This window comes from Trachinotus anak, unplaced genomic scaffold, assembly GCF_046630095.1.
Source record: "Trachinotus anak isolate AG129_WGS33_773 ecotype Australia unplaced genomic scaffold, CSIRO_AGI_Tana_v1 ptg000004l, whole genome shotgun sequence".
Lineage (NCBI taxonomy): Eukaryota > Metazoa > Chordata > Actinopteri > Carangiformes > Carangidae > Trachinotus > Trachinotus anak.
In genome coordinates this window covers 2348910-2637267 of record NW_027273855.1, presented here as the reverse complement: position 1 = coordinate 2637267, position 288358 = coordinate 2348910, and the positions used below count along the sequence as shown (strand labels likewise).

General features: G+C 40.8%; 11 protein-coding genes, 3 long non-coding RNA genes and 3 other non-coding genes across 37 annotated transcripts in view; 11 read left to right on the top strand and 6 right to left on the bottom strand.

The window, feature by feature from the left end:
- The window catches only part of celsr3 (cadherin, EGF LAG seven-pass G-type receptor 3), a 110605-nt gene extending 51692 nt beyond the window's left edge, over positions 1-58913 (top strand). For 2 of the 4 annotated variants that reach the window (XM_071475234.1, XM_071475233.1), the window contains 29 exons: positions 1821-1984; positions 2608-2733; positions 3969-4138; positions 4972-5157; positions 6762-6872; positions 7062-7230; positions 16535-16676; positions 18785-18905; positions 20422-20605; positions 21649-21750; positions 21879-21973; positions 22163-22372; positions 28583-28781; positions 32142-32330; positions 32417-32603; positions 34648-34815; positions 35730-35856; positions 36798-37004; positions 39937-40111; positions 42223-42335; positions 43164-43243; positions 44216-44342; positions 44677-44796; positions 47189-47286; positions 47905-47996; positions 48265-48438; positions 51540-51734; positions 53236-54298; positions 55324-58913. In XM_071475234.1, coding sequence (XP_071331335.1) covers positions 1821-1984; positions 2608-2733; positions 3969-4138; positions 4972-5157; positions 6762-6872; positions 7062-7230; positions 16535-16676; positions 18785-18905; positions 20422-20605; positions 21649-21750; positions 21879-21973; positions 22163-22372; positions 28583-28781; positions 32142-32330; positions 32417-32603; positions 34648-34815; positions 35730-35856; positions 36798-37004; positions 39937-40111; positions 42223-42335; positions 43164-43243; positions 44216-44342; positions 44677-44796; positions 47189-47286; positions 47905-47996; positions 48265-48438; positions 51540-51734; positions 53236-54298; positions 55324-55351 — 5122 coding nt within the window. In that variant the 3' untranslated portion in view covers positions 55352-58913. Of the gene's footprint in view, positions 1-1820; positions 1985-2607; positions 2734-3968; positions 4139-4971; positions 5158-6761; positions 6873-7061; positions 7231-16534; positions 16677-18784; positions 18906-20421; positions 20606-21648; positions 21751-21878; positions 21974-22162; positions 22373-28582; positions 28782-32141; positions 32331-32416; positions 32604-34647; positions 34816-35729; positions 35857-36797; positions 37005-39936; positions 40112-42222; positions 42336-43163; positions 43244-44215; positions 44343-44676; positions 44797-47188; positions 47287-47904; positions 47997-48264; positions 48439-51539; positions 51735-53235; positions 54299-55323 lie in introns of those variants that run through there. The other 2 variants (XM_071475235.1, XR_011690731.1) reach the window with 2 other exon arrangements.
- A 2176-nt stretch (positions 58914-61089) lies between these two features.
- Positions 61090-64808, bottom strand: LOC139620071 (uncharacterized). 2 transcript variants are annotated; one of them, XM_071475231.1, is made up of 4 exons: positions 64542-64808; positions 63564-63619; positions 63264-63471; positions 61090-62553 (listed from the first exon to the last, which is right to left on the bottom strand). In XM_071475231.1, the coding sequence occupies exons 1-4, from the start codon at positions 64744-64746 to the stop codon at positions 62192-62194; spliced, it is 831 nt and encodes a 276-aa protein (XP_071331332.1). In that variant the 5' UTR covers positions 64747-64808; the 3' UTR covers positions 61090-62191. The 2 variants fall into 2 exon arrangements, with proteins under 2 accessions (XP_071331332.1, XP_071331333.1); XM_071475232.1 differs by having other exon boundaries at positions 63264-63432.
- Positions 64809-65183: 375 nt separating this feature from the next.
- On the top strand, positions 65184-72065 carry wdr6 (WD repeat domain 6). 2 transcript variants are annotated; one of them, XM_071475229.1, is made up of 7 exons: positions 65184-65337; positions 65587-65703; positions 65931-66071; positions 66437-69182; positions 69451-69528; positions 69868-69984; positions 70266-72065. In XM_071475229.1, the coding sequence occupies exons 2-7, from the start codon at positions 65634-65636 to the stop codon at positions 71302-71304; spliced, it is 4191 nt and encodes a 1396-aa protein (XP_071331330.1). In that variant the 5' UTR covers positions 65184-65337; positions 65587-65633; the 3' UTR covers positions 71305-72065. The 2 variants fall into 2 exon arrangements, with proteins under 2 accessions (XP_071331330.1, XP_071331331.1); XM_071475230.1 differs by lacking the exon at positions 65184-65337 and having other exon boundaries at positions 65434-65703.
- A 9306-nt stretch (positions 72066-81371) lies between these two features.
- Positions 81372-96870, top strand: LOC139620069 (formin-I). 2 transcript variants are annotated; one of them, XR_011690730.1, is made up of 5 exons: positions 81372-81510; positions 82459-83525; positions 88488-88865; positions 90723-91789; positions 96736-96870. XR_011690730.1 is itself a non-coding variant. In XM_071475228.1 (4 exons), the coding sequence occupies exons 2-4, from the start codon at positions 83474-83476 to the stop codon at positions 90938-90940; spliced, it is 648 nt and encodes a 215-aa protein (XP_071331329.1). In that variant the 5' UTR covers positions 81372-81510; positions 82459-83473; the 3' UTR covers positions 90941-93559. The 2 variants fall into 2 exon arrangements, 1 of the variants encoding a protein (XP_071331329.1); XM_071475228.1 differs by lacking the exon at positions 96736-96870 and having other exon boundaries at positions 90723-93559.
- Positions 96871-97394: 524 nt separating this feature from the next.
- On the top strand, positions 97395-103166 carry LOC139620067 (trichohyalin-like). 2 transcript variants are annotated; one of them, XM_071475226.1, is made up of 2 exons: positions 97395-98027; positions 98982-103166. In XM_071475226.1, the coding sequence occupies exon 2, from the start codon at positions 102050-102052 to the stop codon at positions 103157-103159; it is 1110 nt and encodes a 369-aa protein (XP_071331327.1). In that variant the 5' UTR covers positions 97395-98027; positions 98982-102049; the 3' UTR covers positions 103160-103166. The 2 variants fall into 2 exon arrangements, with proteins under 2 accessions (XP_071331327.1, XP_071331326.1); XM_071475225.1 differs by having other exon boundaries at positions 98976-103166.
- Positions 103167-122158: 18992 nt separating this feature from the next.
- On the top strand, positions 122159-156247 carry LOC139620066 (solute carrier family 26 member 6). 4 transcript variants are annotated; one of them, XM_071475223.1, is made up of 19 exons: positions 122159-122707; positions 125321-125466; positions 125601-125740; positions 126523-126633; positions 126866-127014; positions 127935-128099; positions 129247-129399; positions 137472-137554; positions 138168-138315; positions 139766-139879; positions 140296-140373; positions 140717-140812; positions 140956-141062; positions 142675-142744; positions 145206-145295; positions 145695-145847; positions 147139-147193; positions 147508-147628; positions 148067-156247. In XM_071475223.1, the coding sequence occupies exons 2-19, from the start codon at positions 125321-125323 to the stop codon at positions 148107-148109; spliced, it is 2022 nt and encodes a 673-aa protein (XP_071331324.1). In that variant the 5' UTR covers positions 122159-122707; the 3' UTR covers positions 148110-156247. The 4 variants fall into 4 exon arrangements, 2 of the variants coding, with proteins under 2 accessions (XP_071331324.1, XP_071331325.1); XR_011690726.1 differs by lacking the exon at positions 122159-122707 and having other exon boundaries at positions 125006-125466; positions 148067-148175; positions 148285-156247; XR_011690727.1 differs by lacking the exon at positions 122159-122707 and having other exon boundaries at positions 125006-125466; positions 147504-147628; positions 148067-148175; positions 148285-156247.
- On the bottom strand, positions 129427-137457 carry LOC139620068 (uncharacterized). 2 transcript variants are annotated; one of them, XR_011690729.1, is made up of 5 exons: positions 136069-137457; positions 132314-134337; positions 131677-132104; positions 131404-131447; positions 129427-131311 (listed from the first exon to the last, which is right to left on the bottom strand). It is a non-coding gene; the product is annotated as an uncharacterized lncRNA (long non-coding RNA). The 2 variants fall into 2 exon arrangements; XR_011690728.1 differs by having other exon boundaries at positions 129427-131447.
- On the bottom strand, positions 151077-151149 carry trnar-ccu (transfer RNA arginine (anticodon CCU)). The gene has a single exon. It is a non-coding gene; the product is annotated as a tRNA-Arg (tRNA).
- trnar-ccu (transfer RNA arginine (anticodon CCU)) lies at positions 152684-152756 on the bottom strand. The gene has a single exon. It is a non-coding gene; the product is annotated as a tRNA-Arg (tRNA).
- A 395-nt stretch (positions 156248-156642) lies between the features above and the next one.
- LOC139620074 (solute carrier family 26 member 6) lies at positions 156643-179417 on the top strand. Of its 5 annotated transcripts, none has more exons than XM_071475241.1 (21): positions 156643-156905; positions 158316-158478; positions 158762-158901; positions 160350-160489; positions 160701-160811; positions 161493-161668; positions 162888-163052; positions 163523-163675; positions 163791-163873; positions 163990-164137; positions 164221-164334; positions 165640-165717; positions 166416-166511; positions 166773-166879; positions 167025-167094; positions 168409-168501; positions 171862-171984; positions 172222-172377; positions 172831-172885; positions 174113-174237; positions 177210-179416. In XM_071475241.1, exons 3-21 carry the CDS (start codon positions 158774-158776, stop codon positions 177231-177233), a joined length of 2145 nt encoding a protein of 714 aa, XP_071331342.1. In that variant the 5' UTR covers positions 156643-156905; positions 158316-158478; positions 158762-158773; the 3' UTR covers positions 177234-179416. The 5 variants fall into 5 exon arrangements, 4 of the variants coding, with proteins under 4 accessions (XP_071331342.1, XP_071331341.1, XP_071331343.1 ...); XM_071475240.1 differs by having other exon boundaries at positions 158006-158478; XR_011690732.1 differs by lacking the exon at positions 156643-156905 and having other exon boundaries at positions 156970-158478; positions 177210-177960; positions 178005-179417.
- Positions 165914-167247, bottom strand: LOC139620082 (uncharacterized). Of its 2 annotated transcripts, none has more exons than XR_011690736.1 (3): positions 167120-167247; positions 166760-166958; positions 165914-166484 (listed from the first exon to the last, which is right to left on the bottom strand). It is a non-coding gene; the product is annotated as an uncharacterized lncRNA (long non-coding RNA). The 2 variants fall into 2 exon arrangements; XR_011690735.1 differs by having other exon boundaries at positions 166760-166877; positions 167120-167224.
- Positions 174791-181395, bottom strand: LOC139620083 (uncharacterized). The gene is made up of 3 exons (XR_011690737.1): positions 179767-181395; positions 179578-179676; positions 174791-175533 (listed from the first exon to the last, which is right to left on the bottom strand). It is a non-coding gene; the product is annotated as an uncharacterized lncRNA (long non-coding RNA).
- Positions 181007-224629, top strand: mgll (monoglyceride lipase). Of its 2 annotated transcripts, XM_071475251.1 has the most exons (8): positions 181007-181158; positions 182909-183044; positions 196963-197069; positions 201187-201323; positions 211634-211744; positions 212098-212187; positions 214874-215089; positions 216873-224629. In XM_071475251.1, the coding sequence occupies exons 2-8, from the start codon at positions 182917-182919 to the stop codon at positions 217002-217004; spliced, it is 921 nt and encodes a 306-aa protein (XP_071331352.1). In that variant the 5' UTR covers positions 181007-181158; positions 182909-182916; the 3' UTR covers positions 217005-224629. The 2 variants fall into 2 exon arrangements, with proteins under 2 accessions (XP_071331352.1, XP_071331351.1); XM_071475250.1 differs by lacking the exon at positions 181007-181158 and having other exon boundaries at positions 182563-183044.
- A 3159-nt stretch (positions 224630-227788) lies between these two features.
- prkar2aa (protein kinase, cAMP-dependent, regulatory, type II, alpha A) lies at positions 227789-273275 on the top strand. 2 transcript variants are annotated; one of them, XM_071475222.1, is made up of 11 exons: positions 227789-228479; positions 229374-229653; positions 258447-258482; positions 262891-263027; positions 264302-264408; positions 267411-267552; positions 268045-268146; positions 269503-269577; positions 269698-269763; positions 270202-270340; positions 271852-273275. In XM_071475222.1, exons 2-11 carry the CDS (start codon positions 229407-229409, stop codon positions 271974-271976), a joined length of 1176 nt encoding a protein of 391 aa, XP_071331323.1. In that variant the 5' UTR covers positions 227789-228479; positions 229374-229406; the 3' UTR covers positions 271977-273275. The 2 variants fall into 2 exon arrangements, with proteins under 2 accessions (XP_071331323.1, XP_071331322.1); XM_071475221.1 differs by having other exon boundaries at positions 229370-229653.
- An 890-nt stretch (positions 273276-274165) lies between these two features.
- On the top strand, positions 274166-287998 carry hyal3 (hyaluronidase 3). Of its 3 annotated transcripts, none has more exons than XM_071475215.1 (7): positions 274166-274295; positions 283491-283793; positions 285383-285818; positions 286934-287081; positions 287180-287291; positions 287434-287523; positions 287644-287997. In XM_071475215.1, exons 2-7 carry the CDS (start codon positions 283518-283520, stop codon positions 287908-287910), a joined length of 1329 nt encoding a protein of 442 aa, XP_071331316.1. In that variant the 5' UTR covers positions 274166-274295; positions 283491-283517; the 3' UTR covers positions 287911-287997. The 3 variants fall into 3 exon arrangements, with proteins under 3 accessions (XP_071331316.1, XP_071331315.1, XP_071331314.1); XM_071475214.1 differs by lacking the exon at positions 274166-274295 and adding an exon at positions 278163-278250 and having other exon boundaries at positions 285386-285818; positions 287644-287998; XM_071475213.1 differs by lacking the exon at positions 274166-274295 and adding an exon at positions 278163-278250.
- LOC139621210 (U5 spliceosomal RNA) lies at positions 277348-277462 on the top strand. Its single transcript, XR_011690948.1, has one exon. It is a non-coding gene; the product is annotated as a U5 spliceosomal RNA (small nuclear RNA).
- Positions 279528-281962, top strand: LOC139620060 (N-alpha-acetyltransferase 80). The gene is made up of 2 exons (XM_071475216.1): positions 279528-279920; positions 280878-281962. Exons 1-2 carry the CDS (start codon positions 279664-279666, stop codon positions 281821-281823), a joined length of 1203 nt encoding a protein of 400 aa, XP_071331317.1. The 5' UTR covers positions 279528-279663; the 3' UTR covers positions 281824-281962.
- Positions 287999-288358: the final 360 nt, after the last annotated feature.

Below are 288358 nucleotides of genomic sequence, written 5' to 3'. Positions count from 1 at the left end.
AAATAAATGCGTGTTAACATGGAACAGGGAGACTGGTTTGATCAAATTTTAGTGTGTTTGTTTTTAAATTCTCAGCTCCACAAACTCAGGATTTCATCGTTTTATCCTGGCTGAAACAGGCTTGTAAGCTGATTGCTGTTCTGAACTGAAAAGAATGTGTAAAACACAATTTAATGCAGATTTTAACAGTCTAATCTGTTAAAATCCTGCTAAAATGTCAACTGAGACTGTTGCTGTTGTGAAGGATTTGCAGTGAAAGTCAGATCACGGTGATGAGGTGACTGTAGGGGAAATCTGTGGGGACCTGAGGCTTTAATGAGGCACAACTGTTTGACATCTTCATGCTCCTTTATTATGTCTGCCTGCATCTCTCTGATGGGCTTGTTACTCACTAGTTCATTCTGCCTGGTGTTAATGTTCCTTTCTTTTCATTACTCTCTTCTAGTCTCTCTAAATGTCTCTTACACATTTTATTATATACAACAGTTTTAAATCCACTGCTATGCTTTGAAGTGTCTGCTGTATTTGACCTTGTGAAGCCTTTGTAGTCCACTCTGCTTGTCATGTGTGTCTACCAAACTAACTAATGTCTATATGTACGCCAACAAGTGCATAACACACATATTGTGTATACGCACACATGCACTCAAAAAGCAGCCTGTCATAGTGTTGATGTCTGTCCTCGCTTCTGTAAGCTGTAATCACGTCGGCTGTGTTATGTCAGCGCTAAGTGAGGCTGAGAGAAGAGAAGACAGATCAAAGAGGAAGGCCAAAGACTAACGCTTCAACACTCTCTTTCTTCTGTTCCTTCTCCATGTCTCCATTACCAGCTCGCCCTCCTCTATCTCAGTCTTGACATCCTCTTTTAATGACACGTTCTGTTGATATTTGCTATGACTCTACTTAATCTCTTGTTTGTTTGACTCTGACGCCTTTTGTCTCTCTAGTGTCCTTTAATTCATATTCCACTGGCATTTATTGCCTCGACACATGGCATGTGTCACCAAAGAAAGCGAAAAAGAAAAACCTCAACTTGCACTGGAGGGGGAAAAAAATGATAATGTTCTCACAATGATACCACAACTGTTTCTGTCTTTGTTTTTTCTCGCTCATGCAGTCCCATAGCTGTTATTTTCTGTCTCCTACATCTTTTTCCTTATATTACCCGTTTTTCCTTCTCTATACCCATCTTCCATCTGTCTTGTCATCCGCCTTTATGCTCACTCTCTCTTGATATTTGCTGTAACTCATACTTAATCTCTTGTTTGTTCATCTGCCTCCCTGGCTGCCTCCACATCTCCCCTTTTGTTGTTGCTTTTTTTTCTTCTTTTTATGTGTACGACTGCATTTGTTGACGTCCCCTAACATCTACCTCCTTTCACTGCTGGCTTCTCACTCTGCCTTGTCATCCACCTTTATTTCTTCTCCCCTGATAGTTGCTGTAACTCATATTTAATCTCTGTTTTCATCTGTGTCTCTGTCTGTCTCCTCTTCTTTCTCATCATTCAATTTCTCTTTTCTCCTGCTGTTTCTAATTTTACCCTCAACAACATCATCATCATCATCTCATCTCTCATCAACATCCACTATTATGCGCTGATTCTTGTTCCTTTTGACATTTACCTCTGATGACACATTTAATCTCTGGGTTTGTTTAATCCCTTTGCCTCTCTCATACCCTCTTTTCGTGTTTTTACTTTCCTCTCTTCCTTCATCTCTCTCCTCCCTCCTCCTCTCCATCACTGAGGGATAATCCTCCACTCCTTCCTTATTCCTTTCTCCTTTCCATCGTATTTACTCTTGTTCTCCTTCTCTCTCAGGTCTCTGGACCTGACTGGTCCATTGTTTCTGGGTGGAGTCCCCAACGTACCAGACAACTTCCCGTTTGGCACCAGGGAGTTTATCGGCTGTATGAAGGAGCTGCACATTGACAACAAGCCGCTGGACTTGGCAGGATTTATCGCTAACAATGGAACACTTCCTGGTCAGCACTGCTCTCCAAAAAACATGAATTATTCAATAAACAGATAATGTAATTAATTGAAGCATCTCTGTAGGTATTGTGTCCTGTAAACCATTTATTAACTGTTCCCAAGGGCTATAGTAAACATAAAAATATTGGAGTGAATTATTTAATTTTGCTTCAGGTAAATAGACCTGAAATTTGATTTTCACTGATGACTGGGCACTTTTATGACCATGTTATCAAATTAAAGGATATACCTAAAATATTCATGTGTTTTTAAAATAAGAGTCAGTGTCCTTTCTTTGTTCATTTTTGTTATACACTCATGAACCCATTTGATATAATATATTATTATTATATCAAATGGGTATATATTATATATTATTTCAAATTAAAATACTATAAAAGAAAAGGGAACAACTGACAATTGTCACAAAGTGCTTAAGGCATGGGTGGCAGTTAAAGATGAATTAAGACCATTGTTAACTAAAGACCATACTGATGACACTAAGTGTTTTAGTGTCGTTACTTCCAGCTATTCACTGCATTTTGTTCAATTTTATGCTTTTGTCGCACATATGGTGATACATGATGATAATGATGCTGACGATGATTTACCCTCTCTCTGTTGCTTCTTATAGGCTGCAGTGCCAAGCTGCCCTTCTGTAAGTCCAACCCCTGTCAGAATGGAGGAACCTGCAGGGTGAGCTGGGAGACTTTCTCCTGTGACTGTCCCCTCGGGTACGGAGGGAAGGACTGCAGCCACGGTGAGTTTGTTTTCATCCTCTGGTCCTACAGTTCATGTTTTAACCACTGGCAGCCTTTAACAGTGTCTCATCCATTGTGCTGCTTTGGTATAATTATCAATAAAAAGTGAGACCATGGCTGAGATAATGGGCAGTTTCTGTCTCATGCCGCTGGTGATCAGAGTGGTCATGTTTTTAAAAATGCAGCCTCAGCGACCTTTATTTGTTGGCAGTAATTATACATCTAATTAATTAGTGAATAATTTAAAATGCTCCAGGTAACACCTTAGACTAGAAAAATTACAGAAATAAGATGAAGCTCTTTTAATGAACTCATACATCAGTGGTACAGATTCAGAAATATGCCAGTCATTCAGGTTTTTACCCGTGGTCCAGTCCTCCCTATTTTGTGCATAACCACCAGTCGTAGGCTTTTAGAGTACGTGAGTGAAATTAATGCAAAAGCAGAATGGATGTTCATTGATAGATAGCTGCGCGAGTGAGTGTTGACCTTTTTTAAGGTATTGACTGAAAAAAAAAAGGGAAAATAGATTATTCCCTTCAGTTCAGAATATTTACAGGAAACCACGGCTCAACACATTGAGATGAATAGTGTCGTGAGGAGTTACTACATGTAGCATGTGAGCTAGTTCCTACACACTGGATATCTGTTTCCTGTATATAATTGGACCTAGAGAAACCCTGAGTGATTCCCCACTCATAAGCTGACACTCTGCATCCCAGGTGGATACAAGATGACAGTTTTACTCGTTTATATTTACTGACATGTCTTGATTGCGAGCACAGATGTTCAAACCTTGGGGGAAATCATGAAGCAAAATTTGCTTTCGGTTGTGGTTTTGTGATGTAAAATGTTCACAAGTTATGAGACTTTTTTGTGCTTGTGTGCCTGTCAATATAACACTACAATATTCTTATCAGGGTAGAGAGTCAGTCCTATAAAAACAGTATGTGTTCTACAGCTGCCATGTCCATCCTTATTAATAATTATTAGATTTTTATAATAATTAGTTCATAGTTTTTTACCTGGTTACTTTTTAGTCTTTTTACAAGCTTGACAACATTTTCAGGACAAAAACACAAATATACTATATGTAAAGCAAATTTGATGAACATGTCATCTTTATTCCCAAAATTAACATTTCCCCAAATCACATCAGAGCCTGATAAATCACAGTGATATTTGGGATATTTCGGCCTCTACTTTTTATTCACACTCTCACCTTCCACCTCAGTGATGCCACACCCCCACCGCTTCCTGGGTAACAGCGCTCTCTGGTGGGACCTGAAGAATGACGTGACCATCTCCACGCCCTGGTACCTGGGCCTGGTGTTCAGAACCAGAGCACGAGAGGGGACACTGCTGCAGGCTCAGGCTGGGCAGTACACCAGCCTGCTATTCCAGGTGTGGACACGCACAGACACAGACACACATTTATTGTGATAGATTTGTAAATAAACAAATGAGACCATGGCTGAGATAATTATGGACTTATCACCCCAGGGACCTCTGAAAACAAGGCCACATTTCCCATAAACCTGTTGATTCCTGTTGTTGCCAGGTTGTTGCCAGTGCCTCCCTCCCTCTCCAGCTGATGATTTCTTTTTGGCTCCGCTGAAGATAATGAACAAAGCAATGTTTGTTTTTCCTTGTACTTGCCTTTCACCATTGCCAGCTCTGAAGGCTTTAGCTCCACTTATGCTAGAACATAGATGGAAACACCTTCTTCCTCTTTTTGTAGCGTAAACCAATTATCATTGTGCTTTAATTTAACGCTGCACATTCTAAGCCAAATCTCATCAAGTGGCACATGATAGAAAATGATGCATTGGCTGCTAAATGTGTTAGCAGCGTCACGTTAATTATGGGAATTATGTGTCATGTGGCTCTTTTTAGTGTTTTGATACTGAATTATCAACCTCTATGCAAGACAAAAATCTCAAGTGCTGGTGTTTTCCTTGAAATTATGTATGTTTCAATTTCTAATGCTACATCCAAAGACAGCAGCCAAGCCAAGTGACTGCAGCCAAGACATTGGATTTCACACTCCCACACACACACACACACACACACACACACACACACACACACACACACACACACACACATACACACTGCTATCTACCAAGCAGGTTGATTTATTCCTTCAGTGTTTTCAGTTCCTTCCTCTCTTTTTCTCTGTCTTTCCTGGTGTCTTGCTGTGTGTGTACATGTTTGTGTCCCTCCATCTCTTTCAGGTGATAAATGGTCAGCTGGTGTTCTCAGTGACCCGCGGTGCAACCAGACCAGTGCGTTTGCGGTTGGATCAGGTTCAGGTGGCAGACGGGCGGTGGCACGACCTCCAGTTGGAGCTGCGAGACGTTCGCAGTGGCCGTGAGACGCGCTACGTTGCCACACTGCGGCTCGACTTTGGTCTCTATCAGGTAATAGATGTGAAACAAACCTTGAAGGGAAGGTTTTTAAGACAAACTTAATATTACGCAATAAGGACACAGTTTGTTAAGCAGACTAATACAGTGGAAATTTTAAGTGCAACTAATGTAACTCCTTAAAAAGTATTCAAATACTGGAAATGCAGTATTTCAATGCAAGTCTAATTTGTCCTGCAAACACAGATGTAAATGAATAACAAGGTTTTCATCATTTCTCTTTTACTGAATCAATAAGACTTAATTTCCCTCAACAGTTAATTTCCTGGTGTCCTTTTTTCCAACACTACTCATAATAGATTCACAACCTTAATCAACCGTGTTCATTTGGAAATAGTCCGTTTTTTTCTAGCTCTAATTCTCAGATTTGATTTGATTTGATTTGGCTGTTTGAAATCTGCTTACACTCTGATGGATGACTTATTCAGTCTAATAAGTAGAAAGCTCTAATTAGAATTGTAGAACAATTAATATGAATTTAAGCAAGACATCCTTTTTAATATCCTGCAATCTCAAATATCTCCATATACACATACATATACCTCACTTCCTGCTATGAGCAAGTAAGATGAAGGAGGACACTGCAAAAGATACTGATATTAGCAAATGATTTAATTATTAAATCATATTTTTGTCAGTAGTTATGAACTGCAGTGGTGTCATGATAACAGATTTTTCAAACTCTGTATTATTGTCATTTTTGGCTTTGTTTAAGCAAAACAGCTTAAACAGCTTGTTTTATTTTCATGTTGAGTTAAATTATCTGTCGGCAAGTTCTCTCTTTCATCTCTTTGTTGTAGTTTACTGGCCTATTCTGAAAGTTCATCAAGATTTTTTTTTTAAATATGAAATTATTAAACATCACAGCTGCCAGTTAAAGAGTAATTAGCTCTGAAATTGTTTGGAATGTGTGCAGCTATTTATTATCTCTAGATCTCACCCTTCATTTTAGTGTCTTCCTCTGCTGCTGAAATGGTGATAAATGGGCCTCAGTGATTTTGTTTTCATGGTCATTGTGAGCAAAGTTGCCTGTCTGCATGTTGTTGTTTTCTTTTGTTGAATGAAGTCATTTAGTGTACAGCATTTTTCACACTATCCCCCCTTCCCCTGCCCCCCCCTTCTCTTTCCACTGACAGCTATTATAATAACCTGACTACTCAGTGATGTGCTTGTCAATGAAAATATGGAAGAGTCATGACTTTGAGTTTACAAAAAAGGAATAATCAATACTATTTTCAGAGAAGCATTTTTATCTGTCAGTATAAAAGACTCTCTTGTAGTCTATATCATTTTAATGGTGGAAACTAATAAAAAAAATGAACCTCTCATTGCATGTTTTTGCACAATGACATTGAGGTAGATAATCTCCTCTTTCTTATAATGCATTTTTTTCAGACCTTACACTGGATATAATTATACTGTGTTGATATTTCCATATCAAATAAATGACCAAGTTCTACATGGTCAAATAATGGTATTCAAATGTGCTCTTTGTGTATCTTTGTCCAAGTATTGAGTTTGCATACAGCTATTAATAATAATAATAATCTTTACCCTTCCTGTCTCCATCTGCCCCCCCTCCTTTCTCTCCCCATTAGGGAACAGTGATAGTGGGAAATGAGATTCATGGTTTGAAGGTGAAACATCTGCATGTGGGAGGAGTGCTGGGCTCTGGAGAGGTTCAGAATGGGATAAGAGGATGCATACAGGTGAGGATGGTTGGATTGAATTTTTAATGTTTATTGATGCATGGGTGGAGGGAAGCTTGAAATGTTTTCACATAAGAGATGGAAATGTGCTGAGAAATGAATCTGGGACAGACAGATTTCAGAATGAATGAAGCTGTTAGTTTGTGTTTTTTAAAGCTATCTTTAACAAACCTCTCTGTCTCTCTGCAGGGTGTTCGATTGGGTGTACGGCCCGATGCCCCTCCCCTGCCCCGCCCATCAAAAGCTGTCAAAGTGGAGACTGGCTGCAATGTTGGCAACCCCTGCGTGTCATCTCCTTGCCCCACCCACAGCCGCTGTTCCGACCAATGGGAGCGGCACACCTGTGTCTGTGAACCTGGTAAGTGAACAGAGCAATGACATTGTTGAAGGTGCTGTCACTGAACTGAATATGACATCATGAGCCTCTCCGTTGTCCGGCCAGTTTCAAAGATGGGGACTGACTTCTTATTTAGGAGAAATTGTTTATATATAATATAATTTATGTGTGTGTGTATTCATTCAAATAGTTTCCTCATTTATTTAACTGTACAGAGAAATAATAAATGATACCAGTAACAGAGAAGGAGCGATGTTATTAACAAACTGGAGAATTAATCTCCAATGATTCTGATGATCAGTTAATGTTTTGGATCATTAATCTGATCTCTAAACACCCTGGTTCCATTTTCTAATTTGTGAGGATTTGCTATTTTTGTCTGTTTTTTTATTATTGTTGATTTAAAAATACTTGAACAGTTTGTGGGACAAAACAACTGTGGTGTGTCATTGTGTTTCCGGTTTGCCAATGAACACAAGTAACAGAGCCAGGAACGATTTTCCAATTCAGTCATACAAGTTAATTTGCATGTGTGCTAACCTCTGCGCCAGGAACATGGTCCTACTATTTTGCACTCTCTGGACATTGGATGTGACAGAAAATAGGTGTGACAATAGAAGGTGACAGAAGCCAGCTGACTTTGAGAGAGAGAAAAGGGGAATAATTATGATGTGGCCATTTCTACGTAGGTGTCTGCCAATGTTCTAACTGGGTTAAACAGATATTTGGGAACACATAATGAGTTCTCATCCACCTGAGACTGAGAGAAAGAGACTGACTGCAGGCTAACTTCCAAATCTCCTTAGTCAGGTGAATATAATGAGGCCGAGTTAATGTGGAGGAGAAAACCCTGATTAAAAGAGGAGGCTATGAGTGGAGATGTAGGGGAAAAGAGGGGAGAGGATGGAAAACATATAAGGCATTCAGAAAAGTGGAGAGAGAAGGAGAGGAGAAAGAGAATAATGGAAAGATGAAAAACCAGCAGAGGATGAACAGAGAGACTGGAAATATTAATAGTTAATGAAGAGAAAGAGGCGGCTGACAGAAATAGTGTAAAATAAACACCAAAAGTTTTGAGGCAAGAGGAAAGAAGAGAAGAAAGAGGGCGCGAGAAAGTCCAACCAAACAGCCTGAAAGCACTAGTGACACATTTGGGAATAGATCCACACACCACTGGCATATATGTACACAGAGACACACAAATCATGGAAGTGAGAGAAAATTAACATGACAGACGCACACACAACAGAGAAAGAAGTCTGAAAGTTGAGGAGAAGATGAAGAGTGATATTTGATATTTGTTTGGAGCTTTATTAGAAGCTACTGAGGCAACAGCTGCAGTTCAGTTGTGAGCAGAGATGATTAAAAGAGATTATTTATATCTATGATTAAAGGAGAGGTGAGACAAGAGATTGGATAGCGAATGTTTTAAGCGAGAAAGAACCACATGAAAGACAAAACCGAGAGAGAGCCAATCCACTTTTTCACATTAGTTTGTCAGGATATTGATCCTCTTTTCTCAGCATCAGTCATCTCACTTCTCTACATCTCAGCTGCCTTTTTATGAACTTGATCTGAAAACTACTTTCTTCATTGTCCTGTGAAACTCATTTCCTCCTCATAAAGTGCAGCATAATTAGAGTTGTTCTGATACCCATACTAGTATCGAAAAGTCTGATATTGCCTATAATACTTTATCAGGTATCTATTTTTTTAATGCATTGGCATCGGTACTCAGCGTCTGCAGATACACAAGTTCAGGTATCGGAATTGGTATTGGGAACGAAAAAATGGAATTAGAAATTATCCAAACAAAACGTATTTTTGTAAACATTTGATTTTCATTTCATTCTATTGTTATATCTGCAGAAAACAATGGAGATAACAGTACATTATTATTATTATTATTATTACAAATTGCTACAAAAAATGAAAAACCAAATGGGGCAGTGCAGCATTAAACTACATGGACCTTGCCTTAAGAACAATACAACAGAAACAAGAAAGGGATGAACCCTCTATTTTCTAATTGTTGCATGTTTTCTTTTCTGCTGTTGGCCACTGAAAACATGTATAGCTTAAAGGTGTTTCGTAGTTACATAGTCATACTTCTTTGTAATTTGTTTTTGCCCTTGTTTACTGAGGGCGTCATTGCTTGTGTCTCTTTGTCCCATACAGACATTTGTTGCTGAAATACACTTGTATTTTAAAAAAGGATACACCATTCTCTTTAAGTGTAGGGCAAGATTGACCAGCCACATTGCTGCCACAAAACACAGAAAAGAAAAATAGTTTTTGGTTCTATTTTTCAGCTGCAAACTGCATCAAAGCAATTCTGTAGGTAAGGCAAAGCTGCAAGCAAAGGGTGTTTTTATGCCTACAGACATAGGACAACAGTGGCCAGAGGCATTATGTTTTCAGGTTGTCTGTCTGTCTGTGTGAAACCGTTGTCATGAATATTTCAAGACCACCTTGAATTAATTTCTTCAAATTTTGCAGAAACACTCACTTGGACTCAAAGATGAACTAATTCAATTTGGGATATTGTGACTCCACAACCACATTTTTCATAAGAATTCATACGCTAAGTATGACAAAATTTCACACAAATGTCTAATACGATAAAATTATGACATTTTATTTCCAGAATGTCAAAAGTCAGCTTCACTGCCAATGTTTGGATTGTGCCCTCACTACCTTGACTTGTGTTTGTGTTTTACCTTGTGTGTAGATTCTGTATTCTGTTTTTGTTTGTACATTTTAATAACAGGCACAGTTTGATTTGAGGATGACACCTTTTGCAATGTTGTTGTGCTACCACAATGACAATAAAGTTCTTCTTGATCTTGATCTGTGGCATCATAATGTTCTGCAGAAACACTTCTGGCCGTTAGTGCTTTAACTCAGGAGCAGAAGGGAAGATTGTGACTATATTTCACGTTTTGTTGGATATGGAACTGGTGACACTAATCTTGGGTGCTCACCTTGGAAATGTGGTGATTGTATAGATCATTTGTGCTGCTGGGTTGAAGATGTAGTATGAAGCATAAATGAATATTGACAAACGTGCATGTAAACCCCAATTGGACAGGTTGGTGCGGGGTGGTAATTCTTGATTTTTAATTCAGTTGAGAGTCTGTGATTCACAGTATGTATTTGCTGTATTTGTTGTCTGAATGTCATGTCATGTAAACACATGAAAGGTACGATTACCTCTGCACTCAAACAAAATTTACTGCTTTCTAAATGCATCCTGCTCACGGCTTCGCTACCACAGTGTGTGCTCTCAGATCATACAAGAAAGTAAAAGGGAAGTTGTTGAAGAAAGAAAAGTTGGCAAAGGAGAGCATGAGATTAAAGCGGAGGCGGAAGGAGTGAAAGAGGAATCAGTTAGAGAGTGTGTGTGTTATGTGACGGATATAGTTTGTTAAAGTGGGAGAGCCTCAGGGCTGACAGTATGGGAGAGGAAGCAGAGAGGCACTGCTATCCCTGTAGCATCCTGCACCAGCCCGCAAGCTAATGCTAACACCTTGACTTATTAACATGGAGCACAGATTCAGAGAGAACACACACACACACACACACACACACACACACTTGCAAACACACACACACACACACAGCACATCAGCAAACTTAATGTGCATACTCTTATTTACTGTAAATACACACACTCAAGCTCTCATTATCATTATATTTCATCAGCACAATGAGCATTAAATACAATGAATGCTGCTTGGAGACAAATCAAACTTTAATAAACGCAGAGAGGAAAAAAAAGAGGAGAGAGGTGCACTCTGAATAATTCCCTTTCATGTGTGTGTTTGTGTGTGTTTTGGGCTAGTACTGAAACTAGCCTAATGGGTCTCTCCTGCAACTGACAGCACCTCGCCTCTGATTTGTGCTATACAGCATCCTTGAAAACACACACACACACACACACACACATACACACACTGTGAGACAAGGTTCTGCATGACAAAGCACAGAGACATCTGCTCTCTCATCTCCTCACTGTGTGTGTTTGTGCGCTTCTGAGGAAGTATACAATATGTTGTAAGACAGTGTGTGTTTGTGTGTGTGGTTTTGTGACAGTTGTTATGTGACAGTTGCTATGGGCTAATTCACTGCAGTGAAAATTTGAATTTAATATGATAAATTACAGCCATGTTGATTTATGTCTGCTTGAGTTCCCCGAGCTGTTTAAAAACCAACACGATCACATGCAGAAAACATGTTCAGTGTTTGGGAACCAGAGCTCTCATAACTGCTTTTCCTTCAGTAATGACTCATTTATCAGAGTTTGCTGTTTTAGTCAAGATTTAAAAAGTGATTGAAAACAACAAATACCAAATTGTCTGAAAGTGCATTATATGAGGTTGTTTATGGGCGTGGTGTGCAGCTGCAGTGTATTAAGGCACAGTCTGTCTGGGAGTTTCAATCTGTGTGTCCTGTGTTCCAGCCTACAGAAGATAACAAATCCTTAAAGGGATAGTTTGGGTTATTTGAAGTGGGGTTTTGTGAGATAGTCATACATAGTCAGTGTGTTACATGCAGTAGATCTGATCAGCAAGCTGCCAGTTAGGAGAGGCAGCAGGGAACGTGGTACACTAGCAGAGCGATGTGCTGGTGTGCACGGGGCCAGCAGAAAAAAAAGATGCCCTCTGAAACAATACTATATCCATTTAGATGTGTTTAGAATATTGTCAGCGCTTTATCTTTGCATCAAAACAGCATTTTCCTTTGGTTCTACATTTTTCTCAACTGCTGAACTACCATATTCCTACACATGAGTGTACTTAAGGCGTGCACTGCATTACGCTGCAGTCACAGGACAGTTGAGTGAGTTAGAAAAAGCTAAACTTCACTTTGTTTTGACAGGAAGATAAAATGTCACTTTTCAATTTTTTTTTACAAAATTTCCACCATTTAAGAAATGTATTAGTTATGTACAGAACAACAAAATAATTAGCCCACCCAAACTTTAGTAAACCAAAATATAGTACGGGTCTAAACCAAACCTACCCTCCCAAGAAGAACAACTGCATCAGTTGTTTCAGCAAGTCAACATGTGTTAGAGGGTCTGAACAAATAAGCAAAAAAATCTGTCTATTTGGACGCTGGCTGCATTTTCTTCACCAGCTGGTTGCTAATTCTTCTTCATTTTTCTGCCATTTGGTTCTGGGAAGGTATAACACAGTGGGTTTATTAGAGCAGCTGGAAATGTGGATGATGAAAGTGATAGGACAGAGCCATGCAGTAAATGTGCCCTAAATCCAAAACGATGAGGCAAAAGGCTACGAAGACCTGTAGAGCTGCAGAGTCCTTAGTGGCTCATCTTTGTGAACCACCACTTTCACAAAACACCCCATTTGGACTTTTTGTTCAGTGCAATCATTGTTTTCCCACCAACATATTTTTATTGGATATATTTGATATTCAAATCGTTCCACAGCCGGGAAGAGGACAGTTGGATACACAACAGATGAATGGATGGTTCAGTGAACAGATGACTCATCTGGCTTTTTCCTCATTGTGGTCCTAAGGAGGATTCGAATTGATGTTATGTTACAGTAAGACAAGAAACTGTGAGTCATCCTAGATGTGTGTACAGCTCAAGAGGCATAACTTTTCCCTGGACCCTGACTGTCAAAGACAGAAACACACGTACACACACTCAAGATTTACAGCTCTTTGTTCTCACAGCTTCTCTCCCTCTCTCCCGTATTGTTGTGACAAGGCCAGTGTCTTTATAAGTGTCTGAAAGCAGCCAAGGCCGTCGTCGCCTCTCTCTGTCAGTTGCCATGGTGAAAGTGTAAAGATGTATAGTGCTGATAGAAAATGATTTAGAGTGTGTGTGCGAGACCAAGTGAGAGAGCGAGTGCTGGCACCATCTGCATGTGTGTGTGATCCTACAGTCATACCTGTGTGTTTGTATATGAAAAGAGATTATGAAACAAATAATTGACTGGACAATACTGAATTCTGAACATGGGTTGTGATTAGAGAGAAAGGTAGATGAAATAAAAGTTTGGGCTTGTCTTTTTTGCAAATTACATTATGTATGGGTTTGTAGTTTCACCAAGAATGCGACAGAGCAAGAGTGATAAGAATAGGAGTCGCTGGAAAGCTTGTGTTTGTCTAAAGCTGCAGCCAAGGCCACAGGCTTGAAAGCACAGTGGTTTCAGTATTTTCTATAGATGAACACATGAGAGCAGACCTTACACATGTTTGTCAGGTTCAGAGGGAGGAATTCAGACCTCCGCTGCACACACACACTTCACTGACACTTCAGTATATAGAGACATTCTTCTATTCAGTGCTGTAAATTAAAAAGGTTGCCTGAAAGCAGAGGCTGTGCAGAGGTGATTGTATGTGAGGCAGAGATTTCTGTCAGTGGGAAAGTCAGAGTGATCAGTGTGACACTCTGGACAAAATGTGATATCTTGTTGCGGGGCATGTTTTCCGTTTGTCACTTGATATAATATTACAATGAGTATGTTGTCTCTGAGCAGTTGTGTGGCTTTTAATCAATAAGAAATCAATAAGAATTGTGCATGAATGACAGTGAAAACCCACATCTGTATTCCAAACACATGAGCTTTTCTGACACATGCTGATACGGTGAACATAAACCACACATTTTCACCTCTGAGTTGTCTCATTACATTGTTAAACAGGGGTTCAGACAATAGGACTCAAATGCAGTAGAATCAAAAACATTTACTTCAGAAATTGGGTCAAAAAATACAAGAAGTTACCACAAGAAATACACAAAGAGGAAATGGCTGGAATACTAGAAACAATGTACTGAGGCAAACTGGCTGAAGGAAGGGAGCACAGAGACTAAATACACAAGGAAGGAAAGTCAGCTGGCCACAGGTGAATCACATCGGGGCGGTGAAAGTAATCACACAGGCAGGAGACACATGAGGGCAGAAGGTGAACTTATCTGAAATGAGAAAGGAGGCGATTCCTTTCAAAACAAACACTTATGCTGTGAAACATTTCAACATCTACCTCATGGATCACCATGAAATTTAGTACAGATATTAATGTCCCACACAGGATGAATTATAATCACTCTGGTGATTCCTTAACTTTTCATCTAGTGCCATCATCAGGTGAAAATTTTAATTTGTCTAATACTTTAGTTTAACTAACTACTCATAAAACTAACAATTTTCTCATCAGCCTCAGTTGTACTTTGTATTTAGTGCTAATTAGGAAATGTTAAAATGGTAACATGCTAAACTACGATGGTGAACATAGTAAGTAGTAGTGTTCACGTCCTGTCACCAACATTTTCTTTGCATTTTCTGCGGTGATTTACCACATGCATTCAAACAGAAATACAAAAGTTTCATCTGTTCATCTAGTCATTCCTTTCGATCCATTGTGAATGTAGTTTTTTGGTATTTATTACTATTATTTGCACCTCAACATTAAAGTGGGGACCAATGGAGCAGCTTAGTCCTGTAATATTTTAATCTAGGTATTAATACAGGTCCCTTAAAGAGTAAATACAACAATTATGTTCTTTTGAAATGAAAAGCAGGTTTGGGTGAGAGGCCTTCTTTATTTGTGCTAAATACACCCCAAAGTGTGTGTGAAGCACTTTGCTTTAGTCATTAGATTAAAGAGGGGTATTATGTGCTGGCCTGTATTACCATATTAGAGGCTGGTGTGTTTGTGTGGAGTGTCTGGGGATTGTATTGAAGTGTATGATGGAGTCGTTCACCGTGCTGAACCGTCACACACTGAAGTGCATGGTGGGAATGTGTGTGGTGAACATTGCTGTGTTCTAGTAGTTTGATTAACAATTTTGAAGTGTGCTGTCTTTTATTTTACAAAGACAAATTTCTGTGCTGTTATGCTAAAGATGTGTTAAAAGCTTTTCTCCAATGACATCACGCTTTTCAAATCCGTTCATCTTTGGCTACACATGATTTTTTCCCCTTTTTCTCTCAGGGTTGTGCCTGCAACATAGTGCATCACTGCACTCACAATGCTGTACTAATTTACTCCTGAAAAATCACTATTATGGCTATTAAAGAGAGGAATTATCCAAAGTATGCTTAGACTGCAACTATTGACCATAAGGAGATATTTATGACATGAAAAAAACAAATTTTCCCTCTTTTGTTTTGAGATGAAATGCTTCGTTTTTCATGTTACAATTTAGCCTCTTTATGTGTGGTTCACTTTGCTAAGTGTAATGTTTCCTCAGCTTGTACTTGTTTGTTTTTGTGATAATTGAAATGAATTACAATGCTTTTGTAAAAATGTGTTTTCCTGAACAGTGGTGATATTTTACTTCAGAGGAAGTGTTGCTTTGTGTTTCAGTGGGTGACAGCATTGTAATGCACAATTGTGGCTTGTTTTCCAACGGTTCAGGGTGAGTCGGGAGTGCGTCGCTGGTGATAATTGCTGTTTGATATTTTAGATATGTACTTGTGAACTGACAGGTTATTATGTCTGGTGCATGGATGGGAAATAGAGCGGAGTTCTGCATATTTACATCTCAATAGCTGTTGTTCTCATTTAAGTATTTTACATGCAAGGGAAGGTCTTCACTGCCATTGTGACTCTTAACTTATGTGGACTGCCACAGTCTGTAAAGACAGGTAACAACCATCCCTGCCTACTTTCCCAACATTAATTCACTATATGTGTGTGTGTGTGTGTGTGTGTGTGTGTGTGTGTGTGTGTGTGTGTGTGTGAGAATGTGTGTATGTTTGCTGCGCACACTTGCATGCCATGTGATATCTTCCTCTACTCACACCACTGTACCTAAGTTAATTATTTTGCTTTTGCATTTTGTGACTGATACTGTGCATCATTATCGTCCCGACTCCCTCTCACATCAGCAGCTATGATATGTGAGTGGAGTGTAATGCTTTCACATTGGCTTGGAGCAGGAGAGAGCCATGGCACAGATTTTGTGTCTTCACCTTCACCTTCACCTGCAAGTTCAACCCGCACATCTCCATACACCAGTCCTCCTGTTTTGTTTTGTTTTGTTTTTTTCCCCCACAATTCACTTAATTGCAGTATGAAGATGTCACTCTGCTTTGATTGGAAAATACTGTACATTCCCAACAACTGTACACAAATCAGGTGGCATAATGTTTCTTCAACATGTATTTGATAAAGTAGATTAGTTCTTTATCAACATATTTTTTAGGACACAGGGTTGCATATTTGCTAAATGTGTTTGTATTTGACTTAAGGGATGGCAACAGCTGCACGAATGCAGTCAACCAACCAAAAGCACCTGAAGCATTGTGAAATTAATTCTTTACTCTCCAATTCTCTGTCCCAGGTTACTATGGGAAAGGCTGCACTGACGCCTGCCATCTGAATCCATGTGAAAATGAGGCTCAGTGCCACAGGAAGCCCAGCTCTTCCCATGGATACATCTGTGACTGTGGGGACAACCACTATGGGCAGTACTGCCAACACAGGTACACACACACACACACACACACACACATATGAATGTGACACAATTGACTCATTTGAACTACAGTGTAGCTTGTGAAATGCCAATATGGTGTAAAGCTCTTCGATGCTGCCTATAGCCCTGCTAAGCTTTGTGTGTGTGTGTCTTAGTAGCTTTAGTTCAGCTTTGTTGTCCCACATCTCCAGCGTTGCATGTAATCCACTGTGGGATGAGTGTAGACTTAATGTAACACACACTCTCTTTCTCTCTCTCTCTCTCTCTCTCTCTCTCTCTCTCGCTCACTTACTCACTCACACACACTCACACACACACACACACACACACACGCTCTCACTTAGGGCATCTGTGTGTGTTAAACTGTGTGAAGCGAGCGTAACTATGACCTGACCCCTGCTTCGGTCCTTCCTGCCCATGAAATCCACACAGCTTCACATTTATCTCATGATCTGTTCACTGTGTTCAGTGAGTGTGTGTCTCAGACGTTTGTCTTTGATCTACTTGGTGTGTGTGTTTTTCACAAGGACACACATCATTCACAGCTGATGAAATATATGTCTTTAAGTCTCATGTGTCTCCTCTCTCTCTCTTCTCATCACTAATTTACCCTCCTTCTTAAATTAATGCACAAAATTTACAAGTTTGACTCATTAAAAATCTTCTTTGGTAGGCTGTGCGATGGCGGACACTAACATCATCAACATATCCCCACAAGCTTTTGCTAAACTGCTACCTACTGACTCACAGTAATCACATAGTCTATCAATAGCAAGATGATAATATTGATAATGAATTAATTTGTGGCTACTAAAATGTCAGGATTTGCTGATTTTTTATCATTTTACATTTTTTTTCATTCCTGTTGAGATAAACTAAGCACTTTTAAAGCGTCAGTTTGTGGTTTGTATAATATATGTAGTATAACATTCCCATTAGTAAATAGGTTTGTGTTGCAGTGGCTGCAGCCCTGCTGCATTAAGGTGAATAGCATCTTGAAAATGAGAAAAAAATGGAAAAGTGAGAACCTTTATCAGCTCTGAAGCGAACATAATAAATAATTTTAAATGACTAGTTTGAACTAATTTCTCATTTAGGGCAGACTCCTAAAAGACATATTTACTCAGCCGGTGCAGCTACCTTTTAAGGCCCAGCCTCATTCCACTAGTTATGGTTAGACAAAGCATTTGCTTTCTACGCCCTTTAAGCAGCACAAGATGCCCAGCAGGGAGGTATGCTTTATTTGGAGAGGAGATTCGGGGATCATCATAAAAAGTGTCTGGAGAAATAGTCAATCCTAATATTCTATTAAGATCACTGATGACTGAATTCTCCTTCCTAAACACCCTATGAGGAGCAATAAAGCGATGCACACAAGACTCTGCATCAGCTGTGGGTAGCATTGATCTCCTCAGTGATCCATTAGACACTGAGAGCAGACAGAGAGCACATTAAGTGAAGTGAGATGTGAGTGAAGACAATGAAGGAGCTTAAGTGATGTGTCCAAGGATCCAGGGACATAAAATCTGGGGTGAATTTCTCAGGAGCGGAAATTCAGCAATTTTAGAAAACAGTCTAAACCCCACATCGATTACAAATGAATGAATAGCTACTTTAACAACTGTTAGTCTGAGGAGGAGCGCTTCTTTACGAGATTACTGTCCACTATGTGACTATTGATGATTTAATCCATTAAATATATGATTCCACAGGGAATATAATAAAAAGCTCTAAAGGTGTTTTATTGCATAAATGTAAATCTGAATATTCAGGATAATGGTTGTTGCTTTCTATGACTTGACATTTTACTGAAGTACATTTTCTTTTATCTCACATCCTCCCTCACCCCTCCTCTGTCTGGGTGTTTTCTGTCCACCTTTCAATATCAATAATTCTTCTCAGTTAGATCCCTTTCTTTCCTCCCTCCATCTCTGTTTTCTCACAGGCTGTCTCTCTCATCTGCTTTCATCTCTTTTTTCCCAACTCATTAGTCAGTTAGTCATTAGTTAGAAATCAGAGAGAAAGATAATTCCTTTGAAGAACAGATGAAGGTTTTTGACGAGCTCTGTTGCTTTCTCCATACTGATTCTGCTTGTTTATTTTGTTTGTGTGAAGGATTGATCACCAGTGCCCCAGGGGTTGGTGGGGGTCTCCGACCTGTGGACCGTGCCACTGTGACACCAATAAAGGCTTTGACCCCGACTGTAACAAGACCAGTGGACACTGTCACTGCAAGGTAAACAGAAAACACATAAACATGCACAGTACAGCTTTGAAGCAGCTGTGATGAGAGTGCTGCATCACTTAGAGAAGTATAAAACCATATTGTGGAGGTGGAGGTGGAGAGGTTGGTGTATCAATAAAGAGAGGATGTGATAAAGGCTAAAGCATTAGATTATTACCATGACAGTAGACGCAGCATCAGAGGCTGATCTGTCAGTGTTGTTGTGTCATTTGTTATATTGCAGAGCTGATGTAGCTGTTCAAAGCTCATGTGAATGGTTTAAGACCTGCTGGTATAATGATGATTTTTACACCACTGCATTAAACATCAATACTGTCAGGATTAGAAGGTCTTAGTGGTGTTACTCTATGGATCACTCTGGTTTCACTTTAACTCCAACGCACAATAATCATCTCAGTCTGATGGTCTGACAGGCTAATCCAGACACACAAGCTACAGCAACCATGATACAACAATCATTCCTTAATATTGATAGTCCTGCCTTGTGTGTGTGTGTGTGTGTGTGTGTATGCATACATGTTGTAGCCACCTTTAACCCTGTTTTATCCTGTCTTTAATCTGATCTTTTGACCCTAATCTTTAATCTCTGATACTGACCTCAGATCTGAACCTGACACATACACAACACACAGACACACTCACATATACATGTAGACGTGTAAAAACCAGGCACACACTTAAAATACACAAATGGGGGGATTGGGGACCCTCTCCCATCTGGTATTTTTACATTGGCACCAAGAGTCCAGAGGTTAGACATAGAGCTTTTTGATTGGACAGTCACTGAAAATGTAGGTGGAAAAAGTAAAACTGTCAATGTGCCCTTGTTCAAAATACATGATTTCTTTTCTGTGTGCTTGTTATTCTCACAATATAAAAAAGCTTTCATTTAGCCTACAGTACAGTACATACCACTCACAGCTCTGCAATAAGTATTACAGTTTACATCGTCAGCTGCCGTTTTCCAGAGTAAAATGGCAGCCGTTAGTCATCTCAAATGACCTGCAGTTCAAAAAAAATGTATTCCTGCAACTTGCAGCTTTCATAATGATCATAACAAAATTAACTGTGTGCTGTGATCAGCCCACATTTCACATTAACATTGTTGCTCCTCCAAGTGACAGCAGATTGCTTGTAAATTCAGCTTGTAAAATGGAACATAAAGCTGCTAGAGGCTGTCGGCGTGGACATAGATAATCTTTCATGTCTGGTAATGGCAGACTTCTCTACACCGTCATTCTCTCTTGTAGCACTGGTCCATGTATATTCTCATGCAAGTTAAGCAAACTAAATATTTCACTGTCCTCCTTCATGTGGCTCTTTTACACATTGTGCAGGGATTGTAGCTTTTGTATTTGTGTCTCTGTTACATTCGTGTCCTTTTTTGTGTTATTGTATAAATTCTGCTCAAATGCATGTGACGATGTAATCGCTGACACTATTCTTGGCGTCTGACCAAGTTTGACATTTGTCCCCACTTGTGTGTACTGTCTGCATGTGTAATCAGGAGTTTCACTATCGTCCACGGGGCTCTGACACCTGCCTGCCATGTGACTGCTACCCGGTTGGCTCCTTCTCGCGGTCATGTGACCCAGAAACCGGCCAGTGTCAGTGCAGGCCCGGTGTGATTGGTCGCCAGTGCAACGCATGTGACAACCCCTTCGCAGAGGTCACAAATTCAGGCTGTGAAGGTGAGAGCGACCAACTGATGTTACTCATTTGTTTTTCGTTCTCGAAACATTTATGGTTGTCTACACTTGGTTGAGGGGGAGGACTGTGAACTGGTGTTTGTTGGTTTATTTGAGTTTTTTCTTTGTTTCGGCCGTTTTTTATCAAACTTGTGTTTCAAAAATTATGTATCAAAAATTGTGTATCTCATCTTTGGATTTCAGAATTACTCAGGTTTACCCAATAGGGGTGTTCATCATTCGTTCATGAATTTGTCCTTGTGCTCGTCACCACGTCAGACACAACAGATGGGTTTTTAAAAAGGACATGGAGAAATGAAGCATCTCCCTGCTGCACTGTGTCCTTTCCAAAATTACAGTAACTTGCCCAGCGGGAGGTACTGAGATTGTGTGTTACAACAACATATTTGTTATTGACGGGGGAATAAATCATTTGTTGAAACTTATTTTACTTTGATCAATACCATCTTGCAGCTTCTTTGTGGTTCATTTACAGAAAGAATCAAAGACATTGACAAAAATGACCTGCTTTTCAACGATCATTTGCAAAGCTGAAGCTTTTAGTTTTATAAGAGATATAATTTCCAAGATGGATTTAAAACCAGTATTCACACAAAGTAAATTATCCACAGAGACAGACAGACATAAATGAAAATAATGAAGCACTACAGAGCTTCCACCACATTTATTCATCACTGTGTAATCTACTTATGTACTATTTCAGTTTCATCTTGTATTCTGTCTTTTAAAATGGTCGTGTTTCTCAAACTTGCACCCAATCCTGAAATAACAAAGAAACTCTAATTATGTTCATCTTCTATTTAACATCTTCCAAGTGATTCTGTCATGCTGTCCTTCTCCTCTGTGCAGCTTTGTCACTTTCTGGTTTTTTCTGCCTGTAATTACTTCCTTTAATTTGTTGCTGGTGTTTTCATTTTCTTCTCTATAAGTCAAAAAAAAAAACATTTCTACACTATCAGGGACTTTTTGTTATATTTTTTGATGGAAAATCTTTTTGATAAGGACAGTTTTCTCTCTCTCTGCAGTCATTTATGATGGTTGTCCAAAGACCATCACTCAGGGGATCTGGTGGCCTCGGACCAAGTTCAACCTGCCAGCTGCAGTGCCCTGCCCCAAAGGCTCTGTCGGTCTGTACACGGTCATTCACACTAACGTGACTGCATGAAACACAGACATGGACATTCTCACATACAACCTAAAGCCAGTTTTGAACTTCATGTCCTCATGAAAAGACATGTGTGATTTGCCCTTGCAGGTGCAGCCATCAGACACTGTGATGTAGAGAGAGGGTGGCTGGAGCCAGACCTTTACAACTGCACCTCCCCTCCATTTGTGGAGCTCAATTCTGCTGTGTGTAGAATAATCCCACTAACACAACTTCTTCTCACAACTTGTACCTGACCTGAAAAGTGTTGAATCCTGGTCAAATCTAAGATTTACCCATCAAAGTTAACACTCAAGTGCTTTCAGTTGTTTATGTCTATGACTGTTTTCTGGTCTTACTGACTTTTTCATGTTTTGTTGGTGTCATACATTTAGCTTGATTCCCTTGAGCGTAATGAGACAGAGCTGAACACCATCATGGAGAAGAAGCTCGCCCATCAGCTCCGTGATGTCACTGAGGCAACTGCCCGACTCTACGGTAATGACTTGCAGATCGCCGAACGACTGCTGTCCCGCCTCCTGACCTTTGAGACCCAACAGAGCGGCTTCGGTCTTACCGCTACTCAAGATGCACACTTCAATGAGGTAAAAAGAAGAACACAATTTTCCTTTTTACTTCTTTATAATTTTTACCAACAGAGTAAAACATTTGCATCTATATTTCAGTAGAAGGGTGAGAGCAGTGAGGAGTGGGGGCAGGTGTACAGCTAAAGCCTTCAGAGGCTCTTACAGTGGCATATGATGGAGATGTTTTTGCCATTAGCAACTGCTCTTTATTTGCTGTTATGATTCACCTTGATGCTCTAATCCAAGAAACTCCTTTGGGAAAAGCATGGACAACAGCATTCTCATTGCAATGGGAACGGGAAATATAATTTTTTAATTTTGAGAAACACAGGGCAAAAATAGCATCCAATTTTTTTCTGATTATTTTGTTAAGTTGTTAAGGTTAATTTGTAATTTTATACACACATTATAAGTGCATCAAATCTAATCTTATCTTAATGTGTCAGCTCTGCTTTGAACAGACTCAATTGGCATTGTCAGCCAATAAAGGTCAAATATATCGAACAGGCTGTTCAACATTTTTAGAATAGCAGATTAAGGAGAACTTTTTAATCACAATAAATATGTCAGAGTTTGAGTTTGAATACTTATTCCAAATAATTATGTCCTGTATTAATGATTAATATAAGATTTAACAATAATAATAATAAACTTTGTTTGTATAGCACCTTTCATACAAGAAATACAAGAAAGGAATTAGATGTGTATCACATGAAAATGCATAAAAAGAACATAAAAACATGTTAAAAACTACATAGAATGAAGTATTAATATAAATTTAGATGTTATAATAAAATGATAACATTGAAAAAATAAATTACATAAATACATATTTAAAATAAGTTAAAAGTTGATTACATGGAAAGCATAAAATCAGTAAGGTATCAAATTAAGTTCAAGTAAGTTCTCAATCTAAGTTATTGTAAGTTGAAAACCAGACTTCCTCTCTATGTTACTGCTGGTAGCCTCTACAGACCTACACAGAATCTTCCAGGAGACATAAAGTAGTTGGTGTCATTTAGAACAGCAGATATGATTGATATACTGTACCACTGTGAGGAACTAGATAGTACAAGAAAATGTATTTTCTCTGAAATGGGAGGTAATGTTGCTATGGCGATGGAGGGACCGTAGCTCATGAAACATTGCAGCATGTCATCTGCACATATTAACTGACAGTCTCATTTTACCTGATACATCAGCTTCGGCTGAGGACACAGGAGCTGACATGGGATCATTTTAGTATGTTGGTGTTTTGACATAAAGGCTCTAACAGACATCTCCATATCATTTTGCTGTAAATATGTATCTTATACATCACATTTGGCTGACAGGAAATGAGCTGTCCATATATCACAACGAAGAGGCTGAAGCTCGAAACTGAAAACCCCCAGTTATTTTTAACTACTCTGTCAATTTACTGGCTTGTATATCACTAATTGACAAATTGCTTGCTACTATGGAAACAGTGATATTAAACTGATACCCCTCATGCTGATACCACAAAGAAAATTTTAATATTAAATCTTAGTGAATTTCTTTAGGCCTACTATTGTGGCCTGTTTTTCAAACTACACAGTACACATCATTGTATTATTTATTATCAGCACCAGTAGTAATAGTAGGTTTTCAGCCACCTAATGACAGCTGTAGTAGCCACACCCTGCGCTGCTGAACCAGTCTTTGACAATGTCGCTATTGTACAGCCAAGGACTAGTTGCTATAGAAACTGAGTGGCTGTGATAGTAACCTCTGATAGACCTTTAAGACATGGAAACATATATTAAGATAAAATTGATATTTGAAAGAAAGAGTTTTAGATATTTAATCTCATTAATAATACATACACACATTTCTTATTACGCGACATTGTCTTCTAAGCTGTAGGCACAAGGCAGAGGAGTACATTTTTTACTCTGAGGTGAACAATAAAAAACAAGCACTCACATTTACATGAGTTAATACACACTTGTCGTACAGACTGAATTTACAGACAACACACCATTGCTGCAGTTAGGACACGCACAAAAGAAGAAGGATGCCAGCACACTGGAGTATGATGTGACTGATTAATGTCCGTCTTGTGTAAGTGTGCCTTTTACTGACTGACTGAATTACTAACAGCACCTGTGAGCGTCTGACTCATCAAATAAAAACTAGTTCATAACCAATATTAAATCAACATGAAAATTTTGTCAAAGAACTCAAAGCATTGCCTGATGTGCTTATGTGATCAGTTGCTATAGCAACACAGCAGTAGCATCCTACAATGAGTGATATGAAAACCTTTACCTGCCTGGCATTTTCACTTAACTACTTCATCTGACAGCAAGTCAGAGACATCAGGGTTTAACATTTATTTAGGTGGTTCACAGCAGCAGAAAGCAACTATATGTTTCCATAGTAGTGCCGTAATGATTTTTATTTTTGCAGTCTCCTAAACAAAAACATCAGCTCACCTGACTTGTAACCTCAAACTCAGGCTCTAAATCAATTGTGCTGCCTACATCTCATCATCTCGTGGTAATGCAGCAGCTCTGGAGCAGTAAAATGGAGCTGCAACAGCACATTCTTTTTCTCAACAATAAAAAATACATCGTATATCTGATAATACTTGACACTTCACCTTTAACAGCAGTTGTTAGGGCAGACGAACAGGTAGGCTGTAGAACTGCGTTACTATGGTAACCTAGTGGTGTTAACAGAGCCTTGCGGCTACAGACAAAATGAAGGAAGGCAGGGCGGAAAGATTTTTCCACATCAGGAATGTAGAGAGTTGAAAATCTTTCGTGTTCAAGCTGTTACCACTGTACCTCCAGATCTCACTGTATACACAGAAAAATGTACCTTATGTGTTTCAAAATGAGGGAGAGAACTTAAGATATCATACCTTCTCTAATAGTCACCAAAAACATGGCACAGTGCATTGCACAGTGGTCCTAACAAGTTGGTAATGTAATTGTTTCTCATCGTGGGATCTGTGCAGCATAAATGAAGGATGGGAAGAGAGAGAAATAGAGAAAATTTCAAAAATCTAATAGGACAACATGTTGCTGTTGAGTGACATATAATACATATAATCATATAATCTGTTTGTTGAACTGATCGGGCGAGAGTTATGCTCCAGCATGTCATCCGTGCAGCCTCTCGTTCAGCCTCTGTGTGCCCTACGCCTGCCTCTCTTTGCCTCTTGTAATCCTGTCATCTGTTCCCTGTTCAAAACTCTGATCTTTATTTTCTTTTGTAATGTCTGTTTTTTTTCTTTTCCATACGTGAACACGGGCCATATGAGCTCTTGCAGTGAATTAAGGGTCTGAATTCTTTTGTAAATAAGAGATTTCTGTTTTTGATTTTTACATTTGCAGGAATTTCTAAAAACGTGTTTTCACTTTTGTCATTATGGGTTATTGAGTTGTAGACTGACAGGGAAAAAATGGTAATTTTATCAATTTGAAATTAAATCCTGTCATTTATTAGCTGTAACGCATATCCTATCCTATCCTATATCATATCGCAAGGAAGCTGGAGCCGATGCCAGCTGATGAATGAATGAATGAATAAATGAATGATAAAATTAAATCTAAGACATAATTGTGTTCAGAAAGTTAAGGTGTATAAATACGCCAATAAATATTGGCTTATTTCCAACCTGAGTGAGAAATATGTGTTCCTGATTTTCTTAAACAAGACCACATGGTTAGAGGAAGCGATGAGTGGAACTCAGCATGTTCAGTGTGTATTTTAGTAACACAGCAAGCATACCTTCGTCAGGCTGAGACACTTCATTATATACCCAACATCTGCCCCAGTGTCTCCTGATTAGTAATCAACACATGAGACATCCTTATTGTTCATATTAGATCGCAGAGGTCAGTTACCATAAAGAGACATAAATTGTGAAACACGACTCAAAAGCCTGGTATTCTGAGAGAGAGCAGTTCAAATGTAACAAATGTTCAATACAACCAAGAGGAATCCTGAAGTGTGCTTGTTGTCACGCCACTGTATCATCCACTTGTCCTGTGATCTGTCTCCTGCCTGTCTTCATTCTCGTTTTCCATCATCACCACTGAGCACAAGCTTCTGTCTATGACTTCTTCTCTCTCTCATCCTCTCTCATCCTGTTTCTCATTCCCTCTCCTCCCTCTACAATTCACTACATTCTTCCTATAATGCACTATAAATATATATATATATATATATATATGTGTGTGTGTGTGTGTGTGTGTGTGTGTGTGTGTGTGTGTGCATTATGTTCCTTGTTTGTCTGAGGGATTTCTTGTGTATTTTTTCTCCCCAGAGCATTATGTGAGACTGCAGTGCTTTATTGGGTCTGGTGCAGTCTGACTGCAAGGAATTATATTGAGCACTTTTCTCTCCCTTTTCCTCTCTCTCTCCCTCTCTCTCTCTCTCTCTCTCTCTCTCTCTCTCTCTCTCTCTCGATCCCTGATATTACTCTTTGTTTGTTCATAACATTTTGCTGTAGCTGTGCAATCTAGACTATCTATAGCAGATTTCCATCCAGAGTCACAGATACTCCATTAAAACCATGGAAATGGAGGCACTATGGATACATGGCCACATGACGGTGGTAAAATCTGCTATTAATAGTGTGAGGAGTTGTTTGGAAGTTTGTTTGTTTTTTTTTGATTTGTCCACAAATTGTTTTCCATGTTCTTGGGGTCCCGGTCAGAACAACTAGACTGAAGACCATAGACTGTATATAACGATGGACGTAGCCTCTGTGACATTACCCATAGGTTTCTGAGGAGGTGTTTTGAAGCTCAGAGTGGAGTGGGCTGCTCCAACGTCCCTTTGTCCATCTTGGCACTCCCTGACTCTGCCATCTCCCCGCTAATCAAAAAATGGGCAAAGAGGTGGAGCTGAGACTTCGGTGCATACCAGTTTGTGGCCAGCATAAGCTCACCCACCTGACACTCAATATTGCAGAACTTTAAGTCTTAATAAAATTTAAACAAGTGAAATATATAAAAATTCACCCCCTGTCATGAACCCATGGCAGGAAATTAGCTATAGAGACCAAAACTGTTTTTTGTACCAGGCTGTAAACATGTTTATTTCTGCTGTTGGGCATTTTAACACGGGAGTCTATGGGGATTGACTCACTTTTGGAGCCAGACTCTAATGGCTATTCGGGAACTGCAGTTTTTGGCTTAATTTTTCAGCCTTGGAGGTTGCTGCTTGCCAAAGACTTTACAGTGAAGCCCACTTTAGATTTCTTTTCTCCTCAACCAAAATCAGGCACGATCTTTCTGCCTTTGCTACTCACTCGATTACTGTCCGCGCTCAGAATATTTTACAAGGCTGCAATGCATTATCAGTTGTTCTGTGGCGAGCCCAAGCCCAGGCCCTTTCCTCTCCTCTTCAATACACTGATATTCTTTGCTTTTGTTTGCGTTGTGAAAAGATCTGATTCTGACTCAACAGTCACAACCACTTCACTTGTCCTTTTCCTCCCACCTCTGACTTCGGTCTTGTCTATCCTCTGAATTGTTGTGCTGAATCTGTTGCATGGTTTGTGTGTACCTGCAGCCTATCGGACTGCTGTATAAAGCCATATGGGCTTTAGAGTCAAAACAATTAAAATAAACAAAAGATACGTTGAAGAAATACAAAGTCTGTTTGTAGAAATGATGCAATGTGGAAATCTGATTAGAAATATATTAATTATTATAATAAATGTTATTAATACAGCACATTTCATACACAAACTGCAGCTGGCTGCTAGTACATTACCAGCCCCTCACATGGTCCCCCAGGTGTAAATGAGTCATTGATTGGGTGACCAGCAACTATGCACACCACTCAGTTCTTTATCTCAAAGTCTTGGGATGAGAACCACTGCTCAAATAGAGATTTATAGCAGCCACCACAGTTTTAAATCTGTATTAAAAATTTAGAAGAAAAAATTGTAACTCGTTGTCCCTGTGGAGGGAATTGAGCTTTGTTAGCGTTATGCTGTTATAAAAGAAAAACATTCCATCTTCTTGTCAAATTCTCCAGTCTTTAGAATAAAGCCTCCTATTCTTTATGTCTCTCTCTCTTCCCTGATACGCAGTGCTGTCTTTTCCATTGTCTGAAATACACAATCACATGTGGTCTCTCAACAGACGCAGGTCCTGATAAGCAGAACGCCAATACTCCCTAATGTCGTTTTATTCCCTCCTTCCTTCCTTTAATAATTATTCCTCTTCTACTCCTTACCAGAACATTCTGCGAGGCTGCAGCGTGCTGTTGGATCCCAGCACCTCTGGGCTTTGGCGGGCTCTCGCTCACAGTCAGAACCACATCCCAGGTGGTGGTCCGGCCGAGCTGACAGAGCTGCTGGAGCAGTACGCCCAGACCCTGGCCCAGAACATGAAACTCACCTACCTCAACCCTGTGGCGCTGATTTCTCCCAACATAGGTGAGTTCAGAAAGACTGCACACAGTCACAGACATGATACAAAAACTAATCACTACTAGACCCAATAAAAGAGAATAAGACAGTAATAAAATCATAATCTTTACAGACGTTTTCTCATTGTACTGTAAATCACTGCTGTGAAATCAGCGAGAATGACTCAATGTAAAGCAGCAGATGAACAGTGCTAATGCAAATAATGATGGTTAAGCCAGCGTGCTGGCAGCCACACACAGATGAATTTCACACTCCCACACACACACAGAGCAGCTGATGCTTTCAACACATCACAAAAACCCTGAAGCGCTGTAGCACAGGCCAGCATACATCATTTAATATACAGATGCCAAACACACTATGCACATAGAGTAACGCCCACACACAGATGCATACACACTGATTATGACATGAGTATGACATCATGTGCTTTGTGTCATTTTGGTTCTGGCATCCAGTTTCTGTGCGTGTTTTCTGTCACTCTAGCAATGTTGAAATTACTGTTAAATAATCTGGGCCACATACAACAACAAGAGGCGTTGAAATAGCAACAGCAGCAGCTCTGGCAGGGATAAAGCCAGACAATGAATTTCACACTCAGTTAATGCTCTTAGCTACACACACAGATTGAATTCCTATAAAATACCATACACCCCAAACTCATGAAACTCATCAAAGTTACCAGCTACTGAATCTTGCCTCACCAGCCTCTTCCAGTGTAGTTTGGTAACGTGGCTAATCCTGTCAGACCTGAAGGAAATATAAAATAGCCTTGCCTGTATTGGCCAACATGAGCTGACTTTTTTTATTTATTTTCTGTGTGTCTCTCTCTTACTATACTATATAACTATATTTGCTTCCATTTTGAAATTCATCCAAATTGCTGTTAAATAACCTGAAACTGACAGCCTGATGCAGATTCCCAGACGGAGAGCATGGCATCAGCAGCAACAGTGAAAGCAAAAGGAATGAAAAACACAGCCAATGCTAAATTTCACACTCCTACACACGGTTAATAGTCTCAGCCAAATGGGATAGGATGGATAACATGGGAAGTAATATGGACGGACCTGACAAAAACAAATCTGTTAATCTTCAATATGTGAGATTATTTTATTTATTTTTTGTAGTTGTTGTTGCTTATTAGAACCAAATTTCTTCAGTTTTATTTCATACAAAGCCTTTATCCATCAAAATTTCATTTCATTTTTAAAATCAGAAACACACTCTTTCTCCACACTCATACTTGCACACACACGCACACTGAGGCAGTTTCTCTTTGCCATCTGTATTTCGTACTGTTTCACTTCTGTTTGCTGGGTCAAGTGTTCACTCATTATTGAACACTCCACATTGACTATGTACTACCTGTTCGCCACATTCGTTTGTTTGCCACTTCAATCTCTCTGCTCCTGTGTGTGTGTGTGTGTGTGTGTTTGTTGATTTTGTATTTCACACTCTCAAATCCACGCAGAATAAACTGAGACAACCAGTCTGGCTTTGAGTAAAATGGGCAAAAGTGATATTCAGCTGAATAAATATACACAGATTGGATTATGGTGTAAGTTTCGTTAACGTACTGTCAGAGCTGCAGGCTAAGCCACAATAAATAATTTCCACGTTCAGTTTAAGACATTAATATTACTATGATAAACAAAGACAACGATGAGTTAATTTCAGTCTGTTGTGGCCTCTAGGCAGCAGTTTAGTTTGTGTGCAATGAGGTCAGACATGGCAAGAAATCTGCTTCAGTGCTTAACAACATTAAATGCTTCTGTTCCAGTGGAAGAGGATCTAAACCTTTCACAAGTGAAAAGCTTATGTGAAATTCACTTTCGACTTGCTCATTTCATACTTTCAGGGGAAAAAAAAAAAATATATATATATGTGTGTATATATATATATATATATATATATATGTATATATATATATATATATAGATTAGCAGAAGTAACTGATCAACTGGAGGAGTCTGGACTTTATTCAAGCAACGTTTTACCATCTTCAGCAGGTGTTTAAATGAATCAGTGTCGGGCCCTGCACCAAATCATCTTCATCAGGGTGTTGCCTCAGTGGCAAAATACAAAACTCTTTTAATGAAGTCAGTAAATGTTTCCTCTGTTATACCATTTTAACACCAAAATGATAAACAGGTTTTTTAAACTGCAAGGAGCGATGTCAAGACATGCACTTACAGAGCAAACAGACATAAGCAGTGGAGAGAGTGTAAGCTGCTAGCTGCTGCACACTGGTAAAAGCCTGTTTAAGTGTCAGAGCTTCCAAGTGAGATGCTTTGATCGGTGTTGGTGTGTTTTTAAAACTTTCGGGCTGCAGCTCACTCTTTTATCCCTGAGCTCAGTGTAGCCTCTGTGTTTCTGGTTTAACAGCACCGTGCTGGGCAGTTGACAGGTCTGTTTACAATGTCAGTGTGCTCTGAAAGACGCAGGAAAAGAGGCGAAATTTAACAGGTTCACGCTGGTGTTTTGTTTACATCAATGCCGATCGGAGCTCGAGCCAATAAATATCCACGTCTACTGCAGAGTCACTTGACCCAGGTGTGAATGCCAATAATACCCTTTTCCATTGCTGACAAAAGCCTGATGTTAGCGGGTCTTAGCGGGTTTTTAGACCAGTGGAAAAGGGGCTTTACTTTGAGCTCCTAGTTGAAAGAGCAACAGCACACGCTTTCTAATGGAGCCAAAAAAATAATGCAGACACACATGGGACAGGATGGAGAGTAATGATAGAGAGCCCAGTCCCCCTCCCCTCACTTTTGGGTAAGCTTCTGTTCCAGGGGCTTTCATAGCTCTCTGTAAGGAGGGCTTCATTCATCTTTCCTCCTCACAGTCAGAGACATTACACTGGGGTTGGCTGCCAGTCGTGTTCATGAAATAGTTGCCTGATACTGAACTGACTTGTGAAATTTGAGAACTTAATTTCAACAAAGATAAATAGAGAAGACGAAGAAGGCTTTGACAGGTTTGTTTTTTTTTTTTTTTGAGCCAAGATTACATAAGAATTATTATTTCTTTGTTAAAATGATGAAATGCTCCAGTACAGTAATTGATAGCCACTTATCCTAAAATATGGACCAATGACATTGATTCTGTGAGAGGAAATATGTTTTCTGGCCGAGGCTGTTGGAACCGGGGCTAGATTAAAAAGGGGGCAGGAATGTGGTGAGAAATACTGCTAATGCTGCCTGAGGTGTGAGATATAATCAGATTTATTTCAACCATTGCCTCCAGGTATCTCCAGGTATTTGGTGAATATCATTTTCATGTTTAGTATACTGCAGATTGACAAACACCTGTGACATATTGTAACCACAATTATGTGTTCATTTGTGTTTATCTCTTTTTCAGTCATGAACCTGGACCGCGTGGAGAACCACACGCATGTGCGGAGGCGTTTCCCTCGTTACCACACCACCCTGTTTCGTGGTCAGGCTTTGTGGGACCCCTATACTCATGTGATACTTCCCCCCGCTGCCCTGATGCCACAACGACAGCAACAACACAACTGGAAGGAAAAGGAGCGGACAGAGAAAGATTGTAAGAGATGCACAAACAGATATAAAGGTTTGAGAGTGTAAGAAACTTAAACTAGAGAATATACTCACACGACTTCTCCATTTCAGCCTCACCTCCTCAGAACTCTGCTCCAGCCCCTGTTAGTATCTCAGCCAATCAGACAGGAGAATACACTGCAGCCAGACGCACTGTGTTGTTACCAGAGCCGCCCATCACCATCGTCATCTTGTTGATCTATCGAAGTCTGGGTGCGGCCCTCCCTCCCAAGTACCACACAGACCGACGAGGAGTGAGGTGGGAATCAGTTGCACTCAGAACAATAAAAATCTGATTACAGCAGCTCTCAGATCCTTCTGTGGAAGGAGACAGAGTGGATAAAGAAATCCAGGCTACTACCTTTGTGTCTTTTATTCAATAGCAAACAGTAAACCAAAATTGCTTTTATATACAGTATAGTGGCAAGAAAACGTATGTGAACCTGCACTGACTGGTGATAAAATGTGATGTGATCTTCATCCTAGTCAAAAGTATAGACAAACACAATGTGCTTGAGCTAATAACACAAACAACTTAATCTTTGTGTCTTTATTGAGCACACACTGGACCTACAGACCTGCTTCAGCTCAGACATATTATTAGTCTCTCTTCAGATCATTCCACAGGTCTGAGCTCTGAGTGGGTCACTCCAAATGGTGGATTTTCTTTTTTTTTTTTAAGTCATTCTGCTGTAGATTTACTTTGATGTTTAGGGTCATTGCTCTGCTGCATCATCCAGCTTCTACTGAGCTTCACCCTCCCTCACATTATCCTGGAAAAGACCTTGATAAAGATCAGAATTCATTTTCCCCTCAGTGATTTCTTACTGTCCCAGAGGCAGCAAAGCCCCAAATCATGATGCTCCCTCCACCGTACTTCACCTATGGGATGACGTTTTCATGTTTGTATACAGTGCCCTTTACACCATACATGGTGCTGCATGTTCTCCCCAAACAAGCATAGTTTCATCTCAGTCCATAAAATATTTTCCTACTCATGTTGTGGAGTGTCAAGTTGCTTTTTGGCAAACTTCAGGTATAAAGGATAGGAATTTTGTGCCATTGTTTTTGTATGGCAGACTAATGAAGAGAGATGTGAACCAGCACCAATGATTCCTTTGAGCCTTTAGCTGTTACTCTGAGGTTGTTACCTCACTGATCATTGTTGTGTCTTTGGACTTTGGATTTCAGCTGGCTGCCCACTTCTCAGGAAAGAAGCCACAGAACTAAATCATCTTCATGTATAGAGAGTCTGACTTTGGACTGATGAATACAAACTCTCTGAGATGACTGTGTAACCCTTTCAGCATTGTTCATATAAACAATTTTTGATCTCAGTCTTCTGAGATCTCTTTTTTGTGAAGCATGGTTCACATCAGAAGATTTTCTTTTTATTTTGTGAATAGCAAACTCAAATGCAATTTTTTTATAAGTCAAAGTGTCTATAAACCACACCTCCAGTCTGGTTCCATTGATTTGCCTCCAGGTTTGATAACTTCTGACTCTAGTTAGCTTCTGTTAATGAATGTTTTCAGGATGGACAAGAACCATACAATGATTTGTGTTATCAGTTAAAATAGATTGTGTTTGTTCATAATTGTAACTTAAATGAAGATCAGATCATATTCCAGGACAAATGTATATGCAACCAGTAAATTGCCAGGATTTAATCAAAAATAATAATACATGCCATTAATTGTTTAGTTTCTAAAATGCTAAAAATAGATCCCATCACACTTCCCTGAAGCCAAAGAGCCATCTTCAGACTGCATATTTGTCAGTCCAGCCCTCAAAGATATTCTGTTTACAGTCATATGAAACAGGCAGGAAACACAGAAAATGCTCACATTTGAGAAGCTGGAACTAGAGAATGTTTGGTATTTTTACTTGATAAATGACTTAAATGATTAATTGACGATCAAAATTGAAGTTAATTAACTTTCTGTCAGTTTAATGATATGTTAATGGAGTTAGGGCTTCATTGCTGGGTGTCTATTTATTTTTCTCTCTTTCTCTCACACTATGCCTCTTTTTCTCTCTGCCCTCTTCTCTCATCCCTCTCCCCCTCTTCTCTTCCTCACCTCACCTCCGGGCATAATTACTGAGTAACAAACTGCACAGTTTTCAGTGGGTGTTCAATAAACAGTCATTTGTGTCTCGTCTAGTATACCAATCTTGTTCCACTCTGCTCACCTTGGCTTTGCGTTTTTTTTGTCTTTTTTTTTACCTCACCAGAATCAAACTCTACTTTCTGTCTGATGTAGTAGCTGTACGGTAACTCTGCTGCTCCTTTTCTGCCCCAGGCTTCCCAGACACCCGGTAATGAACTCCCCAGTGGTCACAATCTCTGTCTACAACAACCAGACGTTTGTAGGCGGACACTTGGACCAGCCCATTCTGCTTGAGTTCAAGCTGCTGGAGACGGCCAATCGCAGTAAGCCACTGTGTGTGCAGTGGAATCACAGCAGTCCGTGAGTACATATTAATGCATGTACATCTTCATATACTGCTACACACATACATACTTTATGTGAGGACTGGGTATTGTCATTTACCTTGTGATGATATATGATGCTTGTTGTATCAATACACTGTATTGATACAACTAAAACTCAGTGAGTTTAAACTATCTATACTGATATTCATAAGGTTCTATGTATCATTTCAAGACACTATGGAGGCACTTTTTGTGCCTCTTTATCTAGTAAATCTGTGGAATGAATGTAGATATCTGTGCAGTGTTTTAAAATTCTGTAGCCTGATTATGTCTAAATATTCACAGAGAGCTGAATGCAAAAATACCCACATTACTATTCAACTTTATTGTGTTGGAGAGTCTCTGGGAAGTCGATTTTTTATTATTCATTAATTTGTCATGAAACTATTGTATTGATGAGTTTGGGTTTGTCTTGTTTGCTTTAGATATATTCAGTATGTGAATTAGTAAAAAGTATGAAAGACTTTTTTTCTGCAGACCTGTCATAATAGCAAAAGCATAGGTGTAGCTAATAACAATAATGACGGATCAGTTTCATAAAGCATCCCACTTAGGCAGCATGCACAATAACAAGGCTGTGGAACTGGCTCTCCTACATGGAATACAGTCTTTATTAATGTAATTAATCACATCTGGGTATTTTCTGTTATAACTGTAGAAATGCCAGCTGTGAAAAAGGTTTATTTATGTTTTAATAAAGCTTTTTTACAGCTGACATTTCCACAGTGTCAGTTGCCCATCGCACCCCAGCATAGAGTGATGATGTGTATCCTCATATTGTGCATATGAGGATATGAAGAATTAATTCAGAATCATTTAATTGTAATGAATTGATATTAGTGTGCTCACTAATATTACCCCCCCCTTCTCTCTCTCTTCTCTCTGCAGGTATGAGATAGGAGGTTGCTGGACGGTGAGGGACTGTATTGTGGTGTACAGGAACACGTCTCATGTCCGCTGTCAGTGCCAGAGACTGGGCACCTTTGGTGTGCTGATGGACAGTTCACAGAGAGAGGTCAGTGATCTGTCAGAGAGCAACTCACAGCTTCACTATGTGAACCACATATTTAAAGTCATTTAATTTAATTTTTATGGCATTTATCATAATGAGGCAGAAAGTGTACATTTACTATTAATTACCCTGCTGCGTGGATGCACAAACCTGTTTATGCCAGTGTGTAGGTTTTCCTTCTTTTTTTTTCTCTGGACCATCTTAGCTGGTAATTGCTGGATTTAGTCTGTGTAAAACTTTAAAGAACTAAATCCTGACTGACATTCTGAAGGCTAAAGGTAGCCTTGTTACAGCTGTAGCGGATTGTCACAGTTTAATTCATACCCCTGCCCATGGCACCGCAGCATACTTATCAATGATATGTATCAGATCTTGACATTTGTCAGACGGAAAAAAGGGAAGATGTGGAATCAGAGACCTTGTGCCTTTTAATGAATTTAAAGTTGTAGATGTCTCCAAACGCACATAGTTTACACTGAATTTAGCATTTCACTAAAACATTTGCTCAGTATCATTAGTCAAGCACAATGAGAAGAGGAGTATCCCATTTATTTTTATTTGAGATGCTGTAGATGTGCTTTCTGTGCATGCACAGGCAGTGATGAATGATGAGAAAGGTCTGCTAGTTTGTTCAGTGTGTTGTTTGATCATCCTCACGTAGTTTAAATAGTTTTTAGTATTCCTTCATTTGTTGTCTGGTTTCCTTTATTTTCTCATTTCAACGCGTTAAAATGCTTCATTTTTGTCTCTTTGCCTTTTTTTCACCTCATGATTTTTCATCTTTTGCTCAATCTTTCTACCTCCTTGCCTTGGCTCCCCATTTTCACTTATTGTCACTATATGCTACTTTTTCATCTACTCCTACCAAAATAATATAAATCCAATAGCACTCTCTCTTTCTCATCTCTCCACCCTTTTACCGTCTCGCTCCTCTCTGTGAGCAGCAGTTGGAGGGGGATCTGGAGACGTTGGCGCTGGTCACATACTCCTCTCTGTGCGTCTCCATGCTGGCCCTCCTCCTCACGGTTCTGGTGCTCTCCTGCCTCCGAGGCCTCAAGTCCAACACCAGGAGCATCCATTCAAACACAGCAGCGGCAATGTTTTTGTCAGAGCTTGTGTTTCTGCTCGGGGTCAATCAGACTGAACAACAGGTAGGTGTTTCTACTTTCTACCCTGTTTGTGATGTCTTCAGCTTCTTTGTTAGCTTTTCTACCTTTGTCCTATTGTCTCTACATCTTATCTCAGTACTTCCTTCATTTTCCCTCCTCTTTTTTCCTTTTTCTCATTTCCTTCCTCTCTCCTGACCACCTTCTCTCTTTGTTATGTTACATCACAAATATGCATGTGTATGCATGCATATGCATATTTGTGTGTGTGTGTGTGTGTGTGTGTGTGTGTGTGTGTTTATGATTTTAAAGAGCAGCAAGTCTTGTGGGGTGTTGCAAATGTGTGCTCAGTCAGCATGAAATCTTATTAATTAAGCTGTATCCCCCCACACAGTCGACTGTACAACTCTACACTGCAGCTGGTTACTTCTAGCTGAACAATATGTTCTCTAATTCATGTGCATCATGCTTGGGAGAGCATGTAGCGCTCTCAGCACTCGTGTGTGTTGGTGTGAACACTATTTGTTTTTGTTTTTTTACGTGCTTCTGCATATTTTAGTCTTTCTATCTTCGTGTGTTACTTGTAGTGTTGGTATTCTTGTGTGTATATATCAGTGTGCGGGGGTGTAAAATTCAACGTCTGGCTGTATCACTGCCAAAGCTGCAGCTATTTCTGCATTGTCTTTGGCTGTGTTGTTGGGAAGTTGCACTGAGCCTCTTTTAACCTTGAAATCTGGGACATACAAGTCTGCTTTCCTCAGCTTAAAGATGTTAAATGCTCAGCTGTGTGTTTCTCAACTGACATAAGAGTCCATGAAGGCTGAGATCGGTATTTTACATTTTAGGAGCTCATCCAGAGTACTTTAATACAACAGCTTAGTGATGCTAATGTCAATCATATTTATAGAATGTTTTCTTTGGTACAAATTGAAGTGGAAAAGTTTAATTTGATATATCTAATTCGACTGTCAGTCATGATAAATAAATAAATAAATAAATAACAGTTCCTACCCTAGTTGTCCTTTCACCAGTGCCACCCCTTGAAATGAAAGCCTTGCATAATGTACACGTTGTCTTAGGACTTTTCAGTATGAGATGATGCCAAATTGCTGACATACTGCTAACAGCTAACATTATACTATTTGCTGTAAATCAGTTCTTCTTTGCTGCTCTAAAACAGTGGTTGCCAGTGGTTGCATAGCGCAACTTCCCTGGAAAAACTGCCGTTTTATCTGGATGTGAAACTACTGTGAACAACTCTAACTACAAGTAAACCCAACCTGCGACCTGGAGACAGGATCAGTCACATTTTAGTCCTTTCAACTTAAGCCAAAATAAGAGGTCCTGGTTGAGCTTTTTAAACTGTCACGTACCTTTTCTGGTGTTTATATTTGATGAGAACATAAATGCTACAAATGAACAAATCACACCAGACTACCGTTTGTTCTCAATTGATTTTGTTGTACTTGATATTCAAAGTATGGCTTTGAAAACTGGCTGTCTGTTGCCAACAACCATCTATTTTAACTATCAAACCTGTGTGTTTTCAAGTTGTCTCCTGTGGTTGGTTTAGATTTTGTTCTTACTTCTGACAAACAGCACCACAGTTCTCTTAGATGACAGTTACTCGCACTTTCAGATGTGTCAGTGCTGTAATTCAGTGCCACTTAGGTTTGAATGACATATTTCTCATCTGGCCAAATAAACAAAACAAACCAAAAGCTCTGGAGTTCAAATAACCCCCTCCAGGCATGCTTCAATGCAGCCTGAGGGTAATTTCACAGAAAGCTTAAATGCTGAGGCTCTGCATTATCCATGGAGATGCTCAGCACTGATGCCTACCAAACAGCAGCACTTAACTGAGAAAAACAATTTGAAAAAGTTTCTCCTGCTCTGACAGGTAGTATTGGGATTCGTTCCTGGTGACATGTTGTCATTGACTGACCTCAGAAATCCATGGTATAGGTGATGTCTTAATACTGATTTGACATCCTGTGAGCATACATGCAGCATCACAATTATGGCAATAAAGGCAAAGTTCTCCCTGTGCATCAATACTGTTTCATGGATATTTCAGACCATACAGAGAAATAAATCAATCACGGACTAGCAGACATTTTTTTAATGTATGGTATGGTTCAGAATATGTATTGCAAATACAGAAATGCTGTTTGTAGCAGTTCATTACCTTAAACACTGATAAGATTGAGGTATGAGATTTTACATTAGTGATTCAAACAAGTGTAAATATGTGTAAATATGCTTCAACTGAGCTGATAATTCCACTTTAAACTAAGAAACAAGTTTGCTGTATTTTCACTATGGTAAATATAGATTATGGTACATGAATGACTAGACTATTACACACATCCAGAAACTGCTATGAAAACCACATTACCTGCGAGGGCAGTCTTTACCTGGTGTACTTTCATCTACCGATGGTGCTTACAGTCGTAATTGCAGCTAAGACAGGACTCTTGGGTGTTATTACTGTAATTCAGCACATTAGCAACATTCATTTACATTCATTTCAGTTATTTTGTGCATTTCCTGGAGATGTACTGTAACATGCTGTCATAAACTCTGTTCATTAGTCGTGATGGTAATTAAATCGTCAATGCCTGTCACTTCATTGCTGACACCTGCTGTGCTGTAATAAAGGCTTGTTGGTCGCTTGCCAAGATGTCTGCTCTGCAACTGTCACAAAATCAAAAAATCAATATGAAGGATTATATATTTTTTATCTCTCACTTCTTCACATTTTTTTCCCTTGCCTCTTATTTCACACTTTCCTGCTGCCTCACTTCTCACGCCTTCCTTTTTCACCTTTATTCTTTCATCCCTGCTTTTTCTCTCTTTGTATTTTTCTCCTTGTTGCAACTTCCTCTCTTTCCTTCTGCCATCTCCAAACCTCTGCCACTTCCCTCACTTTATTCTCCTTCCCTCCTTAAATCTCTCTCTTTCTCTCTCCCTCCAGTTTCTCTGTACTGTCGTCGCCATCCTGCTGCATTACTTCTTCATGTCCACGTTTGCCTGGATGTTTGTGGAGGGCCTTCATATCTACCGCATGCAGACAGAGCAGCGCAACATCAACTATGGAGCCATGAGGTTCTACTATGCCATTGGCTGGGGCGTGCCCGCCATTATCACAGGTAACGCACACGCACACACACACACACGCACACACACACACACACACACACACACACACACACACATTCACAGACATGCAGGCAAATAAGATTCCTTTGAAAGTTTGTTGGAGGCATGTCTATGTATCGATGTCTTCAAAGACAGTCAAAACTCACACACACTGTCATATATGTGCACTGACACACACATCACACACACAGTCACAGAAAGTCTGGCTGTGTAGATAAGGTGTCCTATTGACACTTGAATTAACCAGGTTTCAGTGACATTTTAATGTAGAGATAGTAAAGCTCTGGCTCACACACACACACACACATGCACGCGCACAAGCAATTTCCTCTTTGAAACATTCTGTTAGCAAGTAATATCTGTCTTCCTGTACACAAACACAACACACACACACACACACACACACACACACACACCTGTTGTCATAGGTAGTTTTTGGGGACATTGCATAGACTTGCATTCATTTCCTGACTCTAATGCTAACCATAACCAGTACCTGCCTAATCCTAATCCTAACCTCAACCACTGACCCAAAAATCATCCTTTTCCCAGTTGGGGACACCGATGATTTTGGCTCCAGCTGGCTGAGCCGTCGCCAATTAACTGGTCTTAAGTCTGAAATTTGTCCCCAAAGGTCACCTATGACAGAAACACACACACAGACACACACATACACACACTGACCGCTGTCTCTCCTTGCCTCAAGAATGGATCTGTCTCCCACCACACACACACACACACTGTCAGCATGTCTCTTTCCTCAGGCTCAGAGGTGTGTTTATCTGTCCGTCTGTCTTCATTTCTTTATCTCTCGTACTTTTGCAATTCAATTTAAAAATTCTTTATATCCTCGACTCTCACAACCTTGACAGCGTTGTCCAAACAAGGACACACGAGGACGTCACAGTTCACGTCACACATATCCTAGCAACCATGTCAGGCACCATCATGGAGGTCTGGTCTGGACTGGTCATGGAGGAACTGGCTTGGCACAAATAATGGATAAATAAAAACAACATGCCACGATAAAAGAGATACCAGAAAAACACTGTGTTTTACAGGAGCTGAATACCTCCAACAATCTTTTGTCACCTAAAATACTTATTTTAATAATGACTAATGATTAAAAGATCAATGCCTAACATTAATTGGGGTCTTCTCTGTCGTGTCTTTCATGTCATTCACATAATGGCATGTTGTCACTAGAGATGAAACCATATAAAAATTTTATATCATGATTATAGTTTTATAATGGAAATGACAACACGACAGCACTGAAACACTGAAATAATAACTTTACATCTGTTTCACAGATGAGGTGAAACTGGGTTTGCCTGCTGCATGCTCAGTCTGAAAACAAGGAAACAGCAAAGTGTATCACGATCATTATTATTATTATTTCATCTTTCAGAGCACACAGACACAGATGTAGACAGACCTGTCACTTGCCCAACAGTGCTGTTTAAACAGAAACATTGCAGCTACACTGCACTTGGGGATGAAAGAGAGAGCTGCAGCCCAGAAATAACTTTCAAAAACACATCACCGATCGAGGCGTCTCACACGGAGGCTCCAACACTGACAGGAGCACTAACCTGGGATGAGAAGCAGTGGTTCCATTTCATCCAGTCTGCATAGCAGCTACCACCTTTGTATGCTTTGCAACTAAGTGTGATAACAGTGCTCCCTGCAATTGTGTTTGTCTCCTCTCTGAACACAGGCTTCAACCCACTAATTCTGGTGTAAAATGGGTATTAGAAAGCAGATAAATCTCTGAGGAGCTCTGTCACTGCCTTCCAACATGTTTTGACCAACATAAAAACAAACCCATGTTGCTTGCTGCATGTGTCTGGGAGACTGTTGCTGGTTGTTGCCATACAGTACCTGACATGAGTTAAATTAACCACAGTCATAAACCATGGTAATAGACCACAGTTATAGTGGTAATTATAATTCAAACAGTAATACTGTTAGTCTGGGATTTAGCGTGAAACCGGTAACTGTTTCATCTCTGCTGACTAAGATCTCCTCTACTGTCAGTTATAGAGAGACAGCAGAGTAGATCTTCTGTCTGATCTGACCCTCTATCTTCCCGCTGCAGGCTTGGCAGTGGGCTTGGACCCAGAGGGTTATGGAAACCCAGACTTTTGTTGGATCTCCATCTACGACAAACTCATCTGGAGCTTCGCCGGTCCTATTGCCATCGTCATACTGGTAACTGCCTGCCTGACTTTAATGATATGCTGTAGTTGATGCTTTATGCACACAAACTTGAATAAAGTGATGTGTGATAAGTTATGTGATAGAGATTGGGAGGGTAGACTGTTGATTACCTTTTTAGCAAATGAATTCTGTCAATAATCATAAGCTTAACTCTCCTTACTAGGCTTGGTATGAGCCCAATGTAAACTTTTCTTCACATAAAAATGTCTGTAAACTTGTTTTATGTTCCTTCTTCCCCGCCTGTGAATCTCTGGCTGGGCACTCTCCCAAAATTAGCGGAACCTTATCATCAGTCATAAGTGGCAGCTCTCCAAATGTATTTTACAAAGACGACCCACTTGAACTCTGCTAGACTATAATTTTAATTGCTCCCCACATCAAGCTAACACCCTTCACTTTACAGCCCCACTGCAACATCTTAGACATGAAAATGTGCCAGGTTTTATAATAACAAACAATTACAGTGCAGTGTAGCCAATATTGTTCATTAATACACTTCTCTAAACTTTATTCATGCCTGTATTTATTATTATTTTGTGCCTTTGCTTCTTCTTTATCTGTTAATTCATTCAAGATTTTTCTTTCTCTCATTCACTAATTTTTCAATTTTCATAGGAACTAAAGAACCAAAACAGAATAACAATCATAGTTTCTCGAAGAGACTTGAATGACGTAGCCTTTAATAAATTTACTTTTTGCCTTTGTATGACTATTTTATCCACATTAATTTTTTATTTCATCTTTATCCTTGATGTTGCTAACGGCGGTATGGGGTGAGCTGAAGGGCATTAAAAATCTTGCCTCTCTCCCTCTCTCCAGATGAATGGGGGGATTTTCATGATTGTAGCCAAGATGTCCTGCAACCCATCACAGAAGGAGACCAAGAAGCTCCCTGTCATGTGAGTACCTACCCAACATGGTGAACATAACTATTCTCACTTTTCTACAAGTGACTTTGTCAGCTTATTTAAGTCTACAGTCTTTTATTACTGCACTTCTTATGTTTTGGGGGGGAAAAAAAATTCAGGCTTCGGAGGAGGCTGTAAAAAGATTTTTTTAAAGACACGAGAATTTTCTCTTTAAAGAAGCCTGTGCTAATTTGAGTCTGTAGTCTAATATTTGCTAAGAATATGTCTGCACGACAAATAAATTGATTCAGGCATTGTGGTTAATTGTGTAGTGTTGCTGTTAGGGGTGTGGTTGTTTTTGAGGTGAAGAATAGATGTTTCAATAAATGTATAAGTTACGATAAACTACCACAGCAAAATACTCTGCACAGTCTAAGCCCCTTCTACGCTGTATACAATATGTTTTTATATTATTTCTATACATTTTGAGCAAGAAGAGGCTACAACTGCATTTCATTGTACACTTCTATATTACAGCAAAGCTGAACCAAACGAAAATGTAATTACTTTACACCATACATAAAAAATAACTACTAACCTTAACAAAGTACATAAAGTGAGTTTAAAAGTATAGTGTAGTATTGATGAATGCTTTGTGATTGGTAAATCATGAAGGAACGGAGGGGAATACAACTGTTTCTGTCTGTCTCACTCAATCCATGTTGATTTGATAGAGGATGATCATGTTAGGGTTTGTTATTGATCATATCATTTGTCCATAAATGATACAAGGAAATCACTTAAGCTATGTGGTGTCTGTCTTTCTTTGCCTCACTGCCTCAATTCTGTCTCAGCATTCATCTTATGGTTTTATTTTCTGGCTCTTTCTTCCTGCTGGCTCACTTCCTGAGATTCAGGAAGTGTGTTATAGATTCATAAATTCATCCTGGTGAATCCAAATCTAACCTTTTTTTCTCCCTTGCTGCCCTCTCTGTTTCTCTGTCTGTCTGTCTCACTATCCAGTGCTACTATCCGCAATGCCTTCCTGCTGTTGCTGGTCGCCACCTCCACCTGGCTGTGTGGTCTCATGGCTGTGAACAACAGCATCCTAGCTTTCTACTACATATTTGATGTCCTCTGCCTAGTGCAGGTGTGAACAAAGTGTATGCTTTGTAATTGTTTTCAGGGCTTCTTTTTTTGAAGTACTAATCCTAAATAAATACATTTTGGTTTACTCCAGCAATAATTCAAACAATATCCAGTAATAACAACATCCAGTTGATTAATGCTTTTACTTATTTTTTTACATGTTAATGTTACTCACTGTATACCTATAATAGTGTTATTTTTGGTAAGAAACTTGGTCGTGTAAGGATCTCATAGATTAAAACCTTAAAATCCGTTGTTCACTCTCTCCCTCTCTCTCTCTCTTTCTCTCTTTCTCTCTTTATGTCCTTCTACCTCTCTTGACCGCCCTCTCCCAGGGTCTGTCGGTGAGTTTGGTCTTCACTGTGTTCAACTCAGAGGTTCAGGAGGCCTGGAGAGTCGCCTGTTTGGGTAAGAAGAGCCCTGGAGAAGACCCACCAAGACCACCACAGAACACAGTGAGTCCTGCACACACACAGCCAGTTATCATGTTGCAGCTTATCTCTGCTAAACCTGAAAAGGCTCACTTGCACAGTACATTGGCAGCAGACATGTAAAAATACCAACAAGACTAGGTCAAAACCTAGTATGGCTGGACCGCCTATGGTCAAATCCTGATTTTATAACTGCGATGTTGTCTGACCAAATCACCAAACACATAAATGAAAGACAAAGACCGCGCTGTGATTTCAGCTGGATTTGAAATGATCACTCAGAGAGAAAGTTAGGAGAGACAGAGTATCTTTCTTTTTCTTAGTTATTTTTTAAGGCTTTTGCCTTTATTACAGTCATAGTGAGAGAGAGACGGGAACATTGGAGAGAGAGAGAGAGAAAGACGCACAGCAAAGGGTCACAGGCTGGACTCAGGCCCAGGCTGTTGGGGCAAGACTAAGCCCAAATGGCATGTGTTCTACCAGGTGAGCTACTGTGGCGCCCACTCCATTATTTTGCCTCTCACACAGAGCGCAGCCTCCATCTGGATCCACAATAATTTAGCTTTTATTTATTTTCATTTCCCGATCGATTTCATTAGAGGCAGGTCTTTATGTCTAACTGCCTCTGTCTGATATGTTTGGTTTGATTTGGTCATAGCAGTTAATACGAAGCCTCGTTACCGACAACTTCTCTCTCTCTCTCTCTCCTGCTCTCTCTGGTTTCTGTGTCTTATGTTTAGTTATTCCTCTGCCTCCTTTAGTGATAATGATACATGTAATGAAGGTAGTTTATTTGCTGTAATGGAGGCGAGGCTCGGTGTATTTTGTATAAGCGCTCCTCTGCTTCCCTGCAGTTCCCGAGCAGTCGGGTAATCAGAGGGCCTCGGTAGACTGCAGCTTGGCAGTCCACTGAGCAGTGGTGGAAATACACTCACTCAGTTAGTCAGTCAGTCAGTCAGTCAGTCAGTCAGTCATTCAGCACTGGCCCAGCTGTTGCAGTCCAGCCAAAAAATAAAGATTTAAAATGATTTTCATCATTTACATGAGCCATAATATTATAATGAGATGGTCATTACTGGACAAAAAATACTCACAGGGCAAATCTACAGCCCTGATGTGAAGATGAAAATCAACTCACTGCATGATCCTGCAGGCATATACCATGATATGTTATACTGTGCTTTTTTTGGATGCACATTCACTGCATCCATTACTAGACATCACAAAAGCCCTCCTGCCCTCCATTACTCCCTCCCTCTATCCATCCATCCATCTTTCCTGTCCTCCCTCTCTCCTCTCCTTCTGCCTTCAGGGTTTGCTACTGACCCAGTTAAAACAATATACCGACCAGTGGAGCCCTGCCTGCTCCTTAGCCCACTTCTACCAAAGCGCTGTGCAGTGCCTGTGCAGAGTTGTGTCGCTTGCTCTTCTGCCTTGTGTGTGTTAGTTTATAGCTCACTGCACTCTAACCCCTGTTTCCTTTAGCTTCCCTTCTTGTAAAAACACTCATTACATCTCCTCTGTACTAGTGTCAATGTGTGTGAAGATGTGTATGTGCATGTTCGCAGTTCCATTTCCCCTTTTAATCCCCTCTTCTTTCCAGTGTACTTCATATACCTGTGTGTGTGTGTGTGTGTGTGTGTGTGTGTGTGTGTGTGTGTGTGTGTGTGTGTGTGTGTGTGTGTGTGTGTGTGTGTGTGTGCGTGCAAAAGGTTTGTGTTTACATGCATGTAGATGTGTGTGAGTGTGTGTTGGTTTATACATAGTTCTTTCCACCCTTTTAACACCCATTTCCTCCAGAGCTCTTCCTATCATCACTGAGTCAACTGGGGCAAAATGACTGTAGCATACCAGACTATTATTAGACACACGTGCTGTTTTTACCTCTGATGGACTGTATGTAGAAACGACCACCTATTAGCATCCTTTTGCGTATCTGACTCTCGCTGTATGATTTGTTATTTATGACTACAGTGGCTTAATACAGTTTAGAAAGCTGAAGTCATTTCCAGGTTAGCTTATGCTCCACTAGCCTAGCCTCCTTCTGATTATTTTTAGATCAACAAATATAATAGTTCCCATGAGTCTCTGAAAAGCTTTTCCCTATTGTTTTTGGATGCCAACAGAAAAAAATGTTATGTCTTTGCTTAAGTGACAGTATTCATTTATTTTATCCAGTAATTATAGTACTAAATACTCATTATCTTAGGATATGCATAGAAAACCCACTATCATAGAGATAGCCCATTATGAGGGAGGGATTTTGACTCTTGATACCATCCAGTTTGTGGTGTGAATTTAAGGAGAATTGCTGTTTTCCTTACCCCTAAAAGAAGATTTATTTTTAAATCTAAATATGTTCCTACCTCTTCAGAATGTCAATAATCAATGTGTGTGTGTTTATGTGTGTGTTGAGGCTCAGAACCCATATCACAACGCATCTCTGCTGGAGCAGAGTGGGCTTCACCGCATCACCTTGGGAACCTCCACCATCTCCTCTGTCAGCTCCGCCAGGTATATAAACTAGAAAACACACACATATTTTCATACAGACACTCACACACAACGCACACACACATCACAATTTTTACCAGCTGACTAGAAATGAACCTGGATGATGAACACCCACATCCACACACGTTTCTTCTTGTAGTTCAAGAACAGTTGGTTTAATACCAACAGTCTAAAAATGAAAATTAATATTGACAGAATGACAGAAAAGCAATGATAACTCATCATTCAAATAGAAATCTGTCCCGCTTCAGTGATTCTCTGTGGATCTGTGATATGAGATCAAGTTGCTTCGGGGGGGGAAATTCCCTTGCAAATGAAAACCATGTCATGTATTTTGTGGGTCAGTGGGGTAAAGATGAAGAAGATTGAATTGAACAATGTACTGTACTGTATATAGAGCAACACTAATATACTCTAAGAGTGGCTGTTGGTGTCTTTATGGCCCAGTGATTGTCTGTCTTAATGTCTGTGTGTGTCTGTCTGTGTGTGTGTGTGTGTGTGTGTGGACGCTCCCTATCTTTAATCTGTATTGACCTGCATGAGTGCATATACAGTACAGTGTATGTGCGTGCTTGTACATGTAAGTGTGCACTCTCTACTTTCCTCTTTCCCTTTCAGAGAAAATCTTTTGGCTCGTCAGACTCTGGAACAAAACATCGTCCACACCGGAGCGACAGACCTTGATGTAGCCATGTTCCACAGAGACGGAGGTAAACACACACACACACACACACACACACACACACCCTGGAATAAGTAGACGTGGACGCACAAACACAGACCTGTTATAAGCAGAAGTAACACAATCTCCATTTTTATTTTTCTCTTCTTACTCTCTCGCTCTCTCTGTTTGTATATCATTAAAGATTAAACTCACATCCCCACACTGGACAATAACAAGAGCATTAGATGTATGCTTTGTTTCTTTATTCTTTTTCTCCATTCCTCCTCTCACTTCTTCTCCCTCTCCTCCCCCAGGTGAGGACTCTGACTCAGACTCTGACCTTTCCATGGAGGAGGAGCGCAGTCTCTCCATCCCGTCCTCTGAGAGTGAGGACAACGTCCGACTCCGTGGACGCATCCAGCGGCGATTCAAACGCTCTAACCACAGTGAGCGTCTGCTCACCGAGCCCGCCCACAACGGCACCAAAGGTAGACGAGCAGATGATTTAAGGCATTTCCTCATATAGTTAAAAAGCCATTAACAGTTAGGAGTCTGCCATGGTCCCATCGCAGTGTTTGAGGTGAAGTGTAAAGGAGAGTCGCATGTTAGTATAAAGCATTATATGCTTGCTTTTAAAGGAATACTCAGAAAATCTGTCTTTTGAGTATCAAATATCCTTAACTGAACTGAGAGAATAACTTAACTGAAGAATTGTCAGCTCGGATTCGTATCAGTTACAAGGACATAGTTCCAAAGTGGACCCAGACTCATCTGAAGACATCTGTAGAGACTTTTCAACATTTCCTGCAGCATAATTCTTGTCTTTACCATTGATCCATATGTTCAGTATGAGTCTCTGCACAACAAAGTTAAATACAATACTTCTGTGTTGCGTCATTGCTTCTTCATAGCATCCAAGTTTTGTTGGAAGTAGTGTGTTTAACATTTTATTATGCCTCTGCGCGAGTGAAAGCCAGAGCTTTCAGGTTGTCCATCTTTGTCCCATTCCCGTGGACACGATATGTCAGTACTGTCTTGATGGAACTTCTTCAGATTTGGCAAAAACATTCACTTGGACTCAAGAATGAACTGATTAGATTTCAGAGGTTGAGGTCATGGTGACTTCACAAAACACGGTTTTGGCTTTGTGAACGCAGTATCTCAGTAACGCTTTGAACTTCTTCTGATTTGGCACAAGTGTTCACTGGGACTTAAGGATGAGCTGATTAGAGTTTGGTGGTCAAAGGTCAAGGTCAGTGTGACCTGGCAAAACACTTTTTAGCCATTACTCAAGACTTCACATAGCAATTATGACAAAATTTCACACAAATGGTTAATATTTAATATGGCTTTGGATAAACAAGGATGTAATCTGAAACTAGTCTGAGTGGCAGAGGCAAACAAGCGTGAGGCAGTAATTCTAGTTTGGAACGTGATAAAAGTGATGATTGTTTGGAACAGGTATTCGAGTATTCCTTTAATTCAATTTAAGCCCCCGTCCATCCATCATCTGTACCTGCTTATCCTGTGCAGAACTGTGGAGGTCTAGAGTCAAGCCCACCTCACATCAGGACAAACACTGGACAGCTCACCACTGTATCACAGGGATAGCATATTTGGACACACATTAGTTTACACACATTCACACCTTCAGGAAATGAAGAGTCCCCAGGTAACCTGATCTGCATGTCTTCAGTCTGGGGAGGAAACCCACACAAAAATGGGGTCCACACAGAAATGTCCCTGCCAGCCAGTGGTAGTTCCCTGCTTTAGAAAAAAGTCCACTCTTGTATCTCAGATATGTAGAAACATACAACATGTGCAGGCACAATAACACACACATACAGCAAAAGGAAATGTCAGTGCCAGTCATTAATCAATATCCTCTTTCTCCTGATCCGCATGAAAAGATATCATGCATGATATATGAGTTCATGCACCTCAAAATGTGGGATATAAATGTCATGCATATGTGTTCTGTGAAAGCTTTCACCACAAGAAAAGGCCAGACGTGCAAATCTATAAATCCATAAAAGTGATCAATTCTTAATGCTTAATAAGCCACCTGGATCACAGAAGTCTATTCAGAGTGAAATGTGGACTGAAGTTGTCAGTTGAATAGAGGAGGACAGGTTCCAGATGGTGCAGTTAAGTACAATCAATTCATCAATGCTGTCAAACTGAAGGGCTTTTTAAAGAGCAGGCTTTTTACAGAAAGGTCACAGTTTGAAGATGGCTTCCTGTTTGTTGTGACAAAACATTCAACCCCTCATCAGTTCAGGAGAGCAGTGTGAGAGGTCTGAGTTGGGAATGTACTTAACTAAGCAAGTGTTCAAAGGACAACTAAACAAGACAGAGAAAAAACAATCATGTCTGCGGGTAAAACATAGAGGAGGACGTTTGGTTTTATTCCAGACGTCAATAGACTTGTGAACAGCCAGAGCACATGAAATGGTCAGTTTTTCTTGTGCATTGTGACTGAAAAATACACTTGTGCACTTTTCTTAAAATAATATGCACCTTAGTGGTTTCGGACTTTGTTGGTCAGCAATGAACTGACCACTGTTGTAGATCCTTGTGTATTTTAACCATCTAATATTCTTACTTTTGGATTTTTTTGAGTGTGTAGATGAGTTGCCCCTGGGGTGCATAAATAAAGTATCATGAACTGAAACAGTGGGTTTTTGTTTCAGTCCATGGTTACATTATTTACAAGCATGTTGCATTAGGGAAACAAGGCTTTCTGAACTCTAACAATAAGAGTAATAACTGGTTGTCAAAAAAAGCATTTAACATCAGTGGCGTAATGATGTGTATTTTATCGCTGGAATGAATAATCCTTGATAGAGAGTTCCACCTTCTCTCAGATGAAGATTTGCACTGTTAATTGAATATCTGAGGGTGAATCTGAAACAGTGTGGAAAATGTAATCTTCGACTCACAGATTGTTTTTCCTCTATTTTGTATAAGATTAATTTAAAAATAGTTGACTGATTAATTGATAATGGAAGAAATCTTTAGTTAAAGCCCTGGAGCCTTGTGAAAAAAAAGTACTTTTATGAATAAAGATTATTAATCTTATTACTATATGTTATTAATTTTTATGACAAACTAACGTGTTGAATGGCCGCAAAGGAAGACCCCACCATTTATGAACCACTGTGTGCTGTACATGTTAAAACCAAGACTTTTGCCTGTTCGTAGGATATTTGTCTGATACATTCTCTACCGACAGTATCAACTTTTAATTTGCCCTGGCTGTTATTCCATAATGAGCATATGCTATTTGTCTGCTGACACCTGCTATTTGATACAGACATCTGCTTTGTGTTCATTAGGATGCACATGCAGTAACAAAATGTTGATTAAAAAAATGAATATGAGGCATAGGAGCGCTTTTCATAACTGGCTTTAATGACTGTCTCCTTTTTAATTTCTTTACAACTACTTAATGAGCTTCCGTGCTTTATCATAAGTCATTGGTCGATGAGGTCATCACCTGATGTGAGAAGATGAATGTATGTTATGAAAGTTATGTTAAATTCCACTCACCAGGAAATGTTTGGGTTTTTGTGTGTGTGTGTGACAGATCTGGATGGCAATGACCTTTTGTCCTACTGGCCAGCTTTGGAGGAGTGTGACACACACACCCTGCAAAAGTGGGGCTCAGAGCGCCCCCTGGGGGCAGATTACAGCAAGGATGCTGCCAACAACAACCAGCTTGATGCAGCACTGACCAGTGGAGATGAGAACGGCCTCACCCAGCCACACAGGCACCGCAAGGGTGAGAGAAACACAGAAACATGTTTAAAAAAAACCACAAAATCTAAGGGCACAGTGACAGATTATTCTAATTGTTCTTCCCATATTTAACAGAGCATCAGTCATAGGGTTCAGTTTTTTAAACCTCAAATTTGATAATTCATTGCTCATTATTCAAATTTTAGTTTCCTCCCACAGTCTAAAGACATGCACATTAGGTTAATTGGTGACTCTAAATTGCCTGTAGGCGTGAATGTGAGTGTGAATGGTTGTTTGTCTCTATACATCAGCCCTTTGATAGACTGGCGACCTGTCCAGGGTGTACCCCGCCCTCGCCCAATGTCAGCTGGGATTGGCTCCAGCCCCCCCGTGACCCGAATAAGCAGTATATATAATCGATGGATGGATGGACATTCAGATGTCTTGAAATTCTGAAACAATGCAGTTTCGATGATTAACAGACTTGTCCCAATAAGAAATTGTGTTTATCTTTATTGTCTTCTTGTTATAAATATCTGCTCTCTAATATAATTGTTACATATGCATCTAGAGGTCTAAAATCAAGCGTAATTTCTTTGGTTATCAGCGTCCGGCCTGTACACTAGAAATGTATTATCTTGTTATTTTTCTACTGGATAACAAAAGTCTCCAGACATCGTATCTGACTGACGCAGTATGGTCGGCCATCAGGGTGAAATCGGGAATTTTGCCAGGAGGAAGATGAAGGAGATACCAGCTGTGTGAGCTGAATCAGCACCACATCATTTAAAACACAGCTCAATAACTGAGACCTTATACTCTGTTATACATTTTAATTGTAGCGGAGCACCCTCTGTGTGACCTAGCAGTGCCCTCTGCTTCACACATGTGAAAGTCACAATTTTCACAAATTAATTCATTGATTTATTTTTGTTTTACTGCAACAATTCAAGTTCTGGTTTTCTAGTTGATTTTTATTACTAGTATTAGTAACCTCACATTTAGTGTTACTGGGTTGTGCAAAACAGCATGTTTGTGTAAAGTCACATGCAAAGACACATTGAGCAAGAGAGGCAGGAAAAGATGGAGATCACTTGTGTAGCCTGAAAGCATGGTTGACATTTTAGGGAACATATTAAAACACAAAAATAAACAAATGTACAAAAAAACACATGTACATATACAATTACACACACAGAAAAGGGGACTGGAAAGCAAGAAACCACACTATTGACAGTATAGTGTGTGTTTTAGTTGTACAACTTCATTTTCAAGTCTGGTATTTGGATTCATAAAATGTTAACAGTGGATTTAGAAAGTCCAAAACACATCTCTCTCCTGCTCTTACCCACCTCTCTTCATCCTGTGACTTCCCTTTCTTCTCTTTCCCTTCTTCTCTCAACTCCTCCTGCTTTTCCTCCCTCACCTTCAACCTTCTTTTACTCTCCTGTCCTGCTTCCCCTCTGATGGAATCTCATTTTTTCTCCTTTTCTGACACTTATTCCTTCCCCTCTCCTTCTCGTGTACATATTCTCTTCTTCCAGGTATCCTGAAGAATCGTCTGGGCTGCCCTCCAGCACTACAGGGTCTTTCCACCATGGGCCGAGTCCCCAGTGAGCTGAACTGGTACAGAACCTCAACTCTGGGCCACCGAGGTGTTCCTGCCGCCTCCTACGGTCGGATGTACTCTGCCACGGCCGCCGCCGGTGGAGGTACCGGCTCTCTCTCTCAGCCGGCTTCCCGCTACTCCTCCAGGGAGCACCTGGACTCACTCTCCCGGAGGCAGCTGTCCAGGGATCCACTGGGTAGGCAGACAGTTGGGGGATCGAGGGACCGACTGGACTCCCGGGGTTCCAGGGACAACCTTGATCTCTTACCCAGGAGGAGAGAGCTGGGACTGGGGCAGGGAGCAGGGCTGGGGGGCCTGGGGCTTGACCACCAGCGAGTCTCATCATCCAGGGAGAACTTGACAGGATCCAGGGACAGACTGGACAACCACCACACAGGCAGCGTCCACGCCTCCAGGGAGGACTTGAGCGGAGCTGTCGGAGCAGGATTGGAGGGATACCTCAGTGGATCGAGGTCGCAGCTGAACACACTAACTCGGCGGCATGCCGCTTCCCGGGAGCACCTAGCGGGGGCGATGATGAGCAGTAGGTCGAGGGAGCAGCTGGACACCAACGGAGTGGGAGCGCAGGCTCAGCCGTGTCGGGAGTGGCTCCGCACTCTGCCTCCCCGTCAGCCCTCACACCCCGACCAGCCTTCCTCCTCCTCTCCTCCTCCTCCGATCTCCGAGGAGCCCCAGCAGGAGCAGCTCCCTCCTTCAGCTCACGGCAGAGGACGACTGGACTCTGCCCCCCCATGTAGGTACCCAGGTCAGACTGTCCCCCAGGTCGCAGGGTCAAATGTAAACCCTCTGGGCCGACAGCCATCCAGTGAACACCTGGATATTCTGTCCTCCATCCTGGCATCCTTCAATTCCTCCGTCCTCACTCCTCCCTCTGCTGCCTCTAACCCTGGGCCTAACGGCTCCGCCCACGGACCCTCCCCCTCCCCGCCCCAGTCTGCCACCTCTCACAGCATATCTGAAGTCTCCCCAGACTCTGAGTAAGTCTTTCTGTGTGAAAAAATCTGGCTTGACTCATCCTCCTCCTGTCCCCTCCTCATTATCTTAGACTGGAGACACACTGGCTGCGTTGCGTGTGCGTGGCGGCTGCAGAACGTCTTGGTTTTCACTTCAGCACCCGTGTTAACGACACACTGCCTGCATCACGGAATCTAGAAGTTTGTCACCTCGCCTTTTTTTCACACATGACGCGTTTTTCTTGCAGCAAAAATAGACAGAAAAGAGCCGTTGATGTCATTTTGACGTGATACCAGTAATATTACACAAAACTGACACCTTACACTATAGTCTCTATGTCTAGGCTGAATGTCAGACATGAAAAAATATAAATATATTTTTTAACCATTTTGGCAGCTGCATTTAGAGACAGTGGTGTTTCGTTTTCTGTCAAAACAAAATCAGAAATTAATTAAAAATGAAGTGTAATCAGCATTCAAGTATCCTGCAAACTCCGTGTAGACAGAAAGAGCTGCAGCAGCAGCAGCGATGCAGCCAACTTGAACGTACATGCGTGTTTTTCTGCAGCAGATCAGCAACAGCAGCTGTGACGCACACACCAGCCATCCAGTGTGTCTGCCGCGTTAGACTTTGATCCTCTGTAAACACACTTTTTGGGTCATACTTTCCTTCATCTTCCTCTTCCTCTTCCTCTGACTGATGTTCCTCTTCCTCAGCATCGTGTCCACTGCTCAACTCTTTTCCTCTTCTCACTTATTGTTTCTTTTCTATCTTTTCTGTCATTTTATCTCTACTTTCCTCAGCTCCCTCAGTTCTCCTTCCTCCTTTTTGGTGTCTTCATCCTCTTGTCCCTTGTGTATTAGTCTGTTTTGTTCTGTTTTCTAGCTCTGTCTCCCTCCTCTCTCTTTGTCCTTTTGCCTCTAACAGCTCATTTCCATTTCGCTCCTATTTTTTCACTGTCTTCATTGTGTGGAACTGAATTTACAATCAGTAGAAAAGTCTCTGTATAAACTTGATAAATGACTCATTGTCCTTTCCTCCACCTCAGAGCCAACAGAAGCGAAGGACAGTCTTGATGACAGCCTCCATATCCCTTTATGCATTGTGACAGTGCTTGGTGCACCAGGGACAGGTTCAAAGGTCACGGATGACCCTGAACCACTGGGGTATCCTGAGACATTGGAGGACTGGAAACAAACCTATGACAGAGGAGACACAGAGATGGAAAGAAAGATGGAGAGAGTGTCCACTGAGGATGAAGGAGGATGTTTGTGGGCAGGTTGTACTGTATAGATAAAGTTGTTTGAGTCCCACGGCCTACAATGACCTGTGACCTTTCTTTGGACATCGAGTGAACCACCTATACTACCTAAAAACTGTCAAACAAAGACAAACACAAACTCCTCAGATTTCCAACACAAATGTCAGCCTAGTCCAGACAAGATCCGTCTAAAAGAAAAAAAAAGAAAAGACTGTAAATAACATTTTTTATACATTTTGTATCTTTTTCATTGGAGATGAAGAAGAAATCTCTTGTGATGTTTTCTTTTTTTTAAAGATTGTGTCCATGTGAGGTTGTGAGTGAGGTTGGTGTGAATGCAGTCTTGTCTGTTGCTGAGGGAGACATTTCCCCTACAAAGAAAAAAACAGCAAACCCTAAAACTTCTCCCTGAAAACAGTTTTCCTCAAAAACTTTTCCTCAAACCCATCAACCGTGTGTATAGCATCAGGGGCCCGGCAATAGTATCTGATGAGATTATCGAAACTGCGAGATGTGGTTGAAGCGAAGATATCAAAGTAGCGAGAAGTGATTGTAAATAGAGGAAGGGATTATAATAAGAGAAGAGATTTGATGGATTAAGATGATTGTGCAGAAGAAGATGGCCAACGTTAAGCTAAAACACCACATGAAGGTTCAGAGTTGGTGGTTCGACTAGTAGGGGTCAGTCACAAGTGTCAAAGTATCAGCTCTTTAGGGAGATTGTGCTGTTTTGTGATCCACTGTATATGAATGTGACCTTGTCATCTGTCTGTGTATCTTTGTGCCTGGTGCTGTCTGAACCAGACCAAATCAGTCGACTGATATTACCAGAGCATATCTTTAGTCTTCTGGGGACCTGGCGGGTGAAGGTAGATGTCTGGCTGCCTCTCTGTACGAGGCTGTATCATGTAACAACCATTTAAAGCCCCTCAAGGTATTTTGCACTTTGATGCATCGCGACTCAACCTGCCTCAAGAGACGCCACAGGAGCAGCCGAATCTCTCCGGCAGCATCCAGGAGACTCGTTTATAGAAGCTTCTCATGCAGAAGTTCTGTGCAAATTCAAGCCAAAGGGACAGCTGCTTAAAATCAGTACAAAACATTGATGTTCTCCAGTTTTCTGTGATGAAATTGACTTGTGCAGGGTGTGAACGCTATAGATGTAATTCACAGGTTTGTTTTGCTCATGATTTATTTTATTTATTTTTTAATAATTGTGCCATGGAAACATGGAGGAGAGCAGATCAGAGGGAAGACGTTATGAGTCACATCGGATATTTGTTTGGGGACCTGAAAGCAGACCTGCAGTACATATCCAGCATCGCATCTACCTGAATTCATCAGCTCATGTCACATGAATCCCTTGCCAGACTTTTTTTTACTTGCTTGGCTGAACACAGCTGCTGGGAAGCTACTTCATAATATCCTCTAAACATGAGAAATTTCTGAGAAAAGAGGCCCGATCTCTAAATCTGTAGAGTCCTGACTTTGCGTAATTACAGTAAAACATCCAGCATTAGCTGTCATCAATGAAGAGGTCCTCACCAGAGCACGTTAACACAAATTTGCTGTCATTGTTAAGATTGCTGTACAAAAATGAGTTCTCAGATCTGCCTTAGCTTCTGCAGCACTGCACCAGTTTGCAGAGTGGAGGAGATGTCAGCGGTGTCAGAGCTAAAAGCCTCTAAGTGGCTTTAAGATGCAGGTCTTTCCGTCAGCAGCTGCTCCTTTCTCACAGCTGTTAGAGCAAGCAGCGAGCTCATGTCTTAACGTAACAACACACAGGCATTTATAAGCAAAGGAGACGGGCAGGTGGGCCTCACCCAGCCTTGAGAGGGATTAAGGGATTGTGAATAACTTAAATGTTTTTTTTTTGTAATGCAGCGAGATATAAAAACTGAAGGAAAAATGAGTTTTCTGCTGTGCAAAAATGAGGAGAGCATTGTGACAGTCATAAAATACTTGTAATAACACCAGAACAGCAGGAGAGGAAGTGATTATATAACAATGGAACAAAATGGAGCATAAAGAAGAATAAATCATGAGATACAAAATCAGAGTTTAGAAAGAAAACAAATTAGGTCAGAAGCTTTGACTGTGTGCAAAATGCAACATGCGGGGAGGAAGGCGTGGACGTTACTCATCACAGGAAAAAAAGTATACAGAGAAATGGATGGAGATGCAGTCAGTGGACATGAACACACACATCTCACACACCTCGAGTGCATATCCCCTGACCGCTGCTCTGCCATGCCCACGTCCCTGGGATGTAACAAGCGAACCCATTTGTGACAGTAGCACTGGCAAAAAGTCCTGCTGGACAACGCTGCCCACTAATCTTTTAAAGGAGCAGTCTACCTAAAAAAAATCCGACATTGATTCCCTCTTAACTTTTGTTTCCATTTAGTTTTTCTCACAGATCTGTTCTTCTTCAACCGAATATACCTTTAACTTGTACAGACATGAGATTTATTTATCTGTTGATAATTTATTGACATTGTATTGATTATTTATGTTGCCATTTTGTACGAAAGGCTGTTAAAGAAGTATTTGTAAATTTTTTTATTTTTTTTGTTCAAATGTTCCTTTTGTTTAAATGTAATGTCTCTTATGATCTTGAGTCTCTCCCTGCAACAGATTCACAGATGGAGGACGAGAAAAGAGGAGAATGTGAAGATAAAAATGTCTATTTACACCGAGAATTACAAGCTGATGCAGATAAAAGATCCTGAGCAGGACACTGAGCTTTTAAACATTTAAACGTTGGCTTTAACTTTAACCGGCAAAATATAAGGTTATGAAATTGGTTGTCTTTATCCAGCCACAGGTGTACAAGTCTGGAATAATTTGATTTGGTCCGTTGGTCCTGTCCAGACTGAATGTTAACGTATGTAAACATATCTATGCTAAAAGTTGAATACTGGGTGTTATAGTGCAGTTATATCCCAAATCAAACCTTTTTTCTCCCTGTCCACTTTCATACATCCAAGGCTGAAGCTTCACAAGCACAAAAATCATATTGTCAATCAGTAATTGAACTGCTTTTACACAGGACAGAGCTTCAGGTTAATCTGGTTTGGACCAACAGGAGCCGCACAAGTGAGAGGAGACAAAAACACTGAGCTGGGACGAAAACGTGACGTTCTCAGAAAAAAGAAGCAGGGGCGAAGTGACAGAAGGAAAGAAACAGAGTGATGAGGGAGAGAGAGAGAGGAGGAGGAGGAGGGAGGGGAGATTGTCTTTGTTAGCTTGTGTGTTCATTATGGGATGCCTTCTATCCCGCCGTTGGCAAGGGGACGGTGGCATGGAAACAGCTGTTCCCCTGTTACCGCTTAAACAAGAGAAATGTTGGACAATAAAAAAAAAAAGACTTATTCCTACAAGACTCGTGTGCGTTTATATTTATTCTTTATGTGTGTGTGTTTATTCAATCTGAAAACCAGGAGCCCACTACAGTTGTGGGGTTGTGGGGTACTGTTTTGGGGTTTGAGCTTTCGGTTGTGATGGTTAGGGTTAGAGAATGTTATATAGCAATGACAGGTCCCCACAAATATAGGTGTACACAGATATGTGTGTGTGTGTTTGCTGTTTCATATTCATGAGAGCCGCAGACATTTTCAGGTGCAAAAACCTGAGCAGAGAAAACATCCTGACAGAGCGACACATTTTTCTGGAAGGCTCTCCCTCTGACTTGTTTTGACTCAAAGTTCCTGTCACATTCAGAGCGTTCAGAGATGTTCAGCTGCCACTTTGATTCCCAGCAAAAAATGTCAGCTCCCGACAGGAGCAACCCAGCTGAGACAGAATATCAATCAGCCCTGGAATAAACCTGAAAACAGGCTCAAACTGAACCTGGTCGAAGGCCCAGGACACATTCAGATTGGTAAAATTCAAAAGAAATGTGTGCTTTAAAACATTTTGGAAATATTCTTGGCGCTTTGTAGTTAGATGAGAGCATCAGTAGTACTCCCATGTCTCTGGGTTAAATATGGAGCTGGAGCTAAGAGGCATAAAGACTGAAAGCAGGTGGGAACAGCCCGACTGTCCAAGGTTCAAAGATCAGATTTATTTGTCTCTACAATACTGAGCATCTCAGCTACATGGAGGCAAAATACTGTAGTCCACAGATCAGGGAGCAGGACTCACTGTTCACATAAAAACATGAAGAGAGCTGTGAAGAGCAGCTTCAGACTAAAAAAGTGCTGATGCAACATGTGTCTGTCATAAAAGGCAGTGGACACCTACAGTGCTGGTGCATTTTTGTGCACATATGTCCCCCTTTTTTGGTGTTGGAGGGAGGGGGCGGCAGGGGGGGAGGCAGCATTTTGAGGGAGAGAGAAGCTGCTGGATTCTTCTCTGCTGCTCTCACTGTTCTTTGCAGGGACTCAGCAGCTGGACGGCTCCTGCACCAGATGGTGATGCCGGGTGTCAGGAAGCTTTCGAAAGTTCCTCTGAAGAAAGTTTTCGTGATGGATGGATGAGGGGGGGCTGTACTTTTTTTCCAGTAAAGGCGTTGCTGTGTTTTCTTGGTGACAGCTGTGGTGTTGATGGACCAGTTCAGGTCATCAGTGACGTGCAGCCTCAGGGACCTCGCAGTGCTGACTTTTTGATGGTCACAGGGGTGTGCACACTGTGACCTCTCCTGAATTCAACAAAAGTACGTCTACCAACACCTCTAAAGCTCAGACGCGTAGTTACAGCCCATAACTCACCCTGAAACCACAAACCGTGGTTGTCAGTAGGTGTCTTTGAGCTTTGGGGAGAAATAAGTTGGCATCTTCTACTTATGCCCAGTTTTTATGCTAAGCTAGGCTAACCACCTTTTAGCTCTTGTTACTTAGTGCCCAGATGTGAGTGGTATTGATCTGCCTGGGTGAGGTGTCTCCACAGCCTGTGTGCTCGCTGACGCAGCAGATGCGTTTTGTGTTCTGATGGTTCACTGTCGTCTAACACGTCACGCCCACATGTGTTTAACTGGTCTGAGATCAGGTGACTCTGAAGGTCACAGAATGACTTCTAAGATTTTTTGTACTCCTTTACTGTCCTCTGGTATCTTGTATGAAAGAATGTGTCTGAAACACACACACACACACAAACAGCCCCTGTCCAAATAGTTTTTTGTACTTTGGCCTGGGGCTGTTTTTCCTGGTTTGGTCAAAGCCCTTTAGTTCCTGTCAAACATCTTAATTCTAAAGCACACAATAATATTTTAGAGATTTTAATTTTATTTTTTGCTATTTTTTGTGTCAGCAGATTGGGGAACGGCCGTGACAATGGTTTTCTGAGTTGGTTGTGAAACAGCTTGGCAGCCTGCACCGAGCCGAGCTCCATCCATCACCTCTGGGTTGAACTGTAACACTGACAGGGACCAAACTCACTAACGCTGCTGTGACTGATCAGGAGCACACGACTGCAGCCAGGTGCCCAAATAGTGTAAAAAGCCTTCACATACGGCTGTATTATTCGTGTCCCCATACTTGTGGCCATGTAGCGTCTGATTCTCCACCCATTTATTCAGGTGTTTTCTTTGATTTGTCTGTAATTTGCTCAAACTTTGTACCAAAAGCAGATTTATTTACAAAGCAGAAACAGTTGAAGCGTGTACATACTCATGTTAACATGCAGTGCAAAAGAAGCTTCGCCTCCACCCTCTGTTAAAAGACTGTCCATTTACAAACGTCACTTCATCTCTACATCTGTGGTGATTAGATCTCAGTTCAGTCTTAAAATAATGTTCTCCTTAAAAAAAAGGCCGTGACCTTCAGAGAAACTTCTTAAACATCAGTGAACAGTGAAACCACAAAGATAAATGAGATAAAACAAAACACTGAGATTTTGATCTGAACCCTTCACACAGTTAATTCCTACAAGATGTGCAAAGTTATTCATTACAAGTACTTAGTCCTTCATAGCATTCCCATGATCTTTTCTAAAACTAAGACATTTGTTGGTTCGTTTTTCTGGTTGTCAGCAGGATTAGATAAGCAGTGCTGAACTGCTTTGCACCAAACTTGATGGAGCGACGGGGCATGAGCCCGGGAAGAAGCCATTTCATTTGGGTTAAAGAGGCAGATCCAGGATATTTATTTAATCAGTTTCCCTAAGACTGCGACATATTTTTATCTATTTCACAGGGAATAACGTATGGATTTGATGTAAAAAAATAAAATAAAAGATTGGATATATTCATGGTGCTGACATCTTGAGTTTGTACAGTACAGATATTTTAAAATCCGGATCTGGTGGAAGAAAATGTTTGGCCTTGGTGGAAGTAAACGCTGAATGAAGTGTTTAGTGCTTGAATAATCTTGACTCTCTCTAAGGCCATCTGGGAGACGGCTCAATTAGACAGAACAAATGGTCGTCACCCTGGCGAGGCAGTAGTAGTGGCTCTGGTGACCATATGGAATAAAGTAACTGTCATTTATTGTAGTTTTGAAAAGAGCTAGTTCTACTTGGAGTAGTGTGGAGCCTGTGTAGGAGTCATTTTCTCTCTCTGTGTAAAATCAGCTCATTTAAAGCAACTCAGGAACAAGTTCACTTCTGCATTCAAGTACAAAAACAGTGTATAAAAATAGTAACAGTTCCAGGACATATAGACAAAAGAATACACAAGTGAAACGAGCACTAATAAAAAGACAACTATGAAATCAGTTCATCCTGTCGGATCGGGCATTTTCTCCTCTTCGTCGCTGCTGCTGGAGGAAGACGGCGGCAGGTCCTCGCCCATCCTCTTTAACTTTGCTTTATAGTACGCCTTCTTCATCCTGAAGGCCTTCTCCTTCTGCCGGGCCGCTCTCCTCTTCTCCCTCACCAGCTCCTGCTCCCACGCCAGCACCTTCATCCTGTTCTCCCACTCCAGGATCTTCATCTGCTGCTGCTGCTCCAGAGCCTGCGTCCTCTGCTGCTGCTCCAGACTCGACAGGTCTATGGCGTCGTGCTGAACCGAGCGGCGGCCGGCGTCCTCTGCCTCGCTGCCTGACGGGTGGAGACGCTGGCTGATGAGCCTGGAGGAGCCTGCGAGGTCAGAGTTCACAAAGGTCAGTGAGGGGAACTTTGTACTCCTGTGTGCTGGTCCAGAATATATTATTAAAACTGTTTGTTGCATATTTTTGTATCATAATCCAAATTATAGAATTAAATAAGACCCTGAACACACCAGGTCAGAAACTACAAATCCACTGAGGTGACCCTTTAAAGCTCTTGATTTAAGACACACTGACAGGTGAACTAAATACTTATGTTTTTATGAATGGGTGTAAATCACAAAATCAATATGAAATACCGATGTGGTGACAAATTAAATGAAAATCCAACTTAAATCATGTGCTTCAAAGCTCCTTGGCTTTTTCCGTACGACAACAACTCAAAACCAAATTAATCCAAATCAAACATGCAACATCTCCCCAGTACTGAGCCCCTACCTGCCCCCAGGTACCTGTTCTCCGCCTCGATAAAAAATCAATACCTGACACCTTATTTAGGCTCATCAGTGACCTCTCACGAGCTGCCTGGATGTTTTACCTCTCACTGTTCAGGTTTTTCTTTTAATTTGCCACCGATGCTGAATAAAAAATACTGTTGAGTGTGTGCATGAGTTTCTTAATTAACCAAACTATCTTGATCAGGTGAACAGGTCTGGACTGACATCAACATTCTGCAACAGGAAGTTCAGTGTGCATGTGTTTCTAGGCAACAAACACTGGAGCAGCTTTGTCTGAGGGTACCTGCTGCTGTGAAGTAGGCAGAAGGAAATGTCACATCCTGTAGCTCTGCATTGTGGGAGGTGGAGTTTGTAGTGGGGCTGTGGTGCAGCTCTGACCAGTCGTTGCCTGTGATTCTGTCCGAGGCGTCTCGCTGGACGCAGATGGTGACCTGCTCCTTACTGTCCTCCGTCTGAGAGGAAGGGAACAAAGTGGCTTCAGCGATCGTTTCCTGCCGGTGGAACATTTGCCATTTCTAACATTAACGCTGCGTTATGAATCTATGAGCTGCTCCAGGTTTATGATGATGCTTTAAATATTTACCTGACTGATGCTGCCGTTCATCTGACCAGCAGCATTTATCATCATCAGATTGCCTGCTAAAAAGACACAGAGGGAGGGGCTGCAGGTGAATGTATTTAAGGAGAGTGAACAGAGAGCACCTCCCTCTGGTGAACCCAGGTAAAACATCACCTTCACAGATTCACGCACGCATCCAAGGCACCTCACAGCATCATGGCTGCACATGGAGAAGTCCAGTCAAACAATGAAAAAGTCCACAATTTACTGTCAGCACAGTAGTTTCAGGCTGAGCTGTGCACGTACAATTTAGAATAATTAGAAATCGGTCACTTTTCATTTACAGTGCTTTTACACTGATGCTTCTATCCACAAGCACTTTGAAGAACACTTTGGCACCAAATTCAAGGATTATTTCCTCCTTTTCCAGGCTCGTTTGACTGAACGTGCTTTGGTGCAGCAGAAGGATGAAGGGAGAGGACAGACACTCTTTAGTTCCTGGCTGCAGGTCTGCTCCCCTCTTAGGCAGAACTGCTGTAAATCCCTGGAAAAAAAGTTTTAGTAAATAACACATCAAACCAAATGGCATCTTTTTTACTATTAAACTGTTTTACGTGAAACTGCAGGTTTCGACCTCAGCTCTGACTATTGTCTTTTTAAAGGTCTAACAGCACAGCATGTAAAGAGTAAGTTATGATACAGGATTACTATGGATCACAACTCCTGGAACTGTACACATACAACACTACACTACAGGGAGTATTTATTATTGTCATGCAGAAATCTCACATATGCACACACATGGCCAGACACGGAAAAGGTGTGGCTGAGGACCTGGGACAGATGTTTCAAACAGCTGTTGGAGCCAGATCACCACCTCCACAACCCTCAAATACACCAGTCGAGCAAACAACGACAATCAAATCGGTGGTGTCTCCCACTCGGTATTACTGGGGGTGCTTTCTCAGCTGTGCTCTAGTTTCAGTGTCCGGGATGAGCTACCTTGCACTAGCTTGCGGACCGCTGCTTTGTGGCCAGCTCCCCCTGCGTGGCTGGTGAGGGCAGCCTCGCCCATGGTCTGGAGTTTGATAGATTTACAACAGGCCCTGCATCTGGCGAAGTGAATGTCCTGGGTATCCTTGAGCAGCCAGTCCTTGTAAATGTCCTTCGAGAGCCAGGAGTCTTGGAATTTACATTTTCCAGGCATAGTTAGCTGTGAAGTTAGCTGCGCCGCTACCTAACGGACAGCCACTTACCCCCTCCCGGTGCGTTCACGCTCACCCGGAAGATCCAAATACAGTTTGTACCACTGGGCTTTTCTATGGAAATTACTTTCTATATCCTCATATAAAGTTAGGAAATATTGATAAAGCGTCGGTGCATGTACTAAAGCTACTTCAGTGGACGTGCATTATTTATATAAAATACTATAAACGAAGGATAATAGAGAAAATGTAGAAAAACCACAATAGTATCTGCTAATATAGTAAAGAAAACAAATTATATGTGTTTGTCATAAAAAGTGTCAACGAAAGTTAAAGAAAGGAACCAATAAACAGAGGAACCAGGCTATTTATACGTGTTAAAATCAGTGTCTATAACAAGAATGGTAAACAAATTCATTTTTTCCAGAAAACATTAAAGGCACCACAACTCAACGGCAGTGGGTCATGTGTGTCGTTCCCTCCAATAGCAACGCGACTAACCTTTTTTCTAACCAATCAGCGGAGAGAAAGCCACTGGTGCAGCCCCATTGGTTAAAACGGGGCACGGAAGACAGAGTAGAAACACATGGGTGGTAGGTTTCTGGTCGTGGGTCAGAAATAAAGATGTTTTCATGGAGATTTGAAACATATTTCTGTAGAGTTTGAGACATTATGTGAGTGAAGTACGTGGCGGTGTCGATGCTGAGCTCGAAAATTCACTTTTCTTTACGGGCTGTCACCAAATAACTGGAGAAGCTAACTGCTAACTGAAAGGCTAACGGTGTCTGTGCCCATCACAGACTGTATCAACAGTACTCTCAGTCTAACTTTATGTTTTTCAGGCCCCATGAATAATGTGTCCTCGATAAGACGGTGGAGTCATTAGGAGATGGAGACAGCGGCCCTGGTAGCTCCTGTCACGGCTCTGGAGTTTCTTCAGGATGCTTTTCTCCTGACAGGTGAGCAGCAGTGTTTCAAAACAACACACAACTGATTCTCCTACTGATGTGGGCTTCCCTGCTCAAATATTAGACTTTATTAGATGTTATTATTACTGTTTTGGCTGTTTATATATAAATATGGTTCTGCTGCTGTTATATTTGTTTATTTGACTCTGGATCCAAAGGCTTTATAAAGGATTGTATGAGACACATTTAACTTCATTTTTATTACCATTTCTTTGCAGGCGAGGGTCCAGTCTTGACCGTGTACAGTCTTCAGCCTCACCCTAAAGCCACTGCTTCACTGAGTGTCCTCCAACACTACAGAATCCATGGACTAAGACCCAGAAGTCAGGCCGCGGTCCCAGCAGGGAAGAACAGACATGGTTAGCCCAGCAGATGTTGCATCCAGCAAAGTTACTTCTTTTATCTTTAGTATTATTTATTTTTAATTCACAGGCAGATTTGAGTGAAGTAAGAGAGAAAGACAAGTCCTGGGAGAAGGAAATGGTTGTTACAGTTTGGTGATCTGCAGGAATTTTGAAACAAATGAATCAAGGGCGGCTTCTCCTTTCTCTCTGCTTACCTTGATTTTAAATACTTAAGATATGTTTGCAGGTGTTCACATGAATCTCAGGTGATAGGAATATTTTAGCTAGAATACTTTAGCTGTAATGGCTGGTCGAGACACTGATGAATTGTCTTTATTCGCTCTCATTCACAAAGTCCCTTCTCGTCTGTCAATCCCCAGGACCGAGCTCCACCGCAGAGCCCAGCTTTTATGACCTAGCAGTGTTTGGAGGCAAGGCCGTGAGGCTGGTAAGGCTCCATGTGGATGTCCAGGATGGGGACCGTCTGCATTTGGAGATCTTGGGTCCCCTCATGGAGTTACGAGACTGGGCCCTGGATGTCCGCTGGCTCTCTGGAGACAATCGGTCACTTCTCTGTGTGGCTGTAGCCCACAATAGTGCTCTTCTCCTGGATGTCAATACAGGAACTGCCCTGGTTCAGCGCTCCTGTCTGGAGGGGTGTCTGCTCTACTCTGCCCTCCTTCTAGTCCATGAATCTTGGGCCGATGCTGTCTTAGTAGGAGGAACTGTTTTTAACCAGCTGGTTCTCTGGAAGCCTGGAGGAGGAGGAGGGAGTGGCTCTGAATGTAAAGCTCCAGTTGAGAGACGTCTGCTGGGACACAGTGGGGTCATCTTCAGCATCTCATACCTCCAGGAGAAAGGATGGCTGGCTTCAGCCTCTGATGACCGCAGTGTGCGGGTGTGGGGTGTTGGTGCTTTAGGGGGCCCTGGAGGGAAATGTGGGGACTTGAACCCGGCTTGTTTAAGGGTCCTCTATGGACACCAGGCTAGGGTGTTCTCAGTGTGTCTCTCCCCTGGAAAAGTGTTCAGTGCTGGGGAAGATGGGGCTTGTTTAGTCTGGGACTGGGCTGGAGGTGGGAAGGTGGTTCGGACGCTGAAGGGACACCGAGCAGGGGGGGTACGTGCTCTAGCAGTCAGTGAGGGAACAGCAGATGAAGAGAGATGGGTGGCTACAGGGGGAGCAGATGGAGGGGTGAGGTTGTGGAGATTGAAGGAGAGTGAGGACAGGAAGGAGAAGACGGAGGAAGCAGTGACAGAGAAGCTAACTGACCTGAACTTCCCTGCTCACAGCGTCCCTAAAGTGGTTTGTGGAGCAGGAGAGGAGGATGAACATGCAGGATGGAGCGAGAGTAAGTTTGTGGTCTGCACTGACCAAGGAGTAGTCTATCAATACAGCCATGGGCAGTGGGAGATCGTGTGGCAGGGGACTCCTGATTTTCAGTCCTACTGCGTGATGAAAACAGTTTCCATCAAAGTGAAAGACTCAACAGCCAAAGTTCATTTATGTGCCGTGGGAAACCTCAGCGGGTCCATTCAGGTCTTTCCCATTTCTCATCCTCAATCTGGGATCCTTCTCACAGCTGGAACAGGGAAGATCCATAGTCTTATTTGTCAAGAGGGACAAGAGGGCATGTGTTTGCTGGCATCAGGTGCTGAAGGACATGTCTATCGCTGGAGTATAGAGGTAAAATTAAATGAAAATGATTCCTTAACGTTCAGTGTAAATCCTCTTCCTCCTTTCCTCCTCCCCCCTTGCGCCAAACGCTGGCTGCTGGCTGCAGTGTGCCTTCGCTCCAGGTCACAGGAGCTGCTGTGGGTTTGTGGGGACAGGAGGGGGTCCCTGCTTTTGTTTCAGGAAGCTGGAAAACAGGTGCAAAAGAAGGGGGATGATGCACAGGTGGATGACGGTTTGCTGACGGGCATGAAACCTAGTGAAGATGAGAGAAATGGAAGTGATGGAGATGGAGGTAATATCATGGAGCAGAGAGAGAATAAAGAAGTGCATGAGCTAAAGCTGCAGCCGCTGAGCTGCCTGTTCGGGGTGCACGGAAAACAGGGAGTAACTTCAGTGTTTGAATACCAAGGCCTGCTGTACAGCACCGGCAGGGACGGCTGTGTCAGAGTTTTTAGAGTGCAACCAACACCCCCAGAAAGGCTTGAAGAAAACAGAGGAAAAAGTGCTGGAAAGACTGTAGAGAACAAAGAACGGTTTCAGCTGGAGGTGCTGCGAGTGCAGCGCGCCTGCAAAGGTATGGAGTGGCTGGAGAGAGTTTTGGTTCTTGAACCTGAAATTCCAGAGGAAGAGGAGGTCAGAGGGGAACGTGAGAACCACTCTGAGACAAAGCAGAGCTTCACAGGAGAAGAAGTAAAGGCAAGAGAAGCCAGGTTTGTCATTGCTGGCTTCCACGCTGTGCATTTTGTGGTTTGGGACCCGGTGAGGCAGGAGAGGCTGTTAGCGGTGCCTTGTGGTGGGGGGCATCGCTCTTGGATTCTCTGGCCATCCAGCAAAGGGGTTTGGCCTGGATATGGAGCTCTGGTCTTCATCAAGCACAGCGCTGTCCTGGCTTCACAACCCCCTGGAGAGGAACCGAGCTGGGCTGGGAGGGCAGGAAGGGCTGGAGGATGGGGCCTGAGAGAGGGCATCCATGGGAGGGGGATAGGGTGTGTATGCAGGCTGGGGAGGATAGAGGGGACTGGGAACGACATTCAAACAACCGGAAATATGACAGACACAGACAGAAGGGAGGTGGAGAGAGAGGGAGGGCACTGGGAGGTGGTGGTGACAGGAGGAGAGGACACCAGCTTAACCATCCTGGCGGTACAACCCAGCTCCGGCAGCATCAGAGTCCTCTCAGTGATCACTGACCACATCTCAAGCGTGCGGACTTTGACGGCGGTGACGCATCCAGAGGGAGGGAGCGGTAACCAATCACAGTCTCTCTCTGCCTTGCTTGTCTCCGCCGGCGGCCGGGCTCAAATGCAGAGTTACCGGCTGTTGATCGGCTGGGACAAGCAGAGGCTGGCTCCCTCCTGCCAGGTGATCCAGGTGGCCAGCCACCGATTGGACGAACAGTGGGAGAGGAGGCGGAACCGACACAAGACGGTGAAAATGGACCCAGAAACAAGGCAAGTTCAGAAACTGATGTACATAAAGACTCTGTGTCGTCCCATCAGCTGGGTTCAGTTTCTGCTTATATGTCAAGAGAATTACATCAGTAAAGAAATGACTTTTCCTTCATGATTACCTAAACTCCTTTTCCTTCTTTCCCTTCTGTCTTTGCTCTCTTCCTTCCTTCACTCTTGTGTCCATCTTCTTCAGGAAAAATATACATTCTCAAAAATGCCTAGACTGCAAATAACAGAATTTATCCCTGACTCATCCATGTGTTTCCAGGTACATGTCCGTAGTGGTGGTGGATGAGAGGACAGACTGTCTTCTCCTGGCTCTGGCCTGCAGCGACGGAGCTGTCAGGTTGGTCTCCATCACTGCAACTTGAAAAGTTTTCCACACATTTAACATCTGTTCTCAACATCAGGAGAGAAGATCGAAATGTTACAATATAAAAACACAATGTCCTCCTCTCTTCAAAAACTGAAACTACAGCAATGAGGCAAAGTTGAAAGGTGTTGTTAGTTGCAAGCATAGAGTATGTGTCAGTGTAATGAAGTTGGTACAGATCTTAAAACAGGAATGATGGGTTGTCATGTCTCTCCCTTGAGATGCCGTTTCATCATCTCTGATAGTTCACAGCATGCCGTCCACCCTCTCTCCTTCCCTGCGTCTTCTAACCTCCATCACTGTCTTCTCCAGATTGTTCTCAGTCAGAGAAGTCGAACGTCAGATCGATTTGCTGTGGGAGACGTTTTACCACCAGCGCTGTGTGCTCAGCGTCGCCACCTGCAGCCTGGAGGATGGAGAAGGCAACAGGTGAGTCTATGTCTGTTCAGTGGGTGAGTCTTTCCACCTTTCTTACAACTTACTGGTAGTTTTACGTTGAAAAAACAATCTGGACCAAACCACTCATACATGTTACACACTATTTTAAAAGAGAGCAGTGACTGGCAGAGGAAATATAGGAATACAGTGTTAAAAGCTCATTATATTTAGGTTCACTTTCAGTCCCCAGCATGATAATCCCATGAAAATATGAAGACTGCATGTCTGATATATTCATATAAAGTAAAGTTATATTAATTCCTCTCTGTCAGGTATAAACTGCTGTTCAGTGCAGCAACAGATGGGAAAATTGCAGTGTGGGATTTGACTGGCGCTTCCACTTCAACCGATACTTCAAGCAATGCTCCAACTCCACCAATCCCCTGCCTCGACATTCCCGCCCACCAGAGTGGTATCAACTCATTGGCTGTTTGGGCGGAGAAACTGGGACAACAAGAGGGTGGTTGCCTGGTAACTGTTGCTAGTGGAGGGGATGATGGACAGCTGACGGTGTCCACAATTAAGGTGCTCTACCCGAAAGACGGGCAGACTGGGGGCAGCAGAGGGTTTTCTCAGACATCTGAGCTGCTAATTTCTTCACAAACCAAATTCCAACCCCCAAACCGGCTTCAGCTCCAACTCCAAGCCCACTCCCACATCCCGCTGGCCCACGCTGCCCCTCTGACCGCCCTGAAGCTCCTGACCCCGGGCCTCGTGGTCTCTACCTCTTCAGATCAGAGGGTTTGCCTATGGAGGGTCTGCAGTACCGGTGTCGGCCACAGAAGGACGCTGTGCTCCCATGTTGCCGACGCTGCAGGACTCGCAGTGTGGGAGGGGCAGATGATGGACAGGGAGGAAGGAGGTGAAAAGAGGAATACAGGATTTGAGTCCGAGGAGGAGATTGTAATGTTGAGAGGAAAAGGGAGTCGGACAGGATTAGAAACAGAGGGTAAGACCACCGAGGCAGATGGGAGGTTCTGTAAAGGAACAGATGACGAGACAGAGGGTGGAGAACCTGTTGGAGCAGTGAATGAGACAGGTGACCCAGTTTGTAAGACTGGTGATGAGACAGGCAGTGAGACAGCAAATCAAACAGAGACTGAGAGCATGGGTAAGAGTGAGGCCGGATGGGTGCTGGTCTGTGGCCAGGGCTTCCAGCTGCTCCGAGTCAGAAACACAGAGATGGACGAAGAGATGCGGACAGAGAAAGAGAAAGGAAAAGTGAATCACAGAGTTAAAGTGACTTTTCAAGAAGTCAACATGAATGAAATAAGAAAAAAGAACTGCTCCAACCAATCACTCTCTGAATGAACACTTTTTGTGACATTATTTATAAATTATTTGTAAAATCACAAGATGAAAATAAGAAGTGATATTAAATTAATTTTACTTGGGAAACTTTTAAAGTCCACTTTTTATTAAAGGTTTTTATTCTCCAGCTTTCTCAATAGATGAGAGATTCTGCATTCAAAATACAGGTCCTTCATACAGGTTTGATAATGTTCATCATCAAATCTGTATGAAGAGATATTAAACTGTGTCTCTCTCTGACTTGCCTGTTATTAATATCTGCCAGACTGAAAATAAGGATCTAAGATGTGGGCAGCTATTCTGTGTCAAATGAGGCTGCATTTCTGCTGGTAATAACACACAGAAAGCATTTGGTGCTCATCAAGGAAAAATAAAATTCATGGCTATTCCAAGAGAAGAACATTAAAACCATCTCTGATGTGTTTGGGCCATCTGTGGCCTCCTTCAGGGAATAGCACCACACTGCACAAAGATGGCTGAAATGACTGGAGTTATTTTTAATTAAGTATGTTACATCTCTGCCAGCCAGGAATTAAAGCCATTTTACTTGAAGAGGGGCTCCATGGGACTCCATTTTCAATAAGAACAGGGCTGAACCAAAGACCGCTGTTAGCACATCTCTCCATGCACCAAAATCCACAAAGACTTTGTGAGATTCATGGTTTAAATAAATAGTTTAACAGAACCCCCCTCCTCCTGACACCTGCTCCTGATTTCCTCATGAGCAAGAGATTTAGTCATTTTGTTGTAGTGAAGAGGTGAAAATGTGACTCATTTCACAATCACAATATCTGATAAAATAATCGGAAAATATATATATATATTTTTTGTGTATCACCCAGAACAAATAGATGTAGAACTACTGATGGTTATACTGTACACAAGAAAATGCATTATATACAAATCATAACAAAGGGTCCCTGAGTAGATCTGACTAGTCCTGTACAGCAGTGGCTCCCAACCTCGGGGAGAGAGAGGGAGGATTTTATTTTGATTTTTGATGCATCTTTATACTGCTGAAATTATTCAAATAAAACGATCTGCTGGGCTTTAAGGCAGAAAGAACTGACATAATCATTTGTGTTTGGTCGTCTTCTCCTGTTTTTGTGAGGACCTGTTTCAGATGTTCTCCTGGAAGTATGTCTGGTTCTCACTGTTTCAAAGGCAGTCTGAGGATTTAGACCTGGTTCTAGGCTTAGAGCTATTATTAAATTTAGATTAAGGTCAGGCTAAGGGCTGGTGTTAGTATTGGTGGCAAGGAAATACATCAGTGAGGGTCCTCACATGTGTAGAAGTGCAAAAGTATGTGTTAGTGTGTTTATTTCTATTGCAGCAACTATTTGCATTAATGGTGTTACACACTGTAGAAAATGTGATTGTGATTGTACAGCTTTGGGTTTTCAGCCACAGGGTAATGAAACAGTATTTATTTGGGGATTGTTCAAGAGTTATTAAAGAGCGTGGGCATGGAGTGTGTGTTCGGTCGGAGGTGAGGGTTTGTACAAACGTGCCCACTCACACTGTGATTATATTGTGTGCATGTGGTCTGAAATGCTAATTTAGCAGTGTAGAAGCGGAACGTGTTGTGATATGAAATGCTAATACTGCCTAAGTGGTAGGTTGATATGGGACCGTCTGCACAATTATTTGCATATTTGGTGTGTGTGTGTGTGTGTGTGTGTGTGTGTGTGTGTGTGTGTGTGTGTGTGTGTGTGTGTGTGTGTGTGTCTGCCCGGTATGCTAATGTGGCTGTGACAGATGAAGTGTGAGACCGCCAGCAGCATGTTCACCTGTGTCATGCTAAATGCCATACACCGGCTCAGAGTGAAATGTAGTTGTTGGATGAGGTGTATCTTTAGATGTGTGATGGTCTAAATGCTTATGTTACTGACCCCAGCTTAAATGAGATGTGTGTATGCCTGCCTGCACTCTAATAATATTAATGTCTGTGTGTGTGTGTGGAGGTCTACGTGGGGGTCAGAGCCCATGAAGGGGCCAACTGCAGGTATCCATGAATATTTTAATATTTTAGCCTCGTCTCACGTTGCCTTTTGTTGAGCACCCATCTCACCACCTGTCACTCACGAGAGAGAAAGAAGGAGAAAGAGAGAGGAAGAAGGAAAGCTAATGTCATCCTGCAAATGAACAGTGAAGGGGACGAGGGGAGGAGAAAAGATAGACAGATAAAAGGAGGGACCCAAGGAAGGAGGGGATGAAAGCTCCTGCCACTCAAAAACAGAGAGAAAGGCAGAGAAGGATGAAAACAATTAGTGCACTTCTCATCTTTGTTCCAAGGGAGGGAAAGGAAAGGAGAAAGAGGGAGAGAACACAGGAGCCAGAGTATCTGTGTAACCACTATCACTTACAAGGGGAAGACAGGGTGAGAGAAAAGGGAGGAGGGAGAGTGAAAGCACCTGACAAAGTAAAGCTGAGGTTGGCGAGGAGGGAGAAAAGGGGGGAGACAGAAATGCTGATATTAGATGGGTCACAGAATAGAAAGAGGGAGGAGAGAGAGGTGAAGAAGTGACGAAATTAGAGGAGAGACACGGACTGATGAGCGAGGGAGTTGGGACACAGAGTGGAGGATGCTTTCCAAAACCAGGATGTATGTCTGTTACAAATGTAGTTTAAGAGGAGACTGCGTTCTCTAACCAGATTTGATCATCACATTCTGACATGTGGAGAGAGAGGAAGTGACTTATGGAAGCCAGCTTGAGAAATCATCAGCGTCTGTGTGTGTGCTGGTTGGGAAACTTTCCCTGCATCTTCCTGACAACCCCTGTGTGTGTGTGTGTGTGTGTGTGTGTGTGTGTGTCTTTGGGGGATGTTTTCCTTGACCCAGGAGAACAAGGAACAAGACTGAGTGCTCTTCTCAAAGTGCAGGAGTGACATTTTCCACTCATCAAAAAGGTATATACACACTTTCACTCAGCTTTCCATCACTGCCATTCACTGTGTTTATTTCCTGTCTTTCACCACAGCAACTCTGACATGCTCGCTCTGTATAACCTTGGTACTATTACTATTTTCCTCTTTCTTTCTTTATCACCTTATTCGGTTCGGAGCAGTAGCCCGTCTCCATTTACCATTTCAAGCTCTCACTCAGAACAAACTCTTGAATTTGACAATGAAGTAGTTTTATGCTAAGATACTCAAGGGCGTCATGGGCTTACAGATGCTAAAACATTTGCTCTATTGGTGCTTTGTAGCACAAAATCACTTTCACTGTCTGAATCTGGCACAAGAATTTTAACACCTATAGTCTATATAACAGCTTTGAATGTATGAATCTATTGCTGGTTAGTTAGCTGTTTGCTAACAGTTTTACTTTTTTTGTGGTCCCAGCCTTAATCGTTACCTCTGCTTTCTGCTTTATTTCTTTGTGAACAGTATATCTTAAAAGGTTAGCCGAGTTCAACAATATTTGGTGGACATGGTTATGGTTTTAGCAGAATTGTTAGCATTGGTGCCAATTAGCCCTAAATATAACATATTGTCCACCTGAAGCTGATGCAGATGTCATCAGTCATAAACCAGTGTTTGACAAATTAAAAATTTGACCTGATGGTAGCACTGGATGAAAAGGTGAAGGATTACCAAAGTTATTACAATTCAGCCTGAGGGGAACATGAAACCAAATTTCATGGGAAATCCATCCAAAAGTTGTGGAGGCATTTCACTCAGGATCAAATGAACCTATAGGCGTTCTCCTCTGGAGGTCCGTGAACATCTGAAACCAGTCTGAACCAAAGTGGACTAACATTGTCATCCCTAGAACCTCAACATTAACGTGGCTGACAATAAAAGAGGAAGAAAAAAGGCACCAACCAAAACACAAATTGCCATTTAAAAACGACGTATACATTTGTATCGAAATGTGTGTGAACTGTCCCTGCAGTTTACTGTGTACATGATGAAAAAGGCACACTCTAAACCTGTTTCCTATGAGCCTTGAAACCATACCTGTTTTGAAAAAAAACATACTGATTTCTGCTCTCAGGTGTCCGCATCGGTGATGTCACGAGAACGGTTGCCTCTCATTGGTTCATCTGGGAGTAAAACAAAAGGTGATCTACCCATGACTCTCTCACCTTTCCATTTCCACAAGCTTTTTGCTGAAGGATTAGTAACAACATATGTTGAAGATACTTCATTATCAATAAACGGGCATCAATTTACAATAATAATTTCAAAATGAAATGTTTTTTTTGTTTGTTTTTGTTTTTGAAGAGTTCTGAAAGTAGAAGTTTCATTCTTAGGATCAAACTGAAACTTTTGATATTACAAGAAGGAGTCATTCAAATCCAATATTTTCAAATCCAACATATCCAATTCTTTAACAAAGATTAGATTAATTAATTCGATTAATTAAGTGAAAATAGGAAGTACTGATTGTACTTGTTGTACAGCAGGATACACCTCATGATGATCTCGTTTATAATGATGATTTCATGATGATATTCTGATTATTCACTTTTTTCTTAATACTGCATGTGGAAGTAGACAGTATTCAGAAAGCCAATATCACTAACCCACATTAAATTAAAATTAAAAAAAAAATACAATAACTGTATAGTGAATTTTGAGTTGACACCCCCTTTCACAATAATGGTCCTGCCAGAAAAGCCTTATTAAAGCCTTATATATAAGTAAAAAACTTACTGAAGTTATGTGTATTTGATAAAATAGATGTTAAGTCCTGATATTTTCAAATGCTGATGCAGCTGTAAGATATGTCTTTGAAACAGAGACGATCATCCAGTCCCCACTAGCTGCAATATATTGGTCCAGTGGATTCTAGTGTATAATATACAGCATTAATCAAATCTGTCTAAGTTTTAAGTATACAGCAACTTCACACTGAAAGTACTACATGAGGGCTAAAATTGCTCTGGCTTTGAGTATGACACCAATATCCCACAATGCAATGCAATGAAATGGAAATGGAGGAGCAGGTCAAAGCTGATAAAACATAAATACTCTAAATTTACTTTTATGAAGTGGTGCTTGTGTGCAACTTAAATACAGACATGCAGATACAGGCATTAATACCCTGATAAAAAAAAATATACTTTTAAAAATACATTTTTAAATGTTTATTTTTAAGAAGTATAATAAAGTCTATCTTAGCATAAGTGCATGTTGGAGTGAATTTGCTATAAATATACTGTCGAAGTATTACATTACTTAAACTTTTAACTTTTTAAACATGAAATTAATGCACTTTGAAAAGTCAATGTCTATGTAATTAAAAATATATTTAATAGATAAATGACAAATGCACTACATTGCAAACTGAGTTGTGTTATCAATATGCTTTAGAAAAATTTACTCTGAATACACTTTAATTGCATTTCTGACTCTTTTACTAATCATGTGCTTTGGAGACACATCACAAAATGCACTGTTAGTGTGCTTCAGCACAAGAATAAATGTACTTGTCCTTATTTTTCACTTGGACAGGCCTTTCAATCCAGGCTTTTATAAAGATTTCAGTGAAGAGTTGAACTTTCAGATGAAAGATGCATGTTGTGGTTTTCAGCTGAGAATCATTAAAAACACTTCTGTTGTGTTTAGCCTGTCAATCAGTTTAAGTTCAATAACAGGCTTTAAACCTGTTTTGAATGTTGATAGTGGGGCAGCCCGTGTGTTAACATTTGAATGACATATCGTGATTTTGAAAGTGAACACGCGGAAAGAAAGGAGTAGAAGAAGAAATGGAATACTCCATTTCAAGGCCAACATCAAAAGAGTAATTCCATTCCACGCGTGTTGTGACGTCATCAGTTCTCTGATGTATCAAAGGCAGCAGCTCTTCAGGCAAACATCATTTCAAACACACAACACTGTGAGCAAGAACCCTTCAGTTCATAGCGCAGGAAGATCACTGACATCTGTTCAGAGACAAAGTCCTAAAAGATTCGTTTTCCCAAGATCACTTCAGATTTCTACGACCTGAGAAAATGGCAACTTCTAACTACATGTACCAAAACAGGAGGAGCACAAGAAAGGTCACACGAAGAAATCAAGCCCACTGGATGGAGGTCCAAGAGCTTCATCACGAAATTCGGAAGCTAAATGACCTGTTGGGCAAGGAGAGGTCCAACTATTTAATGGAACAAACTTGGAGACTCCAACTCAGCCAAGAGTTGGATGAAACCAAGCAGCAGTTGGCCAAGCAGAAAGCCCTGAAAGAAATGTATATCAACAGGGGAAAAGAGACCAAAAGAGACCTGGAGAGGCTGGAGAAGTACACCGATCCAGAGACCCTCTGCACCACGAAGATTGCCACTCAGATCAGAAACACCATAAAGAGGAAGAAGAAGAAACTCCTCCAAAAAGACTATGAGGAGCTGCAGGTGGCACACATCATCAGCGAGGAGAAGTTAGCTGAGCTCCAGGAGGAGAGAGAGAAAAACAAGGCTCTCCAAGAAGAACTGGAGAGACTGAGGGCTTCATACCAACAGGACACCCAGAGGTATGAAGCTGATGTCCAGGCAGTCAGACAGCAGGCAGACAGCCTTCAGCGTGAGCTTGAGAAGGAACAAAAAGCTCATGCTGACACGATGACAGAGGACCTGCTCCTGGAGCAAGAGCTGAGGGTTGAGCAGGACGCCCTCCGTCAAAAGTTGGAGGAGATCAGCCTCACGCAACAAAACGCCGTCGAGCAGGAAATGATTCTGCGGAGAGAGGTGGAGGAGCTGAAAACTCAGCTCAATGTCCAGCTCTCTCTCAACCTCCAGCTCTCCACAGAGCTGAAGGCTGAGAGAGAGAACAAGCACCCTCTCCAAGAGAACATCACCAGCCCTGAGAGCGAGGAGAACCAGGAGGAGAACCAGGAGGAGAACCAGGAGGAGAACCAGGAGGAGGAGCCTGAGGAGAAACAAGAGAACGTGCCATACATGCAGGAAGAGTCCTACCCTGATCCCGAATCCATGGAGACTGATGGCGTGATCCACCCCGAGAAGAGACGGAAGGCTTCAGTCTGGAAGAAAACCCGTCACTTCCTGGGGCTGAGGAAACCACAGAGGTGGAAGAAGCCCAAGGAGCCCACAATCAACAGCGCCATCTGAGTTTCCCTGACTCTCCCTCCCTCACCCACTGAAAGCAGCAGACCTTTTTCACAGCAGACATAAAAATCCAGCAAGAAAAGCAGAGGTGTTCACCAGATGTTCACCTCTGCTTTTCCTGCTGTGACAGCCAAAATGTCTCCTGTTAAAAAGATCTAATGTAAAGGCATGACAGAAAAAAAAAAAAGAAATTCATGTCATGTCAGATGTGCTTCAGGGGTGAATGGAGGGATTTAAAAAAAATAAACATTCAAACATTTTTTAAATTTAACATTTATGTACTTAGCAGTTTGTAATTGTACAGTCAGGTCTTTAAAGAATCCATTGTCAAATGTAGGATATTGTCTAAAGAGTCAGACATGGAAATACAGGTGTTCTTACTTTATATGTTTTATCCTCCACTTTGCTTCATCAGGTTAAATGAGTATGATTTCTTTTGATAGCTTAGCTTCTTTGTTAATGTGAAACAAACTGTAAACTGAGCACTGAATAGAAATACATCTGAATAAAATGATTGAAAACTGAGAAAAATCAATGTGATGTTTAATCACTAGATAAAATAGATGGATTAGTCATGATTATTGTTGGTAACTTAGAAACAGGCTGGAATAGAAGGATTATTGTAACCCACGGGACTCACATGTGAACGTAGGGTTGTTCAGTGTGATCAGATCACAATTAATGGTTACTGTAAAAACAAGTAACTAGAGGGAAATTATTTGTTAAGTGTGTAAAAGAAAAACAAATTAATGACATGACAAAACTTAAATGAGGGGTTGGAATACAATTAAAACACTTGATTATTGTCCCATCCACAACATTCATATTGAGTTCTAGTCAATGAAACTAAACATTATAAACAATCCAAACAATAATTGTTGAGATATTTCACAAAAAACACACAGTCAGAGAATTAGATAGGTTAGAATTCATCCTCTGAGGATCATGAATGTCTGTGTAATGACCTTAATTTACAATATAGACCAAAACTAGCAGTAATTAAATGACTGAAGTTTGACTAAACCTAAAATGTATATGTGTTGTTGCAGCTTTAGCTGGTTGGAGCTAACCTGCTAAATCTGGTAGCAGTTGCTCAGCTTGTTTGCTGAAGTGACAGTATGAGATGAAAAGTGATATTATGACTAATCTGAAGTGTCATGAATTTATAGTGTCAAACTGACATTATGAAAGCTCGCTGAACTTTCCAATCCGAGCAGACAAATGAGGCTTATTCTGAACAGTAAATATGTTTTTGTTTGTCCAATAATACACACAATATGTGTATTATTGGAACAATCGCTGCATAAACATAATATGTCAATAAGACTCTCGATGCATTTTGTGTAAATTGAAAAAAAACAAAAAAACAAACAATGCTACAAGAAATGCATTATAATTCATTTGAACAAATAAGATCACAGTCATTCAAACAGCGACATGTGCAAAAACATATCATTTACTATACAATGGAGACACAGCATTGATGTAATATCACATTATTTCTACAATAAAATCATCCACTTATAGAATTTCAAGAGGTTTTTTCATCTGCTAATTGACACAGTTGCTTTAAAATGATAAGAAACGTAACCCTTAGTCTAAGATTTACTGATTTCACTAAGCAGCACAAAAAAGTTGTTTTCTAAGTTAAAATTATCTTATGAAACTGATGTGATACTTTCTCGATCACTGTAGCTCACTTCCAGGGAGGTTAGAGATTAATTGAAGTTACTGTTAATTTAAGTTCAAATGGACAGATGTTTGTCGATGGGGTTTTAAGTCAGAGGACTTAACCATTTTTAACAAACTACTGCCTTATTATTTTTTCCTCCTATTTCCCCCAGCCAAGCCACCACACTCTTCCTTGGCTTCCCAGCGTTCCCAACAGGCCAATCCCCAGAAACGCAGCCGGCAGCAGCCATCCTCCTCCTCCTCCTCCTCCTCCTCCTCTCATCCTCATCCAGGGCCCTCTTCTGTCCTCCTCTTGGATACCACCATGGCGCCTTGGGGAGGCTTGGCTCTCTCCGAATCCTCCTTTACCTCAATCCCGCCACCACCTCCTCCACGACCCCCTCCGCCTCCGCCGCCACCGCCACCCCCTCCTGCTCCTCAGCCCACACCATCCACCCCCTATCGTGGGAGAGAGAACAGAAATGAAGACGCTTCGAGTTCAAGTTTTAACTCTGAGGTTGCATCTCCACCTCTGGCAGTGCTCCAGGACAACACAGGTACCACTGGAACAGGGGCCAGTAAACGTGTAACCAAACCTGAACTCTCATGTTTTCCACAAAGTGTTCATGTACTGTATGTTTTACGTTTACGTATTTTGATTATGTATTATTATTATTATTATTATTATTAAAGTAACATTCATACTGCCTCAAAGAAAAAGTTGAATCCAACTGTAGACTGCCCACAGGTAACTGAGAGTTCATTACAACATAATTAATTAAAAATGCTTAATTTAAAATGAATTTAACTTAAGTGAATGAAAACATAGCAACAATTTGGAAACAGGGCCATTTTTCACCCTCCCTTTGATGTACTACTATTAGCTTTAAAGGGAGTGTTTTCAGGGATGCATGAAAATAATCCACACCCATCAAAAGACACAGTTTTCAGTTTTATTCAATATGATATACACACTGTACCAAATAATCCATGACATGCAGTTGAATAAAAGGCTCTGTCACCTTGTCCAACAGGATAACATGAGCTACTCTTCAGCTAGCATTAAAAAAGTTTGCTATTCCTACGTAGCCACCATTAGCATTAACAGCTGTTTTCTTACCAGTCTTGCCAAGAGCTTCAGCCATTGTTGTTTACAGTACAACAGATTTGCAGTGTGTTGTTTACAGTACAACAGATCATACAGTAATACACCATCTGGGCAGCGTTACCTGGTGAGGGCAGGCCGGGCGCTGCAGTGACCGACCATCGGGAAGAAGTGTCAAGGCGGTCCGGTCCTGGGCGGAGCTAGCTGGTTAGCATGCTAACTGCAGTAGAAGAAAAGAAGAGACAAGAATAGAGGTGAAACAAGAGTTAAAGCAGGTGTTGATTTCCACTGCTGGGGACAGCTTTTAGCAAGTTAAGGCATGAAGTTTGATGCTGAACTTTCAGCGTTTCTTCGGGACTGGTAAGTAAACAACGGTTAATGCTAACGTTGGCTATATAGCAATAGCAAAACTTACAAATGGCTCCTTAAGAGTAATTAGACAATCACAATTTATCTGTTAGCTAAAGCTATTTAAGTTTAGATAGGTAACATTAGATAATGTTAAAATATTTAGTCTTCATTTTCAAGACTAAGCTAAGACAAAACTGGAGCAAACTCAGTGTAAGACAAAAACTTCTAACTGTACTTTCACTCATTAACACTTGATGCAATAACATTAGCACTAGCTAATAAGATGTGTTACGCCTAGATAGATCTTTTTTAACAGCAGGCATTCTGATTACAGAAGCTGGAAAACTACTGGTGTAACAAATAACAATAAATAATAATGGCTCCATTTTTGGTTTTTGTCCCAATGAGCCATTCCAGTGAGGCAGCATGCACAGCACCAAGGCCCTGGAACTGTAACAACTAACACTAACTTATATAGATTATTACATAAACCTTTTCTCTTGCTGGTATCACATGTCAGAATCTCTTTAGTTAAAGGTCTATTCTGTGAATGGACCAAAATTAATTTAGTATTAAAGATGATATATAGGTTTAAGATGAGAGTAGGGAGTTGACAATAAAACACAATCTGTGAGAAGTGGACTAATCAGTCAAGTGAAAACACCAGTGCGGGGTGGCCATGGGTGTCGCACTTGTGAGATCTTTGCAAAAAAACACCTAAAGTACTTTTAACTTTCGCCTTCCAACATTTTACTTTTCAGGCCCTGTCCTCTTCCATAGCTTTCTGATAATGTCTGTAGCTTATTTGGCATTTCTGACAATGTGTGATACAGCTTTCTGTTGGTCATTGAAGTTCCTTCTTGGAAACAGAAGCTTGACAAACATGAAAGAAAAAAAAAAACATACCATACTCTGAACCAAAAGCTTGTCTTTCACCTCATCTCTGTGTTTCTGCAGGTGTAGAAGGTAGAGGGTTGCGGGCGAGGCGGAGGGTGTTGCCCCAGCGCCGGGTGCCTCGTCCTCCTCGCCTCCCACCGCTGCGTCCAGTCACCAATCTCAGCTTCTCCCGGAGCTTCACCTTCTCTTTCTTCGAGCTGCCGCTGCATCAGTCCCCTCGCTGCCGGGCTGAACGCATCAGAAACCTCATGCTGCTTTTGAGACAGATACACTACTGAAGAATCACAGCTGCATGGACAGTTAATTCTTATATTTATCTCTTCATAGGATTGGGGAATTGGTTTTTCTCATATATTATGTCATTCTCATTTATCAAATTACAAGTGATGCAGTGAGTGAAGTTTGTCTATTTACTATAAAAAATTAAACAAATTGGAATCTCATTAGATCAGTTTGTACCAAGTTTTGAAATAACTGCATTTTGGGATTGAACTTTTGAACATTTCAAATTCCGATTTCATTTATACATATAACCTGAAGTTGCAAGACAAAATGTGGTTGTTTGGTTGTTTTGATAAAGTTTCTGTAGGGGGCACTCTTTATTTTTAATGCCCTGAGGATCTGGAGCCCCAGATTTTCCTCTGTGATAATCCCACCTTGTATAATACTGGTGTCTTTCTCGGTTGTGAGCTCATGTATTTCATACTGTGTTGAGATTAGAAGTTGTGGAGGCATTTCACTCAGGATCAAATGAACCTATAGGCGTTCTCCTCTGGAGGTCCGTGAACATCTGAAACCAGTCTGAACCAAAGTGGACTAACATTGTCATCCCTAGAACCTCAACATTAACGTGGCTGACAATAAAAGACGAAGAAAAAAGGCACCAACCAAAACACAAATTGCCATTTAAAAACGACGTATACATTTGTATCGAAATGTGTGTGAACTGTCCCTGCAGTTTACTGTGTACATGATGAAAAAGGCACACTCTAAACCTGTTTCCTATGAGCCTTGAAACCATACCTGTTTTGAAAAAAAACATACTGATTTCTGCTCTCAGGTGTCCGCATCGGTGATGTCACGAGAACGGTTGCCTCTCATTGGTTCATCTGGGAGTAAAACAAAAGGTGATCTACCCATGACTCTCTCACCTTTCCATTTCCACAAGCTTTTTGCTGAAGGATTAGTAACAACATATGTTGAAGATACTTCATTATCAATAAACGGGCATCAATTTACAATAATAATTTCAAAATGAAATGTTTTTTTTGTTTGTTTTTGTTTTTGAAGAGTTCTGAAAGTAGAAGTTTCATTCTTAGGATCAAACTGAAACTTTTGATATTACAAGAAGGAGTCATTCAAATCCAATATTTTCAAATCCAACATATCCAATTCTTTAACAAAGATTAGATTAATTAATTAGATTAATTAAGTGAAAATAGGAAGTACTGATTGTACTTGTTGTACAGCAGGATACACCTCATGATGATCTCGTTTATAATGATGATTTCATGATGATATTCTGATTATTCACTTTTTTCTTAATACTGCATGTGGAAGTAGACAGTATTCAGAAAGCCAATATCACTAACCCACATTAAATTAAAAAAAAAAAAAAAATACAATAACTGTATAGTGAATTTTGAGTTGACACCACCTTTCACAATAATGGTCCTGCCAGAAAAGCCTTATTCACTTTTGTTCTCGTGTTATTTGCTGTTGTTGGGTTTCAGTATCTACACATGGCAGCAGTTATGCAGAAGTCTCTCTGTCAAGCAAATAACTTCAACTGAGTTTCATAAAACAGCTCCAGGCCTGTGAATTATTCCTCTGTTGGCTGAAGTTATGTGTATTTGATAAAATAGATGTTAAGTCCTGATGTTTTCAAATGCTGATGCAGCTGTAAGATATGTCTTTGAAACAGAGACGATCATCCAGTCCCCACTAGCTGCAATATATTGGTCCAGTGGATTCTAGTGTATAATATACAGCATTAATCAAATCTGTCTAAGTTTTAAGTATACAGCAACTTCACACTGAAAGTACTACATGAGGGCTAAAATTGCTCTGGCTTTGAGTATGACACCAATATCCCACAATGCAATGAAATGGAAATGGAGGAGCAGGTCAAAGCTGATAAAACATAAATACTCTAAATTTACTTTTATGAAGTGGTGCTTGTGTGAAACTTAAATACAGACATGCAGATACAGGCATTAATACCCTGATAAAAAAAAATATACTTTTAAAAATACATTTTTAAATGTTTATTTTTAAGAAGTATAATAAAGTCTATCTTAGCATAAGTGCATGTTGGAGTGAATTTGCTATAAATATACTGTCGAAGTATTACATTACTTAAACTTTTAACTTTTTAAACATGAAATTAATGCACTTTGAAAAGTCAATGTCTATGTAATTAAAAATATATTTAATAGATAAATGACAAATGCACTACATTGCAAACTGAGTTGTGTTATCAATATGCTTTAGAAAAATTTACTCTGAATACACTTTTATTGCATTTCTGACTCTTTTACTAATCATGTGCTTTGGAGACACATCACAAAATGCACTGTTAGTGTGCTTCAGCACAAGAATAAATGTACTTGTCCTTATTTTTCACTTGGACAGGCCTTTCAATCCAGGCTTTTATAAAGATTTCAGTGAAGAGTTGAACTTTCAGATGAAAGATGCATGTTGTGGTTTTCAGCTGAGAATCATTAAAAACACTTCTGTTGTGTTTAGCCTGTCAATCAGTTTAAGTTCAATAACAGGCTTTAAACCTGTTTTGAATGTTGATAGTGGGGCAGCCCGTGTGTTAACATTTGAATGACATATCGTGATTTTGAAAGTGAACACGCGGAAAGAAAGGAGTAGAAGAAGAAATGGAATACTCCATTTCAAGGCCAACATCAAAAGAGTAATTCCATTCCACGCGTGTTGTGACGTCATCAGTTCTCTGATGTATCAAAGGCAGCAGCTCTTCAGGCAAACATCATTTCAAACACACAACACTGTGAGCAAGAACCCTTCAGTTCATAGCGCAGGAAGATCACTGACATCTGTTCAGAGACAAAGTCCTAAAAGATTCGTTTTCCCAAGATCACTTCAGATTTCTACGACCTGAGAAAATGGCAACTTCTAACTACATGTACCAAAACAGGAGGAGCACAAGAAAGGTCACACGAAGAAATCAAGCCCACTGGATGGAGGTCCAAGAGCTTCATCACGAAATTCGGAAGCTAAATGACCTGTTGGGCAAGGAGAGGTCCAACTATTTAATGGAACAAACTTGGAGACTCCAACTCAGCCAAGAGTTGGATGAAACCAAGCAGCAGTTGGCCAAGCAGAAAGCCCTGAAAGAAATGTATATCAACAGGGGAAAAGAGACCAAAAGAGACCTGGAGAGGCTGGAGAAGTACACCGATCCAGAGACCCTCTGCACCACGAAGATTGCCACTCAGATCAGAAACACCATAAAGAGGAAGAAGAAGAAACTCCTCCAAAAAGACTATGAGGAGCTGCAGGTGGCACACATCATCAGCGAGGAGAAGTTAGCTGAGCTCCAGGAGGAGAGAGAGAAAAACAAGGCTCTCCAAGAAGAACTGGAGAGACTGAGGGCTTCATACCAACAGGACACCCAGAGGTATGAAGCTGATGTCCAGGCAGTCAGACAGCAGGCAGACAGCCTTCAGCGTGAGCTTGAGAAGGAACAAAAAGCTCATGCTGACACGATGACAGAGGACCTGCTCCTGGAGCAAGAGCTGAGGGTTGAGCAGGACGCCCTCCGTCAAAAGTTGGAGGAGATCAGCCTCACGCAACAAAACGCCGTCGAGCAGGAAATGATTCTGCGGAGAGAGGTGGAGGAGCTGAAAACTCAGCTCAACGTCCAGCTCTCTCTCAACCTCCAGCTCTCCACAGAGCTGAAGGCTGAGAGAGAGAACAAGCACCCTCTCCAAGAGAACATCACCAGCCCTGAGAGCGAGGAGAACCAGGAGGAGAACCAGGAGGAGAACCAGGAGGAGAACCAGGAGGAGGAGCCTGAGGAGAAACAAGAGAACGTGCCATACATGCAGGAAGAGTCCTACCCTGATCCCGAATCCATGGAGACTGATGGCGTGATCCACCCCGAGAAGAGACGGAAGGCTTCAGTCTGGAAGAAAACCCGTCACTTCCTGGGGCTGAGGAAACCACAGAGGTGGAAGAAGCCCAAGGAGCCCACAATCAACAGCGCCATCTGAGTTTCCCTGACTCTCCCTCCCTCACCCACTGAAAGCAGCAGACCTTTTTCACAGCAGACATAAAAATCCAGCAAGAAAAGCAGAGGTGTTCACCAGATGTTCACCTCTGCTTTTCCTGCTGTGACAGCCAAAATGTCTCCTGTTAAAAAGATCTAATGTAAAGGCATGACAGAAAAAAAAAAAGAAATTCATGTCATGTCAGATGTGCTTCAGGGGTGAATGGAGGGATTTAAAAAAAATAAACATTCAAACATTTTTTAAATTTAACATTTATGTACGTAGCAGTTTGTAATTGTACAGTCAGGTCTTTAAAGAATCCATTGTCAAATGTAGGATATTGTCTAAAGAGTCAGATATGGAAATACAGGTGTTCTTACTTTATATGTTTTATCCTCCACTTTGCTTCATCAGGTTAAATGAGTATGATTTCTTTTGATAGCTTAGCTTCTTTGTTAATGTGAAACAAACTGTAAACTGAGCACTGAATAGAAATACATCTGAATAAAATGATTGAAAACTGAGAAAAATCAATGTGATGTTTAATCACTAGATAAAATAGATGGATTAGTCATGATTATTGTTGGTAACTTAGAAACAGGCTGGAATAGAAGGATTATTGTAACCCACGGGACTCACATGTGAACGTAGGGTTGTTCAGTGTGATCAGATCACAATTAATGGTTACTGTAAAAACAAGTAACTAGAGGGAAATTATTTGTTAAGTGTGTAAAAGAAAAACAAATTAATGACATGACAAAACTTAAATGAGGGTTTGGAATACAATTAAAACACTTGATTATTGTCCCATCCACAACATTCATATTGAGTTCTAGTCAATGAAACTAAACATTATAAACAATCCAAACAATAATTGTTGAGATATTTCACAAAAAACACACAGTCAGAGAATTAGATAGGTTAGAATTCATCCTCTGAGGATCATGAATGTCTGTGTAATGACCTTAATTTACAATATAGACCAAAACTAGCAGTAATTAAATGACTGAAGTTTGACTAAACCTAAAATGTATATGTGTTGTTGCAGCTTTAGCTGGTTGGAGCTAACCTGCTAAATCTGGTAGCAGTTGCTCAGCTTGTTTGCTGAAGTGACAGTATGAGATGAAAAGTGATATTATGACTAATCTGAAGTGTCATGAATTTATAGTGTCAAACTGACATTATGAAAGCTCGCTGAACTTTCCAATCCGAGCAGACAAATGAGGCTTATTCTGAACAGTAAATATGTTTTTGTTTGTCCAATAATACACACAATATGTGTATTATTGGAACAATCGCTGCATAAACATAATATGTCAATAAGACTCTCGATGCATTTTGTGTAAATTGAAAAAAAACAAAAAAACAAACAATGCTACAAGAAATGCATTATAATTCATTTGAACAAATAAGATCACAGTCATTCAAACAGCGACATGTGCAAAAACATATCATTTACTATACAATGGAATTGAGACACAGCATTGATGTAATATCACATTATTTCTACAATAAAATCATCCACTTATAGAATTTCAAGAGGTTTTTTCATCTGCTAATTGACACAGTTGCTTTAAAATGATAAGAAACGTAACCCTTAGTCTAAGATTTACTGATTTCACTAAGCAGCACAAAAAAGTTGTTTTCTAAGTTAAAATTATCTTATGAAACTGATGTGATACTTTCTCGATCACTGTAGCTCACTTCCAGGGAGGTTAGAGATTAATTGAAGTTACTGTTAATTTAAGTTCAAATGGACAGATGTTTGTCGATGGGGTTTTAAGTCAGAGGACTTAACCATTTTTAACAAACTACTGCCTTATTATTTTTTCCTCCTATTTCCCCCAGCCAAGCCACCACACTCTTCCTTGGCTTCCCAGCGTTCCCACCAGGCCAATCCCCAGAAACGCAGCCGGCAGCAGCCATCCTCCTCCTCCTCCTCCTCCTCCTCCTCTCATCCTCATCCAGGGCCCTCTTCTGTCCTCCTCTTGGATACCACCATGGCGCCTTGGGGAGGCTCGGCTCTCTCCGAATCCTCCTTTACCTCAATCCCGCCACCACCTCCTCCACGACCCCCTCCGCCTCCGCCGCCACCCCCTCCTGCTCCTCAGCCCACACCATCCACCCCCTATCGTGGGAGAGAGAACAGAAATGAAGACGCTTCAAGTTCAAGTTTTAACTCTGAGGTTGCATCTCCACCTCTGGCAGTGCTCCAGGACAACACAGGTACCACTGGAACAGGGGCCAGTAAACGTGTAACCAAACCTGAACTCTCATGTTTTCCACAAAGTGTTCATGTACTGTATGTTTTACGTTTACGTATTTTGATTATGTATTATTATTATTATTATTATTATTAAAGTAACATTCATACTGCCTCAAAGAAAAAGTTGAATCCAACTGTAGACTGCCCACAGGTAACTGAGAGTTCATTACAACATAATTAATTAAAAATGCTTCATTTAAAATGAATTTAACTTAAGTGAATGAAAACATAGCAACAATTTGGAAACAGGGCCATTTTTCACCCTCCCTTTGATGTACTACTATTAGCTTTAAAGGGAGTGTTTTCAGGGATGCATGAAAATAATCCACACCCATCAAAAGACACAGTTTTCAGTTTTATTCAATATGATATACACACTGTACCAAATAATCCATGACATGCAGTTGAATAAAAGGCTCTGTCACCTTGTCCAACAGGATAACATGAGCTACTCTTCAGCTAGCATTAAAAAAGTTTGCTATTCCTACGTAGCCACCATTAGCATTAACAGCTGTTTTCTTACCAGTCTTGCCAAGAGCTTCAGCCATTGTTGTTTACAGTACAACAGATTTGCAGTGTGTTGTTTACAGTACAACAGATCATACAGTAATACACCATCTGGGCAGCGTTACCTGGTGAGGGCAGGCCGGGCGCTGCAGTGACCGACCATCGGGAAGAAGTGTCAAGGCGGTCCGGTCCTGGGCGGAGCTAGCTGGTTAGCATGCTAACTGCAGTAGAAGAAAAGAAGAGACAAGAATAGAGGTGAAACAAGAGTTAAAGCAGGTGTTGATTTCCACTGCTGGGGACAGCTTTTAGCAAGTTAAGGCATGAAGTTTGATGCTGAACTTTCAGCGTTTCTTCGGGACTGGTAAGTAAACAACGGTTAATGCTAACGTTGGCTATATAGCAATAGCAAAACTTACAAATGGCTCCTTAAGAGTAATTAGACAATCACAATTTATCTGTTAGCTAAAGCTATTTAAGTTTAGATAGGTAACATTAGATAATGTTAAAATATTTAGTCTTCATTTTCAAGACTAAGCTAAGACAAAACTGGAGCAAACTCAGTGTAAGACAAAAACTTCTAACTGTACTTTCACTCATTAACACTTGATGCAATAACATTAGCACTAGCTAATAAGATGTGTTACGCCTAGATAGATCTTTTTTAACAGCAGGCATTCTGATTACAGAAGCTGGAAAACTACTGGTGTAACAAATAACAATAAATAATAATGGCTCCATTTTTGGTTTTTGTCCCAATGAGCCATTCCAGTGAGGCAGCATGCACAGCACCAAGGCCCTGGAACTGTAACAACTAACACTAACTTATATAGATTATTACATAAACCTTTTCTCTTGCTGGTATCACATGTCAGAATCTCTTTAGTTAAAGGTCTATTCTGTGAATGGACCAAAATTAATTTAGTATTAAAGATGATATATAGGTTTAAGGTGAGAGTAGGGAGTTGACAATAAAACACAATCTGTGAGAAGTGGACTAATCAGTCAAGTGAAAACACCAGTGCGGGGTGGCCATGGGTGTCGCACTTGTGAGATCTTTGCAAAAAAACACCTAAAGTACTTTTAACTTTCGCCTTCCAACATTTTACTTTTCAGGCCCTGTCCTCTTCCATAGCTTTCTGATAATGTCTGTAGCTTATTTGGCATTTCTGACAATGTGTGATACAGCTTTCTGTTGGTCATTGAAGTTCCTTCTTGGAAACAGAAGCTTGACAAACATGAAAGAAAAAAAAAAAACATACCATACTCTGAACCAAAAGCTTGTCTTTCACCTCATCTCTGTGTTTCTGCAGGTGTAGAAGGTAGAGGGTTGCGGGCGAGGCGGAGGGTGTTGCCCCAGCGCCGGGTGCCTCGTCCTCCTCGCCTCCCACCGCTGCGTCCAGTCACCAATCTCAGCTTCTCCCGGAGCTTCACCTTCTCTTTCTTCGAGCTGCCGCTGCATCAGTCCCCTCGCTGCCGGGCTGAACGCATCAGAAACCTCATGCTGCTTTTGAGACAGATACACTACTGAAGAATCACAGCTGCATGGACAGTTAATTCTTATATTTATCTCTTCATAGGATTGGGGAATTGGTTTTTCTCATATATTATGTCATTCTCATTTATCAAATTACAAGTGATGCAGTGAGTGAAGTTTGTCTATTTACTATAAAAAATTAAACAAATTGGAATCTCATTAGATCAGTTTGTACCAAGTTTTGAAATAACTGCATTTTGGGATTGAACTTTTGAACATTTCAAATTCCGATTTCATTTATACATATAACCTGAAGTTGCAAGACAAAATGTGGTTGTTTGGTTGTTTTGATAAAGTTTCTGTAGGGGGCACTCTTTATTTTTAATGCCCTGAGGATCTGGAGCCCCAGATTTTCCTCTGTGATAATCCCACCTTGTATAATACTGGTGTCTTTCTCGGTTGTGAGCTCATGTATTTCATACTGTGTTGAGATTAGAAGTTGTGGAGGCATTTCACTCAGGATCAAATGAACCTATAGGCGTTCTCCTCTGGAGGTCCGTGAACATCTGAAACCAGTCTGAACCAAAGTGGACTAACATTGTCATCCCTAGAACCTCAACATTAACGTGGCTGACAATAAAAGACGAAGAAAAAAGGCACCAACCAAAACACAAATTGCCATTTAAAAACGACGTATACATTTGTATCGAAATGTGTGTGAACTGTCCCTGCAGTTTACTGTGTACATGATGAAAAAGGCACACTCTAAACCTGTTTCCTATGAGCCTTGAAACCATACCTGTTTTGAAAAAAAACATACTGATTTCTGCTCTCAGGTGTCCGCATCGGTGATGTCACGAGAACGGTTGCCTCTCATTGGTTCATCTGGGAGTAAAACAAAAGGTGATCTACCCATGACTCTCTCACCTTTCCATTTCCACAAGCTTTTTGCTGAAGGATTAGTAACAACATATGTTGAAGATACTTCATTATCAATAAACGGGCATCAATTTACAATAATAATTTCAAAATGAAATGTTTTTTTTGTTTGTTTTTGTTTTTGAAGAGTTCTGAAAGTAGAAGTTTCATTCTTAGGATCAAACTGAAACTTTTGATATTACAAGAAGGAGTCATTCAAATCCAATATTTTCAAATCCAACATATCCAATTCTTTAACAAAGATTAGATTAATTAATTAGATTAATTAAGTGAAAATAGGAAGTACTGATTGTACTTGTTGTACAGCAGGATACACCTCATGATGATCTCGTTTATAATGATGATTTCATGATGATATTCTGATTATTCACTTTTTTCTTAATACTGCATGTGGAAGTAGACAGTATTCAGAAAGCCAATATCACTAACCCACATTAAATTAAAAAAAAATAAAAAATACAATAACTGTATAGTGAATTTTGAGTTGACACCACCTTTCACAATAATGGTCCTGCCAGAAAAGCCTTATTCACTTTTGTTCTCGTGTTATTTGCTGTTGTTGGGTTTCAGTATCTACACATGGCAGCAGTTATGCGGAAGTCTTTCTGTCAAGCAAATAACTTCAACTGAGTTTCATAAAACAGCTCCAGGCCTGTGAATTATTCCTCTGTTGGCTGAAGTTATGTGTATTTGATAAAATAGATGTTAAGTCCTGATATTTTCAAATGCTGATGCAGCTGTAAGATATGTCTTTGAAACAGAGACGATCATCCAGTCCCCACTAGCTGCAATATATTGGTCCAGTGGATTCTAGTGTATAATATACAGCATTAATCAAATCTGTCTAAGTTTTAAGTATACAGCAACTTCACACTGAAAGTACTACATGAGGGCTAAAATTGCTCTGGCTTTGAGTATGACACCAATATCCCACAATGCAATGAAATGGAAATGGAGGAGCAGGTCAAAGCTGATAAAACATAAATACTCTAAATTTACTTTTATGAAGTGGTGCTTGTGTGAAACTTAAATACAGACATGCAGATACAGGCATTAATACCCTGATAAAAAAAAATATACTTTTAAAAATACATTTTTAAATGTTTATTTTTAAGAAGTATAATAAAGTCTATCTTAGCATAAGTGCATGTTGGAGTGAATTTGCTATAAATATACTGTCGAAGTATTACATTACTTAAACTTTTAACTTTTTAAACATGAAATTAATGCACTTTGAAAAGTCAATGTCTATGTAATTAAAAATATATTTAATAGATAAATGACAAATGCACTACATTGCAAACTGAGTTGTGTTATCAATATGCTTTAGAAAAATTTACTCTGAATACACTTTTATTGCATTTCTGACTCTTTTACTAATCATGTGCTTTGGAGACACATCACAAAATGCACTGTTAGTGTGCTTCAGCACAAGAATAAATGTACTTGTCCTTATTTTTCACTTGGACAGGCCTTTCAATCCAGGCTTTTATAAAGATTTCAGTGAAGAGTTGAACTTTCAGATGAAAGATGCATGTTGTGGTTTTCAGCTGAGAATCATTAAAAACACTTCTGTTGTGTTTAGCCTGTCAATCAGTTTAAGTTCAATAACAGGCTTTAAACCTGTTTTGAATGTTGATAGTGGGGCAGCCCGTGTGTTAACATTTGAATGACATATCGTGATTTTGAAAGTGAACACGCGGAAAGAAAGGAGTAGAAGAAGAAATGGAATACTCCAATTCAAGGCCAACATCAAAAGAGTAATTCCATTCCACGCGTGTTGTGACGTCATCAGTTCTCTGATGTATCAAAGGCAGCAGCTCTTCAGGCAAACATCATTTCTAACACACAACACTGTGAGCAAGAACCCTTCAGTTCATAGCGCAGGAAGATCACTGACATCTGTTCAGAGACAAAGTCCTAAAAGATTCGTTTTCCCAAGATCACTTCAGATTTCTACGACCTGAGAAAATGGCAACTTCTAACTACATGTACCAAAACAGGAGGAGCACAAGAAAGGTCACACGAAGAAATCAAGCCCACTGGATGGAGGTCCAAGAGCTTCATCACGAAATTCGGAAGCTAAATGACCTGTTGGGCAAGGAGAGGTCCAACTATTTAATGGAACAAACTTGGAGACTCCAACTCAGCCAAGAGTTGGATGAAACCAAGCAGCAGTTGGCCAAGCAGAAAGCCCTGAAAGAAATGTATATCAACAGGGGAAAAGAGACCAAAAGAGACCTGGAGAGGCTGGAGAAGTACACCGATCCAGAGACCCTCTGCACCACGAAGATTGCCACTCAGATCAGAAACACCATAAAGAGGAAGAAGAAGAAACTCCTCCAAAAAGACTATGAGGAGCTGCAGGTGGCACACATCATCAGCGAGGAGAAGTTAGCTGAGCTCCAGGAGGAGAGAGAGAAAAACAAGGCTCTCCAAGAAGAACTGGAGAGACTGAGGGCTTCATACCAACAGGACACCCAGAGGTATGAAGCTGATGTCCAGGCAGTCAGACAGCAGGCAGACAGCCTTCAGCGTGAGCTTGAGAAGGAACAAAAAGCTCATGCTGACACGATGACAGAGGACCTGCTCCTGGAGCAAGAGCTGAGGGTTGAGCAGGACGCCCTCCGTCAAAAGTTGGAGGAGATCAGCCTCACGCAACAAAACGCCGTCGAGCAGGAAATGATTCTGCGGAGAGAGGTGGAGGAGCTGAAAACTCAGCTCAACGTCCAGCTCTCTCTCAACCTCCAGCTCTCCACAGAGCTGAAGGCTGAGAGAGAGAACAAGCACCCTCTCCAAGAGAACATCACCAGCCCTGAGAGCGAGGAGAACCAGGAGGAGAACCAGGAGGAGAACCAGGAGGAGGAGCCTGAGGAGAAACAAGAGAACGTGCCATACATGCAGGAAGAGTCCTACCCTGATCCCGAATCCATGGAGACTGATGGCGTGATCCACCCCGAGAAGAGACGGAAGGCTTCAGTCTGGAAGAAAACCCGTCACTTCCTGGGGCTGAGGAAACCACAGAGGTGGAAGAAGCCCAAGGAGCCCACAATCAACAGCGCCATCTGAGTTTCCCTGACTCTCCCTCCCTCACCCACTGAAAGCAGCAGACCTTTTTCACAGCAGACATAAAAATCCAGCAAGAAAAGCAGAGGTGTTCACCAGATGTTCACCTCTGCTTTTCCTGCTGTGACAGCCAAAATGTCTCCTGTTAAAAAGATCTAATGTAAAGGCATGACAGAAAAAAAAAAAAGAAATTCATGTCATGTCAGATGTGCTTCAGGGGTGAATGGAGGGATTTAAAAAAAATAAACATTCAAACATTTTTTAAATTTAACATTTATGTACGTAGCAGTTTGTAATTGTACAGTCAGGTCTTTAAAGAATCCATTGTCAAATGTAGGATATTGTCTAAAGAGTCAGACATGGAAATACAGGTGTTCTTACTTTATATGTTTTATCCTCCACTTTGCTTCATCAGGTTAAATGAGTATGATTTCTTTTGATAGCTTAGCTTCTTTGTTAATGTGAAACAAACTGTAAACTGAGCACTGAATAGAAATACATCTGAATAAAATGATTGAAAACTGAGAAAAATCAATGTGATGTTTAATCACTAGATAAAATAGATGGATTAGTCATGATTATTGTTGGTAACTTAGAAACAGGCTGGAATAGAAGGATTATTGTAACCCACGGGACTCACATGTGAACGTAGGGTTGTTCAGTGTGATCAGATCACAATTAATGGTTACTGTAAAAACAAGTAACTAGAGGGAAATTATTTGTTAAGTGTGTAAAAGAAAAACAAATTAATGACATGACAAAACTTAAATGAGGGTTTGGAATACAATTAAAACACTTGATTATTGTCCCATCCACAACATTCATATTGAGTTCTAGTCAATGAAACTAAACATTATAAACAATCCAAACAATAATTGTTGAGATATTTCACAAAAAACACACAGTCAGAGAATTAGATAGGTTAGAATTCATCCTCTGAGGATCATGAATGTCTGTGTAATGACCTTAATTTACAATATAGACCAAAACTAGCAGTAATTAAATGACTGAAGTTTGACTAAACCTAAAATGTATATGTGTTGTTGCAGCTTTAGCTGGTTGGAGCTAACCTGCTAAATCTGGTAGCAGTTGCTCAGCTTGTTTGCTGAAGTGACAGTATGAGATGAAAAGTGATATTATGACTAATCTGAAGTGTCATGAATTTATAGTGTCAAACTGACATTATGAAAGCTCGCTGAACTTTCCAATCCGAGCAGACAAATGAGGCTTATTCTGAACAGTAAATATGTTTTTGTTTGTCCAATAATACACACAATATGTGTATTATTGGAACAATCGCTGCATAAACATAATATGTCAATAAGACTCTCGATGCATTTTGTGTAAATTGAAAAAAAACAAAAAAACAAACAATGCTACAAGAAATGCATTATAATTCATTTGAACAAATAAGATCACAGTCATTCAAACAGCGACATGTGCAAAAACATATCATTTACTATACAATGGAGACACAGCATTGATGTAATATCACATTATTTCTACAATAAAATCATCCACTTATAGAATTTCAAGAGGTTTTTTCATCTGCTAATTGACACAGTTGCTTTAAAATGATAAGAAACGTAACCCTTAGTCTAAGATTTACTGATTTCACTAAGCAGCACAAAAAAGTTATTTTTTAAGTTAATATTATCTTATGAAACTGATGTGATACTTTCTCGATCACTGTAGCTCACTTCCAGGGAGGTTAGAGATTAATTGAAGTTACTGTTAATTTAAGTTCAAATGGACAGATGTTTGTCGATGGGGTTTTAAGTCAGAGGACTTAACCATTTTTAACAAACTACTGCCTTATTAGTTTTTCCTCCTATTTCCCCCAGCCAAGCCACCACACTCTTCCTTGGCTTCCCAGCGTTCCCACCAGGCCAATCCCCAGAAACGCAGCCGGCAGCAGCCATCCTCCTCCTCCTCCTCCTCCTCCTCCTCTCATCCTCATCCAGGGCCCTCTTCTGTCCTCCTCTTGGATACCACCATGGCGCCTTGGGGAGGCTCGGCTCTCTCCGAATCCTCCTTTACCTCAATCCCGCCACCACCTCCTCCACGACCCCCTCCGCCTCCGCCGCCACCGCCACCCCCTCCTGCTCCTCAGCCCACACCATCCACCCCCTATCGTGGGAGAGAGAACAGAAATGAAGACGCTTCAAGTTCAAGTTTTAACTCTGAGGTTGCATCTCCACCTCTGGCAGTGCTCCAGGACAACACAGGTACCACTGGAACAGGGGCCAGTAAACGTGTAACCAAACCTGAACTCTCATGTTTTCCACAAAGTGTTCATGTACTGTATGTTTTACGTTTACGTATTTTGATTATGTATTATTATTATTATTATTATTATTAAAGTAACATTCATACTGCCTCAAAGAAAAAGTTGAATCCAACTGTAGACTGCCCACAGGTAACTGAGAGTTCATTACAACATAATTAATTAAAAATGCTTCATTTAAAATGAATTTAACTTAAGTGAATGAAAACATAGCAACAATTTGGAAACAGGGCCATTTTTCACCCTCCCTTTGATGTACTACTATTAGCTTTAAAGGGAGTGTTTTCAGGGATGCATGAAAATAATCCACACCCATCAAAAGACACAGTTTTCAGTTTTATTCAATATGATATACACACTGTACCAAATAATCCATGACATGCAGTTGAATAAAAGGCTCTGTCACCTTGTCCAACAGGATAACATGAGCTACTCTTCAGCTAGCATTAAAAAAGTTTGCTATTCCTACGTAGCCACCATTAGCATTAACAGCTGTTTTCTTACCAGTCTTGCCAAGAGCTTCAGCCATTGTTGTTTACAGTACAACAGATTTGCAGTGTGTTGTTTACAGTACAACAGATCATACAGTAATACACCATCTGGGCAGCGTTACCTGGTGAGGGCAGGCCGGGCGCTGCAGTGACCGACCATCGGGAAGAAGTGTCAAGGCGGTCCGGTCCTGGGCGGAGCTAGCTGGTTAGCATGCTAACTGCAGTAGAAGAAAAGAAGAGACAAGAATAGAGGTGAAACAAGAGTTAAAGCAGGTGTTGATTTCCACTGCTGGGGACAGCTTTTAGCAAGTTAAGGCATGAAGTTTGATGCTGAACTTTCAGCGTTTCTTCGGGACTGGTAAGTAAACAACGGTTAATGCTAACGTTGGCTATATAGCAATAGCAAAACTTACAAATGGCTCCTTAAGAGTAATTAGACAATCACAATTTATCTGTTAGCTAAAGCTATTTAAGTTTAGATAGGTAACATTAGATAATGTTAAAATATTTAGTCTTCATTTTCAAGACTAAGCTAAGACAAAACTGGAGCAAACTCAGTGTAAGACAAAAACTTCTAACTGTACTTTCACTCATTAACACTTGATGCAATAACATTAGCACTAGCTAATAAGATGTGTTACGCCTAGATAGATCTTTTTTAACAGCAGGCATTCTGATTACAGAAGCTGGAAAACTACTGGTGTAACAAATAACAATAAATAATAATGGCTCCATTTTTGGTTTTTGTCCCAATGAGCCATTCCAGTGAGGCAGCATGCACAGCACCAAGGCCCTGGAACTGTAACAACTAACACTAACTTATATAGATTATTACATAAACCTTTTCTCTTGCTGGTATCACATGTCAGAATCTCTTTAGTTAAAGGTCTATTCTGTGAATGGACCAAAATTAATTTAGTATTAAAGATGATATATAGGTTTAAGATGAGAGTAGGGAGTTGACAATAAAACACAATCTGTGAGAAGTGGACTAATCAGTCAAGTGAAAACACCAGTGCGGGGTGGCCATGGGTGTCGCACTTGTGAGATCTTTGCAAAAAAACACCTAAAGTACTTTTAACTTTCGCCTTCCAACATTTTACTTTTCAGGCCCTGTCCTCTTCCATAGCTTTCTGATAATGTCTGTAGCTTATTTGGCATTTCTGACAATGTGTGATACAACTTTCTGTTGGTCATTGAAGTTCCTTCTTGGAAACAGAAGCTTGACAAACATGAAAGAAAAAAAAAAACATACCATACTCTGAACCAAAAGCTTGTCTTTCACCTCATCTCTGTGTTTCTGCAGGTGTAGAAGGTAGAGGGTTGCGGGCGAGGCGGAGGGTGTTGCCCCAGCGCCGGGTGCCTCGTCCTCCTCGCCTCCCACCGCTGCGTCCAGTCACCAATCTCAGCTTCTCCCGGAGCTTCACCTTCTCTTTCTTCGAGCTGCCGCTGCATCAGTCCCCTCGCTGCCGGGCTGAACGCATCAGAAACCTCATGCTGCTTTTGAGACAGATACACTACTGAAGAATCACAGCTGCATGGACAGTTAATTCTCATATTTATCTCTTCATAGGATTGGGGAATTGGTTTTTCTCATATATTATGTCATTCTCATTTATCAAATTACAAGTGATGCAGTGAGTGAAGTTTGTCTATTTACTATAAAAAATTAAACAAATTGGAATCTCATTAGATCAGTTTGTACCAAGTTTTGAAATAACTGCATTTTGGGATTGAACTTTTGAACATTTCAAATTCCGATTTCATTTATACATATAACCTGAAGTTGCAAGACAAAATGTGGTTGTTTGGTTGTTTTGATAAAGTTTCTGTAGGGGGCACTCTTTATTTTTAATGCCCTGAGGATCTGGAGCCCCAGATTTTCCTCTGTGATAATCCCACCTTGTATAATACTGGTGTCTTTCTCGGTTGTGAGCTCATGTATTTCATACTGTGTTGAGATTAGAAGTTGTGGAGGCATTTCACTCAGGATCAAATGAACCTATAGGCGTTCTCCTCTGGAGGTCCGTGAACATCTGAAACCAGTCTGAACCAAAGTGGACTAACATTGTCATCCCTAGAACCTCAACATTAACGTGGCTGACAATAAAAGACGAAGAAAAAAGGCACCAACCAAAACACAAATTGCCATTTAAAAACGACGTATACATTTGTATCGAAATGTGTGTGAACTGTCCCTGCAGTTTACTGTGTACATGATGAAAAAGGCACACTCTAAACCTGTTTCCTATGAGCCTTGAAACCATACCTGTTTTGAAAAAAAACATACTGATTTCTGCTCTCAGGTGTCCGCATCGGTGATGTCACGAGAACGGTTGCCTCTCATTGGTTCATCTGGGAGTAAAACAAAAGGTGATCTACCCATGACTCTCTCACCTTTCCATTTCCACAAGCTTTTTGCTGAAGGATTAGTAACAACATATGTTGAAGATACTTCATTATCAATAAACGGGCATCAATTTACAATAATAATTTCAAAATGAAATGTTTTTTTTGTTTGTTTTTGTTTTTGAAGAGTTCTGAAAGTAGAAGTTTCATTCTTAGGATCAAACTGAAACTTTTGATATTACAAGAAGGAGTCATTCAAATCCAATATTTTCAAATCCAACATATCCAATTCTTTAACAAAGATTAGATTAATTAATTCGATTAATTAAGTGAAAATAGGAAGTACTGATTGTACTTGTTGTACAGCAGGATACACCTCATGATGATCTCGTTTATAATGATGATTTCATGATGATATTCTGATTATTCACTTTTTTCTTAATACTGCATGTGGAAGTAGACAGTATTCAGAAAGCCAATATCACTAACCCACATTAAATTAAAAAAAAATAAAAAATACAATAACTGTATAGTGAATTTTGAGTTGACACCACCTTTCACAATAATGGTCCTGCCAGAAAAGCCTTATTCACTTTTGTTCTCGTGTTATTTGCTGTTGTTGGGTTTCAGTATCTACACATGGCAGCAGTTATGCAGAAGTCTCTCTGTCAAGCAAATAACTTCAACTGAGTTTCATAAAACAGCTCCAGGCCTGTGAATTATTCCTCTGTTGGCTGAAGTTATGTGTATTTGATAAAATAGATGTTAAGTCCTGATATTTTCAAATGCTGATGCAGCTGTAAGATATGTCTTTGAAACAGAGACGATCATCCAGTCCCCACTAGCTGCAATATATTGGTCCAGTGGATTCTAGTGTATAATATACAGCATTAATCAAATCTGTCTAAGTTTTAAGTATACAGCAACTTCACACTGAAAGTACTACATGAGGGCTAAAATTGCTCTGGCTTTGAGTATGACACCAATATCCCACAATGCAATGAAATGGAAATGGAGGAGCAGGTCAAAGCTGATAAAACATAAATACTCTAAATTTACTTTTATGAAGTGGTGCTTGTGTGAAACTTAAATACAGACATGCAGATACAGGCATTAATACCCTGATAAAAAAAAATATACTTTTAAAAATACATTTTTAAATGTTTATTTTTAAGAAGTATAATAAAGTCTATCTTAGCATAAGTGCATGTTGGAGTGAATTTGCTATAAATATACTGTCGAAGTATTACATTACTTAAACTTTTAACTTTTTAAACATGAAATTAATGCACTTTGAAAAGTCAATGTCTATGTAATTAAAAATATATTTAATAGATAAATGACAAATGCACTACATTGCAAACTGAGTTGTGTTATCAATATGCTTTAGAAAAATTTACTCTGAATACACTTTTATTGCATTTCTGACTCTTTTACTAATCATGTGCTTTGGAGACACATCACAAAATGCACTGTTAGTGTGCTTCAGCACAAGAATAAATGTACTTGTCCTTATTTTTCACTTGGACAGGCCTTTCAATCCAGGCTTTTATAAAGATTTCAGTGAAGAGTTGAACTTTCAGATGAAAGATGCATGTTGTGGTTTTCAGCTGAGAATCATTAAAAACACTTCTGTTGTGTTTAGCCTGTCAATCAGTTTAAGTTCAATAACAGGCTTTAAACCTGTTTTGAATGTTGATAGTGGGGCAGCCCGTGTGTTAACATTTGAATGACATATCGTGATTTTGAAAGTGAACACGCGGAAAGAAAGGAGTAGAAGAAGAAATGGAATACTCCAATTCAAGGCCAACATCAAAAGAGTAATTCCATTCCACGCGTGTTGTGACGTCATCAGTTCTCTGATGTATCAAAGGCAGCAGCTCTTCAGGCAAACATCATTTCAAACACACAACACTGTGAGCAAGAACCCTTCAGTTCATAGCGCAGGAAGATCACTGACATCTGTTCAGAGACAAAGTCCTAAAAGATTCGTTTTCCCAAGATCACTTCAGATTTCTACGACCTGAGAAAATGGCAACTTCTAACTACATGTACCAAAACAGGAGGAGCACAAGAAAGGTCACACGAAGAAATCAAGCCCACTGGATGGAGGTCCAAGAGCTTCATCACGAAATTCGGAAGCTAAATGACCTGTTGGGCAAGGAGAGGTCCAACTATTTAATGGAACAAACTTGGAGACTCCAACTCAGCCAAGAGTTGGATGAAACCAAGCAGCAGTTGGCCAAGCAGAAAGCCCTGAAAGAAATGTATATCAACAGGGGAAAAGAGACCAAAAGAGACCTGGAGAGGCTGGAGAAGTACACCGATCCAGAGACCCTCTGCACCACGAAGATTGCCACTCAGATCAGAAACACCATAAAGAGGAAGAAGAAGAAACTCCTCCAAAAAGACTATGAGGAGCTGCAGGTGGCACACATCATCAGCGAGGAGAAGTTAGCTGAGCTCCAGGAGGAGAGAGAGAAAAACAAGGCTCTCCAAGAAGAACTGGAGAGACTGAGGGCTTCATACCAACAGGACACCCAGAGGTATGAAGCTGATGTCCAGGCAGTCAGACAGCAGGCAGACAGCCTTCAGCGTGAGCTTGAGAAGGAACAAAAAGCTCATGCTGACACGATGACAGAGGACCTGCTCCTGGAGCAAGAGCTGAGGATTGAGCAGGACGCCCTCCGTCAAAAGTTGGAGGAGATCAGCCTCACGCAACAAAACGCCGTCGAGCAGGAAATGATTCTGCGGAGAGAGGTGGAGGAGCTGAAAACTCAGCTCAATGTCCAGCTCTCTCTCAACCTCCAGCTCTCCACAGAGCTGAAGGCTGAGAGAGAGAACAAGCACCCTCTCCAAGAGAACATCACCAGCCCTGAGAGCGAGGAGAACCAGGAGGAGAACCAGGAGGAGAACCAGGAGGAGAACCAGGAGGAGGAGCCTGAGGAGAAACAAGAGAACGTGCCATACATGCAGGAAGAGTCCTACCCTGATCCCGAATCCATGGAGACTGATGGCGTGATCCACCCCGAGAAGAGACGGAAGGCTTCAGTCTGGAAGAAAACCCGTCACTTCCTGGGGCTGAGGAAACCACAGAGGTGGAAGAAGCCCAAGGAGCCCACAATCAACAGCGCCATCTGAGTTTCCCTGACTCTCCCTCCCTCACCCACTGAAAGCAGCAGACCTTTTTCACAGCAGACATAAAAATCCAGCAAGAAAAGCAGAGGTGTTCACCAGATGTTCACCTCTGCTTTTCCTGCTGTGACAGCCAAAATGTCTCCTGTTAAAAAGATCTAATGTAAAGGCATGACAGAAAAAAAAAAAAGAAATTCATGTCATGTCAGATGTGCTTCAGGGGTGAATGGAGGGATTTAAAAAAAATAAACATTCAAACATTTTTTAAATTTAACATTTATGTACGTAGCAGTTTGTAATTGTACAGTCAGGTCTTTAAAGAATCCATTGTCAAATGTAGGATATTGTCTAAAGAGTCAGATATGGAAATACAGGTGTTCTTACTTTATATGTTTTATCCTCCACTTTGCTTCATCAGGTTAAATGAGTATGATTTCTTTTGATAGCTTAGCTTCTTTGTTAATGTGAAACAAACTGTAAACTGAGCACTGAATAGAAATACATCTGAATAAAATGATTGAAAACTGAGAAAAATCAATGTGATGTTTAATCACTAGATAAAATAGATGGATTAGTCATGATTATTGTTGGTAACTTAGAAACAGGCTGGAATAGAAGGATTATTGTAACCCACGGGACTCACATGTGAACGTAGGGTTGTTCAGTGTGATCAGATCACAATTAATGGTTACTGTAAAAACAAGTAACTAGAGGGAAATTATTTGTTAAGTGTGTAAAAGAAAAACAAATTAATGACATGACAAAACTTAAATGAGGGGTTGGAATACAATTAAAACACTTGATTATTGTCCCATCCACAACATTCATATTGAGTTCTAGTCAATGAAACTAAACATTATAAACAATCCAAACAATAATTGTTGAGATATTTCACAAAAAACACACAGTCAGAGAATTAGATAGGTTAGAATTCATCCTCTGAGGATCATGAATGTCTGTGTAATGACCTTAATTTACAATATAGACCAAAACTAGCAGTAATTAAATGACTGAAGTTTGACTAAACCTAAAATGTATATGTGTTGTTGCAGCTTTAGCTGGTTGGAGCTAACCTGCTAAATCTGGTAGCAGTTGCTCAGCTTGTTTGCTGAAGTGACAGTATGAGATGAAAAGTGATATTATGACTAATCTGAAGTGTCATGAATTTATAGTGTCAAACTGACATTATGAAAGCTCGCTGAACTTTCCAATCCGAGCAGACAAATGAGGCTTATTCTGAACAGTAAATATGTTTTTGTTTGTCCAATAATACACACAATATGTGTATTATTGGAACAATCGCTGCATAAACATAATATGTCAATAAGACTCTCGATGCATTTTGTGTAAATTGAAAAAAAACAAAAAAACAAACAATGCTACAAGAAATGCATTATAATTCATTTGAACAAATAAGATCACAGTCATTCAAACAGCGACATGTGCAAAAACATATCATTTACTATACAATGGAATTGAGACACAGCATTGATGTAATATCACATTATTTCTACAATAAAATCATCCACTTATAGAATTTCAAGAGGTTTTTTCATCTGCTAATTGACACAGTTGCTTTAAAATGATAAGAAACGTAACCCTTAGTCTAAGATTTACTGATTTCACTAAGCAGCACAAAAAAGTTGTTTTCTAAGTTAAAATTATCTTATGAAACTGATGTGATACTTTCTCGATCACTGTAGCTCACTTCCAGGGAGGTTAGAGATTAATTGAAGTTACTGTTAATTTAAGTTCAAATGGACAGATGTTTGTCGATGGGGTTTTAAGTCAGAGGACTTCACCATTTTTAACAAACTACTGCCTTATTATTTTTTCCTCCTATTTCCCCCAGCCAAGCCACCACACTCTTCCTTGGCTTCCCAGCGTTCCCACCAGGCCAATCCCCAGAAACGCAGCCGGCAGCAGCCATCCTCCTCCTCCTCCTCCTCCTCCTCCTCTCATCCTCATCCAGGGCCCTCTTCTGTCCTCCTCTTGGATACCACCATGGCGCCTTGGGGAGGCTTGGCTCTCTCCGAATCCTCCTTTACCTCAATCCCGCCACCACCTCCTCCACGACCCCCTCCGCCTCCGCCGCCACCGCCACCCCCTCCTGCTCCTCAGCCCACACCATCCACCCCCTATCGTGGGAGAGAGAACAGAAATGAAGACGCTTCAAGTTCAAGTTTTAACTCTGAGGTTGCATCTCCACCTCTGGCAGTGCTCCAGGACAACACAGGTACCACTGGAACAGGGGCCAGTAAACGTGTAACCAAACCTGAACTCTCATGTTTTCCACAAAGTGTTCATGTACTGTATGTTTTACGTTTACGTATTTTGATTATGTATTATTATTATTATTATTATTATTAAAGTAACATTCATACTGCCTCAAAGAAAAAGTTGAATCCAACTGTAGACTGCCCACAGGTAACTGAGAGTTCATTACAACATAATTAATTAAAAATGCTTCATTTAAAATGAATTTAACTTAAGTGAATGAAAACATAGCAACAATTTGGAAACAGGGCCATTTTTCACCCTCCCTTTGATGTACTACTATTAGCTTTAAAGGGAGTGTTTTCAGGGATGCATGAAAATAATCCACACCCATCAAAAGACACAGTTTTCAGTTTTATTCAATATGATATACACACTGTACCAAATAATCCATGACATGCAGTTGAATAAAAGGCTCTGTCACCTTGTCCAACAGGATAACATGAGCTACTCTTCAGCTAGCATTAAAAAAGTTTGCTATTCCTACGTAGCCACCATTAGCATTAACAGCTGTTTTCTTACCAGTCTTGCCAAGAGCTTCAGCCATTGTTGTTTACAGTACAACAGATTTGCAGTGTGTTGTTTACAGTACAACAGATCATACAGTAATACACCATCTGGGCAGCGTTACCTGGTGAGGGCAGGCCGGGCGCTGCAGTGACCGACCATCGGGAAGAAGTGTCAAGGCGGTCCGGTCCTGGGCGGAGCTAGCTGGTTAGCATGCTAACTGCAGTAGAAGAAAAGAAGAGACAAGAATAGAGGTGAAACAAGAGTTAAAGCAGGTGTTGATTTCCACTGCTGGGGACAGCTTTTAGCAAGTTAAGGCATGAAGTTTGATGCTGAACTTTCAGCGTTTCTTCGGGACTGGTAAGTAAACAACGGTTAATGCTAACGTTGGCTATATAGCAATAGCAAAACTTACAAATGGCTCCTTAAGAGTAATTAGACAATCACAATTTATCTGTTAGCTAAAGCTATTTAAGTTTAGATAGGTAACATTAGATAATGTTAAAATATTTAGTCTTCATTTTCAAGACTAAGCTAAGACAAAACTGGAGCAAACTCAGTGTAAGACAAAAACTTCTAACTGTACTTTCACTCATTAACACTTGATGCAATAACATTAGCACTAGCTAATAAGATGTGTTACGCCTAGATAGATCTTTTTTAACAGCAGGCATTCTGATTACAGAAGCTGGAAAACTACTGGTGTAACAAATAACAATAAATAATAATGGCTCCATTTTTGGTTTTTGTCCCAATGAGCCATTCCAGTGAGGCAGCATGCACAGCACCAAGGCCCTGGAACTGTAACAACTAACACTAACTTATATAGATTATTACATAAACCTTTTCTCTTGCTGGTATCACATGTCAGAATCTCTTTAGTTAAAGGTCTATTCTGTGAATGGACCAAAATTAATTTAGTATTAAAGATGATATATAGGTTTAAGGTGAGAGTAGGGAGTTGACAATAAAACACAATCTGTGAGAAGTGGACTAATCAGTCAAGTGAAAACACCAGTGCGGGGTGGCCATGGGTGTCGCACTTGTGAGATCTTTGCAAAAAAACACCTAAAGTACTTTTAACTTTCGCCTTCCAACATTTTACTTTTCAGGCCCTGTCCTCTTCCATAGCTTTCTGATAATGTCTGTAGCTTATTTGGCATTTCTGACAATGTGTGATACAACTTTCTGTTGGTCATTGAAGTTCCTTCTTGGAAACAGAAGCTTGACAAACATGAAAGAAAAAAAAAAACATACCATACTCTGAACCAAAAGCTTGTCTTTCACCTCATCTCTGTGTTTCTGCAGGTGTAGAAGGTAGAGGGTTGCGGGCGAGGCGGAGGGTGTTGCCCCAGCGCCGGGTGCCTCGTCCTCCTCGCCTCCCACCGCTGCGTCCAGTCACCAATCTCAGCTTCTCCCGGAGCTTCACCTTCTCTTTCTTCGAGCTGCCGCTGCATCAGTCCCCTCGCTGCCGGGCTGAACGCATCAGAAACCTCATGCTGCTTTTGAGACAGATACACTACTGAAGAATCACAGCTGCATGGACAGTTAATTCTTATATTTATCTCTTCATAGGATTGGGGAATTGGTTTTTCTCATATATTATGTCATTCTCATTTATCAAATTACAAGTGATGCAGTGAGTGAAGTTTGTCTATTTACTATAAAAAATTAAACAAATTGGAATCTCATTAGATCAGTTTGTACCAAGTTTTGAAATAACTGCATTTTGGGATTGAACTTTTGAACATTTCAAATTCCGATTTCATTTATACATATAACCTGAAGTTGCAAGACAAAATGTGGTTGTTTGGTTGTTTTGATAAAGTTTCTGTAGGGGGCACTCTTTATTTTTAATGCCCTGAGGATCTGGAGCCCCAGATTTTCCTCTGTGATAATCCCACCTTGTATAATACTGGTGTCTTTCTCGGTTGTGAGCTCATGTATTTCATACTGTGTTGAGATTAGAAGTTGTGGAGGCATTTCACTCAGGATCAAATGAACCTATAGGCGTTCTCCTCTGGAGGTCCGTGAACATCTGAAACCAGTCTGAACCAAAGTGGACTAACATTGTCATCCCTAGAACCTCAACATTAACGTGGCTGACAATAAAAGACGAAGAAAAAAGGCACCAACCAAAACACAAATTGCCATTTAAAAACGACGTATACATTTGTATCGAAATGTGTGTGAACTGTCCCTGCAGTTTACTGTGTACATGATGAAAAAGGCACACTCTAAACCTGTTTCCTATGAGCCTTGAAACCATACCTGTTTTGAAAAAAAACATACTGATTTCTGCTCTCAGGTGTCCGCATCGGTGATGTCACGAGAACGGTTGCCTCTCATTGGTTCATCTGGGAGTAAAACAAAAGGTGATCTACCCATGACTCTCTCACCTTTCCATTTCCACAAGCTTTTTGCTGAAGGATTAGTAACAACATATGTTGAAGATACTTCATTATCAATAAACGGGCATCAATTTACAATAATAATTTCAAAATGAAATGTTTTTTTTGTTTGTTTTTGTTTTTGAAGAGTTCTGAAAGTAGAAGTTTCATTCTTAGGATCAAACTGAAACTTTTGATATTACAAGAAGGAGTCATTCAAATCCAATATTTTCAAATCCAACATATCCAATTCTTTAACAAAGATTAAATTAATTAATTCGATTAATTAAGTGAAAATAGGAAGTACTGATTGTACTTGTACAGCAGGATACACCTCATGATGATCTCGTTTATAATGATGATTTCATGATGATATTCTGATTATTCACTTTTTTCTTAATACTGCATGTGGAAGTAGACAGTATTCAGAAAGCCAATATCACTAACCCACATTAAATTAAAATAAAAAAAAAAATACAATAACTGTATAATGAATTTTGAGTTGACACCACCTTTCACAATAATGGTCCTGCCAGAAAAGCCTTATTCACTTTTGTTCTTGTGTTATTTGCTGTTGTTGGGTTTCAGTATCTACACATGGCAGCAGTTATGCAGAAGTCTCTCTGTCAAGCAAATAACTTCAACTGAGTTTCATAAGACAGCTCCAGGCCTGTGAATTATTCCTCTGTTGGCTGAAGTTATGTGTATTTGATAAAATAGATGTTAAGTCCTGATATTTTCAAATGCTGATGCAGCTGTAAGATATGTCTTTGAAACAGAGACGATCATCCAGTCCCCACTAGCTGCAATATATTGGTCCAGTGGATTCTAGTGTATAATATACAGCATTAATCAAATCTGTCTAAGTTTTAAGTATACAGCAACTTCACACTGAAAGTACTACATGAGGGCTAAAATTGCTCTGGCTTTGAGTATGACACCAATATCCCACAATGCAATGCAGTGAAATGGAAATGGAGGAGCAGGTCAAAGCTGATAAAACATAAATACTCTAAATTTACTTTTATGAAGTGGTGCTTGTGTGCAACTTAAATACAGACATGCAGATACAGGCATTAATACCCTGATAAAAAAAAATATACTTTTAAAAATACATTTTTAAATGTTTATTTTTAAGAAGTATAATAAAGTCTATCTTAGCATAAGTGCATGTTGGAGTGAATTTGCTATAAATATACTGTCGAAGTATTACATTACTTAAACTTTTAACTTTTTAAACATGAAATTAATGCACTTTGAAAAGTCAATGTCTATGTAATTAAAAATATATTTAATAGATAAATGACAAATGCACTACATTGCAAACTGAGTTGTGTTATCAATATGCTTTAGAAAAATTTACTCTGAATACACTTTTATTGCATTTCTGACTCTTTTACTAATCATGTGCTTTGGAGACACATCACAAAATGCACTGTTAGTGTGCTTCAGCACAAGAATAAATGTACTTGTCCTTATTTTTCACTTGGACAGGCCTTTCAATCCAGGCTTTTATAAAGATTTCACTGAAGAGTTGAACTTTCAGATGAAAGATGCATGTTGTGGTTTTCAGCTGAGAATCATTAAAAACACTTCTGTTGTGTTTAGCCTGTCAATCAGTTTAAGTTCAATAACAGGCTTTAAACCTGTTTTGAATGTTGATAGTGGGGCAGCCCGTGTGTTAACATTTGAATGACATATCGTGATTTTGAAAGTGAACACGCGGAAAGAAAGGAGTAGAAGAAGAAATGGAATACTCCAATTCAAGGCCAACATCAAAAGAGTAATTCCATTCCACGCGTGTTGTGACGTCATCAGTTCTCTGATGTATCAAAGGCAGCAGCTCTTCAGGCAAACATCATTTCAAACACACAACACTGTGAGCAAGAACCCTTCAGTTCATAGCGCAGGAAGATCACTGACATCTGTTCAGAGACAAAGTCCTAAAAGATTCGTTTTCCCAAGATCACTTCAGATTTCTACGACCTGAGAAAATGGCAACTTCTAACTACATGTACCAAAACAGGAGGAGCACAAGAAAGGTCACACGAAGAAATCAAGCCCACTGGATGGAGGTCCAAGAGCTTCATCACGAAATTCGGAAGCTAAATGACCTGTTGGGCAAGGAGAGGTCCAACTATTTAATGGAACAAACTTGGAGACTCCAACTCAGCCAAGAGTTGGATGAAACCAAGCAGCAGTTGGCCAAGCAGAAAGCCCTGAAAGAAATGTATATCAACAGGGGAAAAGAGACCAAAAGAGACCTGGAGAGGCTGGAGAAGTACACCGATCCAGAGACCCTCTGCACCACGAAGATTGCCACTCAGATCAGAAACACCATAAAGAGGAAGAAGAAGAAACTCCTCCAAAAAGACTATGAGGAGCTGCAGGTGGCACACATCATCAGCGAGGAGAAGTTAGCTGAGCTCCAGGAGGAGAGAGAGAAAAACAAGGCTCTCCAAGAAGAACTGGAGAGACTGAGGGCTTCATACCAACAGGACACCCAGAGGTATGAAGCTGATGTCCAGGCAGTCAGACAGCAGGCAGACAGCCTTCAGCGTGAGCTTGAGAAGGAACAAAAAGCTCATGCTGACACGATGACAGAGGACCTGCTCCTGGAGCAAGAGCTGAGGATTGAGCAGGACGCCCTCCGTCAAAAGTTGGAGGAGATCAGCCTCACGCAACAAAACGCCGTCGAGCAGGAAATGATTCTGCGGAGAGAGGTGGAGGAGCTGAAAACTCAGCTCAACGTCCAGCTCTCTCTCAACCTCCAGCTCTCCACAGAGCTGAAGGCTGAGAGAGAGAACAAGCACCCTCTCCAAGAGAACATCACCAGCCCTGAGAGCGAGGAGAACCAGGAGGAGAACCAGGAGGAGAACCAGGAGGAGGAGCCTGAGGAGAAACAAGAGAACGTGCCATACATGCAGGAAGAGTCCTACCCTGATCCCGAATCCATGGAGACTGATGGCGTGATCCACCCCGAGAAGAGACGGAAGGCTTCAGTCTGGAAGAAAACCCGTCACTTCCTGGGGCTGAGGAAACCACAGAGGTGGAAGAAGCCCAAGGAGCCCACAATCAACAGCGCCATCTGAGTTTCCCTGACTCTCCCTCCCTCACCCACTGAAAGCAGCAGACCTTTTTCACAGCAGACATAAAAATCCAGCAAGAAAAGCAGAGGTGTTCACCAGATGTTCACCTCTGCTTTTCCTGCTGTGACAGCCAAAATGTCTCCTGTTAAAAAGATCTAATGTAAAGGCATGACAGAAAAAAAAAAAAGAAATTCATGTCATGTCAGATGTGCTTCAGGGGTGAATGGAGGGATTTAAAAAAAATAAACATTCAAACATTTTTTAAATTTAACATTTATGTACGTAGCAGTTTGTAATTGTACAGTCAGGTCTTTAAAGAATCCATTGTCAAATGTAGGATATTGTCTAAAGAGTCAGATATGGAAATACAGGTGTTCTTACTTTATATGTTTTATCCTCCACTTTGCTTCATCAGGTTAAATGAGTATGATTTCTTTTGATAGCTTAGCTTCTTTGTTAATGTGAAACAAACTGTAAACTGAGCACTGAATAGAAATACATCTGAATAAAATGATTGAAAACTGAGAAAAATCAATGTGATGTTTAATCACTAGATAAAATAGATGGATTAGTCATGATTATTGTTGGTAACTTAGAAACAGGCTGGAATAGAAGGATTATTGTAACCCACGGGACTCACATGTGAACGTAGGGTTGTTCAGTGTGATCAGATCACAATTAATGGTTACTGTAAAAACAAGTAACTAGAGGGAAATTATTTGTTAAGTGTGTAAAAGAAAAACAAATTAATGACATGACAAAACTTAAATGAGGGTTTGGAATACAATTAAAACACTTGATTATTGTCCCATCCACAACATTCATATTGAGTTCTAGTCAATGAAACTAAACATTATAAACAATCCAAACAATAATTGTTGAGATATTTCACAAAAAACACACAGTCAGAGAATTAGATAGGTTAGAATTCATCCTCTGAGGATCATGAATGTCTGTGTAATGACCTTAATTTACAATATAGACCAAAACTAGCAGTAATTAAATGACTGAAGTTTGACTAAACCTAAAATGTATATGTGTTGTTGCAGCTTTAGCTGGTTGGAGCTAACCTGCTAAATCTGGTAGCAGTTGCTCAGCTTGTTTGCTGAAGTGACAGTATGAGATGAAAAGTGATATTATGACTAATCTGAAGTGTCATGAATTTATAGTGTCAAACTGACATTATGAAAGCTCGCTGAACTTTCCAATCCGAGCAGACAAATGAGGCTTATTCTGAACAGTAAATATGTTTTTGTTTGTCCAATAATACACACAATATGTGTATTATTGGAACAATCGCTGCATAAACATAATATGTCAATAAGACTCTCGATGCATTTTGTGTAAATTGAAAAAAAACAAAAAAACAAACAATGCTACAAGAAATGCATTATAATTCATTTGAACAAATAAGATCACAGTCATTCAAACAGCGACATGTGCAAAAACATATCATTTACTATACAATGGAGACACAGCATTGATGTAATATCACATTATTTCTACAATAAAATCATCCACTTATAGAATTTCAAGAGGTTTTTTCATCTGCTAATTGACACAGTTGCTTTAAAATGATAAGAAACGTAACCCTTAGTCTAAGATTTACTGATTTCACTAAGCAGCACAAAAAAGTTGTTTTCTAAGTTAAAATTATCTTATGAAACTGATGTGATACTTTCTCGATCACTGTAGCTCACTTCCAGGGAGGTTAGAGATTAATTGAAGTTACTGTTAATTTAAGTTCAAATGGACAGATGTTTGTCGATGGGGTTTTAAGTCAGAGGACTTCACCATTTTTAACAAACTACTGCCTTATTATTTTTTCCTCCTATTTCCCCCAGCCAAGCCACCACACTCTTCCTTGGCTTCCCAGCGTTCCCACCAGGCCAATCCCCAGAAACGCAGCCGGCAGCAGCCATCCTCCTCCTCCTCCTCCTCCTCCTCCTCCTCCTCTCATCCTCATCCAGGGCCCTCTTCTGTCCTCCTCTTGGATACCACCATGGCGCCTTGGGGAGGCTTGGCTCTCTCCGAATCCTCCTTTACCTCAATCCCGCCACCACCTCCTCCACGACCCCCTCCGCCTCCGCCGCCACCGCCACCCCCTCCTGCTCCTCAGCCCACACCATCCACCCCCTATCGTGGGAGAGAGAACAGAAATGAAGACGCTTCAAGTTCAAGTTTTAACTCTGAGGTTGCATCTCCACCTCTGGCAGTGCTCCAGGACAACACAGGTACCACTGGAACAGGGGCCAGTAAACGTGTAACCAAACCTGAACTCTCATGTTTTCCACAAAGTGTTCATGTACTGTATGTTTTACGTTTACGTATTTTGATTATGTATTATTATTATTATTATTATTATTAAAGTAACATTCATACTGCCTCAAAGAAAAAGTTGAATCCAACTGTAGACTGCCCACAGGTAACTGAGAGTTCATTACAACATAATTAATTAAAAATGCTTCATTTAAAATGAATTTAACTTAAGTGAATGAAAACATAGCAACAATTTGGAAACAGGGCCATTTTTCACCCTCCCTTTGATGTACTACTATTAGCTTTAAAGGGAGTGTTTTCAGGGATGCATGAAAATAATCCACACCCATCAAAAGACACAGTTTTCAGTTTTATTCAATATGATATACACACTGTACCAAATAATCCATGACATGCAGTTGAATAAAAGGCTCTGTCACCTTGTCCAACAGGATAACATGAGCTACTCTTCAGCTAGCATTAAAAAAGTTTGCTATTCCTACGTAGCCACCATTAGCATTAACAGCTGTTTTCTTACCAGTCTTGCCAAGAGCTTCAGCCATTGTTGTTTACAGTACAACAGATTTGCAGTGTGTTGTTTACAGTACAACAGATCATACAGTAATACACCATCTGGGCAGCGTTACCTGGTGAGGGCAGGCCGGGCGCTGCAGTGACCGACCATCGGGAAGAAGTGTCAAGGCGGTCCGGTCCTGGGCGGAGCTAGCTGGTTAGCATGCTAACTGCAGTAGAAGAAAAGAAGAGACAAGAATAGAGGTGAAACAAGAGTTAAAGCAGGTGTTGATTTCCACTGCTGGGGACAGCTTTTAGCAAGTTAAGGCATGAAGTTTGATGCTGAACTTTCAGCGTTTCTTCGGGACTGGTAAGTAAACAACGGTTAATGCTAACGTTGGCTATATAGCAATAGCAAAACTTACAAATGGCTCCTTAAGAGTAATTAGACAATCACAATTTATCTGTTAGCTAAAGCTATTTAAGTTTAGATAGGTAACATTAGATAATGTTAAAATATTTAGTCTTCATTTTCAAGACTAAGCTAAGACAAAACTGGAGCAAACTCAGTGTAAGACAAAAACTTCTAACTGTACTTTCACTCATTAACACTTGATGCAATAACATTAGCACTAGCTAATAAGATGTGTTACGCCTAGATAGATCTTTTTTAACAGCAGGCATTCTGATTACAGAAGCTGGAAAACTACTGGTGTAACAAATAACAATAAATAATAATGGCTCCATTTTTGGTTTTTGTCCCAATGAGCCATTCCAGTGAGGCAGCATGCACAGCACCAAGGCCCTGGAACTGTAACAACTAACACTAACTTATATAGATTATTACATAAACCTTTTCTCTTGCTGGTATCACATGTCAGAATCTCTTTAGTTAAAGGTCTATTCTGTGAATGGACCAAAATTAATTTAGTATTAAAGATGATATATAGGTTTAAGGTGAGAGTAGGGAGTTGACAATAAAACACAATCTGTGAGAAGTGGACTAATCAGTCAAGTGAAAACACCAGTGCGGGGTGGCCATGGGTGTCGCACTTGTGAGATCTTTGCAAAAAAACACCTAAAGTACTTTTAACTTTCGCCTTCCAACATTTTACTTTTCAGGCCCTGTCCTCTTCCATAGCTTTCTGATAATGTCTGTAGCTTATTTGGCATTTCTGACAATGTGTGATACAGCTTTCTGTTGGTCATTGAAGTTCCTTCTTGGAAACAGAAGCTTGACAAACATGAAAGAAAAAAAAAAACATACCATACTCTGAACCAAAAGCTTGTCTTTCACCTCATCTCTGTGTTTCTGCAGGTGTAGAAGGTAGAGGGTTGCGGGCGAGGCGGAGGGTGTTGCCCCAGCGCCGGGTGCCTCGTCCTCCTCGCCTCCCACCGCTGCGTCCAGTCACCAATCTCAGCTTCTCCCGGAGCTTCACCTTCTCTTTCTTCGAGCTGCCGCTGCATCAGTCCCCTCGCTGCCGGGCTGAACGCATCAGAAACCTCATGCTGCTTTTGAGACAGATACACTACTGAAGAATCACAGCTGCATGGACAGTTAATTCTTATATTTATCTCTTCATAGGATTGGGGAATTGGTTTTTCTCATATATTATGTCATTCTCATTTATCAAATTACAAGTGATGCAGTGAGTGAAGTTTGTCTATTTACTATAAAAAATTAAACAAATTGGAATCTCATTAGATCAGTTTGTACCAAGTTTTGAAATAACTGCATTTTGGGATTGAACTTTTGAACATTTCAAATTCCGATTTCATTTATACATATAACCTGAAGTTGCAAGACAAAATGTGGTTGTTTGGTTGTTTTGATAAAGTTTCTGTAGGGGGCACTCTTTATTTTTAATGCCCTGAGGATCTGGAGCCCCAGATTTTCCTCTGTGATAATCCCACCTTGTATAATACTGGTGTCTTTCTCGGTTGTGAGCTCATGTATTTCATACTGTGTTGAGATTAGAAGTTGTGGAGGCATTTCACTCAGGATCAAATGAACCTATAGGCGTTCTCCTCTGGAGGTCCGTGAACATCTGAAACCAGTCTGAACCAAAGTGGACTAACATTGTCATCCCTAGAACCTCAACATTAACGTGGCTGACAATAAAAGACGAAGAAAAAAGGCACCAACCAAAACACAAATTGCCATTTAAAAACGACGTATACATTTGTATCGAAATGTGTGTGAACTGTCCCTGCAGTTTACTGTGTACATGATGAAAAAGGCACACTCTAAACCTGTTTCCTATGAGCCTTGAAACCATACCTGTTTTGAAAAAAAACATACTGATTTCTGCTCTCAGGTGTCCGCATCGGTGATGTCACGAGAACGGTTGCCTCTCATTGGTTCATCTGGGAGTAAAACAAAAGGTGATCTACCCATGACTCTCTCACCTTTCCATTTCCACAAGCTTTTTGCTGAAGGATTAGTAACAACATATGTTGAAGATACTTCATTATCAATAAACGGGCATCAATTTACAATAATAATTTCAAAATGAAATGTTTTTTTTGTTTGTTTTTGTTTTTGAAGAGTTCTGAAAGTAGAAGTTTCATTCTTAGGATCAAACTGAAACTTTTGATATTACAAGAAGGAGTCATTCAAATCCAATATTTTCAAATCCAACATATCCAATTCTTTAACAAAGATTAAATTAATTAATTCGATTAATTAAGTGAAAATAGGAAGTACTGATTGTACTTGTACAGCAGGATACACCTCATGATGATCTCGTTTATAATGATGATTTCATGATGATATTCTGATTATTCACTTTTTTCTTAATACTGCATGTGGAAGTAGACAGTATTCAGAAAGCCAATATCACTAACCCACATTAAATTAAAATAAAAAAAAAAATACAATAACTGTATAATGAATTTTGAGTTGACACCACCTTTCACAATAATGGTCCTGCCAGAAAAGCCTTATTCACTTTTGTTCTTGTGTTATTTGCTGTTGTTGGGTTTCAGTATCTACACATGGCAGCAGTTATGCAGAAGTCTCTCTGTCAAGCAAATAACTTCAACTGAGTTTCATAAGACAGCTCCAGGCCTGTGAATTATTCCTCTGTTGGCTGAAAGTTATGTGTATTTGATAAAATAGATGTTAAGTCCTGATATTTTCAAATGCTGATGCAGCTGTAAGATATGTCTTTGAAACAGAGACGATCATCCAGTCCCCACTAGCTGCAATATATTGGTCCAGTGGATTCTAGTGTATAATATACAGCATTAATCAAATCTGTCTAAGTTTTAAGTATACAGCAACTTCACACTGAAAGTACTACATGAGGGCTAAAATTGCTCTGGCTTTGAGTATGACACCAATATCCCACAATGCAATGCAGTGAAATGGAAATGGAGGAGCAGGTCAAAGCTGATAAAACATAAATACTCTAAATTTACTTTTATGAAGTGGTGCTTGTGTGAAACTTAAATACAGACATGCAGATACAGGCATTAATACCCTGATAAAAAAAAATATACTTTTAAAAATACATTTTTAAATGTTTATTTTTAAGAAGTATAATAAAGTCTATCTTAGCATAAGTGCATGTTGGAGTGAATTTGCTATAAATATACTGTCGAAGTATTACATTACTTAAACTTTTAACTTTTTAAACATGAAATTAATGCACTTTGAAAAGTCAATGTCTATGTAATTAAAAATATATTTAATAGATAAATGACAAATGCACTACATTGCAAACTGAGTTGTGTTATCAATATGCTTTAGAAAAATTTACTCTGAATACACTTTTATTGCATTTCTGACTCTTTTACTAATCATGTGCTTTGGAGACACATCACAAAATGCACTGTTAGTGTGCTTCAGCACAAGAATAAATGTACTTGTCCTTATTTTTCACTTGGACAGGCCTTTCAATCCAGGCTTTTATAAAGATTTCACTGAAGAGTTGAACTTTCAGATGAAAGATGCATGTTGTGGTTTTCAGCTGAGAATCATTAAAAACACTTCTGTTGTGTTTAGCCTGTCAATCAGTTTAAGTTCAATAACAGGCTTTAAACCTGTTTTGAATGTTGATAGTGGGGCAGCCCGTGTGTTAACATTTGAATGACATATCGTGATTTTGAAAGTGAACACGCGGAAAGAAAGGAGTAGAAGAAGAAATGGAATACTCCATTTCAAGGCCAACATCAAAAGAGTAATTCCATTCCACGCGTGTTGTGACGTCATCAGTTCTCTGATGTATCAAAGGCAGCAGCTCTTCAGGCAAACATCATTTCAAACACACAACACTGTGAGCAAGAACCCTTCAGTTCATAGCGCAGGAAGATCACTGACATCTGTTCAGAGACAAAGTCCTAAAAGATTCGTTTTCCCAAGATCACTTCAGATTTCTACGACCTGAGAAAATGGCAACTTCTAACTACATGTACCAAAACAGGAGGAGCACAAGAAAGGTCACACGAAGAAATCAAGCCCACTGGATGGAGGTCCAAGAGCTTCATCACGAAATTCGGAAGCTAAATGACCTGTTGGGCAAGGAGAGGTCCAACTATTTAATGGAACAAACTTGGAGACTCCAACTCAGCCAAGAGTTGGATGAAACCAAGCAGCAGTTGGCCAAGCAGAAAGCCCTGAAAGAAATGTATATCAACAGGGGAAAAGAGACCAAAAGAGACCTGGAGAGGCTGGAGAAGTACACCGATCCAGAGACCCTCTGCACCACGAAGATTGCCACTCAGATCAGAAACACCATAAAGAGGAAGAAGAAGAAACTCCTCCAAAAAGACTATGAGGAGCTGCAGGTGGCACACATCATCAGCGAGGAGAAGTTAGCTGAGCTCCAGGAGGAGAGAGAGAAAAACAAGGCTCTCCAAGAAGAACTGGAGAGACTGAGGGCTTCATACCAACAGGACACCCAGAGGTATGAAGCTGATGTCCAGGCAGTCAGACAGCAGGCAGACAGCCTTCAGCGTGAGCTTGAGAAGGAACAAAAAGCTCATGCTGACACGATGACAGAGGACCTGCTCCTGGAGCAAGAGCTGAGGATTGAGCAGGACGCCCTCCGTCAAAAGTTGGAGGAGATCAGCCTCACGCAACAAAACGCCGTCGAGCAGGAAATGATTCTGCGGAGAGAGGTGGAGGAGCTGAAAACTCAGCTCAATGTCCAGCTCTCTCTCAACCTCCAGCTCTCCACAGAGCTGAAGGCTGAGAGAGAGAACAAGCACCCTCTCCAAGAGAACATCACCAGCCCTGAGAGCGAGGAGAACCAGGAGGAGAACCAGGAGGAGAACCAGGAGGAGGAGCCTGAGGAGAAACAAGAGAACGTGCCATACATGCAGGAAGAGTCCTACCCTGATCCCGAATCCATGGAGACTGATGGCGTGATCCACCCCGAGAAGAGACGGAAGGCTTCAGTCTGGAAGAAAACCCGTCACTTCCTGGGGCTGAGGAAACCACAGAGGTGGAAGAAGCCCAAGGAGCCCACAATCAACAGCGCCATCTGAGTTTCCCTGACTCTCCCTCCCTCACCCACTGAAAGCAGCAGACCTTTTTCACAGCAGACATAAAAATCCAGCAAGAAAAGCAGAGGTGTTCACCAGATGTTCACCTCTGCTTTTCCTGCTGTGACAGCCAAAATGTCTCCTGTTAAAAAGATCTAATGTAAAGGCATGACAGAAAAAAAAAAAAGAAATTCATGTCATGTCAGATGTGCTTCAGGGGTGAATGGAGGGATTTAAAAAAAATAAACATTCAAACATTTTTTAAATTTAACATTTATGTACGTAGCAGTTTGTAATTGTACAGTCAGGTCTTTAAAGAATCCATTGTCAAATGTAGGATATTGTCTAAAGAGTCAGACATGGAAATACAGGTGTTCTTACTTTATATGTTTTATCCTCCACTTTGCTTCATCAGGTTAAATGAGTATGATTTCTTTTGATAGCTTAGCTTCTTTGTTAATGTGAAACAAACTGTAAACTGAGCACTGAATAGAAATACATCTGAATAAAATGATTGAAAACTGAGAAAAATCAATGTGATGTTTAATCACTAGATAAAATAGATGGATTAGTCATGATTATTGTTGGTAACTTAGAAACAGGCTGGAATAGAAGGATTATTGTAACCCACGGGACTCACATGTGAACGTAGGGTTGTTCAGTGTGATCAGATCACAATTAATGGTTACTGTAAAAACAAGTAACTAGAGGGAAATTATTTGTTAAGTGTGTAAAAGAAAAACAAATTAATGACATGACAAAACTTAAATGAGGGGTTGGAATATAATTAAAACACTTGATTATTGTCCCATCCACAACATTCATATTGAGTTCTAGTCAATGAAACTAAACATTATAAACAATCCAAACAATAATTGTTGAGATATTTCACAAAAAACACACAGTCAGAGAATTAGATAGGTTAGAATTCATCCTCTGAGGATCATGAATGTCTGTGTAATGACCTTAATTTACAATATAGACCAAAACTAGCAGTAATTAAATGACTGAAGTTTGACTAAACCTAAAATGTATATGTGTTGTTGCAGCTTTAGCTGGTTGGAGCTAACCTGCTAAATCTGGTAGCAGTTGCTCAGCTTGTTTGCTGAAGTGACAGTATGAGATGAAAAGTGATATTATGACTAATCTGAAGTGTCATGAATTTATAGTGTCAAACTGACATTATGAAAGCTCGCTGAACTTTCCAATCCGAGCAGACAAATGAGGCTTATTCTGAACAGTAAATATGTTTTTGTTTGTCCAATAATACACACAATATGTGTATTATTGGAACAATCGCTGCATAAACATAATATGTCAATAAGACTCTCGATGCATTTTGTGTAAATTGAAAAAAAACAAAAAAACAAACAATGCTACAAGAAATGCATTATAATTCATTTGAACAAATAAGATCACAGTCATTCAAACAGCGACATGTGCAAAAACATATCATTTACTATACAATGGAATTGAGACACAGCATTGATGTAATATCACATTATTTCTACAATAAAATCATCCACTTATAGAATTTCAAGAGGTTTTTTCATCTGCTAATTGACACAGTTGCTTTAAAATGATAAGAAACGTAACCCTTAGTCTAAGATTTACTGATTTCACTAAGCAGCACAAAAAAGTTGTTTTCTAAGTTAAAATTATCTTATGAAACTGATGTGATACTTTCTCGATCACTGTAGCTCACTTCCAGGGAGGTTAGAGATTAATTGAAGTTACTGTTAATTTAAGTTCAAATGGACAGATGTTTGTCGATGGGGTTTTAAGTCAGAGGACTTCACCATTTTTAACAAACTACTGCCTTATTATTTTTTCCTCCTATTTCCCCCAGCCAAGCCACCACACTCTTCCTTGGCTTCCCAGCGTTCCCACCAGGCCAATCCCCAGAAACGCAGCCGGCAGCAGCCATCCTCCTCCTCCTCCTCCTCCTCCTCCTCTCATCCTCATCCAGGGCCCTCTTCTGTCCTCCTCTTGGATACCACCATGGCGCCTTGGGGAGGCTCGGCTCTCTCCGAATCCTCCTTTACCTCAATCCCGCCACCACCTCCTCCACGACCCCCTCCGCCGCCACCGCCACCCCCTCCTGCTCCTCAGCCCACACCATCCACCCCCTATCGTGGGAGAGAGAACAGAAATGAAGACGCTTCAAGTTCAAGTTTTAACTCTGAGGTTGCATCTCCACCTCTGGCAGTGCTCCAGGACAACACAGGTACCACTGGAACAGGGGCCAGTAAACGTGTAACCAAACCTGAACTCTCATGTTTTCCACAAAGTGTTCATGTACTGTATGTTTTACGTTTACGTATTTTGATTATGTATTATTATTATTATTATTATTATTAAAGTAACATTCATACTGCCTCAAAGAAAAAGTTGAATCCAACTGTAGACTGCCCACAGGTAACTGAGAGTTCATTACAACATAATTAATTAAAAATGCTTCATTTAAAATGAATTTAACTTAAGTGAATGAAAACATAGCAACAATTTGGAAACAGGGCCATTTTTCACCCTCCCTTTGATGTACTACTATTAGCTTTAAAGGGAGTGTTTTCAGGGATGCATGAAAATAATCCACACCCATCAAAAGACACAGTTTTCAGTTTTATTCAATATGATATACACACTGTACCAAATAATCCATGACATGCAGTTGAATAAAAGGCTCTGTCACCTTGTCCAACAGGATAACATGAGCTACTCTTCAGCTAGCATTAAAAAAGTTTGCTATTCCTACGTAGCCACCATTAGCATTAACAGCTGTTTTCTTACCAGTCTTGCCAAGAGCTTCAGCCATTGTTGTTTACAGTACAACAGATTTGCAGTGTGTTGTTTACAGTACAACAGATCATACAGTAATACACCATCTGGGCAGCGTTACCTGGTGAGGGCAGGCCGGGCGCTGCAGTGACCGACCATCGGGAAGAAGTGTCAAGGCGGTCCGGTCCTGGGCGGAGCTAGCTGGTTAGCATGCTAACTGCAGTAGAAGAAAAGAAGAGACAAGAATAGAGGTGAAACAAGAGTTAAAGCAGGTGTTGATTTCCACTGCTGGGGACAGCTTTTAGCAAGTTAAGGCATGAAGTTTGATGCTGAACTTTCAGCGTTTCTTCGGGACTGGTAAGTAAACAACGGTTAATGCTAACGTTGGCTATATAGCAATAGCAAAACTTACAAATGGCTCCTTAAGAGTAATTAGACAATCACAATTTATCTGTTAGCTAAAGCTATTTAAGTTTAGATAGGTAACATTAGATAATGTTAAAATATTTAGTCTTCATTTTCAAGACTAAGCTAAGACAAAACTGGAGCAAACTCAGTGTAAGACAAAAACTTCTAACTGTACTTTCACTCATTAACACTTGATGCAATAACATTAGCACTAGCTAATAAGATGTGTTACGCCTAGATAGATCTTTTTTAACAGCAGGCATTCTGATTACAGAAGCTGGAAAACTACTGGTGTAACAAATAACAATAAATAATAATGGCTCCATTTTTGGTTTTTGTCCCAATGAGCCATTCCAGTGAGGCAGCATGCACAGCACCAAGGCCCTGGAACTGTAACAACTAACACTAACTTATATAGATTATTACATAAACCTTTTCTCTTGCTGGTATCACATGTCAGAATCTCTTTAGTTAAAGGTCTATTCTGTGAATGGACCAAAATTAATTTAGTATTAAAGATGATATATAGGTTTAAGATGAGAGTAGGGAGTTGACAATAAAACACAATCTGTGAGAAGTGGACTAATCAGTCAAGTGAAAACACCAGTGCGGGGTGGCCATGGGTGTCGCACTTGTGAGATCTTTGCAAAAAAACACCTAAAGTACTTTTAACTTTCGCCTTCCAACATTTTACTTTTCAGGCCCTGTCCTCTTCCATAGCTTTCTGATAATGTCTGTAGCTTATTTGGCATTTCTGACAATGTGTGATACAACTTTCTGTTGGTCATTGAAGTTCCTTCTTGGAAACAGAAGCTTGACAAACATGAAAGAAAAAAAAAAACATACCATACTCTGAACCAAAAGCTTGTCTTTCACCTCATCTCTGTGTTTCTGCAGGTGTAGAAGGTAGAGGGTTGCGGGCGAGGCGGAGGGTGTTGCCCCAGCGCCGGGTGCCTCGTCCTCCTCGCCTCCCACCGCTGCGTCCAGTCACCAATCTCAGCTTCTCCCGGAGCTTCACCTTCTCTTTCTTCGAGCTGCCGCTGCATCAGTCCCCTCGCTGCCGGGCTGAACGCATCAGAAACCTCATGCTGCTTTTGAGACAGATACACTACTGAAGAATCACAGCTGCATGGACAGTTAATTCTTATATTTATCTCTTCATAGGATTGGGGAATTGGTTTTTCTCATATATTATGTCATTCTCATTTATCAAATTACAAGTGATGCAGTGAGTGAAGTTTGTCTATTTACTATAAAAAATTAAACAAATTGGAATCTCATTAGATCAGTTTGTACCAAGTTTTGAAATAACTGCATTTTGGGATTGAACTTTTGAACATTTCAAATTCCGATTTCATTTATACATATAACCTGAAGTTGCAAGACAAAATGTGGTTGTTTGGTTGTTTTGATAAAGTTTCTGTAGGGGGCACTCTTTATTTTTAATGCCCTGAGGATCTGGAGCCCCAGATTTTCCTCTGTGATAATCCCACCTTGTATAATACTGGTGTCTTTCTCGGTTGTGAGCTCATGTATTTCATACTGTGTTGAGATTAGAAGTAGAAGGGCAGTTAAAACAACCTCATTCATTTTGAGTTGCTACAAAGACAGTTTCTGTAACAGCTTTGTTCAGGGACTTCTAGTGTTTTGCTCTCTTGCGTAAAGGTTTTCTCTCTTTTCATTCTGTTCTGCTTCTTATATCCACCTGTGCCTTTCATTCTTCATTTCCCTCATAGCAGGGTTTCAATGAATTTCACATTTTCTCAGTTGGAATGTATCCATCATGCAAAGTGGACATTAAAAATACTGTAGGTTAAAGCAGGGAAAACATTTCTCTGTCTCATTTGCTCTCTTTCTCTCTCTCTCACTTTCTCTGTCTCCCTCTTTCCACACACACACACACACACACACACACACACACACACACTCAGACCATGAGTTTGTGAAAGCTGAGCTGTGATAATAGAGGCATTCAGAGGCACTGAATGGGGGTGACGGTGAAGGGGAGGGGAAACAGGGCTGTAAACTCGCTGTAATGTGCAGAGTTCAAGGCTGTTCTCCACCTTCCCTGACTCACGTGTGAGAGTTTGTGGGGCTGTGTGTGTGTGTGTGTGTGTGTGTGTGTGTGTGTGTGTGTGTGTGTGTGTGTGTGTGTGTGTGTGTGTGTGTGTGTGTGTGTGTGTGTATTGGTTATTCTCATACATGCGCACTGTTACACATGCGGCTTCATACTGATACAGAGGTCACCCCCTTCTCTCCCTCATGGCTTTGGTTTGTTTTGGTTTTCTATAGTTACCACTACTTGTCTTCTTCGTTGTCATGTAACTTCATACACACATTGTACACACATACTGTAGAGAAAGGTGCACAGGACACATTAAACACAAATCCAGTATTGAAACAAGAACAAAGTGAAACTTACCTGTAGTGCCAGTAATCTTTGACATTGATTTCAGATGGACAGCGCTGAGCGAAATGGCCTTCCTCACCACAGGCAGCCTTATCTCGCTGTCACCCTGGATGAAGCACAGCTGGATATCCTTGGGCAGCGGAGAGAAAAACAGTCCATGTCCTTTTTGGAGAGGGTGAAGGCACAGTGTTGGTGAGTTTTTCGCTATGCTGCATATCAGCGTGGGGCCTCAAACAGTTTCTAGTGCTAACAGATACTTCAGGCCCTTTATCTGAGGCTCTATGGCCTTTATTCTTATGTGTGTTTGTGTGTGTTTGCTCCTCCAGGTGTTCTGGTCCCAGGTTGAAGAGCTTCCTGCTGGGCTTTTTTCCTGTCCTGTCATGGCTGCCTCGCTACTCCATCAGAGAAAACACCGTTGGAGACCTGGTGTCCGGAGTCAGTGTTGGGATCATTCAGCTGCCACAGGGTGAGGATGCAGTGACAGCTAATGATCATAACTTCACACACCTTTCTGTGGTTTTGCAGTTGAACCTCTATTTTTATATCTCATTGAGATTTGGAATATGATTTCCAAGAGACCTCATCAACAAACTGCATCAAGAAGATCCATAAAATTAAAAACAGTTTTCATTTATTTTCTTTTTTTAACAAAAACTAAATAAATGTATCAAATATTACAGCTCATTCACAGCTTTCAGACTCAATGCAGTTAGTAAAGAGCAACATCAAAAATATGTGAAAGCTTTCTTGTTTAGCATGGCAGAGACATTCTCAACAAAGGGACCAAGCAAGTAATGGGAACGTAAGGCACTAAAGTTTACTTCCTGTATTAAAACAAAGGACATCTACTCTGCATTATTACCCTAAACATGTTCACTGTAATATTCCTTCAACTACAATTTTATAGAAGAATTTGCTTGCAGTGTAGGTTTATTTTATTCCTGTCTTTCTTCTTATTCCTCCTCCATTATTCAGCAGTTGTTTACAAAGGAATAAGTCAGTTAACAGGATATCACTCCTGCCAGAGAGACTTGTACTTGATCTTCACGTATCTGTGGCACCTGGAAGGTACAGAATGTTTCGTATGTCCAGAGATCCCGACCCCCTGTAAATCCTCCTTTAAAAAATGCAAAGTTGCTTCAAGACATTTCTGAACAATTGAATTTTTAATGATAAAGATAGCAAAGCATCCCAGCTGTTCATTCATAGCAATGCTTTTCACCCCCAGCTTTATTCTTTTTTTTCTAGGTATGGCCAACGCCATGTTGGTAGGAGTTCCTCCAGTGTTTGGTCTATACACCTCTTTCTATCCTCTGATCATCTACTTCATCTTCGGCACTTCCAGACACCTCTCCATCGGTGACTGTCAAATTTTACATATGTTGTCTTAATAAAAAAGCATCAGTCAAATCCCACTTATTAAAAAAATAAATAAATCTAATCTATTTTACTTGAGCAATGTAAATTAAAGTTACAGACTAACTCAGTATCCACAGTCTAAATATCATGTGATTACCAAATTGGAGCTAACACTTCAGTAGTGAGTCAAGGAGTTATTTACTGTGTGTGTGTGTCTGCGTATGTGTGACAGGTACATTTGCCGTCCTGGCCATCATGATTGGGTCTGTGACAGCCAACGTGGAGTTGCTTAGCAACGGTGTGGAAGAGAGTCAGGTTGATGTGGAGGCAGCCAAAGTGAACGTGGCTGTACAACTCACCTTTCTGTGTGGCCTGATACAGGTACACACACACACACACACATTAGACAATATAACAGTACATACAGACCCACACACTTGCCACTTCCCCCATTATCGAAACAAACAGGTGAAAACAGAATTTCCCATTAGAGAGTGGCTTAAGTGTCACATTTGTTTGAATGATTTTCTACTTTCTTTGTTGTATGCACACAACCTGCTGTGTTTTCTGAAACACTCAAACTGTGTTGCCTCTTTTTCACTCTTCATCATTACAGACCAACTTGAAGTGTTGAATTGTGGGGATAAAAGGTTATTTGTTAAGTAACTTGGTCCATTTTGGCATTTTTGTAAATGTTTTTTTAATATTTTCTGTTTCCTCTGGAATTTGAGGTTCATGCTATTCCATCAGATCCCCACCCCTTCACACAGGTTCCCCTGCCCAACCAGTGGGCATCATGAGTGCACTGGCTTCCCACACTACAGAGAATTAAAAACTTTTTTGAGCAGCTGGCTGAAAATGTTGCCCCACTGCTACCCATTCACTTAAAATCAATACAGATGTTGACAGTGGCTGAAGTAGAGTTAGAGTTAGTAGAACATTTGTAATGATATAAAACAACACCGTAGACACCCGCAGACACAAGAGTCATCAAGACAGCAATTTCTACAGCAGCAGTGGCATCAATGGACCAGAATGGAGTATAACCACTGCATTTTAGTTACTTTTTAGTCATTGTTGACTTTACTACTCAAAACCCTTTTCTGAATCCAACCTATTGAAAAGCCTCTGGGAAATGTAGAAAATCAAACTGACAACTAGTTTAACAAGGCTGCTACCGCAAAAAATAAACTACAAGTGAAAAGTTATTTCCTTAATGTCCTCTAAGTTGTTTAGATGCTGATGTAAAGTAAAGCTGTGCATGTGTATCTGTGTATGTGTGTGTGTCTGTGTTCCCACAGCTCCTGCTGTACATGCTGCGTGGAGGCAGTGTGTGTCGCTGGTTGTCTGACCCTGTAATCAGAGGCTACACCACAGCAGCAGGTCTGCATGTGATCATCCTGCAGCTGCCACTGATGACTGGAATATCAGCACAGAGACACACTGGCCTGCTGGCTTCAGCTTGGGTCAGTGGAACTTTATTTAAAAGAAAGATAAAGCATTTTGTTAGCATTCGACAAGGCTTTGACTGTGTCTAAATCTATGTTATTATTTTCTTTCTTCTTTTATTCCATAATTTAAGAAAAGGAAATCATTTGCATTTGTTACCCTCAAAATTAGCTTTACAGATCATTTTTTTAGAAAGCCCGGAGCAAATTACACATTTTTTAATTTATATAAGCATTGTTACATAATTTGATCCCAACCACAGAAATAATCCTTTTAATCCCTTTTTTTTTTAGTTTTTTGTACATTAAATTAAAAACTATTAGTATATATTAGTATGCATTCCTATTGTATGCTAACAAAGTAACAGTGTGTTTTGATCTTAATATATTCAATCTTGAGGTACATTAGAGCAGTAAAAACCCATTAGGCTTAGAAAGAAAATGGACTGACGGACTTGGACTTGGAACACCAGGTTTTCAGAAAACCTAAGAAAAGAAACCATTCATGAAGTCATTCATTATTTAAACAGAATAGAGGTCCTGTGCCAGGCACAGGCGGCTTTATTGCTCAGAGTCGAGCCTCCCAGGAATCCACTCACATCTCACATCCCCTGTTTTTGGTCACTACTGGCAAAATCCTAACTGAGTGTATAAATGTCCTAACCTTAACCTTAACCTTCACCTTTTAACCTGAATAATTTGATTCCCTTGGCAAAGAGTTGTACTGGCAGCTGCTGGGGCTGCTGCTATGTTGGCGCTACACGGGGCTTATTCACAGTTGGCCTCAAACTCCTACGAGGATACAGCCCGTCTCCTTTACATGAACAGGATTTCAAGGTGTAGCTCGGGTGAAGAAGGTGTCAGGTTTGCTTATCAGCTGTTTGCAGGTGGTGGTTTACTTCTGACTTTACTGGGCCACAACCTCAGATCTCCACTGAAGCAGCTTAGAGTCTGAAAATCACAAGTCCAGGTCTGAGGTCATAGGTCTGGAAAAACAATAGCTTTCCCTGCTGATGGTCTGGTGATTGACAGGGAGGTGACAGGGCAGCAGTAGTTAAGATGGTGATAGAAATGAATGTAGAATATTAAAGTCAAATTTTTAAGATATGGTGTGTGTGTGTGTGTGTGTGTGTGTGTGTGTGTGTGTGTGTTTGTCATTTCCCAGACTTTAAAGGATGTTCTGTATGGTGTGACCAGTGCTGTACCAGGAGCTTTGTCAGTCTCCGTGGTTTCCATGGTGATACTCATCTGTGGCAAGATGCTGAATGAGCGCTTTAAGAACAAGCTGCCTGTTGCCATACCCTGGGAACTTTTACTGGTGAGGGATACACTCACACACACACACACACACACACACATGCAAACACTCTGTTCACACATACACGCACAGTAGACTCATACCCATAAGATGCACCCAGATGGACAGATGCCACAGAGATGAACTGATGAATGACTCATAATTATATAAAAATCTGTTTTTTATCTCAAAAACCACAACTCCCCACATACAATAAATGTCTGCACCTGGCCACTGATTAATCATCACTCTGTCTTCTGATGATGTTCATAAAAATTTAATATATTTTTCAAAATGTTTCGCTGCTCCTTGGTTATTCTGATAAGGAACCATTTATAAAGCCTTTATAAACTGGAATTAACAGCTTTGTCACTGATTAATAAATAATTTACCAACACTTCACAGATCAGTTACAAGCCATTTATAACAACAACTTTTGGTTTGCCAGGTTGTGGAAAATCCTTCTCCAGCCTTTTGCCAGCACTTAATGGTCCCATGTTGTATAAAGCTAGATGTTCATGTCTGTTGTGATTATAAAGCAGGTCTAGGTTCTATATTAATACTTTGAAAGTATCAAAGCCTTAGTCCACAGAGAAATGCACACAGCCTGTACTCAGAAACTGAGCCTTAAAACCAGCTGTCAGGGCTTCTGGAACTTTACCACCAGTCACCACTCTCAGCATTGCCCCCAGCACGGCCCACCTGGACCCACCACCTAACCTTGCAGGATTTGGTTTCTCTGTGTGTTTACCTGAAATCTTATTTCATCCCTGTTAAAGACCCTTACTATTATTTTGTTTGGCCTCTCCAATGAGCTTTTCACCTTTTTAATATTTTTTTTAAGTATCCTCTTCTATCTGTAGTGTTGCAAACATGCAGACTCACAGTTAGAGGTGTCTGCAGCAGATTCAGGTAAAGCATGTTTCACATATGCAGTCTTCCACAATTGCTGCCCCAGCTGCCTGATCACCCACCTCACTGACGTCCCTGATGGTCTTGAATTCTGCGGCAATGCACGCTCCCCAGGCTGGTCGATGTACTGTGGCACTGTTAGTATTGATAATGGGTGGTGGGTTTCTTATTTAAAATAAGCCATCAGCAAACATACGGTCACCTCTAAATGTTCATAAATCATTAATAACCCCTCAAAAATTGTGTTTCATCAGAAAGTTGTAGAATTTTACAGCAAATGAAATATCAGACTGACGTCAGGACACAAAAGCTCTTTGCACACATGCCCAGAAATATACTGAATTTAAATGTAATTAATATAATAACTTTGAACACACACTGTGTGTGTGTGTGTATATGTGTACTATATATTGATCTGTACCATTTTATTTCTTTTATAACTGATCTTGTATCTCTTTGGCTCCGTAAAATATGAAAAAATGTAATAACAGTAAATGGCAGAAATCTACGCTCGCTCCCAAACTTTTATTTGAGGTTTTATTGCCTCATGAAAAGTTTTTTGGCCTCAGTAAACTAATCAGATGAACTGTAGAAAAGTGGAAAATAGTTTTCAACATGTCATCATAGTCAAATGGGAAAAGATGCAACTGTGCCACCTGCAACTGATTCACTTTTTTCCATCTCAAGAAACTTCAACATGACTGAGGGTAAAAAGGTTTTAAAAGAACAGAAGTTTGACTGTGGATCAGTATCATATTTTTATTAAATTCCACACAAAACCCATCAATCTGTAAAACCTGGGGCAGAATTAAAGTACATTATATTATACTGTAATATACATTATATTAAAACTGAAATTAAAACAGAATTATAAAAGCATGAAAAATGACACTGCAGTTGCATTAATGCATTTGAGTGAAATGAAAATCAAAACAAATAAAATCACATTATCTTTTGAAAATATAGATCTTGTTGGTTGATATCCTCACTCAGTTGCCACAGACAGAGGAAGAGTCTCATCCTATGGAATCAAAAACAAGAAATGAATATAGAGCCATGTCTTTTTCACTACAGTATCCACTTTGTGTTAATGAGTCAGAAACTTGATCTCACCTTTTCTGTCCACAGTGAAGAGCAGCAGCTCAGAGAAACCTGGTCTGTGAGATGTGAACTACTTCATATGTAGGTAGTTAACACAACCATATACATTAATTCTTGGTTTTTATATTATAGCCCACTGTAAGTTACTTTCTTTAAGCTTAGTGAAGTAAACTTGAACAACTGAGTAAATGATATATGGATAAACAGGTCTACACAATAACTTAAATCACTTTCTCTGATTTAAGGCTCGATCTTGTTACTACTTTTTAAGAAGCCCATACTCACATTTTCACCCACATTACGTGAATGGCAGCAGCTCAGGTGGCAGAGTAAGAGAAAGATAAATAATGGTTAGTAAGACAAATTATCTATATATAAAATAACGCTAAATGTAATCAATATAAGGATAAATAGGTTCAGACAATAACATGAATTTGTATCTATATCTTTATATTATAGACTATGTCACTTTTTTTCAAGTCAGAAGCTCATACTCACCTTTTTCAGCCTCAGTAAACAGCAGCTCAGGTGGCAGAGGAAGAGAGAGAGCAATAAATAATGGTTATTAAGAGACAAACAAATGATCTTTAAATTACTAAATAAATTATATTACATAAATAAACAGACATGTAAACAGTTTATGAGCATACGTAACTGTCTTTATATTCTATTCTATTCTAGGTCACTTTTTTTAAGTCAGAAGCTCATATTCACTTTTTTTGTCCATAGTGAAGGGCAGCAGCTCAGGTGGCAGAGGAAGAGAAAGACAAATAATGGTTAGTAAGACAAGTTATCTTCAGTAAATAAAATTAATAATAAATACAAGTAACATATGGATAAACAGGTTCACACAACATGAATTAGTATCTATGTCTTTATATTATAGACTATACTATAGACTAGGTCAGAAGCTCATACTCACTTTTTTTGGCCTCAGTAAACAACAGCTCAGGTGGCAGAGGAAGAGAAAGACAAATAATGGTCAGTAAGACAGACAAATACTCTTTAAATTACTAAATAAGTGGCATTATATAAATAAACAGTTTATAAATTAGCATACATAACTGTCATTATATTCTTTTCTATTCTAGGTCACTTTTTAAGTCAGAGACAGATAATTTTTCTGAACTAGTTCATTCATAAATGTATGTGGCTGAACATTACTTTCTCTGTCTTTACATTAAAGTCTATTCTTTCTAAGTCAGATACTTGTTCTTACCTTTTTCACCATATGAGGCCTTTTTAACCTCTGAAGTGACACATTCAGATGATGAATGTTTGCTTCAGAGGGTTAAAAATGCCTCCATCTCCTCCACTCCACTGCTGAATGAGGTTTTTTTGGTCATTTGTTCCCTGAGGTTTGCTCATGTTGTCTTCTGTATTTGTAGGTGTCCAGTCAATTTATAAGTGAAGGTGGAGAGAAAGTAAAGTGCTTTTTTTTAGTGTTTTAGTTTTTCTCCCTTTCTTCTTCTCCATCTCTATGCAGTCCAGTCCTCTTCAGTGCAAACTTACTGACATACAGAGCTGCCAGCCACTGCTTTTCTTTTGCCATCGATTAGCTTGGGTATGACATGTGGTAGATTCAAGCTAACCCTGGCTACAGACTGCAGACCTACCAGTAGGAGCCACTAGTGCTGTGAGAAGGAATACTAATTCATTTTGAATGCACAACCAAGCAAATGGTACTGTGCCCTGCCAGACGCAAAGGCTACGTGGGGCGTGGACAGCCCTGCCAGACGCAAAGGCCGGCCCTCAGGATGAAAGAGAAGTTGATCCAGCCACCATACCAAAATGTGCAAAAGTACAAAGAAGCTGAAGTGCAAGATGCTACCTGGGACGTTTACAGCCCTGCCAGACGCAAAGGCTACCTGAGGCAAGCCCTCAGGGTTAAAAAGAGTCAAGCCATCAACCCTGCCAACGTAAAGAAATAATGGACAGATTCCCCCGGAGCAAGACGCTACCTGGGGTACCACCAGCCCTGCCAGACGCAAGGGCTAATATGGCAATCACTGTCCGCTGTTGGGTGGTGTGGCGAAGTCCTTGGTAGCTGTGGTTGGGTAGAGATGAGGGCAAATGTGGACTCGATACTGATGTTTCAAGAAGATATGGCGGTCCTGTCGCATATTAGATGATGTCAGTCTGAGTCACTGTCATCTGAGAACCTCTGCCTCTTAGCTGCAGCCTCTTCATCGTCACTGTCCTCCCTGCTCCTCTTTGTGGAGGAGCTGAGACCAGAAGTTGAAGGAGATACATCGTCCTCTTCTGAACTATCATCACTATCAGCACTGAGGGAGAGTGGCCCGATGTTCTCAACTTCAAGTTGAGGGATCTCAATCCTGTCCTCAGCATCAGCACGAGGGACAGGAGGAGCAGCTTCAGGGAAAGGTAGATGGACATGTGGGAAAGGAAGACCAGCATGCAAGAAAGCAGGAGGAGCATGTGGGAAAGGGAGATGGACATGTGGGAAAGGAAGAGGGACATGCGCAAAAGCAGGAGGAACATGCAGGAAAGCAGGATCAGCATGCAAGAAAGGAGGAGGAGCATGTGGGAAAGGGAGATGGACATGAGGGAAAGCAGGATCAGCATGCAGAAAAGGAGGAGGGGCCAGTAGGAAAGGGAGATGGACATGCGCAAAAGCAGGATCATTATGTGCAAAAGCATGAGGAACATGCAGGAAAGCAGGATCAGCATGCAGAAAAGCAGGAGGAACAGGAGGGGGAACAGCAAAAGGAGCAGCATAGGGATCAGGATGGAGAGGAGGAAAAGGAGGACCTTGTTGTTGCCCCTCCATCCTAGAGGGTGGTGGTGGGAACTGCTGGAGTGGAGGAGATGGAGGTCTGCTGTTGTCTTGAGCCCTGTTGAGGTCGGGGTCAGCAGTGGGGTCTGGATCATCAGGAGGCCTCACAGCTTCAGGGTGTGGATTGTTGGAAGGCCGAGAGAAACCACCTGAGGGGAGAAAAGTATAGAAATGTAACACTACATCTGCAAAAACAAAAAAAAAAAAAAAAAACAGGCTTAAACAGGAAGTGCAAAGACCTAGATGATGAAGTCACAAGTCAGCTTGTAGCTACACCTACATTGACTGCAGCAACCAGTGGTGTGGAAAGTATCAGCTGCAAACAGCTCAGTGCTACTTATTATGAGACCCTTACTGAAGGCAGCTGACCTGAATGATGAAAGTTTTACTGTTGTGACAAACATCAGTGGAAAATTAAAAGTCCTCTAGATCTGAGTATTTATATTGAAATAAAACAGGTTGGGACACTGTTTTAACTAAATCTTGACTCTTGATCATATAATTCATAAATAATTAACATTTATTTTTAAGAGTTACTCACTGCAAGTTATCACGGCATATAAGACTTTATAGATAAAAAGAACGTGTATTTATATGAAACATATTCAACATACATATTAATAAATATATAATAGGATGTGAGAACTCTTAAGGCGCAGCAGCAGAGAGGGTCAACGTTAGCCAGAGAGCATCGCACCACCCGCGCGCAACAATACAGCAGACGCGCGTAATGCACGTTGTCAGGCTATTGAACTGTGTGAAGCTTTCACCTTCTCCAACTCTCCTAAGTTTACAATATATTGTGTTCATTACTGAGATACCAGGCTGCTCATTGCTCTTGATGTCACTTTTCATGAAGGCAGGTGATGTGGACAGTTGCATGGTCTTGACGCTCCACTGGAGTTCATGCGTCATTACGCACAATGAACGATGGGCATATTTTTTTAAATCATGCATTAATAACAACAGGGCTTCTCCAAAATAAACCCACAAACATCTGTGCTTTAGTGGGAATCAAACTCGTCTCTTGATGCTGCTTTTGCAATTGATGAGTTGCAAATCTTGCGGCATAAAGGAGACTGACGCGTCCTGAACCACATGACAAACCTGTCTCATCTTCCCCCTCAAAACTAAAACATCAAATCACACTTCAACACAGCTGTTATGAAAATTATGAAAATGACATGTGTTTCATGTCAGTAACAGCTCTAAGAATGATCACTGGATTCCTGTTGTAGACTAAGCTCAATAACACTTTATGTCTCCGGCTCATAACGACCCTGACCTGTTGCTGCGTTTTGGGGAGTATGTCTGAGAGTTAGTTCACAGATGTGATAAACCTGTAACTCAAAGGCCTCTGAAATTACCCGAAGCTAAACTCCAACAATCCCAACTAGCAAACTGTTCTCTGCACACAGAGGGACGGAGCCGAGGCCCGCAGGCCCCGACGTCCTGACGTCTGCTCCTCGAAGTTCCATCGTCTCCGTGGTCACATCAAATATATATTTTATGGCATTTTTCAAAATAAGGGCCAGTCGCCATCTTTTTTCCTAAATTTTCAACAGTAAATTTGGAAAATTTGATGCAATCAAACAAAAATAGCATTATTTTCAAATTAATACACAATTGTTAACACATTCCACACCTGTCCCGCGAAACTGAGCACGTTTTTATCATCTAATTCAAGTTTTAGACCAAGAAAACGTCGAGTATCACTCAAAGCTGTGTTTTCATAAAAATCCCACTAACATTCTTTTATTTTTGTATCTTTATATTCAACAAGTTACATTAATTTAGTGCTAATGTTGTACTGAAACCCGCTTTTTGGGGTTCGGGGAGATTAATTAACATATTTGTCATAATATTAAAAGATGTCTCACCTGAAAAAGACATGATCCACCGCCTGACTCGGGTCAGCAGGTGCTCCTCCATGGGGGGTCCATCCAAAGCCATTCTCCTCAGGTGGAAGTTTTCCAGTGGGTTTTTCTTCTGGTTTGTTTTCCAAGAGTTTGTTTTCCAAGAGTTTGTTTCCGGGAGGTTTTCCAGGGGGTCCGGTGTTCAAGAGCTCTACTTTGCAGCAGACAGGGTTTGCATTGGGTTGTCTCGGGTCAAGTCCAAGTGCAACTGAGAGAGTGGACAGACCTGCAGCTCTGACGTCACCTCGGTCAAACGTCACCGCTCTGTTGCCATGACTTCTGCTGATGCGCGCGCGTGTGTGCGCGTGAGAGGCAGGGATGGTGATGGATGATATCGATCCATGTTTTATTTATTTTTTTTAATTAATTAACTTATTAATTTTTGATGAGATTTCAGTGTGATTATGTTTTACAGGACAAACAGTGTTCGAGTCCATGTTGTATTTATATTTATCCCATTAATTAACTACATTACATGGCTTTTTACATAGACTCTGTGTGTTCACATAAAAAGATCCAGAGGTCTGCAGTAAAACTTTCAGTCATGCTGGGGGAGGATTTTCCACATCCTAGCATCCCAAAAGATTTTCTCATGAATCACTTATAACTGATCCATACATTTTTATTAATTATTTATTAACCAGTGATAAAGCCATTGATTACAGTTTATAAGCCTTTTATAAATGGTACCTTATCAGAAAATGGTACCATTATTTTACTCATTGTAAGGATTAGAGTAAGGACATCCATGTGTATTGTTGTATTTAAAGCTATAAAGTGCACAGAACAAATGTCTTTTATTGTCTTTCATGACATCCATGAATTTTTAATAGTAATCAGACACTATAAACATCTTTTACCTATAATGTCATAATAAGATTTTTAATGTTATGTTGAACTATGGTTGACAGAGATGCAAAATAATAAAAGCAGAGATTTAAAAAAAAAAAAAAAGGGGGGTAAAATAAATCACAGTGGCAAAACAGAAAGACTGAACTTGATAAATGAACATGATATATGGAAAAACTAAGTTCACACACCAACAAACTGGAGACATATGATAGATCATCCTTTAACCTTTTCCACATCCCTCTGGGGTCACGTCAGGATTTATACAGTTAGGTTAACCTGCAATGTGTTATGGGAAAGTGGCCTCAGCACAGCACTGCATGGATCTGAAACGTTAGCTGTGGACAGCGGACAGACACTATCTGATTATGATAATGTGTGTGTTTGTGTATATCACTGAAGAAATGTATAACCAGACTGAATAATCTGACATTTAGATGCAGAATATGTCACATTCCTCTTTTCCAAAGTGGACATTCTGTGCAGAAAATGTCATGTCCATTGTTTTTCTCCCACAGATTGTCCTGGGCACAGTCCTGTCAGTGCAGATGGATCTGAGTGGACAGCACAGAGTCCAGGTGGTGGGACACATACCCAGTGGGTCAGTAGAACTTGTTTTTTCTTGTCATTTAATTCGCCATTTTTAAATATATACTCTATTTGTACTTAAAGGAAACTGGATTTTGATACAATTTTCCTTTCAGGTGAAGCTGGTGAACATGTGTTATTGTTTTATATATCATGGTAGAATGTGATGAAATAATTTTCAAGACATTAAAGACATTACCTTTAACAAATCATTGATCTCTGAAATAAAAGATGCAGAGGGAATGATATTTTATCACCAGCTGTACATACTAATCTTACAGATATACTGTGTAGTATATTGTCAAACCAATATATGTGTATATACTCTATTTAATATGCCTCTACATTATGATCTAAACTCTGTCTCACTTTAACCTCCAATTCTTCATACGTCTGCTCTCATTATAAAAGATAAGCCGGTTTTAACTTTATTGTGTTATCCATGATAGCTTTAAGAGAATGAAGCGTGTGTTATGAGTAATTCATGAGGCGACTAATCTGAAATTATTGGTCATAATTCTGATATTACTGCATATTTCATTTATTTTCTTAGAATGATCAATTGGTTATTCAGTTGACCAGCCTGTCCTTTCTTTGTTTCTTTCCTTCCCCCTCCTCCCCTCCAGCTTGTCTCCCCCAGTCCTTCCCTCTCTGTCTCAGGCCAGAGAGCTGTTCTTTCCAGCTCTATCTGTGGCTCTGGTTGGCTTCAGTTTCCTCTCAGCCATGGGCTCAGTATTTGCCCACAAACATGGCTACCGGGTGGACCCCAGTCAGGTATATCCATGGCAGATTTAACTCTTACTTTTGTTGAAACTGCAAGAAAACAAACAAGAATTAAAAAATCAAATGAGCATTGATTCAGAACGTGTGAGGAGAAAGTGAGAGACACTGGTTTAAACTGAGTAAAAATCATGCTTCATCATCTGTTTTAAAGTAAAGGAGTAATATCCTGGGCTTGTTGTTGTGAAGCGTCTTCTCTGATGACATGTTCTTGATGACAATCTTGAGGCAAAAATATGGCTGATTCTGTGATGTTTTTGTTTGAGAGGAGAAGTAGGTTTTGAAGGTGCAAAGGATGTAAAAGCCTCAGTCAAACACCACATTGGAAAAGATGCATTAAAATTACATTGTTTTGCATATATGTCCATTTACAAGTTGAATCCAGGTGGCAGTCCACCGTAATGTCACCCACTGGTTTGTGAGCTGCTGTTTTGAAGCCTTGAGTTTTTTGAAACCAGAAGAAACCTTATTTGGAGGAGAAGGTGGAGCTGAGGAGGAGTGAGGGGTGGAGCTGACCTGCTCTGTCCTCTATCCTGATTGTCAGGCAGGTCGCTGTGTGTGGTGCAGTCTGTCAATCACACAGTAGCCCCGCCCTAATGCATCCCCTGCTTTATGGTCTATTTTCCTCTAAATGGACCATAATTTAAAAAATGAACATCATGTTGTGTTGAAGAAGACTTGAAACTAGAGACTGAGACATAAACTCATCAGGAAAATGTTTACTGAGGTAATAAATCAAGTGAGAAGTAGAGACACTTTCACATAGACTTCAATACAATCAGACTTCTTTTTACAACCAGTGGAGTCGCCCCCTGATGGTCATTAGATAGAATGAAGCTTTAAGGCTCTTCAGCATTGGCTTCACTTTTCAGACCTGGAGTCTATGTCCATTTTTATAAACAGTCCATGGTTGAATCTCACAAGTTGACTCTGCGCTGAGTACTTGTCTTTTTAATTTCTGACTTCATTGTGCTATTTTAGTTCAAGGGATTGAAACGTTGAGGTGTTTCTGTTACTGTCGTTCGTACTGATTACTGATAGAGGTTAATAAGCTTGAAAGAGTGCAGTTCAGAATAATGATGAGGAACAACTACAACTACATTCTCAGCAGTGATTTTGAACGGTGCAAAGCCAAAGGCCTGACTTTGGCCCAGTTACTGCTGACTTCCCTTTGAAGCCTGACTGTGAAAATTGCTGCAGGGAGTGATCTGTCAGTTTGTCCAAGTGAGGGACAAAGGTCTGGTCGGAGGGCATCCATACAGAACATGCTCTGATCAAACATGCATTGTGCAGGTCTTATGAAATATACAGTAACTGAAAAGAATAACACTTACTTCTACAAAGTGATTGAAGTGAAGGAGACACTGAGGCTGCATACTCTCAGTATGCACTGAGTATGCAGCCTACATACTGTTCAAAATGCTCTTGTGTGTCTGTGCCTCAGGACCTGCTGGCTCTAGGTCTGTGTAACGCCATCGGAGGAATGTTTCAGTGCTTTGCTGTCAGCTGCTCTTTCTCTCGCAGTATGGTCCAGGATAGTATTGGTGTCAAATCACAGGTATGAAACTGCAGAGAAAATGAAACCTCAAAACCACCAGTAGTGCAAAGTAATTTTGAGGTACTTCTACTTTACTTGAGTATTTCCATTTTGTACTGCTTTAGACTCCATGACATTTCAGAGGGAAATATTGCAGCTTTTAGTCCACTACATTTATCTGACAGGTCTGTTACCAGTTACTTTACTTTGCTTTTACTTGTAACAGAGTCAATGTGCACTGTGGCACCGATACATTTACTTAAGGAGCACCACTGCCAACCACCTTTGTTATATGTTAAAGACTCTGTATGAAAACAAGTGATATTTAATTATTTGCCTCATGGAGTTCATTATATCACTCTTTTATCTTTTCTTCCTCCTCATCCGTTTCATTTCGCTTTTTCCCTCTTCTGTTGTGTTTTCATCTCCTGTCTCAGGTGGCAGGTTTGGTATCAGCTCTGATGATTCTGACCATCCTATTGAAGATCGGTCATCTCTTTGAGCAGCTGCCAAAGGTAAAATGCATCTAAGATAACAAATCTCATTAATGTTCATCATAAAAGTTGTTAAACAACAGCTCAAATCACCAGCATTTAATTATCCAGAGAATGTGGCATCTTTGACGTTTTTTGATTTGTAAAGGACTTGGTGAAACAATGTCACATGATGCACAACAGAGCAAACTAAACAATCCCCAGAGGAGATTTGGTTGTAGAGCAGCTAAAGTTTCTCTCCATAGACCACCATAGAATGATGATAGAATAATAAAACATCTGAGTGAAGGTGCTTTAAGAAATGTAAAGTCATACTCCAGCTGGATGAGACTCACTGTCAGTGATGCCTCATTGTGTGTCCCAGGCAGTGTTGGCAGTGATCATTGTGGTGAACCTGCAGGGGATACTGGCCCAGTTCAAAGACGTGTGTGTGCTCTGGAGGTCTGACAGATTAGACCTGGTGGGCTACACACTCTCACTCACACACACACATACGCACATAGACGCCATTATTCAAGCTCACAGCATAGAAGCCTGGTTACAAACAGAACCAAACTCCCTCTGATCAGAGGCTTCTCCTCTCTCCTCCCTCCTCTCCTTCAGCTGGTGTGGGTAGTGTCGCTGATTTCCACGCTGATCTTTAACCTGGACCTGGGTCTGGCCGTGGCCGTCGTCTTCTCACTGCTCACACTCATCTACAGGACACAACAGTCAGTAATCATTTTACAGATGCATAGAGCACTTTAGATCAATAAATCATTAGTGCATTCATTTTGAGACATACATATGATCACCATAGTAAAATAAGAAAAAGAGGATCAGCAGCTTCTACCTGTATTTATTCTACATTTTACATATATTAGGTTTGATGTCACGCAGATGACAGATAAACTGTCAGGTCTGACCTCTTGTCTTCTGCAGATACTGTTATTATTCGTTCAAAAAATGATTTGAAAATGGGCTTGTTTAAATCAACAATCATTTACCCATGTAGCCTTCAAGTATTTGCTCAAAGAATTCCTGAAGAAATGTACTATTATTGTTATTATTATATATATTATTAAGTATTGGCATTTTTTATTGTGTTTAATCTAAAAGACAGGTAGAAAGAAATTCTTTATGACTTGTATTACTTGACCTGCAAGTAAACTGTAGGCTCCTCTAAGTACACAACAACCTTTACACCACTGTTGCACAGCATAAAGCACAAATCAGGACGAGATCATTGTATGTGCAGGCAAGCTACTTTTCATGATATAAAACAGATGGAAACATTTATGTTTTGTGAAGCAAAACAGAAAAAACAAAGCAATGATCTTTGCGGCGGGAAAGGGGCTCAAGGGATAACTTTTCCCTGACCCAACTGTGGTCTAATTTTCAGAAAGGAACATTAAGGTATCACAATTAATCTAACCAGTGCCGCTGGTAGGATAATATTTCATAGTACGCACACAGTTTAATCCAGGACCGTGCTGTATTTGAAGGTAAAATGCTGCAATATGCCTCATATCCTGTGCTGTGAATAATGTAATGCCAAGTAAAACCAAACTGGTTATAGAAGTTTATCAATGAGCAGTCGACTGACGAGCTCTGTGTGCTGTGAGAAAATACATGTATGTTTGTGTTTTATACACAAAAGTAACTACACAGTGTGATACACTGATAGCTCAGCTGGTAGAGTGCAGATCTGAAGGCCTTATATTTAACCACAGTGGTCCTGGTTTGAGACTGACTCAAGGTGCTTTGCTGCATGTCATCTGCTTTCCTCTCTAACACTAACTGTAAAACACTGCATTTTTATTATCCTTGATATTTTTGGGTGACAAACCCCTGAATGAGTGAGTATCAGCATATTGAAATCTCAGAAAATGTTTGGTATTAAGCAGCAACAGATTCCCTCATTCAGCTAAACAAACAAACAAAATCATTAAAAAAATGCACACACCACGCGTACAGGATTACAGCTGCTGGCGCCACTGAATTTAACAGTGGTTTGTATGGTTGCATATGGGACCTTTAATCATTAGTGTTAAATAATCAACAATTATCATTCTCTATATCTATATTATAAGAGATTATCAAGTTAATGTACAAATGTTTGTTGTTGTTTCATGATTCTGAAACTGAAAATACTGTATGTGCTAGAGAGATATTGTGCAGGAACATTTTGTCTTAGTTTATTAATTCATCAACTAATTTCTTCATACATCTTAAAAGTTTTATATTTTCTTCCCTCGTCTCACTTGTCTCCCGGGCAGACTTGCACTCTCATTAATATTCCTCCCTGTCTCTCCTGTCTTTCATCTTGTCCTCATCTCTCAGCTCCACCACTGCTGTTTTGGGTCGTGTTCCTGGTACAGACTGTTACAGAGATGTGGGACTCTACACTGAGGTAAACTCTGTCTCACTCCTCTCACCACAACAAGTTTTTTCGAAAAACTTCAAACTGTTTGGTTAAAGTTTGGTGTTATTCATGGTAAGTTTAGTAAAGTTAAGGTCTAATTCCCTGAGGTAATTGATAAATTACATGAAACATAAAAACATAAATCAACCAAACATTGTGTTTCTATCTGCCTGTTTTGTGCTGCCCTCGTTCTTTTGTCTGGCTGGGCAGAGAAACATGGTGTTACAGCTTTTGAAATGATTTCAAAACAATTGTAAATATTCAGAAGATGCATCCCATTAATGTAAAGATAAAACAGGTTTTTTTTAGTTTTTAAAAATTGAATATATGAATGAGGTTTTTATCTGAATGCAGGAAGTTTCTCTCATTTCTACACAGGATCTCTGGAGCTCAGCCAGAGGGACCATCGGGTTCTTGATTACCTCTAATCAAGGCTCATCTCCCCTGATTTCTTGGTTTCTAAAAGTCTGGTTTCACTTTGTAATTATGGGGTGTTGAAAAAATTTTTTAGTTTTTTAATTTTTTGCATAGCAAAAGAAGTGAACTCATCTTTTTTGGAAAAACATGTTGACTCTGTTTTTCCAGTGACATTAGCACTGACCTAAACATAAGGTACATGGAGTTTAAGTCCCTTAAACCTGCATTCTATCTAATGACCATCAGGGGGCGACTCCACTGGTTGTAAAAAGAAGTCTGATTGTACTCAAGTCTATGTGAAAGTATCTCTACTTCTCACTGATTTATTACCTCAGTAAACATTGTCCTGATGAGTTTATGTCTCAGTCTCTAGTTTCAAGTCTTCTTCAACACAACATGATGTTCATTTTTTACATTATGGTCCATTTAGAGGAAAATAGACCATAAAGCAGGGGATGCATTAGGGCGGGGCTACCGTGTGATTGACAGACTGTACCACACACAGCGATCTGCCTGACAATCAGGATAGAGGACAGAGCAGGTCAGCTCCACCCCTCACTCCTCCTCAGCTCCACCTTCTCCTCCAAATATGGTTTCTTCTGGTTTCAAAAACCAAGATGGCGACAGACGAATTACAAACTCAAGGCTTCAAAACAGCAGCTCACAAACCAATGGATGACGTCACAGTGGGTTGACACTTGGTTGAAACCAGATTCTAGTGGCCATGAGAGGAACTGCAGCTTAAGGCACCTCACGTATTGAATATAAACACCTGAGTACAGTGACAGGGTGTCTATCCACAAACATTTTAGTGTTTTTTGTTGTTTTTTCTTACCAGAGCTGGATGAGAAAATAAGTACCACTCTCAGCAAGCAGGCAATTAGCTTAACTTTGAAAGACTGCAGCTTTGTCACAAATCCAAAACCTTCAACTCTCTACTTGAACCCATCTGTCATATTTGGTCTTTAATACACCACAGTCAAAACAAAAATAAATCCTTGGCTGAAACCAATCTGTTGGTTCTATTTTAACCTGCCACCTCACTATGAAAGTCTACTGTCTCCTTCCTCCACTCTAAAGTCCAAAGACTAAAGTCTAGTTCAACAACAAAATGATGTATGACTGTGTGAATTTAATAATGTAATGTCTGACAATTCAGCAGCAGGCAATTATTCACCTCTGCTGATGCTTTCCTGATTGTTAGAGATGAATCACACGGACTTTACATCACTGCTGATGATCTTAGTCGACAGCAGGTGTGGTCGAGCATATCTAAAATGTCATCAGTGTGAAACACGGTCAGTAATGAATCTTCCACATCTTGTCTCGTATACGCACATGAAAAAATTTCTGCGAGATCGCAGCAGGGGCACTGCAAATCCACATCAACACAGGCAGAATTTGATTGGTGCCAGAGTGCAGGATCAGTGTCAATCTGGATATTTGCCAGTTTTTTTTCACAGGATTGAAAATCATGTCAAAAATTATTTTTAAGAAGAAATGAGTTGATGAAATGATTTTGAACTGACAAAAATATTTCAGTAGGTCTATGTGCACACATTGTGTAAACTGACACCAAATAACACATTAAATTCTCCATTGAAGGTCAGCGTGCTTTGTCATGCAGCCAAAACACACTAAAAATAAATCCCTGGCTGAAACCCACCATCTGTCGCACATCAAAACACCAAACTGTCACCAAAGGCAATCTGTCCGGGCTCTGAGCATCAGTGGATTCCTGTCGACGTCTCACTCTCTGTTCTCACCACTTGATTCTCTGCTCACTCAGTTACACTGATGGCTGCCGCATAACTTCCCACTGTGCAATGTGTCAAGTATCTGTCAAGCATTTTCATTCTTGATCCCCCGTGATCTGCAAGAGCAAGGCAGCACACACCTGCTTTGGGTCTATTGCCAGTTACTGTAAGTGCACCAGACTGCTGTTGCAAACTCTGACCTCCTGTGCAGGGTGTCGCTGTTGTGACAAATTATATCCTGTAATGTGTCTACTTATGTCTCTGTTTTTCAACAGGCAAAGCAAGTTCCTGGGGTGACTATACTCTCCTGTTCCAGTCCAATTTACTTTGCCAACTCTGAACTGGTCTTCACAGAGATCAGAGAGGTGCCAACACACACATACACACACAAACAAGGAGAAATTAATATGATTGGAAAGATGGAGGAATAAAGAGAGGAGTGAGTGATGAGCATCAATGAAAAAAGAGATGATTTTGAGTGAGAGCGGTAGATTGATGAGGTTGTAGCTGTAATTAGGAGAATGAATGAATCCAGATCAGCTGCAGCATTCCTTCCACATGAAGTCCATCATTGTAACAGGTGTGTGTATGCACCGGACATGTGTGTATGGCTGCCTTTGTGCTTTGATCTCTCTGGTTGAAATAGAAAAATCTCACACAGATATTTGAAGAAATTCACTCAGGTGGTGTACCTGTGACACGGCAACTGGAAGCTCTCACATCTAAATTTTTCCTCTTTATTTTTTCCTCCTCACTACATCCAGACAGTGAGTCGTCAGAATCCAGCTCGAGTCCACACTACTCCTTCCTCCTCCTCCTCCTCCTCAAACCAGACACCGTCACACACTCATTGCTTGGTTCTCGATCTCAGCTCAGTTAACTTCGTGGACTCTGCGGCCATGGCGGCGCTTTGCAAGGTGAAGATAAAGAACTGGCTGGAATGCTATTTGTACATAGGTCTACATCTTCAGTTTCACTCTGGCAAAGTTAAAATCACCAAAACCATGTGAATTATTTTCATTCTTTACTTTTCTTTGAGTGTGTGGCAATAGTTAGTGTGGTCATTCTGCACGAAACTTACCCAAAGATCATCAGTGCAGTACTGAGTCATTCATATTTCTATGAAGTTTGAGTTTCTGCAGGTGGTGTCTCTTTTCTTTGTCTCTCAAAAAAAGATGTCTGTTATTGTCTCTGTCATCCATACCAGGGATTTAAGACACACAATGCAACTCGAGCGATAAATATTCTCTCCTAGAAAAGACTTACTAAAATGGAAGCCCTTTCCACTGGGAAACAAATTTATGAAAATTTATGCATGAAGATGATACTGTGAGTCCAAATTTTGAGATAGCAAGAGTGAAAATTATTAGATAACCAGTCAAGATTTTGACTCTGATAAGTCAGAATTATAATGTACTAAGTTATGACATAGTAAGTTAAAGATATGAGATCATAAGGCAATAATTTGACTTAGTATCACATGATTTTGACTTATTATTTCACAGTCCAAACTTTGACGTAGCATCATAGTATTTAGATTTTTATAATTCCTATCTTTTTATATATTTTTGTCTTTTCTTGGAAATTGGCTCCGATAAGATACTGTATGTTTAATGCATCAAATGGAAAAGCCTTTATGACCTGTTTATAGGATTTTAAACTTTAACGTTGTATCATTTGACTATCAAACCAAACCAATGAAACACACTGGTTTAGCACACAGATTTGAAGACGCAGTGGGTTATTCTGTCTTCAAATATGTGATTTCTTAAGTTATTTTTTCACCTCAGTTTAAATAATTTTGCAGTGTAGGTGTGTGTGAATGGATATCAGCCATATCTGCCAGATCTAAACCTGCCAATTCTGCAGTTTTTTTGAGCACATTATAACCTCTTCAGTGATTGGCTGTTCTCACACAGACACCTTTCTGCTGATTAAGACATTTCTAAGAAATTATTATATAACACCAGACTAACACAGACACACACGCACACACCTCTTATTGCTGTCAGGAAACAGATGAGTCAGTTGAACTGATAGGACTTTAACATATCTCTTCCTACTCTTTGACCTTACTCATAAAAGAAGAAAAGAAATCGTGCACATTTACACACACACACGTACGCACACAGTCACACATCAGCCTCATTGTGTCAACATATGCTTGAATATGCGTGTGTGTGTGTGTTTGTGTGTGTCATTCATCAGGTTGTAGATGACTTCGAAGTCCAGGGTGTTGGTGTGTTTCTGGCAGCGTGCACAGGTCAGCTTCATCTGTAATCCTTACCTATCTCTAATTAAAGTGACTCGCCTTCTGTTTCTGTCTGTCTGTCTGTCTGTCTGTCTCTCTCTCTCTCTCTCTCTCTCTCGCTCTCTCTCTCTGCCTCACACACACACACACACACGCACGCACACAAAGACGTTATATAAAATAACACATGCAATCAGACAGGTTGATTGTACCCAAACAGTCTCTTTGTGTCTCTTCTGTGCAGCATGCATCAAATAAATACTTGAAACTTTAAAATTAAAACGTGAAGTGTGTGATGCTAACGTTTTCTGTGTGTGAACAGACAGAGTTTTATCCCAGCTCCAGACTCAGGGTTGTATTCCAGACAGCCTGCCCAGGTCCTGTCTCTTCCCATCGGTGCACCATGCTGTCCAGCGCTACCTCAGCACCTTGCCCAGGTCTCTGGAGGTATGCACTGTCTCACATCCACGTTCATTTGTAATCAACCAGACCATGAGTTTGTAAATCAGTTTTATCATTATTAATGTTGTTATTTTGCTATTTTTCTTATTTATCAGAACAGTATTAGAAATTAGTTTTTACTTTTTATGCATCTGTTTTCCACAGTGGCACATTAAAGGGGAACTTTTTTTAAATACAGTTTTAAAATGAAGTAGCCTGCTTCTCAGTATTTGAATCTCCAACTGAACTGGCAGAGGTCAAGTTGCATTGTGGGTAGTTTAAGTGCCAGGTTCTGACAGAGAAGACGAATCTGTGGAATAAAACAGATGATAGCCCGTTAACAGTCTGACAAACGTGGAATGTTAAATCAGGAGGAGGGCAAAGTTTAAAAGAGAATTTCAAGATATTTTAATGTTTATATAAATTGTCATTGTCTCTTCTCAGGAAATCAACTCCGATCCAAGAGAATGTTGAACCTCCCGTGTGACTGCTGCTTTTGAATGTGAATCTCAGCACAGTGAAGTCAACAAGAGGACAGAAAGAAACCCCTGAGGTGACTGATCAGCCATTAATGTGGCAGGCAGAACAATCAGAGCTTCATTTTATTTTTCATTTTACTTTGAAAAACACTCATCTTTTACACTTTTCACACATTTCCTTAGCTCCCCCATTACCTTTCTGTCAACAACTATGAGATGTGATCAAGGCCACCCAGCTGCCAATAACACACTGTTATTAGAGGATGATTTTGATCCATTAGCCTCTGGGTTATGGGGCCCAGCTCACTTCTGCTGTACCACTCTGCTGTCAGTCAGTCCAGGTAGGACTAGTACCTATAAATCCTGGGGTTCAAGTCTTAGGAGACTAGTTCCTTATCCATTAGGGCACTGGGGCTTCCCTTTTATAGCTGATAGAGACATGGAGACAGGAACATGAACTGCAGGGATCAGACATGATGCAGATCAGCCACTACAATAGTGCCCAATAGTGCCTTGTGCAATAACTTCTTGTGAAACACTGCTGCTCTGTCTCCAGGATGACAGTGGATCGACAGTTGCACAATAACATGGCGAAACAAAAATATATGTGCACTGACTCGTAAACCTTAATACCGTTATGGGAAATGGCTTTGTTTTCATAGTCACATCATAATCTCAGTTCATCCTTGTTCTGTGTCGCGCTGCATACTTTGGATTAAGTAACAATGACAGTCGTTTATACAGGTTACAGCAGGACATGGAAACAGTATTACAGAAGCAGAAAAATATGTGGCAGCCTCATCCTCAACAGTTTTTTTTGTCTTGTACAAGAACTATGTACTTTTCATATATAGCACAGAGAAATAAGTCTTTCGTACTGTTTCATAGCACAAATACAATTATTGCTAACTTGATTTATAATCAGAATATAACAACAGTATAGGTTATATACTTATATATAGGAAACAGCATAAGCATCAGACAACATTTTGCAGATGACTATTAAAACCTTAACAAGTGAATGGGCGTGTTTTAGGCTGAATTTTGGGGAAATGTGTCTACTGTCTACTAAATAAGTTACTGTTGGTGGGAATATGATGATTTGAACAATAATAAAAGTACTTAGCAAGAAACAAAAGGGAACAACAATGTTTAAAGGTTAATGTTAGAATTAACTTAAGAGTATAAACCATGAAGTCAAACAAAGTAAATAATTTGTGTCATGTTAGGATGGACATTATTGTTTCCTGCACATTGTAGTTTCTATATAACATATATATTTAATGTATATGTTTGTCATTTAATATGAAAATGAATTATCCACTGACTCACTGACTCACAATTTGTCTCAATTTCAAGGACTGAAACCGGGAAGTGTAATTGTTTTCATGTATAGCTTTTATTTTGTCAGAAAGCTCTGTTTGTAATGTGTTTCAGAGACTTTATGGCTTCCTTCCTTCATTCAGTTGGGTTCCTTCAGTGAATGCTCTGTAAATATATAATTGTGCTGCCATTTACACCAGAAATCCTGAAAAAGATTTAGATATCAAGAAAACTTAAGTGCCAAAGTAAGTGTCAAAAATAAAATGAATAATTTAACGCACAATACTGACTTTAAAAATTAATTGACAAAAGTGTTGAAATCCAATATTACAGCTGAGTCATTGCTGATAAGAGTAACTTGATGACTGATTAAACTATATTTGTCATAATTGATCCCTCCCTATTATTGGCCTCATAAATAACAACCAGTTATCTGGTACCAGCCATGTATATCATTAGTAAGGAGAAAAGTTCATCAAAGTCAAAGTCAAAGTTCATAGAAATCCACTGCTTAACTCCTGCAGTGTTTAAATACGCACGTCGTCATGATTTTCTTTCACTGGCGCTGGAAGCCAAACTAGCCTCCCACTATAGTTAAAACATGCAGAAAAAGTACTATAGGGCTTAACAGAGGCCACATTCAGAGATCTTGAAGGAGTTAATATCCAGTCCTCACCGAAAACCCACAATTGTCTCCTGAGGATCAAACTTCATCAGGCTCCTGTGCCTTCTCTGCTGCTTGTGTTCTGTGTCTTCCCTCCAAAACCCTCCAGCCCCATGAGTGCAGTGAGAAAATACGGAAAACATGTCAACATGTCACCTTTAAAACAAGTTTTTCAAAAACGTTTGCTGACAAAATCAAGACAGAGAAAACATGTTGGTTGTTGCATCAGAAAGTTGCTGTGAAATCAGAAAATGAAGCTACATATTCATTAGACAGTAAAGCATTGTGGAATGGTTTTGATCTATCACCAGGCCCAGCACGCCTTCACTGCACCACTCTGCTCTCAGTCACCCTAGTGACAATTCCTGGCTTAGGAGGCCAGGGGCTCCAGTGGGGCTCTGTATTCACCCCTCTAACCAGCTCTGTTGACATATAATGAGTTCCAACCCCAAAGCAAAAAGATGGGAGATGTAAAACTTTTATTCAGGCAAACCTCACCAGACATTAACTACTTTTATTAGTCTAACATTACCTTAACTTGTATATGTACATTACATATTCATGAGAGTTTGTTCATCATTTTACAAAAGATAAACAAAAAAACAGTCCCACAATGCTCACACTACGCTTAATATCAGAAAATGATTTCTAATGTTTATCAAGCTTCTTATTCTATGGTAGAATTATTGTATATGCTTCAACCTGATAATATCACTTTTTTCTAGTGCTATTACCAGATTTCCATGTTGATATATCACTGTCCCATCTCATTCTATGGTAAGTATGTTAGCTTTACCTACTGACAGTATTACTTGGAATTAACAGCCAAATGATTTGGACAAATCAATTTGTCATGTTGCATTTCAGATGTTGCTATTATACTTGCAGCAACCATGCTATAAAACCGTCTTAGCAGAGGATGGTTTCGATCCATCGACCTCTGGGTTATGGGCCCAGCACGCTTCCGCTGCGCCACTCTGCTGTAAATCACCCCAGATGGGACTCGAACCCACAATCCCTGGCTTAGGAGGCCAGTGCCTTATCCATTAGGCCACTGGGGCTTTACATTTTGCTGTTTGACCACTTCTGTCAAAATACAGTGAGGCCCGGTACAAAGTGGAGGGACAAACACTAGCTTTCAATAACATGACAAACGGGGAAAAGTGTTATGATATACCCTGACTTTAGCCACCAGCATGGGTCAACTCCACCACCACGGACATGACCACAGACATCTGATAGGCACATAGTTCTGGTTTTACTACACTGAGCATCTTTAGTTGAATTTGCACTTTTTCCAAACTGCCAGGTCAGATAGCATTGGAAACTCACTCCCCCCGGCATGTCAGATATGTGGGATCTGTATCCAAGTATTTCTTTTTAACTTCCCATAAGTGATGATGTGACAGTCACACCCACTTAATGCCATAGTTGGTGAAGTGTGCTGGTGAGAGGAGCTGGGCATTGTATTTTTCTTTCTAGCCTTCTTTCTTCATCAATTGCTCAATTGTTTGTGGCCCTTAAATGTGAACAAAGTGACTGAAACACTATTAATATTTTTGTGGAGAGACTGTTTGAAAATGTACATTGTTATCACAGTTTTTAAACAATACTGCGTCACCCCCTTCTCTATTAGCATATGATGGTTAGAATGCCATCTTCAGTTGAAGAAAAGAAGTGATAGAAATAGAAGCAAAACAAGATTTAACATTATCATTGCTTTTTACCACTGGAGACAGCTCTTGGTGAGGAAAGGAATGACATTTGACACTGAACTTGCATTGTTTCTTCTAGACGGATAAAAAGCTGTAAATGCTAATGTTGACTATACAGCAATAGCAAAAGTTACAAATAGCTCCATTAAAGGTCTATGGGAATTCAAATGTGCATTGTTTCTGCAGTTTGAACTATAAGGGCGTGGTTTCCAATTTTATGGAGATGCCATAGGAAACAGCTGGTGCATGTCCTTTAGAAACTGTAAAGGGCAACCCACTGCATATAAGGCACTTATAGCAGAGGATGGTTTCAATCCATTAACTTCTGGATCATGGATCCTACACGCTTCTGCTGTGCCACTCTACTATAAACTACCCCAAATGCTACGCAAACCACTGATGGTGAGGGAAGCTGTCAAGCTGAAGAAGGAGGCCTTTCCTGCCTGGCTGGCCCAGAGGTTTCCTGAAACTATGGACAGGTACCAGCAGGCCAAAGCGGTTGCGGATATGGTGGTCACCAACGCTAAAACTCGGGTGTTGGAAGGACTTGAGGAGGCCATGGAGAAGATCTTTCGGCGGTCCTCACAGAGACCCAGACTGAAGAGACCAGCGCCTTATCTATTTGGCCAGTGATGCTGTGTTGCTATAATGACCACTTCTGTGGACATAAAAGAAGTTCCAGTACAAAGCCGCAGCATGAGAAGCACAATCAGACAAAGTGGACTTGAGTACTGTCTGAGGTGGTTTGAGCAATTTCAGATGTTGCTATTATACTTGCAGCATCCATGCTATAAAACAGTCTTAGCAGAGGATGGTTTCGATCCATCGACCTCTGGGTTATGGGCCCAGCACGCTTCCGCTGCGCCACTCTGCTGTAAATCACCCCAGATGGGACTCGAACCCACAATCCCTGGCTTAGGAGGCCAGTGCCTTATCCATTAGGCCACTGGGGCTTTACATTTTGCTGTTTGACCACTTCTGTCAAAATACAGTGAGGCCCGGTACAAAGTGGAGGGACAAACACTAGCTTTCAATAATTATTAGCCTATCAAAGGTTATGAAAAGTTGAAGAGTTCGCTGGTTCGAATCTCGTTCATTTCCATCTGATTATGATCACTTACACCAATAAATATGTATGATAGCAACTAAAATAATACACAGATGTGAAGCAGGCCTAATAAAGCCAAACTAAGGACCATATGTGGTAATGAAAAGCACCAAGTATGCGAATATAATCATTACTGTTAATTATTTACATCGTTTGGGTTGAGGTAATCCTGTCTCATTAAGTAGCTGTAATAATTTAAATAATAAACCGGTGTTGGGTACAGGGAGCATGGCAGGTGGCGGTTCAAATTTCACCAGTAGAAATAGAAATAGAAATAAACACAAATAAACAAATCCAAACTTACTTCACTTTCCTTTCTTATCCCAGGAAAGGAAATTTGTTAAATTTCTAAAAAGTAAATAAAATAAATGATCAGGACCAGTACCACTCACAGAGCAGCAAACTTTGCAGTACTTAATATTGTTTTGTATGTTTTCAATGAGTAGATACGTACACGCCACCTGTGCCTCCTGTGCTTCCTCATACCGAATTGCCTCCGCCAGCAGTGTGCTGTCATCTAGCTCAGCAGACGCAGAGAGGCTGGGGAGGGTGGCTGAAGGCCCTGTGGTCGCCTCAGTGTACACCGTCGGGTTGGTGAGGGTGGCTGAGGGTCCTGCAGCTGCATCAGTGTACACCGTCGGGTCGGTGAGGGTGGCTGAGGGTCCTGCAGCTGCATCAGTGGACAGCGTCGGGTTGGTGAGGGTGGCTGAGGGTCCTGCAGCTGCATCAGTGGACAGCGTCGGGTCGGTGAGGGTGGGTGATGGCCATGTATGTGCCTGGGTTAAATCTAAAAAACAAAAAGCATTACAAACAGATAAACATCATGAGTAGTGAACAGCAATAAATATTAAACATAACTAAATGTGTTATAAAAATAAATGTTTGCTTACAAGGTTTGGCTTTGAAGGGAGAAACCAGCCTTTGTACACTTTTGCTCAGGAAATTCTGGTTAGGCAGCCTCCTAACCAAGAGAGATTAAAGAGAAGAGGTGGCAGCGTGCTTAGGGGTTGGAGAGAGCTGGGTGGTGGCAACATGCTGCTGAATGGGTGGAGAGAGCTGGGTGGTGGCAACATAATGCTGAATGGGTGGAGAGAGCTGGGTGGTGGCAACATGCTGAGTGGGTGCAGCCAGCTGGGTGGTGGCAGCGTGCTTGGGAGTTTTCTCAGCATATTGCTCTTCCTTCATGGCAATGGCAATTCTGCCAGAGGGAAAGAGCTCAATGTACTCCCTAAAACACGCTTTGTTGTGGGTATGGTCTTGGGAGTCTTTGCTGCCTCCTGTGGGGTCCCTCTTCATTGCTGCCACCAAGTAAGCAGCATATCCCAAGGCATTTTCAGCCAACCACCCGAAGGTCTGCCCATGATAAACACCAAACTGGATTTCAAAGAAACCCAGCAGGTGTTCCCTGTTTGTTGTTTCTCCATGGTGCTGAATTAAAGCGTTTCTGGCCTTGTCCAGCACTCCCACTGGGGACATGGGTGGCGTCCACGGCTTTCCTTTGTTGCTTTCCTTCACCTTTGTTGCTTCAATTGTGTCTGTAAGACTGCCATCTCCTAAAGCAAGGTTCCATCTAAATTAAAAAATGAAAATATAAAGAACACAGAGACACAGGTTTAATTACATTAACTCATGGTTACACTGTAATGTGGATTTTATGTCATGCTCAAGGTATATTTTTCCAACAGCCTCAAAATCACTATGAGTCAGAGGTAAAGCATTATAAGGGAGTGATATGTACTAACACAAGTATTATATACCATTAACCACAGCTAAGCACATCTGGCACAAAGAGGTTTTAATAATTAAGGGGTAGAGGATGAGTGGATGAGTCCGGACTGGAGTGGTCTGCCTTCCTCTCACAAAATAAGTTCAGTAGTGGAAGTACTGTGTTTCAAGTGAACAAATGTTCATTTAAGTAAAACTTTTTTTTTACTTAAATGAAACTACACAAGTATAAGCATCAAAATATACTTTAAGTACTAAAAGAAAAATTGTTCATTATGCAGACTGGTTCTTTGAGGAGTAATGTATATATTATTTTGTATTATAATCTGAATCTGCATAAAATAACATGGCTATATTCTTGTACAGCACGTGTCGCAAATTTGTGCTTAAGTACAGTACTTTCCACCACTTTATTAGACAGTCTAATCTATGTATTCACTCGTTTACAAGAAACATTTGTATTATCCATGTGTTAAAGTAAAATGCAATAGTAATGCTAACAAACTGACCACGGAAACGTTACAGTATTACTGTCATCAACAGGTAGGGTAGTCTGTCAGTCATATGTACCAACGTTAAATTCATTTTCCACCAACATAGCTATGAGAAAGGCTAATATTATCATGAAATCACAAAGTTACTGTCGGAAAAGCAAACTGTTTACAGTGACGGGACTGGTAAAGTTAGTGTTATTAGCTAGTCATTACGTTACTGAGCCAGGGGTTACTCGATAAGAAAAACATATTTATATATACATGTTTTGTTTGTTTTTTATTTGCGAATGTATTCATATTGTCAAAAGCCATAAAATATTGACTTACTTTCGAAATGCTGGTAAGAACTTCAATGGTATTACGTCCTTCTCGTTGTCTTTCACCGGCCAGGTAACATAAGACCGCCTCCGGGCAGTTGGAGACAGCGATTGGTCAATTCTTGGTAAGTCTTGGTAGCGATACGAGCGCTGATTGACCATGGCAGACAAATTGTGGTAGATTTTTGGTAGCAGACTGAAAGCTAATTGGCTGTCACTACCAAGAATTAGCTCGACTCACAGTTGGCAGGGAGCTTTACATTTAGCTGTTTGACCACTTCTGTCAACATGTAGTGAGGCCCAGTACAAAGTGGAGGGACAAATACTAGCATTCAATAACACAACAAGTGGCGAAAAGTGTTATGATATACCCTGACTTTAGCCCCCAGCATGAGTCAAATTTTATGGTTGCAGCTATGGTGTTCACTGACGCTGAAACTTGGTTGTGGGAAGGACTTGGACTGGATCATATATGACATTGTATTCTATGTCTTATTAGTCTATGATCTTTAAAATGTTGTCTAGTATCTTATTTGGTTTCTCATTAGAGTATAACTTGGTGTAATAGTGTCTTTGGTGTATAAGTATCAGTTATTTTGCTTCTAATATGTAATTATATGTGGTTTCTAATTACAGCATAATATAGGTGTATTGTATCTAAATAAAGTATATTTATGTTTGTTTACTGTCAAATAAAGAGCACATTATTTATAGTTTTGTCTAATTTGATTGAAAATATGGCTTGTTCCATCTTATTAGAGTCTAATTTGATACAAAGTAAAGCTTGTTACTTCTCATTATGACTTTTTATGTCATATTGGTGTCTAATTTGATACAAAGCATGTCTTGTTATGTCTTAGTAGTGTAATGTAAAACAAATTGTGACCACAAGAGAAGGCACAGTAAAAAGGCAAAAAGTGTGCATACTAACTCATGAACAATAGATACTTTATTGTCACTGCATATCAAGATACAATGAGACTCAGTTTTTCAGCAATCCACTCCCTAGAGTTGTTTAAAAATGCCTAGGGATAAATAAGTATAAAATAGATTGTCATAATAAATAGATTGTATAGATATACACTATAAATATTCATAGAATAAGTAGTCTTATAAAGTACTTTAAAAATTGTCCATTATTGTGCATAATCATTTTATTGCACATGAGGAGCTGTTTGCGGGGATGGGTGAGGGGGGCACGGGCGCAGCAGCTTGTCCATAGCTTGAGGAAAAAAGCTTTTTCTTAACCTGTTTGTTTGCAGCTGTTTGTTTGCCTCCCCGGGGGGGGGGGGAGGGTGGTGAACTGGGAGTGTTTCTCGTGATGGTAGTGGCTCATTTGTGAAGGCAGCTTGAGTTGATCTCACTCAGGTTTGGAAGTGGGGAGCCGACGATCCACTGGGCAGTTTTGAAGATAGGTCTTTAGCTGTGACTGAAACCACCAAGAGAGTTTTTGAGTTTGTAAGTAGGCAACAAATATGTCCTTCTTTTGTACATATTATCACTTTATTGTAAACTCAACAATTCTGTCCAATTAGGATCCTGTAAGAATGATGACTCTATTAATCCAGTGGTCTGATTGGCCAGTAGTTTGGCTACAGGCAGGTTTTGATCAGATCCTCTGAGATTAAGCTACTCTGAAGAATCACTTTTAAGTAATTCATTGAAAAAAATGCCACACATAATCAGCTTATCATGTTCAGAGATTTATTGCTTCCTCAGAGTTGTGTCATTGTAAACTTAATGTCTTTGGGCTTTGGACTGTTGTTGGACAAATCAAACAGATTTTTCAAAAAAGCCGCAGCCTTAGTCACCAGTAATTTATTAACAGCTGAAAAGAGGCATTTCAGATGAGTATGAATTGACTGTGAATGATGGGGTCTCTACATCAGAACAACGTGGTGAGTCAAAGCTACAGTGCATCAGTGAAAATAGTAGCTGCTTTTGTAATGAGGACGCTCAGGAAACAAGACGAGTTGATAAAGAAAGTTAGATCTTTGAAGCACACTGTGCCCTCCAGAAACCATTTTGTTTGTCATGCTTAGTTAACCAGTATCTGTATCTGTTCTGCCAGTGATTAAGCAGACCTCCAATTCACTCTCCTGTTGTGTAATCATTAATTAACGAGAACAACTCAGGCAGAAATGGCTGACTAATCTAATCATACAAGATGACACATAAAACACACAGATAAAACAGACCTAAGGCTCTGTCTGCAAAGTGAATACATCACTGCAGTCATGTTAATATTCTTTTGTAATCTCATTTGTTCAATTTCCTTTGTGTACGTATAGCCGCTGTATCTTCCTGTAAGTCAAACTAGCTTTATCTTACACAATTTTTTTCAAAGGCAAAACGGGATTGGTAGTATCAATTATAAAGCTATGACAGTAACTACAAGGTGAACTAAGTCACTCTGTAAATGATAAAGCAAGCGCAAAACGCATGACATCTCTAACTTCTATCCCTTCTGTTTCCAGCAACACGTTCTGTGCAGTCTGGTACTTTGCCCTTTCCCTTCACAACAATGTGCACTTGTCTTATCTAGATTTCTCTTCAAGGTCTGAGAGTACAATGCTGGAGCAGAGAATCCTCTCTGTGTTGGATCTGAAAATTAAACCTTACCTTAATCTGTTGGCTGCAACTACTGCAGAAGAAAGGACAGCCTTTTGTTCGGTACCACTTGGAACCACTTGGATCTGATAGAAACCTCTACAGCAGGTTCAGTTTGAAGCCCAGGGACCGCTGCACATGTGCAGGATTAATACTTAATGAAGAGAGATGTGTCATCTTATGACTGAGGGAACTGTTTTTTAAGTTTAGAGAGACTCAGTGAGAAAGACTCAGTTTGATCTGTTTCCTCTCAACCAGAAAAACAGATAAAAGACGTCAGAAGAGAGGACAAGACATTACATCACACTTACCTGCATAGTTAATGTCAGGGCTTCACCGGGTTCTTGGATTTTTGTAAACCCTAAAAACCTTCGGAGTTTGGAATAAAAAACTTTTTTTTGATACAGCTGGAACACACAAGGTAATTATTATCAAAAGTTTCAGACCTTTGCTCCCATGTGGAGATAAACCACAGATGATCTTGAATTAAAATGAAACATGAAGTTATTTTTTTCTTCAGCTTTGTTTAGTTTTGTATTACATATTTTGAAGTCTTTTCTAACTAAATTGAAACAGTGTTTAAAACATGATAGCTGTATTTTTGCAATCATGTTTGGAAAACATGAGGAACCAATTTTCTGCCGAGACAAACTCAGTGTTTGGAAGCGAAGAAGCAAGTTTTCCCCTTTTTGTTTATGATACAGCGAGTGTAAGCAATGGAGGAGAGGAGACGGATGGGCTACAGCGTCCACAGGAAGATCCTGGATGAAGAAGCTGTGGATGAGATTGCAGAAAAGTCTGACTCAAAACCATCTCTGTGTGAGAAGGTCAAAAAGTCACTGAGGTAACGTTCCCTACATCTAATCTGCTGTGCACCTCAAGTAATCTCTCTCTTACATTTTCAGACATTTTCTGTCTTGTATATATTCTTGTTATATCAAAACACAAACAGTTCAGCAATTACACTCAATCCTGTGCTGTCATTGTTCATAATCTAACAACCAGCTACTCTCAGAACACATTTTTCACCTGTTTCCAACATACACACACATTCACAAACATACAGTACATGCAGTCACTTGACAGTGAAGTAAATTAAAGTATTTTCATAATGTCATAAAATGAGTTAAATATAATGAGAGACAAATCGGAGCTACAAAAAAGGGCAAAGACCACGTCCATAACCAAAAGCAGTGTGTCATGCTTTTCCAAATGAGTTGTTTAATGATTATATGAGGATTTGGCTCCGAAATGCGAAGTGTGGTGACAAATACATGATTAACACAAGTATCGCCTTCAATATTTTGTTGAGCTTGAACAAAAATAAGGATACAGTTGATATATAAGATCACTTATTAACTGTAGTTGGCAAAAGGTGTCTCAAAAGCGAGAACGAGAATAGACTTGACTTGTACCGTACCACCAATACCAAAGCATATCCCTACAGCAAAGTGTTTGCATTAGTTAAATAGAGTAGTAACTCATCAGCAAATAAAGTAAGTGCCTGTCACAAAACCTCCGGCACTTTATACAGATAAGACAATTCAAGTTTACCATTAGTGTTAAATCTGCATACTTCTTTGCAAACTGTAGTAACGGTAAACATGTTCTAGAATTGGTTTTAAATCTATGTTTTGTATAAATCCAGTATGATTGTGATGGATAATATTTGGTAAGTAAATTTTTGCTAATCTTTTGTGGTTTCCATTTATTTATTTATTTTGTCACATTTTATCAAATGAATAGATCTGAAATCAGAAGGTCTGTCACACTCTACCTGGCTTTGGCGTTAAAGGAATAGTTGCTAGGTAAACTGTTTGTGGGAGAGTGGGATTTGTTTTTGGACAGAATTAACTACTTCTATAAAATATTGTGTACAGCTGTATTGGAGCTTTTCCTGGAGCTTTTTTTATTTAAAGGAAACTAAACAAAAAACATAAAAAAGCTGCTCAGCTAATTACGAAAGAAAGCTTATGATTTTAGACACAACTCTAACAAACAATAACAAACGTTATCTCTAAAAAAGTAAAACATTAGATTTAGTTGTATAAATAGTTATTAATGACAAATCTAAATAGTTTTATGAGAAGCTATATACATCAGAAATAAAAAAAAGAACCCATCCCTTTTCTTAAATCACTTAATTTGAAATTCTTTGAAACCCAATAAGGACCTTACATGTACAGAAATGAAACTTGCTATAAACATTTTTCCCTACAGCTATTTTTTTATTATTATTATTTTTTCTGTCTCCTCTTTCTCTCTGTCTCTCACTCCGACACACAAACTCAGGTGCTCTGGTCCCCGGTTGAAGAACTGCCTGCTGGGTAGTATTCCTGTTGTATCATGGCTGCCTCGTTACTCCATCAGAGACAACGCCCTGGGTGACCTGATCTCTGGAATCAGTGTGGGGATCATGCAGCTGCCGCAGGGTGAGGATGGACATTCAGAAGATAGAGATACAGTGAGGGGTGGAGGGATAGAAGAGATAAAGGAGGGGATGTTGATTTCAATCCATCTGAAATAGCAGTATTTGCATTGCTCTGATGTTTCCCCAATACTTTATCCTGTAAAGCAATGTCTTCTGTACTAAAGCTCTCTCCAGTTAAAACAAATCATATTCATCCTGCCTTATCCCTGCAGGTATGGCTTATGCCTTGCTGGCATCTGTTCCTCCAGTGTTTGGCCTTTACTCGTCCTTCTACCCCGTCCTCATCTACTTCATCTTCGGCACATCCAAGCACATCTCGCTCGGTTTGTATTTAAAGACACGCTGCATCTGCACACTGGCTCAGTTTAACAAGTGGGACTTAATCTACCTTCAGGCCCCTCTAATCTGCAAGGTTCTGGCTTTAAGCATATTGTAGACATACAGTTTAGCATAATTTATTCCCTTCTAATGATCACTAGAAGTCTGTCCATTGATGCGCTTGTTTTTAAAGCACCTGAAAATCTGATCAGTCGCTCTATAATTTTTTTGTATTCATGAGTAAATAAGAACTTATTTAGAATTGGAAAAAAAATCCCATTATTATTATTTTTTAAGCGTTGAAACACTCAAAACCACCTCATCTATAATCTTCTCCTTACAGACTGTGTGAGTGTGGCCTGATCTGATTTGACTGGCGGCAGCATCTCCCTGTCTACATGAGATAAAAACCTTATAACTTTTTTAAAATCAAATTCTGAATGTAATAGGGATACAAAGTGGGAGAAGCTGCTGATTCTGAAAGTATTTTACCCATTTTCTATTCCTGTTTCAATTATTATTACTCAGCATAAAAACATCATTTTACCATCAGAGGTAAAAAAGTTGATGTAAAAACTGGGTTTCAGGACAAAGGTGGGATCAAAGGAAATGTCTCTCAGAATATCCAACATGTTGTTTTAAGGCCAGGAGAAATATGTGTTTACATCTCTGTCTCTCTTCTCCAGGAACATATGCAGTGATGAGTGTGATGATAGGAGGTGTGACTGAACGATTAGCCCCAGACTCAAACTTTATGATATGGGACAATGTGACCAACTCCAGTATAGTTGACACCATCTCCCGGGATGCAGAGAGGGTGCGAGTGGCTGCAGCGGTCACCTTCGTATCTGGAATATTTCAGGTAAATATTAGAGTTAACTGGATACTTTGGTGTTGATATAATTTGTATTAATTTATGGCAATCTGCTCTGTAGTAGTTGTGATACCTTTTTTGGATGGGCACACAGCAGACATCACCTCTGAGAGCCATCTGCTGCTAACAGGGCAAACATCCATGAATAAAATAAAATACTGTTCAAACACTTGAAGCTTATGTAGCTCTTTGAAGCCAACACGTACATGTCAACAAACACTTTTAGTATTTGAAGGATCAGTTTCTAGAAGTAATTGATCACTTGAACAGCCTATATCTACTCAAGCTACAAGGTAAAATTGTGTGTAATTATTTATGATGGCTCACATAGTTCTGCTGTGAACCAACAAAACCAACAGGGCTACAATTGTGGCAATTGTGATAACTGATGAAATTTAGCACAATCTCAGGTCAGGCTGAGCTGACTGCGAGCTTCATCCACGTTCCCTTTCAAATGTCACGCTGATCATTTTTGGTGTAAATCGTAAAACATAAACTGTAGAGTGGCGAAGCTACGTGAGTAGACACGGCCGTTACAGTGAACTCCAACAACACTGTAAAAGTTCAAATAATGTTTGAATTTACATATGAGTTTATATTGACATTAATATTGAAAACAACATATATACAGTACTTACTACTAGGCTTTGTTGTCACTCTCAGACAGTTTGAGAAACACAAAATTTAAAACATGATATTTTACCAAATTTACCACCAGCGGTCGCTTGTATCAGTCTTTGAGAAAGACAGAAGAGTCTGAGTCAAAACCATCTCTGTGAGAAGGTCAAAAAGTCACTGAGGTAACGGTGTGTCAAAATCAAGTGGCCTGGAGGTCGGACTCAAGAGCGAGAATAGACTTGACTTGTACCACACAACCAAAATCAAAACATCCCTATAGCAAAGTGTTTGCATTAGCTAAATAGAGTAGTAACTCATCAGCAAATAAACTAACTTTGTATTGCCCTTACTTGCAGAGCACCGGGGGTCACTTGTACCACTCTTTGAGAAAGGCTCATGTAGATCAATACAATACTCATGATGAAGTCAGAGGCATCCAACCTCCACTGGCTGAAACATTAGAAACTCCAGAATGTTAAATATTAATTGTTTTCCTGGTCATTAAAACAAATATTCCTTAGATTTGGAGCTATGAGTGTACGGCTACTGTGATAATCCTTATGTTTCTCAATCTGTGTTATGTATGTAGATCCTGCTGGGTCTGGTCCAGTTTGGTTTCGTGGTGACTTACCTGTCTGAGCCTCTGGTCCGAGGTTACACCACAGGAGCCGCCATCCACGTCATCGTGTCCCAGCTCAAATATACCTTTGGCATCACTCCTGAAAGACACAGCGGACCTCTGTCATTGATATATGTAAGGAAGAACAAAGCCACAGTCATTAACACGTTGCTTTTACAAATTTTGATTTCACAAAGAAGAATAATAAAAATGACCTATTATACGCTCTGAAATCCAAAGGTAATATCTTCAAACTGCTTCTTTTGTCTGATGCTGACAAACCTTTTCAAGCATCTTCTGCTGGAAAACACAGTCATACTCTCTCATGTTTGCTTTTAACAAACACTCTTCCAGTCCCCCTCCTCAGTCACCCTTGTTGAACCTCTTATATGCATGCAACATAAAAGCACCACAACACGAGTGACACCACTGTTGAGACAAATTGCCTCTGCCTTATAATTACATCCGGTAGAGCAGACAGTCCTCTCAGACAAGAATCTAAAATCAGCTTTGTGTTTTCATGTAGGAAATTTTACAGCCTTTTCCTCTCATGCCTTCTCCATACAAGCATTTAACCAACAATCCTGCTCTGTCTCTCTTTCCAGACTGTGATAGAGGTGTGTTACCTCATTCCACAGACAAACATCGGTACTCTTGTGGTCAGTATTGTTGCCATAGTCGGCCTCATCCTCGCTAAGGAGCTCAATGCATTCTTGAGTAAAATACTACCTGTTCCCATACCTGTGGAGCTGCTTGCTGTAAGTATCCAGGAACACAGATATGCACTTATAATATATTCTGTGAAAAGTTAGTTTCTTACAAAGATAAACATACACACACCCACTAATATATCTCTTATATTTGCTCCTCCAGGTCGTTATTGCTACACTTGTCTCTTGGCAAGTTAACTTAAGGGAGAGCTATGGAGTGGATGTGGTGGGCATTATTCCCTCAGGGTGAGAGACACAACATAACACAGCCCACAGCGAACATACAGAGGTGTATGTTTCCACATATGTAACATGAAGTGTTTGTAATGACTAGTGTATTCTACTTGGTTTCTGTCTACCAGTCTCCAGCCACCTGTTCTCCCAACTGCCTCACTGTTTGGTCAGGTGATAGGCGACGCCTTCGCTCTGTCTGTGGTTGGCTATGGCATTGCCATCTCACTGGGACGAATCTTCGCCCTGAAATATGGATACAAGGTGGACAGCAACCAGGTAGGGAGGTGAACGATAGATACAAGGATGAACTGATGTTTATAGTTTACTGTGTATAAATAGTGTGTTTTTACATGGTTCAGGAATTAATCGCCCTGGGTCTGAGTAACTCCATCGGAGGAATCTTCCAGTGTTTCGCTATCAGCTGCTCCATGTCTCGCACCATGGTTCAGGAGAGCACAGGAGGGAAGACTCAGGTCAGTATCAGGGCTTGTTATTCTGCTGAAGTGCCCTGGAGCAAGATTTTAGAGGTGAACTCTCACCTTTCTGTGGGAGCAGATTTAGATAAATGTGCAGAGTGCATTTTTATACAAATCTGTGTGCAAAGCAGTGCTGCTTTCAGAGAATTAGTAGATTATTTGACCTTTAAAGGTTCAGCTCCAGAAAATCTCCCTCACACCTTATCCATGAATTTAGCTTTAGCTCAGACAAATTACTTCAGTATGTGTGGTACTGTCACACTGGCTCAGACCATCTGAGTTAAGTTGCATCATTAAAAACACTTGACGATGGACTGTTATCTTCTTAGAAATTACAGTCAACTGAGGAAATAATTTTTTTTTTTAAGTGCTGACAACAAGTTCTGTGGATTATCCATAGAACCGAGTTGTTTTTCAATTTCTTTCACTTCCGTTCTGTTGGCGTGGATATATCTACACCAAATGAAACCAAAACAGCTTAAATCCTGTGTGTAGATAGCACCAGAGGTAAGTGAGAAGTTTTTGTTAATTGGATGAACTCTCTAGTGATGAAAATTGAGGAAAAAAAAAATATACATTAGTTTAATGAATTTTAGCTCTTAATATTAGACCTTAAAATGTTTTACTTAGTCTTATTAGGTACAATAACAGGCTGCTATTAGGCCAATTCAAAGTACCCATTATATTATACACCATTGTAATGGTCAATTTCTAAACCATGGATAATCTTTATTTAGCCTTTATGATATTTGTTGCCTGTGGCTTATTCCACACAACTGAAAAACATTTTAACACCATTTAGAAAACTGCTTATTGGTTTTCATGCTTGGTATTTTTTTTAAACATGACATGTTTCATTAGATCATTTTTCACATTAGTATTTTCATCCCGACACTTTACTCTGCCTGTAGCTACAAACCAGGGCGATTTTAAAGGTTAAACTGAGTGAATATAATTAACGTTACTCTGATAAGTGGCATCATTAAAAAACACTTAGGGAATCGATTTTCACTCACATTGTCGAACTCCACCTACACAAACACAGATTCGCTGAAAGGCTAAACCAATTTAGTCTGACAACACCATTAATCAGCTAAAGCCCATTAGAGAGGAGAGGAGAAGAGAGGAGAGGAGAGGAGAGGAGAGACTGCTTTAACTGCTTTGACTCCACTTATAATCATGTACCAATTCATACTGATAACCACTGTGTCATTAGTCTTTTCTGTAGTTTTTCTTTAACTCTCTTCCTCTGAGCTCTCTCCTGATTTCCATTCATCGCGCCTCTATCTTCCCTCTCTGCAGGTTGCTGGCGCTCTATCAGCAATAGTTATCCTTTTCATCGTGCTTTGGATCGGTGGTCTCTTTGAACAGCTGCCCAAGGTACTCTGTGTGTGTGTGTGTGTGTGTGTGTGTGTGTGCGTGCACGTGTGCGTGTGTGTGTGCGTGTGTTTAGGTATTTGCTTGTGCTCACATCTGTGCACAAGCATAAGCACACACATGAGTTCAAGTCTGAGTGTGAATGTGACTGCAAAATTAGAAGACCACCTTAACGGCAACAGATATTTCATCAGCTTCAGACATATATTGGCTTTTTTGGGGGGTATTTTTTGCCTTTATTCGACAGGACAGTAGAGAGTGACAGGAAAGGGGCAGAGAGAGGGGGAATGACATGCAGGAAAGAGTCGGGCTGGTCGGGAGTTGAACTGGCACTAACCTGCTAAGAGCATCCGCTCATGTGTTATGTGCCCTAACCACTGGGCTATCAGGTCGCCTCATATATTTGCTACTTTTAAAACCAAATAATTGAAGCACCAAAAGCAATAAATTAATCTAAAGTCATTCAGCTGAAAAAATGTTTAGCAGCTGTTAACCACAGTTATGGTATGAAGCTTATGATTTCACAACACTGTATATTAGTTTTTAAGACTCTTACCCGTTTGTTAACAGGCTACTGAACTTGAAACAGAACTTCTAAAAACCTAATGAAAGGTTTATTTCAGACAAACAAACTTATTGTCATGTTTCCAGAATCAAACCTGGATCGCTCCATAAGAACTGTTTTATATTTGACTTTGTAGGCAGTGCTGGCTGCCATCATCTTCGTCAACCTCCACGGGATGATGAAGCAGTTCATGGACATCCCTGCACTGTGGAGAAGCAACAGAATAGACATGGTGAGCGAGAGGTAACACTTTGGGAAGATTCAGTAACAGTTTGGTATCATGTACCTGATTTAAACATTATCTTAAATCACAGTGCTTCACAAACTTTTTGAAGATTCTTATAATTAGTTGTCGTAAATTGAAAGTTTGTTGCGCCACAGAACAGGTCATGTCACCTAAATCCTCACGGTATTTTCACCACATTAAAGGCTCAGTGTAAACTTGTTTTACTACCCATGGCTACTTTACTCATCACTCACTGTTTTTCTTCAGGTTGTCTGGGTGGCCACCTTCATCCTCACCGTGCTGTTGAACCCTGACCTGGGGCTGGCTGCAGCCATCGCTTTCTCCATGCTCACCGTCATCTTCAGGACACAGCTGTAGGAATACGTCGCCATGGGCTAGCTATCAGTCACCACACCTGACAATTAACTAGATCGCTCCACTTTCAGACCACACCTAAGCACAAAGTATTACAAATCACAGGAATACTAATTACAGGTCTTGGTTTTGTGTGTTTTCCAGGCCTAAATACTCCCTGTTAGGGCAGGTCCCAGGCACTGACATCTACAAGCCACAGGAGGACTACAATCAGGTACGACACAATATACTTATATTACCTCAAAACAGGAGCGAGCATCGGTCTAGACATGGCCATAATGTCTGTAAGTGAATTAAATCAGTATCTGTTGAGTCTTCGAGGTGAACACTCGGTTTGTTTTTATTTAAAACTTTGGCAACAGCTGATCCCATTGTAGAGTCTTAATCCTACTAAAGTACATCCTAAACTTCAGTATTGATTACAGTCAAATGTCAGGCACTGTATGTTCCCACACATACTTACAGAACAAATAATTGTAGCTGTGCACGACTTTAACAAATATTTAACAAAATTCTGAAGTTGTAAAAGTAAAATAAGTTAATTTCAAAAGAGAAAAGGAGAAAGGGAGAAGCAAAACTTGACAGTAAGACTTCACCAAAAGTGTTACTGTTGGTAGTGTCTTTTTTGAAATATCACACAGGAAAACCTGGGATACATTATTGCATTTAAATGAGTGGAATGAACAGAATACATAACTGAAGACTTAATAAAAAAAAATGTATTTCTCCCCAGTCTGTAATTTGAAAACAGTGTTTGTAAATTAGTCCACAGTACAGAGTCCTGCTTTAGTTTATGACTTTGTTAACTTATTTCTTTCAGTTTTTTTCTGCATTTTTATTTTCAGTTTTCAGTCAGACTTTGGCATTTAGGCAACAAAAACACTTGGTCATGTTGCCTTTCTGCCAGAAAGCCTTAGAGGCAAACTTCACCCACGTACAACTGGTGTGTATCTCTTTGTTCATACCTACCAGCATTTCGCTTTTATAGTTTTTTTTACAGTCAGTGTACTGTGAACCCAGGACAGTGTGTGAAAGGCAGGCAGAACACTCTCAACAAGATGGTTACACATTTAAGCAGGACAAATATCTCAACACCTACGAGATTAACTGCCACAACGCTTTAATACATGCTGTGTCCTGATGATTTTGGTGATCGTGATGTTTCCACCACCATGATGTCGACATGTTTCCCTCTGAATTAATCCCCATAACTTCCTGTGTAGCGCCATCCTCAGGTCCAAATTTGAATTTTTAAGTACATTGGTTTATAACTAAATACCTGTAAGATATCACTAGTCATTGTGAGCATGTTAGCATGATGTTATTAACAGTTAAGTACAACCTCACAGAGCTGCTAGTTTGGCTGTAGACTGTAAGACGCCATTATTTTTGCTCCATGCTACTTTCCTCTCAGATGACTTGACATGTTGTGTTGCTGTGTTGTCATGAACATCTGTTGGTATGGTAACTGTGGTGATTTATTTGCATGTTTAATTGATTAACTCGTTAACTGACTGATTGATTTCAGGTGAGCCAGGTGCCAGGGATTTTGATCTTCCGTTCCTCTGCCACCCTCTACTTTGCCAATGCTGAAATGTATCAAGATGCCCTGGGGGATAAGGTGAGGACACACACACACACACACACACACACACACACACACACACACACACACACACACACACACACACACACACCTTAACCTTAACCATCACAACTATACGCCTAACCTCAAACCTCAACCCTGACTCTAACCTTGAAGCACCTTTAGCAGCAACTACAGCCTCAAGTCTATGATGTGACAAGCTTTTTATGAACATACAATATAACACAGCTACACACAAACACACACAGAAACACAAAAAGAAAAGAGAAACTCCACCAACAATTTCCATGCAATTAACTCCTCTCTTACAAACATTATTTCTGACACACTAATAGCTGACCCAACCTTTCAACAATTCACACATTTCGACTGTGACAGATATTGTTCAAATGTCATCCCACCATTTTCTCTCCTCCTTTCTTCTCTTCAACTTTTGTTTAACCCCCCCTCCCTTCTTCCTCCTCCTCTTCTGTCAAGTCTCTTTGGGGTAAATGGGAAGACAGATTGAGGGGAGATGGAAAAAAGAAGACAAAAGATGGGAGCGAGGGGGAGAAGCCGAGACTGAATGGAGGGATAATGGAACGTCTCATTCATTTCAATGTCAGCATGTCAGAGCCACAGGGTCGCGCTTTTGTTTTTAATGTTTGATGCACAGATAAGCTTTCACAGAGCTGGCACAGGCTGTGGGTTCGTTCCCAAAGTGAGAAACTGCAACTAGAAAAAATCTGGTAACTTTTGGATCTGCAGGCGACTCGAATAGTGAAAGGTGCAGGGGAAAATTTTGGATCACTTACTGCTTGTTCTCTCTGGCAGCGCCTAAGCTGACGGTTTGCACTTGTGGAAGGAGACGTTAAGTGCTGTAATCATCGTGCAGCAAGAGCAGAATTGAGGCAAATGTTTTTTCATGAATGCTCATATCGCACTATTACATTGTCTTGATGAGTTAAAATGTCCTGCAAACTCAGAAGGAGAATGGAGAATGGCTGTAATCAAATTCTGATCCACTTTGCCATTGCCAGGCAGACATTTCATTCAAGGAGGAAGAATCAGAAAAACAAACAAACAAATGAAAATCTGATTGGCTGTTGATGACTTATGATCACGACAAACTTTCTGGGCATTTTCACTTCCTGGTTGCTCATCAGTCCTCGCTCATTGCATATGGTATTTTCACACTTTGTATAATAACTAGTTTATGTGAAGATTGTTTAAATACAAATGGGATGTTTAAATGACCCATTGCTTCTTTTGCAACTCTTCAATAAGAGTTCAGAGTCAGGTGCAGTAACATGGTTACTGATCAAATTCCTGATTTATCTGAAGCTGTTAGAATTTTTAGGCTGCAGTTGAAGTCTGAATAATCTCCTTTACTCATCACTTTTCCCTGACCTCGATTGAAAATTATTATTTATAATGATAAGAAATTATTATATTTGATTTTCCCTGAGGATCAATAAAGTATTTTTTAATCTTTTTATTTACTTTATTTAAGAACGTCATGAGGTCAAGGAAAGATGTGAAGAACTCAGAGAGAACCCAACTGCTCTAACACTAGGCTTTTAAAAAAAAACAACTTTATTTATAACACATGGATGATAAATTCTCCTTTCCTAACTACAAAAACTAAGCAAAAGGATTGAAATCTGAAAGGAATACACAGGTACAGAAAATTTGGCTATTAAACTAATAATTAAAAAAAAAAAAGGAACTGGGCAAGGGATCAGAATAAATTATATTCAGACATAAGTAGACAGAGTTTCCTGACATGGGCATGAGAGGGGATTTTAGTGAAACAACATTTATGTATATAATATTTTGTCATGATGATGATATTGACTCCTCACTGGACAGATTTGAAAGAGAAGAACTCTGTATTTATGATTTTGGAACTCAGTTGATCATACAGAGATTTTCAGACATTTTGGATCTTTTCTACATTTACGTGGGTCTGCCGTGGTAAAATAACAATGGTGCGTCTTTTTAAATGTTGGTGCAGCAAGGAATTGTGGGATGGCCCTTTCTCCTTTCCTTTCGTAAAGGAAAGTCCAGTGTTTCCTATGCTAAAGGAGATAAGATAGGAAACACTGTAGCTCCTTTCCTTATCATTTACAGAATTCTACCAGCTTTCATCATGGCAGCTCTACTTGACTCAGTGAGGAACCTTCCTAAGCAAAAAAGACTTTTCGACCACAGCTTCAGTCTGTAGGTCATGTTTGTTCTTAACTGAGCCACCAAAGTTACTTGCTTCTGTGCAGGGTTTGGTTGTTGTTTGGTTCAGTGTAAGTCACCTGTTATGGAGGCACAGACTTTCAGTAGCCAATTATCTCTCTACTGCACATCTCCTTGTCACAGCTAAACAGAAACAGAGAATATTAATAATAATATTATTCTATTAGTATATTTTAATGATGCCTTCTGTCTTTGCTGATCCCAAGAGAAAAAACTTTTTTGTCTTCTTGTCATAAAGCATAGGTTCACAATTTTTCAGATTTGCCCTAAAACAATAGTCAGGTGCTCTTATGTACATTTAAACATTTTTTTTTATTGCTGTAATTAAAAGATCCTTAGGTGATTTCAATAGAGGTCAAAGGGGACAAATCCTCAGTCCTCCTTCCATATAACAATGTAGAAAAGCAGAGGTTTATCTGAAGTTGATAAGAGGCTTCACCTGAGTGAGACAACACAAGTGAATATCTTCCAAAGTTACATCAAGACAGTATTACAAGTTGTTACAAATACAAGTTATTAACATTAAAAAATGAAATAAATAAATAAAGTTGGGCCAACAAACCAATCTTTTCTGACACTTCAACAAAAGTGAGTGAGTATTGACAACTTGTTAACTTGTGTTTTTGTCGTTGTGGAAGGCAGGAAAACACACTTTCATGGTTCATTTCCTTTCATTTTTATACCAGAACCCTGCAGCCACAGCACCAAGCTTCATGAGCGAGTAAGACTGAAAATGACTTTCCAGTAATGCCTGGTGGTGCCTCACACCGTTGTATGGAGAAGCATGACATTACTTTCTCAGGCTGTTACCTGCCACACCAGCTCTGTTGGTTTCTGTTTATTCTTGTGATGTGGAAGTTTAGCTGGACTGAACAGGCTGAACTGGCTTAGACAATCACTGTGCTGAGCTTAACCTCACAGTACTGACTTATTATAACTTAACAGCAAGAGCTGTAATCATTTTCACCTAACTAGACATGTCACCTGTCACTTAATCCAACTGTAGTGATTCATACAACATTTTACATCTTTACTGGGAAAAATCTTTGGTAATAATTGAATAACTGATTTTTTTAACTGATTGTTTGTTCATTTTTCTAACTTGCATTAGCTTGAACATAGACTTGCTTTTGCTGTTTCTTTTAGTCTGGTGTTGACATTACCAAGATCCTCTCAGCAAAGAAGAAACTAGAGGCCAAACGGAAGAGGCATGAGAAGAAAAATGCCAAGAAAGCCAGGAAGGAGGCCAAGAGGAACACAGAAGATACGGTGAGGGAGACCAGATGCATGATGGTTACTGGATGCAAAAGGATGTTTTTATTTCTTTTACATTAGATGGTTGTTTCTCTGGTTTTCTAACTTACTGAGAACCTGCTGAGCTTGTTCAAAATCTTAACACATTCTAAGTGCAATTGTCACATTTATATAAATGTTTTGACTTCCTGGACCTGCAAACACCTTCAATCATCTGTCATTTTCTGTCATGTCATGTCTCCTCCTGTCCAGAGGGAGGAGCCAGAGGAGGTGAGGGAGGAGGAGGAGGAGGACATTGCTGTCATTGAGGTGGATGCTGAGCGTGACCCCTCGCTCCCAAGAGTCATCATCCTTGACCTTAGCCCTGTCAACTTCCTGGATACTGTGGGAGTCAAGACCCTACGAAATGTATGAACACAGTTTATTTTATATAATACAGTTCATTTTATACTTCAAGGTTTAATAATTTGTACATCCAGTGTTAAGAATTTGCATCTTTTGACAAAAGGAAGGGCAAAAATTCAGCATTCTTCATCTAAAACACCTCTTTTAAAGAAATGTTTGGAACAAAAAGGCAGACAGTTGATAGCTAATAATCAAACTTCTCCCAAAGTTAGAAACTGACCCTGTAGGAGAAGAAGGCAAATACAAGATTTCTGACACTGCTCTTTCTCCCTCTTTAACCAGCTTTTGTAACTCTGCTTTTCTCTTACAACAACTAGAACCTCTACTCCATTCATCCCTCTGTCCCTCCCCTTATCATTTAGCTCCTCAGGCTTTCAATTACTATAAACTGAATTGTCAGACTAATTAAATGATCCCCAGTCTGACCTTTGCTCTGTGCTTGTGTGTTTGCTTCAGATCCGGAGGGACTATGGAGAGACTGGCATAGAGGTGGTCCTCACCGGCTGCCAAAGTGAGTCCATTTTCATCACTGGAATAGATTAAAACAGAATTAAATTGAAAAGGAAAAGCTGAGCTGCTGTGTGGATTGGTAGGTCAAACTTTCAAACTCTCAGAAAAAAACTGGGTTGACCATCGCTGTCAGCCCTAATATTTTTACCTCTTGGGAACCAACATTCTTCTGTTTACTATTCGTATGATTATAGATCTTCCTTCTGTGTATCACTGTGAATAAAGCAGCGTTTTTTTGTAAAATTAATTCTCTTCAATATGATTTAAAACCCCATTTGAATGTCTATTATCAGATCCATTAGATAATAAGTTTTAAATCCATTCAAGTAGAACTTATTCCATCGTAAAAGTTAGTGACCTGGAGTCCATCTGAAATCCCACTACTTTTTTTGTCCTACATACTGTAACACATATGTGGATGTATTTTTACAGCCACGTTCCCCGGCCGCTTAGACACACACAATTTGAATTCTTTCAACAACACTGGATGTTATTTTTTCTGTTTTCTGGTGTTATTGTAACGTTTCTGTGATGGAGGTTATTCAGCTGGTTTTCCAGAAAACACTACTCCAGGTTTTCCAAGTCTGGCATGATATGCAATAGTGGGCCATGAGAAGATCAAATCTTAAGGAAAAAATACATAAAAAAAAAATACATAAAAGTCTAGTGGGACGGTTGTGTTTTACTGTAATAAAGCATCTGCTTCTCTGTGTTTATTTTTACATAATAGCCCACAACTTTAGGCCTGACTTGGTGGATGGGAAAAAACAAACGTGCGTCCCCAGGGAAAAAATTCTTCCAACCACACCACCAGGAGCCATCCAGTTTATTTCAGACAATTAGCAGCTCTAATTAACCCGTACCGGATCGTCTATAATAGCCTGTAATGAGGAAAATAGTTTATCATGTGTGTCTAGTCTCGCAAAGGGACTAAGAATATTTATATAGCCAGGAATAATAAGGGGGGGCAGTTTACACAAGGACTACTCCTCCCATCCTCTCTCTCTGTCTTTTTATCTCTTATTTACTTTTGGTCCATTTTATTTCTCCTTTAGTTCTTCAGATGTTACACTTTTCCTCCTCAGTTTCTCTCTCCCTTTTCATTACATTCCTTGTCTTTTTTAGACTCACACACTCATTTTCTCTTCCTATCATCCCACAATTTTTCATGCACAGCTCTGCCATTGTTATTACAGTATTCCCTGTCTTTCTGTCTCTCTCTCTTCAGCTGGTGTGGTGGACAACCTGCAGACTGGAGGTTTCTTCAATGACAAAGTGACAAAGTCCTGTCTCTTCTCCACCATCCATGATGCTGTTTTGCACTTTCAGTCTACAAACGAAGACCAAGATAAGGTGATATATATATATATATATATATATATATATATATATATATGCACTCACACATGCACTCAAACACACACATATCTGATCACATCGTGCATCACAATGCATTTGGATACAAAACAGAGGAACAAAGTATGTGAGGACTCACATATGTGATCTAAATCTAAATGTTACTCCACACAGTAACACAGTGGTCTCCTTTGTAATTCTAAATTACAGGGTTATGACTATTATTAGAAATATGCACTGAATATTTATGATCATGGACAATGTGCCATTCAGAGGCTAAATCAGAGTGCTTTCATGTTTGGATCATTTGTTGTTGTAATAATATTAATATTATATATATAATACATACTGTATATTGTATAGTATTGTATATGACATTATGTAATAATAATAATAAGGAACAAAACATTGCACTATAAGGCTTTTGCTATGTGTAATTAATAACTTCTAAAGGGCTCAACCTAACTTGAAAATTTGTTCATTACCTTTATCAATCAATCAATCAATCAAACTTTATTTGTAGAGCACTTTTCATACAGGTTAGTGCAGTTCAAAGTGCTTCACAGATGACTGATAAACACATAAGGAAAGGACAATCACATAAGAAAGGTGACAAGGAGAAACAATAAAAAAAATAATAAAATAAAATAAAAAAATTGCCAAGAGTTACATAAGAAGATTGAAACCACTCTTGCATCTGTCCGTTACATATGACCCTGAAGCCACGAGATGATTAGTTTAGCTTAGCATAAAGACTGAAAACAGACTGCTCAGCAAATTTATGCAGACAGGCTAAAAGACTTTCATGCTTCGGTCCTTGTAAAAATTCAACAAACAAGATGTAACATGTTGATTGTGAGCAAGTTTTACAGGTTTTGTTTGTAGGATTTTGTTACATTTGTACAAAGCCAGGCTAGCTGTTACCCTTTGCCCCCAGTCTTTGTGCAAAGCTCAGCTGACCTGTCTCTTGGCTGCAGCTTCATATTTACAATTAACAATCTTAAGCTCAGTAATTTTATTTTTTTTATTATTGTTATTTTAATTATACTTTATTTTAACTGCAGTCCTCCCTCAAACTCAAAATAGATCTCTCTTTAAAACTTTATGTATGTAAAACTGTGGAAGTCGCAACATTAGCATCACATTCTTCCAGTTGGCCTGTTACAGTCCTGGGGTGTTCAAGTGTTATTTTTCCATTCCACACTGGGTGCGGACCTCTGACTGTTCCAAGTATTTCAGGTATTTCTAGTTTTCCAGTCTTGAGTGTTGCACATCTTTCAGGCCTGCTGGGCACTGCAGGGCACATGGACATGACACCCCCGTGTTGATTAAAAAAGATTAAACAGTATGCATCATTATCAGCAGCAGGCTTTATAAAGCTGATAACTTATGAAATCAATGAGTGTTTTTACTTCACTTACTGTGATAATTGGGTCAATGCTACATGTATGTTATTTTCACAGTATATAAACAAAAATCTACCAACTTGTACATTACATTATGACAGTAGCAGAGATAAGAAATAACCTGGACACTATAAAAGTAATGAATTCCAAATTATTAACACTAACAGACACTTAGAGTTACGTAACGTAACCAAACTGCAGCAGCCAACCTCTCCAAGGTCTGCAGGCAGCATGAATGATTGAGCTCACTCAGCAGCCTGTAGTGTGTATTTTATGCTCATCTTAATGGACAATGATTAAAATGTTGTTTCTTGACTGGCCCATTGATCTCTAATCTGCAGTGTGATCTGGACTGCAAATTGACTGCACACAGTGCATGTGGGTGGGAGTGGTATTTACAGTATGACAGTAAAACACAAAATTATATGTAGATGATATATTAATATTTTTGGTTATTTTAATGTATTTTGATGCAAACAAATACAGTACAGCTAAACACACTAAATACCTAAAGAGCATTTTGTATTTCATATGCATCAGAGATAGTTCTCACCCCAGCAGACACCATCAGTCTATGTCTGAAGGCAAATTACTCTCTGCCTTCACACATGGTGAGTGTGTGTGTCTGTGTTAATTTATACACCTGTATTTGCATGCATATCTGCATATTGTTCAGCAAGTGTGCTTTTGTTTCTGCCTGTTCTGTTTTAGTATTTAGTTGGGTGCATGACTATGTTTCTGCTTCCATAGATAGAAATCTAACAAAGCACAAAGACATGGCACTGGTCCATGAAATACAGTTTACAGCAGCGAAGCTTTTTCATAGACAAAACAGGGAGTTCACATACAAATACAGTCATTGACATACTGACTCACACACACACACACACACACACACACACACAGGCACGTCATTACACAAGGGGACACAAAAATACAGAGGAGGTAAGAGAGTGGAAGGCAACAGGAGCATGGTCAAGGGAACAGTGCAATGGATAAGAACACACACACACACACACACACACACACACACACACACACACACACACACACACACTCACTGTATATCACATATACAAATATATTACATCCTGATATGAAATCCATTTGAGCTGCAGTGTCTCTGTTTAATTTCATTTTGAATCAATTGAATTCAGTTCATTAAACTTTACTGACACAAATTAAAGACAGACAGATTTGCAGAAACATTTCAGTGGAACAGAATGTAATTAGATTTGCATTTTCACTTAGAAGCTCAACAGAATAATATACTATAAATGGCCATATGGTGCAAAGTTTCATAACAATTTGACTCAGAAATATATAAACCACTGTTTCTGAGATTGTGGGATGCTGAACCAGAGTTTCAGGCAACATGTTCACAGTCCTCCTCATTAACCCCCAAGGCTTTCATGCCATGGGAGAGAAAATCAAAATGTGGAACACAGTTTGATAATTGGGCTGGTGTTTTTCTCTCTCTATCTCTGTACCACTTGGTGCTTTTTTGCTTCTTCTCTTTGGTTCTTGTTTGTCTTGATCTCTTCTGTCCTTTTTTTTCCACAGGGAACCATAGCGACACAATTCTGAGTCCTGAGAGGGAAGATGGAGGATACTACGAAGAAGTGACAGACACTCTGTATGAGAGTTTTATTCTCTGAGTCTGTGATAACTGACACTCCTGTCTGTCTCAAGCACAGACACACACATCTGCACACACACACACACACACACACACACACACACACACACACATTGTAACTAACACAACAACACAGTGGAAATAAGAATGAAGACAAAGCAACAGAATGCAAATAAATGAGAACAGGCTACACATATGGAGTCATACAATAACATTCAGAGCTGGTGAACAAATCAAGCAGCAACATCCAGGGCTGAGAAATGAAGCAAACACTGAAATGCCAAAAACTGCACTTTATCGAATGACCACTCGAGGCTGTTTTTAACAGTGAGTCAGTCCCCACAGACTCCCATGTTAAAATGTCCAACTTTACAGCAGAAATAAACATGTTTACAGCTACAGGTACAAAAGACACCTTTAGTCCCTTCATGACAAATGTTTGGGGGGGTGGGTTTTTATATAACTGACTTAGTTTTATTAAGACTTAAAGTTATGCAGAATTGAAGGCGTGGCTGCTTTGAGTGACAGGTGGGTGTCATCACAGTTGGCTAGCCGCTCGGTGTTTAGCTGCTGACTGTCTGCTCAGCAAATTCGAGTCAGCGACCGTGACCTCTCTGCTGTTTGTGGTGTTGGTGCCTTTTTCACACAAATATTGGACAAATAATTTGCCTTGTTGTACAGAACTTGAAGATGAGTGCGCTCCCGTTTTTTGCAATGAGTGATATTCTAGTATTTTATTTATATGTCAGCACTACTCAGGAGCTATCAGTGTCCGCGCTCACCATGCCTGGCTTGTTAGCTTAGCTTTTTAATTAGCTAATTAGCTAGAAAATGAATTAACCCTGGGTTAGCCCTAGAGCAAGATACCCAGATGCCCTGCTGTGATAACGATGCTGACAAGAGCTTAGTTTTTAAACCGGCATACACCAAAGTCTCTTTTGGATGAGCCAGGAGTAAGGGGCGGAGTCAGGGAGTGCCAAGATGGGGATGGTGGCACAGCCCACTCTGAGCTTTAAACCTACTCTATGGGTGATGTCACAGATGTATGTCCATCTTTATATACAGTCTATGATACAAATCAAAGCAGTAACACAAGCACACAGTCATGCAGTAAACAACACACACACACACACACTTTCAATACTCATAGTTAAAGCATATTAATATGTATTGATATTTTTCTTTTTGGCCAACTTTGAATGACAAATTAATTTAAATTACATTTAATCGCTAATAATCACCAACTGCATATGTGTATTTATGGTTTATATATGAAAATCTAAAAAATAAAACTCTACCAACATGCATAAACTTACATGAAAAATAAAAAATATTATTGTGCTCAGTCAAATAATTTCTGTTGCTCATTTCCTTTCCAAACACAGGCAATATTTAAATTTGGTGATGTAACAACAGGAAATTTCCAAATACCTCTGAAAATATTTTTCAAATATAGATGCAGTGTGATCTTCTTCCTCATCTGACCGGGGTTGGTTGCTTCATTCACGCTCAGACGCGAATCTCCACTTCATACATCTATAGACGAGCTCAGTCACTGTTTACCTACAGAGCTGAGATATTTTTAATTCTTCTGCCTGGTGTGGAAGATGCTCATTATAGTAATTGAAGCACAGATAATGTAACATGACGTTCCCTCTTCATAAAACACACGTGTTTTAATCCCGTGTCATATAAATGAGTGTATATATAGAGACAATCTTACAAAACCTGCCAGGTGTGTTTTACTAAAACGATGCTCAGTTGTCACCATCAGTCTGTTTATCAGAACCTTCTGTTCTATTAACAACGGGCCAACTGTGCTTCTGCGAAAGACGCTCAGTCTCACGGTTTGAATTTACTCAGACACTCACAGAACACATGTACACACTTAAACCAAAAGTTTTAAGTCACTCATACAAACAAACAAACAAAACCCTGATTCAAAAATGGATTTCTGTAGCATATTTGCTGTTTGTCTCATTTCTAATGAACCGAAAATGTCCCTAATGTTGTGACCATAAGTATTTAGCGAGGTGGGAAGAGATTCACTTTCCTGTGCTCCACCACAAAGATTCGCGACAACAACAATCCTCTGTTAACTAAAACCAAGTATTATGAGTCATTGTTGATTGGAACAGGACCGTAACGAAGCAATTTGATTTTCCAGAAATGGCTTTCATTAAAATTCAGTTTTTGTACTTTGGTACAAAGTGATCCTCCTGTTGTCCATTAATTCACTCAGTCCAGAAAACTAGACAGTCACATTTCTCTCAGAGACTAGAGACTACTCACCAAATGAACGACAGCATGCTGTTTTTCAAACACTCAAGGTGACCTGTGCTGACGTTTTCCTGACATGGACCTCTAGTGGCTGCGCGCAAAATAGCCGTGCTGGAAAAAACGGTTTAAAGCCCTGTTGGGTTAGAAATTTTAAGTGTTGCATCTGTAACCACGCACCAAACTGATGCTTCCATGGCCTACCTGGAGTACAGTATCTGAGGGTAGGGAGTTCTCTCAGGTTGGAGGACTTTAAGGTACCTGACAAAGCCACTGAGCACCCACCCAGCACCAAATGGCCGGTGGGAGACAAGATCAGTGACCAGCAGGTGAACACATGCGCACCGGTACCAATTCAACTCGACTGCACTTGTTTTTGGTACCAGGTCCTTTTTTTTCCACTGCAGAGGGCAGCCCCCTCAATGTGGCGTCACTACTGTAGCGACGACACCTAAAGCTATCATCGCCATCTTCAGCGTGACACAGACGAGAACAGTGGAGCATATGGAAGAGATAGCAAACAGAGAAACCTCTGCACCTCCCGAACTGACCGTGGTGTGGTTTTCCAGGTTGTCATACTACAAGTAAAGAACAAAAGCTGTTAGCAGTCGCGTGGCTGTTTAAAAATGGCGGGTTTGTTCAGAACTTCCTCTCTTGCACAGCGATGACGCAGTAGTGATGATTCTCTCTGTGTGTTTTCACCTTTCACCTTTTGGTATCGCTGGATAAGCCCTGAGAGTCGTTTTTCTCAGGCGCTGGTTGAGAGCGAAACAAAACTAAGAGGAGAGTAAACACTGGATGGACGTGTAAGTAGAAAAATATTTGCTAACAACTTCACCACTTCAACTTGAAGGTGCCCTGTGCAGTTTTTGTGCAAACAAAAGTTCTGTTTACATTCGCTGTGACTCACCATCCTGTTCTAACAAACCTGCTCAAGGCATTCATCATAACATATTTCCAAATGTTCACTGGATGAATACTTCATTTGATGTCAGTGTTGTGTTTGCAGTTTGCTCCACTGCCCCCAGGTGGCCAAAAAAATGGATTCATGCTTTAATTTAGCAGCACAGAATCTCACCACACATGATTTAAGGTGGCAGATCACAAAACAGTCACATTCATCTCTTTTTTTTTTTGTAATGGCTGTGCGTAATGGAAAACAATGGCATGCTACCAAACAGGCTGGATGAGGAGTGAGCGATCTTTCTGGAAGGCAATGACATATGTCATTTAGGTGGAAGAGAGAAGTCAGAGATCTCCAGGAAGTTTTGTTTTGCTTTCGCAGTAAATGAGGCTAAACACAAGGGACAAGGAACTGTATCTCCGCCTCTGGGGATGATGTGTAATGTGTATGAGAGAGAGAGAGAGAGAGACGGGATGTGTGTGTGTGAACACTCATTTAGTTTCTCTTCAGACGTCGCTCACTGCATTCTCCTCTTGGCGGGTGGCGACAGCAGAGCATCTGAGAGGGGGAAGAAGAGAGAGAGAGAGAGAGAGAGAGACATCCAGGCTACATCAGGAAGGAGAGAGGAGAGAGGAGAGAGGTTGGAGAGTCCGAGAAGAAGCTGAAACTTCACTGCATCCGCTCCCGCGCAGGTTAGTCCGCTCTCTGACAGCGTTTTTAACATGAACCGCTTTTGCATTTCGCAGCCTGCGGGACTCAGGTCTGTGTGCATTTGAACACAACACTGTTCAATCTGCAGCATCAGCAGAATCGTCTTTCATCTTTTGGTTTTCATCAGTGTAACTCGTAGTGTTGCAGCGCGTTCAGGGGCTGCACGCAGCATCCTCCCGGCTCTGTCCATTCATCTTTGTTCTCCATGTACATAAACCCCCCAGGAGGGGGGAGTGGGCTCCACTGCCACAGATGAGCAATGAGGCCATTCCTCCCAGAGCTTGGACGGCAGGTGAATGAGAGCCACCTGCGCAGCGACGTTTGCTCTCCGTGCGGGCGGTGGACCAGCACCTCCCTGTCCCGTGGACCAGCACCTCCCTGTCCCGTGGACCAGCACCTCCCTGTCCCGTGGACCAGCACCTCCCTGTCCCGTGGACCAGCACCAGCTGTGCGTGTGAAGCGGGACGTGGCCGCAGCGGAGACGGAAACGAGAAGGGGTTTGCGCCCACAAGCCACTGGAGCAGCTTCCACTCACATGTTGCCCATGTACAAGTTTGATGGTGCAGATTGTTTCCACATGGGTCACTGTTATTCAGGGACATTCATCTGCTCTGTCGTGACCCCCCCTCAGCCGAGATGTGCCATACTTCCCCTCTCCACAGAATGGGCTGCAATGAAGACGTGAAGTCTGTGGTTGAGGGTCAGAATCAGTGAAAACCCAGCGAACCAGCTGGATGCTCCAGCTCAGAAAATAGCTCCACACCAGGACTACCCCCCCCCCCCCCCCCCCCCCCCTCATTGTAATGCAGCACATGCCATTCACACTATGTAGTTACACAGTCCTGAATGTCCCCCGGGACCAGAAGTGCTCATGTGTAATGTGAGAGACTGGAAAGGAAAAAGGGAGGGAGGGGGGGCTCCCTGATTGGGGGTCATTTTTTCCTTTATTTCTTATTTAGTTTGTTTTCAGTGTGCAGGTTTAGAGGGTCTGACGGGAGGAGGGGGACACAGCTCTGCACATGTGCACCGCCAAAATAAAACAAATACATGAAAAGCAACAATTAGATAATATATTCAGACCAAATCTCCCTAAGTATGTTGATTTTCATTATATCTTTTATTATTGCCATTCAGTTGTCGCACTACATGTGGTTTCATCACAGGCTGGTCCGTGCTCATGTGTTTATCCTTCAGTTTGAATGATTTAGGCTCCTTGCAACGACGTGTGCTTCATTTCAGAGGCTGCGGCGGCGCACCTGCATTGTTGGAGTCTCACCTGATAATATCTGCCACTTGTATATAAACCTCAGAGGCTAAACACGGAACATGGCTGCCTTAATTAGCCTATAGTTATGGCGATGGAAACAGAGCAAATCTGTGTGTGTGTGTGTGTGTGAGAGAGAGAGAGAGAGAGAGAGCATGTGGAGAGTGTGGGGGTTGAGAGAGAGAGAGAGAGAGGTTGAGAGAGCATATGGTCCAGTGACGTAACTCTACTACATAGCCGCTGTGTGTGTGTGAGTGTGTGTGTGTGAGTGTGTGTGTGCGCAGCTCATGATTAGACCCGGCATATCATCTGATGCCTGATCGAAATTCATAAACAACAACAACAACAACAACATTGCTGCAGGATGAACGCAGTGGCCGCCGCCTCCTGCCTGCTCGTCGCCGGCTTCAGCTGCCTCCTCTACGGCAGCGACGTGTTGTCATCGCTGCTCCGTGTCTCTGTTGCAGACTCGTCCATGCCCGAGCCGGGAGCTGCCCCGCGGCGGAGTCCGCAGGGAGTACCCTACACCGACCTGCAGCACATCGTCAACGCCGACGGACTGCACCTGTTCTGCCGCTACTGGGAGCCCGCCGCGCCGCCAAGGTCAGTGGAATGAAAAGCGCGGAAAACCCAGTGGAAAGTGTCTGTGTCACTCTGTCTGCACCTCTGTGCGCACAGGAGGCTCGATGGAGTCCGCTACAGCCTGCACAAACACAGCTGGGTGGTAATTTTAGGTGCAGCTTAAAATGATATTCTGTGCTGCTGGGGGGAAGTAATCCTGGTCTCATGGGTGCTCTGGGAGCTGGAGTCACATGAGGACTTCAGCTTCCTGGAGGGGTCATGTATGTTAATCTTTAGCTGTGTGTGTGCAGTGCAGCTGTAATTAAAACACACAGTGTGCACTATGCTATAGTAACCCTGGTCAGTGCCCGTCTTTATCCCTGAGAGTGTGAAACCACCGCCGCTGTGTGAGTTTTTCTTTTCATTTTTACTGAGACTTCACTTTCAAACAGCCGCCCAGGAGTGTAATGAGACTGTGACTGGTCAAACAGCTCTCCAATCAGCATCCATCTCTTCTATACACTCTAATAGTAAAATACACACCACAGCATTTCCTGTTTTAATCTTTTGTTCGCCATTTTAATCTTCATATAGGGCACATCATGAGGAGCGACAAGCCTGATAAGTATCCCGAGTCGCTGATTGTTGAAGATCTGTGAGCTGTAACTCAGTAACCAAACAGATGTAGAAGTTTGGCTGAGGTCCATGCATATAACAACACATCAGAGGGAGCTTGTCCTTAGTCATACTGAAGTTCTGCTCTGAGCTCTTATTTAACATATCAGGTTACTTCATAACTGCAACACAAAAACATCACCGGGTCAAAAGGAGACAGCGAAATGACATTAGGAATGAAAAAATGAAATGAAATTGAATCAGTCTGTAGAAGCCTGTGGTGCATCTGGACCGTTTAGTCTCATATAATGACCCCAGCTCGTTAAAGACATGATAATTATGTTAATCTCTTCATATTGGGACCAACAGATGCACCAGTGACTCATACTGGGTCATGACCCCATTAAAAGAAAACAAAACAACAGGAGCAGTTTCTTGTTCAGCCCACTAAACAGGTTCAAACTTCACGTTTTATTAGTACGTCAGTCTGTGCTGACTGGTCTTACACATGTCCTGGTTGACATTAAAAGCTAACGACACATTTCACACCATGATTGCATCTCATCTCAGCTGTGTTTTCTGTAGAAAGTCCCAGATTGCACTGCAGTCAGACACCCCTCAGGAGATCACTGATCGTACCACAGGAGTCTCCTGAGTCTACGTCCACACTGCTGCCGTTTCATTTTTAAACGCATCACTTTTGCTCAGTTTTCGCCTCCCGTCCACACTACCCCGGAGTTTTCAAGCCCCGAAAACTGAGTTCTGGAAACGCTGCTGGCCCCGTTTTAGTTTGACAACTCAGAGGGTGTGTTGCAGTCTGGACCTCTCTCTGGAAACTATGATGTAGCCCCACCTGGTCGCTCCCTGATTGAGTCTTATCAGCCTCGACCAGTGGTGAAAGCTACATGGATAATGAATTACAAGTGTAACTGACCTCGTTGTCTTTGCTAGCAGATGTTTTGGGGTGAGATTCTGCATGGTAACGCTTCAGCTGCCTCTGCTGTTCCTCTTTCGCAGTATTTTCTCCAACTAATCAACTGGGAGTCGACAATCTGCTTCCTGTTTACACCGGCTCGCACATGCCCAGTGTGCATGAATGGTCATGTATGTGTGTGTTTTCAGGTGTGTTTGCGTGGACGCAGATTGTTTCTGATGCAGAGAGTCGTCTGGACGGAGATAGTTTTCATTTTCAAATGAAAACGCAGTGTTGTGTGGACGTAGTCTGAGTGGAGTCTGGTACGTTTTGTCGATCTGAGCTGCAGTGAAAAATCTAACTTGGCTGCTTTTTGTGTATATAGCTCACTTTAGATTCACAAAAACAATTACAGGCCAACACAGATTTGACAATGTTTAAGGAGCACACAAGCAAACGGAAGAATATGAACATTAGTGCAGACTGTAAAGTAGTGTCCCCCTCCCTTTATTTTGAAAACCTTCCAAACACATGCTGGTTATGAAATGTCAACATCTGTCTCCGCAGACTCATAAACCCTCGTGGTTTGTGGTTGTTCCTTGTAGCTGATTGGGATTGTGTTGTCAACCGTAATGAACAGCATCATAGCTCATTTGCAAGAAGCCTGAGATCCTGACTCACCAGGCATTCTGATGTGTGAAAGAGTGTAAATGGCACCGTTGTCTCTTGGCCAAAAAGGCATCAAACACCACAAATAGTTGATTAATGAGAGCAGTTTCGATATAAAAAGCTCTTCTGACTGGTTTATTAGTGATATTTTCCACAGTCTGCTGTCGGACGCCTCCTCGCTGGGCACATACAACAATTTTAAGTCCAACTGCTCTGCCCTCTGCACGCATGTGGCTGTGGCAAAGCAGGAAACTCGACACAGATGTCACACTTTAACTCACTCACATGGTTGCATGCAGGGTGAGAGCACAGAAGGGAAGAGATATGCCAGAAACCGGAGGCCCACAAAACATCTGGAGTCAAGATATTACTGATCAAACACACACTCATGCAAGGCTGAGCAGAACATTAACAGACACTGCGTATGTCCCTCTGCTGTGTAATTGCCCCATAAACTGCGGCTGTGGCTTTGTATGTTAGTAAAGATCTTTGGGAATGTTGTTTTTGCGTTGGGTGGTGCAACTGAACGTCTACGCCCAATGCAGCTCTTGTTAAAGTGGAACAAACATTTAACCTCGTCATTACGCACAATGCCACTGAGGACTGAGGCCCCTACATAGTCAAACAGAAGCTCTTTCCCAGAGCAAAAATCAACCTATGCACCTACCTGCTCGTATCATTAAAACTTCCAGTCTTTGAACAAAGAGTCCTGGGAACACATAGCTGCCAAAAGCACCAATAAACCAAATAATCAATGCAAATAATTCTTTGTCTTGCAAATCATGCAATTTGGATGTAAAAAGCTGAATGACTGCAGGCTTAAAATAGCTGCAGATCTCTCTGTGCTGTAACAGTTTTAGGGCCGAGGCTCTGGATGACTTATGTAAGAGCTTTTTCACTGGAGGCTCGCCAGTGACCATGCTTAAAACGCATGCAGTCGTCCTAAAGACAGGCATGCAAGAGTCCATGAAATGTTGTGTGCCATGATGCTGGGCATTAAAGGCTGACACCGATACTTGTGTGTTGAAGCTGCAGATGTTTTGCATCTGATTTGTGTGCAGTGGACCCAAATTTAACACTTTCATTGGCACAGAATGTGAAAAAAATGTCCATATGCAGTCAGACTTTCATAGGACCTTTAAATCCTCCATTAAAACCCAGACTAATGAAATTCTTTTAGCTGAGCTAGCAGTTACCACACACTGGCTGAAGTAGGTTTATTGCAGGTTTTATAGGGTGACAAAACAGAAGCTGTTCACTAAAATCACATCCTTACCTCCATCATGTTGGTGGGGGCTTATGTATGATGTTTAACTGACAGCAATATAAGACAAAAACATGCCAAAACTGATTTACTGCTCTTAATGTTTTTTCTTTCATGTATCAGACTGTAATTATAATTCTGAGTGATCAGCATCTTCTGTACACGTAAACGAAATTTACACCCTGAATGTTCTCAGACTGTAAAACTGCTGAGCACAAATCCAGACGGTCTGTTGTCTATCGAGCATCCTACACTTCAGAAATTCTCTGATACACACCTCCTGTTTTAACACAAGCTCTGATGTTTCACAATAAAAGGACTCACAGCTATACCCACTCACTGCAGCAGTCAGATTAGTAATTATGAAACAGCGTGGCACAGTATGTCAGAACCAAATTTAGGAAATCTGAGGCTCTGTAGGCGCAGCTTAAGCAGAAGCTTATAGCATTATGATAAGTATTTAAATCAAAAAGTGGTTTTAGCTGTTGGTATGAATAGGAAATAGGATTTAGAAGTTGTGGATGCTTTTAAAATGCACATCTTGACAGAACTACACCTCTAAAATACCACTGTATGCAAGGAAAAATGAACTTTAGGTTTACTTATTATTTCTGAAAACAACAACATTTAAATTTTTCACTTCTGTGATATGACCAGTCTGGTATCAGCCACAGTAGCAGCTGGTGCAGTGGTCAGCTCTGACAGTCAAATAAAATGCCGATAAGAGATTTACAGTTTGATATTTTATTCAGGCAGCAGCCTCGGAGCTAAAACTCCAGCTCTGAAGACAGTACAAAGCATTTTAGAGTGATGGGTAATTATGCATTGAATTTATGGATTATTATGGTAATGTGTGAAGATATAGTGACTTCTGAAAATACCACATGTGGTTAATGAACACTCACAAATACAACAGTATAGAGCTGTAACTAAGTTATTTTATTGAGGTTTTTTTTTTTAATCAACTGATAAACAGACTGATGGATATTTTCTTAATTAATCAATTAATCCATACATTTCCAGGATATACAGACAAAACACAGTTTCTGAAATGTTTTGTCTTTATGTTGCCTGTTTTGTCCAGAGTTTTTCGGGTTGTTACCACACAGGACAGAGAAAAGCAGCAGAAAAGAGAGGAGGAAACTAGTGCTTGAAAATGGCATAAACAAAACAAGGAATGTCCAAAAAGTTTCAGATGATTCACCATAACGGTCAGCACCAGTAGACTTGTGATGTGATGTGACCATGGGGGAAGGCAGCAGTTTGCCATTTATTGACTCAACTACCTCCACCAACTGTAGGCCGGACCGTTTACGGCTCGGAGCGTTTGTGCAGCAGGAAAGAGGAAATTAAACCGAGTGTTTAATATTAAATCTCACACTGAGTGGAGGGGAAAGACCTCCGTGTGAACTGACAGGGCGGTTGACTTCGGCTGATTGTGGCATTAGTCTGTGGCAATAAAATAGATGAAAAATATGCAGCTACTTTTAAGTTTCTTTATTCGTGATTTGAGCAGAAATCAAACCATCAGCCAGCATGGTTTGTTTCAGTAAACATTTTTTTTTGGTGGCCACTTTGCAAAACTGTGTTTTCATTTACAGTCAAATAGTGTTGAGAACCCGGTAAATGACACTAATGAATGCAGGTGATCCATTAAAAACCACTGCAGTCACGTGTGCACTTACAACGAAAGTGTTTTTAGGACAAATATAACCTGGTCTCATGTGTAAATGTCCTTCAAAGACAGTAATGAAATCAACAAAGGCCTGTGTGTAAATTTAGCCCAAAGAACTGACACATTCTGAATGCACAAAACATCGGCATAATATTCTTTGTTTTTGTTGTTACTCACTTTTTGTCTCTTTGTCTTTTTTCGTCTCCTTAACAAAGTTCTTTCTTTAATATTGTTGTTTAAACTTCTATTGATTTATAGGAAATTGTCATTTTTCGGTTGTGTTTGTTTTATTTGGGGTGGTGGTTAGATATTACTGTCACGTACAGTGTAAATGAAGTTTCACCTGGATGTTAGGGCAATGAGCCTCAACTTGTAGGCAAGAAATTTCCTCTACAAATAAAAACCTATTGGAGTAATTGTAATTTAATTGGAAGCAACTATTACATGTAATATTATGCAGATATGTCACTGTCTTTATTTGAAATATTTATTATATGGCTGGATGAGTACAAGACGGGGTCAAAGGTCACAGGGTCCTGAAAGGCCCTTTCACAAGAATCAGGAAGTAGGTGAAAGGTGGAGCGGTGGGGGGGGAGGTGCATCATCAATGATTGACAGGTCTTCCAATAGATGTCTAACTGGGGCTGAGCCCACATGGAGACCTGTATACCAGCCATGCACTGCACAACCTGTGTGTGTACATAAAGGACATAAAACTAATCTTAGTATACAAATGAAAAGCACAAACACACACTCAGCTCGTGTAAATAGGTCGGGCTGTTATCACTGCTGTGAGTTTCCCTCCCTGTTTGTGTTTCTACATTATTTAATTTCCCTGCTGCTCGCTGGCGCTGTTAGGCTTGTCACTGGAAGATACTTTACAAAAATAAAAGCTTTCTAATACAGTAGTTCAATTTGAGCCTTTACCTTGTTGCAAATTGTGGCTGAGTAATGCAGCCTATAAAATATTATGACCACTTGAATCCCCATAAAATTCACACAGGAGGTGTTTCCAGGTTCCAGTGGTGATCATTTACTGTGAGTTTATACAAAGAGGAGACAGTTTTCAATTGTCATTCCACTGATGCTCATATTCAAAGTGACTTAATGATAAAACAGTGAGTTAGAATCCCTGCCTTTGTAAAATTACTGGCAACAACCTTAACATTGAGAGTAATGATTGTCACAGTATTCTTTAATTATTATGATTTCCCTGTATTAAGATTAAGTTTTGCTGCTGTGCGGATATATTAAATATCAAGATGGATTTAATGCATTTTGAGGATTCCTGTGGGAAGTGTAATGTTGCAACAGTCAAGATAAAAATAAAAAAAAATACAGTGAGAGAGCAGAAGGATTATACAAACATACAAGGCTGCACAGAAGGAACTGTGTAAAAAAAAAAAAAAATTTGGGATTTCAACAGTAACAAGTGAAAAATAGCAGCAGTGGTATCAGTGGCAGTATTTGGTTTTATTTACACGGAGTAAAAAAAGTGAAATATGCTCATAAGACAAAAAACAAAAACAAAAAAACCCATCATCTAATTCTTGTTGTGCTTCTGCAGGATAGTTGGGTGACAGTGTCTCTCATGTTGGTTTTGCATCGGTTGCTTTATCAGTTAGCATCTTACAAAGCTAGTTGTTTTGAACCATGTGGCTCAGGAGGTGGAGGGGGTCGTCCACTCATCAGAGGTTTGGTGGTTTGATCCACAGCTCGTCCAGTCTGCGTGTGGAAGTGTCCTTGGCAAGATACTGCCCCTGATGTGCCAACAGTGTGAATCTGCACTGTGGAGATATCATGCACTGTATGAAAGGGTGAATGTGACTTGTATTGTAAAGCACTTTGAATGGTCGATAAGAAGAAAATACTCAAAGAAAAAGAAAAGCGATATAAATGCAGTCATGTGGAGCTCATCTGTGAACACTTCCTTCAGAAATATAGTTTTCTGTTGAATGTTTTTGAACATGCAGATGATTGTTGTGGTGGCCCTGGGGTTTAAAGCACAACAGCATTTGAGGAAACGTTGTGATATGTTAGGTGAAGTGATAAAATGAGTCTGAATCTTCAGTGTGTTGTCTCTGCAGTTTACCTTTTCATTTTCACTGGTGTAAACCTTCCTGCTGCGGCCTCCTGCTGTCCGTCTGCCTCCATTCCTCTCCGTCACACTGCACTTTCCTCTGCCTCTCTCTCTCTCTCTCTCTCTCTCGTGTTTTTTTTCTGTGCAGCACACACTCATCACACTTTCTATAACGACTCCTTCATTTCCGGCTTTCTGTGTCACATTTCATCCCTCTCTCAGACGTCGTCTCGTTTTCCACCTGTCACACATGTTCTTCTCTGTCATATCCACTTTGTTTTGCTCCAAGTGCATCAAATCTTCCTGGCACCAGGGAATTCAAAGTCTGAAGGTGCCTCAAACAGCACTGCGATGTCCTGAAATGAGAAGTGAATACAAGTACAATGCAATATCTGTGCGTCATGTCCCATTTCAGGTCACTATAATAAAGAACTTGATGATCTAGTAATAAAGCTGGATACCTGTGGTACTGCAGTGATGAAATCTGCTGCCCAAAAACACCGCCATTATCAAAGAAGCATCCAGTTTCCAACTGCAAATGTTATCAATCGTTAACTCTTTGTATAGTGAGTTTTTAATCCATTGGGATTTTATAATTGTAAAACTTTCCCAGAGCCTAGAAAAGCTATTTAGAATTGTGTGAATGTAAATCTGCTGCTCAGCCTGGAAGATGGAAAACCTTTTTTGCTCATATGTTGGTGAGCAGTTTTTACTGAACCAAATCTGCGCCATGTTTGAGTATGGTTTTCAGTTCTTATAATAAACCATGGCGACTACTCACAGGGCTAGTTAGTGAACTAGTGAGATAAACATGAATATGCTAGTCAGACAGAGCTAGTCAGTCACAACAAGATTCATTCTATTTTCTTTATACTGTGCAATTTACTCCTCCTGAAATGTCTTGTTCTTGGGCTTGTACGTCATTTTATTCAGAAAAGAGTCATTGAAGAGGGAAAACAAGAGCTGACAAACTTGCTAACTGACCGCTAACCATCAGTAGCCAAGCTTTTTAGCTTGGTTGCAAACCACTGGTCTTTTATGGAGCAGTTCAGACTCCAGCAGAGGAGGGTAAATAAAAGTGGATGATGACACAAAGCTAAAATCAACAAACGCTTCCTCCAGTTTGGACTCTGCAGCTCTCTGTTCCCTTTTATAGGTTTTCAAAAGCTGTTGATGTCCTGTCTCCTCTCTCTCTCTCTCTCTCTCTCTCTGACCCCCCCCCCCAGCCCTATATCTACTCATTCTATCTTGGGTCCCGTCTTCTTTCTCTCTTCCTACATTGACTGAGTGTGCATTTACCAGCACTGATGTGGTCACCCACCCACATACACACATGTTCACACACTGAACCTTACATCCCTCAGATCCTTTGGGAAGCCCTTCAAAGAAAGCTCAGCACTTTGTGGTTGTTTTTCCTAGACTCACTTGGACTGTGATGTGCGCAAGATTAAAGTAATGGGACACACACACACACACACACACACACACACACACACACACAGAGTCTAAGTCCATTAATCAGATTAACATGCCAGTGTTGGGTTGTTCTGTCTCGTCCTCTGGCTCCTGCCGTGTCTGGACACAGGGACACCAAAACCTCCAGTGTTAATTTAACACCACAGTTTTTTTTATAAGGCCACACCAGCAAATGTGAATTCAACACATCATCAGGGTGTTGAACAGTTGCCACAGAGAGATGTCACAATCAACATTTTTAAATGTCAAATAAAATGCCAAACTGCCAAATGCAAACCAGTGAACAGTGGAAAGTCTGAGGTGATTCTGGGTCGACTGTTTCTCTAACTATGTGCAAGTCTTAATTTATCACTAAGCTCGTGGATATGTATATCTGGTCTACAGCGGTGTTCATTTAGATTAACCCTTGTCCTGCTGCAACAGGTGCAACAAAACAAGAGTCAGGGGTCTAACACAGTCCCTCACAGTACGAAAGGCACAAGTGTTACTAATAACATTGACGCTGGCTCTGTTATATTCAAGTGTCGCAGTAAGTCAGCATGAACAATATCAGGGGCCAGTTGCACAAAGCACCTTTAGTTAAGATTTTCCTTAAAGTCCAAATTAAGATTTCCTTAGAATCATAGCTGTTGCACAAAATCTCCTTAAGGTTTCATTATAATGTTCACTTAAGTATTTAAGATTGTCTCTTTATCTTGGTCTTATACTTAAGCAATCACTTCAGTCAAGTCAGTTAAGCTGTTGCACAGAAACACCTTAGCAACCAAACTAAGGAAATAACTTAAGTTACCTCTGACTCTATCTTATCTGTAATGTGGCTGCACAAGCTGAGTTTTTTTCAATTATTGGTGAAGTATGTCATGTCAATTTGGTTTTCTTGCCTTTGTTTCTTCTGCCATTTTTTTCTTATAGGTGAGATGTGAACCGGTATCACAAGCACTAATGCCAGCAAACAAACCGTCTCTTTGAAAACTGTATCTCTTTCATTTCTGCAAATACCTTAACATCTTTCCTTAACTAAGGAAACCATTTAAGTTATTCTCTGCAACAACCTTGAGTAACTCCCTCAGCGAAGGAGAAGCTAAACCTTAAGTGTCATACTGAGATAGAAAACTTAAGTTGCATGGTGCAGCTGGCCCCAGGTCCCTGACGCTGAAGCAGCTAAATGGAATTCAGCCATCATTGAAATTTTAATGTGACATGTCAAAATGTCTTGAATGGAAAACACCTGTTGTTTACCTGTAATGCAAGATCTAAAATTTCATATCCTGCTAGGATGTTGTCGTCCTTCATTGTAAGTGTAGGAATGTGACACATCAGCTGGATGCTTGAAATGCCTAAGATTTTTATTTCCTTGGAAACAACATAGTTGAAGGTGGAGAATGTGGCATCTGAGCATAGTTGTAAGGTTAGTGAGTGCCTGAATAACCTTGGAGTAGTCAGTCAGCATCGCATTAAGGGGATTAGGGTCTTGGCTTTGTTTTGGGCCTGTGGTTGTTTGGAGTTGCTGTGAGTAGAGCCAGAGGGAGGACTGAACTCCCTCTCTCTCGCTCACTGAGTGTTTTTAATAAGGCTGGTTAGAAGCCATGTTGTTCCAGCAACTGAACCAGTGTGGGAGACGAGTGGGTCCCCGGTTCCCATGAGAGATGAGAGATAATGAGAGAGGATGAAAAGCCTCTTTTCTTATACCTGGAAGATTAAAATAGTTAAAGTACACACAAAATAGAATCATCAATTTCCTAAAGGGAATCAGCAACACCATAGGATAAAGTTTAGCATGAATGTGCAGCTGCTCCCACTCTCAAGACAAAGACATCCCGCTGTGAACGTTAAATAGATCTAGTGATGAAAATATTTGTATTAATAGATAAGTTGATCAACAGAAAATTCATCAACAGCTGTTTTGGCAACTCTTCACTTGTTAATTGTTGTTTATTTTTATGCTTGAATTGTGTTTGAATTGTATGTTGTATTTTTGTGTATTTCTACATCATTGCAAATGAGGGAAACCTCAATGATTCTCAAGGTTTAAATAAGTAAATTCATTTTTACGTTTCTCTTTGTTATAGTGCCCCAGATTTCAGTCCATAAATCATCCACTAAGAAACAACTGGCGACTAGAAGCCAGACCAATCACGAGCGTGTGGGAAGTGGTGAGAAGGTGATGTTGTCACTGTCAGCCTCTTTAAACTTCTGAAACTTGTGAGAAACAATTCAAAGTACTGTAGGTGCTCAAGACACAAAACAAAGCACAATTCTGGGACAGCAGAGGGTTTATATTTAAAATGAAACAGAATTTGTTGGAACATTTGAAAAATATTTGACATTTTCAAGTCTGAACAGAGGAGTTGTGAACTTGTCTTCTCAGGGTTCGGGTCGATGTCTAAGTAAAGTAGTAAAATGCCATAATGTCACAGCCTATTGAAGTAACACTTGTTCCAAGCAGCTGCCTCTTGAGCTTTACCAGGCCTCTCTCAGCAAAGTGGAAAGTGACTTTGCACGGCTGAGCCAACACACTGTTGATGCCTGAGTATTGTCACGTGTCTGCAGATGCCTGTGGCTGAATGAATGCAGACACACCTGTTAAGGCTGTCTTTTATATAGACTTTTATAGACTTATATGATTATGATTCTCTGGGTAATCAAATCCTCCAAACTTTAAAAAAAATGCAGACTTTATATCTGTCAGCTGTCACCAGATATTTTGCCTTTATTGGATTTTTTTTTCTTCTTTCTGGCAACTCAGACGTACTCGAAGCTAAAATTCACAAGCAGAAGCGATGATGGAGAGAAAAGAGGAACAGAGGGAGATAACTGAGCAGACCACAGAGGTATTTAGAGAATGGAGATGATCTCAGATCTCTGGTTTTCAGTGACGTGTGCAAAGTGTTGTTCACTGTACAGTCGTCTTTACAATGAACCCGGATTAGCCCCATTAAACCCCTGCTGCCCCTCAGCATGTGTGTGACAGAACATTATGTCCATACAAAGACAGTCTTTCACAGACACACACACACTCACACACACACACACATGTATACACACACTGAGCCAACAAGTGCACAGGAAGTCTTAGCCCAGGGCGATGGCTTTTTAAAAGGAGGGAAAGAGCAGCAAGTGAAAGCGGAGCGATTTGCTAATGAAGCCTGATGAACAGCGACTCTTATCTTCCTCACCCACCACCACCGCCACCACCGCCACTGCCACCGCCCCGCCTCACACTCTCACTCACTTTCTCCCTGTTTCCCTCCGCTCTCTTTTTCTTTGTCGCTGAATACATTCGGGCTAATTGTCTGGTGCTGCTGCTGATTGAGGCTCTCACAGGCTCCTCAGCACTGCTGCTACTTAGAGAAACAACACTGGAGCGTTTCAGAGCTGCTCCACTGCTGAATATGCAGCGATAGAAGAAGTAAAACCTTGTGTCAGAGCCACTGGAGACTCTGTTAATTAAGAAAAGGTACCTCTTTCAGAGCAAACATGATATTAAACCTCCATTCAGAAGAATATACGTCACTCGATACCTTCTTAACCTCTCCTCTGTCTGTCATCATCTCTCTGCCTTGAAATGGATTTAATAAGTGAAATTAACAGGATTATCCTGTTAACGTTTACATAATGGGACTACTTTGTGTAAAGAGCATGTTTTTGACATTTTGACAATGTCACACTTCTACCTGAATATAGTACAAGACTTATTACAGTACTTTTGCACTCTCTACTTCTACGTTTTCCTGATGAGTTTATGTCTCAGTCTGTAGTTTCAAGTCTTCTTCAACATAACATGATGTTCATTTTTAAATTATGGTCCATTTAGAGGAAAATAGACCATAAAGCAGGGTTTGCATTAGGGCGGGGCTACTGTGTGATTGACAGACTGCACCACACACAGTGACCGAGAGGACAGAGCAGGTCAGCTCCACCCCTCACTCCTCCTCAGCTCCACCTTCTCCTCCAAATATGGTTTCTTCTGGTTTCAAAAGAACCAAGATGGCGACGACCAAATTGCAAACTTAAGGGTTCAAAACAGCAGCTCACAAAACAGTGGGTGACGTCACAGTGGGTTGACACTTGATTGTAACGTGATTTCTCCCTGGGTATCAGGCAAATCTTAGAATAATAATTATAGTTATGCCATTAAAAGTCCATATACAGTATATGTGCTTCATAGTACAGTACATATTATAGTACACATAAATATCAGGAGAAAGTACCACAGATAGTTACCATATGTAATACTGACTGACTTGCAACTGACTCAGTGTCTTCCAATGAAAATATGATGATCTTTAAACATCCACAGCTCTGCATAAACTATGAAAACCTCAGCTCTGACACAACTTTGCCCAAGAGGAGATTCAGTTGAAACATACAGTCTGTTAACACGTGCAACATACAAAGCATATGTCTCTGTAAGCAGGGCTGAGACAGAGAAAGTTTGCCTGCTGAACATAAAACACAGGTACTCAACATCAGAAAATACAAGCCCTAAAAAATGAGTCATTATACTGCAAAATGTTCTCATCAACAAAATGGCTCTGCCTCAAACCGGCTGCAAAGCGTCAGGATATTTGACCCTAAGTGTTTATTTCCATGCAGCTTTCTTGAGTGAATACATTATAAATCACAATTTAAAAAGCACTTGAAAACTTCTGCTGTTCTGGAGAAAAAATTTCACACAGTCTCAGTTTTACTGAATATTTAACTGTTACTGTCAGAGAACCAAGCCATAGTTTGGTATGAATAAACAGAGTGAAGAGGGCAGGGATGTCATAGCTGTTTACTGTGTATTTATGGGGCACGCTGGGTTTTACTGGATTGCCTCAATGTCTATTTTAGTCGTGCAGGGCGGGAAGGGACGTGTCGAGGCAGAGAGACGGACAGATGGATGATGGCTGCCATCTCTGAAAACACGGGCTGTCTCCGTCTTTATCCGCTGATCTTAATGTGCCGTTTTTAATCTCCATCTCTCACACATGAGCACATATTATAAAATATTCCCATTCAAGTGAATTGAAAGTGGTCTCAGACTTTTGGACCCCACTGTCCATTTTCTGTTCTATTATCAGTATCTGTTGATTATGTCCTGTGCTGAGGAACCAACACAGGACTTAATTGGCAAATCAAGGAAGCACGACACTCCCACGCAGAAAAACGCTAACATTTGCTGTTTGTTTGTCTCTGTGTGAGAGAGTTAAAGCGATAGAAAAGGGAGCAAAGTACGAAAGCTTGAGTAAACTTTTTTTTTCCTCTCCTCTCTCCTCCTCTCAGGGCTCTGGTCTTCATTGCCCACGGGGCAGGGGAGCATTGTGGGCCATATGATGAGATAGCACAGAGACTGAAGGAACTGTCCCTGCTGGTGTTTGCACACGACCACGGTGAGTCACAGACACACACCTTACATTACATTCATGCATGAATACATTTTTACCTGCGCTCACGGTCACCCCTGTGTTAGTCAGTAGCTCATACGCAGAATAGCTTGTGCACATCTTCAAACAAAACCCAACATCCCCCACGCTGTCTGATAACAGATCCTGGTAATTGTTGAGGGAACTATTCCTGTTAGAGAAAATTAATTAGACATGCTGGTACATTGCTCTATTGTTCTCCTGCAGTTCCTCTGTGTGTATGTGAGTGTGTAGGTGGTGTGCTTTTAACGCACTGTTCAGTAAACTTCACAAGGGTTGGTTGGAGCTTCTGGTTCTGGTCAGGGTTCAGTGACATCACTGGATGAACTGGTTTTGAGCTCAGACAGAAACAGAGCAGTCAGACAGGTAACTGATACAGGCTGAGTTTCATTATCATTGCAAATAACTGTGGACGGGTGATGGTTTCGCTTTTTTTTCAAGGTCACATTAAGTCAGCATCACACAGTGTCTAAACGGGCTTTCTAAGTTTCTCTAAGACAAGGACAAAACATCCAAAATCGTTCGGGAATTTGGTCTGTTGTTGCCATTAAAGGGTGAAGTCCTGTATTTTTAGCCAAGCGACCAGTGTATGACTCTGCAGGTGGCAACGTCAGACTGATTTACCCTTTTTATACCAAAATTAGTGGGTGTAAGTGGGTTTTTTAAAATGCAGGTAAACACGCTAAAAAAGGCGATTGACTCCTTTCACACTGGCAGCTGAGTTTGCTGGAGAGGACACACACACAGTATCACCACATTAAGTTACAGAGCACAGACACACAGAGACACACAGATGCAGAGGAGAGAGAGAGTGAGCTGCTAGCGGCCGTGCAAACTGGTAAATTGGGTCTGCCCAGTCTCATCCGCAGGTTGGTGCTCCTGTCAGTGCTGGAGCATCCGTGCGAGACGCTTCGATCAGTGACTGTGTGTTTTTGAAACTAATTACTGGGCTGCAGCTCAGTCTCCCTGAGCACAGTATAGCTGCTGTGTCTCTGCTGTAACAGCAGCATGCTGGGCAGGTGACAGGTCTGTTTACAATGCTTGAGCTTTGAAAGACCTCACAGCACGGAAAAGAGGTGAAAGTCGTGTGTTCACTCTGGTGTTGTGTTTACATCAATGTTGATAATTTGACCTGGGTGTGAAGGCCGGTTGTGTCCTTTTCCATTACCAACGAAAGCCAGATGTTAGCAGGTCTAAGCGGGTTTTTCAAACAATGGAAAAGGAGCTTTAGTCAGTCAATCAATTGGTTCTACCCACTGAAATATTTCCACAAATATTGGATAGAGCACAATGGACTTTAGCACAAAGATTCATGGCTCCCAGAGGATGAACTGACTTTCCATTTAACGCCATCCTCAGGTCATTTTTTTCATTTGTCCAGTATTTGCTTTGTGTTTTGTTTTATACAAAACATTTCCATCAGCGTCAGCTGTGTTTTGTGTTTAGTGGTAAATAGCAAAAATGGCAAACATGGTACATGCTGAACACCAACATGTTAGTGTTGCCTTTGAGCTAAATGCTCAGCACAAACCTGCTGCAGTAGCTGTAGACTCTTAGTCTCATGTAGAAGATGTACTTTGTGGGGTTTTTTTGTTGATATTTAAAACCTGCTTGAGTTTCACCATTTGTTGTTTTCCCAATAATATGTTCACTTTGAACAGAAAATGAGTAATGGGCTCAAGAAAAAGCACTGGAAAGAAACAGAAGGGGACAAAGAGGCAAAACACAAGCTGTTAGCTTGATGGTAATAAGGGAAAGGCAAGTCAGTGTCTTCCCAGCTTAGCTCAGAGGCCAGACCGTGGCATCGTACTGGGCAGGTCTTAGATACAACAGGAATGTGTGAACTCATGTGACTGTGCTGCAGCGTCCTGCTGGAAAAGGGCAGAACATGTTCGCTAAACTCTCAGTAACAGCCGAGAGAGAGAGACAGAGGATGAGAAGACAAAGAAATAAAGTCTCAGCTGTAAATATTTACAGAGGTAGAGAAACTCAATGAAGAGCCGGCTGAGATAATAAAAGAAGGAGGGAGCGATCAGGACGACTGAGGCTGCACACAGAGGAGCAGTTTGTTCAGACGCTCGCAGTAAAATGTCACACTGTTAATGGAAAATGCTGAACTGGAACAAGTCCCTGTAGACTAGTTTTTCATTTATCTCTCTAACACTTACACACACACTCACACACACACAGATTTAGAGGATTTCTAGGCCTTTTTCATTCACAGCCTGGATAGACCGGAGGTTTCTTCCATCCAGCACACACTGCATCTATTTACCAGTCTACATCATTCCCAGAGCAACCTCCAAATGTCTCCAACATGTCAAAAAACTCAGCACCAGTCTGATGCTGCTTGGTGAAGCACCAATCATGTTTTTCCTCTCATTGCATTATAGGGAAATGAAGGAATTTTGACATTTAATTAGATCTGTGATCTGTGATTTTTCCTTACAACTCTGGCTGGATTAGAGTGGCCTCCCCCAGAGCTCTTATCAGGAAAAATGTTGGTCTGGATCTGTTGCCACTAAAATTAGTTATGCACCTTTTTCTAATGCATTTGCATGTATTTTATTGTATTGGCCCACCTGTGTGTAATTAGCACGTACAATTGCTCTTTATTCCTGTAGCAGAGAGGATAAGTCAGCTGCACTGTCAGAATACAGCTGATGAGTCTTCTTACAGTGACTGCAGGATTTGTATTATCATCAATTCTAAAATCCAATTAACTTATTACCAAGAATAAAAAAAACAAATCCATATCAGGACTGGTTTTTGCCTGTTGCAGCTCCTCTAACATGCAACAGTGATCTGTGGATCTGCAGTGTTTATGTCACAGTGTTTATGTGTGTCAGTTGTCTGAGTGACTAAGCATGCTCATGTGTGAATATCTTGACCATTTGTGTGTGTGTGTGTGTGTGTGTGTGTGTGTCTGTGTGTGTGTGTGTGTAATAACAAAAAGATGTGGAGTCAGTGGAGTGTGGTGTCATTGATTGGATGTGGGAGGGGTCATGGTGTGCATTGACCTGAGGTTTGCAGCTGTCCATCAGTCACCGCTGCTGTGATTGGGTATTGATTCCCACACTGTGATCATCGCTTCACTATTGACGAGCAGAGAAAAACATGGCGGGGAGACATGCTACCACACGTGGCGCAGTACATTTATAAATACACACACACACACTTAAGGTGTGCGAATGTTTAGGAGCTCATTTGTGCTATTGGTACAGTGGTCGCCGTGGCAACCAGCCTCACCTCTCAGCCACTGCTGCAGAAAGCTCGAGGAGAACACACATGTATGTGTATGCATGCACACATACATATTCATATATGTTTCCTCCTCTCCATCTGTCAGTCACATTTCTTTCTCCACTTTCTTCTCTTCTTTCTCTCATCCTCTCACTCATCTTTCGCTCCTGCCTTCACTCTGTTTTTTCCCTTGACTTTGCCTTTCATTTGTCTTTCTCTCCACTTTTTGTCTTTTCACTTCCTCACTGTCTTTCTTCCTCCTCCTCTTGTCCTGTTCTGCATTCCACTCTTTCTCTCCTTCATCCCACTCTTTCCCGTCCCTTTCTTCCTCCTCTTGAGCTCATCCAGATTCCTCTCCCACCTCCTCTTTTTTTCTCCCAAAGACTCGCTTTCTTCCTCCATCCTTCCCTCCATCCATCCTTATTCTCCTCCTCTCTCAATCTCATCTTGCCCTCCTTTCTCTGTTTTCCCTCCTCCATTCTTATGCCCCCTTCTTATTGCTCTCCTCTCTGCTACTCCATCCTCCTCATCCTCGCTCATTTCTCTCCCTCCATTCGTCCTTTCTGTTTTTCATTCACCTCTCTTATAGTTTTTTAAAGAGGAGGATTTCTGACTTTGTCAAACGTCTGGAAGTCATCACCACTGGGAGAGAAGCGAGTGTTTCTGTAGCGATGACAGAAAAGCCTTGATTAGCATTTCATCACCCTCGTTATCCATGAAAATTGGGTTATTTCCCACTTTTGGAGGAATTAAAAAGGTCCTAAAATGATGGTAACACAGTGGGAAAATATTCTGCAGCACTTCCCTCACACCACTTCTTCTCTTCTCCTCTCCTCCGCAGTTGGCCATGGTCAGAGTGAAGGAGACAGGATGAACATCAAAGACTTCCAGGTTTACATCAGAGACTCCCTGCAGCACATCGACCTGATGAAGTCCCGCCACCCCGACCTCCCCGTCTTCATCATTGGTCACTCCATGGTAGGATACTTCCCGTGACCCTGTTTTAGCAGCTGGGACGATCCGCGCAGCGTTTTGTTGCTAGTAGTGAATGATGTCATTGGCTTTTGTTTCACTTTAATCACATTATTGTATTTATGCTACTGATGCTCCCACTCCTGTCCAGGTTTGTTTTGTTTGGTGTGAAATTACATAATATGCTTTCAGTGGATTCACAGCTCGTGGTACAATGTGCTTGACACAACAAACACACACACACACACACACAGCTACATAGAATTGAAGAGCAAGCGCTGAGGGAAAACACAGAGATGAGTGTTAAGAGGTTTTCTGCAACAATGTGACATTCAGATGAAAGAAGTGGCACATGCTCCTCTTTCAGTACGAAGTGGTTTCATGTCCCAAAAATATTCAGCCATGAAAAGCCAGCATGCACACTGCTCTGCTGCTCCTGAATCAGTGAAATCAGGCTGTTTACTGGCACTGTCCAGCAGGAACTGTATTTCTAAACACTTCAGCACCTGTGCTCTCCCTGCTTCTAATGACATTTTATTTGGATTGGCTCACGCTGTGGACAGACTCCATCGTTCACCAGTTCACGGAAGGTTTGCTAAGTTTGCTCCTCTCACGAAACTCCTGCTTACCTTTCACACAGTGGCACAGATTCTGCTCGGCCTGCAGTTACAGGTTCACTGCCCCGTTCAAGGACAGTGCGTCTGTATTTGTTGACGTAGAAGAAGACAGTGTTCTCACGTTACCCTGCCACTCCAGGAATTTACATAATGTTCTATGTAATGTAATGTCCTACTGACCTTCAGTGTTAGTCACTGTGTTGGTCAGTTTCCCTGAACATTACAGTATCAAAATATGATAAATACAGCAGCAGGTGTCTTAACATTTTCTATGTGTGAAGGTTTTCTTCAGTGAGAATAATGTACGGCTGCTACTGAGGATTATTTCATCTATACAAAGAATTAAGGGATGGATTAATGAATAATTAATCTGTAAATAATTTTTCAAGCAATCGATTGATTATTTAGTTGTAAAGTAATAAGTCGGTTAAAAATGAAGCTACAGCCAGCAGCTTCTTAGCTGAGCGGAAAGACTGGGAACAGCTCGCCTGGCTCTGTTCAGAAACAAAATCAGCCCAGTGGCACCTTTAATCCACATGTTAAATAATGAGCTTCAGATGTGTTGGCAGGCAGATTTTTATATCCTCACTGGGCGCCAGGCTGTTTCCCCTCATTTCCCAGTCTCTGTGCTAAGCGATACTGTGCTAAGAAATGTTTCCAACATGTAACTGCCCCGAAAACCACAAATTGTCATATTTACATTCATTTCATATGGATTTTGAATGTTGGGAAGCGCCATGCTGGATGTTTCCATATGTCCCCAGTTTTTATGCTAAGCTAAGATAATTACCTCCTTACATCTCTTGGAAATAAAGCAAATAAGTGTATTTCCCAAAATGATGAACTATTTTGTTTCCAAGTTTCCAGTCTTTGTGCTAAGCTGAAGTATATTTTGCTGAAAAATGTTTCCAACATGTAACTGTGCTTAAAAAAACACAATTGTTTTTCTTACATTCAGTGTATATAGATTTGTTATACCTTGGGTAGAGCTAGGCTCGCTGTTTCTGTCTGTTTCCAGTCTTTATGCTAAGCTAAGCTAATCACCTCCTGGATCCAGCTCCATATTTAACTATTTCGTTAAGTAAAGGAAAATTTCATTTACTGTGGCACTGACCGGTTGTAATATTTAGTTTACTGCATAATGCACAGTGACCAGGGTTTAACACAGAACACTCAAAACCTCTGCTAATGAAAAAAAATCTTATTTCATAAATGATTATTTTCTTCCCTTTAACTGCTTCAGGTCTTTTGGGAATTGCAGACAGCATCAAATAGTCTTCAAAGAGTCCAAATCAACAGAAACACACTTGAAGCAGGATTCTTAGTGAGAAAATTTACATAACACTTGGACACAAAAAGCATCAAGACCGGTGAGGGAACTATTTATAACTGATCAGTGTATTCTGTTTTTCACAGAGCTGCATTCAACATCGCAGCCTCTCACTGTTGTGCTCAGTGACCCACTAACTATTGGTGCAGCCAGCAGAACAGAAACAGTAGTGATGAGTTATATAATAAGTGATTACTCTCAGTGTTTGTGGACTGAATCGTTCACCCTATGATCTTGTCTCTGCTGGATGCTCAAGCTGCTCAGATTCTGATTCATACAAAGTGCGGTCATGTTTTCATGTATGCAGAAAGAGCAGTTTCTTGTGTTATATATAGAAGCTGACTGTTTTGTCTTTTTTTTTTTTTAAACAGTGCCACTTGTGTAAATCAGAAACATTTCAGGATGAACAAATACACAGTTTTGGCTTGCAGCTGTAAGACCAGGGAACACAGGAGAGATTCAAATTCACCACAGAACTGTTACCAGCGTGAAGCCTTGTTATCTCGCAGCACAGCAGTCACTCAGTGGGCATGTTGGATTCAACAGAAAACAGGGTTTTACTGCAGATAAGACGAGCTGTGTGGAAAAAAGAGATCTACATTGTTTGAATATGTTTTTGTGCTTGCTAAAGAAAAATTTGTAGCAAAGCACTTTCACACACACACACACACACACACACACACACACACACACACACACACACATTGTTTAACTTCAAGGCAACCATTGTTTGTTCGTAACGCTGTCGATTAATCAGAATCAGAATCAGAATCAGAATCAGAATCAGTTTTATTGCCAAGTATGTTTCCACATACAAGGAATTTTTTCTGGTGATTGGTGCAATTGATCAGCAACAGTGGGGCTCTCAAGCCTTGTTGATGAGGCTAATAGCAGATGGGAAGAAGCTATTTTTGTGGCGAGAGGTTTTGGTCCTGAAGGTCCGCAGCCTCCTGCCAGAGGGGAGTGTCTCAAAGAGTTTGTGTCCAGGGTGGGAGGAGTCAGCTACAATCTTTCCTGCACGCCTCAGAGTCCTTGAGGCGTACAGGTCCTGGAGGGACGGAAGATTGCAGCCAATCACCTTCTCAGCAGAGTGGATGATACGCTGCAGTCTGTTATTGTCCCTCTCCGTGGCAGCAGCGTACCAGATGGTGATGGAGGAGGTGAGGATGGACTCAATGATGGAGGTGTAGAAGTTCACCATCATAGTCCTTGGCAGGTTGAACTTCTTCAATTGCCTCAGGAAATACATCCTCTGCTGAGCTTTTTTGATGAGGGAGCTGATGTTTAGCTCCCATTTGAGATCCTGTGTGATGGTGGTTCCCAAGAAGCGAAAATGCTCCACGGTAGCCACGGGGGAGTCACACAGGGTGATGGGGGTGGGTGGGGCTGGGCTCTTCCTGAAGTCCACTATCATCTCCACTGTCTTAAGAGCGTTTAGCTCTAGGTTGTTCTGCCTGCACCAGGTCACCAGACGGTCAGTCTCCCACCTGTAGGCAGACTCATCGCCATCAGAGATGAGTCCAATGAGAGTGGTGTCGTCTGCAAACTTCAGGAGCTTGACAGACTGATGGCTGGAGGTGCAGGTGTTGGTGTACAGGGAGAAGAGCAGAGGAGAAAGAACGGAGCCTTGCGGGGATCCAGTGCTGATGGTCTGGGAGTCAGACACGTGCTTTCCTAGCTTCACGTGCTGCCTCCTGTCAGACAGGAAGTCGGTGATCCACCTGCAGGTGGAGTCAGGCACGCTCAGCTGGGAGAGCTTGTCCTGCAGCAGAGCCGGGATGATGGTGTTGAAGGCAGAGCTGAAGTCCACAAACAGGATCCTGGCATAGGTCCCTGAGGAGTCCAGGTGCTGGAGGATGAAGTGGAGAGCCATGTTGACGGCGTCGTCTACAGACCTGTTGGCTCTGTAGGCGAACTGCAGGGGGTCCAGGAGTGGGTCAGTGATGGATTTGAGATGGGACAGGACAAGGCGCTCAAATGATAAATTAAGGCATATAAATAAATTAAGGCATAATTTATCAAAGGTTTCCACATTGTATGTCTTCAATAATGTTATTTAAACATGTATTGATGCTTTATAACTCAATAATAACCCATTTATAACAACATCTAGCTTTGTCTTTATAGCTAGCTTTTTTATTTATCATGAAGACCCCTTTGTAATAATGGGCTGTTGCATCACTTACCTGTTTAGGTTTTGGAAAGAGTTGTGGGGCAGAACAAAATCCATTTCCAAACAGCTTATCAATCCCTACAGCAATTCAAGATCTTACAATCACAAGATTTTTAAAACTCTTCTCGAATGTTCAAACTGAAAGAATTCTGACCAGTTTTTACCAATCACCAATCAATGTCTGCATTGAAATAATTTATTTCAGAACCACTTTTACTCTACATGCTTTGGTGAAATAAGAATTAAGCCTCCATGCACTGTACTGGAAAGGCCTTTGTTAAACTTGTTGCCAAAACTAAACCTTTTTCTAATGAACTGAGATCCCAGAGGGACTGACTTCATATTTACAAGTGCAGATTCAGTTAATTATTATAGTGGAAGACCTCCTCATTAATGACTGACACTTATGGATTCAGACCTGATGGCATATAAAGTGAGAAACCCATTAGATTTAATGAGTGACTTTGTTATCATTTGTATCTGCAGAGTTGATGGCTCATTGGAAAGTGAGAAAACCACGGGCGCCTAACGGATTTATCTCGTTGTTTAATGATTTGTGAAAGATGGTTCGTATGAGGGTGTTTGCAATCACAGCATCTCTTTTCATCATCAGAATTTTTTTTTTTTGTTTTTAAAATTTTGTGGATTCAGACAAGCTACAGTGGTGTCGTTCAACACTTTGTTTTACTTAAAATATTTATATTATTTTCTGCAATGACGCTTTTACGCTGTGTGCTTTACATCAAACTGGCTCCCAAATGAGTTCATATCCAACACAGTCATTTGGGCTTTTAGGTGCTTTAAACAACTCTCCATTTAATCCATGAGTCAAACCTTTTATGGCTCATGAGTTTCCATACAGCAGTACTGTATATTTATGTCAAGAATCAGGTTGCGTTCAAAACAAACCGAGGTTGTAGGAGCACAGTCGCAAATATTTTTGAGTAAATTAAACTGTGGGATCCCAGATGGAGGCCAGGCATCTGTTTAAACATCAGACTGTAAATATTAGGACAGTGCTGTCCAAAGCCACAATAGCACCTCCTTCCTTTCCTTCTTCTTTTCCTTTCTTCTTACATCCCCTCTTCCCCCTTTTTCTCTCTAGCCTTTCCCGTCATTTCCCTCCATATGTGACATTTCATTAGATGTTTCTTTGTTTTGAGTTTTTGTGCTTTCCTTCGATCATCTTTTTTCATTTCCTGTCTTCTCTTTCCTCCACAGTACTTTTCAGTTTCCACCCTCCATTTGTTTTGCTTTAGACTGCTTTCCTCCTTTTTCATTTTTAATTTTTTTTCCTTCCTTTTCCTTCGCCCTTGCTTACCTTTCCTGGGGAGCAGACCTACGGTTTGGGAAACCCAACCCAAAGCAAATGTTGTGTTGCTGTGTTTTCACAGCCCTCATTTCCCCGGTTTCCCAGTGCTGTGAGTCCTCATCCTGTTTCTATTAGCCTGTTCCTCTGCTCCTCCATTTGTATACATGTCTGTTTAACAGGGCCAGGGTGGTGCACAAAGCCACAAAGACAATGGAAACCACCTGTGGATTCTACAGCATGTGCAGAGACACGGCTCCGGTGGTAATATCCTGAGGAGACGGGACTGTGGCGCAGTTAGAAACAGTCCCACTCCTCACACGCCACCTGTACCACTGCCAGTAACTGGTTTATTCAAAGATCATGTTTTTATTTTATTTATTTATGTATTTGATGAAAGTTAAATGTATCAGTTTTATCCCGTTATGATCCCTGATGATAACTGAAACAAGGATCAGACAGATGTGCAGTGTCACTTATATCTGTGGCAGAGGCATCTGAAGAAGCTACTCCTACTGATCCACCGTGAGATGCTGAGGGGTCTATACATTGACAGGAGGCTCCGACCGACTGTTGAACCTCAGATTCATGAGGAGCAATGTGGATTCTGTTCTGGCCTTGAAACAGTGGACTAGCTCTTCATTCTTGCAAGGCTACTTGAGGGGCCATGGGAGTTTGCCCATCCAGTCTATATTTACTTTGTTGACCTGGAGAAAACCTACGACCGGGTTCCTCAGGAATCTTGAGCCCTATATAATATGACGGTTATCCCTAGTCACCAATGCTGTTTGTGATTTTCATGGACAGGATTTCAAAGCGCAGCCAGGCGGAGGAGTGTGTCCAGTTTCAGAATTGCCTCTGTGCTGTTTGCAGATGATGTGGTTCTGTTGGCTTGATCAGATTGTGATCTTCAGCATCCACTGGGGCAGTTTGTAAATTAATGGGACGCAGCTAAGACGAGACTGAGCAACTCTAAATCTGAGGCCATGGTTCTCTGCCTCCAGGTTGGGGCTGGAGGTCTTTCAGGCTTGTCCAACTGGAAGGAGCCCAGAACAGGCTGGAGGGATTATATATCTCATCTGGCCTGGGAACGCCTCAGGATCCTCCAGGTGGAGCTGTAAAATGTCGCTGAGAGGGATGTCTAGATTACTTTGCTTGGCCTGCTACCACCAAGACCTAGCGGTTGAAAGTGGATGGATTCAATTCTGAAAGTGCTGCAATATGATGTGAAGAATAATTTCATCATTTCTCAAAGAAGAATCAAAATGTCTCTATATGGTCAAGAAAATAAAAATATGAAATAATTAAATAAATTGCGGTCACAAATTTGTAGCTCCTGTGTCAGATACACCACACTGACTATCTCACGGTTTCCTCTTCATCCTTTATCATTCAGCAGTTACTGAGGAAGTGGAGCAGTCCTTCAGTTTTGTATCAGCTCATGGGAATGCTGACAAATGCCTTCAGCTCTGGCTCCTTCCCACTCTTCCTCATTTCTCTCCTCCTTCATCTGTGTTTCTGGCCCAGGCTCATTTGTCCTACTTCCTCAGTGCCAGAGTTTTATATAATGGTTATTCACCTTTGTTTGTTCAACTTTTTATCCCTCTATCTCTCTCTGAATCAATTACTCATTCAGTTTCATTCTACTCTAAACCACATTTCATTTCATTTTATACCCTGTTATTTTATTATAATTCTCTTTTTTTTCCCTTTTTTACTGAATTGTTTGATCTTTTTATGAATCACTAAACTGGAGCTTTTATTGAATATAACTGCTACTCACCAGCAGGACTGGGACAGAGAAGCTTTTCAAGAAGCTGACCATAGGGAAACTGAAGACGCCTTTTAGATAATCAGTGACACATTTTTTACTAAAACCAGTCCAGAGATTTGGTTTTAACTTTTTCTGGACATGGTACCACCTGAATGATTAAGATGGACATATTTCTTCATTTTAGTCAATATAATGTCTATTTATACTGTGTACGCATCAGCCATTTAGTCCAAATAATGTCCATTAAACAGACGCCTAGTTCTTATAATGCTCATATATTCCCTATATAGAGATTGCAGTGTCATTATGATAGTCGTATAGTCCATATAATGTAAGTATGTTAGCTCCTCAGGCAGTTTATGACAGTTCAAGTCCACCCAGAGCACAATAGCAGTATTCATCCTCTCAGTCCAAGTTCAGGGAGAGAAAGTGGAGGAAGGCCTCTAATCAGCTTCTTAAAGAGCTTCTCTGTTCCGATCCTCCGTCTGTCTCTTAGAAACCTCTCTTCTCTTCTCTTCTCTTCTCCACTCACACTCATCTCTATCACAAAATGTGTGTGTGCATGAGTGTATGTGAGTGTGTGTGTTGGGGTATGACCCAGTTTGGGCTTTTGCACCACATTACAGTCAGTCATCTTGATAAATTTGAGCAGGAATCAAGTGTGTTGATCAGCAGCTCACATCACCCAGAGGAAATTTCACCCTGTGAACGAGCAGCATTTCTGTGAGCGCATGTGTCGTGGTGTTTACACGTGGATATTCCAGTGTAAGCTTGTCTTTGACTATGTGCTGGAATCGAGCTAGCGAGCCTCTTTTGCCGACTTGTGTGTGTGTGTCTGCGTGGGCATATGCATACGAGCTGCAGTGTGTCAGTGTGTTCTTGTGTCTTTAGAAAGTGAGATTTTCTGGTGGGAAATGTTTTGTCTTTCGCTACTTTGTGCCTCTTTTCATGAAGCAAGCCTGTCATTGGCCCCAGCCTGATGAATATTCATGCAAGTGACAAAGAAAGCTCACATAAACAAAGTTGAAGCCAATTAGTCTCCAGAAAAGGAGAGAGAGGGATAGATTTACCCATGCAGAATCACTGTGCATGTGTGTGTGTGCACCTGCACAGAAACTTGCACTTGTTGCGTACGAGAAGAGAAACCACGGCAAAGTTAACCGTGGCAAATGGATTTGAGTCTTGGCTGCCACAGAGCAGCTAATCATCATGGCCCTACATCACAGGATTTAAATCACAATCCCAAATGTCACCATAGGAGCCAAGGTGTGGCCTTGTGCCGCTGCTCGCTGCAGCTACACAGTGCACACTGTGCCCCAGGGGCTGCGTGTTCGCTTTCACATTTTTCTCCCAGTCTATGTAGAGCAGCAGCAACAAAGGAGAAGGGTGGAAACTCACGCCAGTCTAAACAAAAGATAGATTGTTTTGTGTTCATCTTGACCTCTGAGTAGTTTTCCCACTGCTCCTCGCATCAGAACCTCTCACCTACTTTGCTAAGACCTTCCCACTCCAGTTAGAGGAGGAAAAAACCCTCCCCGTCTTCTGTTACGTATCACCGTCCCCTCACTGAAACATTCTTCCATTTTTAACCTTTAAAGTTGTTTTAATTTGCATTTATATATTTAAAAACTCTACTTGAAACTCTTTGAATTGGTAATTCTCCATCACCAGTTTGGGTCACTGGAATACTTTATTCCTCACTACTGGCTGCTTTAACCTTTGAAGATCTAGAAAGTCAAACAAATTCTACCTTTGTCCTCATTTCACGCTGCTCTGTCCAAGTGTCAGCTAGATTCCTATCATGTATAATGTAAGGCTAGCATTAACAAAAATCATGCAACTTGTTTTGTCAACACTGATAAGGCTGTCTGCAACTTCAATTAGAGAATTAAGAATTATTTGCAAATCTTCTTCACACAGCAGCTAGAAGGGCGCTCATAGAGCACAGACCTCCACCAAGGCCGGTGTCAAACAACACACACCAGACTTCAGAGAAAAAAATTCAAATTCTTAGTAAATGATCCAGATCTGCTCTGAAATTTATGGTGGAAAGAATCTGGTTTGAAATGTTTGCACAAACCTGATGCAGCCAACATAAGGTTGGCACGAAGCACGTTACATAGATTTGCATGGCATCGATTTGTAAACATTAACTGGTACATGAATCAATTGCACAAACTTCTCAGGTACAATGTCTTTTATTGAGTTTTTTTTTTTTTTATGTATTCATGAGTCTTTTGTAGACTCAGCAGATGCCTCTTAGCTGGAAACGTGTCTATGTTTGTGTTCATTGTTGGTGAAATACACACCTGGTTGGTCTGCAGCGCGCCTCAGGCCTCCTGCTTTGAAAATCTATCAGCTTAACAGTACCTTTACCCTGCAACATGACACCGTCTTTTTAAATAATCATGAATTTGACTGAAATACAAGTTTTTGTTATTAAGGTTTTTATTTATTTCTTTAAATATACACAGACAGTCAGTATTATCATCTTTGTCATATTTATCATATTTAAAACAACTAAAATAAATATTTAGCAACCAAATCATTCACAGGACCTCTTAAAGTTTTCATCGTCATCACTGACTTCAGCTAACGTTTTCATATGAAACTATCTCTAACATAGACTCGATCCATTTCTGAAGATCCGCAGAGGAAATACTTTTCCATAATCTGAGGATCCCTCTGGCAGCCGTGATGACGCCTACTCATATCACTGCAAAGTCATATTTTGATATATTGGGCAATTCTGTTTGATCCCCCAATAAGCATAGTCTTGTCAGGTATCCTCAGTCCCACCAATTTCCTTATGTATTCCACTACTTTTTCCCAAAATGGATAAACAAGTTTGCACTCCCAAAGAGCATGTAAAAACTTTCCTATTTCTGCCTGTTTCCAGCAGATCTTATTGGTCATTAAACCCTGTGGGGCTTAGAGGGAGTAAAATAAAACCTATGTATTATCTTATACTGAATAAATAAAATACAAGTTTTAAACAAGTGAAAACTTTCATAAATCAGATGGATTCTCATTTGGAAAAAATGCATCATCAATTCAATTTCAAATTTATTTACCAAATGTATCCTCTGTGTTTGTTTTTTTTTCTCCCTCAGGGCGGAGCTATCTCCATCCTGACAGCATGTGAGAGGCCCAGTGATTTTGCTGGAGTGGTTCTGATAGCACCTATGGTCCAGATGAACCCAGACTCAGCCACACCATTCAAGGTATCACATAATTACTTCACCCACTCAATCTCTCTCCTCACTTTTGCACTCTCCTCTCCGTTCTTCTCCTCTCCTCTCTCCTTCCTAATTGTCAGTCATCTTACTCCACTCAGGTGTCCCGCGGGTGATGAGTATAATACTGACACCTTTTATTTTGTGTGTTTCAAGGGTAGGAATCAGTGTAAGTACCACTTAGCCGTCTCTTACTGAATCAAAGATACAGTGTGAGCAAATTTCAAGGCCAAACACTGAAAAAACAGAAGCTGTCAAAACCTAACTTATCACCAACGTAACAATGATATTAAAAAAAAAAAAAAAAAGAGATATAGAGTTTTGTTTTTCTCTGTTTGCAGGTTTTTCTGGCGAAAGTCCTGAACCACATGCTGCCCAGCCTCACTCTGGGCTCCATCGAGTCTAAATGGGTCTCACGGGACAAGACAAAGGTGAGAGACAGTTGTTGGTGGGCGTGTGTGTGGGTGGTTGACCTGTATTGTTGTCTGGGATTGAAGTATAACTATAGTAAATAGAAATTACAAGGTCTCAAGGGGGAAATTTGCATGTGTGTTTTATGAGTATGTGTGTGAAGTCATGCGCCGACTTCTCTTTGGACAGTCCCATGATGAAAGACCACTGCTCGACAGATACTTTGAACCCTTTCCAACCTCAAGTGTTTTGTTGTCTGGCCAAGTTTGTGTGTGTGTGTATAATACCCTGGGTGGCTTGCATTGTGTTATCTGTAATTATATAAACAGGTAAGTTAAGTCTGTATTTGGCTGTCTGTGTGTGTGTGTGTGTATTTTGCTCCCACATTTTTGTATAACCTCAAGCTGAACTACAGAAGAGACAAATATACACACAGCCTGCACACTGCTGTTTGCACGTATTTGTATCTGTGGACATGATTTGCACTGTTGTGGTTGTGTATACATGCTTCCAATAGTCACCCACATCCTGCTACCTCTGCTTCCTGTTGGAGGAAATGATGTCATCACTTGTTGCAGGTACAATAATAGACACAATAGATCCAGTGAATAAGAAAAAGTCAGAGTAGTTAACAGCAGAAAAAGACGCAACATGACAAAGGTTCCTGACAGAGACAGGAAGAAGCATTAAGTGTGACAAGTGAATCCAATAAAAAGTAAGTCAGTGTTACAAAGAATAAATCTTTAACATCTAAGTGTATCATTAACTTTCCACCACAGACTGTTTATAAAACTGGACGTAGACTCCGGGTCTGAAAAGTGAAGCCAGTGCTGAAGAGCCTTAAAGCTTCATTTTATCTAATGACCATCAGGGGGCAACTCTGCTGGTTGTAAAAAGAAGTCTGAGTGTATTGAAGTCTATGGGAAAATGTCTCTACTTCTCACTGATTTATTCCCTCAGTAAACATTTTCCTGATGAGTTTATGTCTCAGTCTCTAGTTTCAAGTCTTCTTCAATACAACATGATGTTCATTTTTAAATTATGGTCCATTTACAGGAAAATAGAGCATAAAGCAGGGGATGCATTAGGGCGGGGCTACCGTGTGATTGACAGACTGCACCACACACAGCGACCTGCCTGACAATCAGGATAGAGGACAGAGCAGGTCAGCTCCACCCCTCACTCCTCCTCAGCTCCACCTTCTCCTCCAAATATGGTTTCTTCTGGTTTCAAAAAAACCAAGATGTTGACGGACAAATTACAAACTGGAGGCTTCAAAACAGCAGCTCACAAGCTAATAGGTGACATCACGGTACAATGTGGAGCCATTGGTCCAGCAAACCAAAATAAAATGTGTGATTTAAGATAAATAAATTATAAACTACTGTGATTTTCAAGACATGATTTAAAATATGAACTATTTTGTAAATAACTGGGAACCACAAGGCAATGACTCAAATGACGAGTCAATGACAAAGACAAGGTTACGAAAATCTTCAAGGTCTTTACTGGGGAAAATGCTTCAGTACACAGGAAGTCAGTCAGGAGCAGGCAGACGAATCCCAAACAGCTAGACTAAGGGGAGGTCAGAAAACTGGCAAAGAAGTCACGCACAATAAGTAAGACGAGGAGAGATTGGCACAGAGACTAAATACACCAGGAGACACAGGTACAACAAATCAGGGGCTAGTCAAACAATCACAGAGGCGGGAAACACATGAGGGCAGGACATGGGGATGTGGAACGAGAAGGAAAAGGTAAGAACTGAAAAACTGAAAGGAAAAAAGAAAACATGTCAAAGGCTTAAAGATGATCTGCAGAGTGCAGTTAATCCAGTGAGTATGATGTCAGCTCAGTTTGTTAGACAGTGTCTCTGGGTGTCGCTGAACCAGTCGTGTTGTGTCACAGCTCAGATTTCAGTCGTGCATTATTCAAAGCAGCAGCACATGTGGCCAAAGAGAGGCCGCTTGTGACGGAGTGGGCCGTCAGCTGCATTTACACACAACATGAATAGATGTGGGTGGGTGTGTGACCTATGTGAGGGCACGTATGGAACTTGAAAGTATTAATGTTTGATGTCGGAGGAAGAGGGTGTGTCCTCTGCTCTGCATCTCTGATTTAAACTCATGTAAACTATCCTCTTCCTGCCTCGGTGTCACATCTACTCATTCCTTCTATCTCTCTCACTCATTTTTATCTCTCCTTCCACAGCCATTTATTAACCATACTTACTCACACTTGCCAACTCGTGTGGTTTTCCCAGGATTCTCCTCTTTTCTGCGATGGAGCCACTTCTTCTTCCATATTTGGATTCAACTTCAAGATTTACTTTGCTTGTTAAATATAGCCACTTAACGCAAACATCCAGGTGTTACGACACCGCTGTCTAAATGTCAAAAATGTACAGTAGTTGCTGTGGTTACATTAAGAGAGAAATGAGAAGAAATGCGGAATTTGGGGTTTAAATAAATAGATTAGCAAATTTCAGTCATCGTAGAAGGATGAATCAACTTGAGCAGTTTCAAAGGAATGTTTTTTCCCAGTTGTGTTGATTTTGTGTAATAAAAAAAAATAAATTCTGTGAAATAAAAGAAACAGAGGAGCTGCAGGAAAACTTCTAAATCAGCCCCCCCATCAAAAGACATGATAAACTAAAGCATCGTCCATTTGTCCCCATGTTTCTTCCGTCCCTCTGTCTCCGGCCAGGTGGAGGCGTATGACGCCGATGAGCTGAACTTCCACGGCGGGATGCGGGTGTCGTTTGGCATGCAGCTGATGGGGGCTGCGGCTCGCATTGAGAGGGAGATCCCGTCCATCAGCTGGCCCTTCCTGCTCCTGCACGGCGACGCTGACAAGCTCTGCGACATCAGAGGCTCCAAGATGATGCACGAGAACGCTCCGAGCTCAGACAAGAGAATAAAGGTGGGGGCGGTTTGTTTAAAGTTCATTTTATGTGATTGATTTTTTTTTTTTTAATTCAGTTTTGTTGTTTCGTTTTAAAGTTGAAGAAATGAAAACATCACATTGACACAAGCTCGTATCAAGTAGCCACTGCTTCATTTTGTTCCCTTTTTTTTTCACTGTTCGTTACATGAAACAATGTGTCACAACACCGGCCTCAGACATTTAGAAACAAACATGAGTTGATTGTTTGGGAAGTTGCTACATGTTGAGGTCAGACAAGTTGATGCTTTGTGGCTGTTTGATACAGAAACTGCAAGTCTCTGTAGTCTAAAAATGTCTATTGTGGCCCCTGGCTCTGGAAAAACCCAGTGCAATACAACACTCATCTTATCTCACTGGATACATCAGCATAGAAAACATTTGCTCTCAGATTGCACAAACAGGGTGTGTTCACTGACAGACAGACTGGAGTCTGTTTAACTGCTATGAATTCTTCCTCCTCTGCAGAAGGATGTGTGTTTGTAAAGAAGGAAGTTCACACACTTCTGTTGTCATGTGGGCATTAAAAAGAGGGCAAACCAGAGACAAAAAAACCAGAGGTGAGAGAAGTGAAAGGAGAGAAGAGCGTTAACAAGAATTCCTCTTATTTTAATGGACGTTCTTCTTTTTCATGAGGTGCAGCCTCTGCTTTATCACATCTGATCAAAATAACAAAACTGTCTGGGGCTTTGCAAATCACAACAAAGAGAAGGAGTCAGGAAGCCTGTTAATCACAGAAAAGCATCTCCTTATTTTCTGTTATAGCATGAATTTGTCTCAACTTTGACCCCTGACAACACGATGCTTAAAACTATGACTGAATATGTGAGTGCACTCAAGCAGAAACATGCATACGCATTCATTTAGTCAGAATTATAACAGCGTACGTGTGAATGATTTCTTCTTATAAATCTCACTTATTGAGAAATTGGGTGCTTGTGCACGAGCCTCAATTTCCACTCCCACAATAAATGGATGAAGGCGCTCCCTCAGTCCATCAGTTTGGATACAGAAACACTGTCTGTGCCACAAATTATCAGACACAGCACAGAAAAGAACGACAGAAAAGAAAACACAACTTCACTGATTGTTGGTCGGATCACAAACAGGAGCTGATCAGTAAACTTCAGTTCAATAACTCCAACTGTGAAGTCCTGTTTTACTCTGAACTCCATCTGTCAGGGCCAGAGTCTTCATCAGGCTCCAGACAGGCGTCAAACTGTGATTAGTGAATATTAAAACAGTCTGGAAACAGTTTAAAAAATGTCTCACAATAAATAATGAGGATATAAACATTTGAAACATTGAACTTACAAACACAATTATTTCCATTTATTAATTGTCAAATAGTTTTTGCTGTGTAAACGTTAAAACCTGTACTGATAATAATGAATGAAGCTGTTTTATGTTAAATTCTCTGTCTCCTCTTTATTTTACATTTTCTCTTCACTGTATTTAACTTGGCTGCTCTAAAAAAAAAACAAAACATGTGTACACATCGTCAAAAGAATTGGTGAGGTGTGCACAGTCTCACCGCATGTTCTGTGTTCAGCAATACAAATTCATGTGCAGGAAATGGTGCACGCATGGTTTTTGTGGGTATGCATCATTTATGCATCTGGCCCCTGGTCTGCAGTGTGTTTTAAAGAGGACAAGACTCACGCTGTAATCTCATCAAGCAGATTTAGATAAAAAAAAGAAAACTGTTTCTTTAACAATCCTGCCCCTGACTCTCTCTTATCGCTTCTGAATGTCTTTCCAGGTCTATGACGGAGGCTACCACGCCCTCCACCACGACCTCCCAGAGGTGGCTGAGTCCGTGCTGAAGGAGGTGACCAGCTGGATCACCGAGCGCCTCCCCGCCACGACATCGCCACAACAGCAAGTCTCGTAGACTGGTAACTTGTAAAACCCAGTCAGCGCTCCGATGCACCTGCCGACCTCATCCCAAGAGGCCTGCTCACTTTCCAGTAGTCTGTCAGGCATAACAATACTACTACACTCTCTAGTCTGAGAAATACATTGGGGCATATAGACTGACATTATTTTCTCAGTCTGACAAGTTTACTAACTTTATCCTCTGGGCCTGTACTGTATGAAAAAGAACATACCACCCTCTCCTGTGTACCTGTCAATCAGCCCACTGATTTAAATTGGATGATGGGGTCAGACATCACTTCTTATTGTAGATACTCAGCAGCTGTGGTCAGCTTCCCTGCAAAACTTACAATCATCTATTTATTTCAGCCTGTGGGCTACTTTGATTAGCATGTCATCGTCTCCATTAGACCTCACTCAAGTGCAGTTCAAGAGAAGTAACGTTTAAACAACAGCATGCTGGGGTTCAAAGTGCAATAATGATACATGATACTCTTCTACATGCAGGACAGCTTCTTTTTTTTTTTTTTTTAATTAGCAATGCAATATGTTATTGATCTGCACAGGGACATTTCCTTTTTAGGTCATCCTCCATTCACAGACAGGTCAAAGGTCAGGATCAGCTAGAGGACAGCACCTCTGGAGCTGCTGTTGGTTCAGGGCAGGTTGAATGCGTCTTCGCTTTGGTTTGGGATAAACGGTGTCAGTGAATCAGATTTGGAAGCTCAGGAGAAGCTGTGACCTCAAACTCTCCTTAGTTTTCTCTTCTCTGTATGATCCGACCTCAGCCCATCTCCTCTGCCTCGTCTCCCTCCTCCTCGATTGCACTATTTTACAAATGACGTAAAATACCACTTTTGACAAAGGCAGCTCTTGTATATGTCTGTCTGTATACAGCACATCCAAATGTGAAGATGAATGTAATCCATCTAAATCCAGCCTAAAGTCTAGTTTCAAAACCAGTCCTGATAATTATATTCATTTTACAAATTAAGTGAATTTTGTGATGGATCCCAGCAAAAGATTCTTGCATAAAATCTTGCATATTTTACCACCTATAAAATTATATTTTATTTATTTTCTGCCCCACCACCTCCATTTAGTGACTGAGCAACCAGTAAACACAATGCTTGCCAATATTTCTTGGTGAGCATGGTTAAGGGAAATAAAGAGGAGGCAAACTAAACAGGTGAAGCTGTTTTTTCTCTCTCTCTGCAGGTGGGAATTAGAGGGAGAGCACAAAAGGTCAAGGGGCCAAAAGGTCTCTCCTCTGTGCGACCTTTGACTTTTAAGGTCACAGTTTACTTCACCATTGAATCCGTAACTTGATTAAACTCAGGCTGCCGACTCTGGCCCAGCAGGAAAATGACAAATGACAAAAGTAGATCTCCTTCGCTCACATAGCATCTGCCATTTGGCACTTTTATCCAAACCACCTTAAAATAATATGTCCGCACACATTTCTAAGCATGGGTGGCCACAATCCAGCCTCTATCTTAGAACAATACCATAGTCATTATTTTTTTTTGGAAAACAGGATGTTCAACAGAAAAAGAAACTACCATTCAGGACTGCACCTACACACCATATGTTATGATAATCAAGTTTAAATAACAGATACTTGCAGAGCCATCGCTACCATTAAGGACATTAAAGTGTTCTATGTTTTTACTAGGAGTACAATTACAATTTAAATACATATATATATATTTAATTTTTTATATTTACTTTAGCTTATTTTTAGTCAGACATTGGGGAAACTTGGACCTATGACCCTGAGTATTTCTAAAATTCTGGACACATGTTTTGTGTCTGATAACTACGAACATGATTCGTGTCTTTCAAACCTCTAAATCCCACCTGCAGTAAAAGTGGCTAAGACAGTGGTCAAGCTCACATGTTCCCTTTTCTTTTCTATGCTCTCATAGTTTAAACCTGTCAGTTGTGTGCGCAGCAGTCTGCAGTATTTGAGGTCAACCCTGGCTTAAAATAGGTTTTCAAAAAAAGCCTATGTTCTCGGTAGCTGTTATTTATAATCTACACAGACACGCACTGAGGTCATCTTTTTTTTGTCGGTAGACTGTAATTAGCAGGTATTGCTGCACACGTTAAGCTGTTTCCATCTATTCCTCAAGCATGAGAAAGTTTCAGTGGCGTGAGAGTCTCAAAGTTCATCCACCCCCAAAGGCAAACGTGGAGAAGGATCAAACATTTTCATCCTCGTGGCAATTTATGTGTAAGATCAGACGTTCACACAACTTAGTGTGTCTGTTGACTTCAGACATTGTGCATGACCTATAGAAAATACATCCAGTGTGCAGCTCCACTGTGTCACAGCAGTGTTTTAGATTTTTCTTTATCACTCAGAGTTCAAAGGGACCCATGCAGAGAGTGCAGGGGAGGCACAGTGCGGTATCCACGGTGACCGTTACTCACGTGTAACCACGGCAGCAGGCCGGCAGCGAGGCAGAATTTTTTTATACCATCTTTCATGTGTAGTAACCAGGGTGATCACTACAAGACTGATAGAATGAGATGAAATTCTTGCTTCGTGTCTGCTGCTCTGTCTGTCTCTTTTTCTCTTTTTCTGTCTCTTCACTCTTGCTCTCTCTCACCCCACGTCTCTCCCTGTCTCACCCCGTGTCACCCTGTTTCGCCGCCTCTGGTCGCTTCTTTTTTTAGTTGATGTGATGAGCAGCGCTCTTTGTTCTGTCCATCACAGAGCCCCTTGTTGTACCACAGATTAAACACACTGTCGTGTCGGCCACACACACTGCCCCTAGTGCTCAGTTATGAGAACAGCAACAGGTTAAATTACATTTGTTATTTTTTTATTCCTCTGCACTGATGACAGTCAGGACTGTATCCAGATCTGGCACAAATATTCACTTTTTGATCACTCCATGATGAACTGATTAGAATTTAGTGGTCAAAGGTCCTGTTCTGCAGAAACACCTTTGGTCATTGTTCAACGCTTTAACTCAGGAAGGGGACATTGTGACAATATTTCCTGCAACCTCACTGGTTGGTGGAGGCAAACAACCGCAAGGAGGTGATTCTAGTTTAAATGAGCCCTCACTCATTTAACAGGGAAAACATCACTTAACCTGCCACTGACTCAGCTCAGAAAAGCATTGACATTTCTGCAGACACCTCTGAGCTCTGATGTGTTTTGCTCTTTTTTATTCTAATTATCTTGGGCGTTTCAGAACTTGCAATGCAATTACAGAATTGAGAACAGCAGGAAAAGTGAGGCAATGCAATATTATATTGTACATTTCCCTACACAAATGCAAATCAAAGTGCTTTACAGGCAGGAAAATGTATGAAATAAGACATCAGATGCTGTAAAAAATAAATAAAAGCCTCGGAACTAATTTGAAAAGAAAAGTGGCAAAAAAAACCACAAAAAAAAACAGATGAGAGTTCTGGAGTGCATCCACTTCTGTTTTTCCCAGGCATCAGAACATCAGAAGACATTTTACCAAAGACCAAATATCAGGTAACACTGCCATCGGTGCAGACATAGAGGGAGATGTAATGTAATCCTCAGTCCCAGTGGGAGTCAGATCCTTCACCTCAACCAGAACTGCAGGGGTTTATATCACAAGCACTTCAAACACAATCTACTCCTGATTGGGCTGCAGCAGGCACGGCACACAAAAAGGCTACACAGTCCCATTTGTATTCATACTCGTAATAGCACCCCTGCTGCACTGCATCGACACAGTGGATTTAACCTCACAGGATCCTATGGAACAGTACATTTCAAAAGCTCTACTTGTCAGACTACACAAGTGCATATTACTGCTGTCGTTGACTATGGGCGCAGAGAGCGATGGAGATGGAGTGAGAGGAGAAGAGAGAGAGAGAGAAAGACAGGAGAGAAGCTGTCAGTAACCATGGTAGCAGCTTTTTTTCTTCCCCAGCAAAATCAACCTGTGAAAACTGTGTATTGGTTAATAGTGTAGGATGTACAGCATCCTTTCAGGGCTGGTTGTTCTTTTGCCGCTTGGAGGATTCCCTTTTGTGTTTGCACCGAGATAAAGGAGCAAACAATTAACATCATCAGTTCACAGTGAATAATAAGAGCTGCACACACTCACCGGATTCAAATCAGGCCTGTCGGCTGTTTGTACTGAAAACTCACGACTTCCAATTAAGCAAAGGAGATTTTGAGGCCAAAATTTCTCCCCACATCTATTCCTTGTCTTGATTAAAAAGAGGTGGGAAAATGAAGGACCACATTTTCACTGTACTTCATTCCTACTCTCCGGTCTTAAAGGTGTGCAATTCCCGACACAATCCTTAAATCTTGTAAAGCCATGTCAGCCTCCTGTGTCCATGCCAATATCCTTTTCTACTGGCATACACACCTACACAAGCATGATTCGTATGCAGGTTCGCCATACTGAGAGATAGCCATGTACAGATGCAGTGCTCTGTTAATAGGTAATAATTCACTTGACTGTTATATCCTTTCTTATTTAGGACAGAGGTTCTATATATGGTAAGGGAGAGAAAATAACGAGGGCAGGAAACCACTGAATCTAATCAGGCTTTTCTAATAAAGTCAAATTCAATTGCCCTGTCAGTTCGTCAAAGGGGCCGATGTTTTTTTTGTTTTTGTTTTGTTTTTTTAAAATCTCGACTTTATGACTGTTTCTAAATAAAGAGCTGTTATATATGATGCAGGCCAGAGATTCAACTGCACTGGAAAGGTCCAGTGCAGAGTTTGCATGAATGAAGTCAGTGCTCAAGTGAGCAGCAGGAATTGAAGAGGGTTTTCTCCAAAATGCTAGAAATGCATGAAAAAATAACTTCATCGTCATATCGATAAAATATAGATGTTTCAGGCTGTTCGAGTGTAATAATTTCTTCCACAGAAAACTTAAGCTTTCAAATGGTTGATATTGCATTTTGAAACAAACCCTTATTCAAATCTTCCTGTTTCTGTTTTTTCATAATTGTAAAACACTGTATACAACACTTGATGGAAACTAAAAAATCAAGATCTTTATTTATCTTGTCTAGAGTATTTATAGGAATTAATTTTAAGTACAGGCTACTATATATTGAGTACGCACCACGACAAGGCACTTTTTATACCATAAACCAGTCATGTAATTTTTACTGTTGATGCTCCACCACATGAAGATTCATAACAGTTTGTGATGGAAGCTGGGTCAAGGTTGTATGTATGTGTGATCAGCAGTCCCAAAAATGAATGGAAATGTTTCTGATACGATTTTGCGTAGAGAGTATTTTACTACTGTGTGTATAAGTTACTGTTGTGTTGAAAACGTAGAATGTTTGAACCATCTCATGGTTTTATTTTGTAACAAGACCTCAGCAACCAGGATGTTATGGCTACAGGTTTGGGAAGATCTTTTAACTTTTTTCCCAAATTTGCTTTACAGGAACTTAGTTTAACCTTAATTCTGAAGTATCTCTGCTTAAAAAACAACATCAGACTTGTAGTTTTCTCCATTCATAAAATCTTGTCATAACAAAGACAGTTTGTTCAAAACATGTTTGAAGACTAAATTGCAGGTATCAGATTTTCTCCTAACAGCAGCTCCAAAAAAAAACAAAGCCTCGGATTAATTTGAGATCTTTATGAAAATATGTATTGATGTATTGTATGTATGTCTATTCTTGGAATGTGGTCCAGTGTTGTTTGTGCCTTATCACTATGATGAATGTGAGCATGTTTTCATGTGTGTGAGACCATGACTTTGTGTATGTGTGTGTCTGCGTGTGTGTTTTGATAGAGATGAATTGTGCAGAGCTGCATTAAGCAGATGTGCGTCTCTGTTACTCTCTGTTACTTGTCTGTCGTCACATCTGTTTCTATTTCTGCTTCAGTAATTCTGTCTGTCTGCCTGTCTGTCTGTCTGCCTGTCTGTCTGTCTGTCTGCCTGTCTGTCTGCCTGTCTGTCTGCCTGTCTGTCTGTCTGCCTGTCTGTCTGTCTGCCTGCCTGTCTGCCTGTCTGTCTGTCTGTCTGTCTGCCTGTCTGTCTGTCTGCCTGTCTGTCTGCCTGTCTGCCTGTCTGTCTGTCTGCCTGTCTGCCTGTCTGTCTGTCTGTCTGCCTGTCTGCCTGTCTGTCTGTCTGTCTGTCTGTCTGTCTGTCTGCCTGTCTGCCTGTCTGTCTGTCTGTCTGTCTGCCTGCCTGTCTGTCTGTCTGTCTGCCTGTCTGTCTGTCTGTCTGTCTGTCTGTCTGTCTGCCTGTCTGTCTGTCTGTCTGCCTGTCTGTCTGTCTGTCTGTCTGCCTGTCTGCCTGTCTGTCTGTCTGTCTGTCTGCCTGCCTGTCTGTCTGTCTGTCTGTCTGTCTGTCTGTCAGTCTAATCAGGGGTCTGTGCAGATTTAGGTCAAAAACTGTTTCTGAATTTTTCTAGGCTTGGCTACAGCCCTAAATACCTCCCAGCTCCTTTAAACAATTGTTTTGTTTTAGTGTGTCAAGAAACACGACACTTTACATCAGAGACATTCATTTCCAACAACAAAAAAAAAAAAAACAAGAACCAGATGTGGGTTTGTGAGTCCATCACTTTTACTGTTATGTATTGAAGGGCTGCATTCCTTTTCCCTATTCCTCCTTGTCCTTATTTGTACATGTTTAAATGCTGGGCGGCTTTTGTAAAGGGGGCCAATACATTTAAAATTTTATGAGTCAACCTAGAAGTGTTTGAAGTTACATGAAAATACATAAAATAGATGAATTCAACATGTCAAGTAACAGCCTTGAAATTCTGTTTTCAAGGTTGATATTCAGTTCAAGCAAAAACTTTACAAAACGACAGCATTCAAAGATTCACAGTCAGCAGAACTGGAGACAAACTTTAACATGGTCTGACATGACTTGCACTGCATAGTTACTCTGTACTGTTGTCATGTGACACTGTTCATGAATAAACAAACTTAGTCTTAGTTACTGGTAAACATCGCTATCTTAATTGTCTGGGAACTTTTTTAAAGCATTGTAACCTAAGGATTTTCAATCAGCTGTCGAGGAAAACTCAGTCATGTGATGTAAAAACCTGGGGAGATGAATCATAGGAGTTGTGAAGAAAAGCAATGCTCATTCCAGCAAGACATACAGTATAAGTGTGATGATGCAAAGAAGGCTCTGTTTTTTCATTGGCCTAAAATATCATTAATCACAACATGGAGGTTGGTGTTTTCGGGCAGCACATAATGGACCACAGAAAGATAATGTTGGCACATCACATTCTTGAGTCTTCCTTGTAAAGTAATGTGTTGTTTGCTTTAACAGTTTGCTAAATACTGTACGACACTTGATATGGACAGTCCAGTGCTGATACTCAACCAGCAAGTGAAAAAAAAGACAGTAGTGCCCCAAATTGTACAATTGTACAAAAATCATCATACTAATGATGGAATCTTCATAACCTCAGTTCACTTTTCACTGATTTATTGTAGTCATTGCATAATATGTTGAGTAGCAGCATTAGACAATTTGATTAAAGTGTGACAAAATATTGTATATAAGATGTATATACAGTAAAATGTAATAATGGAAACACTTCTGAATCACTGAAAGTCAAACTGCTTGTTACTAGAATGTTCATAATGTCTATACTCTCTGACAGAATAAACTATATGACTGTTTAACCCCACAGCCTGACTCAAATCCTTTCACATCTTCTCCTCACGATGGGTCCAGTTCTCACTTGGCTTCATTGTTCAGTTTATTATTAAAGTAGATTTGTGGGTAAACACTGTACGAGAGGGAAGTGCAGCGTGTGAGGAATTTGCTTGGGGGGGAATTCAGTCCAGTCTGTGTAGTGATAAACAGATGAAAACACACTCTGTGCAACACATGGCCTGTTGTTGTGTTTTCACCTTGATTTATACAATATACAGAAAATAATTTTAGTATTCATTAGTTGTATTATTGATGAAACTATTCATTTTTAGGATCAATCACTGGATGCATGTCAGCCTCTCAATGACTCACCTCCCATTGCAGGTGGAAGTAGAAGGGCACTCAGGGAGTGCAGACCACCAACACAACATACACCAGACTTCATAGAAAAAAATTCAAAATTATAGTAGATGGTTCAGATCTGCACCAAAACTGGATACCTGCCCCATCCCTCCAAAAGGTGCAAGCAAATTGGTTCAGTAACTTTTTTGCAAAATCCTGCAAACAAATAAACAGATGCAGTGAAACATAACCACCATGATGGAGGTAATGAAGTCTGAAAAGTCAGTTTCCTTCCTGTAATACAGTGGGAGTGTGACACAGGTCAGCAGACAGCTGGATGTGTTCGACCTGGTTTCTGTGGTGTTTCATGAGTAAAACTAAAGAGCAATTCAGGAAAATAATCACCTGAACAACTGAAATGATCCCAGCGGTTGAGTTGGTTAGGGGGATTTAAAAAACGCACATATCAGCCAGTAGGTGGCGGTGTTGCATCACAGAAGCCATCGCAGACAGCCTGGGTCTATGAACGTAGTGCAAGAGCTGTGTTTCCAGGCCCATGCACACACAGGCAAAGCATGAATGAACCAAAGATCTGGCTGACACTTGGTTTTGGGCCTCAAACTTTTTAATCTCACGCCATGAATTTGCTCTTACTTTACTGCTGTCCAAACACTGAGGTCCTAGTGTAGTAAAACCTTACTATACTCTTTTACTACTAACCCTTTTTTAGCCATAGCAGTAATTTCCAAAGCACAGATTTAATGTTACCAGGGCCGAGCAGTGCAAATATGTTGTAGAAAAAAATAATTGAGTCTCAAGGAGTTAGACAGAAGTGTCATTACTGATTTATCTGGCTCCGTACACTGGAGAGTGATTGCACAGCTGAGGCGGAGTAAGGATACAACAAGGTTTGCGAGCCGGACAACCCACACCACTGCAACCATATGCCACAGTGCTCATCATCCCTCTGTTTTTCCTCAGTGAATCTCTCTTCTCTCATCCTCCTTCCCCTCTTTCATCCTCATGTCAACACCTGATAAAGAGAAATCTGGCTGTACATCAGTATCCAAGATGAGGTTTGGAGAGGACAGATATTACAACACACACAGTCTATACACACATCCACACTTTTTCTTTTCACTCTATCTCTGTCCCTTTTTCTGTCTTTGCCTCTGCGCTCTCTGCTCCATTTTCTTTCCCCCCACCCATCTCTCTCCCAATGAAAATGTAGGCTAGCAGCTCTCCTTGAGACATTTTTGGAGTTTGCTGGAACCACATTAGCAGCAACTCCCATAGGACGGCACTTCAAGGAAAGCCAAGACCAGAGTCCCGACTGTACATGTGAATATTCATCTGTCACTTTCAGTAAGGGTCGGACTACCACTTGTTCATGTTCCTGCAGGTCTAGTGGGAAATCTATTCTCCAGAAAAATGGACTCCCATGGGGGATACACAGACATCAGTCTTATTGCAGGCTAATTACCATAAAGTACATACCACAGTGATTATTCATAGCAAGAGAGAAGGGTAAGTCCACAAGCTGATTGATTTCAGCAGTGTGATCGACCTCTATTATCTCTCCTGTGAGATTTAGAAATGTCATACTGATGATGACTGAGTTGTTTTTGAAAAAAGAAAAAAAAAAAAACAAAGTTTATTCTCCCAGCAGAGGGAGCCTGGAGGTCTGTTTTTCCTCTATGTTTGTTGGAAACAAGCACCTAGGCCAATCAGAAATGGGTTCGAGGAATTAAATCTGGGCTCGCTGTGGCCATGGCAACGGCTTTACCTCTGTGACAGCTGAGGAATGGAAATGGAAGAGAGGAGATGCTACATGGACTGTGGCGGTGTTTAGCAAGGCTCTCAGAATAGGTACCTATAGATCCACCGTTAGTGACCCCTTTACACTGCAACTAGCTTATTTCTGTGGGGGAAACCCGACTGGAGACCTTAATCCAAACTGAGTCAACAAGAGGAGGATGGAAGGGGAAGCAAGAATCATTAGGTATAATGCACTTGAGCTGTGTGTACAAAAATAGAAAAAAATTTACTTAGATGAAATAGGATTTAGAGGGTCATGTGAAGATTTGATATACGAGCTCAAAGGATAACAGCAGCGTGTACTGTCTTAACTGAAGAGAGCTATGAAGAGGATGATGGATGTTGGGTTAGGGAAGGGAATGAGTGAGTAGTGAGGGCAAGGAAGGGAAGTGGGACAGAAGAAAATCCCATTTTAGGCTTTTTAAGAAAGGCATTCTGTTGCAGACTTTGTGTTGTACCAAAGTGTGTAATTGATGTTTACATTATATTAACTCATCTGGCAGACGCTTTTATCCAAAGCGACTTACAAGTGAGGCAACTTTGGGCTCAGTGTGCTGCCCAAGGACATCTTGGCACGCAGAAAGAAGGAATAGGGGATTGAACCACCTGCAATCAGTGGACAGCCCACCATACCTCCTAACCCACAGCCACATGCATGTTGTCAGTCTGACACTATGAAAATACTCAGTAAAACACTTAGCAACAGTCAATTTGTGTTGAAGTGATGAGTTCCTGAGGTTAAAGTGCAAAAAAAGTTGACAATTGTCCTTTCAGATGTCAGTTATATGACTGGAATGTGTTGGAGCTCCTTTAATTTCTTATCATGTATTTCAAGAGATCTCTATCAAACGGACAAGGCCACTACAGTGGGTGTGGTCCTTTTCTGAGAGCACTAATATGGTTCTGCCTTCGATCCCGCCTCTACTTACACAACTATTTCCAATTGGCAGGAAGGTATTCTGAACTTCTTTTCTGATTGGCCGCGCTTTCTGTCAATCAATGTCAAGCGCTTTCTGCTCACTGACTGACCACGCCTCCTCACGCTTGCCAGTGCCCCCGGTTCATTCGTGCGTAAAACTGTGGACTGCCTAGCCGGTAGTGAGGAAACGTGTGTTCATTTCACTTTTACGGGCTCCTGTCGTCGTAATTTCCCGTCATTCTGCTGGAATACCTTAAAAAAAAACCCCGTTTCCGTCGGTCCCCGTGGTCGTACTCCCCGACGGTGTGGCGCAGCCTTGTAACCGCCAAGCTTAGGATCTGTCACTTGGCAGCAGCTGCTGGCACACTGGTGTCTTGAGGAGAGTGGAGTCGCTCGGCAGTTGCCAAAAGAAAACAGGTAGATGCTAACAAGTACTTAGCAAGTCAGCCAGTTAGCCTGCCCAGCTAGCCTGCTCCCGCTACTGTCACAGCAAGTCCCACCCTCACCAAGTGCGTGGACGTCGTAAGAGGCTGCAGCGGTGAAGTCGAGTGCTTTTTCCTCTCAACTTAGCCAGCATCGCTGTACAGCTGGCTGGCAAAGCTAACATAGCCGCCTGAACGTTAGCTAGGTGACGCTAACGTAAAACCGTTGGCTTTACGTTGTACAAGTGTCTTCTGTGGAGAGATACGGTCGCTACACTGGCAAAGAGACTGGCTAGAAAGAAGAGGCGAAATAAGGGAGAACAAGGAAGACACCGAGAAGGAGGGGACTGGCTAGTTTAGCCGGGGAGACTGAATCGCACGTAAGTGACACACTGCTGGTAATGTTAAGTTAGCTCACCACACGGCTTACCGGTCCTGTACAAGTTGCTGTGCTTGCACAGCAGCGTTTATCCGGCCAGCCACTTATCCGTGGCTTAGCCCTTGCAGCCAGTGCGCCATACTATACCGTGAGCTAACGGTGAAGGCTTCCTTGAAGGTGGCACACTAGCTAGCCAGATAGCTAATGTCTGGTGGTTTGAAAGTGAGACTGCACTTGAATTGCAACTCGACTGCATTTGCTGCAGTCATTATTCGTTAGATAGCGTTAAGTTAGATCAGTAAGGTTGTCCAAGTGCTCAGCTGGTCTATCTGCGGACCGTAAAGCACCATAAACCAGCCAGTTAACTGGAGTATTAGCTATTTAGCTGCTTTGCTAGCTAGTTCCAACCGGCCACCCACCTAAGTTGACAGCTCAGTTTCTGGTGATGCCAAGCAGCTGTGTTACTGAAACTAAGCGAATGCGGCTGTTTATCTGTCCTCCTCTTGACAAATGTTAAGTTCATATCTGTTCTGTGCAGCTGTGGGAACTGTCCGTCCTTTGACTCAACCTTAGATAAAGTGTCACACAGCAACACTTCATGTAGGGCATTACACTAACTTGCTTACAAATGGCAGTGTAGTGTCTGTTCAGCTGTCAGATTTGACGGTCATTTCTTTAGTTGCTCAGGCGGTCCCAGTTGTCATGCTGAGCTGTCATCAGTCATTCACCATACACAGATCACAAGCACACAGTGTACTGGCATAGTAAAAGTCAAAGTCAGCTGTTTAAATGAACAATTAGACAGTCCACAACCAAAACACAGCCCTGAACCAAAATACAGGAGTGGATCGGTACCAAAGCAAATTCTGACACATTTCTTTCCGTCTGTAGATAGATAGCAAACACCGCCACCGAGCCACACACAGCCATGAGTATTGAGATACCGGTGGGGTTGACAGAACTGCTGCAGGGCTACACTGTGGAGGTGCTGCGACAAAGGCCGTCAGACCTGGTGGATTTTGCAGTACAATACTTCACCCGTTTGCGGGACACCAGAAATCAGGATGGGGCCAGTGCTGGTGGCAAGACGGGGAAAGGAGTGATGTTTGATGGGGAGCCAATGCAAACAGAGTCCAATGGAGATGATGATGAAGATGATGATTCTGACTTTGAACGTAAGTTGATGCTTTGTTGTTTTGATTATCAGCTGTTTTGGTGGAAATGTCTGTACAAGTGAAACTGGACAGAATGAAAGAGATATGTGTTTTAGTGTGAAGTGGTTGGGGAAGAAAAGAAAGAATGTGAAGGCGAGACCTGAAGTCTTGTCACTGATAAAGTCAGAATATATCTCATCTCTTAGTCTCTGATGCCCGTCACATTTGCACTCAAAAAATCCTCTGGAACAGACAATTCAGCAAAGCAGCCCTCATCCGCTACTCATCTAATCTAGTCTTCTGCATTCTCATTTATTTTCTATGTCAGAATCTGGAACGATATTTTTTGTTATTCATTTGAACAATCAAGTTTCAAGGAGGTAGAAGGACGTAGCTTTCTAGTCAAACATTTTCAGAAACTGAAGTTTTTACCACTGTACCATTTAAGTTAAGTGAATAAGTGGATACTTGTACCATTTTAGCAGGATTTTAGCAAGTTAAATCCATGCCTCCAGGAAAATGAAGTCAGCTCCGATGAACGTGTGTGTATGTTTCTGTCATAATAGCAGAATGTGCTTCTGGAGACATCTATGTACAACTACTTTAACAGAAACTACCACAGAGGGGGTTTTGAGTACTTTGGCAGGTGTTTATATGTCTTTCAGTGGACAGATTTTGCCAGACAGTGATAGTGTCGGAACTGTGCAAGATCCGGTCATGAAACTGAGCAGGTGTGTTTTTGAGCTCACAGATGGGTGTGGTCTGACCCATTAGTGCTCATGTAAAAATGCAGTAATAACTACTGAGTACTCATTGATCAGAACTTAAACTTGTTGACGGGCGGTGCGGCTGCGTGAACCCATTACAAGATGGTCTGTAATTGAAAATTATATTCACATGTGTCTGTAGCAACAGATTTTCATATTTAAATTTAGGAGTTAATGTACTACATAAGCTTTGCTTTGTTGCTGAAACTATAAAGGTCCCACGTAGTACGTTACTTTTTGCAGAAGTGATGCCATGCCTCTTTCACATCAGTCCCCTGTGTTTGACAGACTGGCAGAAGATGTAAGCTGCTTCATAGCTCAGCTCTCCTCTGTAGCACAGAGAGCAGCGTGGCCTAGATCACATCAGTGTGCTGTGGAGCCAGGGGCTGTTACCTTGTGAATGGGGGTTCTGTGTTTTCTCAATGAGTTGATCCACTGTGATGATCTGTGAATCTGTATTGGGTGTATCTTAAAAAACACAATGATGTGCAAGTAACGTTTTTAAGCTAGTGACTGGATTTCACCATACTTTGCGTGGAAATGCCAAATTAACTAAAGAAATGATTATTGCTCCACAGTGTGTCTCATGGCAGTGTTGTTGGCAGATACTAAAGCATTGGTGGAGTGTAACATCTAGTTGCATGGTGAAATAGTAAACAGCCTTGTGAATTTTAGAATTCATCTGACTTGTTTTCTTTTATCGAATCATATTTGTTGTTTTAAACTTTAGTTCTAGTATTAGACTGCGTCATTTACAGGTTAACCATATTTATCATGTTCATCTCTGCTGAAAGCGATATTGGCCAACCTTGCAGATTGGTACAAGCTGGCTCAGGGTAAATGGGGGATTACAGTTTCTGTTTCTATGCTCACACAAGTGGGGTTTGGCTCCTGTCAAACAGCTGTGACCTCAGCTGAGGGAGCTGTGTGTGTGCGCGCGCACATGCACATGCACACGCACACGTTGCCTCTGTGTGTGCATTTTGTAGGGTGCATGTGTACGTGTGTGCTTGTGAAAGCAAACAGATGTGCTATGACTTGGATTTCACACCCGTTCAAATTCCAGCCTGGTGACGGCATGAAGCAATTCTTCCCTGTACATTCTGATTAGCGATCAGTTGTTGAGCATTTTCCACGCCTCATCCAAGGTGGCAATAAAGGGCAGGGAGCTGATACTGTTGCGCTCCTGGGGGAAGCTTTTGCCTGCATGCTGTTGGCCACACACATGACATCCATGACATTAGATTATCCAGCCAGGGTTGTATACACTGCCCCAAGGCAATAGTTTCTGATGGGAAGAATACAGGCCTGTATAGCGAAAGACATCATGTGCTCTTGCCTGACCATTATCGTACCCTGTAGGTATAAAGAGTACTATAATGCCACCAGTTCAATAGCAGATGCCCCAAAACAAGTTTGGTCTTGTGCAGAAAAGACAAAAATAACTTTGTAAACTCGGGATTGGAAAACAGACATGGATATTCATAGTTATTTCCACAGGTGACACATATCCAACCCAGTTGTATTAGTTTCAACCCTTGCAATGCTTAAAAGACTGCAGATGATTAAAAAATACAGTCACAGTACCAGGACCATTAATGGTAATATGCAAAGGTTGTATCTCAATATACAGCTAAACCCAAAGCATGTCAGTAATACAGTTATACAGGTTACTGGTGGGAAAGGTTTTGAGACACTGACCATGTAAACACAACATCCCTGGTTTGAGTCCAGTCTGTGATTGATGTCATCAGTTTTCTTTCTTTGCTGTTACTTTCTGTCAGGTCTCTACTGTGCACAATCCAAAGATGGGGAATGCGTATAAATGCTTAAAAAAAGAGAATTACAGAATGTAAAACATTGTTTAACATGTTGTGTCAGTTTTCTGGTGTCAGGATTGAGGCCTGACTTTGATAAACTCTTTTAGAGTTTTGTAAAATAGTTCAGCTGGAGACCTGAGAGAGTGATTTTCTCACTTTTAGAGCACAGCTTATTAAAACATACGGCTGGGTTTTTCATGAGGTCACTCACTGGAAGTAGGCCAATGACTCATTTTGCGTATTGACCCCTTAATTAGAAAATAATGGCCATAGTGAAATTTGTATTGAGCTGAGATGGCATAGAACAGCTCTCTACAGTGGAGAGGTCATTTTATTGGACCATTTGTGAAGACTGAATTTGTTAAAAAGTCTAGAGGGCATCGAGGTGAAATGCCAGTTGCATAACATGAACATGATCTCTGTACCTGATATATCTGTTATATGTAAAAATTCTTGACACTTTTTAGTTTTCTTTTATTAGGCTACTTAGAGTTATGATGATTCACTATTGTGCTCTTAACCTTTGATTTGCTGCAGGAAATTGCTGTGTATGAGTGTCCCAGCTAAACGCCTAAAATGTAAATGATCTAGATAGCTGGTTATGTATTCCCATGGACTGGACAGTATCCTCCTAAAACATGACGTCCTATTTTACATGCCTTGTTTCCCTGACTCTTGCAGCGTAAATCCACAGCAGGATCACTACACAGGCCTAAGCTGCTTAACAAAAGCAGATATTGTTTTGAATACAAACTGTTGTACCTCCATCTTATCCAGTGATGATGGGCAAAAGATTTTTAAGTAACCCTTTCTGTGTTGAAGCTGAGCTTCTGCAGAGAAATGGTAGATTCACAAAATTAAAAAAAATCTAAAATCTAAACAGCTGATATGTTTTGCTGAGCAGTTGACTGAGAGTAAAACATGGGTTTTAAAGAAATTTAAGAGATGTAACTGAACTAAAACTGATTGCTAAATATCAGGATCACCTGCTGTCTTCTTTAAATGGATTTTGGGTTGAATCCAGGTATGATGTGTGGTCTTCCCTTTTACTCAGTTGCGTTACAAGGAGGAGCAGGAGATGAACAGAAGTACAGAGTTTATACACAAACAAAAGTGCAATTCAACTGATATTTTTTTTGGCTGTAACAGTGGGGCTAGGATATGGCTGACTGAGTTAAGTTTCACCATTGGTCGGCCAAAAACCACATGACTGAGTGATAAGGTTACACCATTTATCTGTTGAGTGTTGGAGTTTCCCCCTTGGTTATTGCTCTTTCAAGATGATTTGGCATTAACTAGCACTGTTGAACACTTTGCCTTTGTCGCTAGATTAACCAACTGCTAATTGCAGGGAAAATGTAGCAGAAAGCAAGGAAGTGACGGATAGCAGGAGCAGGAGTGAAGAGTATACTGGAGTGTGGTGATGGCAGAAGATGAATCGTCGTCGTTCCTAATGAGAACAGGATTGATGAAGAAAGTTTTGACGCTATCAGTTAACTAACTCTGGAAGATGGCAGTAGTGCAACACTTGGACGCCATTAATACCAGAAGAAAAAGAAGATTAACTGACTTTTCAGACTGCTTTAGTGACTTGTTTTCCCCAAAGAAGCACCTAGCAACAAATCCAGCGACTTCTTGGACAAACCTCAGCTACTTTCCGTCGAAGCGTTGCCAGTAAAGCCCCACGAGCGTGAGGTCAGGCTTTCTCTCTGCAGGCACACCTCTCTGTGATAACCACACTGCAGCTGATGTGAATGAGCTTCTAACTTTCTCTCTGAGTGATAATTTTACATGTAAATATAGCCGAAATTGCAGCACAGCTGTTGTCTTTAACTTAATTTAATTTAATTCAATTTTGGTGATTTAGTAGGACGACGTCGCCGTTATAAAATCAGGATTTTAACAGTGCAGAGCAGCAGCTTGGAAATGGCTTGGAAGAGACTACTGGTTAACATGTAGTCTTAACGGGCTGCCTTTCAGTAACCATTTCAAACTGGTTCTGTTGTCAACAGAAAGGGAAAAAACGAGAAGAATAGGAGAGAAGCAAACAGATGAAGGGCTGAAACTGGCTGACACTAGGCAGAATACAAATAGCCAAGACATGGTCCAGCCATATACTAGGTTTTGACCTAGTCTTGTTTTCTTTTGAGCTGGCCTGTCTAGTGTCAGTCTGAGAGAACCAGGAGGGGATGAATGGATGCCTCTGTCACTGAAATGAGTGGGGCTTTTTATTAAAAGATGGATGGAGGGACAGATGAGTCCCAGGGGTGATAATAGAAATGAATTAAATGTGTTTTTATAAGAAAGACAGCAGGGATAAAGCAGGGGCTATATGAAGAAGTGATTGAGGAAGGAGAGACACTGAGAGATAAAGAACAGCTCATGCTAACTCTCAACACAACATAGCAACCATTTGTAGGTAAACGACAGAGTAACTCGGGCACATAGCAGACTTAAGGCTTAGCTCTTATTCTCCTGGACAGTGCAGTTTTTACCACAGATGAATGGGAAATTTCGGCAAACTGTGTCATTGAGGAACTCTGGGAGATTTACCTTCAAAACAATGTAATTTATTTGGGCCAGTATTATCCTCTGCCTGGAAAGCATCAGCCAAGAGTCTCCCTACCTGTGTGTTGTGTTGATTATTTATAAGCACTCGTAGAGGTCTTGGGAAGACCCATAACATCAACAGAAGCTAGTACAGTGTTTCCTTTTCATTGTGGCAGCCTCAGTAATCAGTAAGTGCAAATTTTCCCAGATGGTCAGTGTTCATTTTGGACTGTTCTTCTGTTGGTGTGAAGCACTCCAGTAAATGATGACATAAGGCCCATTGCTTGGTGAATACAACCAAAACCAACTGTATGTTTGTCCTCAGTCTTAACTGCCTCTGTGTGAGTTTTATTTTATTTGTTTTGAGCAAAACCAGTGTGTTTACTTGTGTCCACCATCATCAGCATTGACAGTATCATGCAGCTGTAGATTCACTCTGAAGCTTTATTTTTAGTTTCTGTGTCCATGTGGCCGCAAGGGTCCACGTGATGACAGATTTGTCATCTAACCATGTTTGTGAGGGTCCGCTAGCAGCCCAAAATTTATGAGTCCGTGCAGACTCTATGTGCCAGCAGGCGTGTGAACACATCCGTATATCCAGAACACAATGTGTTTGTGTGTGGAGCAGATAATTAATATAGTATATATGACAAAAATAGGATCTAAAATATAATAGCAGATAAATAATAAATAGATTGATTGTTGTTAGAGCCTGGGGTTAATGTAGCTTGAGGCATGATCACACACAACAGGCTGAAATTCTGCCTCTCTGACCTCTTTCTGTTTCCTCCTTTGCTCTGTCACCTCCACCTCATTGTTGTTCTCTCTTATTTGGTTTCTGTCACCCTGGCTCCCTCTCTCTGTCTCTCCATTTACCCCATACTGTTCTGCTTTTCTCCCTCTTGTTTCTTTTATGGATTTCCCCTTTATTTTTCCGATATAGGAATGATTGGGCTCTGTGTTGGTAGATACAGTAACTGATGACTGTCATCACATACGTTTGAAGGGCAGAGAGAGCCATATCTTTTTCTTTGATGAGTTATATTTTCTGTTTTCTGTTTTCATTTTATTATATTCTCTTCTAATTCACCCATTGTGTTCGTACGTTTACCCTGGACCAGTTTTTCGTTCCATTTTCCTTAGTGACATTTTCCTTTCAGTTGTATGTGATAAATGACATTACACTCAGTCCCTATAAGGGCGCTAGTAATTAGTGTAATAAGCAGAGCTGAGATGTCCGTTTTCATTATCCTGCAGGGCTCTGGTGTGGGTGTATGCACGCACATGGAGGGAGAGATTAAAAGCGAAAGGGAACGCATGTGTGCACCAGTGTCCATCACTGAGTGTGTATATTTATATGTCTGTATAGGTGTGTTTGTGTGCGTGTGTGTGGTGTTGTGCAACAGGTGACCTGATTAGCAGGCTGCCGTGTGTGTCCAGTGAGCTTTTAGCTTGCAGGCAAATCTAATGCAGCCTAGCATCTCCACAGGGACCTGCTGGACTGGCTGACTGACAGTGCTAAGTGGAAAAACCCTCAGACGTCTCATACTACTCAGTCTGGCAGTCTGAGGCCCTGTTCAGACCTGGTATTAACATGCGTCCTGAGTGATCCGATCACAAGTGGTCTGTTCACGCCTGGCTTTAAAATACGTTTCCACATGCGTCTCCAGTGATCACTTATCGGATCTCACTTCCCCGCTTCATATACAAATAAACAAGTATGCCTTGTTGTTTTAGCTAATCAGACAGACAGGTCAGTTGTCAGTGTGCTTCTGTGTATGCATGTATGTGTGTGTATGTGAGTGAGAGAGTGAGCGGTACGGAGCGTTTGAGTGAATCGGTGCATAACGCACAGCTCTACAGTGAAATAAGGTTTTGTCCATTAGAAATAGCAAAATATTTTCGGTTCATTGTGACACTGTGTTGGGACTAATCAGACTGTGAGAGGTCGTCAGTAGAGGAGGTGGTCCTTCAGTGGGGCTAGACACATTTGTGTTTAAACTGCGAAAAGAATGTGGCCATATGTGGCCACAAGTGATCGGATCACTCAGGATGGATTTGAATACCAGGTCTGAACAGGGCCTGACTGTTTTGTAATACAGTAAGTGTCTCACCTCCTGCCTTATCGTATCTGTCTTTATTTTGCTGGTATTTATATTAACCACTAACAGAAAAGTCATAGAAAAAGTGTGATGCTCACTCTGGCTCTGTGTCCTGTTGGCTTACCCGTATATTTGTGAACTGGACTTGCTCTCTTAATGTGTTTCTGTGCCTCTTTTCCTTATTCCACATTATTTTTATCAAAGCAAAGTATGTCTGTTTTCCTCTACCTGTTGATCATCCTTTCTATTTAAATATCTTGTTTATCTTTTTGTTTTTGCGACATTCCTTTGAAAGCCAGTCTGCTGGTTTGTCTACCTCCCTGCTTACCTGCCCACTGTCATCCTCCTTTGCTTTTCTTATCTTTTTGAATCTTTTTCTTTGAATCCTTCCTGTAGCCTTATCTTTGTACCTTTATGTGTCTGTTTCTGCAGCTCCCATTTTGTCTTTTTCTGTTGTATTTTTCTACATCCTATCTTCCTGTGAGCATAATTCTGAACATGACTGACCAATCTTTAGATATTTTATCCTTGTATCATTTTCTTTGTGTATATCAGGTTATCAAAGAGTGTCATGTTAGAAAACATCAACAGTGATGACTAGAGACATGCTGTGTATTGTGCAGTTTAGATACCGGAGATGAAGCAAAAACAAAATGAAACAGTGCACTACAGCAGCTGAGGAAATATATTTGTCAATTCTTAGGCCAAAGTTCAAGTCACAAAGACAGATTATAAACCATGTGCAAATAAGTCTGTGTCATCCTGTAGACATCTTTATCTGATCTCCACGTAAGGCGACATGTCTGTGCATCCGCTTGGACATTTTTGTGTTTGACAGAAGGACACAAACAGAGCATCGTATTTGTCTGTCATTAGGGTCCTATTAAGCTGCCATAGGGGCGAGTTGCTCTCCCTTTGCAGCAGAACAGAGAGATAATACTGAAAGAAATGAGGAATAAAAACGTATACGGATGTCTGAGCCTATGAAAGGACAAATTGAAATAGACAGAAAAATAACAAAAAAGGGGGGAAATCCCATCATGAGAAAGGAGAAAAGACAGATGAGACTGTGGCAGACCAGACTGGTACAACCTGGTTTGTTTGGACTGATAGACATCATATGAACTTTGGCACTTCCTCATTCTCTTTCCTCAAGCCATCTTTAGTGGCACCACAGAAAAACGAGGAAATGGAGGGGGTTGGCAGGCCTTCAGCAGTGGCTGAACATCCTCCTCTGATGCTCCCGTTTGGAGTTCACACGCCCCCCTTGCTCCAGTGCACACTCTCTCTCTCTAGGTCATAATGTTGTCTGAGCCTGAGCGCTGCCTCACCAGTCCATTTAAAGCATTCACTGACACATCACTTATAGAATCACATGAAACTATGATTGAATTTCTAAAAGGGCTTTTGGTAAATTTACATTATAAAAAAACATTAACGTAAATTTGTTAACCCCCTGCTCTAAGTTTTGCACTTCTTTCCTATCATTTTGTTGTAATTGTGAGTTCACAAGCAAGTACAAGTTACCTCTCACCTCAGACAGCATCGCCAGTTGGTAACAACAGGGACAAGGAATAAAAGCCACAGAGGATCGTATCCCTGTATTTCTTAATTTGATTAATTCCTTTACAAGTAAAATATTGTCTGGGCATCTGTGAGGGTGAAATTCTTTGAGAAAAATGTGAGGGTTCAGAGTTCAGACTATTTCTATTGACCCCTGCACTGAAGATGCAGAAAATGCTTTCAGTCCTACATTTCAGATGGCGATCTGCAAATTTGATGTTTATGTGTTTAAACCAGAGGCAGCAAAGAGTCTTGCATCAAAGCCTTGTACAAGTGGGTGATGTTTAAAGAGAAACACTCAACGGCCGTGGACCCAAACTGACCCCCTGTTCGCCTCTGTACAGAGAGAGCGAGAGAGAGTGAAAAAAACAGAGGGACATTTATGGTTTGGGGGATGAGGGAGATAGTGTGCTCAAAGGGTCACAGTGGAAAATGTTCTTGTAAAGAAAGGCGGTATCAGATTTTTTTTTTTGTTGATATAAAAAAAAAATCCAATATTTTAAACCTGAATTTCAGCATATCTGCTATTATCAATTTAAGCTTTTGAATTTAAATACAAAATAGGCTGTTTGCAAATGTTTAAAAGAAGTACTCTTAGGAGATACGATAACAAAAATTTAAATGTTCCTATTGGTGAATTGTTGGTAGTAAACATGTCTAATCGACTAGTGCGGGCCTCCAGGCATTTCATTTCTGGTATGGTCTTTAACCCCTTCAGACTTGTTGAGGTCACATTTGAGTCGTTGACCCACCCGGCCATCATGTGAGTCGTTTGAGTCACATGAGTCATGGTGTGGATGGGTGTTAAACTGCCTGGGGATTGATCTCCAGACATGGATTGTAAGTGGCTGATAAGTGGTGTCATAGACCGCCTCCTCTGTTTAATGATGGTCGTTCCAGTCTGATGAAGATGGCGTCTTCTACCCCTCTTTCAAACTGTTGGTCTTTTACTCCACTCGTGTTTTTATGTAATTCGCATGAACCACAGGTGAAAAATAATTGCAGCATGATTTGAAGCTGAATACTGCAGGGAAACTAAGATGCCCTAATACAATGTGGAGATGGCGCATTATTCATCAGGCTTTTATGAATAAATATGAATGGACTGGTTCTAAAGGAAAGACGCATACATCTTACAAATAAGCTAATTTAGAATAAGATCAATAGTTGGACCATTGCAGGCAATGTGAAAGTGGTCAGTGCTTGGATTCAAGAAAATGATCAGCCCTAAATCCTGCTTTATCAAACCACCAGATCTTTTCAAATTAAACAACAGCTGGTTTCTCAACATAGTGACCATTATAATAGATAAACTTACCACCGGCACTTTAAGTTTATCAGTGTTTCCCAACCTTGCAGTGTGAGATAGTGAGTGAATTGGCCAAGACTTTGGGGGTAGTCGGTAACCTAGCAATAATGTATATAATTTTCTGCCTAGGTAGAAACTTGCACAAGAAAAGCTTGTGAAAACAGGTCACAGTAACATTGGGTTGGTTGTATGGTTTTTATGACAGAACACATGTCATGGTTTTCTCTCTCAGCCTGTTCCTTTGTCACACTCCTGCACATTGCTGGTTGCTTTATTCCAAACTCAGCCTTCAGGCACATTTAGATCTCTGCCGTTCAAGAGCACTGACGACCACATCTTTGTTTTTTCTGTCTGCTGTTGTGTAGAAGCGATCACTCTTTCGTCCTGTATCTTCTGAACCTACTCTCTCATTCTCTCAATCCCCCTCTCCACCTCGCCCTGCATGTCTTAGTCTCGATGCACAGGCCCAATCTCATTAGGCAAGATGGCTTAGAGGGAGAAGGGGTTATTAGGGCGGTTTAGCAGAACTGTTTTTGGCATGATAAGAAAGAGAGAATTAACAAGGGGGAGAAGTGCAGAGAAAGAAGGAAAACATGAATGACAAGAAAAGATTGAATGAGAGAGAAGCTAGTGTGTTAGAGCCAACATTAAATATCAGCCAAATGCAGTTAAGTTATTTTGACTTGGGCTGTTGAGTTGTCTACAATTTAGCCTCTTTGGCAGAGAGAGTCTAGACATCATTTGAAAGTGTTTTGAAAAATATTAATAGTAATCTGCTAAAAGATTATGTTGATTTTTTTTTTTTTGTAATTCTTCATCACCTCCCATGATATCCACCTGTTTACTTCATAGAGTGGTAGAAAGACATGGAGACAGACAGGTGAGAGACAGGCCTCAGGTGCATAGCTTGGTTGGGAGTTTGTCAAACTTGCAGTCAATGAGAATTAAGCAGACAGCCTGACACTCCAGCCAGCTGTGGTTATCCATGTCCCACAAGTGTCTGCACAGCAAAACATGATGATGCATTGGATTTCTGGATAAAGAGAAATGTGATTGATAATTTCCAATTTTAACATTTTTGCTTTAGAGCTTCCTAGAAACCCATCTTCGTACAGCAGACTAAATCACAGCTTCTCAGAATATGGGTCAGGATGGAGAGATGAGTTGCATTAAGTTGACAATGGCCTGGTTTTAATGTGGTATATGTAGATAAACTCTTCAAATAAGGGCGTTCAAATCGTTCACATCAGCCTACATCTGTGCCGATTACTACATCTGTCATTGAGGTAAACGAGTCAAGTGAAATCAAATTTTATTTATATAGCATCAAATCATAACAGAAGTTATCCTAGGACACTTTTTATAGAAAGAGGTCTGGGCCATGCTCTTGGTAATATTATTTAAAGAGACTGAACAATTTGCACTAGCAGCAAACATTTGGCAACAGTTGTAAGAAAAAAAACAGGTTGGGTTGAGAGAGAAAGACGGGGGGGGGGGGGGGGGGGGGGGGGGGTCATTTGTAAATGTGGATTCCATTAAAAGAAGATGCAAAAATGTTGGATTAAGTCAATATTTTGGGATATATGGTGATTAATTTGTTTGACCGTTTGACCTGTTCAGAGTAACCTCAGAACCGGGTGAAGATGAATTTTTTTATTCACCTATGACTGTGGGGAGAGAACAAAAGAGTTTCCCGGCCTCCAGCTAGTATGATTTTTAGAGAAGGGATGATGGTTGGTTTCCTGCCAAATTGGCTGTTAGAGCAGACAGCTGAACAGACAAAGACCAGTGTGTAGCTGGTAGTTGCATCACACCCTGCCTCAGACATCATTCAGACTTGTGAACTGAAGAGTAGAGTGCACATGTGAAAGTGGTGTATATTTTATAAATTCTGCACCATTTCTTTAATTTATTTCTTGCTTTTAAATAAGATGGTGGACAGTCTCCACACACTGCGCTAGTACACATGACTGAAAATATAATCTCCATGTTGGAGACTATGAGAAGTTGCACTTTTTGCTCAGTTAATGTTGTATTATGTGGACTGTGTTTGGGCTTCACACAGCAAAGAGAACAGTCTTCCAGTAAGTTACTGATGGATCCCAAAACCTAACATCTATTAGTAGTAGTAGTAAGTAACCTGCATTATATACATTTCATACTGTGTAGGGTTTATCATGGTGCCCCTATACAGACACATCCATGGTCACCATAGAAAGCACTGGCCTTGATATTGCTCCCGGCCAATCGCTGCTGGAAGTGACGATGATAGGCAGTGGCCTTGCCTAATCATGACTGAGATAAAGAAAGTTGGGAGTTCAATAGTAGTTCACAGCCCCCCCCCTACAAGCATCTTTATCAGTATATTTGCATAGCCTTGATATGACTTTCATATCGCTGTCTTTATATTGCAGCTCAGATAATATGTGTTTGTGTAACCCTCTCACTATTTATCTTCTTAAATGCCAGCTGCACTGTTTACTGTCTGTCAGTGAGGAATAAAGTTGTCATTGAAAGAGAGAGCGATATATAGAGAGAGAGAGAGAGAGCGATATAGAGAGAGAGAGAGAGAGAGATGAAAACAGCAAGAGAGACTTGACACTTGTTTTCTCTTGCTGTTGAGGCTGTATATTTATAGTTGTATGTATTGTATTAAGCGCCTTCCTTCCTGTACTAGCCTGTGTTACTTGAAATCTAATTATCATGAAGCACACCAGGTTCGACCTGTTCACTAGACTCAAGTAGCCGATCAAATCAAATGTTACTGTTTTGTCTCTTTGTGGCTGCAGTAATAGTCAGATATAAAGCAGTCATGCAAGTGTTCATTCTTCCTTTACATGGCACAGCAGGTGGTACCCACAAGCTGTAAGTCAAGTACTGTTACGTTAAATGACCTAACTCTAAACATACATTTGAGAATGTGGAGGTTTGCAGTTCTTTTGTGACTGTAAATGGTCACGTAATGGGAGACCAGATGGGCCTTGTTTACGTTACACTCCAGTGCTTTGATGAGAGCATGTTGCACTGTCCTCCCCGCAGACTGGCTGCTAATGTTACTCTACAGTTTAACATTTTACCACCACTCAGGGCTTCTTGAGGCCAAATACTGTGCTGTATGTGTGTTGTGGGAAGCCAAAATGAAGGAACTGAGCATCGTCCTAGGGATATGAAAACATTGCTGTACTTGTCATGTGAAAAGTTGATGCTTTAGACCCAGATGTTGGGGCCTGAATCACTGTAATTGTTCATGTCTTTCAGCATGCCTTTGCTACAGACAGGATTTGCCACATATAATACTCTAACACTGGTCCATGTAATGTCTCCAGAGTCTCATCTCTTAAACTGTGTGTTAGGACCCCAAATAATTACAAGCCCACCTCTCTCAGGTTCTCCTTATGACAAAAGAGGCAATATCTTTTAATGAAACAAGCTCCTGGGGCTAGAGACGATCAATTATTTGATGCGTCTGACACTGTAAATGTTGCACAAAACCTGCAGCAGCTGGGTTCGTAAACTCAGTGCTAGATAAGGTCAGAAAAGGGATTCCTGTCATCCACATTCTGCAGTGTCACATTCTGCAGACGAGAGGTTCTGCAGGTTTATAATCATACAGGTTATCGCTGATAACATGGTGGAACCTGTTATGGAGGATTGTAATGCCATCAATGGTGGGAGCCACATATACTAGACTCATTTTATAATGCTGAACAGATTTAGGGTATTTTCACATTTGGAAACAATATGATTATATTTAGCATGTGAGCTGGTTTGCACATACCCCCAAGCAGTGGAACAAGTTCACATTTCACTGTGCACCATCTTTGACGTGAGCACAAAGAAATTATTGGTCAGTGCTAGTTCTCATCACAAATGTGTTGCTTCCAAGATATTGTTTTTTAGGGAGGAGACAACATTGCAATGAGAAGGAACTGCTTAGTGCTCCCGCTGAGAGAAGAAGTCTGGGAAAACAACCCATAAACAAACCAGCACAGCCAGTTATTTAGGTTGGTCTCATCAATATTGTTATTAATTGTTGCTTCCTATCAATTAACAGAAACCATGGATTATGACTTAGTCATATTTATTATGTTCAGTATCTAAGAACACCTTCAAGTATTTGTTTGCTAAAACAGGAAAACCAACAGTCTTTCTTCAGGCAGTAATCATAATCTTTCGTCACTAATGAACTCTGATCTTACTCGGTTCACTCTCAGAGCAGCGTGTCCTGTGTAGGAAAGTGGAACGGTCAGGTCATGGATTAACGGGTTGAGTAATCGCTTGTAAATTAAGTTGACACTGAAAACTGTCTAGTCTTGGTTCCATTCAGCATTACTTGTCTATATGCTCATTTGATTTGTTTGACATGTGGTGTCCAGTGATAGAAAAATATCACGCTCATGCTATTTGTAAAACAGTCACTTGTGCTTCTTTCACTGCAGTGACTGCTAGCCTGTGTGACTTCATGGGGAAAGCATAGCACACTACTACAGTGGGGTTTCCACAGACGCCAAATAAGCACTTTCTCATGGTGCTCTAATATACTTTGAAAAAGCCTTTGCTAAATGGCATGTGCATGTGTGTGCTGTGATTACAGCTGCTGCCAAAGCATAAAACAATAACCACTGTATTGATAATATGTCAGCAGCACAACCTGTGGAATTTCCGTTTGAGTAGTGCAGTAACTTCGAGTACTCATGTAAACACCTTATTCAGATTATGATATTTGCAAAGGGCATAATCGAAGTAAGCATAATTTATTTGGCAAAGCTGAGTTACTTGTCTTTTTTTTAGAGTTACTCATGGTCTGTAGACTGCTTTTATTATTATCTGTTTGGTCCACACAGTAAACCACATACTAACACAAGCAAAGAAGTAAAGCTTTTGTTGAGATGTTCTGTAATTCAGCTGAAGGTTTACACCAGCAAAGTTGGCTGAGTTTTCTTCCCTTAGTTCAATAAATATTCTTTAACCTGCTGCACCTCCCTCCTTACAATTAAGCTCAATTAAGTGATATGAAATATGAAATAAATGACTCACATCATTGCTGGTTCTTAAAAACTGTTCACAAAGGTTGACTATAGAAAACTGAAGACATTAAAAGTTGGATGTTGGATGTATAAGGCAGCAGTTTGTTTGCATATTACCTCATGCTAGCCAGAATAAATTCAAATGTTTGAGGTTAAGCACTGCATATTCATTTTTAAATTCATGTCGCCCCTAGTGGTCAAAAACTATTCATCAACTAATGTAAATGTGTTATTGAGGAAGTTAGGTTACTGCAGATGTTTTGATTGGAGCTACAACGATTAGTCAATTAATCAATTAGTTAATTTACATAAACGAGTTTGGTTTCTTTATAATTGTTGATGATTATTAATCATTTTAGTTATTTTTTATTATTAGTATTAGTACATTCATTGTATTCAGCCTTTTTAAATGTGAGAATTTGATGGATCTCTGTGTCATATGTCATCGTAAACTGAGTGTCTTTGTGCTTGGGACTGTCAGTCATAAAACAAGCAGTTTGGATTCATCGCAATTGGCTTTGAGAAATCATAAATTATCTATTATTTTTATACTTTACTGACATTTTATAGACAAAATGATTGATCAATAAATAGAGAAAATAATTGTCATAAATGCTAGATTAGTTGGTCTCCCTCTCTTTGTGACATGTTGAACCATAGACATTGATAAACGGGAAAGGATGACTGATCAAGTCGGGCTTTAAGGGGTTAAGAGGCATCAGCAAACCTGGTGACACTGGGAAAGGGTTAACACCAATGCAGCTATAAGCAGGACGGGGCTAATTCCTTTTAAGGGCCTAAGTCTTGTGGAGAGTGGATAGAGGGGGAGAGAGAGGGTGAGATAGTGGGAAAGAGAGTGAGACAGATATTGGGCAAAGAGAGAGAGAAAGAGAGAGAGAACAAGAGACAGTTTTTGTTGGAGGGAAAAATAGTTAGATAATGGGAAAGGTAAAGAGAGTGGGGAGGGAGTTGCATGGTGGGAAACGGGGACTGAAACAGAAACAGTGCAGAGCGTGAGAATAATGGTGGAGAGAGGAAGCTTGATGACATAGAAGAGGGAGGTATAGGCTGTGAGAGCTGATGAGAGGGACTGTTTTCTTGGCAAGGATGGAGAGAAAGAATGAGGCAGGCTCAACCAGAGAACAGTAAGATGTACAATGGTTACAGCAAAGACAAAACTGTAGAGAAAGAGGAAAAGGAGAAACAAAGAGAGACGGGCGAGGGAGTGTTGCAAGAGAAAGAGTAATAGATAAATGTGGAAGTGTTTTTGTGAACAGGCTTTGTTTGATGGAGAAGGCAGCATGATGGAGGACAGGAAAAGTCAGGACAGACTCGGTGAAAAGAATTGACAAATAAAGTGGTCCATTAGAAAGACAAGCTATTATTTGAGTAATCTAATGGACCCCTGCTATTAACGCCAAGTGTGTGTTTGTGTGTATGGTTTCCGGGCATGCCTTTGTGTATGTTGGTGATTTACTGTAAGTACAGGGGGGTCCAAAAGTGTGAGAACAATGGGAAAGTGGCCCAGACTTTTGGACCCCACTGTATGTAAGGTACAGATATTCTTCAGAGATGTGTCTACATTTGTATATATATATACATATATTTCCCCTGCCCACATGTTGGCGTATCTTAAATCTGTGTTTACAACTTCTGTGTAATAAATTCTACATTCAAACAAGCTCTCACTACCATAAATCACAGAGCTGAGAAACAGTAGATTAGTACAGCGAGCTCGCTAATTTAACTCATGTATGTTCTCCTCATGTTTATGCTCCATGCTTAGCCTCTGCTTACAGGCCCAGCAATACGTGTCTGCATGTGTGTCCACTCTTTACAGTGTGCAAGGTATATCCTTTATAACATGTAAATCTGTTCTACTCCTTGAAACTACCAGTTCATACTGCTGGCCTTCTATAACACAGAAATTCATGATAGGAGAAAAACTGAGCATTATTGTCAAAGGCGTAAAAGCTGTTTTTTTTCAGAACACAAGTTTGTGGTTATAAAGTGTCTGCATCTGCACTCTGTCAAAATGCCTCTGAGCTGATCACCGTGCCTTATCTCATTCAGCTACACTGTTGTGTCTTTGTATCAGGGCCATTGAGTCCACTAAATTGTGCCCAGAGGCACATGTTAAACCCTAGTTTGAATCAGTACTACACCTGATCCTCCTGCTTTTCACTGGGATTCTTCCTAATTTTCCCCTCTATGCTCTTGAAATATTGTTTCTCTAAATCTCAAATTTCAGAGCAGCCTTGACCGAAGATTATCTTTGATTAAGTTATTTGTCATCTTACATACAGCTCATTTTGCTTATTTACATGGTCCTCAGGCTAGCAAAACTATGGGCATAAACCTGGATTAGTTTGAAAGTTAGTCTTTGGTAATGTGGACCTATGTAAGGCCAATCAGCTCAACAACATTTGATATAAAGTGAACAACCAACTACTCCGTAAAACCACAGTCCTTCAAGCAGCTCCACTGAACGTTGTGCCTCGCTTTAGGCTGTCTTTTAAGTATTTCCCAAAATTTTCCCTGCTTGTTTTAGAATTTTAACCAGTAAAAATAAGGCCAGTAGCTTGCTTTGTGCATCCTCTGTTCTATTGCTAACCACATTAACATGTAGTATTTCTTAACACTCTGCTCCAGTGATATGTCATCTATTTCCCCAGCTGACTCTCATATGATACAAACAGCTGCTGGCATGAAACAGCCACTAATTATACACATTATCTCTCCGTGATCACGATAAAAGAGAATTCCACTGCAAAACAAAATCCCATTGATGTTATCCAAAATATTTTTGAGTATGTGTGCTCAATCCATCTGGTAAGGCCCCAATTTGCTGGAGGCAATAATTGACATCTTGTATGACACTAATAATTTGTCTGCACCGCAACCAGCCAACGTGATACGTCAGCAGCCCTGATACCTGCCTTACACTACATATTTTACCTACAACGGCCCAAAAGATGTCACCAGGCTTCTTGTCTGCTGTCTGCTTCCTCTCTAAATACTGTCATCATTCTTCGAATACAATTTTTATATTTGCTTTTATAGAAATAGATGTAATCTCTGTCATTGAGCGGACAGCCTCATTTGAATCAATAATAGATTGTGATTTTATTTTGTATGTTTATGAATCAGGCTTGGTGTGTACTTATCTCCCTCCTTTGCTTTTTGTCCCTCTGCTTTTTATTGTGTATCCCTCCACTTTACTGCAAGTTCACAGTCTGTACACTGTACAGACACTGTATGTGTAATTGTGCAGCTGTGTGCAAATTTGTATCTGTAACTTCTGTAGTGCATTATGTTTTTTTTTTCTATTAGGTTTCCATATTAGCCTGGTATTGTAGTGTAAGCTGCAGAGCCTGGAGTTAGTGCTGCTTAGGCCAGCACTTCAGTACACATTTACTGCTGATACACAGAGCCAGACTACATATATCTTCTCTGCAGGAATAGGATTTATGTTTGCCCCTCTCTGTTTAGGTCTTGGGAAGAGAAGAAACAAGGCAGGAGAGATACTTGAAAAGATGATGTATGATAACAGATCATGATGGGAAAGTAGTGCTCAGAGTTGGCAGAAGGTGAAGCAGTGATCAGGTTGCTGGAAATGCAGACTCTTGGAAAGAGAGGCCACAATTAATTGTGCAACAACTGCAAATTTCAGCAGTAATTTATATGCTGTTCTAAGGGGAACTTATTAATTACATTTTTTTTGTTTATCATATTTATTTCACAATCAGGCACTGTTTAATGTAGTAGAGGAAACGCTGCCACGGATCCTCTCTCCTCTTTAAGAACAGGCTGCGTGTGCATGTGTGCATTTTGAAGGCATGATTCTAGAGGGACTTCTATGTATACGTGGGTGTGCAGCAGAAGACTGGAGCTGATGATGTGCGTTATTGTGTCTGCTTTTGAGCTTGAATTGTTTGTCTTCCATCTTCTCTGCGCTTGTGTGTGTCTGTATGAGGTTGCTCCTGTATCTTGTACCGTATGCATGTGTTTGCCTGTACCAGCTTTACTGCGCACCCAAGTGCATGATTGTGGCACTGTGTGTGTCCATGTGCATATGTTTGTGTGAGCGCGTGCCAGCAGAGGCTGAGAGTGACGACCGAGGCTGCTAGCTCTGGAGGAGAGGCAACACGTGAGGGAAGCTCCCTGCTCCATAACTGACCCTGCTGTTATCAATCATGCCTTGAGAGGAGGAGAGAGAGGGGAAAAGGCATGGCCAGAGAGGACAGAGGAAAGCAGGGGGAGAGGTGGAGAGACAGAGTGGGAGGATAGAAGAGAGACAGATGGTGGGGGCTGTTGCTGAGGAAGAGAAGTATGGGGGAAAGTGGAGAGATACTGTAGGTGAGGGGAGAGAACGGCCAATAGATGGAGGAAGGGAGAGAAGTAAAAGTGTTACTGTAACTTGATGAATTTAGTTAAGAATAATACAAAATACAAGTCAAAAGAAAACAAGGAAATGATACAAAATGGCTGTCTTAATCTCAGCAGCAGCCAAAAATCATTAACATTAATTCTAAGAAATGGAGGCAAACAAAGCTTTACATTTGTAAAACCTGTAAAGCCAGTGTTTTTTATTTCTCTACAAAAGACTGAAATCGTGATTGATTATTTAAAAAAATATTAATTCTACAAGATGCACTGTTGGTAGCTAACCAAAAGGGCTGTATTTTTATAATATTTTTCTATGAAACATAAAGCCATGCTACCTAGTAAAACTAAAAAAAAGACAGCTTTCCCAAGTATAAAACTAAGAACAGATTGTGCTTAATTGCTTGCACAAACTTTTTAAATTTCTCAGCAAAAAAAAGTTGTCACAGTGCCCTGGACGGTGTCTGAGAATCAGGGAAAGATGAAAGAACAATAAATGACTGGAGAACTTGTCAGCTGCTCCCTGATGCTCGAAATGGACACAAATTGGCCATTTAGGTGACAGAAATGTCACTGAGTCAGCTGCTGAAGCGATGGGAGAGTGCCTCCACTCCACAGGCTCATGCTTATCATATTTGCTGTCTAAAATGAATTATTCTCACAAGAGTGTGTGTGTATGTGTATGTGTGTGTGTGTGTGTGTGTGTGTGTGTATATGTGTGTATTAAATGTTAAGAATAGGGAAGAACAGCTTAATCTTTCTTAATTTAATGCAACATATGAATAGTCGGGCACCATTCATGGTTTCCATGACTATTTTCAGTGATGGGCTGAAGAACCGCCAGTAGCACACCCATACCCAAACATGATCCAGCCCCTGTCACTATTTTATTCAGCCAAATTCATTCTGTCGAATAGATTAAAGACTCCAAATGGTGGTTGACTCACTGCCAAAGTGGCTGATGTAATGGACAGACTTGTCATTTCAAAAGCCAAAATTTTCCTGCATTTGACTGTTTCTATTCCAGGAAATGGAGTGGCGTTAGCGGCAACAGGTGGGCAGACAAATAACAGACCTGTCCAAAATGAGTTTACATTACCTTTTTCCTTTAATTCTCCCACTTGAAAGCCAGCCATCGCTTCCGCAGTTTAGGTTAGGGTTCATTTAATTCTTACTGACTGTGTCGCTGGATCTGTCTCCTCGGTCTCATCCATCTTTGCTAGTCTAACCACTCTGTAGCCATTTTGTTAATGCAAAAATAGCATAATGTAAAATATTGAAATTTGAAGTTTCTGTAACGCAGTGGTCACATTCATGCTTTGGTCTCCCCTCCAGCTAACTGGCTGATGTATTGACAGACTGAGCAGACAGAAAGTCACACACTGAGAATGGCTGTGAGAGAAATCAATGGAAAACACCAGGCAGGGATGGATGAATTGCTCCCTTTTTCCCTTATTCACTTACTCTCTCAGTGGGCTTTATCTCTCTCTTTGTTTGTTTCTCGCATTTTTTTCTGAATCACCAGCTATCACATGCTATAGTCAGCCTTTCATGGTGTGCCTGACTGTTTATCTGCCTCTCTTTCTGTATGTATACACAACATCTCTTTAGCCAGTTTGCTTTCTGTTTATCTTTCTGTCCATTTTTTCTTAATTTCCTTTCTTTTTTCTTTATCAGCAGCCACATACGGTGCCCCACCACTCACCACTGCCATCATATTGATGTTTCCTTCATGTCTTTTCTTGCCACTTCTTCTCAGTGTTTCTGTCTATCTAATTTTTTCACATTGCAGATCTCACTCTGTCTCCCCTTCTGGTCTGTCTTTTTGTCTCTCCCCTCCAGTCCTCCCTGTGTCCTCCCCTATCTCTTCTCTTTTCTCTCCCCCTCTATCTCTCTCTTCTCTCCATCTGTTAATGCTGTTATGGCAGCGAGTGGGTGTATATGGAGGGATGGAGACAGATAGAAAGAGAGTGGGGGGGGGGGGGGGTGTAGAAGGAGGGAGGGGAAAAGAAGGGATGATCTGCCACTTGTTACAAGCTGGATAGAGGAAAGGGGGGTGGATGGTGGATGAAGGGGGTAGTGTTGTTATGGCAATGAGATCTTCTTTGTGTTAGGTTGCCAAGGCAACTTCAGGCGTACACTTGATACAGCCACCATCACCACCACCCCCAACACCCCCCAGCCACATGACTGTAGGGAGAGCACTTCACACATTACATACTCAGACTTACGCACCCACACATGGAAACACAAAAACACGTGCACACACACATTTTTTATTATGTCCACCTGCTCTTAACAGACAGAACTGCATTTTACAGGACTGATGGAAACAATACAGGATTCATTTTCAAGTTGGTTAGAACAGTGGGACTGAACATGTGCTGTTCAGGCTCGTTTATTTCTGCCTTAGGTTAAAAGAAATGCCCCAAAAACAAGTCAATTCTGTTTTCTTGACTTTTATCTCCCAACAAACATGGTGTCAATGTGTGCAGGTGATTATAGTACCATGTATAATATGTGGATAGGTAGAGTTTGACTAGGAACTAACCTGCAACTTGAGTCTAAACAGGAAATATGTGGAGCCAAAGCAAGATAAAAGTAAGTTAAGCTTTGTTATTAAGTTATTATAATAAAATTGTTACTAGATGAAGCACCATGTTTGTGGGGAAATGAAAGTATAAATAAAATAAGTAAGATTGGTGGCTCTACACCTTTTCACTGAAACACAACAGATCTGTGTTTCCATGAATGACTTGCTTTGTTTGGGTCAATGTGTAGGTCTTCATTTCTCTGTGTGTGTGTGTGTGTGTGTGTGTGTGTGTGTGTGTGTTTTTGTGTTGGTCTTTGTGCCTCTTTGCACTGCTACCCACAGCGATCTGACCTGTTCATGAATTTGACTTGGATCAAAACAAATCATTTTAAGCAGTTTGGAATGTGTCCTCCCGGTCGGCGGTTATGTTGCCGATAATAGACTTTTAGAGGGGAGGGGGATTGTTTCAAAGGAAACATGAAAAAGGCAGAATTAGGGAAGGGTGAAAATTAGGTCACTGAATTTATAATTCATCTCATTTTCAAGGTGGTGTTGTCATGATTTCTGTGAATGAGCCTCTTTAATGGAACCTGGTCGTTTACATCTTTCATTCCAGTATCAAAAACTGCTTATACTCTGTTCTCTTGAAGATACAAGATTCCTTCCTTCCTTGATGCATTTCCTTGACTTCCCTCATTTTCTTTGAGAGATAATAGGAAATGAGAAGAGACAACGGTCCCAGACCAGATGCAGACCAGGGATGTTGCAGTTTGTGGTTGGCACTTTAACCTCGAGGGCACCAGGGTTCCCTGAGCCCCTATTTTCACCACATTTTTAAATAATCACTTCCTTTACCTAAGGCTTTACCAGTCCATTTTTTTTAACCCACCGATTAAGACCCAACTCATGGGAATCAAAGCAGAAAAAAATGTTAGAATAGAAAGGTAAAGGTCAGGGGAAGAGGTGAATGAAATAATGGCTTTAAAGAAAAGCTAGGAAAAGGATATTACATTTGTTAAAGAAGAAAAAGTTTGAATTTTTTCATGTGAAAGAATACATAGTAATACATTTTCAGCACTGAAGGAGGAAGAGAGGTTTATGTTTGAATGGGAGTCATGGGGAATCGTGCTTCAGGGAATAGTTAACAGATGACTAATGGCTAGAAGGTTTGGTGATGTTAAAGGATGTTACTGTATTTGTCTTGTATTTGTCTTGGGACACATGACTCATTCATTTTCCTGTGAAAATTTTTATCCATTTCCCCATTATATGATTACTTTTTTGTGTCAGTGTCTTCTCCACCAGCCTACAAGATTGTCTTTTTCTCTTCCTTCACCTTATTTCTGTTTGTGTGCCAGAGGCAGGGAGGTCAGTGGGTGGTTCAGGTCAGGTCGAGAACTGTAGTCTGGTATCAGAGACATTAAGCTCAGCTCAAGCTGCCATGAAAACATGTAAATATAATGTAATTTAGCAGACACAATAGCCATAATTTTGGCGTCACACGGCTTGGCTGCGCTGACATTATCATAGAGCACAACAAGACACATCAGAAGAGAGCTGATTTGATTGCTGTTTGGGAAGAAGGCTCAGTTCAGTCTTCATTTAAAGACATTGCTAATTAGCAGTAAAAGCAGAGGTGTTTCTGTAATGGCTGCTAGACTCATTGGTTTGATGTTGTTGGCCAACATGCCAAGTGTAACAACCTTACTTTTCACCATCATTAAACAGGAGACTACTTATTTTTGTTTATTATTCTTTTGAGATTCATTTTGTGTCTGTGGTAATTGTAAAAGTACATTAACAACAAAATACATTACAGTTAAACACAGGCCTCAAATGACATAATAGTACATGCATAGTACATCAAAATGAAAGTGACACAACTGTCATATCATGTATGTGTGGCTAACTATGGCTCTTAGATCATTGGTCATAAACTGTTTAAGACATTAAAATGGGAAATGTATCAGGCAACACACCTCAGTGTCGGTTTTGTATCCGTCATCTCATTTACGATTCCCAACAAGCAACTCCAAAGGGCTGATCTGTGCCTGGAGATTAAAGAGATGAAATAACAATCTAGACTGAGATGCAAGAGAGCAGATGGAGGGAGGGAGAGGAGTCATGAAGCTTTGGGAGCAATACGGGGGAGGAAGGTCTGTTCCTTTGAGACAGCTGAGGGGGCGAGGTATACAGTAAATGACAAAGAGGGGAGAGCTAGAGAAACTGAGAATGTTGTTGAACTCATGCAGGTTTGTTACTACTACTTAAACCATATAACCATGTTGTAGAAAGAGGGTTGAAACTGACACAGAAGGTCATGTCCTCTATATGCACAAGAAGAGTCATGCTGATGCTATCCTGTGAGGTCATCCAAGTCATACATATTTTACTGTCCTCACTATGAACAAAAATATTTAGATATTTTTAAGTGCAGTCACATTGTAATTTTAATAGCCATATTTGGAAGCATTGCCATAGTGTTGGCTGCACTCTGCATGTACCTGAATGGGGTTTGAGTCAAAGAAAGAGACTCACAAATCAAAGAACTGACTCACGTCCTACTCTATTCAGGTGGCGGCTGGTAGGTTGTCTGCCAGTCTTGTTGGTCAGCTACCAAACATTAGCTTGATTGCTTTTCATCCTTAAACAATTGATTTAGTAGTTAAAAGTGAAAGCTATTCAATCTGGAAGTCCTCCCTGAGAGGTGACCGACAGATGCATAGTTATAGACATAACTGGTCTGAATGAAAATATCCAGAAACATTGCTCACTCATTACTCACCAAGGACTGGTAAGCTAAGCTAAAGATATGTACCTGCCATATTATATTATCAGTGTGAGCGTATTTGTATATTTTAAATACAGTTGTACCTGTGTCCAGTTTGTGCTTTTTCTACATTCACAGTGAAACAGGTTTATTTCATGATGCAATTCACCACATGCAAATTTCCCATCTGAGCCACACTAGGAGGAAAACCCACAACTGTCCATTTCCTCACAGGAATGCTGAGTTATTGGTGGCCTCCAGCGGCATTAAGTGCCCACTAATGCCGCTGTATGTATGGCTTTCATGAGTTATATGTGATACACTGTTATCTTCCTCACTCAGCAGCTTCAGTGCCTATTTGCCATCTGAGCCAGTAGTCTTATAAAATGTGCCTAGAGGATTAATTGAATATCAGAGCATAAATATGGCCACGTTCAGAGACGGCCATTAGATACAAACGCATCATGTTAACATGCAACAGGTTTAATTCCATAAATGCTAAACTGAAATACTACACTCAGGTAATAATGATTCGTGTCTCTAGTATCTGTACGAGATGTTTATACCTGTCTCAAATATTGGTTTTTTTTCAGTCCCATGTTGACTGTAATTCACTGTGAACTTCAAGATCTTCCAGCACCCAGAGCTGACAAAGCTGGAATGGATTCTCTTCCTGTTTCCTGTTTCAACTAATGTTGATTAACATCATCCATCCAGTCCAGATTACACGGCAGCACTTTCTGTAGAGCCAGCGTAACAGGCTGCCATTTAGGAGCTTGTTTAATAGAGCCATGGTTTTGCTTTGATTTGATTGGTTAATGGACAGAATGTACTCTGGCCTGCAGAGAAATCATTATCTGCCATGGACAAGTTTAGCTGGTGTTTGGCATTTTTCAGGTTATAACTCATTTGGAAGTTGTCATGTTGTAAATTCTGACCCTGTATTTAAACAACATTAAAACCTAATGTGTGGGCAGGAAGACTGAGATCTCAGTCAGGCAAAGCAGGGTCTGAATGTGTGGTATGTATGTGAGAGTTAACACATGCATACAAATAGAGTTAAAATGCAGAAGTTACTCCGGATAGATTGTTCCTATGTACTGTAAAAAACGAAATCCTTTTCAGCCAGTTACAAGACTGTTCAAGAGAGAAACACTTGCTGCAATATTTAATCTTGCTGATGCCTCAAATGTCAGTGCAGCAGTAGTTGAAACCATCCTGTGGCTCGATCTGTGCTGAGTGATAAGAGGTATGAGAGATCTCCACGGAGAGTAGAGTGTTAAACTCTGTCCATCTCCTGTGGTGACCGGGGGAAAGTGGTGTGTATGTGTGAGTTTCCCCCAGGCTCCCGTCTTCACAGCCTAGATCTAATGGGCTCTGACAGGATGGTAATAAGGTAGCAAAGGACACATGCTGTGTGTGTGTGTATGTGTGCGGCAGCGGCAAACTATGTCCATGCTGGCTAGTAACAGCCCAGTGTTAGAAAGCAGGTGTTTAGGGCCCTGACCTCACCCTCTGTGTGTGTAAATTAACACCCTGTTGCACACAGACACACTCAAGGACAAAAAAGCCCAAGGTCAGGATGCCCCTATAGGCACACACAAGTGCTGCACAAGGCGAGAGCCCATTTACACAGAATGCAGACATACTCTGTTGACTGCGCAACCATACATGCTGTACATACACATACACGACCCTTTTGTTTCTCCATCATGCACACGGTTTGTTCATTCTTGATATTATTAGCCTCCAATTACAGCTGCTGTTTAGACATTTCTGTGTTTGGTTTGATGTTGTTGCAAACATTAGTTAAAGGTTCTGTAACATCATCAGGCAAAAAATGCGTGAAACAAATATTTCATCACAGAATGAGAGCTCAAATGTGAAATGACTGATGACACATAAACAACAAAGCTGTTGTATTTTATTAATTGCTTGAATTGGTATTAAAGATATTTACAGTGTGTGGTTTTACATGAGTCTACAACAGTCAGGATTTTACAAGCGAATTATCCTTATCCTATATTATCCTTAAATTTGTCAAGATGGGCAAGAGTCATCTCGCCCCGGTCTGTGCTCATGGGGCTCAGTTGAGCAAAATGTGAGATTTCAAAGTGGGGCTGTTGCCACTATGGGCTCGACACCAGCAAGAGAAAGGACGTGGCTGCTCTGCATCAGCCTGAATATGTGGCTGAAATTAGGTTACCCACTAACATAAAGAATCAAAATGCATATGCTATAGAAACATTTGTTTGCATTGTGTGCTTGTATTTTTGTCTTTAAATGCTGAGATGTGTTATGGTTAGGAGTTGATCTGGGTTAGGCTGTTAATCAGCTTAATACCCTGATTGCAAACATCTCAGTATACATAGAATATTCTGGATACTTCCGCTGAACCATTATTAACCAGTACTGTCACAACAGGATAACGCATTTTAGATATATTGCTCCTCTCTCCGGGCTAATATCAGCCTCTCTTACCTGTTATATTTGGATCTCACATAATGAGTGTATTAACTCTTTTGGCCTAGTGTAAGAGGCACTGAGTGTTCTTATGAGCCAACCCTTAAATAGATTAGTAGCTTGAATAATATTTGAGTCTTAATTTGAATATAAACACATTCATTGGTCCAATGTTTGCACTCTGAACAAGCTAAACAGCGTGATTAGCTATGATCTATTGTTAGGAAAGACATTTTAATTTTTCAATTACAGGGTCTGACCTAGATGCCAGGTCTGAAAGAGCAGCAGCAGGATTGAGCTGGTCTCAGTACTGACAGGGTTTTTACTTAGACACATCATACGTTTGATGATATTTACCTGTATTTGAATATATTTGTAATACTGGTAATCTACGGGGGGGAGGGGTCAGAGGTCAGGGGCAGCTCTGTGTTTTACACGAGGGGACAGTTGGGAAGGCGTGTGCTGTTGTGAGTCCTTGAAGGCTGAATTTTAAAGCACAGAGATATCACATGTGCCGTCCTGGCTGCTCGGGAGCGTTAACAGTGTCCCGGCAGCATCTGTGTATCCAAACAGTGAATTGCAACAGCTTGAGGCTGTGGAGGCTACACCGGAACAGACGGGCCTGCTGTTCAAGTCAAAACGTAAACAAACGCAAACCTCGGTTGAACCTATTCGTCCATTTGTGAGGTGTGAACGCAGAAACCAGGATGAGTTGACACTGGCATTAAAAATGAAGATAGGGCACCTGTCAACATTTGGGGAAAGTAATGTGTTGCTGGCTCACACAGCCAAATTGATTAGATGTAACAGGAGCTTTTAGGACACGCTGTAATGAAGCCACAGTGTGATGGATTTAATACCAAAATAAATGTCAGTCCCTTTCATCCTATGTCTCTCCTAATACATTATTCTTTATAAATATTTTACTAGTACAGAAACTGTGAGGGCTCTTATTAGGTTATTTGTTAATCCACTTATATCTCTCTGGCTTCACCATTGTGTGATTATAGCGGCTGATGTTTTGTTAGTTTTCAATTTACAGTCTTTAAATAATATTACTGCCATTCATTAGAGGTGGAGTGTGTGTGTGTGTGTGTGTGTGTGTGTGTATGATGATAAAGCTGGAGGCTGTAGCTGCTGCTACAGTAGCATTCACTTGTTCAAAGAAAATATACTGAAAATACTCCTTTCTTCACATTTTCTTTTCTGTCTCTCTCTGATTGTCTTCAGGTCTGTCTATATCTTTGAGCAAAGACTTACTTTTGTTTTTCTCTTCACCTCTTGCTGCCTTTTGTTTGACTGTCTGTATCTTTGTGTCTCCAACGCTGATTCACTGTCTACTATTTTGTCCATTTTTCCTTTTCTAAATCTCCTTCTTTCACTTCACCTCTTGTTATGAATACCGTCTGTTCAGAGCAGATAATTGTAATGAGGATTTCAAAGCAATCACAAAACTGTATTAAATGTCATTATGTAAAAACAATGATGTTAATTTCACCTCTCCCTCTCTCTCTCTCTCTGCAGCGCCACCACCCAGCAGATTCAACAGGAGAGTGTCAGGTAAGGTGTGTGTGTGTGTGTGTGTGTGTGTGTGTGTGTGTGTGTGTGTGTGTGTGTGTTCACCAGCATGTGTGTGTGTGTGTCTGTGTATGTATGTGTTTGACGTCATGTTCCTTCAGTGTAATCCACACCAGAGACAATATTGCATACATCACGGCCTAAGTGTCTCACTCGCAGCGTGTGTCATGTTGAGGCCAAGCGGTAGACTTACTGATTTGTGTGTCTGTCTCTGTCAGTGTGAGCGTATTTGTGTATGTCATGCATGCAAAACACAGAGTCTAAGAAGTGCCGCTGCAGTGTGTTTAGGGTTTTGTGTGTCTGTGCGGTTGGTCTCTGTGTTGGCGCCTGTGAGCTTGTGTGTGCGATGGTCTTGTTTTCTCACACTCCATCTAGTGTTTACATATGAGTAAATGAATGTCGTCAGCCGTCACAGAGCTCTGCACTTTGATTAGGCTCTGGGCGTGTCAGCTGATGTTTATCTTTACGGCTGTGCCACTGTCGTCGTTGACCCTGCTGTCGATACCAGCGTCTTAAAAGTTTGTCTGAGTAGATTATGTAGTAGTAGTTTGTTGTGGGGCATGTGTTGTTAATTACCAGCCGTGATCGCAGGGCTGGTATTGTTTTGTGTGTGTATGTGTGTGTGTGTCTGTATTTGTGTGTCATCATGGAGACACCTACTGTAGCAGAACTACCACAGAGGTGTTTTGAGTAGCACGATAGCGTCACAACTGTGCAAGATAAAGTAAAGATAAAGACAAAACTTGACAGGTGTGTAGGTGAAGTGAGTTCGATGGGTGTGGTCAGACTCATGAGCACTAGATTACTACATCATTAAACAAGTAAGTAAAACAATACCAGCCCCACTGTTGCGGATTATAATAATGTAGTAATGATTCTTGAGAACTGATGGGTCAACATGTTGACGGGTGTAATGACTGGTGTGATCCCATTGCAATCCCATGGAAAATGAAGTTGTATAGAGTTCCTTGTTGTAATGTGGTAAACAAAGTGGTTGGAAGTGTCTTTGTGTGGTAGAAGTAGACCTTCTTTGTCGTGGTAATGTTGTAAAATACAATGATCCTTTTTGAACTCTAAAGAGAAATGTGTTAACACAACAACAAAGGTGGAGCGTTGTTCAGTTGTTACTACAAAGGTCTTTTTTTTTTAGTTATGTTGAAAAAGATTCCCATTTGTAGTTTATAGGTTGTAGAAAGGTGTTGTTTTTTTCACAGCTGTTTAATGTGTGTGGTGTTTTCACAAATTTGAACTTCTCTCACAGGAAGGAGGTTTATTAAGGCTTGAAATAAAAATCTATCCCTCTATCAGCTAAGTATGTGTTCAACAAAAGAGGGATAAAAGCTCTGTGTGATGTGCTTTTCCTATGTATTTTTATATGTACACACACTTTCTGTTACACTGAGCAGAAATAATGTAGTGCATAATGCAACACCACTAAGTACAGCTTTAGGAAATACCACACATACTGTACACTTCAGTCACAGAAAAATGATGAAGGCAGTATTTGCAGAAAAAAGAACTTGTTGAAAGTGGAGTATTATTTATCGCAGGGCCATTATATTGCATTACATTACCTTATCAAGGTGTTTGTGTATACAGCAGTGTGTATAAAAACTGTTAAATACATTTGGGACTTCTAAAAGAACAGTTTACTAGTTTTAACATCTCAGAAAATAGATTTTCTGTTTAGGAAAAAAAATCAAATAAATCAATTAATTTGCTTGTTTCCCATTTGAACTACGGGAGATTTTGTTTAAATTTAGTGCTCTGTTTCTCAAATGAACTATGGGAAGCGAGCACTAAATTTAAACCATATCAGGGACGATCTTTTCCCAGAAGAAAAGATTTTGTCAGGGGAAAGATGTGCAGCTCCCTTCAGTTTTATGGAACTTTATCGGAAATTTCAGCTCATTCTTTAGGTGTCTGGACAACAGTGTTACTGTTTTGCTTCACTCTCACAGCTCTCATAGTGTCCTTTTTGGCGTCGGCAGGCTGTTGTGCAGGCAGACACGGTTGGTGACTAGCTGGTGAATACTGTGCAGCATTTAGCAGCTTAAAACAACCAGATCTTTCCCCCAAGAGCTAAAAGAGTGAATATTGGACTTACATTGATCAGGTGGTCAGAAACACAGCTCCAAATGAATGTAAATGTTGGATGTGTAAATAGGCAACTTTTTGTGAACAAGTTCACCATATCAACTTAAATGGTGATATGTGATATGTTGTGTTCACAAGTTGTTTTTCCTGTCCCCAAGTGACCTCAGTTAATGCAGGTTTAAGGTCGGAAAATGTGAATCCACAGAATATCTATCTATCTATCTATCTATCTCTGGCTTACTTTACTCCTGCATTGTACACACATACCCTGGTAGCTAGTGAAATATGTTTGCTTCTTTCAGAATGATTTTGGGAAATGTAGTAATGGGAAACGACAGTGACTGAATCTGCAGACAGGACAGGTTAAGGGAATGTTGTCAACATTACACTGGATGGTGCTTTAAATATTTTTAGTTTCTCCAAACAAAACTTCAGAAACAGGCTTTGGTGGGTTTTAAAAGTGTGTTGAGGAGGCAACACAGGTCTAATTAATTGACAGACAGATGTTGAGGAAAAATCTCTTACAATCCCAGTGTAGACGTGCATACAGACATGCGGTCGGGGAGGACGACAGGATCCATGTCATTAGAAATCAGTGTTTTCTTACACCAGGAACATATGGCCGCAGTCACATCCACTATTTATTTTCTTTGGCTCAAAATTAGGTGGAAATGATATCTTGATTACATATTTGCATCAGATTTGATAACACTGCCCCCTTACAGGTGAACGAGGGCTTGTAAACAAAACACACGCAGACTCACAAGTTGCTTGGTTATTGAGGTGTGTTTTTGTTGCCTGTCAGGGGTAGATTGAGGTTTTGGCAGCATGAAGGAAACAAAGCAAATCTGATTCGAGCAACTTTAGATGAACATGATGGACCTGCGTGCACTTTCTGCCTTATCTGATTCTGAATTGTGTTCATACCAGTGAAGAATACACAACGATGAAAACTTATACTAACATCTGTGTTGTCACACTCGTAAAGCCCTTGACATTTGAGGCAGTATCCTGTTTTTGGTTTAGATCATGTCCTCCTTCTCCAGAAGAGCTGCATCACATTGTGGCTCAGACCCACGTCGTAGCTGCTTTTTATTTGGTCCGTTGTATTAATGTACCGGATCGAGCTGAACCGAAGGAGTTAACACGTTAACACTTCAGAGGTCACACTGTTCCAAACATGATTGGTATGAATGCTGAGAGATAAGACCTTATACTCATGATTGCACACACACACACATACACACACACAGTTGTGACTCCATGACTTCAGAGGACATTACACTGACATTCATTTCCTGGAGACTTAACTAACTACTACTTGTCTGACCAAAACCGTAACCTGCTTAACCTAAACCTAACTTTAAAACATCTCTTGATTTACATTATGGGGACTTGATTTTTGCCTCATAAGGGAAACAAGTCCCCATTATGTGACTGTGTAACACACACACACACACATACACACACTTAGAGACTTTGATGTGGTAAATTTCACATGAAGTGTTGTGTGTTCCTATAGAGTTGGAGGAAAGATACAGATACATTGTGACAACTTGAAATAACCTTGTCAGTGTTTGTCATCCATTGTGGTAAAACATGGCATGTGTCATTTCCTCACTCCTGGGCTCCTTCACTGTCCTGTAGTAGAGACGTCCTCTCTTCCCTTCTCCTGCAGTCCATCGCCTCGTTTTGTCACATACAGTAACTTCCTCTCTGCTTTGTGCGTGTGCTTGTGTAACATCTTACCTTTCCTTGTACTAACTGTCACATTTAATGCGTCTCCAAAAACAAAGTTGTCCGTCACAATGATGGATATCTGTTGTGTTGAATCAGCAGAGGTTGTTATCAGTGTACGGTCGGAGAAGGTTACTGGAAAATGAACCCTCCAAACCTTCATTATACCACTTAAGACACATTATAATGTTGTCACAGATCACAAGTGACTGTCGGTCTGTCCATCAAAACCTTCTGAACATTTTGTATTACTTGTTCCTCGTCCACTAGTGTAGTGGAAGTGTATTTTTTACAAGGTTGTCACTACTTGAGCTGCCTACAACCTGTTGACTTGTTGTTGTTGTTTGTTTTATTTTGATTTTTTTATCCTCGTCATCAAGGATATTTATAGTTTTTGATTGGAGTCTCATTGCATTAACACTTTGCTGTTACTGTGACTTAATTCATCTCTGAACATGTTTGTAGAATACACTCTCACCTGGATTGTTTGCTCAGTCTAATTACTGTGTGATTGCACAGGACATGTTAATGAGATCTGCAAATGTCTTCTCTCCAGTGTGCGCGGAGGCATTCAACCCAGACGAGGACGATGAAGACGCAGAGCCCAGAGTGGTTCACCCCAAAACAGATGAACAGCGCTGCAGACTGCAGGAGGCCTGCCGAGACATCCTGCTCTTCAAAACACTAGATCAGGTAAATAAAAACATGCACAGGAAGACACGTGTACACAGGCACATGGGCCATGCAGAAAACTAATCACATCCAGATGGCTGAAGGAAAAACATGGATCTCTGGATCTCTGCTGGAGGGATGAGATCCTCATCAAACCATCTCTGCATTCATTAACTTTCTACATCCACACATAGAAAAGTCACGACTATATTAATTAATGCTGCACTGAGTGACTAGATGAATGGAACAGTAGACCTGCAAATAATACTGCTTTCTTAAAATACTAGTTTAGATAACTACTGTAGCTGTTTGTGTGTTCAGTCACTTATGTTGCATGGTTTGTGGCTTCCTCCTGAGTAGCGGTTTAATGGACTGCTTTATACACAAAGATGCTTCCAATATTTTGTCACTTGATCCCATGGCGTACAATACTACACCATAACAAACTACAGCCTCAACAAAAACATCATACATTTCACAGAAGTACCATTCAATGCTCGTACAAAGTACAGTTGTTGCCCTTCTGGTCACTCAGTTGTATCATCAGAAATCACACTTTGAGGCAGCTGCTCTTGAGGCAGGTCAGGTGATAAACTGCAGAGAAAAAGGACAAAGAAACACTTGTTAAATGTCTTTGCATGTTTACATTGTATCATGAACCAGTACAATCTCAGTCATCTTAATATGCTTGTCTTACTGGATAGAAACCTTCATAGAAGCCCATTCTACAGTATTGTGATCATGTGCTTGATTTTTGTTGTAGTAAAACTACTCAGCTGAAACCCTCCTATATTTGTGCACCAGTAGATTGTCTGGTCTGTTTACCAGAGAGCAAATCCAAAACTCATGTTGCCACACATGATTTATACATGTTTGTTTTGGCTGAGAAGATGTGCTTAAAATTAATTTGATGTTTTTAAAACCTATTTCTGTTCCTATTGTGAACCACGCAGCACTTGGCATCTACAACAATAAATCTATCACATTATGATTGACTCGAACCCAAGAGAAAACAATATTGCCCTGAAATCACATATACTGGAAAAACACGGAGAAATTGACATGATATTTTTTTTAAAAAGCACCATGTCCTTTCCCTTGTGCACTTCATTTCACCACTGGGATAATTAAATTTCATCTCGTCTCCCCTCAGGAGCAGTGCTCACACGAGCAAGATAGCATCTTGAGTTGCTAGTTCAAATATACACACATCCACAGACACAACCTTCCAATCTTGCTCCTTGTTTCTTCGCCTTATCTGTTTTCTCTTGTGCTTCCTCTCATCCCTCATCCAGGAGCAATTCTCGGAGGTGCTGGACGCCATGTTTGAGTTGAGGGTTCAGCCCCAGGAGCACGTCATCGACCAGGGAGATGATGGAGACAACTTCTACGTCATAGAGAGGTAGGAGACAGGAACCTGTGTCGGATCATTAAAGCCGGTCAGTTTGTTTATTTAAATACTGCCGGTGTGTTATTGTGAGCTTAGATGACTGAGAGACTGGAGATGACAATGGTTTACAGCACAGTTACTCCAAAAACGGTGACTAAGGCTGGGATGACGTCTGTATGCATATTCTGTGTGTTTGATAAATATGTGTTTATTACACTGAATGAGTGTCCCTGTCCTGTATAGTATTTACTAGTTATTTGTGTGTCAGCTCAGCTCTGTGGTTTTGTTTGAGGCTGCACTTTGTGTGTGTGTGTGTATGTGTGTGTGTTGCATTGTATAGAAATGAGCTCATTTACATACACAGAGAAATAGAAATATTACAATCCAGTCAAATACAATTCCTTCAGTTACAGGTTCAAAAATCTCCATCCTCCATCCATCTTAATCACTGTAATGTAGAGAATAATGGTGGACTACTAAGAACGGTCTTGTTTATGATCATGGTTGGTGTGTGTCTGTATGATACCAACAAAGGCCATGTGTGTAATTTTCCTCCCATATTCCCAATGTAAACTGCTGCTGTGTACACAGAGCTTCACAGGAAGGTTTTGTTCCCTGGGTGGGAATATATTAGTATCACATATCAGGTCTCCTCACTCTTGATGTGAAAAACTGGCATATTTTTGAGTATTACAAAGAAAACAATAAATATCAATCTGCAGGTAATTGTGTTAATTACAGCAATAACGTTCCCACGACCTTGTAGTGTAAAAAGGTGAAATGAAAACAATGTAGGTTTGAATGGTGATTTTATTATTTTAAAGTAATGGAAGCAACTTTCCAAGCTGCCTCACATTCCCTGAGACTGCACAGGAATTAACAGTGATTTGTTCACCGGTCACAGTCCAAGTGATTACTGAACATAAAAAAAAAAAAAAAGGGGTTTTTGACCTCTGCCCCGAAAAAGAGAACAGACCCACTAGTGTTGGCTAGTGGCTGGTCATTGTTTATCCCACCCCAGCTTCTAGTCATTCTTGGCATGGCACATATCAGTTCAGCACAGTGGTTTAGTTCCACTTGTTGTGTGCTATCTTTCCATCTGCATACACACTGCCAAACACAGTGTGCTCCCTTACATGAGACATGCAATGACCTTTAAGAGCAGCACGCCTGCCTGGTCATATACTATCCCGGGGTTTTCCCTGGCCTGTTAAAAGCGTAGGTGGTTGCTAATGTCACCAGCAGGGTGGGGTGTGAGCATGGACACACACAGCGATGGAGGGATAAAGTGAAAAGAGAAAGAAAAGCAGGAAAGAAAACAGGAAAGAATAACGCATTGTTTAAATGTTTCCTATTTAAACTTTTTATTATGTCTTTAATCATTATACATGCGTCTCCTCTGCATTCCTGTTGGTGTGAGATAATGTTCGCTGACAATAGAAACACTAACACTGTGTTTTATGTGTTTATTATTGATGAGATTCATGCAATCTCCACAGAGCTGACTCAAAAAATGATAAATCTTGACAATTGTATGAGGCATAAAAGGAGACTGAGAGCATAACTGTACCCTCCAAGCATTGAGCTGACCTGTTTACTACTAATATATGAGGACCCCCCTTCAGACAAACCCGAACAATCGTGTTCTGAAGCCTTGAGGAAAGGAAGGAACTGGGGTTCACTCAGAATCCCTCAGGGACGAGGAATAAATATAATGGAAGGGGTGATATGTAAATGATGTGAAGAGGATGTTGTGGTAATCCGTTCTGATTGGCTAAAAGACATTTGGAGCTGCATTTATGTAACCACACAAGTTCATTTGAATATGTTAATGTTCCAGCTGAAAGTCATCACTAGTATCCTCTCTTTTTATTCTTATTAAACAAATAATGAACTACTTATTTGGCTTTTTCTGTCATTTTATCACTGCTTTAGTTCTTGCATCTTTCTACTAACACTGAAAGGTCTTAGTTGTTCAGAAATGACTCTGAAGCTCAGTCCCCCGAGACAGATTTCTTTTTATATTTTTTGATAGTGAGATGTTGCGACTTCTGTCTTAAGGCACTGCCCACGGGTTGACATGCAGAGAAAATCCTTACGCTGCATATATCTTCTTCATGCAGGATGCAACATCCATATGTCCTCTGGCTGTAATGGAAGTAGCCTTATTCTTATTTTTTTAACTCACTTGTTGATTTTTTTTTTTTTTCTTTTTTTCAGAAAAGAGTAAAGAATTCAAAATTCTGCCAATTTAAGCTTTGAATTTTTTCCGTGTATGAATTGTTCATGGAGTAATCAATGGTCACAGCTTTTACACCTGCATAGTCTCTTTAATAAAGAACTATCAGCCCTGTAGACCGACCTCAGGTAACCTACGACACAAGTGATCATCGTCCCCATCGTCGTGGTAATCCAGTCAAACTAAGTAATACTTAATACTCCACTAGCGACAAGGGTTTTAGCCCCACTACGCAGCCAATGGGAGGACAGGTTATCTTTCAAAAGGACTGGTTAATCCTGGCCAGCAACAACACTGCAAATTACCTTCCCCAGGTTTAATCCTCATACAGAGAAAGAGAGGGGTGGGGGGTAACACTGTACTTCAGATTCTCTGCTGAAGTACAGTACCACTCTATCTGTAACATATAGACAAACACTTTTTGATAATTCTCATGCAGTTATACAACAATTTTAACCAGAACTGCTTTAAGAGAAAAGAATACAACTATACACACTAATGCACACACCCAGTGCACCAGACTAACATGGTTGTGCCCAGAGGCTTCAGATAATCTGTAATTAGATGCCTATTTAAACCAGTCAGTAGATCAATAAACAAAACGCAATCACCTCTTAATGTTTTGCTCAATTAAGGAAATCAATAATTAATTTTTGTGTTCCCTTTTTGGTTTAGTTATTATTTCTCTTTCCTCTGTTTTTTTTTTTTGGTTTTCTATTTCCTGTTTATTTGCTTTTCTCTTTTCCTAACTCTCCGTCTCTGTCTCTCTCTCCAGGGGTGTGTATGACATAGTGGTATCGGGAACATGCGTGGGTCAGTATAACAATAAGGGCAGCTTCGGGGAGCTGGCACTCATGTACAACACGCCACGTGCCGCCACCATCATCGCCACCCAGGAGGGGGCACTATGGGGACTGGTAAGCACATCCAAATAGACGAACACACACAAACAGCAAAACCGGCCAGTGAGATGTGTGATGCTCTGGTCCATTCTCACTGTATTTGGTAATAATCATGAGTTTATGTAAAGACCACTCTGTAGTTATTATTGTTCAGTAATGTGGAGGTTGTCTTAGGTGTATTCAGTTATATTTCAATACCACATTTTTTCACCAATCTCTGTCGCCTTTTTTAAATATTAAAAGCATTTAAAACTCTTGTCCTCTGTCATGCTCTCCTAAGTATTGTATTAGGAATAGTTTCAGTTACTATATGCAGTACATTGAGTTGTGATGCTCAGACATGTTAAGAATGGAGTCCTTTTATCTATGAATGGAGCCGGTGTTGTGCTCTGATGGTTTGTGCTGCTGCAGCTCCTCCCTGTGGTCGAGCAGAGCAGCAACAGTCCAACAGTCAAGAGAGGATCAGCTTTCAGGAGGAGTGTGTTTACTTGTGTTTGTTTTCTCCAGGACCGTGCCACATTTCGTAGACTCATTGTGAAGAACAATGCCAAGAAGAGGAGGATGTACGAGTCGTTCATTGAGTCTGTGCCCTTACTCAAATCACTGGAGGTGAGTGCGACAGTTGTTAATCCTCTCACTGGCTCCAGCAATTTGTGTGCAAGTCTGTTATTTTCTCTTGTCCCACTACACAGAGAAACAGCATCACATGTGAGGATAGCCTTTCAGCTGACAGCACAACACCAGCTACTTGACAATGGAAATAGTTAATGATGAATAAAATTCTGGTCAACGTTCACTGAGTAATGTTGTATTTAATTCTGGTGGTAACAAAAAATAATTTTGTTAGTTATATGCTGCTTCTACAGCCGGCATGTTCAACTGGCAGCAAACTCCGGCCCATCGATCAAGTCAAACTGGCCTGCCAATCAATTGCTTAATTATAAATAAATACAATTTAAAACCTAAAGAAAAAAACTCATGTGAAATATTGATGTATCTGCCACAATAAATCCTCTAAACCACTGGTTCTGCTCTCAGTAGCCTACTAGAGAACAGATAGATAAATAGATTTCCTAATTCAATCTGAAATGGACATAGCATCATCTGAACTGTTGTTCAGAAATTCAATTTCAGTTTCAGGTCATTCAGAGCGGGGGGGGGGGGGGGGGGGGGGGGGGGGTATTTTCACTACTGTCCAGTGAAAATACTGTTAAAGAAAAAGTCTTGCTACAAGCTACAAGTCAAATAACAAAAAGTAGATAGATAAGAAAACTGTTCAATTAGCGGATTAATAGACAATATTGGTAAAAGTAGTAGTGCCGTTAAAATCTTGATACCAGTCTCTAGTTGTGTGAGATCAAATGCTCAGGCCGGTTCAGTTCATCTTGACCTTTTTCATTCTCTTGCTCTCTTTGTTGTTTTCCTCTTTTTGTCAGTTAAAAAATGCTGTGATGTAACTATGTCAGCGATGTCAGAATTAACCAAATTCTCTGTCAGACTGATGACAGGATGTGTTGTTGAAAACTACGTGTTTACTCTTGTTAATATTGCAGCTTGTTTTATACACTTGAAGCTACACTTGTTTTGAGGCCTATAGTTAATCATTAGGCTTCTTCTGCAATGTAGCAAAATAAAGGCTTTGAAAATGTGGTGGCATGTTGTGTCAGGATACATAATCAGAACAGCTCAGTGAAATGTTTGGCCCCTGGGCCCTTAGGTTTTAGGAAATGTGGCCCTCTGAACAACATCCCCACAACAGTTTTTTTGCACCATAAGACTCACAAAGTCAAGCTGAATGGTCAGGAGCAGAGGGCAGAAGATGAGGGGACTGAGGGAGGGAAGGCTGAACTTCACATGGTCATAATCTGCACATATTCCTGGAAACGACTCCCTCTGCCCCCACACTTTGTCCCATTATTTCTCCTCTCTCAACCTCCTCGTGTTCTTCCTCTTTTCTCTGCCCAGGCAACAGAGAGGATGAAGATTGTGGATGTATTAGGAGCGAAGCAGTTCTCAGATGGTGAGCGCATCATCACACAGGTAAGAGACAGATATCGTTGATATTCCACACAGGGAGAGCATGACTGGTGTCCACATTTCTATACAACACATAACTATTTTTCAAGGTGATGATAACTTGTCTGTTTTCTTTCTGCTCAGGGAGACAAGGCTGAATGCTTCTATATTGTAGAATCTGGGGAGGTGAAGATCATGATGAAGAGTAAAGTAAGATGCTTCACCTTTAATTTTCCTTTAATGTCAGGATTTTACCTGAAGGTGAATTTATATCACTGTTCCCTCCAGTTCTCCAGGGCAGATCACTCAAATGAAAAGCAGAAGAGAAATTCCTCTCAGAGGCAGTTTGATATTCTAAAAGTGTTTTGTTGCTTCAGGAATATGCATAAATACAATAGTGGATTTCTTCTTCTACCAGGTAGTTTCTGTGCAAACGGTTTTGTCAGTGACAACCTACACTCCTCATTAAAAACCCACCAGAGTACAAAAGTGTTATTTGGTTTTGCCTAGCAACAGCAGGAATCCCAATTGTCCGCTTAGCCGCTGAGTGCTTCTCGCTGGGGGGAAAAAGAATGAGGCACTCAGTGGTTCCTAACCTTTAATCCTCTTCCCTGCCCCCCTCTCCTCTCCTTCGCCCCCTCCCTGCAGACGAAGGCAGACCATGCAGACAATGCGGAGGTGGAGATAACGCGCTGTAACAGGGGTCAGTACTTTGGAGAGCTGGCCTTGGTCACTAACAAGCCCCGGGCCGCCTCAGCCTACGCAGTCGGCAACGTCAAGTGTTTGGGTAAGACGGAATACGCTCGGCGACACCTCATTAAACACGTTTGTCTGTGATGATGTTAGATGTGTCTATTATTGTTTTAATGTTTCCACCGGTGTCAGAGGTGGGACCTGAATCTATAGTACCTCTCTGAACATTTCTAAGTGATTAAAGCATCTTTCAAATTGTTCTATTAGATAATATTTTGTTCTGTTACTTTCAGCTCATTCGTTCGCAACAAGTTTGCACATCAAGTTCTTCATAAAGTTGTCATTTAAAAGTTTCAGTAAATCCTGGGCATATAATTAAACTAAATGTGAAATTAAAAGCATTTGATAAGCAATTTTCAAACCACTCAACCCCACAGCAAGGCCTGCTGTATTCATCTGAACTGTTACAAGCAGTTTGTTATCATATATCAAGTGGCATTTGAGTTTTGATGAATCCACGGTTTGTGTGTGGCTCGTCATCTCGTCTGTCGTCTCCCTGTGTGTTTGTCGAATTGAAGGCCGTTCAGTAATTATTTTGCTTTAAAGTGGGTCCACTAACTCAGCCTCTGCAGCGGATGAACGGCTCTTCAGTTTGTCAAATGAACACAGGATTTTTAACAGCTGGTCATGTTTCTGTGACACCTCTCCTCTCTGTGCTGTGAAATCTGCTTTTCATGGCTCTAATTGCACAGCTTTTGTTTTCACCCAGGTTTTTTTCTCATGGTAGATGTTGTCAATCACTCTTACTCTTTGTGCTCCCTTATTTTCTCCCCTTCAGTATCAGCCATGCATACAGTCAGTGTGCTCACTGAGTGCTTTGCGTTTCCTGTACTGACACTGCAACACCTTGTTTTAAACAGTCACTCAACATTACTGCGGCAACATCAACTCTCACCTCCTGTTCTGCTGCAGATGTAAAAGATGAGCAGGACTTTGAGGGCCCTCTGGGGCCCTGTAAGAGCATTTAGACTGTTCTGTATCTAACAAATGTCTAAGCACAAACTGAGACAGTCAGCTCAAATTGAAAGACATTTCATTATTGATCCAAGTGTTTGATGCTAAGAGAGGAAACGGTGAGTGTGTGGACCGGCCTGTTGGTGTGCTGAGGGAATGCAGGGGACAAGTGGGTTCTTGTCTGTTCAAGGTTTTTCCCACTTTGGATTTTTACAGCCTTGTTAATGTGTCTTTGAATCATCTGTCTTCAGTGTCTGAAATGTGTTTATTTATTCTGATTTTTACAGCTGTGTTTCTTTTGACTGTAAATGGATGAGCACTGAAGAGTCTTTAGCCATGTATGGGTTTAACAAAGTGCTCCTGTCATCTGTTAGTTTCAGATTCTAACATTTTAAAGCCAACAACAACGAGCTCAGAGGATCGTTTCCATTTGTTGTGACATCTTAATGTGTGAGCCGCTGAAATGAATCTACACAGACACACATAACCCCTCTCTCTCTCTCTCTCTCTACCCCCCCCCTCTACCCCCCCGGCCCTCTCTCTCTCTCTCTCTCTCGCTCTCTCTCGCTCTCTCTCTCTCTCTCTCTGCAGTAATAGACATCCAGGCGTTTGAGCGCCTCCTGGGCTCCTGTAAGGAGATCATGAAGAGGAACATCGCCCACTACGAGGAGCAGCTGGTGGCCCTGTTCGGCTCCAGCATGGACCTGAGAGACTGAGCCTCCCACACCACCCTCCGTGCCTTCTATCTCACACACACACACACACACACACACACACACACACACAACACACACCATACAGTGGCTATACAGACTCATAATAAGCTTTACACAGCCGTGCAAACACATGACTCACACAGTATCAACACACCCTCTCACACACACATTCATTTACACTGATCCCTATATAGGCACTGAGAGACACCCACTTCACTTAGTCTACTCACCCTCGTGCACATACTAGCTCAACACACTCCATGATAAGCTCACTTTGTAGACACACACACAAACACCAACACATGCACACACACACACAAAGCTAGCTAAAAGCCACACACTTTGTTGTTTGAGCCAGCTTCAACCTCTCAGTATGAATGTCTTTGCTGCAATGACCTTACGACAGGTAAAGCAGTGTAAGGACATAAAACACACACACACACACACACACACACACACACACACACACACACACACACACACACACACACACACACACACACCATACACATTTAAAAACACATCATCATGCTTCATATGTGCAGGCTTTGCATTCACACAAGCACTTAAACAACTCAAAGTTGTTCCAACAGGCCTCAGCCAAGGACACATCAACACACACACACACACACACACACACACACACACACACACACAAGGGTACAGATACAGATTCTCAAAAACACATAGGCAACCACACTTGCAAAAACGGACACATTGTGGTAAAATGGAGACGAAAAACTTTAAAAAAATCTCTGAAAAGGAAAACGAATCAAAAATGCAAAAAAAAAAAAAAAGGTTTAAAGAAGACAGAGAAGTTTTAGAATCGTTTTATGAAGATAAAAAACAGAAGCTTTGATAAAACATTATTTAAATAATAAAAAAAAAGTGTTTCCTCTTCAGGAGGCTGGGGTGCAGAACTTTGTGAACGCGCTCCATTTCTTCCTCTACTGTTGTTGATTGAGTTGAGTTAGTGCTGGTGATTATTGCAGTACCACAGAAGAAGCAGTGAAAACAATAACAACCCTACGTTTTCTGGGCCATTGTTATTCTGTCATTGACGCCACAATTCATTGTATTGAATTAATTATTAATGTATTGTTATTATATATTCATTTATTATTTTTTGTTTTGCTTTGACCAATCCTGATAAAATTCACCATCCATCTCCGACAAAATGTAAAAACAGAGAAAAAAAAATTCTAATAAAAACAATAGTGCTTATTTCTCCTTGATTATCCTTGAATGAGTTGTCCTGGATAAAAAACTGAAAAAATAAAGCAAACATTTTGTTAAAAATCTCGCCTCTTTGTTGCTTTTTTCTCCACCTCAGTGAGCAACTTCAGCATGCTGTACGTGGTAACACTTATTTAGTGGGTTCAGTCGTGCACTGCAGGTGATCACAAAATGACAAATCTTAAATTGCAGTACAGCAGCTCTTCCACAACAGCCCCTCAGTAAATACCAGTTTGGTGAAGGACATAGCGCTCTGTCTGTTGAGACGGCTGCTTGAATGAGTTTGATTCAACTCTGTGGTCATTTCAGAGGCAGTTGTTAGAACTATCCTCTTTGGTGTGTTTCAGTCTGAGAGAAGAAAAAAGAGAGGTGCTCTGCACAGTAATACTGCAAACTTTTGACCTTCAGATTTTAATTTTTTGTTCAGGTTTTTTCAGAATCATTTTTGTGCCTTTTAAAGAAACACAAACAAAAACTTTGAAGGTCAAAATGTTGCATCATTAAAGGTTTTGGGTGCTTGTGTGCACGCTGCATGTTTTATCTTTGCGTGCTGCTTTTGCCCTGCACCACCCGCCCTCTGCACACACACAGTGAGCCCACTGGTCTCCTTTACAGATGCCTTTTGTTATTTTCCTCAGGGCAGTAATTTGGGGAAGGGGCAGGGGCTGCAGCCGGACCCTAGCCACACAGGCAATTGATTTAAATGCTCAACAACTTAGCATCATTTAGGTCATCATGTTTTATAGATATGTAGCATTTCATTCAGGGCTGTTTTTATTTTCTTGGGGCCAAATTATGGGTAGAATCGTATTTTTTGTTTGTGTTCCTGTCATACCACCCCCATCCGCAGGGAGGCAGACACCACCGCCCAGACGAACGACACGACCAACAGCAACATTTCCGGTCACAGAGGAGGCTGCGCTCATGGTTTAGGAACTGGTCTGGGATCAGATTTCACTGCCGGTCACCAACTGTTGTGATGCTGAGTTAGCGGAATTAAAGCTGACCTCAGATCAGCCGTCAGTCAGACACAGGAGCTCAGAGGAGGACGAGCACCGGCGACGACCCGCCACACGAAAACATGTAGGTACCGTGTCGTGGGGGAGAGAAATGTGGAGTTTAGCTCTGTAATACCAGCGGAGTCATGGCCCTTCAGCTCTAACCAGTGGCCTGCTCTGCACGCACGGCTGAGGCCTGAGGACAGCCGGGAGCTAGCTGCTAGCTTAGCATGTAGCCGGGGCCTCGCTGCGGCTGCTGTAGCGGGTTCACCGACAGGGAGAGGGAGGAGGACCGCCTGCTGCTGAGCTGAACAGCTGGAGGAGGTTCCATGTCACTGTGTGAATATTCCAGCACAAATAAATGATTGGCTTTAAAAATCCCACAGCAGTATTATCGGCTTAACACACAAAACATGTTTTTATTACCGGGAGCTCTCTGGTACAACTGATAACATAGACAGAGGATGGATGGATGATTGATGGATGGATGATGGATGATATATGGATGATGGATGGATGATGGATGGATGATGGATGGATGGATGGATGGATGATATATGGATGATGGATGGATGATGGATGGATGATAGATGGATGGATGGATGATGGATGATAGATGGATGGGTGGATGGATGATTGATGGATGGATGATTGATGGATGATGGATGGATGGATGATGGATGATGGATGGATGATGGATGATGGATGGATGATTGATAGATGGATGGATGGATGGATGATGGATGGATGGATGGATGATGGATGGATGATGGATGGATGGATGGATGATTGATAGATGGATGATGGATGGATGGATGATGGATGGATGGATGGATGGATGATGGATGGATGATGGATGGATGATGGATGGATGGATGATGGATGGATGATGGATGGATGGATGGATGGATGGATGGATGATGGATGGATGGATGATGGATGGATGATGGATGGATGATGGATGGATGATGGATGGATGGATGATGGATGGATGGATGGATGATAGATGGATGGATGGATGATGGATGATGGATGGATGATAGATGGATGGGTGGATGGATGATTGATGGATGATGGATGGATGGATGGATGGATGATATATGGATGATGGATGGATGATGGATGGATGATAGATGGATGGATGGATGATGGATGATAGATGGATGGATGATGGATGGATGGATGATGGATGGATGGATGGATGATGGATGGATGATTGATGGATGGATGGATGATGGATGGATGGATGGATGATTGATGGATGATGGATGATGGATGGATGGGTGGATGGATGATGGATGGATGGATGATGGATGGATGATGGATGATGGATGGATGATGGATGGATGGATGGATGATTGATAGATGGATGATGGATGGATGGATGATGGATGGATGGATGATGGATGGATGGATGGATGATGGATGGATGATGGATGGATGGATGGATGGATGATGGATGGATGGATGGATGGATGATGGATGGATGGATGATGGATGGATGATGGATGGATGATGGATGGATGGATGATGGATGGATGGATGGATGGATGGATGGATGGATGATGGATGGATGATGGATGGATGATGGATGGATGGATGATGGATGGATGGTGGATGGATGGATGATGGATGGATGGATGATGGATGGATGATGGATGGATGATGGATGGAGTGCTTTATTAATCCCAAATTACAGCTACTTCACATTAATCACAAAATCAATGAGTAGGTAACAAACTGAACTAAATAGACTGAATACGGTATAAATATAAATACCTACAATACAAAAGTATATGTACATGAAAATTAAGAGTAAAGATGCACCAATATAGTATGTCCTGAATAAAACTAAAAGAGGTAGTAATATAATACACGAACATTAGTGCAAGTCAGGTGGAGCCGCACAAACCCTGAAATATCAGACTAATGTGATAATGACAGATATGATTCTTCATGTGACAGATAAAAGTCTGTCCTGTTACTAGAGGCCCCGAGCACACCATTTCTTTGTAAAGAACCACAAACTGAAAAGGTTGTAAACCACTGGTTTGATCTTTCACTGTGCTGCACTTTACTGCAAGGACCTACAGCTGTCACATAAATGTGATGGAGCACAGTGCTGCATTTCTCTCTGAAGTGCAGTAGAGTAGAAGTATAAAGTAGAAGTTAATGGAAATGCCGAAATATAAGAACCTCAAAGTTGTATGTAAATACTTTACTTGATTAAATCCCTTATTCTAAGAGTTATTTTGAATTTTTATATAAAAGTCGACAGTATGTGAATAACTTCAAAGATTTGTTGAATCAAGAGCAATGCTGGTGACTGAACTCATTCATTAGAAATGTGATAAATAAGTAAGATATCAGAATTAAGACCCGGGAAACACTACACAGCCGTGTGTAAATGAAATATGGACCAGGAATAGTTATGCTGTCGTACACAGTACATTTACATTAAGTAGCTTACGTTCATTGCAGCTTAGTAAAAAAAAAAAAGGCTTCCGCATTGTCACATTGCGCATGTGCGCAGAGGACCCGACTACAAGATATATTTTAACTAAATAAAAAGTGTTAAATCGAGAAGTTTCGGTCATTTCATGTTAACAGGAAAGTTTAAGACTGGTTCAGTTCAGAAATACTGGGTTTCAGCTTTTTTCCTTTGGGCGGAACGAAGCGATAACTTTCTTGATTCGCTTCATCTTTGGAGTTTGTGTTGCGCATGCGTGTAATTTTAAGTAGAAAAGTAGAAACAGAAACTACTGTGAACTACGGTGTTTTCATCTCACGGCCTCGACTCGACCTATCGCCACCTGATCAACAGCGTCTTCTTTCCTCGATGAGAAATGTGTGTTTTTAGAAGTTTAGGGAACTATATTCAGAAGTAGAGGCGTGGCCGCGGCCGCCATGTTCCCATAATGCATCATTTGGGTGCAGCGTTTATCTTAAACGTTACTCTTAAAACGCTTACATTTTACTGAAATCACCGAGTTGTATTTTCCGACGCGTATAAACGTGTTATGTTTCTGCTTAGCGTGGAGTTTCAGTCGTGTTATTTTTCACGTCTGCCCAGGGACCGTGACTGAGAGGGCTCCGGCGGGGAATGGGCCCCGCGACTCGCCGTCGCTCCGGCAGTTCGCTCTTGTTTCTCTTCAGATCGAATAAATCTTTCGCCTTTTACTAAAGATTTCCGTGGAGAGGAACAACAAGAGTTTCACTCAATTTTTTGACGCCCTGCTGCACTGCGGGGCTTCCTCTGCTGTCCAAGAAAAACTCATCCAAACAACCACATACGAGTAACATAATATAATTCATGTTTCCTTAGAAATTATTGCACCGCGTCTGACAAACTAAACATGAAGTCATGTCAAGTTTATTAAAATTATCACCTAAATAAAGCGTCAGAGAGGCATGAAACTCTTAGAAATACACATAATCCTTAATTCAGTGACTGGAATAAGTCAGTCACATACATGTAAATAATAATGATAATAATAATAATAATAATTTAGCAGTCAGTTGTTAGTTTACATTGCACGGCCATAGAAAGGAACATTTCTTGTGGCTGATATTAGTTTTAGCCTCTACAAACCGAACCAAACGTAAACTGAATTTTTACAAAAGCACAGCACCGAGGCACGTTTTGTCAGGCAGGAAATGTTGTAATAATAAAATTACTTGTGTGCGCTGGGAGTTGGTGCCTTGCTCAATTTCAAAAGGCCTTTTTCCCAACAGAGGAAGCACAGGTCTAAATAATAATAAAATAAATGATGCAAAGAAAGAAAACTGATTCTAATTCTGATGTAACCAGTGTATCTGAAGTGTTATTTCATTTAAACAGTGAAGATTGTGAGGTTGTTGGGTGGTTAACCAGTTTCTCTCTTCTTCTTCTTCTTCTTCTTCTTCTTCTTCTGTGTGATTATCAGTCAGCTGCCAGCTTCCTGTTGCATCTCTTGAACATCCTTTTTTTATGCTGCATGCTGAGTGGTTGAGTAGTCAGAACAAAGTTGCTAGACGTTTTACGGTCAGCTTTTCTCTCGGTGAGTTTCTTATGTTTTCTTTTACTTTCTTTCTTTCTTTTTTAAATTATTTTTGTTTGTGTTTGTTTCCATTTTCTTTCTGCGAGATGAGAATTCATCCCGGACCCTTTGGGCCGCTGCAGTGTCAGATCTACAGTATTTCTCCTTTGAACCCTGTCTTCTATCATCTGTTCGCCCAGTTTATGCTGCAAAATGTCGACTTTTGATATTTTGTTCTAATAACATTATATGATACGTGAATATGGCGCTAAAACTTGGCTTTTCCTGTAAATCCTCGTCCCGTGTAGAGAGTGCGGAGCAGTTTGTCAGACTCGCTGCCTTCTTCCCAAAAATAAATGGAAAGAGCGTCCTGGCTCACGGTTACTTGGTCTTCACTGTAATAAGGAATTAACATTAGGTAATATGGAAGCCAGGCTTATTGTCCTTTATCTACTGACGCTGGGGCTGAGACCGAGACTGGGGTCAATGATGGTATCTGCCCCCCTCAAAAAAAAAGTCACTAAACAATGTAAATGTAAGAAAACCTAAACTTTACACTTCTAATTGAATGTTTTTATGGACTAAAGTCATGAAAACAGACTTTTTCACAGTTAACTAAAACTCAGATTAGCCTGAATAATAATAAAAAGAAAGAAAATGCAACAGTAAGCAGTTCACAGACTCAGTTTACGGGTTGAGTGTGTTCGCTGCAGTTGGGCGCTCTTAAGAAACTGTGTGGTAAGATGTGTTAGATAAAGCTCGACTTCCCCATTCAGACCGGTGATCAGAAGATGAACCGACTGTAAAACGTACAAAGACCTGTTGGAGACGTCAGCTGGAAGCTCTCACTTCAACAATATGAATATTTGAGATTCATCTCTTAATCACGAGGGACACAGTGTGACTACATCAGATAAACCAGATTATATACGGTTTCATCTGTCCAGCTTCAACTTTAAAGTGAAGTTAAATCCCTCTGGGTTCGCTGCAGTGGTCGTGATGAGTGTGATGAGTCATCAGTGTGGATGACGCTCGCTGGACATTTAACACACACGCTGTTAAAATATGCAGCGTGAGAAAACGTCGCTGTGCAGAAGAAAACTGTGACTTTACATCTGTACGTTGTTTCTAAAAGCAACTGTGGTTAACAGTAAAATGAGGCTGTAGCTTCACATTAATGAATCAGCACACACACACACACACACACACACACACACGTACGTGCTGCGTCACTTCTGCATGTATCGACTTGAGACATGCTGGAGGCCTCGTCAGGCTGTAATTCTCATTAAACGTCTCAAAACAACTTTGCCGGACAGATGAAAAACTGTTGAGACGTTTTGTTGAAGGTTTTTCCTCTGAGGGTGAAATAAATGTGAAGTTTCAGGTTGACAATAGATTTATTTTTTTATACTTTTACTGACTGTGGCTGTAATGTTCGGGTCCAGTAGGAAGCAAAAACGTAGAAATAAACCAAACAAACAAATAAATTTCCCTCAAACCAAACTAGAAAACAGTGTGGATTCATTAGAAGACGAGATGAGCGATGACACAGAAGACACCTCCTGTGAGGAAGCTGGATCAACCAATCAGCTCGCTGGATGCACAGGTCTGCACGAGGCATTGTTGAGATCTGGGAGGTGTCCACATATGCTCCTCTGCGGTTACCCACAACACCCTTCTCTGCATAGGTTCGTTTATGTGTATCTCCACATAATCCAGCAAGTACGTTGATTCATTGATTTTGATTTGGGCTCGAAACAGAAGAAAACAAATATAAATGTATAATATATGCAGATGTGTCTGAACAACTTCCTGTTCACCTTCGCCTTCTTGCCACCTAGAGAAGAATAATTCCATTTTTAATGTTTGCTCAAATTACACTTTCATGGTTTTTCAAAGTACAGATTAATTCAACTTTTTTGAATTAATTTTTTATTAAGGAAAATATAAATAAACTGAATATAAAACATAATTGAACATCTGTGAATCTAGCCTCTCAAATGTGATGGTTTTTATGATAACAAACTAAATGTCTTTGGATTTTGAATTGTTGGTCAGACAACAGAACAATTTCAAAAAATATCATTGATGGTTTTGACATGTCATCAACAATGAGTAAACAATCTTGCAGCTTTACTTTGGAGCTCCACTGCACAAGGACCTGAGGGTTAGAGAGGCAGGAATGTGACAGTATTCACACACACCTGTATGTAAATGAATGATTCGCCCCTGAAAACTGACCCTTTACTCTTTATGTTCATGTCCTCGAGCAGGGCACTCTCCTCCCAACGTTTCAGCAAAGGTAGATTCTGAGTTGGTCCTGGTTCATGATCTTTCTAAGTGAAGGTTAAAGTGGAAACAGGGAGTATGAACAGAGATTAAAGGGAGATCAACGCTCTGGTTTTATCCCCCTGCTTGTGTCTCCTCTGACAGCTGCACTCAGCTCAGCAGCTGTCAGGAGGCAGGATGGTGTGTTCTGCTGTCAGGACAAAATAACCTCTTTTTAAAGTGCATCTCAAACCACCTGTTGAGCAATGGAGACTGTGATGTTGTCAGGATAACCACAAAACTGAAGAACTGCATGTTCAGAACATTTTCTAACACTTGAATGAGAACTGACTTCAGTTAAACCCTGATCACCACAGGTCTGAACCAATAACATCAGCGGTTTCCGAACCGTTGCCCGGAGACCAGTTGAATCTGCGGCCCCTCTCCCTCTCCGACTGTCAGACACGATACAGCGAGAAGGTCTGTGAGATCTCAACCCCGGATGGAGACGTTAAAGACTCTGACCAACCAGAGGCGATCCACGTGGTTCCGATCCACCGGCGTCCAGATCTCCTGGTTCCCTGCGCGGACCTGGTCAACTCTGAGTGGCAGAGAAGTCAGGCCGCCCGGGTTCACGCCCTCCAGAAGTCCTGTCCAGAGTTCCCCGTCTGCCTGGTTCTCCTGCAGGGCCGGCGAGAGGCGGAGCGGCTGCTCGGCCACGCCCGGCTGTCCCGGGTCGTGGGTCACAGCAGCAGCCTGTTCGTGGAGTCGGTGGTCGTGTCCAAGGCCGAGCGAGGGAAGGGCTACGGCCGGACTTTGATGGAGGAGACCGAGCGCTACGCCAAAAAACGTGGATTCAAGCGTCTGTGCCTGACCACCCACGATAAGCAGCACTTCTATGCCCACCTCGGCTACGTGCTGTCGGCGCCGGTGCAGAACGCAGGCGCCATGACATCCTTCGTTCCCATGGAGATGCTTCTGAAGTTCTCCAGGTTGCCGAGTGAAGAGACGAACACGCAGAAACAAACCTGGACAAAGACGGAGGCTCAAATACCACAAGGGAGCAGAGACTGGGAAGGAGCTTCTGTTGTCGGGTCACCTCCGCCTTCCAGTCCACTTCCTCCTCCTCCTCCTCCTCCTCCTCCTCCTCCTCCACCCTCATCCATCCCTACTCCTCCCCCACCACCTCCTCCCTCCATCCCTTCTCCACCTCCACCTCCTCCTCCTCCGTCTGCAGGGCAGCTCAGAGTTCAGACCCTGACTGAAACTCCCTACAGAGACGCCAAAGGAGTTCCCATCTACTGGATGCACAAAGACATCTGACGAACACACAATCAGATACACTTGCACGTGCACTCACACACATTAACGCACACATGCACAGCGTGAGGGACACACACCGTCCATGGTCTCTCAGATACACAGAGACGGGGCGATGTAGAGAGAGGAAAACTTCAGAGAGAGACAGAAATATCTTAGTAAACCAAAGAAACACACACTCACCCAGCTCTGCTCTGCACTGACACACACTCAGTCACACACAGTCGAGACGCTGGTACACACACACACACAGCATGTGAGTCCCTGCTGTGCCAAACGGAGACACACACATTCAAAATGCACTGGGCACAAATGTCTTCTTCGTTTCACTACCAACCAGTGATTATTATTTTATATCATTATTTAATACTAAGGTGAAGACTTGACTTTGACAAACTGTTTACATAAAAACGATGATGCTGTATTTTACAACCTGCCTCTTGTTTTCAGAGACGTCTGCTGCTTTAAAAATGAAAACAAAGGTGAATTTTAAAATTGTCGACTCAGATGTAGAAACAAAAAGTGGTTCTCACTTCTCAGCGGTTGAGATAACTTTACACTGACCTTGTGCTGTGCTGCTTATCTGCAGTGTAGCAGTGAGTAAAATAGAAATGATGCTCAACACTGTTTAAATAAGAACCAGGTCAGAGTGGAACGTTTCTTAAATACTTCAGCGAAGCGTGAATTGTTGAAACCGCCTTCACTCTGAAGCGCGTGTGAAATCAGCAGGATGACGTATGTGCAGGGTTCGACACTTGCAGGCTGTTTTCACATTCACCTGCTGAAGGACAGGTGTGATGGGGAGACCTGAAACCTCCGGTGCACTCATCAGAATGTAGTCTCCAGTGAAGGACACGTCTTATGTTCAGACATTAAACTTTGAAATGAATTTAGATTCTGGGGTTTTTCAATGAGGGAGAGCAAACAGAAGGAATTTTAATCATTTTTAGTCGGTTAATTGAACTATTTTATGTCTTTGAACGTGTCTGAAAAGATGGGACTGTGACAGGAGAGGTCGAGGCTGGAAAATAAAAAATATGCAGACTGGAAAAGCTTAGTGATCTGTTTGCTGCATAGACAACATGGAACAACAGAAGTAAAGTCAATGATTTTTTTTCCTAGCCACTTGGTAAATTTAAATTGATTTTTTTAATCGAAAAGATCATTAAAAATTATATAAATAAATATTTTTTAAATATTTTTTCCCCAGACAATTGAAAACTATATATTTTGGCCCCACCAAACAACTCAACCAGTGAGAATAGTTTTGCCCTTTGAGCAGCTCTGCTCCTCAGACATGTTTAAACTCCAGACTGCTGTTAAATTATGTGACGCTTTAATGTTTAGCTGAGGGTTAAATGTGCCTTGTTGAACAGCCAAAGAAATGACGCCTCATTAAAGTTTTTAAATTTCTTACATTTATGAAACTGATGGATTCAATAACATCTGATGTTTCATGGAAAATAAAGAGTTTGATTAAATATTGGTTTGTTTTTATTTCTCCATTTCATTACCTGATATATATATATATTTATCATCGTGTGCATATGACCAGTTAGTGGCTGTTCTGTTGTGTTTGTTTAATTTCCATTGGCACCAGTTTGTATTTGCTCTCTGCAGAAAAGTCCCTCATCAGTGAATCTCACTGGCCCATCTCTCTCTCCTGTCAGGAAGGACACCTCAGTGGGCGAGCAGCCATGGTGCTGTCTCACCTCCCTCTCCACTTCCTCCTCCTCCTCTCCCTTTCTCCTCTCCCCTGTACCTCACCCTCATGGAACTCCACCCCTGGAAATCCTGTCCTCCACCACACCCCCACGCCTGCTGTGGCTGCGGCAGGTCCCATCCTGCAGGGCCGGCCGTTCGTCGTGGTGTGGAACATGCCCACGGCACGCTGTCAGAGGCGCTACAACGTCCACCTGAACCTGGGAGACTTTGATATTGTGGAGAACCAACAGCAGAGCTTCCAGGGACAGGTGATTGATCCCGGGGGGGATACTTATATTCATCCTACTCCAGATCCTAAAATTAATTTTAATTAATTAATTAATTATTGCATCTAAATGGCATCATTTTAAATCTATGGGCTTGGGTCTTTCTGCAGTTAGAAGTGAGACTGATGAGCAGCACTGAGTTAAAGTGACTATAGACGACTTCTTTGTTTGAACCTGTCATTATGAAGTAAATGTTGATTGCACAATGTAATGGCTATAGAATACATAGAATAATGACACCAGTGTCTAGACTGGTCCTCTCTAAGTCTTGCTGTCACTCTTTAAATTTATTACACTTTGCAAAGATGCAAATTTTTTGCATAAAAAGGACGAAAGTTTACAGCACTGTTGGGTCATTAAGGTTCTAACTGGAGCCACGAACCACCAGGAAACAAGGCTGCATTACAATATGCCCAACAATTTCAATCTGGCCTTCAAATCCTAAACATTTCATAATATAAATATTTCAAATAATAATTATCCTTATTTAATAATCAACAAATAGAACAGAAAACCGATTAAATGAGATCAGTCAACTTTCAAATCCCAACTAAGAAAGATAAAGAAAATACTACTCATATTGAAGGTAAATCAAAACACACCCACCAGAACTCGACAAGGTGACGAGGGTTTTCAGATAAAGGAGAAAATCCTCATCCCGACATCTGTTTGTCATGTGGGAGGAGGCACATTCACAGGGTAAGGAACCACCTGGTGCCTCCTTGTGGGAAGGAGGTAAATGGTTTTTGCAGTTTCTAACAAGCCCAAAGGAAACACACCTGCTAGTACGCAACAAAAACAGACAGAGGAAAGTTCTTCTGTCTTTTCTTTGTCATACAGAAATAAATCAGCTCTCATTTGGAGATGACTGAATTCTGACCTAAACCACCTGTAGGAAAAATAAGGAGCAAATAGATCGAGATCTGAGAAATCAATCGTGTTGAGAATAACAGGAAAAGCAGGAGATCTCCTCACAGGCCTTCATCTGATCACCATCACGGTTTCAAGGGTTGTGCAGGCCGATCACGTTTTCTTTGGGATCTAACTGTCGTCTTAACGGCTGATTATTTCAGACAAGTGAAGATCAGAGCAGTGAGAGTCAAAATCTTGTATTGATGTTAAACTGAGCTCAATAATGTTCAGGAGAAAAAGGCTCGACACCTCCAGTACAACTGTTGAGTAGGTAACACAATCTGCCAACCTATTAATACAACCAGGAGTTTTACTTTGCCTTTACCGCAGCACTGAGATCAGGGTTCGTAGTTCAGCCTGGGGTTCGTACAGTTGATTCCTGGTTTGGACGGTAGCCTGGCTGGTAGCGGTAGCCATGTTGCGACCAGATACAAATGATTGTCGGTTTGATAATTGAATCAAATCATGTTTTCCTTTCTAAGATGAGCAGTGGTGAAGTGTAGTATATTTTTCTTTGCAACAACAGCACCAACATGAATGTCTCTTGGAAATGCAAGGGAGGGGAGTTGTCTGCTGCTACTTTATCAAAAAAAAAGAGCTAAAAGAGGCTAAAAGCTCTGTATAGTTTTGTGATAATTCTCTGTGGGTAAACTTTCCAGAAGATGACCATCTTCTACCGTGACCGCTTGGGGAAATATCCATACCTCTCCAAAGATGGCAGGGAGGTGAACGGAGGAATACCGCAGCTCGGTGACCTCGCCGCTCACCTTTCCCTCGCAGCGAAGCAGGTGTCCGAGTTGTTGCGGCCGAACTTCACAGGTTTGGCCGTGATCGACTGGGAGGAGTGGCGGCCACTGTGGGAGAGGAACTTCGACTCCAAGATGGAGTACCGGAGGCTGTCCAAGCTGCTGGTGAAACAGGAGAGACCCGATCTGTCCGACAGGGCCTTGGCATCGCTGGCGAGGCAAAGGTTTGAGGAGAGTGCTCGTAGGTTCATGGAGGAGACGCTGTGGGCGGCGGTCAGAGATCGTCCCAAGGGACTCTGGGGGTTTTATGGGTTCCCTGCCTGCTTTAATAAGCTCAAGAGAAAGAAAGGTAGGACAAACACTAACTGTGTGTTGAGCAGTTGTGACTTCCATTATATTTATGTTCAGTGATCTCTCAAGTTCTGACCAAGAAAGGTATTTACACAGATTAAGCCATTTTTAGAAATTAGCTACAAAGCACCGTTTTCGCTGTCATTAAAAAGAAAAACAACTCTGACAGTTAATTCATGTTTAAATGCAAATTCATGGACATAAAGTTGAAGTTTGTTCGTTTACATCCAATTAGCTTTTGCATTGCAGCAGCTATTCTTCCTGGGGTCTGTACAATTTTAATGTTGACAGCACAAATGTACACATTCACAGCACCTATCACAACACAACAATACACGTAACACAATACACAACGCACAATAATAACAGAAAACAAACAAGCTCATTATCTAACAGATAGATATTATTCTACAAATGTGCACACTCATCAATCTGTACACTAAAGGATACTCATTAATTATGAAAATGTTGTCTGAGGTAATGCTCTCTGTTTTTTTTGTTTTTTTTAAACCATGAATGTTATTTAGTTGTACAATATGATTTGGGAGTGAATTCCACTCCTGCGTTGCTCTGCATGTTACTGTACTGAATTAATATTGTTTGAGATTTTGGCAAAGTAAAACAACCTCCAGTAGCATGTAGCATGTGAAAGCTTGTACTAAAGAATAGTTTTTCATTTAAAAAAAATAGATGGAGTCCTTGTTGTTACCACTTTTCTCATGAAAACCATCAATGAATACAGCATCTATTTTCTACTTTGAACCAAGAGAGACATTCATGGGTTTTACTAACATTTTTTTTATTATTTAACAATTTAAATTTACAGTGCAATTCATCATAGTCCCAGAACAGAGCATGAAACTAATGTGCTGCACAAAGAGTTGCTGATTCTACAGATATATCAGTAGAGTACAATACTATATTGACATTCATTGCTTGTGATCTATAGTCTAAGAAGACTATAGACAACACAACTGATGTTATACAATTACCTAAACATATGTGCTGCTTTATTCTGGACCAGTTACCTGATGAAGAATTAGACTAAGTCTTAAATAACTGATGGTAAAAACAGGCCTTTTGTGTCTTGTCTTGTTTCATGTGTGTGATTAGATCAGAGTTACACAGGACGCTGTCACAGAGGGACGAGGCGGCAGAACGACCGGCTCTCCTGGCTCTGGGGTCAGTCCACTGCTCTGTATCCCAGTATCTACCTGCCACAGAGGCTGGCAGGATCGATGGACGCAGCTCTGATGGTCAGGTACAGACAACCTCTGTCACACATGCTATTCATCTACGATTGAGATCAACAGCACGTTAAAGGAATCGCTGATGGACATTTCTGTCGTCTTTGCTCAGACACAGACTCCTGGAGGCTTTGAGGGTGGCGTCACGTTGGGGCCGTGGCAGCACGCCAGTTCTTTCCTACGTCAGACCGGCATTCACACGCACGCTCACCTTCCTCAATGAGGTCGGATTTGTTGCAGCTCAAAAACAACTTTGTTAACAATTCAATATAAACATGGAATCTTTTTTTACACACTTGAGGCAGTATGTGGCTTAAATGCACTTGTTGTGTGTGTGTGTGTGTGTGTGTGTGTGTGTGTGCGCAGACAGACCTGATGCACACACTAGGGGAGAGTGCTTCACTGGGAGCTGCTGGAGTGGTGCTGTGGGGAGAGCTGAAATTTGCCAAATCCAAGGTCTGTACAGTAACGTATGTGAGAAGAGGTTGTTCATGTGTGTTTGTGTGTCTGTGTGTGTGTGTCTGTCTGTGTGTGTCTGTGTATAACCTTCTTTCCTTCTCCCACCCCTCCCCCCAGGATCAGTGCATCCTTCTCAGAGACTACATCCGCACCGTCTTGGGTCCCTTAATACAATCGCTGAGGTCAGACACCCAGCGCTGCAGCCAGCGACTTTGCCACGGCAACGGGCGCTGCACCAGGCGACGCCCCTCCTCGGGTCACATGGTCTCAGACCCTCATGACCCCTCCAGTGCCAAACTTTTTCACACCCACTTCATGTGTTGGTGCTACCCGGGCTGGACTGGGCGGGAGTGTCATGTGAAGACGAGAGGAACTCAAACTTAACATTTCACATCTGTACACTTCATGAATGGACAGCCCCTAATAGTAATTTGAAAATAAATTAAAATAATTAAATTAATTTGTGATTTTATCTGTTTACTTTTGCATATTATAAAAAAGGGTAAAGTTCACATATAACACAAAAATATTACAGCAAGCTTGCATAGAAGATAATTCTGGGAAGCAGAGATCTTCTTCTTCCTCAGGAAATTTAATATTAATTTAATATTTACCTCACACAACCACAACAAAACATGAGCAACATGAAACCTGTACACAGCAACAATTAAAACAACTCTCCTGCGTAGTTATACCCCCCCAGTGGCTACAACATGCATGAAAACCAACACGTTCAACTATGTTTTTATTTTAATTATTATTTTTCTTAATTGCTTTGACAGGCTCTGGCACTCTATCCACATCTCTTGTACATTTTCTTCCCTTTTCCCTT

Excerpts from the sequence above, each read along its gene's own strand:
- LOC139620071 (XM_071475231.1), bottom strand. The coding sequence starts at position 64,746 with ATGCCTGGAAAATGTAAATTCCAAGACTCCTGGCTCTCGAAGGACATT. Across the intron at positions 63,620-64,541 it reads GGTCCGCAAGCTAGTGCAAG|CAGGCAATCTGATGATGATA; the intron begins GTAGCTCATCCC and ends GTGTCTTTTTAG. Across the intron at positions 63,472-63,563 it reads TGAACGGCAGCATCAGTCAG|GAAACGATCGCTGAAGCCAC; the intron begins GTAAATATTTAA and ends TTCCACCGGCAG.
- wdr6 (XM_071475229.1), top strand. The coding sequence starts at position 65,634 with ATGGAGACAGCGGCCCTGGTAGCTCCTGTCACGGCTCTGGAGTTTCTT. Across the intron at positions 65,704-65,930 it reads GGATGCTTTTCTCCTGACAG|GCGAGGGTCCAGTCTTGACC; the intron begins GTGAGCAGCAGT and ends ATTTCTTTGCAG. Across the intron at positions 66,072-66,436 it reads AGCAGGGAAGAACAGACATG|GACCGAGCTCCACCGCAGAG; the intron begins GTTAGCCCAGCA and ends GTCAATCCCCAG.
- LOC139620069 (XM_071475228.1), top strand. The coding sequence starts at position 83,474 with ATGTCACGAGAACGGTTGCCTCTCATTGGTTCATCTGGGAGTAAAACA. Across the intron at positions 83,526-88,487 it reads ATCTGGGAGTAAAACAAAAG|CCAAGCCACCACACTCTTCC; the intron begins GTGATCTACCCA and ends TATTTCCCCCAG. Across the intron at positions 88,866-90,722 it reads AGTGCTCCAGGACAACACAG|GTGTAGAAGGTAGAGGGTTG; the intron begins GTACCACTGGAA and ends GTGTTTCTGCAG.
- LOC139620067 (XM_071475226.1), top strand. The coding sequence starts at position 102,050 with ATGGCAACTTCTAACTACATGTACCAAAACAGGAGGAGCACAAGAAAG.
- LOC139620066 (XM_071475223.1), top strand. The coding sequence starts at position 125,321 with ATGGACAGCGCTGAGCGAAATGGCCTTCCTCACCACAGGCAGCCTTAT. Across the intron at positions 128,100-129,246 it reads GCCTGCTGGCTTCAGCTTGG|ACTTTAAAGGATGTTCTGTA; the intron begins GTCAGTGGAACT and ends GTCATTTCCCAG. Across the intron at positions 139,880-140,295 it reads GTATTGGTGTCAAATCACAG|GTGGCAGGTTTGGTATCAGC; the intron begins GTATGAAACTGC and ends CTCCTGTCTCAG.
- LOC139620074 (XM_071475242.1), top strand. The coding sequence starts at position 158,774 with ATGGAGGAGAGGAGACGGATGGGCTACAGCGTCCACAGGAAGATCCTG. Across the intron at positions 160,490-160,700 it reads GATCATGCAGCTGCCGCAGG|GTATGGCTTATGCCTTGCTG; the intron begins GTGAGGATGGAC and ends TTATCCCTGCAG. Across the intron at positions 166,880-167,024 it reads GTCATCTTCAGGACACAGCT|GCCTAAATACTCCCTGTTAG; the intron begins GTAGGAATACGT and ends TGTGTTTTCCAG.
- mgll (XM_071475250.1), top strand. The coding sequence starts at position 182,806 with ATGAACGCAGTGGCCGCCGCCTCCTGCCTGCTCGTCGCCGGCTTCAGC. Across the intron at positions 183,045-196,962 it reads GAGCCCGCCGCGCCGCCAAG|GGCTCTGGTCTTCATTGCCC; the intron begins GTCAGTGGAATG and ends TCCTCCTCTCAG. Across the intron at positions 215,090-216,872 it reads GCTCAGACAAGAGAATAAAG|GTCTATGACGGAGGCTACCA; the intron begins GTGGGGGCGGTT and ends ATGTCTTTCCAG.
- prkar2aa (XM_071475222.1), top strand. The coding sequence starts at position 229,407 with ATGAGTATTGAGATACCGGTGGGGTTGACAGAACTGCTGCAGGGCTAC. Across the intron at positions 268,147-269,502 it reads CCTTACTCAAATCACTGGAG|GCAACAGAGAGGATGAAGAT; the intron begins GTGAGTGCGACA and ends TTCTCTGCCCAG. Across the intron at positions 269,764-270,201 it reads AGATCATGATGAAGAGTAAA|ACGAAGGCAGACCATGCAGA; the intron begins GTAAGATGCTTC and ends CCCTCCCTGCAG.
- LOC139620060 (XM_071475216.1), top strand. The coding sequence starts at position 279,664 with ATGTTCGGGTCCAGTAGGAAGCAAAAACGTAGAAATAAACCAAACAAA. Across the intron at positions 279,921-280,877 it reads CAACACCCTTCTCTGCATAG|GTCTGAACCAATAACATCAG; the intron begins GTTCGTTTATGT and ends TGATCACCACAG.
- hyal3 (XM_071475215.1), top strand. The coding sequence starts at position 283,518 with ATGGTGCTGTCTCACCTCCCTCTCCACTTCCTCCTCCTCCTCTCCCTT. Across the intron at positions 283,794-285,382 it reads AGCAGAGCTTCCAGGGACAG|AAGATGACCATCTTCTACCG; the intron begins GTGATTGATCCC and ends TAAACTTTCCAG. Across the intron at positions 285,819-286,933 it reads TAAGCTCAAGAGAAAGAAAG|ATCAGAGTTACACAGGACGC; the intron begins GTAGGACAAACA and ends GTGTGTGATTAG.